The 288,358-nt window shown below is 38.9% G+C and overlaps 9 protein-coding genes across 11 annotated transcripts; 4 read left to right on the top strand and 5 right to left on the bottom strand.

The window, feature by feature from the left end:
* Positions 1–129,596: 129,596 nt before the first annotated feature.
* On the bottom strand, positions 129,597–130,904 carry LOC128743687 (ragulator complex protein LAMTOR5 homolog). Its single transcript, XM_053840315.1, has 4 exons — positions 130,797–130,904; positions 130,675–130,736; positions 130,504–130,618; positions 129,597–129,729 (listed from the first exon to the last, which is right to left on the bottom strand). The coding sequence occupies exons 1-4, from the start codon at positions 130,829–130,831 to the stop codon at positions 129,675–129,677; spliced, it is 267 nt and encodes an 88-aa protein (XP_053696290.1). The 5' UTR covers positions 130,832–130,904; the 3' UTR covers positions 129,597–129,674.
* A 1,123-nt stretch (positions 130,905–132,027) lies between these two features.
* LOC128739899 (uncharacterized) lies at positions 132,028–149,409 on the bottom strand. Its single transcript, XM_053835400.1, has 17 exons — positions 149,224–149,409; positions 149,003–149,147; positions 148,191–148,947; positions 147,711–148,130; positions 147,310–147,504; positions 146,706–147,251; positions 145,674–146,036; positions 141,000–141,127; positions 136,391–136,449; positions 136,282–136,293; positions 134,422–134,547; positions 133,514–134,370; positions 133,015–133,455; positions 132,768–132,956; positions 132,459–132,709; positions 132,308–132,405; positions 132,028–132,250 (listed from the first exon to the last, which is right to left on the bottom strand). The coding sequence occupies exons 1-17, from the start codon at positions 149,347–149,349 to the stop codon at positions 132,053–132,055; spliced, it is 4,911 nt and encodes a 1,636-aa protein (XP_053691375.1). The 5' UTR covers positions 149,350–149,409; the 3' UTR covers positions 132,028–132,052.
* On the top strand, positions 138,540–141,363 carry LOC128741187 (60S ribosomal protein L3). Its single transcript, XM_053836806.1, has 6 exons — positions 138,540–138,639; positions 138,983–139,175; positions 139,368–139,536; positions 139,919–140,054; positions 140,362–140,751; positions 140,947–141,363. The coding sequence occupies exons 1-6, from the start codon at positions 138,637–138,639 to the stop codon at positions 141,301–141,303; spliced, it is 1,248 nt and encodes a 415-aa protein (XP_053692781.1). The 5' UTR covers positions 138,540–138,636; the 3' UTR covers positions 141,304–141,363.
* An 8,171-nt stretch (positions 149,410–157,580) lies between the features above and the next one.
* Positions 157,581–209,076, bottom strand: LOC128741197 (glypican-6). Its single transcript, XM_053836825.1, has 8 exons — positions 207,853–209,076; positions 174,373–174,537; positions 162,580–162,814; positions 162,355–162,511; positions 161,872–162,138; positions 161,240–161,811; positions 160,987–161,156; positions 157,581–159,589 (listed from the first exon to the last, which is right to left on the bottom strand). Exons 1-8 carry the CDS (start codon positions 208,112–208,114, stop codon positions 159,228–159,230), a joined length of 2,190 nt encoding a protein of 729 aa, XP_053692800.1. The 5' UTR covers positions 208,115–209,076; the 3' UTR covers positions 157,581–159,227.
* Positions 209,077–213,447: 4,371 nt separating this feature from the next.
* On the top strand, positions 213,448–219,467 carry LOC128742152 (UDP-glucose:glycoprotein glucosyltransferase). The gene is made up of 7 exons (XM_053838390.1): positions 213,448–213,887; positions 213,948–215,380; positions 215,443–216,081; positions 216,141–216,871; positions 217,507–217,627; positions 217,692–219,072; positions 219,129–219,467. Exons 1-7 carry the CDS (start codon positions 213,671–213,673, stop codon positions 219,173–219,175), a joined length of 4,569 nt encoding a protein of 1,522 aa, XP_053694365.1. The 5' UTR covers positions 213,448–213,670; the 3' UTR covers positions 219,176–219,467.
* Positions 219,468–221,469: 2,002 nt separating this feature from the next.
* On the bottom strand, positions 221,470–244,706 carry LOC128739898 (uncharacterized). Its single transcript, XM_053835399.1, has 14 exons — positions 244,533–244,706; positions 244,051–244,430; positions 243,920–243,981; positions 241,774–243,634; positions 241,487–241,714; positions 231,667–232,123; positions 230,886–231,602; positions 229,577–230,227; positions 228,987–229,460; positions 228,497–228,886; positions 227,717–228,439; positions 225,120–227,655; positions 224,804–225,061; positions 221,470–224,746 (listed from the first exon to the last, which is right to left on the bottom strand). Exons 1-14 carry the CDS (start codon positions 244,704–244,706, stop codon positions 221,589–221,591), a joined length of 12,069 nt encoding a protein of 4,022 aa, XP_053691374.1. The 3' UTR covers positions 221,470–221,588.
* An 8,037-nt stretch (positions 244,707–252,743) lies between these two features.
* On the bottom strand, positions 252,744–255,129 carry LOC128741997 (chitobiosyldiphosphodolichol beta-mannosyltransferase). Of its 3 annotated transcripts, none has more exons than XM_053838160.1 (4): positions 254,980–255,129; positions 254,327–254,905; positions 253,532–254,098; positions 252,744–253,476 (listed from the first exon to the last, which is right to left on the bottom strand). In XM_053838160.1, exons 2-4 carry the CDS (start codon positions 254,881–254,883, stop codon positions 253,260–253,262), a joined length of 1,341 nt encoding a protein of 446 aa, XP_053694135.1. In that variant the 5' UTR covers positions 254,884–254,905; positions 254,980–255,129; the 3' UTR covers positions 252,744–253,259. The 3 variants fall into 3 exon arrangements, with proteins under 3 accessions (XP_053694135.1, XP_053694134.1, XP_053694133.1); XM_053838159.1 differs by having other exon boundaries at positions 252,745–253,476; positions 254,327–254,909; positions 254,980–255,128; XM_053838158.1 differs by having other exon boundaries at positions 252,746–253,476; positions 254,327–254,909; positions 254,968–255,128.
* LOC128741996 (uncharacterized) lies at positions 254,314–259,441 on the top strand. Its single transcript, XM_053838157.1, has 8 exons — positions 254,314–254,343; positions 257,404–257,452; positions 257,515–257,595; positions 257,649–258,094; positions 258,184–258,346; positions 258,405–258,592; positions 258,653–258,824; positions 258,890–259,441. The coding sequence occupies exons 1-8, from the start codon at positions 254,314–254,316 to the stop codon at positions 259,372–259,374; spliced, it is 1,614 nt and encodes a 537-aa protein (XP_053694132.1). The 3' UTR covers positions 259,375–259,441.
* A 22,348-nt stretch (positions 259,442–281,789) lies between these two features.
* On the top strand, positions 281,790–283,130 carry LOC128743344 (histone-lysine N-trimethyltransferase SMYD5). The gene is made up of 3 exons (XM_053839898.1): positions 281,790–281,844; positions 281,910–282,286; positions 282,348–283,130. Exons 1-3 carry the CDS (start codon positions 281,809–281,811, stop codon positions 283,117–283,119), a joined length of 1,185 nt encoding a protein of 394 aa, XP_053695873.1. The 5' UTR covers positions 281,790–281,808; the 3' UTR covers positions 283,120–283,130.
* Positions 283,131–288,358: the final 5,228 nt, after the last annotated feature.

Raw genomic sequence — 288,358 nt, 5'->3', positions numbered from 1 at the left:
GGCCAGTTGGCAACTCTAGCCGATGGATCTATTATTCTTCAGCTGACCGTTCTCTCTTAGAGATCGGGAGCCGGCAAGTAGTTGGCGTTTGTGGGCACTCCTAGGTGAACTTCTGTTTCGTCTCCTCCTGTCTCCTGTTATATCGCCATTGAGATGCTCATCGGAGAACAGCTTGCGGCCTCATTAACGGCCAGGTGTACCCTGCTCCATCCTCGAGGACCGTCTTCGAGGACCGAAGCACGTAGCTCCACAGAGGAGAAAGGAAGGTAGTGCTTCATACAGTATACAGCATACAGCCGTGATATATCGTCGATAGTTTTGGGTGCACATGTGCTGCTTCTAGCTAATGATCCCAGTCGATATCTGCTTCTGCACCCCTTAGGGAGTATACATTGGTGATGTTCGAGGAAATCAAAGGCTATCAAAGAGAATATGGTCGATTTGGTTCAATGTTCGTTGATGAGGTGATCTCCAAGTGGCTTTATAGATATCTTTGCAGGGAAAGAAAGTCACAGCGTTCCCCTGACGATTGTTAAGAAAGGAATAAGGCCATCCAAATGATAAATGCCAGTACACCTCTGAGCTAAATTAAAAAAAATGAGTTTAAAGTTTCAAAGGCCAGATTGCTCATGTTAATTGAATAAACATCTTCTACAACACTTCTAAGACCAACATAAACCGTAGTCGCTTTTGACATCGCATCATATCATATTGACGCATCATATACCCATTGACGACCATTTTGTGGATTTTAAGTTAAATTATATTTTTTATTACATATTTTACTTTTACGACATAGATGACGAAAGAAACTTCAGTGTTTTATATTTTTGTCTGAAATCTTAATATATTAAAAGTACAGAGAAATTGACCGTGCATTCAGCTGTGGAAAATATGATAATGAAGCATTACTATTGAAAAAGCGTAATATATAATGTATGATACAAAAGTCTTGAAGCACACTGTTGAGTGGATCCAGTCAGACAGTTAATACGACGTAGATTAACATATGTACGAAAAGAACCGTACTGGTTGCGGTTTACTCTTGAACTGTGCTGTGCAATGCCAGTAAGTTTCAAACGCAACCTTTTTTCCTGGTGGAAGAGGAAGTGAGAGATTTTCCACCATTACCGACGAATGTGTTACGGTGCCTTGTCGGATGCAAAGCATTCCTCAACGTCATCATCATCATCATCATCCCACGATTCTTTTTCCTTCCGTTTCATACTAACCAAACTAGGGAACAGCAGAAACGCTTTTTGCCACATTTTCATCTGCTGCCGGCTAGTGAAGTGCTCCGGCTGGTGTCGAAGAAGGCATCCTATCCCGAACTGTCAGTGTACCGCATTGGCAGGCTACGTGTTTCCATGGTTAGGTGATGAATAAGGGTTAAGCTGATGAAGATGAAATTCACAGCAGCCAGCGCTAAAACGAGATTGGCAGGCACGTCACGTGCCAACATCGGAAAGTTGCAGAATAATTTACTTCTTGTTGGAAACCGTGTTAAAGACCGAATCAGGTCATAATTAAAGTCAAGCTGTACTCAACATTATTAGCTTTGTTGAGGGCTGCCGAACTCCGATTTCCTTAGGTAAGGAAAGAGTGATAATTAGAACCTACTTTCGTTTAACTAGGGTGCACATATATCTGATTAAGGTTTATTAGACATAACAAAATCCCATTACACAATCAAAAAAGCCTTATTTAGTACCGTGAGAGGTCATTAAAAAGTGATCAAGAAAGCGGTGATAAATGTAGTTTACAAATATTTCGTCTAAATTTTCTGTTAAAATACGAGGAAGTCTTTTATATCCTTTCAAGTATTGATAATCGACTTGGGTTCCATGTAGAGAGATCAACATCCACGAATCTACTAGAATTTATCAACTTTTCATTAGCGTCAATTGATACACTCATTTAAGTAAAGTTTTTGATAGAGTAGACATCCCCTCTGCTAACACATACACGTTAGAACAAAGGTTTAGAAACTATATTTCTCAACTGACTCGAACCTTATATGATTGAATTGTAGTATTTGATAAACAGAGCAGAGATTAGTGAATTTAAAGGTCACCCCTCTGTGATATTCAACGAATTCCTATCCTGCGCAACTGGCTCGTACTCCAGTTTTCGCGGGAAGCTGTTAGCCAAACTCCTGTCACTTTCTCTGTACCAGTTACACGCTACCGGCAACTACCTGAATAATGTATAAACAACACCCATTATATATTCTGGGCAATTACTCTATGGTAGAAATTTCAGGATGCCACATCCTCCCCCTGCGTAAAACTAATAATTTAATAACTGATTTTATTTCAGGTCAATTAAACATGGTTGACACAGTCGTAAAATTATTCACATTTGTTATATTGAAATTCGTTTACTCTCACACAAAACCTGCATGAAAAACGCTCTCCGTTTTATAATGTAACGACCTAAAATTGAACTTGCAGCAACTTTACGAGTCCTACGCAAATTCATATTTTAACAATAATTATCCTGTACTTACCAATTACATTGAAAATATGCTTGTCAAGCTAGGAGTGGTGCAGTAGGAAGGCAATAATGAAAAACTAATGGTTCAAATTGTTAAATTGCAAACATATGTGGGAGACGCAGAAAATAACCACACTAATAAAAAGGAGTCTAAAAAGGTGAAATCTCCGCAATATTCGTCCTAAAATGTTTATTATGACGCACAGTATCTACCATATCTTGTCATTGATATTGTATGTCCGTGAAGCTTACCTTTCTAAAGTCAATATTCATGACATACTATCTATCCTATGTTTTGACATTTTCAAAACGATGGTCTTAGATTCATCTCGAGTCAATCTTCATTGGCCTTAGACTTTTCCCGACACAACCCTAACAAATGTACCATGGGCTTTTCCCAATTCAACCTAAATATGCTTTGACCATGGAATTTTTCCGACTTAACGTTACCAACGATCATTCAAAGAATCGAACAACTGAAAATCTGTACATCCATGCCCAACATCCAACCACACAACTGAAGGGTTGGATCAGTTAAAAAACAGCAAGATAATGATCTACTTTTGCCCCTTTGCGCAACCCAAATCCTCTAGCAAAACAACACGAAACATGTCCCATTCGGTTGTAAATAGCACTAAAAATATGTTTAATTTTTATTACCTCAACAACACCGAAAGTTCATTTTTGCAGTAGATCGCCAATGTGATATTCCATGATTTGCTATCCTGGGCGACTGACTCCCACTTCTGTTTTCTCGGGAAGCCCTCTGTGCTAGTTACACGCTTCCGGTAACTACCAAAATAATGTGCAAACAACACATATTACACATTCTAGGCAAATTGGTATAAATACGTATTTGCCACACCCTCCAATCCAGTAATCCGGGTTTTAGTATGTAGAGTGTTCTGGTTTGAGCGCCAAATGTTTCGCAGACGTCCATTGGCACCACTGGCCTTCCTGATCCGTGTAGCTATATCGGTTTTGGTACCATCATCGCGGACGTTGTCTGGCTACCAAGATATTGGAAGGATATTCTATCTGCTCTACCCAGGTTCATAGCCAGAAATGTTTCCTGGGGGTATTTACTTATTTACATATTTACATTCATTTCATTTTTATTTGCCTTGAACTGCGTCAAAGCGCGCCTCAGCAGTAAAATATGCTGATGAGCACCCCTGAAAAATAAAAACTTTCATGGTAGCACCACAAGCATCGCTAGCGACTATGTATACGAAATCGTGGGCATGGGCGCGCAAGGATTGATGGCTCCAAAGACCGAGAGTCTCTGAGCACCACGCGCGGACGAAGAGAGAGTGTGCAAACCTCTCGCACGCCGCGGCTTAAATTGCAAAACAACAACCTTCCCTGAATACAATAAATGAATCTAGGGTAATCTATAAGATAGTCTAAGATACTGGAAATGCAAGCTTATTCGAAAGTTTTGCGTGTTCTTGTCTTCCGGGGATCGGTCCAGGCTCCTTGCAAATGGTACTAGCCAGTGCACAACGAGTAAAATTTGAAGGTTGCTTGTCATCAGTAGAACAAGTCACATCGGATGTTCCGCAAGGTTCCCATATCGGGCCTTTACTCTTTTACTGTTTATTTTATTTGCTAACGATGTAGGGCACTTTTGAAACATGGTAAATGTTTTCATATATTCAGACGACCTGAAACCTTTCCTAGAAATACGTAACGCTTCTGACCTCGAAGACGTAAAGTTGAAAACTTTTATACCTGGTACACGAAAAGCTTATTGGAACTTAATGTGAAGAAATGCATTTCCACTTCATTTACAAGAGCGAGTTCTAAGACAAGGACTAATAATTCTAGACAAAAAACCAGGTGCAAGATTCTGTCAGGATAGAGACTTAGGTATTATACTTGACTCAAAACTAACCTTTTCTGCTCACTCTAGCAATAGACTAGGATTTATCAAAAGATTTAGTTTGAATTTTAATGATCCCTACACAATTAAAACATTGTATATAGCACACGTAAGACCTTTGCTTGAATGCTGTATTATAGTAAGCATTGGATAAGGTTTCTAACCCGTGCTAAACTAAATCTGGCTACTGGGGTAGAAATCCAACTTCTCTCTCTCTCTCGCCTTGCACGCCAGAGTAGAACAGGACTTGCCCGAATGATATCTTGTATTCGCCAGTACCTGGCCAGCAAGCCCCCTTTGGGGAAATTTAACCCCCCCCCCCCACTAGAAAAATGAACCTGGCCGACCGAAAAAAATGCTGGAGGCTATATCCCCCCTAGAAATGTGTGCTAGTTTCGCCAATACCTTTGTTCCACCAGGGAACATTCCATAAAAGGTTTATGTGAATGTAGATCCCAGAATATAACTAATCTGCTCTGAGCTATGAGTAGAAATAAAATCACAAATGTGTAAATTAGTGAATCTCGTAGGTTAGGGGGATTAGGGGCATAATGAACACACGGGGCGAAATGGGCACCCCTCTTTTCTACGAAAGTACGCATTTTGTAACATCATATGGCATGCAAAACACTGCTGTAGGTACTACAGTATCAATTTATCAAAAAATGAGTGATCTCTACTTTTAAAACACGGAGTTATATTAAAAAACTTAAGTAGGTGCTCAGACGATGAAAAAATTATAATTTTGGTGCACTACCAAATAAGCTTTTACGATCATTTAAGTATCTTAATCTATCAAGTGCACACTGCAACATGATGTATACATTGTATCTCAAATTTCACCTTCATTGAAGTTTTGATTTTTTACCATAATTAGTGTAAAAACCCATTTTTACTTTAACTACTTGACTGGGGGCGAAATGGGCACCCTTAGGTGGGGTGAAACGAGCACTATGTCGCATTAACTAACCTGTCAGTTTCTTTGTTTATTGCATCAATGCTTGTTTACAGTGATGATATGAATATGCTAAGGGAATCCGGAAGACATAATTGGTCAAAAAAGGCCTTGCAAGCGGCCTTGACCACAATAAGGCGAGACGGAATTTCCACAAAACAAGTCGCCAAGTACCACGGCATTCTGCGGCAGACGTTATCTCGGTATGTGGGGCCATGCGAAAGGGCAATCTCAGGGCAGGAGGTGGTCCAAATTGATTCCTTCAAAGCTGTTTTCGTTCCCGCTGCAGAACAAGAGCTGGTGGTCCATATTTTGTATATGAAGATTCGATGCTACGGTATTACTACCCGTGAAATCAGAACCCTCGTATACCACCTGGCAGAGGGAAACGGAAAAGCATATGTCTTCAACACTAAAACACAGCTAGCTTAAGCGTCATTCGAAACATTCCTTGTGTGCTCCAGAGGCAACCTCCGCGGCTCAATTGGCTTTAAGCGGCTTGCGGCCAATAATTTTTTCGACATTTTTACACGTTTTATGTTTGTGTATGTGTATGTATGTGTGTGTATGTGTGTATGTATGTGTATATGCATGTGTGCGAGTGTGTGTGAATGTGTGTGTGGTTGTTGTACTTATATACACCCTTCAAGCATGTGTTTATAAGGGTGCTCATTATGCCCCAGGGGGTGCTCATTGTGCCCCACACACTGGCCGATTTTTAGATTTTGACGCATGCATTTAAATTGTAATTTTCGTCATCATGTCAATTATTTTTCAATTTGTTAATAGTATGCCTTTGATTATCGATAGTAAATGTATGTTTTGCAATGACGACACTTTAAAAATTCAGTCATTTTGGGTGCTTAAATCAGCCAACAAGTTAGGGTGCTCATTATGCCCCTAATACCCCTACTATATTTCACACTCGATGTCCTAATTGTTGAAAATAATTTTTTTACATCTACAGCATGCGTAAAAGATCCAAAATTCCACGAGAGATTTTAATCACCTGAATGAGAAATTCGCTGAAGGTGGTAACACTGAATATATATTTCAATAGTATAACGCAGTACCTAGTTATAAATATTGGTACTGTGTGATGTGAATAATGGAATTTCCACACATATCATACAACCGAGTTAAACAGACTGTATTTTACAGCCGCTTTAACAAAGCACAATACATCAGATGGTCACCCAACGTATTTCAACTTAACATTCCACCAGAATAGATCATAGTACTGAGCTAGAAGAGAGAAAAAGGTGCGTGCATATCTATGGTGATACATCACACTGGTACGTGTTCAGGCCGATAGCATCGCCGCTCGTCTGGAATATGATAAAAGGTCGTGGGGAGCTGGAATGTATCACGATAGATAATAAGGCTGTGTGTACTTGCTGAACCATGCTGGCATCGCACACCACACAACACAAGGGATTTTGAGAAAATACATTCACGTATTCACGCACAATGCCATTGTTGAACCGATCAGTCCCAGTCTCACATGAGCAGGCAATAATGTCATGCGATGCCGAGATAGAACATTCAGCCTCCAACCGCAAAACTAAGCATAATAATGATGACACTTCAAATTCTAGAGGATAACGTGAAATGTGTTTATCTCATCTAACGACAACAACCAGAACGAGTTTTGTAGGCTCTTTTCCTTATACGAGGATACACGAGGATACTATTTTAACATGTGAGAAATATGTGTACAAGGATGCTTGAAACGGATACAACATGTCTGCGGATCTGGAAGTTAAAGAGGACCGTCTTTACTGTTTCTGGTGTGATATACCTATGATTTTTCATCCTTTGTATTTATATAAAATTAAACACGATTGTAGAAATGTTTTCTTATAAGATTGTGTTAATTTTGGATTTCAGATTCAGTAAATTAAACAAACAAAAATTTACATTTGCCTTACACGTAAACATGCTGTTTGATCCTTTTTTCTAGAAATTTAATTGTTATAGTTTTTTTAAGTTTCAGTTTCGCCAATAATCACAAACACAAATCAGAATACAATTCTGTCAGAGAATGCCACTACAATTATTTTAATTCGTTAAAAGGTGTTAAATTTATTTTTAAGTGCAATATTCCTTTCACATTCAATCTTGGAGCAGCCGTATGAAAAGGTTACAAATAAACTTAAAATATGTTCTAATTACAGATTACAGTATGTGGGGAGCTCCAACTAATATGATACTGAAAATTAAATAGCAAAATTAATCTATTTTTATTGCTATTTATATACCATTATACTTTTTCTGGCAAACGCTCGAAGTTTGAATCAGAAGGATATTTTTGAGCTGCACTGTATACTGACGAATGGTGTTTTCTAGTCGTTGTTTGAACATAACCATCATGAATATTTTGTGACACCAACATCATGTATCAGCTCCAGTAGATCACTCAGGCTCCCCACTCAAATGCAAGCTTATATGAGGTACTTCCTGAGAGCTTTACTGTTTCAGCACTGTGCCGATACTATCCGATCCAGTAAACATAGTCTATTGATTTTCCATTAAGCATATAACTGCACTGCTGCAAAGGCATTTTGTACGGGCAAAAACCAAGATGACTTTGCCGGCTGGTGTTAAATATCTACGCTAAATCTGGGTCAATTGATTGTGGTTTCGTCGCTCCTGATGGTTTGTAAATGTATTCGATTGTTTCATGTTGAGGCTTGAGGACGACTAGGTAGATGCAAAGCTGTGGAAATACGAACCACGTCGAACCACTGTGATTTAAAGTTGGTAAAAAAGCAGGCAAGCCAAATCGTTCTAAAATTTGATTTAGTCTGAAACACAAGAACGACGTGGCTACAAATAATCATCAATGATGACTATGGGATATGCGTTATTTGCTCTACTTTTGACTTTATTCAGCAAAACCGCAGCGTAGTCTCCCGATGTGGAATTTCCTTCATTGCCAATTTGACAAACGGTAATTTTGCTCATTTTCAAAGCGCATCAAAATAAATAGCGTAGCGTGGCATTAAGCACGGTGTACATTTCGTAGAGTGCATACTAATGATCCGCCGTTCCTGCTCTGACTGTTTGAAACACAGTGTTTGGGAATAATACTGGTCCTGTCAAAGCTATTCCAGCTGAGCTATTCCATTGTCGGAGTGTAATTATTGCTGGCCACACTAATCTTTATCGTAGCATGAGAAAATAAAAAGGAAGTGATAATGTTTTAAATAGAAGGCCTCCAACTCAGTGACACTCGCAAGAATACTTCGAAACGGGCAACGTTTTAGCTGCTTAAAACAGCGGAGTCGATTTACACACTGCGATTTTAAATTCAAAAGTATGCAATGCAGAAATATTGCACCTTGTTGTTGTTAATTGGCCTAACGTCTTATAACAAGGCCTGCGCAGTATAATTTCTCCATCTATTTCGGTCCATGGCAGCTAGTCTCCAATTCCGCGGGCACCCAGTGCTCGCCAGATCTCGCTCCACCTGATCTTGCCACCTCGCTCGCTGTGCCCCTCACCGTCTTGTTCCTACCGGATTCGATGCGAAAACCATTTTTGCAGGATAGCTGTCCGGAATTCTAGCAGCATGTCCTGCCCAACGTATCCGTCCAGCTCTAACTACTTTCTGAATACTGAATTCATTCTTCACCTCCACACACCGTTCTCTTGCACTCCGCTAAAGGTGATTCTTAGCACCCGCCGTTCGAAAACTCCGAGTGCTCATAGGTCCTCTTCTAGCAGTGTCCTCGTTTTGTGCCCGTAGAGGACAACCGGTGTAATTAGCGTTTTGTACAGTGTCCACTTTTTACGGGGGCTAAGATTGTTCAACCGCAAGTGTTTGTGGAGTTTGTAATAGACCCGACTTCCGCCGATAATACGCCTTTTAATCTCACGGCTGATATTTTTGCCCTTCGTTACCAGTAAGCCAAGGTATACGAACTCGTCGACTACCTCAAACTCATCTCCGTCGATTACCAAGGTATTGCCCAGGCGGATCCTGTCGCGCTCGATCCCGCCCGCCGGGATATACTTCGCTTTAGACGTATTTTTCTTCATCCCAAACCTCTCTGCTTCGCGTTTTAGTCTGGTGTACTGATCTTCCACCACCTCAAATGTTCTGCCGACAGCACCTACGTCGTCAGCAAAGCAGATAAATGGACTGGATTTATTAGAAATCGTGCCCGCATTTCGATCGTCTTCTAACACCTTCAAACGCAATTTTGAATAGCAAGCAGGAAAGACCATCTCCTTATCGAAGTCTCCTGCGAGATTCGAATGGGTCCGACAATCCACCCAAGATTGTCACACAGCACCGGATCCCATCCATCGTTGCCATGGTAAATCTAGTAAGCTTACCCGGAAAGCCGTTTTCGTCCAAAATTTTCCATAGCTCTTGTCGGTTTACACTATCATATGCAGTTTTGAAATCGATGAACAGGGTATGCGTGGGCACTTGGAATTCGCGGCACTTCTGGAGGATCTACCGCAGGGTGGAAATTTGGTCCATTGTAGACCGACCCTCCATGAAGCCGGCCTAGTAACTTCCCACAAATCTATTGGCTATTGGCGATAGTCGATGAAAGATGACTTGGGACAGCGCTTTGTAACCAGCATTTAGGGTAGTGATCGCTCAGTAGTTCTCACAATCTAGCTTATCGCCTTTCTTATAGGACAGATAACCCCGTCTTTCCATTCCTCGGGTAGTCGTTTCGTATCCCAAATCTTGACAATCAGTTGATGCAGACAGCCGGTCAACTTGTCCAGGTCCATTTCAATAAGATCCACTCCAGTGCCATCCTTTCCCGCTGCTTTGTTGTTCTTCAGTCGCTGGATGGCTTCTTTTACTTCCCTTATTGATGGGGGTGGCACATCTTCGTTACCTGCTACACCAATGCGGTCACTTCCTCCCCTATCATGGTCTTTCACCTGCACGCCATTCAGCTGTTCATCGTAGTGCTGCTTCCACCTTTCAATCACCGCACGGTCGTCAGCCAAGATACCTCCATTTTTATCGCTGCAAATGGAAGCTAGCGGCACAAAGCCTTTGCGAGATTCGTTGAGTCTCTGATAGAACTCCCGTGTGTCGTGAAAGCGGCACAGCTGCTCGAGTTCTCCGCACTCCTTCTTCTCCTGGTGGCGCTTCTTCTCCTGAAAGAGTCGGCTTTGCTGTCTCCGTTTCTGTTTGTATCACTCCACATTCCTACGGGTGGCTCTACGTAGCATTTGTACTGGCGCTGCATTCTTCTCAGTCAATATCTACTGGCATTCTTCGTTAGACCATTCATTACGTCGATTCGGTGCCACACGACCTAAGACGTTCTCCGCTAGGCTGCTAATGGCTCTTTTCATGGCATTCCAACAGTCCTGAAGAGGGGCTTCATCCAGCTCACCCTCTTCCGGCAGCGCGGTCTCGAGAGATAACACGTAGTTTTCGGCGACATCCGGTTGCTTCAGTCGCGCTACATTATTCCGTGGCGGGCGCCAGTATAAAATGTTGTTCACAACAGATAGTTTTTGACGTATCCTTACCATCACAAGGTCGTGATCCGAATCAATGTTAGCGCCCGGATAGGTTCTGACGTCGATAATGTCTGAAAAGTTCCGACCATCTATCAGAACGTGGTAGATTTGTGATTCCGTCTGGTTGGGTGATCTCCAGCTGTATGGTATGGGGTATGGTAGGGGTTATGCTGGAAGAAGGTTTACTACGTATAGCCATGTTCTTGGAGGTGGCGCAGTCGACAAGTCTTAGGACGTTTTCGTTCGTTTGCGGGTGTGTGCTGAACCGTCCAATCACCGGTATGAATTCCTCCTACTGACCAACCTAAGCATTCCAGTCCCCGATGATGATTTTGACATCATGTCTTGGGCAGCGGTCGTATTCGCGCTCCAACTGCGCGTAAAATTCGTCTTTGTCATCATCGGTACTTCCGAGGTGAGGGCTGTGCACGTTAATTATCCTAATATTAAAGAATCGGCCCTTGATTCTTAATGTACATATTCAGGGGTTGATCGGCCACCACCCGATCACCGGCTTCTGCATCTCGCGTCGCCCATCACTATAAAAACTGTTCCCAGCTCGTATGTATTGCCAAAGCACTGGTAGATGGTATGGCCATCCGTATACGTACGTACCATCGTTCCTTTGTAGCATACCTTCTGCAGCGCTGCGATGTCGAACTTGCGGCACTTCACTTCTACGAGGGTACTTCCGAGGAAATTTTGAGACCGACAGTTTCATGTTCCCAATTTCCAATCGTTAGTCCGTATTCGTCGCCTGGGTCTTTGCCGATAGTCCTATTAGAATTATTATTGCTTAGGGGGTCCATAGCTTTGGTTTCTTTAGTGGTTCAGGGTTGCAAAGCCCGCAGCCAACCCCACAGGATCGCCGGAGAGCCAACGTAACTCGAAGGAGCCCTCCTCTCCTGTCAGCATACGACCATGGTTTCCACCGGGATTGGTTGCCCGATCTCCACCTAGATTGCTCGTATCCCGGCTGCTACCACCAGGTGGTAGGGGTCGGAGTTGCTGGATAAGAGGTTGTGGACCACTGTGGGGTCTATTTTATGCCCAGTGCCCAAGGCACCGGTGGTACGCATTATCCAGCCGTTTACCAGCCCGTTGTACTTTATTCTTTCGAAAACTTATTGTTAAGTTTTCTGCAAGTGATATTACTATAAATCTTTAAAAGTACTAATTTACAATTTCATATTTTTAACACTGAAAGCTCAGATATATCTGTGAAATACAAACATAGATTGTTTGGAGGGAACTAGCTTTTCCGCCGAAAAACAGTTTACCGAACGTAGGCCAATCCAACACGAGATAAAACATGGCTGCAGCATGTTCTTTCATTAAAAATTTTGTAATGCATTTCGCCAAACTCAAATCAATACTCTCCACCATAAGCACCATAAAATTTTTGATAAAAGTTTTCAACAAATGGTGAAGCATACTAAACCAGCAAAGTCTCTCCAATTTAGAATGTGAACAAGAACCCAATTCCACATGTGCAGTGTAGGCATTGCCGTGCGAGCACAATTAACAGGGAATCAGACTGATGCAAATTTATTTCCATTACTTGCCACTAGCTGCTCGACAACTTTTCAAAATTGCCTCTCCACAAAGACAGCTGTTCAGCAAATGATTTGCCGAAACACCAGAGTGCATCCAATTTGTAAATTGAAGAGTGCTTTGCAGCAAATTCTTCCCGGTTTTATCCATTTCGTTATCAGCCACTAGTTGATTATAGGTCAGCGACAGAAGCAGAGCTCATGTGCCAGGCTCACCTATTCCATTGGGTCGGTTTAGCATGAAAAGCGACATATTTGAAATTCACACAATGGAATTAAAACACTATGGAGATGAGTTTGAATCAATAATCAGTAAGAAAGAGGTCAAATAAGGATTAGTATAATGCCATTCGATGAGCGTTTGAAAGTATAATCTTACACTTTTTCTTTTGTGCAAGTGACTTTTCTCATTGAACTCTTCAAATCATTGTTTTATAAGATTTATATTATAAAGCATGACTTTCTTGGTTCGTTTTTCAACTACCTATTTCTCAATAAAACGCTATTAAATTTCAGTTACAGCCGCGAGGTTGCTGCGACTATTTTCCTAATTACGTGCTAGTAGAGAAACAGTGGTTTTGATGTTTATTGAATAAAATTCAGCAAATTACTTACATTTTTATAAAAATAGCTATAAATAACACATTAAAGCTTATGAGTGCTACTTTCATTTCAGTATTGTTATATAACGGAAAAGTTTGTATTTAGGAAAGCGCAGCAAAAGAAAGGGAATGTATGCCGAATTTAGTAGCGTGCTGAAAATGCCCTCCGGTATCCTATATTGAATTTTACATATTAGACAAATAACGCCAGGTAAGAAATAGTGTTGAAATATGTTTTCATTTTTCATACCCAACACTCTACTTGGATATAAAAAAGCAAAGCTTTAGGCTTAAACGTCTTTCTAAGACTTAACCCTTCTTTATCGACAGACTTCGCAGCCGGCTGTTAAAGCATAGGGCAATTACGGGGCTAGTGCAATGGTTCTACTGACCCTATCTTGCGAGCACGTAGCAGATGATCGTTCTGAACATAGGTAAAATGTGAAATATCCGTACTTGCGTATGTGAAGTATAGGTATGAATTATTGTTGCTTGTACTGTAAACAAATTTATGTATGTGTTCTTATAAACATTTTTAAATTTTCAGAAAGCTACAATACCGTCCAGTTACAACTTTATAATCCCTCAGAAAGAATATAGAGTAGGGTGCAGCATAAGTGCGATGTTTGAAGTTTTCATCAATTTTCGTGAGATATTAAGAAGGACCCCAACAAAATGTATTTTATGGTGATACAGTAACTTAATGTTTTCACATTCAAATATAAATCATCTGGAATAATAATGTTATGCAAAATAAATTTCTCATTATTCTGATCAAGTACCGATTCGCACTTTTACCCTACTAGCGGGGCAAAAGTGCGAATACCGCGGGGCAAAAGTGCGACAAAGTGTTTGTCGTATGGAAGAATATTGTTAATGTATTTTCTTTAGATATATAGTTCTGATGATGGCCGAATCGAGTAGACAGAAACGTAAACTATAAATAAATGTCTCTATATCGAGTTTCAACGAAAAGTATCAATTTAAATAAGGAAATAAAAGTGCGAAGCCATAAAACCATATTATCTTCAATCTGCGGTATGTTTCGGTAAGGAATATTCTTAATTTGCACCTTTCCTATTTTGCGCTGATGTATTGCAGCCTCCGATCGAAACTTTTCCAAACGTTTGTTTTTTTTCTTTCATCAGCGGAAAAACATTGTTTTCCTTCGGCCAACGTCTGTAGAGCACACAGTTTTCTGCAGATCTTCCGTTTCTAGTATCTGTAATATAGTGCCTAAAGCTGTATACAATTAGCTATACATTTTTGCCTCGTCTATGAATCGCACTTTTGCCCCGTCCGTGAATCGCACTTTTACTCCGTTAGGCGCTTGACGGGGTTCGATTAAATTAAGAAAAAGCGAAATATATTTTGTAAATTCTTTTCGCCGTATTTTCAAAACAGATAATAACATAAATAACACTTACACATAACTCAGCAACTATGCTTCGCAAGCAACCAAAGTTTACTTTAGATTCAAGCTGTCAAAATAGTCACGCAGCCAAGCCAATGTAGTCAATTCATTCGGAATCTACACCGATAAATCATTGAATCGCACTTTTACCCCTCCTTACTCTAATGTTTTACCTTTTGAGCCTTAGCCACACTTTAAAAACATAGAGCGCATGATGCAATGACCGTAGAACCTTAACTATCGCTTATGAATTCGCTTAAGTTATGTACACCACAACTTCCAATATTTGACTATCAATAGAATGAAATAAGTGTAAAAGTGGTTTATTGAATGTTCTTGTATTTGGTGTCACGTAATCTACATCGTACCATGCTTGGACCTGTCTGCCTGAACAGGATCTCACCTGGAACCAATTACCATTTCTGGTTTTCATTTCGTTCGGTGAATCTTCGAAACTGTCTCTTCTGACAATAACTTCTTTTCTCACTTGTTATATACGTATCGCTTTCGGTAGTATTGAATACTTTCGAGACGATTTTGAGTTGACAATTCTCAGATTTGTACATATACCCACGTGTACAATGTACCGTGTGATTGTTTAGTATGAAATAATACCGATAATGGAAAATGCTGGAATTGAATCTAAATCCAACCAATCGAACCAAGTGTTAAGTGAAACATTTTCACACATGCTGTGTAACATATCGATACACATATTGCTCGTACAGGCGCTAACTGGCAGTTACTCGACTCCTTTCGCTATACGTACCCTATAGCTACAACTAACTTGCAGTATTCGTTACACATAGCGATGTGAATTTCTCCTATAAGAAAAGTTCGCACAGTCGTAAATGTATTTTTTTCTACCCCTCGTATGGTGTTTCCCCGAAAATAGCATAGAAAAGCTTACGGGAAAGAAAAGCAATAACAGTTTTATGGTTTATAGCAGTTCTTGCGGGCTCAAAATTTGCATATCTTGTGCATAACTTTTATAAGTTTATGTTATCTTTCACTGTTATTGCATCTGGTCGAAACAGACGGTCTGTTACGGTGGGTTTTGTCTGGCGAGTAACAGGAGCAGCCGTTCATGCCGGAAATCTACGCCCTTTTCTTGTTTGCTTTTGTTTTCACTTGCAGGCAGTCGACCCATATCGGTCAGCTAGTTCACATATCGTCTGCGTATGTTATTCTATTCCAAAAAAGTTCCAATCTGTCTCAAATATCTGGACAACATAGAATGAAAGTTAAATTTGTTCTAGAAAATAAATCAACTTTCGTTCCACTTTTGCTCGAACGTTTCTTAAAATAACAATCCGTTCCTGGAACAAATCATTAGACGAACGTCGCCTAGACGTACGAACGCAATTACACAATGAACTTCGCTTCAATGCAATCTAATGGTTGCTGCCACCCGTAGAATGTACTTCAACTCGAGCTATTTTCTTACAGAGTTTTCTACGTCTGTAAATTCAGTTGTTACATTCCTGTGATTTTTTCATCTAACGATAGAAATGCACACGTCATTGAGAGAAGACTGTGATTACATGCGAGTGCGATTAAAGAGCATTTATCCTGATTAGGGAAAATTATTTTTTGCCGCCGTTTGCACAATTGAATGCACAGGTCGCTTGTCTAGAGGTGACGTGATCATTAAGTAGCACACAAAATTGATATAACATTGGTTTTTGGTTTTGGATTTACAGCTCCAAAGCTAGAATCAATGCTTTGTTTGAATGCGGAGATTCCTCGTTCTTGGTCATTGGAGCAGCGCTATTTTGCATATCTTAAATTTCACTTTTTGTCACCACACAGCGTTCTTCTGCATCGTCAAAATGAATGTTAGTAGGGTACCGGAGGGCATTTTACTCACGCTACTAAATTCGGCATACATTCCTTTTCTTTTGCTGAGCTTTCTCAAGTACAAACTTTGCCGCTATCTAACAATACTGCAACGAATGTAGCACTCATTGGCTTTAATGTGTTATAACTCTTTTCATAAAAATGTAAGTAATTTGCTAATTTTTTCAATACACATCAAAACCACTGCTTCTCCACTAGCACGTAATTAGGCCGAAAAAATAAAAGCAATCGCTTACGCTTATCCGCTCTTGATGATGGTCTGAAAAACACACCATTATGGTCACGTTTACACATTCTAGAAATTAAACAGGTGTTATCACAGAGCAATTCTACTTCTTTTTATCACGGAGGAACACAAAAATTCCACTCTGTTAGGGAAATATACAACATTTTTCATGCACCAACACATAAATCATCTGAATTTCTTTTGATCTGCTGTTGAAGCACAGCAGTTCACCGAATAGGCCCGTGGATTGTGCTGTTTGCTCATTGCAATGTCTCAGGTTTTATCAAATAGATATGTATAGCTGGTTTTTAGTAGACGATAAGCCTTTGATAACCCCAACAATATGCTGAAACTCAGCTTTATTGTTACTTGCGCAACTAAGAAAATACGGTGGGCGCCCGCATGGTAGCAATCATTGAGTTATCCGGAGGATTGCTTTATAACTGTTATGGTTTGTACCATGCAGGCTTTTCCATTCGGATATTTGAACAACTCAATAGAAAATGGACCTAAAATACTCGCAGCAACTTCATCATCTCTAGCGACTATAACTCAAATTCAGTTGCGTTTTATTAAGACCAAAATGCACTTTTAAATTCAGTAAATGTTATTCTATCAATTGGTATACAAATCTTGTCTCGAATAAATATCGTCTCAATATAATTCTTGAATATTGTTCAAGTTACCGCTTAATGGGCCGAAAATACCCTCCCGCACCCTATATTTGAATGTTTGTATGCACGGCCCTAACTTCGGAACGCCTGAAATGTTTTTCAACAAAATATCTATTTCTTGAAATAGGGGAATCGACACAGAGGAGTTGACAAAATGCAAGGTGGTCCGTAAAAAAAATTGCAAATTGCAAAACATTAGAATACGACGTATTTAACTAATCACCAACAAATAATTAAATTATACAGAAAGAACTCGAATGCAATTTAAGTTACGTCTGGAGTCCCTCAAGGCTCTCGTTTGGGATCTCTTCTTTTTATTTTGTATGTAAAGGACATTTCCTTCATTCTCAAAGAACTTAAATTGCTAATAGATACCGACGACATGAATATCCTTTTGGAAATAAGAAATAAATAAGACATCAATGTATTCCAGAGGCTGGTAAACGGCTGAATAATGCGTACCGTCGGTGCCTTGTGCACGTGTAGGCATAAAATAGACCCTACAGTGGTTCATAGCCTCTTATTCAGCAACTCCTATTCCTACCGCCTCGAGGTACCAGCCGGGATACGAGCAACTTTGGTGGAGATCGGGTAACCAACCCCGGTGGAAGCCAAGGTCGTATGCTGACAGGAAAGGAGGGCTCTTTCGAGCTTCGTTGGCCCTCCGGCGAAACAGGGGGTTGGTGTAGCAGGCTTTGCAAGCCGTCACCACGAAAAATACTAAAGCACGGAACGAAGAACAAATATATTCTTACTGGAACAATCGGAATAGACCCACGCGACGAAAAAGGACTATGGATTGGAAACTCGGGACGTGGAACTGCCGATCTCTCAACTTCCAAGGGAGCACTCGAGTGCTCTCCGACGTATTGAAAAGCCGCAAGTTCGACGTCGTAGCGCTGCAGGAGGTGTGCTGAAAGAGCTCAACGGTACGTACGTTCAGAGATGGACATACCATCTACCAGAGCTGCGGCAACACACACGAGCTGGGTACAGCTTTCATAGTGATGGGCGAGATGCGGAAACGGGTGATTGGGTGGTGGCCAATCAATCCTCGAATGTGCAGGTTGAGAATCAAGGGTCGATTCTTCAACATAAGCATCATCAACGTGCACAGCCCTCACCTCAGAAGTACCGTTGACGACAAGGATGAATTCTACGCGCAGTTGGAGAGTGAATACGACCGCTGCCCAAAACATGATATCAAGATCGTCATCGGGGATTTCAATGCTCAGGTCGGCCAAGAGGAGGAATACAAACCGGTGATTGGAAGGTTCAGTACACACCAGCGAACCAATGAAATGGGTCTAAGACTTATCGACTTTGCCGCCTCCAAGAATATGGCCGTACGTAGTACCTTTTTCCAGCACAGAATCCACCATAAGTACACCTGGAGGTCACCAAATCAGACAGAATCACAGATCGACCACGTTTTGATCGACAGTCGGCACTTCTCAGACATTATCGACGTCAGATCCTATCGAAGTGCTAACGTTGTCTCGGACCACTACCTAGTGATGGTTAAGATGCGCCCAAGACTCTCCGTTGTGAACAACATTCGTTACCGACGCCAGCCTCGGTTAGATCTCGCGCGGCTGAAGCAGCCAGACGTCGCCGCAAACTACGCGCATACACTCGAAGCTGCGCTGCCGGAAGAGGACGAGCTGGATGAAGCCCCTCTCGAGGACTGTTGGAACACTATCAAAACAGCCATCAGCAGTGTAGCGGAGAGCTCCATCGGGCATGTGGCCCGGAATCAGCGGAACGATTGGTTTGACGATGAATGTAGGAGGGTGATGGATGAGGAGAACACTGCGCGGGCGGCCAAGATGCGCAGTGCCACACGTCAGAACGTGGAAAGACACAAAAAGGAGAAGATGCAGCGAAACCAAATCTTTCAGGAGAAAAAGCGCAACCTGGAAGAGCAGAAATATGCAGAGTTGGAGCGGCTGCATCGTTCTCAGGAAACGCGGAAGTTCTACCAGAAACTGAACGGATCCCGCAAAGGCTTTGTGCCGCGAGCCGAAATGTGTCGGGATAAGACTGGCAGTAAGACTGACGGACGATCGTGAAGTGACGGATAGGTGGAAGCAGCACTTCGACGAACACCTGAATGGCGCCCAGGCGGAAAACCATGGCGGCGGGGAAAGCGATTTCGACGGAGCAGCAAACGGGGAAGAGGTGCCAGCCCCAACGATAGGCGAAGTTAAGGAGGCCATCATGCAGCTAAAGAACAACAAGTCAGCTGGAAAAGATGGCATCGGAGCGGAGCTTATTAAAATGGGACCAGAAAAGCAGGGCGTTTGTCTGCACCGACTAATTGTTAGAATTTGGGTAACGGAACAGCTACCGGAGGAGTGGAAAGATGGGGTTATCTGCCCGATCTACAAAAAGGGCGACAAGTTGGACTGTGAGAACTATCGAGCGATCATCGTTCTCAATGCCACTTATAAAGTGCTGTCCCAAATCATTTTCCGCCGTCTATCACCAATTGCGAATAGATTTGTGGGAACTTATCAAGCCGGCTTCGTCGAAGGTCGGTCTACAACGGATCAAATATTTACACTGCGGCAAATCCTTCAAAAGGGCCGTGAATACAGAGTTCCCACGCATCATTTATTCGTTGACTTCAAAGCCGCATATGATACCATCGACCGGAAAGAGCTATGGAAAATCATGGACGAGAACAGCTTCCCCAGAAAGCTCATCAAACTGATTAAATCTACGATGGATGGTACACAGTGCTGTGTTCGGATTTCGGGTGGATTGTCAAGTTCATTCGAATCACACAGAGGGCTTCGTCAAGGTGATGGTCTTTCATGCCTGCTATTCAACATAGCGCTACAAGGTGTTATGAACCGAGCGGATATCAACACGCGGGGCACGATATTCAACAAATCTAGTCAATTCGTCTGCTTTGCCGATGACATGGATATTATCGGCAGAACATCTGTGGCGGTGGCCGAACAGTACACCAGACTAAAGCGTGAAGCAGAAAAGATTGGGTTAAAGGTAAATACGTCTAAAACAAAGTACATGCTGGCCAGCGGAACCGAGGCCGAACGACACCGCTTGGGCAGTAGCATATTGATCGACGGCGATGAGTTTGAGGTAGTCGATGAATTTGTCTACCTTGGCTCACTGCTAACGGCGGACAATGATACCAGCCGTGAGATTCGGAGGCGTATTATCAGCGGAAGTCGTGCTTACTATGGGCTCCACAAGCAATTGCGGTCGAGCAGAGTAAGTCCCCGTACAAAGTGCACCCTGTACAAGACGCTTATTAGACCGGTTGTTCTCTACGGGCATGACACATGGACAATGCTCGAGGAGGACCTGCGAGTGCTCGGAGTCTTCGAACGACGAGTGCTAAGAACGATCTTCGGCGGCGTACAGGAGAACGGAGTATGGAGGCGGAGGATGAACCATGAACTCGCACAGCTCTATGGCGAACCCAGTATCCAGAAGGTAGCTAAAGCTGGACGGATGCGATGGGCAGGGCATGTTGCAAGAATGCCGGACCTCAAATCCGGTAGGAACAAGACGACCAGGAGCGCAGCGAGCAAGATGGTTAGACCAGGGGGAACGAGATCTGGCGGAGAATACTCGGTGTCCGAGGAATTGGAGAGCGGTAGCCCTCAACCGAGTTACATGGAGAAATTTTGTTCAACAGGCTTTGTCTTAGGACGGCAAGCCACCTAAGTAAGTAAGTATGTATTCCAGAATGACAGAATAAAATACACATATTCTACATATGGTACAAAAACTACAAGATATTTGCATGACTAGTAGCATATGAATAGTCTTCCACTGAATATGTTACGATATCCTGTTTTCTAAGTTATTGTTCGGTCGATCGAAGGATGGATTGAAACTTTAGCACTTTGCTTAAAAATTTATTATAGCACCCGAATAAGGCGGTGGGTGGTGGGGTACGCTCACTGCGGTTTCTTAGGTGTCGATTAATCAATAAAGTTGATTTTTGGTACATTGTTAGTAGCTGGTATACCCTAGTCAACTACCAAAAATCAACTTTATTGGTTAATGAACAGCTAAGATCCCATCGCCTTATTCGGGGATTCCTGTACTATTATAAATTAAGGTGTATCTAAAATTAAGAAAGAAGAAAACTTATCCAATTTAATTCTACTATGTATATTTTATTCACGACAGATACGTATTTCGCCTACGACTTACAAGCTTCCTCAGTGTCTGTTTTCGAACAGACAAGGAACACCTATGTTAAAATTCTTAGCAAACTACCGTACAGAAGTACAGAAGTAGAAGTTTGTAGTAGACAAACGACTATCCCAAAGTTGGAACAGTTCGTACAATATGATACTGTCACTACCTAAAGAAAAAGAATTCATTTGGTCTTTGAGCAACAAAACACAAAAAGGTAATAAAGACCAGGATGTAATATACGAAAATCTATGACATTTTATTTGCCGATTTAAGACGGTCTTCAAACATGTTTCGAAAGCAACGGGAGAACTCCAAAACACTCATGTAACGATTGGAGATTTTTATTTGATGTGGAAGAAATGCTCATTCAAGTTACGACAGTCGAATGATAAGCTTCAATAGTTTTGAAGAATATGAACAAGCGAAAATCACAAATCATGGATAAAAAACTATTTCTCGCAAGCATAGTTTTCGATCATCGTATAAATTATAGACACGCCCCGTTTTTACAGAGCTTCAAAGGTAGACTGCGTTCGTAAGAAACATAAGTTGTCGTTCATTGCTAATAAAATAGTGCATTGTTTTTCTAACAGGAATTTATTGCACAAACCTAGCAAACGCTTCAAGAATTCTGTGAAGGACTTCGATCGATTTACGTCGCTGGAACAAGTAGTGTAGAACCAGACGAGTTTGAAGCATACTTAAGCGCGTTTCCGTGCAAGACAACAGTTCCGAACAAATTCTTGCAGTACATGGATGCAATCTGGCAAAAGGAAAGGATGACCGCTCTCTTTTCTATGACATTTCACTTTCAGGACATCAAATTAGACTAGGTCAAATATTCAAACGATAAAATCGGTTGAAGAAAAGGGTTAGTTTAACACTCTAGCGTACTTCCCAAGCACAGATATCATATTGGTATAGGTTTAAACGTTATTAATAATAACTTATGATTGATTCCAACGCCAAATTCAGCGATCACATTTCAACGTTCACAGCTAAGGCCTTCGCAATACTTGGATTCGTGAAAAGAAACACCAATACATTCCAGGATATACACGCGCCTAAATCGTTATACAGGTATACCTCGATAGCACGTACATCCGCGCATCGTTTAGGGTACGTACTATCGAAACGTACGTACTATCGAATCACAATTTTTATGGTAAAGTATTATTTCTGTTATACTAAATATTGTCTAAAACTTCCAAATTAGATAGATCAGATCAGATATTATAAAATAAATAATGATCTTAGTAAAATTATTTTGGAAAAAAACTGCAAATGTTAAAAAATAGTTGAAAAGTAAAGCAAAAGGAATCCAAAAACACCTATTTTTTCAAAACTCTCTCTCAAATTGAAAATTTACATATTTTAATCGAATAAATCTAGGTAAAGGTTTGGTACATAGTTGTAAATATATGCTAGAATGAAGAAACATGACAAGAGGAGCTCAATAGCCGTCATTCGGGATATTTCATTCCAAATCCACTAATATCAATCGATTGAGCTTCCAGTCTATATACTGGACAATAAGCGGAGTGAGTGCTATAAACAGAAAATAGTTAACTACAATAATCGAAGCTTCAGCTGTAGGCTGCATAAATTGGAGAAGTTCCTATAAGGCTGCTTATCTGCGTAGGAAAGCATACCTGTCCCATGTGAATATTGATTGATTTTGAGAAAAACTCGGAAGTAGCTTATTTATATCCTAATTTACCTTACAAACTGTAATTTAGACGGACTTTGTTCGAAAAATTTTCTAAAAAATATCAAACATGAACAGTTCCATATGCAAAATAAAAGCATAACTGTCCCATAATAATATTGTCCATTATAAACATTTTCTTTTTGCCAATTTAGCTAACAATATTCTTTTAATTTTCGCCTCTATTGAGTGTGATAATAACTTAACAAAAAGATAATATGACAGTAATATTTATTTCTAAGTTTATATCAAAGTTCTACCACGATTTATTCTTATTCGGCAAAGATTTCACACAGGCACAATTTTCTTTGGCGATGACAGGAAGAAGAGTATTTGATAGAGCGACTTTTCTCTACGTTTCGATTCCACAATGTCCTTTATGGTGATTTTTTTTAATTTGAGAAGTTTTCAAAAAATAGCTCGTGTTGTTTTTTTGACAGCAGAGCATACTTGAAGTTCGAAATTCAAACTTCATCAAGTTTGTATTTAGCAGTTAAGCTGCCCTTTTTTGAATATAGTCTTACGAATGCCTTCGAGATATTGGGATTTATAAATTGTGTATTTCGAAACCAGGCCACGACGTCTTTCTTGGCTTCTTTAATCACGATCTTAAAATCCTGAAATATACGCGCTCCTGAAATTGGAGCGTTCCGGTTACGCATACATTAGCATAGAAACTATCTTCCGCCATGTACTGTTAAAAATTAAAAAAAAAATACATGTGGGACAGACATGCTTTTATTTAGCAAACGCTTGTAAATAAAAGCATAATTGTCCAATCTTCGAAATTCTGAGCAAAAAAAATGCATTTGTGTTTAACTTTACAACAAAATTAATGTGGATAGTTTAATTTCTAGTGTAACGTAATTTTTTCTCCGAAGAAAGTAGAATAATTCTTGTATAATGACGACAACATATATTCTCCTGTCGCAGTTGGGAAGAATGCGAATCGCAGAAAAGGTGAATTCTCTGAGCAAAAATCTGCAAAATCTAGTAGCAACCATGAGTCTGCCCGGAATGCTTAAATAACTGTTATTTAGAACGTATATTTGATTAATTTACTATTTAGGAACTGTTTTTAATTTTAAAATAATGGTTTTTTACATAATAGAAATAACTAATATTATTCAAAAATTTATAATTATTGAATACGTATTTGCTTGTATTGACTCATAAATATTCATAAAAATGTTTTTGCTTTATATAGAAACTAAAAAAATCATTGTTGGAAAATGTACGTACTATCGAGGCAAAATGTACGTATTATGGAGGGTACGTATTATCGAGGGTACGTACTAACGAGGGTACGTACTATGGAGGTATACCTGTATTGTGCACTTATTCACAGCATAGAGTACGCAGTAGTTGTGTGGGCATCATATTATACTGTGCATATCAACGGGATTGAGGTCATCAAAAAGAATTTTTGAGATATGCTCTGCGTCTTGTGCCTTCGAACGATGCAGCAAATCTACCAAACTACGAGGAACGTTGCAAAAAAATACTGCGTGTCTTTTTGTCTACGGATTACTGAGTGGAGATAGCGATTGCAGCTCTCTCTTAAGCCAGGTAGACATCCATGTTCCCCGAAGGCAGCTCCGAAATCGTATCCTACTGAGGAACCCCTCCCATTGCACAAACTAAGGGTACAACGAACCTTGGGCCATGTGCTGCCGTGTTTTCAATGAAGTTGGTGGAACAAATTAAATTAAATTAAAATTAAACTAAACATTTTACATAACAGATTAACAACTGCCTCATTTTTAATTTGAGCATTTGAAAGGAATGTAATTAAATACAATTAACTACAATTAATACAATAAATAACTACATGCTTAAGAGTTAACAAAAAACAACCAACACACTTTTTTTGTTAGATTATAGTCACCTTAACAGCTGATGTCATTCGTGACATCTGCGAGGCTGGGATTTGAACCTGGATCCTCGGCGTGAGAGACGTGAATGCTAACCATTACGCCGGGACGGACTCCCAACCGACACACTTCTATTTTGAAATAAGTGGAGCCGAAATTTATCAAAATAAATTCTGTTGAACATACCATATAAACGTTATTGATGTACTGCAAACCGGTTGCGAAAGTGCATATATCTCATTAAAAATACAGCAAACTTTTATTCTTCCGCTTAGCTAGTATACCGCCCCGAAAGATAACGTTTACTATCGTCAAACAAAAACGTCTCTCTTAATCAAAACTTTACTCGAGCATGTTGATCGGAGCTGGCGGAAGTAGTTGAAACAAAACAAATAAAACTTTTAACTGACATTAGTATTTTTGCTGTTTTCGTTTCAGCAGAAATTCTAGTCCAAACTTCACAGCAAATGCGCGTTGTCGATCGAGAATAACTTTCTACGGTTTTAATTAGTTTTCATAGCACACTACTTTCTATGCTCCGCAACCGCCTTCCGAAGCTGAAGTTACTAATTGAAAATAAAGTTAATGGCGCCGCTCATGACTGAATATGCCATAAGATGCAATTAAACGGGCATAATGGTATGAATGCAAAGTTTCCCCGGGAGAAAAGCTTCATTCTTTGCACTATAGTTTCAATTTCTTATGCTTTGATGTTGCTTGAAATGACTAGTTTGTAACACGCGAGCTGCTGACAACGAACTAGACTCCAACTAGGTACCTACAAGAACGTGGCCAATGAACTGATAAAATGAACTAGTAAAAGATTTCTTTTGTTTTATGAAACAATGAAGTAGGTTTTCCAAAGCTCATGGTCCCGTGATTCTTCGGTTCTTAATTCTTGATACAACATGAGCCACCCTGGTTCCTTATTTAAATGTATCCTTTCTATTACCTTCTACCAAGATCTCAAATTATTAGAACAACCGTTATTTAAACAAACTAGTATTTCGATTTCTACTCCTGTTCGAATAGCCACATATAATTCTCAACCAGGTTCACGGTCAAAACATATTTATTTTTATTGTTGGTTCATGTAGACAACATGATAGCTTGTCATTACCATTTGTTGCTAAACTATAAACAACGAACCTAACTCAAACATTCAAGTAACAGTGCTAGTGTTATTAGTTGCTTATGCCTGAGTCTTTCAAATTGATTTCAATTCCGCCACTAATGTCTTCCTTATTTATTTTCAAACTTCTGATTTTGAGTAGGGTTTACACGGTACTGCCATGTTGTATTCAAACATATACCAAAAGTATCTAAATTTATAGCAAAATTTATAAACGTACCCAATCAACCAGTGGACCAACTAGACAATCACAAAATCACTGATGAGATCCTAACAACAGATTTGGAACCGGGGTCTTAAACTTTACTCTTATTTACTGAATCGACAAAACCATTCCGCGAGATTCCCGGAAAATGCTGCTCGTATCCTCTCGCTGGTCGCACTGTAAACGGCAGACTCAAACTTTAAATTGATTCGCCGTCCCACATCCTGTACAACGGCCAGACGAGGATGTTTGACAACTCGAGGGGCGAATTCTTCGACCGTGCGGATGTTGTAAAACATTCACCAAACGATAAAGCAATTATAAAGTTCTAATCTGATAAATCCAATTAAAGTTGAAAAGGGGCATTGAAAGTTCCAACTACCTGGGAATGTTAACAGTTTTCCCAATCTGCAACACGATTTGTGCTTATCGGCACTATACGTGGAAATAAAATGCGTGAACCAGATAAACTATGACAACGAATCGATGACACACTTCGATCATTTCAGAAAAAAAAGTCAATCAATCGTTCTTGTATTACGGTATTTTGCCAACCTGATTAATTATTCCACATAAATGCAAATAACCAGGAATATAAACGAATATAATTGATATGCATTTCATTGCGTTAGCTATCGCACGGTTAATCACTTTTTGCTGGGAAGTAGAAAAAAAATCAATATTAAATTCAACGTTTGTATGCGGTTAACGTTGACGACTGAATTTCGCCTCGTTTATTTTGGGGAGAGCTTCTTCCTTGATTTTATAGGCAATAAACGAACGAAATCTGGACGATTTCATTTTTACATTTTAGCGTACTTCTCACCCACTGAATGGGAGTTTGTCATTTCAGTTTATCGTCGTTTATCTCTCCGGTGCAGTGCTGGTCCTTTCCGCAAATTGCTCGCAGCTATGTACATCCCATCAAATAGCATCGCGACATGCGGAGAAAGGCAACGGTCCAATTCACAAACCGAAACCGAAATCGTTTTGTAACCAAGTTTCAAGAATTGAGGGCCTATAAATGACAGGATTTACTTCTTTCGCTTTTCGTCTTTTATGCCATTCATCAACGGTTGCTTGATAAGGGTACCATTGGATATTTGTTGATGCGTAAAGAAGAGTGTTCGAAAGCCTGGCTAGACCCAGTCTGTCATGGCCAGCCGTATCAGAGAAAGGTGTTTAAACGAAGCGGCTAAAGAAGTACTTTCTAGCTAGCTCGAGAATGTAAATCATTGACTTAAGAGAGGAAAATGAACGTGACTGTTTTGTAGAAAACGGAATCATGTCGAACGTTGGGCTTCTAAGGTTAATAGATCACTTCCAGGATAAACGGGAGTAAATGATTTATAAAGAAAAAACATGTACCTACATAAAATAAAGTACTTCTGTTAATTCCGAACATGACATCTTCTACCTATGATGATTTCCGTTTCATAATGACAAAAGTGTAAAAGCAATTTTATTCTTAGCAGAAATGTCGTTTTTCTGTTTAGATTCGTTAGCAAATTCATTGTAACTTAAGATCGCATATTATTTAAGCTTGCTCAGTTAACTGAAAACAGAGGGAAAATGTGGCAATTGATCGGAGTCAACTAACAATAGTTTTTAAATTATCCATCTCACTCCAAAATGTGCATTACAATTGCTGTGATGTACTTTTGTTTAGTAAGACTTCATGCGAAACTCGACAAAAAAGAAGCTCACTCATTATATCAATCAATTGTAAATAATCATGCAGTAATTACTTAATGCACAATAAGAGCATTTAAATCCTCAATACCACTTTTCAGCTCCCGCTCAAGAAAAGCATTTCTTCTGTTTAGCACTGGAAATAGAGATAACCTCAGCTTATATCTAGCGCTGCCGCTGATACGAACGTTAGAAAGACTTCTCCTAGGTGCACTCTGTGATTATCAACCAAAGACAAGCAAATTGTGCAATAAAGGAAATGAAAGTCGGTAATGGAAGAAAACGTCACGGCACAAGTTACTTTTTTATTGTGCATCTTTGCACAGTCACTAATGACGACCATCACATCAAAATTCTATCAGTTCGAGAAAGATAAGGAAGGTTATGCCAATGTTTACATGCGACCCTGAAAATGGAACGCATTTATTTAACACTGTTAACCGTCCTCTTCGTCGAGGTCGTTGTTTAACAATTACCCAAAATTTTTCAATTTGTCGAACAATTTGGTAACGTTATATTCTGGCGTGATTTAGCTAGCTGTCACTACTCTAAAATGGTGCTAGTGTGGTATGCAGTTGATAATGTCGATTTCGTGCCAAAAGAGATGAACCCTCCAAAATATCTGGAGGTTCGACAAATTGAAAAATTTTGGGTAATTGTTAAACAACGACCTCGACGAAGAGGACGGTTAACAGTGTTAAATAAATGCGTTCCATTTTCAGGGTCGCATGTAAACATTGGCATAACCTTCCTTATCTTTCTCGAACTGATAGAATTTTGATGTGATGGTCGTTTGTTTACGAATGAATGACAAAATTCTTTTCTTCAAGCATTCGTCCATGTAAGTATACACTTATAGCATCGTACCATGAGGCCAACTGCGAGGCAAACCACTGCGACCAGTATTTTGATCTAATATGATAAGGCTTGTTCGCGACAAAATTTGGACACCCCTAAACACACACAGCTTAGGAAATACATTACAATGAGTGAAATATTTTGCAGAGTGGTAGACGTATGTCTGTTCTTTCTGCAAATATAACACTTCCGGAGTGATTCGCGATCGGGGCGCAACTAGCAAATTGTAAACAAATCGTTTTATTACACCATCAGCCTTAAAAAGACTGATAATATCCATGGCATGAATCCATTCTTCTGTTTTAATCGTTAGACAAAACAAGTTTTTAGTGATGGACGATAGAAGTGTGTAATCAAAACAAAAGACAATTTGCAGTTTAGCCCCTTTTATTGTTATGAAGTAACAGGTTTATTTGCAAATCGTTTTGTAAACAGGCGATAGTAAAGAGCGAAACTGCGTTGTTTTCAAAATACAAGCGCATTGTAAACAGGCGAAACTAAATAAAAAAATCAAAACAAGGCGAAACAGGGCTGGGCGAATCTCATTGTCAAAATGCTTTGAGGCTCATTCCAAGGGGTTAAACTATAAAACTTAGATTTGGAGCTTGAATGCACACATTTTATGCAGTATTGTTGTGAAATTATAAGATTGATTTATTCTACACCAATTTATGTCTTTAAATTCGATTTTTGTAACTTTTATATAAATTATGACTTGAAAATGTAATTGCAAATTATCACAGTGATATTCCTCATTGTTTACACTTTGCTAGTTGCGCCCTTATCGCGAATCACTCCGGACTTGTTTATATTACAAGCGCTCAGCGTAAAATGGCGTCGGAAGAAGAGCAGGTGCGAAAAGCAATTCTGTGCTGGCGAAAAAGCTTGGATTTCCTCCAAGCACTGTTCACAGTGTTTTAAAATCGTTCGATACTCGCTTGACAACAGCTAGGAAGAAGGGAAGTGGAACAAAAACGGATCTGAGGAACCACCACAAGGATGCGAAGGTAAAACAAATATTACGGAGAAGACCAGATCTTTTTGTGCGTACCATTGCTCGTAAAGAGAGAGCTGTCCCAGCACAAACAACAAGCAACAACTATAGATAAATTTCGAATTTCGACAAACGCAGCTAAATTGGTTGCCAACAAGTCTCCACTGACCCTCATGGCAAGGGTAAACTCCAAAGTTCGCCAATTTTTCATGCAGACCAAATAAGTAATGTTAATTTGTTTGATAATTATTAATGATACACACATAAATGATATAAAATTGTTTCATGGATTAAACTTCTAGCAAATTTGTTTAATTGCAAAATTGAGGTGTCCAGATTTTGTCGCGAACAAGCCTTATTCTCTAGGAGCTTTGGTAAATGGGTTGATAAATGGTTGGATAATACGTAAAACAGACCCCATACACCTAAAATAATCCGCACATAGGGTATGTTCGTCGTAATTGCCTATTCCCGTCCTATCCAACACAAATTATTAAAAATATCAGCGATTTTTATGACACGCATTGCAAAATTAGTTATTTCTTAATATTTTAGTTTGTTGACTATTATACGCGATCAATCAAAGTGAGCTGAGACTTATTTAAATGCCATTTTTCATTAAAGAATTCCTAGCAGCCAAATTTCCTACGTTTTTTCGTGCGACGAAGAAGAAAATGTCGACTAATCGTTTCAATATCCGTCATTCATAAAATGAAAATAACTCACGCAACGCATTGTCGTTATTCTGCAGCCGGGAAAACTTGCATGACCTGCAGAAATTTTGCAGTATAACATTTGTCATGCCGTCCTACACAAATACATGCGCGTTAGCTTCGTAAACATTGTTGTCATTTTTAGTTCGGACGATGAAAAATCTTGATGGATGGATTTTAAAACGATACGACGAATTTAAGAAATAAAGTCAGTTGCGTAATTTGAATAAAATGTTTTAATAATCGCTTTTTAGTGAATTCAAAGTGCACGGATCGGAAGGTAAGTGTGTTTGAGTGAAATCAGCAGCAGAACTTTTGGAGTATTCATTAAATCCACCTAAGAAATGATGAAAATTAGAGTGGCTTCCCTTACTACGACGGAAATTAGAAATAAACCTTAACTAATGGTAAATTTCCATATGAAAATCCATATGATTATCCTGTGCTACATATAAATACAATCCGCCCAAAAGTGCACATAAAAATTATACGGATATGAATAGTATGTGCAAATTTTAATGATAATTGTTAAAAACTCATAAATGATAACTGTTTGGCACATAAATTTCATTTACTGGCCACATTGCAAAAATCTATGTGTGGGGCACATAGAAACTATACGAAAAGTTTTCTCAGTGTAGTGGTCTTTAGCCTCTTAACCAGCAACCTTAGCAGAGATCGGGAACCCAACCCCGGTGGAAACTAAGGTTAAGCCTCTTAACCAGCAACCTTAGCGGAGATCGGGTAACCAATCCCGGTATAAACTAAGGTAGTATATCAACCGTGAAGAATGCACGGTGTCGTCTCGCCACTATAAAATGACAGCCCCATCAAGAGACTCGGTAGCGTAAGCCCTAGTACGGCTACCTATCTAAACTCACCCCACTAAAAAGAATCAAGAAAATTCAACTCGGAGCATTCGGCATGGACAAAGGCAACGAAATAAGGGCATGGAATGGAGAATTGGTACCTGGAACTGCAGATCGCTAGATTTCATTGGTGGCGACAGGGTGCTGCTCGATCAGTTAGAACCCCGAAGGGCGAAAAGGTGTGGAGCATCCGTGGCGGCAAACCTCAATTTTTCCAGAGCGGTTGAGCAACCAACGAGCTGAGAACGGGCTTCGTAATGTTAGGCAAAATGCAGGATCGTATAATGCACTGGAAAGCGAACAACAAGAAGATGTGCATGCTGAGAATAAAAGGCAGTTTCTTCAACTACACCATCATAAACGTACATTGTCCACACGAAGGTAGACCCGACGACGAGAGAGAAGCGTTCTATGCGCAGCTAGAGGCAACATACGACAACTGCTCACCACGGGACATCAAGATCGTTATCGGCAATATGAACGCCCAGGTCGGTAGGGTAGCAATGTATAGACAGGTGATCATACCCCATATAGCCTGCACACCGACACGAATGATAACGGCCAGCGATGCATCAACTTTGCAGCTTCCCGAGGTGATCAGAAGCACTTTCTTTCCCCGCAAAGATATCCACAAAGCCACCTGGAGATCACCTGACCGACGAACCTCGAACCAAATCGACCATATTCTCATCGAGAGCCAGTTTTTCTCGAACATCACCAACGTATGCTCCCTACGGGGTGCGGATATCGACTCGGACCATAACCTAGTAGCAATACATGTGCGCTCAAAACTATCGACGGCTTATACCTCGCGACAACGCCGCCCTCCTCGGTTAAACATTCGGCAATTAGACAAATCGCGAGCTGCCGAAAACTACGCGCGCGTGCTGGATAAAGATCTGCCATCCTCTGTGGAGCTATATGCTTCGACTCTCGGCTTCAACGGGGCCGCAACCGCGGTGTTAGGTGAGGAAACCTCGAGTGCACAAAATGATTGGTTTTAGGGGGAATGCCAACAAACGGTAGAGAGAAAAAAGAGCTTGGAAAAACTACCTAAGCATATCCACGAGAGAGAATTTGACAAAGTATTGACGAGCGCGGAATGAGCTGACCACGATCCTGAGGAGCGAAAAAGCGAAAAAAGGAGGACAGAGATCGTGACGAGCTGAACAACTGCTAATGACACGTGCAAGTTTTACGAGAAGATGAACCAAACTCGTAAGGGCTACACACCTAAACCTGATATGCGTATAGACGAAGGAGGGGATCTAATCACAAGCAAGCGCGAGATGGTCGACAGGTGGAAGCAAATCTTCGATGAGCACCTCAACGGCGATATAGCAGAAGGACACGCAATGGAACTTAACCTAGGAGTGCCTACAGACAACAGCGTGCCGGCTCCCGATCTCGAAAAGATCCGGCGAGAAATTGGTCTGCTGAAGAATAATAGAGCCGTCGGAAAGGACCGACTTCCGGCAAAACTTTACAAAAATGGCCAAGAACCGCTAGCAACGGCACTTTACTGGACAATTTCGAGGATTTGAGAGGAGGAGTGGATGGAAGGTGTAGTCTGTCCCAAAAAGAGCGACCGGCTAGATTACTGTAACTAAAACCGGCATTGAAGTTTTTATTCGCTGTGCAATCGTTCAAGACATGCGCGGTAAAACTTCCTAGTGCGGACACTTCCTAGTGGGGAGTAATCTACAGGAAATTCCTAAGCTCGGTTTATAGAGGATTGCTGATAATCGTCTAAACCATCTCTAAACCGCGCAACAAAATGGCGCAACCCTCCAATTATTTATCGCGGCATTACGCTGGTCAACGCCGCCTACAAAGTGCTCTTTCAGATTTTGTTGCGTCGTCAATCCCCAATAGCAAGAGAATTCGTAGGGCAGTATCAGGCGACCTTTAAGGGGGCCCATGCTACTACAGATCAAATTTTTACTCTCCGACGAATGGTCCAGAAATGTCGAGAGTACAACGTGCACACGCATCACATTTTCATGGATTGATTTCAGAGCAGCATACGATACAGTTGAACGCGAACAGCTATGGCAGATCATGCACGAGGTTTTACCGGCCAAACTGATGCGGCTTATCCAAGCTACCCTGAAGCGAGTGATGTGCTGCGTGTGTGTTTCCGGGATAGGGGACCTGCATGTTATTCAATATCGTTATTGAAGGTGTGATTCGCCTAGTGGCAGTGGACATCGAAACGCGAGGAACGATCTTCAGCAAAAGTAGCCAACTTCTAGCCTTTGCAGACGAACTCGACATCATTACTAGAAACCTTGGGACGGCGGAGCCAATCTACGCCAGATTAAAAACAGAGGCTAGGAGGATAGGGTTGCAAATCAATGCGTCGAAAACTAAAGATATGTTAGAAAACGGCTCCAATAAAAGCAACGTTCGGGGGGCCCTGTAGCCGCAAGGTTACTGAGTCTGCCTGGACAAGCGAGTGGTCGTGGGTTCGAATCTCAGTAGAATCAGGCCATTCGATGTTAATTGACTTTAGCATGGGTTTATTCTCAGGCCCGTCCATATCCTTCCTACTGAATTCTGCATTTATTAACAATGAAAGCCTCTTGCCAGAGCAAGTTATAAGAGTGGTACATGCTTGAGGTGCGAATAAAGCCTCTTGTTCAAGGGCAAATTATAGCTCGTTCCGCTTCCTGGTTCTATGCACGAGATTGGTAATGCATAAGTAGTAAGGAACACATACATACACACATACACACCCTCACTCTGTGCTGAACACTGCTTTACCGACACAACGAAGTGCGGAACAACACCTGGATAAGATCACAATAGATCAAAATGATGGTCATAGTGATAATATCCACACATACAAAAAAAGCAACGTTTGCCTCTCACGAACCGTGACTATTGACGGCGATGACCTGCAAGTGGTTGATGAATTCATATATTTGAGATCTCTGGTCACCCCCGACAATAATACGTGGAAGGAGATTCAACGACGCATTCAAGCTGAAAATCGAGCCTACTTTTCCCTCCGCAAGACGCTTCGATCAAACAGCATTCGTCGCACAAAGCTGACGATGTACAAAACCGGTAATCTTCTACGGACTTGAGACAGTAACTTTGCTGACGGAAGACATACGTTTACTTGCCGTATTTGAATGAAAGGTGTTGCGAACTATTTTTGGCGAAGTACAAACGGAAAGCGGAGAGTGGCGGAGACGTATGCGTGACGAGCTACACTGCTTGGAGAGATGCCCATCGTACATCTTGCGAAAGTTGGGAGACTACGGTGGGCCGGCCACGCCGCAAGGATTCCGGACGACTGTGCAGTGAAATCCGTGCTCTTCAAGAACCCTACCGGCACCAGGAATTGAGATGTTTAATGTGCTAGATGCCTCTACCAAGTTGACGCCGACTTGCCTGTGTGAGACGCGCAACGAATTGGCGTCGAGTAGCCCAGAGCCAAGTACTATGGTGAGGAATTCTTGATACAGCCAGAGCCACCGCGGCTCTCGGCTGGTAAAGTAAGCTCAAGAGCTTTCCTGCATTCCGCACTTCGTTCTTTATCACTTTAAGTCAGTGATGGCCAAACACCGGCCCGCGGGACGCATGCGGCCCTTCGTGATGATCCGTGCGGCCCGCGGACTGGTTTGAGGGATGGCGGACTTATAAATAATTTTTTTGATTACACTGAGGTCACTCAGATCAATCGTAATATCTCGTGCATATTGTAGATCTGATTGCTTTTCAGTTTAAATCTTGTGGCGATTCCTAAAAATCGGCTTTTGCTGCCGCCTATGTAACATTTTGTTATTCGCAGAAATGACCAGAGGTCATTGCGGCCCGCGGACTCATGGGGTGATCGAATTTGGCCCGCACCACACCTATGCCTGGGCACCACTGCTTTAAGTGATCGAACTGCTTATTATCCGTACTTAAGTGTTCAGGTTTCAGTTTTTATGCTTTTATGCTTTTTACAACTTTTCAAGTAGAACAAGCTATAATTTATCCATGGATAAAATTATTCATTTTTTTTTTTTTTTTGTTAGATTATAGTCACTTTAACCAGCTTGGGTCATTCGTGACTTCTGCGGGGTTGGGATTTGAACCCGGGTCGTCGGCGTGACAGGCGTGAATGATAACCACTACGCCGGAACTGACCCCAATTATTCATTACGCACCTGGCGCCAGTACCACTCTTATAACTTACCCTGGCAAGAGGTTTCATTGTTGGTAAATGCAGAATTTAGTATGAAAGAGGGATGTGGAGGACCCTCATAATAAACCTATAATTCAGTCACATTGGCTACAGGGCCCTCCTCTTCAATAAGGTTATTCGAGTTCCGGCTCAAGGGGGTTGGGATAGGCGTTGCTACATCCGAGGTGGATGATCACTTTAGGATCTCCAATTGCACAGTATTTTCATGAGTAGTTTTTGCTGTACAACCAATATAATATAAGCAGTCGTTCATATCGATGTCAAAACTACAATGAATTATGCATTGAAAAATCGTTGCAAAAATCACTTCAATTATAGTTATGTAGTTCATCTTGAGATATTTCTTGTTTTGTACATACATATCACCCTATCTCGAAAATTGTTGTAAGAAAAACCGTGTCATTTAAAAAATCGTCACAGAATAACTTCAGTATTTGAAACATCATTGCGAGTCTGTAACGAGCCATTATTTGAGAGCAACCTCAGAGCCTAAAACAGTTTTGCACTACTGTTTGCTAAACATCGAGTAAAAATGAGCGTTTCATTAGTCGCAAAAATAAATACCAGCTAGTCCTTAACTGTTCGTTGTGCTTTTATCTCCCTTCCACGCCATTTACTATTAAACGTAATGCGCGACGAATATCGTGCACAACGTTGTACAGATAAAATTTCATTTACTTATTTTACTGCTATTCAATGTGCTTCTAAAACAAAATAAAAAGTTGCGTTGAAAGTTGAAATTTCAATGATTTGAGCTGTATAAGCGGTATTCAATGAAACTTATTTCAAATAGCAGAGAGGAATTTAAAATTCTATAATTTATTTACCAGACGTTAATTATGAGCTTATTTGCAGGAATGAAACGTTAAAGAATTGTTGAACAACATCTGAGTTTCGAATTTATTTTGCAGCATTCAGGTTGAATATAGTTTCATTGTTTCCATTCCAAAAGTACATCCGAAATAAATCACTCAACGCAACTGCAATGGCATTTACGGTACCCGGACTTGCGATACAGCCAGTTTTTCCACAACATGCTATGGCTTAGTAATACTAGCCTTTCAGGCAGAAAATATATATGATTTTATGACCAAAGTTAAGAGGGCTAAAATACCTGCAGATTAAAATAGCACCGGAAATGTTCATTCCTGCACCATCTTGAACAAGCAATTGTTTATTGAGGGGTAAGATTTTAAAGATTGGTAGCGTGAAGTTCGTTGTGATCGCCTATTTTTATCCTCTTTGATTTAAAACGTCAAAGTGCAGGAATTTCTCGAAAAAAGTACCATATAAATTTAAAAGTGTCCGATTTTATTCAAATCTTCTGTACTGGTTCCTTTCCAGTAAATTTGCACTTATATTTTTTGGTAGTTAGAGTACCTTCTGAGGTATGGTGGTCCTGAAAGTTATTAATTTCGCCTACCTTTCAATCTTTTATAAAAGTGCATGACTTTTGAACCACCGAACCGATTTTTATGACTTTGGTATCAAATAAAAGGTGCTTTAATGAGATTCCATTGAAAAATTTTGGTTTCGGTTTTAGTTGTGTTTACAAGGTTTGGGAACCTTAAACCCTCTTTTTATATTTTTATAGAAAAATTCAAAGATGTATAAAATGATTGAATGTATTGAAATTAACGAAAAAAGTTTTTCACGATTCAATTCGACTATTAATTTCATTGACGACAGTAGAATTATTTTATTCGCCAGTGTCTGTTTTTGACCTTGTATGTGTATGAAGATGTAGGTATATTTTTCTGTTTTAATCTTGCGAATCTGTAACGAGCTATTATTTGACAGAAGAATCAAAATAGAATTCTCCACCAGATAACCAAATCAATCTAATTTTTTTAAACACTGCTGAAAACCGAAAAACGAGGCTGGTGCCAACTTCCAGAGGGACGAGAGCGTATAATGCTTTCTGGTTTTCTATCAACTTATCTGCTTTTAGGCACGTATGAAAAGCCCACTATATCAATTCACATATGTTGGTAACGTTCGATCCTGGACGTCACATATCACCTTTTTCTCGCTTCAACAAATATTGTCAATTTGCTTTACAACACCTAAATAGGTTAACACATATACTTTAAGTAATCTATTTCTATCAGGTAAAATTCGGAATTTACACCAGCAAAATGATTACTCACGTAAGCAGCCGTAGAATTCAGAATACAAAATAGAAGGCGGCCGTAAGATTAGCGTAAAATTGCACTTTAAAATCAAATTTACTATCTAATGAGATATATTTCAGCCGCGCAGATGTTTTTTTCTTCCTTCCTCGGTTTCCTTAGGCTAACAGTAACAAGGGTAACACGTATATAATCGCGAAAGTCGGGATAGATTAGATTGCGTTACTAATTGGATACCTACTTCAAATGAAACTGAAAACAGGTACGCAACAAGTTTTAGGACTTGGAATTTTTTTACTTGACGGGAGAGCATCTTCGGGGTGTTATTTTGCTTTTCAAGAATAAAGAAATAACCAAAATAGAAAACACTACATTCGCTTGTACTATAAATTAAAAAGCCTTTAAACACGGTATTGAAAAACAGCAGTTTATACCATCATTTACATGTTTTAATTACATATCCTGCGTAAATGCTAATATGGGAAATCGAGGGATCACAAATAATTATACAACACCTACCCGGAACATGAAACATAGTCAAGCAGAAAGACCAGACTACACCGCTAGGTTGATCAAGAGGTTTTTTTACCCGATTACCATCCAACCTTCCAACCCACTACTTTTGAACCTATTTTTTCTCAGCCTTACCTTGCCATTACCGTTCCACTCGAGGTGTTCATGGAATATGTACTTTGAAGCTATATAATTGCGCCATCGTCATCACCGAGCATTACGAGATGCTGGCTGAGAATTTCCATTCGAGTTAACCTGTTACTAGCCAACTGCGACAAACCGGGCGTCATCACAACAAGGAACGAAAATGTGAAAAGTTCACAATAGTTAGGATTTTGTTACTTTGTCTGGAAAGTAAAAATAATGCTTTAAAAGACATAATTTTTCTGAAATATAAATATAACTTTATAATTCATATTGCACTAATTATCAATATCGCAGTTTCTCCTAAGCAAATAAAAATATCCTCGATATTACCGGCAAAGCAAGGGTTGTAAACTAAAAGAAGGTCGCCACTACTGACTGGTGGGGAGCCAAGGGAGTCGATTCTAATTTTCCGCCGTAATTGGTTTTCCGTTTGCCTTAGATTTTTGTTCTTACATTTCCATTTACCGTCTAATTCATTGCTGCAGAAATTTACACTTACGGAAGATACCCTCAATCTGAACGAAAGAAAACAGATTTCCATTACTAAATTATAGAGAAATCCTACGATAATTGAAAAATGGCGTTGCGTAAAACTATTTGTAGTGTGAAATTAAATACTTATCAAACTGTAAAAAAAGAAGATTTGGTGGTTTAATCTTCGTTCGAAATCAAAAGTCTGGAGAATTTAATGTGTTCGTGCGGTGTGTTTGCGGTATAATTGCGTAAAAACAGATGCAGTTTCAAGTCTAATTTAACCCTCCGTTACTCGCGCTGTTGTATTTTGTACAACGCCTCTGAACCGTTAAGTTTATCTCGGTATATCTCGGGATTCCAGCAATAAAGAAAACTATTGTTTCATAAATTTTTCACCAAGTCGCATTAATATTCGAGTGAATTCTGTACGATTTTAACAGTTATGATATGGCTTGTGATTTGCGTTGAATATTGCTTTTTGTTTGTTTGCATTTTGACTTCTGATTTTTAAATTTTGATTTGACTTAGAATGTCGCCTTTTGATTTTTGAGTTTTTACTATTGAGTTTTTACTATTGAGCTAAATTTTGACTATTGACTTTCGGCTTAAGATTTTTGATTTTTAAATTCTAGTATTGAACTTTTGAGTTAAAAATGTGTGAAAGTCTAAATTACTGCCACGAAGAATCGCCCAAGTCTTACTCGTTTAACCAGCTGCAGACGACTGGCCGTGCTCAAATCCATTGCCGACATGATGACACATCTATTCTTCTAAGTCTCTTCTCATTTATCGCGACGGTAGCACAATGTTTCGTTGCCGAAATGGTATATTACGCGAGGCATGTTGTAATGCTGGGATAAGCGATATTCTTTACCAAAAGCAATATAAATATAATATTAATATAAAAGCATAGAAAAAATGTCTAACTTACACGCTTCAAAACAATTTTTATTGATGAATTTGAATTTATTACATTTATTTGGAGATAAAATCCGGTAATGTCATGCATTTGTATCTCCCAAGCGAACCAAATCCTGAAGACAACGTTTCTTAACGAAATTTTGAGTGAGTTTATGGCGATTCTGACATTCGTTTTAAATCGACAGCATTAAGAACACAATTAACTGGTACCTGGTTGGGTGTACCTGGTTAAAACAGGCGGATGTCCTAGCGCATTCTACCCCATATCATGGACTTTTTTCTAATAGGAAATACAAGATTGACGATAATTCGACTCGTATGATAAGCTTAAGAGGAACTTTATCTTTCCTGCAATCAGGAAAATTTCCCTTACTTCTAGTCTGTCAAGTAAATTCTTATTTACACGCCGTATTGCGTCTTTCTGGACTCGCAGAATTTTTTTTCGGGGGACTTAGCCGAGACGATGCTATTCTTACCTCATCCATATCTTTTCATTTAACTATGTTCGTACCGAACCATTTACTTCCTTTAACAATGATCGCATCAAATCATTTAATTCATCTACGGTTGTACCGAACCATATACATCATTCAACAATGATCGTACCGAACCATTTAGCTCATCTATGGTACTACGGAACCACATACAGCATTTGACAATGATCGTACCAAATCATTTAATTCATATATGGTCGTACCGAACCATATACTTCACCGACAATGATCATACCGTATTATTTCAGTTTATGATCACAAAGGATGCCCCCAACCGCACAAAATGTTTCTTGGATTTTCAGTAGTGGTCCAACCTTTACAATATGGCCCGACTTTGACATTTTTTAAGGAGGCCTACCAACACACCCCCACGCCAAAGAACTCGCACATAGAGTTCCCTGGTAATGGACTCCTCATTTAGATGTATTTAGATCTCCGAAATGCGTTTTGAAACGTAAATCATGGGCGAACATTCTCTCAACTATTTTCACGAAAATTCAAGTAATTTGCTGACTTTTAGTAAACATCAAAACCACTGTTCACTTTCCAAATTCGCACGATTATGAGAAACGTGCTGCTTGAATCACAGATGCTGAACTGCTCTCAATAATGGTTTGAAAAACACACTGGAAGCCATCCCTATACCACGTGGATAGTTTAGAGGGGAGTGGGGGGTATGAAAATGTCCTAATGGACAAGTTTTTTTTTCATATCAAAAACAGAAATATTCACCTTTATTCTTGTTTACGGCCGTATTTTGCATTCGTACGAATAGTTTGTTTCGAACGATTCGGGAAGCACTATTCTCATATTCGAATGAACAAAAGGAAGGAGCGTTCGAACGTTCGAATCGATTCGAACGAAAATAAGAATACGAATCAGCTTAACTTTCGAACGAATATCATTCGAACGAAAACAAGAATAAGGGTGATTGAATCAATCATCCATATTAACATTCACCTTTATTCTTGTTTACGACCGTATCTTGCATTCGTACGAATAGTTTGTTTCGAACGAATCGGGAAGCACTATTCTCATATTCGAATGAACAATAGGAAGGGGCTTTCGAACGTTCGAATTGACTCGAACGAAAACAAGAATACGAATCAGCTTAACTTTCGAACGAATAGCATTCGAACGAAAACAAGAATAAGGGTGATTAACCGTGACGTTGTTCTGACACGCACGTGACGCGATTCTCAACGCGAATCTTTGGGTTGAGGGTTTCGTTCCTAGGGATAGACCAACTTCGTGTGTACTAAATTTCATTACTTTCTTCTACTGTCCCTTTGTCAATTGTAAAAGAACTACCGTTTCAAAAAAAAATATGCCTGACCGCATTTCAAGGTCAAGACAAAACACGAGGTTTATCTATCCATAGGAATGGAGCAATCCGAAGAACCGCATTGAGACTCGCGGCTAACACGCTAACGGATGAGCAACGTCACGTGCAGTACCTTGTAAGCAGTGTTGCCACATATTCATCTGTACTGGAAGGTAAAAAAATCTTTTTCATCTGTACTTTTGCTTTCAAAAATCTGTACCATTAAGTTTATTTGTTACATAGGAAAACCTGATTTGTTGGCTTTAAAAAAAATATAAATCGCAAATTACTGATTACTATGATGATATTTGTACATATTCTTCCTAAACTTAAACACAGGCACGTTTTGTTTTGTATGCATCCATGTCAAAAGATGCTCCTCTAGTGATTTCAAGTAACAAAACTGAAAGAAAAAAATCAGTTTTCTGTACTTTTCCAGATAAATCTGTGCTTGTAAGTCGCAAGTGCCTGTACAGTTTCGTCGTCCCGGTTAGTAAAAACGAGTTAAATAAAAGCTTCTCAATTCAGTAGTTCGATTACAATTGATCGAGGAAGAGCCACAATTTGTGTGTCTATAAATAACCTAACCCATAAGCCCCCTCCCCAATGGGGGGTCAAGACAAAAATACGAGGTTGGTGTGCATAAATCAAGTTGAAAACAAAATTTTGCTTGTGTGTAATTGGGTTTTACCTGAGAGAGATTCGCGGATAGGAAAAAATCTAACGTCAAAAACAGCCAATAATATCTGTCAGAAACTGTCAAATGCAGTCAGTCGTTATTGTTGGTAGGTAAAGGAGAAGTATTGGTACTGTATGCAAATTTTTCGATGGAGTTTTTTTTCAAGAGAGATTGGAAATAAAATTAGTTTTTTAAAACTTCTTTTTATTGAAAAACTTATTATTTATTTAATTCAACATACTTTGACTATCAAATCGTCTCTTGCGAATTTTGCGGCTTTGATCCGCTTGACATCTAAATTTTACAAACCAGCGAATAATTTTTACTTTAATATTATGGCACTCAGGTATTGGTAATGGCAATGTTTTAAATGATTTTTCCAACGATTTAACTAACTGTTTGTTTATGTTTGCTTTGCTAGTCAAATAACGTTGTATTGTCGATTCCATGCACACGAAAAATTCGAACATAGGTTATGATACATACACGAACGGTTTTCCCCTAGCATTGACCAACAGATTGGAAAACCGTCCGTATACTTTGTCGAAAGAAGCATCAGTATGGCATGGGTTGAAACACGAACTACATATTTTTAAATTCGTGCCGACGGTACCCACGATGTACCCAGCTACGTGGAACAAAGCGTTCACTTCTGATTTGTTCTTCTGAGCAGTTCTTTGGCTAACGCTGATATGTCAGTCGAAGAATCATTCAAATCTGCACACACATAACTTTCGCCAGCAACATTTTCATTCCACTGTCTTTGGGAATGAAACATCTTTGACTGAATTCAGTGAATCATTTCTCCTCTCGTCCAAATATTCCATGAAACCGGAGAGATATTCACGATCATCTGTGTCGTGTGATGATTTTTTCACTTTCTTCATGTATTGCGAAATAGGAATAGTTCGCAGATGAGTCCGGAATTGCAACGGTGGTGGCCTCCGCTGCTTGAATCGAAAAACGGAGAATAAATTCTCGACACAATCTTGTGTGAATCTCGAAATCAGCAGTATGTTGTAATCATATTTTTCTAAAAATGTGTGTTAGTCACAAAACTGCACATTATCAACACCGACTGCCAGGGCTTCCAGTAATCTGCAGCGTCCACCTGTTTTTTTAAATATGCATACAGTCAACCAAAAAAAATCAGAGGGGTTGTGTACAAGACACGACCGCATGACGCAGAACTACGTAAATCTCTTTGTAGTGATAGTAGCATGTATTCATGCTTGTAATCATTCGATTCTTCATGTATACATTATAGTTACTATATATATATAGTTCGGCGGATAGAAAACCAGGCGAATTGGCAACTCTGATTTTTGAAATTAAATTTGAAATTATGGAGAAATGTGCAGGTTTTTACGGAAAATAATCGCCCACTAGTTGAAAATGACTAGTTCTATTAAAATAAAGTGTGTTATTAACATTAGTCCCACAATTCGAATTTTGAAAAACGTTTGGCTCCGCTTTTGACGTTCATTTGGCTCCCGATTTTTGTATCCCCCGAACTATATATATAGTAACTATAGTATACATGCTATATGCAACATATATACATGCTACATGCGTTGTATGTAACATTTATCAAAGTAGTAACATTGCATACGTTCAATTCTCAAAAGATTGTGCATTTGAAAACAATTTAACAAAATCAAGAACACAAACTATTACTTTTCCTGCTACCTTACTGAAATTAGAGATTGTTTTTATTATCCATGGTTTCCCACGTTGAAGGGATTTTACCAATTCAATCCTATTTTATCAACAGCACATCTCTTCACTACACTTCTAATGAAACGGCAAGCATGCGTATTCATTCAGAGCCGTATTATAACCGAACACTGCAGCTGTAGCACATTTTTCCAACACAGATATCAAATTCGCCGAGATTTAATCGTCACGCAGTAAAGAATTTGCGATCTGTTGGGACGACGAACTTTTGTCATTTTTTCTGGCACACTTGCCTAACACAGACATCAGATTGGACTAGGTTTAATCGCGTACGCGTTCGTAAGAAATCTGTTGGCACGAGGGGGTTTTGTCACTCTCTCTGGCGTACTTCCCAAGCAAGGACATCAAAATGGTCTAAGTTGAACCGCGGTGTTAAGAAATCTTGTTGAAATGAGGAAGCTTTGTCACTTGTTTTGGCTTACTTCCCAAGCACAGATATCAAATTGGTATAGGTTTAGATCATCGTAAAGAATCTTCCAACCAATCACGAAGCGAGAATTCTGGTAAAACATAGGTTCATTATTTTCAATTTTTCAATAGTTCAACATCAAGAATCCATACTTTTCTTCATTTGGGTCAATTCTTAGAAGATTTTCCGATCAATTGGTGTAAGAATATTGAAAATCGATCGGAAAACCGCTGAGCTATTACCGCTCAAAACCTTTCAATTTTCGTGACGCTCGCATTTTTCGATTTTTTGGAATAACACCCTATCTCAAAACTTGCCGTAAGACGTAGTCCTACGTCAAAAGTGTTCGGACAGCAGCGCATAAAATTTTCTTTTAGTAATTTTGCACAATACTTTTGCTGGCTGGTAAACGGCTGAATAATGCGTACCGTCGGTGCCTTGTGCACGTGTAGGCATAAAATAGACCCTACAGTGGTTCATAGCCTCTTATTCAGCAACTCCTATTCCTACCGCCTCGTGGTACCAGCCGGGATACGAGCAACTTTGGTGGAGATCGGGTAACCAACCCCGGTGGAAGCCAAGGTCGTATGCTGACAGGAAAGGAGAGCTCTTTCGAGCTTCGTTGGCCCTCCGGCGAAACAGGGGGTTGGTGTAGCAGGCTTTGCAAGCCGTCACCACGAAAAATACTAAAGCATGGAACGAAGAACAAATATATTCTTACTGGAACAATCGGAATAGACCCACGCGACGAAAAAGGACTATGGATTGGAAACTCGGGACGTGGAACTGCCGATCTCTCAACTTCCAAGGAAGCACTCGAGTGCTCTCCGACGTATTGAAGAGCCGCAAGTTCGACGTCGTAGCGCTGCAGGAGGTGTGCTGGAAGAGCTCAACGGTACGTACGTTCAGAGATGGACATACTATCTACCAGAGCTGCGGCAACACACACGAGCTGGGTACAGCTTTCATAGTGATGGGCGAGATGCGGAAACGGGTGATTGGGTGGTGGCCAATCAATCCTCGAATGTGCAGGTTGAGAATCAAGGGCCGATTCTTCAACATAAGCATCATCAACGTGCACAGCCCTCACCTCAGAAGTACCGATGACGACAAGGATGAATTCTACGCGCAGTTGGAGAGTGAATACGACCGCTGCCCAAAACATGATATCAAGATCGTCATCGGGGATTTCAATGCTCAGGTCGGCCAGGAGGAGGAATACAAACCGGTGATTGGAAGGTTCAGTGCACACCAGCGAACCAATGAAATGGGCCTAAGACTTATCGACTTTGCCGCCTCCAAGAATATGGCCGTACGTAGTACCTTTTTCCAGCACAGAATCCACCATAAGTACACCTGGAGGTCACCAAATCAGACAGAATCACAGATCGACCACGTTTTGATCGACAGTCGGCACTTCTCAGACATTATCGACGTCAGATCCTATCGAAGCGCTAACGTTGACTCGGACCACTACCTAGTGATGGTTAAGATGCGCCCAAGACTCTCCGTTGTGAACAACATTCGGTACCGACGCCAGCCTCGGTTAGATCTCGCGCGGCTGAAGCAGCCAGACGTCGCCGCAAACTACGCGCATTCACTCGAAGCTGCACTGCCGGAAGAGGACGAGCTGGACGAAGCCCCTCTCGAGGACTGTTGGAACACTATCAAAACAGCCATCAGCAGTGTAGCGGAGAGCTCCATCGGGCATGTGGCCCGGAATCAGCGGAACTATTGGTTTGACGATGAATGTAGGAGGGTGATGGATGAGGAGAACGCTGCGCGGGCGGCCAAGATGCGCAGTGCCACACGTCAGAACGTGGAAAGACACAAACAGAAGAAGATGCAGCGAAACCAAATCTTTCGGGAGAAAAAGCGCAACCTGGAAGCAGGGATGCCACATATAATTCTGTGTTTTTTGTTGGAAAAATCTGACAATCTGTACGGCGAGGAAAAATATCTGTTCAAAAATCTGTCCAATGCAAAACAATGAGAGTTAAAGAGATAGACAATCATTTTGCTGACTATTTCCGTCTCTTTCACTCGCATGTAAAAGCTCAAAAATCTGTTTAATCTGCGTAATTTGGCGAAAATCTGTATGCTATGCATCTATGCATACAGATTCTGTACAGGCGATTTCTTTCAAATATCTGTTAAACACAGAATAATCTGTGCATGTGGCAACCCTGCCTGGAAGAGCAGGAATATGCGGAGTTGGAGCGGCTGCATCGTTCTCAGGAAACGCGAAAGTTCTACCAGAAACTGAACGGATCCCGCAAAGGCTTTGTGCCGCGAGCCGAAATGTGTCGGGATAAGACTGGCAGTATTCTGACGGACGATCGTGAGGTGACGGATAGGTGGAAGCAGCACTTCGACGAACACCTGAATGGCGCCCAGGCGGAAAACCATAGCGGTGGGGAAAGCGATTTCGACGGTGCAGCAAACGGGGAAGAGGTGCCAGCCCCAACGATAGGCGAAGTTAAGGAGGCCATCATGCAGCTAAAGAACAACAAGTCAGCTGGAAAAGATGGCATCGGAGCGGAGCTTATTAAAATGGGACCAGAAAAGCTGGCCGTTTGTCTACACCGACTAATTGTTAGAATTTGGGATACGGAACAGCTGCCGGAGGAGTGGAAAGATGGGGTTATCTGCCCGATCTACAAAAAGGGCGACAAGTTGGACTGTGAGAACTATCGAGCGATCACCGTTCTCAATGCCGCTTATAAAGTGCTGTCCCAAATCATTTTCCGCCGTCTATCACCAATTGCGAATAGATTTGTGGGAACTTATCAAGCCGGCTTCGTCGAAGGTCGGTCTACAACGGATCAAATATTTACACTGCGGCAAATCCTCCAAAAGGGCCGTGAATACAGAGTTCCCACGCATCATTTATTCGTTGACTTCAAAGCCGCATATGATACCATCGACCGGAAAGAGCTATGGAAAATCATGGACGAGAACAGCTTCCCCAGGAAGCTCATCAAACTGATTAAATCTACGATGGATGGTACGCAGTGCTGTGTTCGGATTTCGGGTGGATTGTCAAGTTCATTCGAATCACACAGAGGGCTTCGTCAAGGTGATGGTCTTTCATGCCTGCTGTTCAACATAGCGCTACAAGGTGTTATGAACCGAGCGGGTATCAACACGCGGGGCACGATATTCAACAAATCTAGTCAATTCGTCTGCTTTGCCGATGACATGGATATTATCGGCAGAATATCTGTGGCGGTGGCTGAACAGTACACCAGACTAAAGCGCGAAGCAGAAAAGATTGGGTTAAAGGTAAATACGTCTAAAACAAAGTACATGCTGGCCAGCGGAACCGAGGCCGAACGACACCGCTTGGGCAGTAGTATATTGATCGACGGCGATGAGTTTGAGGTAGTCGATGAATTTGTCTACCTTGGCTCACTGGTAACGGCGGACAATGATACCAGCCGTGAGATTCGGAGGCGTATTATCAGCGGAAGTCGTGCTTACTATGGGCTCCACAAGCAATTGCGGTCGAGCAGACTAAGTCCCCGTACAAAGTGCACCCTGTACAAGACGCTTATTAGACCGGTTGTTCTCTACGGGCATGAAACATGGACAATGCTCGAGGAGGACCTGCGAGTGCTCGGAGTTTTCGAACGGCGAGTGCTAAGAACGATCTTCGGCGGCGTACAGGAGAACGGAGTATGGAGGCGGAGGATGAACCATGAACTCGCACAGCTCTATGGCGAACCCAGTATCCAGAAGGTGGCTAAAGCTGGACGGATGCGATGGGCAGGGCATGTTGCAAGAATGCCGGACAACTGCCCTGCAAAGATGGTGTTCGCCTCAAATCCGGTAGGAACAAGACGACCAGGAGCGCAGCGAGCAAGATGGTTAGACCAGGTGGAGCGAGATCTGGCGGAGAGTACTCGGTGTCCGAGGAATTGGAGAGCGGTAGCCCTCAACCGAGTTACATGGAGAAATTTTGTTCAACAGGCTTTGTCTTAGGACGGCAAGCCACCTAAGTAAGTAAGTAAGTACTTTTGCAAAGAATGGTAACACATATTTTTTAAAACAATGTTTAACTAAAGCATATTTAGATGCACAACAAAAATTCGGGGAAAAGCTTTCCATTTTGAAGATAGGGTACATATAGTTTGAATTACTCAAAAATGCAGCCAAAAAAGTATTCGGACAGTTAACTATTAGTTGAAACAAATGTCCTTTCTCGCTCAACTACTACCTTGTAGGACCATTTACATTCTTGATGACCTGTTTTAAACTGTTTGGGATAAAATTAACAATTTTTCAAATATCCCTCTGTGAATTGCTGACCATTTTTTTACAAGAGCTCGGTTAAATTCATTGTGATAAGAAATCGAATGATTTCTCATTTAGAAATGAAATTATCTAAAAAGATGTTCAAAAGGGTTCAACTCTAGACTGAATGCTGATGTTTCGATAGCGCTAGGACAATTGTATGGTGCCTACCGCTTACAATTATCGACAGTATGTTTAGATTCGACATCCCGGTACAATATGTATGTACCACACAATTACAATTTTGCTTTAATTTCACCTAAAATTGTTCAGATAGTTAAGTTTACATTTAGTTCTATCCAAAAATATATATTTTTGCTGCCTCGGAGCTTTCCATGCACCCCAACAAGGTATGACATCAACAACCCTTATGCAAGAATAACTAAAAGAGAAGGGTTACAAGAGAAAAATCACTCGTCAGCAAGTAAACAAGCAATGCGGTTAGTGTCATCATACCTATTCAGTCTAGATTTGAACCCTTTTGAACATCTTTTTAGATAATTTCATTTCTAAATGAGAAATCATTCGATTTCTTATCACAATGACTTAAACCGAGCTCTTGTAAAAAAAATGGTCAGCAATTCACAGAGGGATATTTGAAAAATTGTTAATTTTATCCCAAACAGTTTAGAACAGGTCATCAAGAATGTAAATGGTCCTACAAGGTAGTAGTTGAGTGAAAAAGGACATTTGTTTCAACTAATAGTTAACTGTCCGAATACTTTTTTGGCTGCATTTTTGAGTAATTCGAACTATATGTACCCTATCTTCAAAACGGAAAGCTTTTCCCCGAATTTTTGTTGTGCATCTAAATATGCTTTAGTTGAACATTGTTTTAAAAAATATGTGTTACCATTCTTTGCAAAAATACTGTGTAAAATCACTAAAAGGAAATTTTATGCGCTGCTGTCCGAATACTTTATTGGTTGACTGTACATACATACAATTCTCTTTCCATCCGTTAACAACATTCTTGAAGACATGGACTGCATCCGGAATGAATTCAAGAACTCTCGTCGAGTCCGCCGGATGAGGAATCGACAAATTATCAATAATCGTAACCTTCTTAGTGCTTACATTGAAATCCTGCCACATGGTTTTGTTACTTGACCCACAGTCTGACGTTACAAAATGCACCTTTAATGCGATACTTTCTAGTTTTGAAATTCTCATGTTAACTGCAGCTTTAAGGTAACCTGTAGGGATTGAGTTGCCCGTAAACTCGTATGCTATTATTTATTTCCATCGTATTTTTATTCCCACTGCCATGAAAACTAGTCCTTGACTGGCTGGCTCACGACTTGGAGGCATCGTCGTTGTTCCGAAACATTTCAAATTATTCGGGCAAAGCTCAACAGCTTCGACACAGTTCATTTCATCAATCACCAAGCCACAATCCAGCTCATCCGCGGACATACCTTTTATCTTGTGTTCCATCAAAGCAAAAACTTCCTACAGAAAACCTAGGAAACAATTCTCAATCATTACTTATCCACCTTTTCGTGCGCTTAATGGCGGCTAGTGGGTACACTTTTCGACAAAGTTTATTTGCTTTTGGGAACTCCGCTCACGTACGCTTGTAAGTTCTACAACAACAACCAAGGCTGGAAATATCAACTTGGCGCGAATAAAGTTTCTTAAGTCATGCTAACGTTTCGCTCAAACAATCTAAAAATATATAACGTCGAGTATCCACCCCTGGGTTACTCAAAAGTTGCTGAGTCTCAATAAGAGAGATTTCAGTAAGCTTATCGGTCTTGCGACAGGACATTGTCCGAGTAAATATCATCTCCTCAGTTCTCAGGAATCTCAGTTTCGTACAAGATGATATTTAACCTCGGAACACTTGCTCTGCAATCGTGGAGCACAAATAGTACGCAGACTGCAGTATCTCAAAAAGGGGAGATCTGGTTGGCGTCGCCGATCAGGGTACTAGGTTCATAAACCTAGTCATCCCTGATTGGCACATATCTCGCTCCAGCTACCAGCCTGTCACTTCCTCAATAAGTGATAGGTAAGCTTGAAGCGTATAGTAAAATAATAAAACGGGGCATACCACAATAGTTCAAAATAATGGACGCAGTGGTAAGAGTACTCAACAGAGGAGAAAAAAACGTTTCCCGAGAGTTGTACCCACTAGCCGCCATTACGCGCACGAAAAGGTGGATAAAAGGTAAAAATTTTGCGAACACAAAACATATACAAAAAAAATTATAATTTAAAAAATCTCCTTTGGCATATTTCAAAACATTTTGGAGCAATGTTAAATGGTTTAGTTATAATTTGATACAAATCTAGCCATTTTCAAATAATTTGTAATAGTTTAAAACATTTATGATTATTTCTGATCATTTTAAAAACGGGATGGATAATTGAAGAAAATAATCGAAGTAACAATTTTTAATTGTGTAGCGTTTGAGAACTTTCAGTATGATAATACCTGTGTCGAAGCGAATCGGTTGGATTTTTTCTAACAGGGCCCTGTAGCTTGGTAAAGCAACAACAGGCAAACCTTGTTTGCAAACCTTCAATGATTGTTTCATTGGTCCATTTTTGCACTCGTTTTACTCGGCCTGACACAACATCCATCTGGTCCTTTCTAAAAATTTGGCTTAGTTTAGTTTAGTGTTCACAGATGGTTTTGCTCTTTCAGCATCGAATTTGTTTTTCCAACTCATTGCCAGTGTCTTATATTTTCTTGCTCGTTCCTTCCATTTCATTGCCAATCTATAGATTTTTCAAAATATTGCAAACGAATATTGTTTAAAAAAATTTTTCCATCGTTTTTGTATTACCTGTAGTATTTAGAACTGCTTTCCTTCTCTGATACCTTAGGTTCTAAAATATCCTTCAAGAGATCTTTAGAAACAGTAGTATTATCTGGTGATTGTCAAACGATTCAATTATTTCAACTTTTTCAATGATTTCTGGAACCGCACCATCGATTACTTCTGGAAACTCAAATGTTTCGGTAACGTTGCTGATAAAGTTCGCGTAATCGTGGTATTTTAGCGCTGGAGACGAATGAAGGCCCTGCAGTTTATTCGCAACTGTTTTTACTGTCCCGCTTTTTTTTCTGAATCGGACGGGTAAAAACCAATTTTGATAGTAGGAATCGCATTTCTTTTCCTTATAATTTTGCCTCCTCGATCTCTGACGTAATTTTGCTGTACGAAATAAGCCTATAAAATAACACAATAAAGAGATACACCAGAATACTTAAAAACATTATTTACTTACGCTACATATTCTAGCGCTAGATTTGATATTGCCATCATATGAGCTCTCGCCCTACGAGCGGTCTTCATCCGCTTCACAGAACTCTACCCACTCCCGTCTTACCAAAGGATCCTTTGGAAACCGATGGAAAAAGAATTCTGGGTTTGAACGACTGTTTCTTCCACAACCTTTAACTCTACAAAGAATTTTTTCAAATTATGTTATTGAAAACTAAATCAAAACCTCAACTACGTCAAGAATCAAAACAAACTATGCGCCAATGCCTACTGTGTTATTCAGTTAAATTTGTACCGGACCGCAGCACTTTTTATATCCGATGAAGAGTTCACGCATAAGCATGGTCAGTCAGCCCGAAAATGAACGTAAACAATAATGACAGCAAAGGTTGGAAAAACTCTGTGTTTTTAAAATTTTCATGCAAAATCGGAAGAAGAAAAACGGTCAAAGCATGAAAATAAGAAGACCGCTTCGCGACTCTCTCTCTCTCTCAGCTTTTTACCCTTGCTTCAATACTATCTCTACTTTACCCACCTCGTTCCACATGACAGCGCGGTCCCAATTATAGCCACAGCTAACCAGTGCATTTAACTATAAGGGTCATTTTTGCACTGTCAATAGGCCTTATCGGGATAATATAGAATTCAGCATGAAGGAAGGGTGATGAGGGGCCTGAGAATAAACTCATGCTAGTCACTTTGACATCGAATGGGCTGATTCTACTAAGATTCGAACCCACGACCATTCGCTTGTTAAAGCAGACTCGGTAACCTTCCGGCTACATTACATGATATTACAGTTAAAGTCCACACACCATGCGTCTCCATTGCATTTCTGACACATTTTTATAATTGTATCTCAAAACCCAATTTTTGACGTTGTATTGGTATTATAGATAAATGTTAAACTTTTCAGACAAAATATAAAAAAGAAAGATCTATTTGATCACATCACGCAAACATGATAGAAACACTAATATTTTCAATGTAAAAAAGTTGAGGTTTAATCCAATATATTTACTAGAAATATCATTAAAGTATCATTCATTTATAACCCACAACTTTGATAATATATTTGGAAATATCTTTAACTTAAAATAAGACACTCTGAGTGCCAAATAAAAATACGTGGGTCTAAAATATGTAGGCATATGTTAATCTTGCGAGAAAACAGACGGAAAACTTGCTGGATGGCATCTCTGTGACGGTGCAGATTTTGTCACTTTCGCTGCTTTTCTAGAAAGACAGTAATTTGGCAGTGTACAGGTATTTCTAGTGGTTAAACACAAGCTTGTGTCTAGTGAATAGCGAGGCATAATCCTACAAGCCCGCATTTTGAATATTTACCCATTGCTAGAAAAATATAAAAAAACGCACATAAATTGTGCACTATTCTACGAACTTAATCGAATGAGGCATACATGTATCTCGTCCCTCTGTAATTTGTGTAATCCTACTAGATGCATAATTATTGTTGAGTTTTATGTAATTCTACCTATCTTATCTTAACTTATCTAAAATTAACCATAAGAACTCAGCCAAGATATATAATCATAGCATCAAAGAATATTTACTGATAGAAAAATCAATTCGCTCACATTAGCAGCACCACGGAGGAGATAACTTAGCAGCCTGCGAACAATATCAGGACAAGCCATAGAAAAGCAGGTCACTGCGCATTTGGTACTGCACCAGTTCATCAGGGTGATATACTACGTACATAGATTCGTACGCTGCAAGGTTTCCCCCACAAAAGGATACCCAAGAAATGTCACGTTCAACAGCACTCCATCTTTCATTCTGCTAAAGCACTCCTGAATACACTTCATAGACATCGCGCCGGTCGACCCTTTCCGCTTCGAAGGGTAAGCAGCAGCACGCCCCGTGTCGGACGAAATTAAGTTTGCCTTCTTCCACTTTCCAATAATCGATCGTATTTATTTCCCGCATGCAAACGTGGGTTGGAAAAATGTATTTCGGTTCATGTTTGAATACCAACGAAGAAACTGGTGGAAAACATGCATATATTTGCTCGAATCAAACTCTCGTCTATCATGGTTTACCGCAATAAGTTTCGCTCAAATGGGAATGCTAGAAGAAGTCGAACGTGAAGTTATGCCCTGTTTTGATGGTGCGAAATGTTATCGGTAAAGCCAGACCTTTTTTGATACCTTTCCCATATGCGAGTTCTATTCTAAGCGCCGTTTAATTAAGCTTTGCGTTGGAATAATATTCCTATCATAAAATAGTATCCCTAGTAACAATTCTAAAGCCACTTGGTTTGATTTAAATTTTATAAATGTTTTATTGCGATATTAATTATCTTTTATTATGGAATTTTACAATACCAAGATGATACGAGTTAAAAAATATTTATAGCTGGCTATAAAACCAGAATAAACTTGTTAATAAAGCCAATTTATTGTGATTGCTTATATTACCACGATAAAACTAGTTGGCTTAGTTTTATGTGTTTCTTCGAGAAGGCGTAGCGATGCGTTGGCGTACCAATACAAAATTGTCAAACAGTTGTTAACAGTCAAACTGCAATCAACCTATAAGTTTTATAGTGCTAGTGGTAACACCACCGCCTCCCAGTTGCCCTCGAAGAAAATTTCAAACTCAAAAAATAAATGGACTACAAAATTCAAACTAAGACACTCTAACCACAATTTTTTTTACATACGCCTCTGTGCATTACTAACGATAGTATAACAAAGAAAAAACTAAGCTACTAAGGGGTCCGCACATCAAATTGCATCACGAAAAAAACACTGTAGAAAATTACCCATTAGGTATTTTCTCTTGAAAATTTGGGTAGAGGTAGTTTAGAGTGTATTATTTACACTGTATTTTATCGCTGTCAGCAATGCGGCCATAATGGATGTTTTATTAGTGATCACGATCACAAGCGTGTCGTGAAAGCGTTTAAGCGGAATCCCAATGATTCGGTCAGGGATGTGGCCGAAAAGTTTCGAGACTTTCGTTCAGAGAGCCGAGGACCGGGAGGGGCTGCATACGTACAAAGTGCAGAAGACTCCAAATCATGACGAGCGGCAAAATATGGTAGTAAAGTCACGGGCCCGGAGACTGTACAACCAGACGCCGACGAAACCTCATTGTCTCATCATGGATGATGAGACTTACGTCAAGGTGAATTTCCGGCAGCTTCCAGGGTCACTGTTCTTCACCGCCCAACACAAGTTTGATGTTCCGGAGAAAGTGAGAAAGAAGAAACTATCAAAGTTAGCCAAGAAATACATGATTTGGCAAGCGATCTGCTCATGCAGCAAAGGGAGTTTGCCTTTCGTGGCTACTGGGACTGTAAACCAGCAGATGTACCTCGAGGAGCGTTTACAGAAGCGTCTGCTTTCTCTGTTGAAGCAACCCGAGGGCACTACGATCTTCTGGCCGGATCTAGCTTCATACCACTATTCAAAGGATGTCCTAGGTTTCCGTAGTAGTGTAGTGGATTTCCGTACAGAAGAAGCTGCAACCAGATGTTGTATAGATCTTTATGAATGGAGATAAGCGTGAGGTGCGAGCAAACGGTTCTGGCATTGAAGTTGAATGTGTTACAGCCTTTTTCCGTAATGCAAATTGATGTGGGACACCCTTGGTGGCAAGTTTCGTTTCTTTTACAACCAATTACGAAGCCTAGAATCGCATGTATATTTTTGCTGTGGAACTAGGTATGATAAATCTTTTACGGCAAAGGGTCACATTACGGTGAAAATGAAAAATATGAGCATATTTTCGATGCTCTATGATCGTTAATTTAATAGCAAAAATATGTAGTCCACTTTATGGTCAATTATTATTGGCACGGCGTGGATTCGTGACTGCAATCGAAACTAATTGAAATTTTTCCAATTAATTCAAGTGAATACTCTAGGCAGAATTTTGTGATGATTTTCTGAGGCTCTTAAGGTATTTTTGCAAGCATAAAACACTGATAATAAAACTTGGTTTATAGTACGAAAACGAGTGTTTGCTTTACGAATTCTTTCGTTGTTTTCTACCACGAAGTAGATTCGTAAAATCGGTCCTGAATGTTTTGTACATATTAATAAAGCTATAGGCGAATTATTGCATTTTACAAAATGGTTCGTAAATTTTACGAATACACGAAAAGGCTCTCGTTAAAAATAATACTAGATTTCACTATTTTCCGATAGGTGTCAGTATGCTATATTACCGACACCTAAAAATAGCGAAATGTTTTTAATCTCCGCAAAAAGCTGATTTTATCGGGAATCGAACTGAGCTCATTTGTCATACTTCTTTACGAACAGCCGACGACGCCGCAAACCACAGAACCACAGATACTGCATACCAAGAAGGTCATAATTGCACAAGTCTATTTTCTCTTCATACAATCTTCGCATCCTGTTTTCGTCGATAACGATGCCAAACGACAACCGTGCATCAAATGGGTCTTGATGCAAGACAGCTACGGATGTGCTCTCGTAGAAAATACGAACCATTCGTAATAACAACATTTGCGGCAGACAATAAGCCTACGAAAGTTTTTAAATGATATGAAATTATTTGTATCAGCTACAAATATAGTTTTACGAATGTTTTTTCAAAAAAATACGAAATTATATTCTCAGTGAAGGGAAGGGAAGGGAGATTTTGGGTGCCATACTTTGACGAGCTTATCGTTAAACAACAGGCTTTCAAAGTTTGTAAAATTTCGACGGCGTGTTGATATTAACCACCCTAGCCAACATTTTTGTACCCTTGATTGATGGTTTTGATATATATCTAGAAACATCGCATTAATTGCACAAAACCAGCATATACGTACTATTGTGGAAGTGATATACGTAAATACGAGTGGCTAACATGGTGGATACTGTCGTATCTTACCGATCGCAGTGCGTTTGTACGTATAGATGGAACTAATTCGCAGCCATTTGAGATTCAATTCGGTCTGCCCCAAGGAAGTCATCTTGGCCCATTGCTGTTTATCCTTTTTGCAAACGATTTGTGTAGCACCATAAAATCTGCCAAGTATATTTTCGCAGATGACCTGAAGTTCTTTCGGGTAGTAGCGTCAAGAGTTGACTGCTGTGCCTTACAATCCGAAATCGATTCCCTGCTAAATTGGTGTGTGTTGAATGGAATGGACGTCAACGTGCAGAAATGCAATATTATTTCATTCTGTAGGAATAGGAAGAACAAATGCCGGAGGAGTGGTTGGATGGCCTCATTTGCCCAATTTTCAAAAAGGGACATCGACTGGAGTGTAAAAACTATCGAGGAATTACATTGCTCAATTCTGCCTACAATGTGCTTTCCCGTATCCTGTTCTGCAGACTGAGACCGTTAACGGAGTCCTTCGTCGGCGAGTACCAAGCTGGTTTTCGTGAGGGTCGCTCCACGATGGATCAGGTGTTTACCCTGCGTCAATTGCTAGACAAGTTCCGGGAGTACAGCTTGCAGACACACCATCTGTTTGTGGACTTTAAAGCGGCGTACGATTAAGTTAAACGAAATGAGCTGTGGCAGATAATGCTAGAACATGGTTTTCCGACGAAACTAGTGACGCTAATTCGTGCGACGCTGGACGGATCCAAATCATGCGTTAGAATAGCGGGTGAGACCTCAGCTGCTTTCGTGACGTTGGATGGACTGAAGCAAGGGGATGCACTCTCTAACCTGCTATTCAACATTGCTTTGGAAGGTGCATTACGAAGGGCAAACGTGGAAAGGAATGGAACTATCATCACGAAATCTAACATGCTTCTTGGTTTTGCGGAAACGGCGAGATTGGGACTTACCATTAACACCGCCAAAACGAAGTACATGGTTGCTGGTAGGGAACGTGGGAGCCCAAGTGGTGTTAGTGCCGAGGTGGAGTTAGATGGGGAACGATATGAAGTAGTGGAGGAATTTATATACCTTGGTACACTCGTGACATGTGACAACGATGTAAGCCGCGAAGTGAAACGACAAGTTGCAGCCGCGAATCGGGCTTTCTACGGATTACGTAGCCAGTTGAAGTCCCCTAGTAGTTTGCAAATTCACACAAAACTGGCACTCTACAGAATACTAATCCTCCCGGTGGCCCTTTACCGACACGAATCATGGACGCTAAAGGAAGCTGATCGGCGAGTGCTTGGGGTTTTTGAGCGTAAAATTCTGCGATCTACACTTGGTGGCAAAATGGAAAATGGAGTGTGGCGCAGACGCATGAATCACGAGTTGTACCAAGTATACAAATATGCTGATATTGTGAAGGCAGTGCAATGTAGTAGGCTGCGGAGGGCTGGACACGTGGCCAGAATGCCCGACGAAAGAGTAGCCAAAACTATTTTCAGCAGAGAACCAGGAAGAGGCCGTAGACTCCGAGGCAGACCCTGCACCCGGTAGGTGTAGACAACATCAACCGTGTCGAAACTGTAAAGGACTTGGGCATCCTCTTGGACTTGGAGTAAATTGTGTTTTGCTCAACACATAGCTGTTACTACTGCTAAGGCTTACGGTATGCTAGGCTTTATCAAAAGGAATACGCAGCAGTTCAATGATATCTACTGTCTGAAATCGCTTTACTGTTCAATCGTGCGCAGTATTCTTGAATACGGGGTGCTTCTGTGGGCACCTCATTATGCTGTTTAAATCAACCGGATAGAACGAATGAAGCGTCAATTCGTTCGATACGCTCTGCGCAGGTTACCCTGGGATGATCCTGTTCGTCTACCTCCATACGAAAAGAGATGCGTGCTTATACGTCACAGTGGGAAGAGTGGGTACTCTGACAAATAGGCGAAGTGTGATGCAACGTTTATTTATCTACGATCTTCTGGAAAATAACGTAGATAGCCCGGAGCTACTAGGTCAGATTCGGTTCAACGTACCTCCTAGGCTTACCCGGCGAGCGGATTCCTCTACACCGTACTCTTTTCGCCCTAAATAACCCGATCGAAGTTTGTTCCCGCGAATTTAATATTGTATCTGACTGTTATGAGTTTAATATATCTAGAAGAACTTTTGAAAATAGAATAAGTTTACGTTAAGGACTGTCTGTACGGTATAATCGAAGACCAGGAAATAAAATTGAATTAAAATTAAATACTGCAGATTATGTGTAAACAATTCACATTCATAAGTATTTGTATACGAAGAGATCCGACTCAACATGATTAGTTCCATAATGCTATATAGCTCTGTGATGAAAATCGTGTGTGAATCAGTTGTAATCTTTTTGTACGACTGAATATAATCTAGGGTGCGGTTTAATAAGCTTTGTGTACGACTTTGATTTTGTTTAGAGATATTTAAGATGATTTTCATACATTGATATACGATTTGTGGTTTACTGGGACCATTCCATATCATTTCAATTCGCTATGACGGCACCGCACGACCTCTTTTACACTTACAGAACTGCCCGTAGCTGAATGCGTGAAAATTATTTCCGATATGTTTCTGTCTTTTGCACTCTTTAACATATCGCTACTCTCCTTCACGCAAACTCGAAACTAATAAAGGTGTCTCCACTGCGGCGCAGTCATAGCGAATATGCCCGATAAAATTTAATACGCCTATGCTGCACGACTACGGAGACTGCTGTAAATTTATTATTTATTCTTTCGGATATTTTATTATGATCGCTATAAACCAAATCGATCAGGATGGTCCAACAGTAAAACTTTCATTTTCAAGCTCGTGACTATATATTTTCAAGTTAACCAAGTTGGCTAGCTAATAAAGCTTTTTACGCAGCAAGCTTTATGCTTCATAGCTTATAAAAAAAAGAGTAAAGCTTCATTAAAATAATTATGACTGTTATAGTCATAGTTATGGTTACTGTCAATCATCGAAAAACATAAGTAGCTTTCAAAAGAACATAACCAGGGTACAACCTTACTATTAAAGAGGTTATAAAAATCGTCTGAAGAGCTGCAGATTGATGCTTTTATAGCTGCTGTCAGAAGTTTGTAAAGACATTTAAGTTTTATTAGCAGTTTTATCAACAAGTAGGTTCATTAGGTACGAGCCCGGTATTGATTGACTCAAATTCTAAATCATGAATCTTCTATACTGTCTTCTTTCTTGGAGGATCCTCCTCCTTGATATTTTTATTTTTTGTCTGCTTTTTCCTTTCATGTCTAAACTGTTCTAGTTGTCTGCCTTCATCTATACATTGCCAATATTTCGCGACTTTGATTGTTTTTATATGGTCGATTCATTGTTGATGGCAATGTAGTACGAGACCGAAAAGTTGCTGAACAAAATCAAAATTTCTCAAACAGGATTTGGCTGACAGATAATAAAAAAATTAATCCTTATGATACTTCTACCCAAGGCAAAAAAAGCTCGATAAAACCACTTGATCAGTTCCCCATTCACCCCGAATTGTCGTTGTTTAGCAGACAATATTTATCCTGAATAGAATAAAAAACAATAATAGCTCAACTCGATTAAAAAGCCATCACATATCATAGACTGTTGCACATATCCTTCCAGTTTCCACCATGGTCTAACGCAAACTGAATCATTTCATATCATTTCACTTGCTATAAGGTTTGTCATGTCATTATTTGCATGAACATGCATCTATACGAATTATATTGTTCGAAGCACGAAATCATGTCAGTATCACGGGACGCGAAATAGAGCATACGGTAGTCTGGTCCGTAAATCTAGTGGCATACATGCTGCATGTCATTCTGCTTGATGCATGAAATTCCCAGGAACTTGTATTCATGTAGCCTGCCTTTAGGCAGGCGAAACGGCAGAGAATGGAAGCACAAGTCGCTGCCAAAGAAAATAATCAACGGTCGATTGTTTTATTGCAATTGTGATTCCTTATCATGACCTCGAGCTATTATAATTCGCCGCAGCGATTCGTTCCGCTTCTCTAGGTATCCACATGCACTCGCCTAGGTTCTAGCAATAGAAACGCTGCGTTGTGGTCTGGATATTGCATTGGAACGAAGCGCCACAGACACGTAGACTTGGTGCACAACATTAGATGTCGATTGTCAGGAGCTTTTAATGCAGCCGCCAAATAATATAACTAATATTGAAATAAAACGGCACTGACATATGTCATATGACATATGCAGTAATAAAATGATTATTGCTTGAATTTAGAATTTCTAAAATAAACAACAGTTACAGTAGATAAATCCAATTTGATTTACGGTTCCACAAAGTCCCCAGCTACATTAGTACCGGAGAATTGTACACGGTCTAGGTGTGGTTGAATATGAGACCAATAACTGCTGTCAAAATCATAGCATCATTTTCTTCGCTATGCAGAAATGAGCAAAAGTTATTTCTAACTCTATTAGCTTTCAGGCTGAAATAGCCTGACTGCCAGAAATCTTTAGATATTGATATTTTCCCATAGGCGTAACTATAGGTAAAATTTGTATGACAATAAGAACAAATCAATTTTGACATTTGACTGTGGGAGGTGTTCTGTCCCCGATCACCGAGGTTGTGATACAACTATGCAAGGGTAAAGCAAATTAAACGAATCGCAAATCATTCAATTCATCATCCCAATGAATTCAGTTCAGAAAAGTGACCGATGAAACGTAAAAATCAAATTTACCTAATAATGACTTCAGCGCTGATACTCAAAAGTAGATTATTTGCTTTTAGCTAAATTAACTTCCCGCGCAGAAGACAGAAGTATCGATATGAGTGAGAAGCATGCATATTTAGATTTGATTATTTTTCTGTGTGTAGTGGTGAATCCATATTTCACTCATTGGTATATACCGATTTTTCTTCCAAATGCACAAATTGTTGACAGATTCTCCCATTTTAACACATAAATTTAAACACGATGCCTTTTGAAATCTTTATAATGTTAGCTATATCTGGCCACTTTGCTTTATCATCGCTTCTCAATAAGTTCCTCTCAATTTCCCAAAAAAATATTGACGAAAATGATTTTTTACTTCATTTGAATAAAGCCAAGTATTTATAACGTCACTTAACCTAACATCGTCACTTAACGTATTTCGACAACTACTAAGCCGAGTATTAAAAAATTTTCATACGTATATATTGAAGATTGTTGCTGAAACTCGAAGCATAATTCCCTATGGATTATACATTACAGTTATTGCAGTCCTCGAATGAGATAATTCATTTAATTTGACAATTCCGAATACTTCTTATTATTAATGTTTCTAAACTTCTAAGCTTCTAAAATGTTTTTCATTCTCTTATGTTTCGGTTCCATTTTTTCTGGATCTTTTTAAAGAAAACAAAGAACAAGCTTTCAATTCTTCAGTAAAAAGTATTAAAAAGTAAAAAGTAAGTAATTAAAGGTGTCCAGCAGGACCTGAACCCTAGAACAAAATTATTTTTTACAGTGAATATTCAAAAATAAATTGAATTTATTACGTCATTCGCCCACTCAGTCAGGCCTCGTGAATACAATTTACGATACAAAAGAAATGCAACACCGAAAGCTTCGCTTACTCCACGCATACCAATGGCTAAATTATTTGTCTTTGCTTGGACTTTTCGGACGTCATAGAAGGAACACTCCACACTGAGTTTTTAACCCCAGTCGAGATCAGCCATCAGCACAGAGCTCGGACAAACAGAGCGTGCCTTTAATTTATCCGTCTTGTTTACGATACAGGATGGAACAACATAAATGTAATTATCATTTTTCATTTACTTGTGATATCAGTAAACCTTAAAATGCCAATGTTAATTTTTGAGACAAACGAACATGCATAAAGGTACATTCCCATTTTTTTTGTTTATATTACTAATGGAAATATGCGTAACGAAGCTAACCAAAAACCTTATGGTTTCAGGCTGTAAATTTGTTACAAAAGCAAGGTGTATCCTTGTAAGCTTATTCAATTACATGATTGCTGTAATAACAATTTAATTGACCAATTTAAATTCTCAGATTCGCTTTAATCTAGGGCAACTCGCAACGGAACAAGATATTTTTTAAGTTAGAAGGATAAGATTTTTCTTCGATTTTTGTGCTAACGTAAGAACTGACGACACTGGAAGACTGGGAACACTGTCTAAAGAAGAAAGTGCATTTCAGATTCGCGCAAATTAATTATTGAAAACTTGCGTTATTAGCACGTAATAAATCGGTGTAATACTTTAGAATTGTGAAATATATAATGCCGCGGGTGAATATTATGAAATCTGTCAGTGAGCACCAGTAATTTGATCACAACGAGCAAAATATGTTTACGTTGCCTTCGCTGCTGTGCGGGGGGGGGGGGGGGGACAGAAGAAAATGAAACGAATAGTGCAGAAAAATGACAAGATGTGCGGCCGAAAATATTAGTGGTTGATGCAGGGAAACGAGACGGAAAGATGGTGAACAACGGCAATCGGGCGAAGTTTGGTTTCTGTTTACTTGCTCTTTCATTCTTACTTTGAGCTAAAGATGACAATACAGCCGCAATGCAGTACGGTAAAGTGTTGCTATGTGACCTGGAGAATATTTCATTCGACAGACGAAGATAAGTATTCTGTTTTCACTTGTGTATTGCCACCGCGACTCATTTTGGTACAAATCTTTCGCACCAACTATTGTCAATAGTTGTTGATATATTGTTTGTAACTTTGTTGGCAAATTATCGGTGGTAATACCACCATTACCATTCCCATAGATATCGATAAAATTAACTTAAATGTCAATATTTGTCGATATGTAGTGTGGTCGATATTTTTCGTCAAATTACGAGAATACTAGAGTAGCTAGCGCTAAAAGATGTGCAATGCACGAGTGAAAAAAAAAATATTGATATTATCGATCCTTTTAATTATTATTGTTCTCAATTTTAAATATATTACACTAAATACGCGCCAGAATAATGAAAATTATTCTGGAAGTGTGGATACATAAAAAGTATTCATGCGGGGCTTATTGTTTATGAAGGAGACCTCGGAATGTGCGTGTATATCCAGGCATTCTAGAAATGGGTCGCTGGATGAACAATAGAGCTTTCACCTTCCGTCTCCAGGACTAAAATTATTTGCATTCATAACAGAAACAAACTTTCTAGCTAATAGACGCAAGTAATTTTTTTACATAAAAGCGCTGCCGGTCAGCGGGCGATGGATTGTATCACACACACACACACAACGTAAGAACTGACGACACTATTAGCATGCGACGCAACACGTGTTGACGTTAGCTAATTTGAAAAAAAATATTGTTCGTTGCAATGTGACATGATTTTTACTCTAGAGATTTATACAGATTAAACTGGTAAAAACTTAAAATTACAACTAATGTTTGTCTTATAATCAAATAATATTTTACCCATCTTATATGTACCACACTGTCTTACATTTTTAGGAATAAATCTGAACACATTGAGAACATTCCCGCAAATAAAGTCGATACCTATATGTTTTTTTCCAAATAAAATGTCCGAATGTCTGTTTCGGTTCGGCAGCCACGATTTATGCCCGGTTCGCTCGATGCACGTTGGCGAGACAGAAAATTATGTTGCAAAGAAAAGCTCGCGGAACAAAGAAACAACAATGAAATACGTGATTCGAGAAATCGCAATAATATTGAATGGTTGAAAGACAGACATATAAACATCATCTACATAAAGCGAGTATTGACTATCGAGCAGTTATTTTGCTTTTCAAATTTCTTCTCATTTTTATCTCTGTTTTGCACGTGCAGTAATGACTCTCGACTGACTCGGGCAGGAAATGGCTGCTTAATAATAAATTTATTTGAATGTGTTCAACATCAACGAGTTTTAGCGTAGATACGTGACTGCGGATTTCGATTGAACAGATTGTTATTGAAAAAGCCGGTAACAAATCAACAGTATTGCTCAGACAAATAAACCACGTATAGAAGGTTGGCATAGAAAGAATAAATCAAATTTCATTTGCCGGTAAGAAGGCTGCATATGGCTCTTGCAAAATTAGGGATATGCGAGAAAAGGATAACGCATAAGAAAACATCATTAGCATACATACATAAGAGGGGCACCTACCTTCAAATTTAGATTTGAAATTAAAAGTTTTATTTGATATTTCATTGTAAAATATTTAGACTATAAATTGAAATTAAATTTACCTTAAAATTTAACTTCAAATCGTACTTGAAACAAAATGTGATTTAAGGTAAAACGTACCTTTAAAGGAGACATGAAATGGACCTTGAAATTCTATTTTAAAATTGGACTTAAAATGGGATTTGATTTGAACTTGAAATTAAACTTGAAATTGGACTTATTTGAACTTACTTTACTTCAAATTAAACAAAAAATTTAACTTTAAATTAAAACTTGAAATAGAACTTAAAATTGGACTTCAAATTGAATTTGACATTGGACGTGAATACAGTCTGTTCCGGAAGAAATTAAGATTCTTCTGAAACATTAAGATGAAAAACGCTTGTCCAAAGAAGCCCCGTAAATTGTCAACCCTCTCAATAACGTATTTTCCCTACGCGTGACCGAGCAAACTCACTGCCGGTTTTCCACACTCAGTTTATCTTTTCCTATTGAATATGGAACTTTAAATACAGTTTCGCAATATTTTATTATTCAAGTTGACGGGATTTCGACAAGAATGATTCGATGAATAAGAGAAATGAAATGTGTATATTACGCACTGAACACTTGAAACTACCTCTAATTATATTTTCATTTCAAGTTCAACGCAATGTTATAATCCTCCCATTTCAGTCATACCACAACAACGAAATTTAATTTATCTTTGCGTGTCTGAAATAAAAACAAACAAAATCATCTATTCCCTTCTGGAATTATTGCCCCAGTAGCTGAATATACTCCCATAACAGATTTAATTAGGCTAAAATGGCTCATTTGCACCGCCAGGTGCTATTGGGTTTTCAACAGTTGGTTTTCAGCTCAAGCCAATAACGGTCTCCCATATAAATCAGAAAAACTTCAAAATGTTTGCTTTACCGTTTGGATTCAAATTTAGAACAATCTCAAACTTCGAACACTTCAGAATAAAATGCTCGTTATTATCGCTAATATGATGAAATATTATGCTTATTGCTTATGGGCAGAGGACATTCTAAAGAACACGACAATGTTTGAAAACAACTTTAAAATCAAAATAAAAACTGAAAATGTTTTTCGAAGAAAACACTCCTGTGCACAGCAAAAAGATATTAAAACCTTTTTTTTTTTTCAAGTGCCGTGAACGTAGGAAATTCCGAACAGTTCCTAATTCCGATCACTCAACTAAAGTAACCGATTTCTAAAAGATTGAATTAAAATTCATAGCTCAAGGGCTAGCTTTGTTCAAGACGATTCCCAGAAACTATGGGGTTTGATTCAATCTTCTAGAAATCGACTACTTTAGTTGAGTAGTCGGAATTGTGAGTTGATCGGAATTACCCGCGTTCACGGTATCAGTTATACATTTAATCGAATTATCGTTGGTTGCGTAACACTTGTTTAAATTTGTTTTGTAAAACAAATTTGTTTTGTAACTCTGATGTCTTGGAATTAACTGCTCTTGCAACTGAGTGTTTTTCAATTATGTTTTAAGAGCTTGTAGTTGTTGTAGTCATGTTTTTTATTTTGCAATTTTTGGTTGGCAACTATTGTATCGGATAATTCCTTTTGATTATTAAATGTTCTAAATATTTTTATTTTCCATACACATACTTGTTGTTCAAATTATTTCGGTTGGTTTTGCTTTACTATACTTTGAGACTGGCGAAATAAATTCTGGCGTACCACGAGGGCCGATAGTTGGTCCCTTGTTATTCTTACTTCGTACTTACTTCTAGCAGCTCTAGGCTTGTGCTGTATCAAAAGTTTCTCTCCACTGTACTCGGTCTTGGACTGCCTGTTGCCAATTCGTTGAGCGTCTCGAGACACTTAAGTCGGCATCACTCCTAGTCAACCTATACGTTGGGCCTCGCTATTTCCGGTACCGGAGGGGTTCTTGAAGAGAACAGATTTCATTGCATAGACGTGCGTCATCCTTACGTGGACGTGGTCGGCCCACCATAGCCTCCCGGTTTTCGTCAGTATCACGATGGGAATCTCTCCAAGTAGTGCCTGCAGCTCATGCACTGATAAAAATAGATTCGGCGTTACCAAGAGATCTTACACATGAATTTAAACGTGCAAATATTGATAATCTTGTTTCATTTGTCGATCATTCGGGTATCAAAAGCGTTTCCGTGAAATGAAATATTTCATATGGGAAACACGTTAACACCATGTTTTTCCAACAAACCTTCAATCAACATGGTAGTCACTGCTTTCGCACTGCAAATCCACGTGTTTTACTATTAGATCGTATCCTGTTGCAATCCACATGAAATTAAAGTGTAAGTATTTATAAATATTTCACGTTTAATCAAAGGGTAACTCTTATGAAATGTCATTCTATTTGAAATTCACGGTGCATGCACCTTGATCGAAGCGGATGGAGGGAAAAGTAAACCCGACTTCCAACTTGGATGCGTTATTGAATTTCTTTCTCCGTATTATTGTCGGTGGTGACCAGAGATCCCAAATATCCCCACTTCCAGTTCATCGCCGTCAATAGCCACTGTTCGTGAGAGATGAACGTTATTTTTTTTCATATTTTTGGTTTTCGACACATTATTTTATAATCTAATCCTCCTAGCCTCCGTTTTTAGTACGACGTAGATTGCGTCCGCCGGCCCAAGGTTTCTAAAGCTATGGGAATAACTATTTGCAGACATTACCCTTCTTTATCAACAGACTTCGCAGCCGGTTATTAGAGTACATGACAATCACGGGGCGAGGGTCAATCCCAGTGTAGTGGTTAGCATTCACGCGTCTCACGCCGAAGACCCGGGAGCAAACCCAGCAGAAGTCACGAATGGCCCAAGCTGTTGAAGAGACTATACCAAAAAAAATTTACGGGGCTAGTGCAACGATCCTACTGACTCCAGCATCACCACCCCTAGATTCGAACATACCGCTGGAGACCAGCACCATACCTCAAAGCTAACTGGTCGGGTAAAAGATGTCTAGTAATGATACCAAGGTCGTCTTCGATTCGATGCCCACACGACGGACCAGACCTTCAATACCTTAAATAGCTTCTGTCCTGTAAGCTACATCGTCTTGCCGCAGCCCTCTGCGCAATTTTAAAGAACTCGAGAAGTCCCCCGAAGCACGCACATTATGCGTAACTCCTGCGTAGCTTTGATAAACCGCGTGAGTTTGTCCAGAAAACTGTTCTCGTGCATTATCTGCTATAGCTGTTGACAATAAAGCACAGTTGAGGCAGATCGTACAATCGTATTGGTACGACGCCAGTATCATACAGTAGAACTACGTCATAGCGTTTCTTTTGTTGTTATAGATTGCATTGAAATTTTTCAACCACGTGGTGTATTAGCCATGAACTCAGTGTGTGTTGTATCAGTTTTTTTACTAATATAATCCAAACATGTCTTTCCTCCTAGCCTGTCTATTAATTATCATCGGTAGCTGGTCCAGCTCGACTATACCGCTTGCTACCCCGAAATACATGAAAATTGTACTTCCAACATTTCTGGAAGATTTGTCGGAGAGTTAAATTTTAATCATTAACAGCCGAGCGTATCCTGCTCCATCGGTCTTCGAGGGTCGAAACACCTAGTGGAAGGCAGTGCTTCATTCAATAGGCGCGCGTAATACTCGGCAACATGGAGGTTGTTTAATTGTCGAATATTGAACCAAGTAGGCTTTGTCGTGAGCAGTGGCTGGAACACCAACTTTTCTAAAGGGCAATCTGTAAAATGTAAACAAACCAAGTGAGGGTTATTTTCTGCTGGACTAGCATAGGGAAATAAGCCCTCACTCGGTTTGTTTACATTTAGCAGATTGGCCTTTTACAACAGTTGGTGCCGAATTTGCGAAAAAAGTATTATTTGAATCGATGAACATCCCTCATGAACATACAATATTCAACTTCCTCGCCGTTAATGCATCCATCGGCTTTTAATTTGTCCACGATCGTAACCTCATTGTGAACATCAAAATTTATCCAAAAATTGAATATTTAACATTTAGTGTAGCCGTTTTAGCGGGTATAGTATTCTCATGGACGCCGGAAAGTAGTAAAAATAACATCAGCATGAAAAGAGAATAGTTTAAAGTAGTATCAGTTGCTTTAGAAGCAGCAGAAGGTATTATTTCGCATTTTCACGTTGCACATGATATTCGTATGTTTAGTGTTTTAGTATATTTAGTATATTAGTATGTGACTCATTAGTTATACGCGAATTGAACCATTTGCTTCTCTGTTTTTTAATGATAAAATCGTTTATTATAGAAAAAGTAGAACACTACTTTAAAGTATTCTCTTTTCTTGCTTATATTATTTTGAAACCTTTCGGAGTCCCAGGGCATCATGTACCCGCTAAATCGGCTCTACTCAATATTCAATATTCTGGTTTTTAACGAATTCCGTCGTTCACAATGAGTAATTTTGGTTTTAGTGATGGCGTTTTGGTCATCGAGTTACTAGTAAACTAGTTTATTTGCTGTCTAGGCCAACGTTTCAAGGATTTAGACCTAAGCCTGGACAGCAAATAAAGTTTACTAGTAACCCGATGGCCAAAACGCCATCACTAACACCAAAATTAGTAACGTTGGTCCAACAAGTCTCTCTACAATGAGTAATGCTCGTGATAAAATTCGAAACCGATGTGGGTATGCATTATCAATGGGGCAGGCGAATAGTGTATGTTCATGAGGGATGTTCATCAATTCAAATAATGATTTTTCGCCTTGCAGTCCATCACGAAATGCTACATACTGCCCATCACTACAAAACCCGTTCCTAGCTTGTTGGTCGCTCTACCACTCTAATAAAATTGGACCTTGCCCCCACGGATTCTCCATACTTTTTCGCCTTTGCGACAGATCTGCTGAAGTGCGGCATCGTGGCATCGTGGAACTTTCAGGGTTCAAGTTGTTCCAGCAGTACCCTGTCGCCACTCACGGAATTCAGCGATCTGCAATTCCAGGTACCAAGCAACCATTCCATGTTTTCTTTGGCCGCCTTTGTCTATGCAGTATGGTCTAAATCGAATTTCCATGATTAGTAGGTTAGGTTTAGATAGATTAACCCACTAGTGCCACGCTAGCGAGTCTCGTGATGAGGCAGCTATATTAGATTTAGTGCCGAGACCACACATTTCTTAATCCAGTCGCCTGCTCCGACTTAAACGCTGCCATGAGCCGCTTCTAATCTGGAGTGCAACCTCTCACCTGGTTAAGGAATCGTCAAGCCAGCAAGTTAAACGTCTTGGTTTGTATGCTCGTGAGCTAATAGGAATGTTGAATAACGATTTTGATAAAGATGAGGGCTGACTGGTTTGAAAAAAAAAAGGTATTATTTCGCATTTTCACGTTGCACATGATATTCGTATGTTTAGTGAATCGAAAATTGTTGTCAAAGATCACCACCGTAAAAATATTCGCACCATGAAAAACCTGTTACCATGAAAAAACACAACATTGAGTGGGCAGTTAAAGCCGTAAATCTTGGGGTTTGTACGTTAATCTAACTAGAAGTGAGATGGACTTAACAATCAACACTATAATACAGTTTTGGTTGCACCTACGAGTGTTCGGCATGAGATGTTTAAGTCACTAGTATACCGCATTTCTTATTTGATCTTCTGCATCTAAATCCTACTGCCAACTCAATGAACAGGTTGTGAGTTGCGATCAACAGTTGTGTTCGTTACGTTTATTGACTAAACCAGTACGCAAGACTACGTCATCTCCGGCATATTTTAATTGGATGTTCTTTGAACAGCTTATATGCATACCGCTCCAGCGTCTTCTTATGGAAAATTGTCGCCAACGAAGACTCTACCAGCGCTTTTCCATAGATTGCCTACGTTCCAAAATCGTCGTTTTCAGATTCTGAACTTCATTATTCCACAAAACAACACGGTCAACTACGCAAACATAATGTTCGTCAGAGATGTGGTAATTTGATTAAGTATGATGTCTATAAAAATTAAGCATTTGACTTCGAAAGAATAATGATTTGGGAGAATTTTATTTGTGTAAGTAAATTATGTACAAAATGTTTTATAGTTTAGGAAAGTAATATTTTAAAAGGGATTACCTTACATTATCAGTTAACAAATAAACTGAAATAAACACTTTAAACAATATGTTTGATGAATAATATATCTATTCTAAAAAGGCAATACTCAATTCAATCGTTTACCGTCAACTGTTTAAACCCTCTCGAAGAGGGCGTCTCCCAACATATCTATACCTATAAAGAAGGATTTCTGTCTGTCTGTCTGTCTGTCTGTCTGTCTGTCCGTATGTTCCTTATAGAATCGAAAACTACTGAACCAATCGGCATTAAAATATGCATGTGGAGGTTTTTCGGGGCCAGGAAAGGTTTTAGTGATGGTTAGAGACCCCTCCCCCCACTAAGAGGAGGGGCTCACATACAAATGAAACACAAATTTCTGCAAAACTCGAGAACTAATCAAGCAAATAGAACCAAATTTGGCATGTGGGTGTTTTCGGTGACAATAATTCATTCTAGGGTAATTTGAGACCCCTCCCCTGCTTATAAGGGGAATTATAACTCCTCTCCCCTTTAAGAGAAGGGGTTTCCATACAAATTTCCTCATAACTGGAGAACTAATCAAGCAAATGGAACCAAATTTGGCATGTGAAAGTTTTCGAGGGCAAGAAAATTTTCGATGTTGAATTAGGACCCCTCCTCACTTTAAGAGGGGGGGCTCCTGTACAAATGAAATACCAATTTCCTCATAACTCGAGAACTAATCAAGCAAATGGAACCAAATTTGGCATATGTGTGTTTTTGGAGACAAAATTTTTTTCTATGATGAATTGGGACCCCTCCCCACTTTAAGTGGGGGGGGGCTCCTATACAAATGAAATACAAATTTCCTCATAACTCGAGAACTAATCAAGCAAATAGAACCAAATTTGGCATGTGGGTGTTTTCGGTGACAAGAATTTATTCTATGGTAAATTGAGACCCCTCCCTCTTTATAAGGGGAATTGTAACTCCTCTCCCCTTTAAGAGGGGGGGCTTCCATACAAATTTCCTCATAACTCGAGAACTAATGAAGCAAATGGAACCAAATTTGGCATGTGAAGATTTTCGAGGGCAGGAAAATTTTCTACGGTGAATTAGGACCCCTCCCCACTCTAAGAGGGGGGGCTCCTGTACAAATGAAATACAAATTTCCTCCTAACTCGAGAACTAATCAAGCAAATAGAACAACATTTGGCAAGTGGGTGTTTTTTTTGGCGACAAGAATTTATTCTATGGTGAATTGAGACCCCTCCCCTCTTTATAAGAGGAATTATAACTCCTCTCCCCTTTAAGAGGGGGGGCTTCCATACAAATTTCCTCATAACTCGAGAACTAATCAAGCAAATGCAACCAAATTTGGCATGTGAAGGTTTTCGAGAGCAAGAAAATTTTCTATGGTGAATTAGGACCCCTCCCCACTTTAAGAGGAGGGGCTCCTGTACAAATGAAATACAAATTTCCTCATAACTCGAGAACTAATCAAGCGAATTGAACCAAATTTGGCATATGTGTGTTTTTGGAGACAATTTTTTTTCAATGATGAATTGGGACCCCTCCCCACTTTAGGAGGGGGGGTCCTATACAAACGAAATACAAATTTCCTCATAACTCGAGAACTAATCCAGCAAATGGAACCAAATTTGGCGTGTAGGTGTTTTTGGAGGCAAGAATTTTTTCTGTGATGAATTAGGACCTCTTCCCACATTAGGAGAGGGGGCTCCAATACAAATGAAATACAAATTTCCCCATAACTCGAGAACTAATCAAGCAAATAGAACCAAATTCGGCATGTGGAGGTTTTTGGAGGCAAAAATATTTTCTACGGTGAATTAGGATCCTTCCACACTTCAAGAGGGGGGGCTTCTACACAAATGAAATACAAATTTCCTTATAATTTGAGTACTAATCAAGCAAATGGAACCAAATTTAGCATGTAGGAGATTTTTGAGTCTTGAATTTATTTTATGATAGTTAGAGACCTCTCACCCCTGTGGTAGGGGGATATGGACTCTCATACAAATAAAACAGAAATTTTTGCGAAACTCAAAAACTAATCCAACTCGAGAAATTCGAGACTCTTCCATAAAACATTAATCAATAACAAGACCACAAAAACTATCTATAGTAACACTAGATCATTCAGGACGAGCCGGTCGCGAGTGTTGCCGGTGACCCGCCGTCGGAAGCGCCGCCCACTGGGGGGCTTGCAAAACTCGAGATAGTGACAAATATCATCCGAGATTCATGATTTATGTACAACACAGGTTAATTTGTGGCAATACGAAGTTTGTCGGGTCAGCTAGTAGACCTATAAACGATATGAGAAAAGTTCGATAACACTAGTAGGAAAATATTAATACGTTTTAAAGCAGATTAACATTGATTCAAATCAGCATCCATACTCATTTTTCTATTCTCGGGGTGAAAACAAAATTTTCAAAACATTTGGCTAGCTAGAGACTCCGCCAACCGATTCATGCAAAGCTGATGTCTCAAAATGCATTAGTAACGCCGTAAACAGCGGAAGAGAGGAGACACGAAGAGAATCTCTCATTTGCAGATACGTCGAAATGAAAAAGTACCCGAGTATTATATTCCTTTGATGAATTATAGTACACCACGCGCCCCCATTGAAACACTTTTAAAGCATTGGCACATACTTCAAGGCAATAAAGCAATTTGAAAGTATCCGTTGCTCCTACGTTCATGACATTAAAAATTTACGAAATCATTTTCACTAATAGGTATCAGAACCCTAGTTCCACAGCATTTCAGCTAGTTTTAAAAGTTCCTATCCAGCTTGCTAGATTACTTTAAAAGTTGCCTCCATAATGCAAGTTAATTGAGCGTGGCTAAAAATAAGAAATGTTTAAACGCGAATTAAATTATTGGAATTATGAAATTTACCCACTCGTCGAAACATTTTATCAAAGAAAAATTACTAATTTCGAATAAAGAATATTTTCGAATCGACACTATACACATATATATGTACAGAAAAATCAAAGAATTAGAGAAAGTGGTGGAATTACAGCAAGCAATTGCTTCTCGTAAAAGCATTTTTATGGTAAATTGAACATTTTTGCAAAACATGTTTAACTTTAAATAACAAATGTACTCTCAAAAGGTTGCATTGTCGCTCAAAGCCCGTTCTACATTATAATGACGCGTTTCTCAATTATGCGTACAAGGAAGGGATTTTTACTAAACATACTTACAACATCCCGTATGTAGCGCTGTGATGGAGAAAAGCGCTGCAAAGCCTGTTTGCCTGAGGGCTAATGAAGTTTGATCACAAGTCGTTTATTTGTTTGTGTGGGTGGGTGGAGGAAGGGAAGGGGAGAGCGGTGGGCTTTGAGCACGAGTTGCTTTTGCCCCAGGCAAACGCATTTTCTGCAATCATGGTTAGAAAAGTGTAGCCAGCAAGCGGGACGTCTTTTTGTAAGCCACAATTAGTATACCATCGAGGCTTTTCTGCTTTTAGCTTTCGGTGGAAATATTTGCGTCGGAGTGAAAACAGCTAATTAAAAAAGTTTTTACCATAAAATTGATTTATTCATGAATATACAAAGATGGAACACGTAAGAGCGAGAAAAGTGCACCGTGTTGTATGAACCAGGTCGTCTGCTGAGCGCGACCAACAGATCGTTAGTCATACTCGAGCAATTTAGAAAAGATTACAACTTTTATTATTCTACCGGTTCATTGATCTTTCTAAAGCGCTTTTTTATTTTAGGATTACCTCGTTGATTAATGGCGGTATAACTAGCAGAACCGAAAACTTTTTACATCAAATGTGACTGACTGCACGGCACATATTTGCTGATAAAAAGAAAAGAGTAAAGCATTAATTTTGAATCAGGTCACTGCATATTGTTTATCACAGCGCTTCTGGTGGTTATCTAGAGGTTGGTAGACCATACAAAGATGTATATTTCTGTTACCATTCCGCACATATTCAAATCCTTAAAATTGAGAAGTAATTGTTATATCTGAATGAAAGTCAGAAACCATCGGAAGATTTTTCACTACGTACACTTCCATACCGGTTTCGACTGCTACCTACATTTGACAACAACTATTGGTAATGCACAACTTTGGAATTTTAATCATTTTGAGAATATTTTACTTGCAATTAAACATTTACACTTTTTTCGTCAGAATCAAACTAAACACCCTTGTTTAAAAAAGAAATAAATTATTTAGATTATGTAAAAAATACAAGTTCACCCTAGCATTATCACAAATAAGTGGTTTATCTTCAATCAGGACAAGAAACAATTATGCTTTAGTCGCCCAAATATTGCACCATGAATTAGCTGCATTATATTTAAATCGAAATAGATCCTCCTTGGTGGCGAATACGACTACGTGCTCCTTTTGCGATTATAAGCAAAGATAGAACACGCGCCCGCTTCTGGCCCCAGACGCGATTAATGGCCATGGCTACCAGCAGGTGTGTATTTACGTTTAGACCTTCTCATTCTGAATTACAGGTAGGGGTGATAGTTGCTACAGGCACGGGTAAAACTGCTATGCGGCTGTCAGTAGAATATAATCTTAACTAGAATAACAAAAAACCCAATCATAAATTAACAAAAAAAAGTTGTATTTTTAAAATTACATGTTTGCACTATTTCATCGTAACTTGTTTGAATTGCATATACATTTTTTTCGAAAATGGCATATGGTTCATTCAATTTCAAACGTACACAAGGGTGTACGTGAATTGGGGAAAGGGTGGGCACCATGAGATTCACCGGAAAATTTTACATAAGATCAATTATATTTTATCAGTTGGCAGGCCGTTTCTGAATTTTGTTCGCTTTAGGCTAGTTGTTCCCGTAGTGCAATGAAGGGTTAATAAAGCTATTGTCAAGTTTCGAAATTATTTCGAAGTTTCGAATAATCTCAGGAGTAAAATACCACATTAATCTACATAACAATGCATTATATTGCACATATTAAATAATAAAACTATAAAAATTTGTACGAATTTGTTACTTTTATTTAAATATATACAAAAGTATCCAGAACATCAAAATTTATTATGTTGATTCTATGTTGAAAATGCATCTTTTCCATTAAAATACATTATTTAGTCATGAAAATGTCCGGAAGCTTCAGGTAGATGTGTTTAAACATACTTTCACCAACAATTCAGATAGAATTACGCATGCCCCAGATATTCAAAACGCCATATCTCCCAAACTACCAATATTGTTTTTTCTAGTTAAGTGATTCTTATATAGAATTTTCTGGCGAACATTTTAAGCATATTCATTTGAAAATAAAATTGGGGTGTTTTGAGATATTCGCATTTTTCATTTTAAATAGCAAAAAAATTTATGATGGTGATAAATTAGATAAAAACTGATAACATCATTCGATTGCACGGTCAAAAACCCATAGAAAAAGTATATTGGCATGTCTTCACATCAAACTGTTTCAGAGATATTTAAAACAGAAAAATGTTTTTTTTTTTTGAAAATCTGTAAAAAAGGAAGTAGCGCCACTGCTAGGGGGATTGATCAATCGGCGTAAAACTTCGGGAAATTGGTTGTGGGGTCGAAATGAACAATTAGGCCAACTTTGGTTGAAATCACTGATGGTCGAATCCAATTTTTCCGGTTTTTGTGTACGTTTGAGATGGAATGACCCATATAATAATATAATTAGCAATTAAAAAAAACTAAATTTGAAGAAATTAAATAGTCAAATAACGAAACAAATAAGTTTCAACCCAAACATGTTGCTCGAACTATGAACACGAATCTACTCTATTCATAATGCCACTATGTTCTGTATTAATTAATAAACACTTTAACAGTTTTTCGCTACTAATTTGTGCTAACCGAAATAGGCCAAGGTGATAATCTGATTCAATTATTTATCTTATATGTATGTTGTTAGCTAAAAGCATCCTCATTATTTATCAGGTTTTATTGAATATTTATTGTTGATCATAACTATAAATAAAGTCCACAAGCTTTTGATAAATTTTAAATTATATAATGTAAACTATGAAATATAGCCAAAGACCAATCGTTCGTGAACAATAGCATAATGTTTAATTAAATCATTGCAACTGCCATGATTATTCTCCCCATTATGGCTGCTGCAGTGCTCCCGGTCCCGAGAAGCTTGTTAATCAAGGTATTTTAATTGGAAACTGAAATACATCCTTAGCTTATTTGGAATCAATTAGCTATACCAATACGAAGTAGCAGCGTTTACCAAAATACTTTGAAATTAATTGTTTCAATTCATTCTTGTTTCCTTAAGCTTTGCCGTAATCCTAGCACAACCATTTATTGAACATCATCATCGTTCGAGATCAATTAGGGTAAAGCATCCATTTTGGATAGATTCCATGCTGTACTGTTCTCATCGGCCTACATCACTCGTGAAACAAAACCGGTACAGTCTGGTTTCTAAGCCTGACAGATTCGTCGTTCCACTGCTGGTAGGTATATATATAGCCTTTAATGACAACAAAACCCCAGACCCAAAAATACACCCACTCACGCTGTTGCTCCGTCCGTAATCGATAACGATCCAGTCAGCATGTTTGAGATTTATCTACGCATGTACGCACTCATCACTAGCAACGAGAAGGCAAGTGAATTTTGCGGATGATGATTAAACATGAATAAATTTCCTGAATAATCATCAATTCGAAATCAGTGATAATGCTTTAATGAACTTGTCATTGTGATTAATTGTTTTAGTTTCACATGCTTGCTCAATAATAAAATAATACTTCCTGATCGACAGATGTGAGTTATTAGAAGTACTAAATTTGTGTCGTCAGTTTGAAACCAATATGTATAACATTTGCGAGAAAGTAAAGATATTTCGATCTGAAATGAAAAGCTTACTGTATTTCAAACTGTTAGAAAATTAGTAAGTTAGAAAGTCCTCCTAAGTTTTCAGCACACACTTCTAAACACTCGAAGAAACATGATTTTTTTAATTTGGAAAAAAATAAATGTAATCTTCCACCGCTCTCAAAACATTGACCGACTGTAAAGTTAGACCAATTTGGTCATGTCCTCCGGTGCTGGAAGTACCTATAAGGGTATCTTGTTGCTAAGGAAAAAATAAAACGAATCACAAAACAACCAATCAGTCGAACAACAAAAGTGTTTTTCTAATCTTCAAAAACAATCTTGCCAGAATAAATCAGCAATATCTCTAGAGTTTCGTCCAAAAGTCCCAAAATATTAAAATTCCACGAATAACTCTCCTGAGATGACAGAGAGTAAACAAACGTTTTCTCGTGTAAATGCTAACGACTTACTAATAGCTTTCCATTCTGCGGTAGCCCACGATAGAAGCGCAATTTTTACAAGCCACAATAATAAATCATTGACCGGAGAGCTTCTTGTACATGTTCGAGAAATCTATAAATTGAGTCATTATCGCTTCCTTTCCGCTAGGCTAAATCTGAGTGAACAAACCAGAAAGAGGTCTTTGGGCAAAGCAGAAAAAACAATGTCAGTCGACCGACCCGCCGGAATGATATATTTTTCCCGATAACAATAAATTTCGCGCCATTATATTGAGAAATTATTATTACACGTTCCTTATAAAACCAGTAAGGCTGGAAACCACCACAAGGCATTGCATAGAGGTTCTTGCTTCGTACGTTGAATATTCCCGCCCCAGCACTGCGTTTCTTGCTACGGTTGCATGACAAAGCGATAAACTAGTATAAAAAGACGTTTTTTGGTCTACATAAAGCAACCCGAGCTTATCCTAGACAGGCGTTACAGTTTGCTGGAAATTCGTTTAGTGGACACGGCTCTAAGCCGCAGACACTCTCCAATAGAAGGACGTTTATATGCCACGTTGTCCGCGAGCTACGGAGAACGACGCACCGGACGTTGTTCACAATATAGAAGACATATTTGCCGCAGTCGATTATAATATAGGCGCCATTAAGAAAGGGCAACTAAGTGTAAGATCATTGGCAATAAATTATGTTGTGCGACGTTTATTAACATTCTCTCCAATAACCGGCATGGTTACTGGTAAACGAATAACCAAAACAAGCGACCAGTTTGAAGGAGGTGCCACCTGCCGCCAATTTATATAGTTATTAGCGCATTCATAAATATTTGATTGGGAATTTTATAACATGATTATTTTTGGTAATAATATGCCCAGGTAACCAATAAGCATTATCAATGCTTTTCAAATGCAAACCAATAAGCATTTCAGTCACCTTAAATGTGACTTAAATACTATTTTGGTAAAATGTACGGCTACTAATGCTTATTTATGCTTACTGATTACCTGAGGAGGAAAAGGAAACGGAAGAAAGTTAACAAAACGAAGCCAGCTGATAGCAAAGCAACGCTTTGGTTACGCAAGAGGCTTAAACTTTAGATATTGACCAAATCGACAGCTTCTGTACAGGGCATTCCAAGGCAAGCGTCACGATGCTATTGACTTACAATATTACAGTGTCTGTCACAGAGAATCGTTACTATCGGTCGCTGATGTAGAGCTTAACTAGATAGTGAAGCTCAATTAAGTGTACCGTAAGGACTTTTTTAGAAATGTTAACATGACAATGAGGCTATGCAAAAATATTGCGCCATTTATGCCTGTTGCGCAGGTTGAAACAGTCAGAATATCGAATGACGATCAAGTTTTTCACAAAAATGTCGTGTAAGGAAATGTTTTGCCTTGTTTTACCCTACAACTTGTACTCAAATCTGAGAAAGTACTGATAGGAAAACGATCGACTGTTATAGTGTTCCGATTTCGTTCAAATTTAGTGTGCTTGTTCCTAATAGAAAAATTTTAGACTCATATTTTTTTATTGGAAGCTTAGGGTGCCCCTGAGTTAGAGTTGTCACAAAAATGGTCATGCTTTCTGAATTTACTTCATTCAAACTTCATAACTTTTGAACCACTGAACCGATTTTAATGATGTTTATTCCAAATAAAAGATATTTCAAGCGTCCAATAAAACAATATGGGTCTAAAAAATTTCGATTAGGAACAAACACACGAAATCGGAACACTTTTACAGTTGCTCGTTTTCCATCGATACTTTCTTATATTTCAGTGCAAACAAGGCAAAACATTCCCTTACACGACATTTTTGTGAAAAACTTGATCGTCATTCGACTGTTTCAACCTGCACAACAAACATGCCTTCTAGAAAATCTCTGGTAAAAGTATCGAATCGGAATTTTGCCTGTAGTACAAAAACCTTGAGAAAAATAGGGTAAAACAGACTTCTAGATTATGTTATGTTAAAATAAAATTGTTCATATACCTATCTCCGAACGTTCTTCTTCTACTTTCCTTACCATAGAATCTCAAATTGGAGAGAGTTTGTACATGATTCTTCCAAAACTATTAGAAAACAGGGATAAATGGGGCAAAATGGGCTACTTCTCGTCATTTCCGTGCGTTGAGACCATCACCAATAGATTTATCGTGATTTTTGACGTAGGACTACGTCTTTGTTTACTATACTGGGACTGGGTATCACTTTGTGAAAACGAAGATAGAAGTGTAACGTTTGAATGAAAGATTTCAAATGGTAATAACTACTAAACTACTAAGCGAAACTAAACAATTTATACGTCGTTGGATAGATAAAATGACCAGCAACTTTATGGAAGTTGTTAGAGAGCAATTTCACGGAAGGCGTAAGAGGGGGAGCTCCTATACTAATGAAACACAAATTTCCTCAAAACTCGAGAACTAATCAAGCAAATGGAACCAAATTTGGCATGTGAGGGTTTCAGAAGGCAAGAATTTTTTTCTATGGTGAATTGAGACCCCTTCCCTCTTAAGGAGGGGAGCACTCATATAAATGAAATACGAATTTCCTTATACCTCGAGAACTATTTCAGCAAATGGAACCAAATTTGGCACGTGGGAGTTTTTGGAGGCATGAATTTATTTTATGATGGTTTGAGACCCCTCACCCCTGTAGGAGGATAAGGACTCTCATACCAATAAAAAAGAAAATTTTGCATATGTGCCATATTTTCTGCTATATAACAAGCGATAAACTGTGAAAGTAAACTAGTAAAACCTTTTCGGAGCAAGAAACAGTGAATCGACCCCGCTAACTGACGTGCCTGTTGCCATTCATATCAAAACAGAAGGACATTCGAATGGCAAGTCATAATTGCGATGAACGTCCTTTGCTTTAATATTATTTGTAACCAATAGCCCTTTTAAAGGCCACAAGCGAGTTACAGTAAGATTATTGAAACATGTCAAGCTACGCATAATCATATTTAATACAATAAACTGTGGACTGGTCATTAATTACTATTTCAGGTTTTATGATGCACAGAAGTGATTTTTAAAAGAAAACTCTTTGTCTCAATCGTTGCAGGCGTTGTACTTATGAACCCGCAGCACGTATTTTCAAATCCACCATTGCATTCAATGAAGAATTGAATTTGAATATTTCGCTCGTCTCTTTTAAACATTCACTTAAACAATGGCATTCACAGATTCTTATAAACATACATATGCCAGTAATGCAGTTTACATTAGTCTTTGATCTAATGATCTAATATAGTCCTACGTCATCCTTTCGTACAACCCTTAGGGATGTATACCTTGTAGTTTTTACATAGAAATAGTTACTTTTTACCCCATAAAAACAGCGGCAACAAAAAGTTCCGTTTTTTCGATCGATTTTGCCCACTGTGCACCGGTCTGATTAGCGTCTTGTGCATCGTCAGCGTACGTCGTGGAGCGTTCTCCTTGATCGAAACGTCTTGTAGAGGGAAAGGTAGGCATGACTTCCAGCTTAAATGCGTCGTTAAATCTCTTTACTCGTATTGTCAACCACTTCCAGTTCATCGCCATCGATATTTAGTTACTGTCTGTGGGAGGCGAACATAATTTTCTCTGGAGTCACTTCGCACCATACACTATCTGTATTTCGATGAATTGATTTTTATCCCATAGCTTCCGTTTGTAGTGGGGCGTAGCTCACCTCCGCCGTCCCAAGTTTTCTAGTAATGATGTTAAGGTCGTTTGCACCTTCAATAACGATGTTAGGGACAGTCCATTCGCTTGCAGCAAACCTCTGCGTAATTCGGAAGGACTTGAGAGTGCCATCGAAACACGCACATAGTACATCACTCGAATAGCTTTGATCAGCTGTGTCAGTTTGTCCGAAAAACCATTCACGTGCATTATCTGCCATAGCTGTTCGCGCTCGACTGTATCGTATGCTGCCCTGAAATCCACAAAAATGTAAATGTTGAGTACTGCCCTACGAGATCTGGAAGAGCAGCTTATAGACGGCGTTGATCAGTTGATCAGCGTAATACCTCGGTAATTGCAGCAATCGAGCCGATTGCCCTTTTTGTAGTTGAAAACAACTTCACCTTGCTTACAAATCCTTAAAATTAGCCAGTGAAGCGCCGTGGCTAGTTCATACCATTCTATAGAGTTCTGCCGGTATTCGGTCCTTTCTGGCGGCTCGATTAGTCTTCAGCTGACCGATTTCTCATCGGATCTCTTTGAGATTGAGAACCGGGACGCCGTTACGGTTTGTAGACAGTTCTAGGTTATTCTTTGTTCTGCATCCCTCTATTATATCGCCATTGAGGTGCCCATCGAAAAACTGCTTCCACCTGTCAGCCACCTCACGCTCATTTGTGATCAGGTTTCCCTCTTCGTCCCTTTGCATATCAAACTTCGGTGTGCATCCTTTACGAGATTTTTTCACCTTGACGATACTTGGCTAAATTCTCCCTCGTGGCAGTGCTTAGATCCTCCTCTTCTGTTGAATACTCTTACCACTGCATCCAGTGGCCATGACTGTTCGGCTCTCCCATTGCTTCAGCTCGCCCTTCAGCGCACAGTCAGAGATTTGGCAGAATAGACCGTATGAATAAAAGAGTTGAGAGTCGTGAATGAAGAGTTAGAGCCACATCGTCGTCTGTCGACGCACAATGAGTCGACGTGTTGATGATAGACGTGGAACAGGACGGAACCTCTGCTAGGGCATCGTTTAGGGCCTGTTCCTCCCCTATACTCATCTCCTCCCTCTTCGTTTCTTTGTTTTTCGGCAAAGAGAGCCTGCTCGGTGAAAAATGGTCCACTGCATCAATGACCGGTTTAATGCAACAAGGACAAATTACTGTGGAGGGCGCTCTGGTACTCCATACGCTCCGTTGCGGAGTATTTATAGAACCCCCTTCAAGTCATTACGGTGGTTTATCTATTCAAGTCATTACGTAAGAGCCATGTATAACAACTATTAAAACCACCCTCCTTTCAGGAACTTTGGCTTGGATGCTTGGATAGTTTTCAAAGCTCTTTCTTTCTCTCCATCGCTTGTTGTCCGTTAAACCAGCCATTTCGTGCAGGCGAGATTTGTTCGCCTAGCACCGCGGTTGCGGCCTCATTAACGACCGAACGTATCCGAATTGATTCGAGTCGATATCAGAACCCCGCACGCGTTGGGAGATATTGGTAATGTTTGAGAAATCCTGCATTCTGCCCATCACTACAAAGGTCGTCCCCACCATGTTGGTCGCGCAACCGCTATTGTAAAAGTGGGCCTTGCCGCCACGGATCCTACACAGCCTCTCGTCTTAGCGACAAACTTCCTACAATGCCACGATACCAAACTGTTGGGGTTCTACCTGTTCTAGCAGCACACTGTGGCCACCCACGAAATTCAGCGATCAGTCCTTTTTTCGTCGCCTTTGTCCATGTCGAATGTTCCGAATCAAGTTTTCTTGATTAGGTATTCCAAGTAAGGTAGCTTTAGGTAGATTGCCCAATATCATGCTACCGAATCTCGTAATGGGGCTGCCACCTAGGCAGCCCCCAGGCGCATTTTTACGTATTTATGTGTCCTCTGTGTCTTCTATGCTGCCCTTGCGGATTCCAGTCGAGTACTTCTCTGCAGATTTCGTTCGCTTCTTTCCTCAAGGTGTATCAGATCCACTTCCACTTACGTTCACGACAATGGAGTTCCTCATTGGATAGCACGCACGAACCAAGGTCTCCTTTTTTAAATACTTTGCCAACATACCCTGCATTTAGACCACCAGAAAAGTTGCGGATTCCCATATATTACTGAAAAGCTGATGCATCATCTGGACTGATAAAAAGGGGTCAGCATTGAGCATCTCGACTGAAATAGAGTCTAACCCTGGTGCTCTATTGGATTTCATACTCTTCATTGCTGCCTCAATTTCATCCAGCGATTACGTCCCCGAGCTGACGCGATTAATTCGACGAACTGTTGGCGTTCAAGCTGGCAGTGCTGGTTTGTTGGCCAGCAGTGCTGGCTGACCAGCACTGTTCTTTAGCGGCATCTTTGCATTCATCCTAGCACCACAAAGGCGGCGAGAAATATCATACGACAAACGGATATCACCATTAGTGGCGCCGTTTTTCCCTTGTTCGGCTATGGAGTTAGTCCAGGCTCGCTTGTCCCGCCTACAAGCTCGTTTAACAGCCTTCTCCAGTTCGGCGTATAGTTGATGAGCAGATGTCTTAACCGATCTGGTTCGCGCTCGCTCAATACCGGCTTTCGCGTCTCTCCGCTCGTCGATCTTCCTCCAAGTTTCATCCAAAATCCACTCCCTCCGCTCACTGCGCGCTTTGCCAAGAGTTTCGTCACTGGTCGTGATGAAGGCGTTAGCCCATTGCTCTTCGACGGTTCCACCAGGTGGCAACTCCGAGGCTCGGAATTCAAGTTGTTCGACAAAGGCCCTTTTCATCCCAGGATTCTCTAATCGATGGACGTCGTAACAGCACCGAACTTTCTCCTCCCGTCATTGGACACGTGTGACGCGCAAACATATCTGAGCGATAACAAGATGATGGTCGGAGGCAATATCAGCGCTGTGTTTGTTGCGTACATCAAGAAGGCTCCTTCGCCATTTTCGGCTGATGCAGATGTGGTCAATTTGGTTTTCTGTTTGACCGTGGCAGAAAACCCGCGTGACTTTATGTACTGGTCTATGGGGAAAGAGAGGGGGGCTCCGTAGCCGCAAGGTTACCGAGTCTGCTTTGACAAGCGAGTGGTCGTGGGTTCAAATCTTAATAGAATCAAACCATTCAATATCCAGTGACTTTAGCATGGGTTTATTCTCAGGCCCCCCCACACCTCATTTACTTTTCCTTCATGCTGAATTCAAAATTTATCCACTCTTGACAGTGCAAAAGTCCCTCCTATAGATAAGTGTACTGGTCAGAGGAACGAATGAGTCCTCGGACGGCTATAATATGGGATAGTACTGGCAGTGAGGAATAAATGGGTAAAGTAGATCAAGCTTTGAAGGAAGGGTAAACCCCACAATACACACAAGCACGCATAAAATTTAATAAGCATATCGCTCATTCAGAAGCGATTATAGCAAAAAGAAATGCAGTGCAGGTCATACAGCAAACACCCGGGCGATATCACAATAGATCAACTATACTGGTCGCAGTGATGAGTCCACACAGGAAAAAAAATGGGGAAAGAGCGATCCACCAATGACCATATTGTTATTACTACAGAATCCTGTAAACAGATCCCAGTTTTCGCACATCACTCCTAGGCCATGGCGTCCCATGACGCGTTCAAGGTTCGCGTTGTTTGAGCGTTGTGTTTCGCGTTGAATGCCCCCCTCGGAATTTTCTGAGAATTCTTGGAATTGGGATGCCCCCCTCGGAGTTTTCGCCATGCTGTTCAGCTGACTGTAAAAACTCTCTTTCTCCTGCAGGTCGGCAGCATCTGTTGGCGCATAGCGCTGGATTGTTGTAAAGTTTCTAACCCGTGTTCTGAATCTAGCAACGAATATTGATTCGTCTATACGCTTTAATGACCAGCCCTTACCTAACTTCTCGTTCTCCTCCAGCCTGATCCCATTCTGTTAATTTATTAATACAAACACGTATTTTGGCATCTTTTAACTTATTAACTGTGGAGTCAACCCCGGCGTAGTGGTTAGCATTCACGCCTCTCACGCCTCTCATGCCGAGGACCCTGGTTCAAATCCCAACCCCGCAGACGTCACGAATGACCTAAGCTGTTAAAGTGACTATAATCATAAAAAAAACTTTCTAACTTACCTCTAGTAACCCCCTGAAAAATGAATTCGGTAGCGAGCTCCATATCTGCAATCACTGGATAGATGATCCAGATAACCAAATACTTACTTTAGTGGCAACGGTCCGTTACCGATCCTACGCCGAACGAATTATGATCCTTCAGTACCGTAGGTCCTGGGCTGCCGTTCTCCAATCCCCACGAACACCAGTTGAACGTGTATCGTCTTCGACAGCACACACCCACCGGGTGCGGGGTATGCCTCGAAGTCCACGGCCTCTTCCTGGTTCCCTGCTGAAAATAGTTTTGGTTACTCTTTCGTCGGGCATTCTGGCCACGTGTCCAGCCCACCGCAGCCTGCCACATTGCATTACCTTCACTATATCAGCATACAGTTACCAAGTATACAGGAACAGCTCGTGATTCATGCATCCGCGTCACACTCCATTTTCTATTTTGCCACCAAGTATAGATCGCAGAATTTTACGCTCAAAAACCCCAAGCACTCGCCGATCAGCTTCCTTTAGCGTCCATGATTCGTGTCCGTAAAGGGCCACCGGAGGATTAGTGTTCTGTAGAGCGCCAGTTTTGTGCGAATTTGCAAACTACGGGACTTAAGCTGGCTACGTAATCCGTAGAAAGCCCGATTCGCGGCTGCAACTCGTCGTTTCACTTCGCGGCTTACATCGTTGTCACATGTCACGAGTGTACCAAGGTGTATAAATTCCTCCACTGCTTCATATCGTTCCCCATCTAACTGCACCTCGGCACCTACACCACTTGGGCTCCCACGTTCCCTACCAGCAACCATGTACTTCGTTTTAGCGGTATTAATGGTAAGTCCCAAACTCGCAGCTTCCCTTTTAAAGGGCCTGAAGACCTCTTCCACTGCTCTACGGTTGATTCCGATGATATCGACGTCATCCGCAAAACCAAAAAGCATGTGAGATTTCGTGATGATTGTTCCATTCCTTTCCACGTTTGCCCTTCGTACTGCACCTTCCAAGGCAATGTTGAATAGCAGGTTAGAGAGTGCATCTCCTTGCTTCAGTCCATCCAACGTCACGAAAGCAGCTGAGGACTCACCCACTATTCTAACGCATGATTTGGATCCGTCCAGTGCCGCACGAAACAGCGTAACTAGTTTCGTCGGAAAACCATGTTCTAGCATTATCTGCCACAGCTCATTTCGTTTAACTGAATCGTACGCCACTTTAAAGTCCACAAACAGATTGTGTGTCTTCAAGTTGTACTCCCGGAACTTGTCTAGCAACTGACGCAGGGTAAACACCTGATCCGTCATGGAGCGACCCTCACGAAAACCAGCTTGGTACTCACCGACGAAGGACTCCGCTAACGGTCTCAGTCTGCAGAACAGGATACGGGAAAGCACCTTGTAGGCAGAATTGAGCAATGTAATTCCTCGATAGTTTTTACACTCCATTCGATGTCCCTTTTTAAAAATTGGGCAAATGAGGCCATCCGGCATTTGTTCTTCCTTCCAGATCCTGACAATGATCGGGTGGATTGCTACGTCCAGCCGCTCGCTCCCCGCTTTTAGAAGTTCAGCCGGGATACCGTCCTTCCCAGCAGCCTTACCGTTTTTCAGCTCACTGATTGCCTTCTTAACCTCCTCCTGTGTTAGTGGCTCCACAGCTCGACCATCGCTTACAATTTCTATCCTGTCCCTGCTGATTTCCGCATTTACCTCTCCATTCAATAGTGTCTGAAAGTTAACATTCCACCTGGCTGCTACCGCCGTTTTGTCGGTAAGCAGATTGCCAGCACTATCATTGCACATCACAGGCATGGCAAAATTCCTGCATCTCACCGTTTTATAGAAACTCCGTGTGTCGTTGCTGGCGTATCGCTCCTCTGCGCCGGCAAGCACGTGCTCCTCGTACTCGCGTTTCTTTAGACGATGGGTTCTTTTTTCCGCAGCTCTAGCCTCTCTGTATCTCTCTCTGTTTTGACGCGTTGCCGCAGTGAGCATGCGACTCCTGGCCTGGTTCTTTTCATCTGTCACTCTCTGGCATTCGGCATCAAACCAGCTGTTACGCTGTCTTCCACGCGTCGTGCCTACCACCTCTCTCGCTGCTGTTTGGATGGCACCATGGATGTTCCTCCACAGCACATTTATATCTTCTTCTTCTACCTGCTGTTCTGCGATTCGCTGGTCCAGCTTCCTGGTGTACTCCACTGCTACGCCGTCTGCCGTTAACCGCTGGATGATGAAACGCAGCGTCCTCTCAGTGCGAGCTTTCGCTGTGTTCGACAGCCTTGCGCGAATCTTACTCACTACGAGATAGTGGTCAGAGTCGATATTTGGTCCACGAAAAGACCTACTTCGATAACATCCGAAAAGTGTCGACCGTCAATCAAGACATGATCGATCTGAGAGCTAGAGTCTCCATTTGGATATCTCCAGGTGTGTTTCCGAATATTCAAACGTGGAAAGTAGATGCTACAGATGGCCATCCTTCTGGCCGCGGCAAAATTTATGAGCCTCAGATCGTTATCATTGGTCGACAGGTGCAGGCTACGTCTTCCAATAACTGGACGGAAGAATTCCTCCCTCCCGATCTGCGCGTTTGCATCTCCGATGATGATTTACACGTCGTGTTTTGGGCACTCTCCATAGGTCCTCTCAAGCTTGTCGTAAAACTCGCCTTTAGCATCATCGGATTTATCATTTGTCGGTGCGTATAAGTTGATTAGGCTATAGTTGAAGAATTTGCCCTTAATCCTCAACACGCATATACGGTCATCTACGGGCCTCCACCGGATAACTAGTTGCTTTTGTTTTCCCAACACTACGAAACCGACTCCATGTTCTGCTTTCTTACCGCCACTGTAGTAGATGTGGTACTTGCAAGAAGTGCCTGCAATAGGGTCTACTGCACGGAACTCCCTTTCTCCGGAATTTGGCCACCGAACTTCCTGAATAGCAGCGATCTCCACTCCGAGTTGATGCAGCACTCGAGCAAGCAAGCCAGCCCGTACCGGTTCATGGAGAGTTCGGATATTCTAGGTACCAAGTTTCCAATCGTTATCCCTTAATCGTTTCCTTGTCCCTTGCCGTGTCCTATACCGATTGTTCCGTCCTGAATTTCGTTCTTCGTTGTTCGATTGTGTTTTCGGTATACTACCTCACCGGAGTCGCGATACCTACATCCCGCTGATGGGTCTGCCATCTTAGGTATAGCTTGCGGGATACAGCATTTCATATTCAGCCGCCCGTTACGAGACAGACGCTGTATGAGCCGCCCATCAGCTGGAGAACAGGCGCTCTAGTTCGCATCTCCTAGCTTAGCTGCTTCAGTAAGTACGTGAGGCATTTCCGGGTAAGGCCATCGACCGTCATCATTTGACTTAGATCTGCGTGGAGGCGCCAGGTGGGAGCTTGAGAGAGACAGAGCTATGTTTGACGCTCCTTCCAGGTAACTCTCTCCATTTCATACCCAGATAACCAAATATAATTAGCTAATATAATGTATTGGTCGTAATCGACCAAAGGAATGAACAAAACAACTTTTGTCAAAGTTATAAATTAATTTCGAAATGCCATGTTCTGAAAAGGGCACGTTGCACCTGAACGTTATTTTTACTTTATTTTTTTACAATGAGGCTTAATAACTACAATTTATTCACATCTTTCACTTTTCATATCATTTATCATCTATCAACAATCAACAATAGTTATGAAAACAAAATGAACAACGATTCTACCAAATCTACTCAATTTTAAACATCGATCCAACTAGCTTGGTTTCTTGTTTGAAATAAAATGATTATACTGGTAGCAATCGACATACCCGCACACAACATCCGCAACATAACAAAACAAAATACAAAACCGAGGAGTCATGTTATTTATGAGAAAAGCTAAAGTAAAGACAAGCTTCAAAAAAATACACGGATTTCCTATTTAGTAGCAGAGTTATAGGTATAGCTGCTAGCATGTATATCGACTTTTGCTATTGTGATATCTGCAGAGGCGTTTATTTGCATTCACATTCCGTGATTATGGTAGTTCTTTTGTTAGCATGTAATAATTATTTAAGATAGCAACCATCCTGCTCATACGTACACACCTGCCGAACTAGAGCCGTATGCTCGCAACATATGCGTTTTTCTGAGAACACATTACGATGGCAAGACAAAACACCAACAGATGCCACATTATCGTAAATTAAAAATCTTTTGTTGAGATCTTAATATCGCAACCCAAACAGAGCGATGAAGCTAGAAAACCTTACACATATACATAACCGCACCATTAGGATTTGCGAAACCGCACCTCAACGACTCGCTGAAATGGCTAAATTATACAGAGAGAGTATTCCCAGCACGTGTTTACTTTTTTAATTAACTGCTTCCTTACTCCCTTATTCCCACATCAGACTCAAGCTTGGAGAAGATGATGAAACCGTCGCGCATTGAATACCTGTGCAGATGCGGTGCAAACATACTTCAACTTGATTCCTGCTTCTGGCCGGGCTTCGCATTGACTACAGTTTATAGCAATCGCTTGTACTTTGAAAACAGCGGGCCCTTGTTGTCTGTACGTTTGGGAAGCTTTACGTGTACAGATAATAGCCGCATGTCCCATTCGGCAGACAATGACAAAACCATAGCCCGATCGGTATCAAAACCAGTGAAGTTTCGTTCAGCCTGCAAGGTGGATAAATTGCGTTTGCAGGCTACCCGCAAAAGTACTGAATATTATTTCGATACTTTCGATGCATCTTTATTGTACCTTATTAATTATGAAGAGTGACTTACACCATGCAAAAACTTCGATTTTTTCAACTTTTTAATTAAATATTCCAGCGTTGTTTTCATTACCAGCAATATATACCTATTCCATTGGGAATTTGAGGGAAACATTACAGATTTACAGCTCATCTTGACGGTAAAAGAAGGAATATAGAATTCAAAGAAACATTTCATTTAACGAAATGAACGACATAATACATGGAATGAAAAACTACCCAGGTAACCAATAAGCATTAAAATAAGCAGTAAATCAGTCGTTTATTAGCATCCCTGGCATTTTATACTGCAGGTTGTTGTTTATCAGCTTTTTGACTGCATAACTATTGTAAATTGGCATCCACAATTCTATTTAAATTCTTCTTGTTGGTAACTACCTGCAAATAAGCATTGTCAGCACTATAAGAGGGCTAGCAGTAAAGTAGCCGCATATTTTGCCAAAATAGCATTTAAGTAGCATTTAAGGCAACTTAAATGCTTATTGGCTTGCTTTTAAATTGCATTGGAAATGCTTATTGGTTACCTGGGTAAATAACCTAAACTTTGCGTTTTCATCCACCCATTGATTCGGTGTTCTCAAAATAGCTTATTAAATTGTACATTTGGTTACATTATGCTGTTCGGGAAATTTTCTCGTGTTGCTGATGATGACTATTCACAGCACTCGCTCACATTCGGAGTCATTCATGCAAAGTTTTACAGTACATATAGGCAAAAACGAACTCTTTGAAGCGTGTTTGAATTACACGAGTACGGTTCGCTTCAGCAGAGCTTTTTCCTATTGTCTAAAGCTGTCGTCTAGGTCGCACAGGTGTGCACACAAAGAGATTCTATTTTATGAGCTTCTGTGTAGTTTTTCGCGCTCTCTCGTCAAATCGTAGCCTAACACATCACGCCTGGACTGCGGCACGACGAAAGAAATGCTCAGATGGAGACGCAAACTGTAACACTTGCGTGACACCGAAACCGTCCCCTTTAGCCGGAAAAGTTGGGAAATGTTGTGACAGTTAGAGAAATCTAATTAGTGTACTATAAACGCGACAAAAGTTGCACATATCCGTTTGCAATTTCATTTCTTCTTTCACGATCTAGCATCGAATGTTGAAGTGCTTATTGGTGGCCTAACAAAATGTTTGTTTCCTATTCTTATTAAATGTCAATTCAAAGATTAATGCCTGAATAGGGTAGGTTCCAAGAACGAAATGTCTTTAATAGCACCTATTGTTTGACCTATTGCACTTTGGAAGTTGACCATGATAATATTAATATTATGCGAGCTTCGGAAGCATAAAACGATATTTTTTGTCGTCAAAGGTATGAAAATGTTACAGGTTTTTCATTTCCTAGGAGCATGTGCTAGTTAAGCATTTCCTTGCATCGATTAAATTTATGGAAAATCTGCTGCAACCAACTAGACATCATGTGTAAACTGAAAACAATAAGATGTAACTTTCCTGACTGATCCGTCTTATAATTGAAACATCAATAGCACTGAATCACAAATACTCATGTTTCGTCTCATTACTCAAATGAAAAATCAAAATGACATTACTCAGGCACCGAACATTTCAATTTCGACACTTGTCAATTATGAATAAAATTCTACGACCGCAGCGCCAGCAGTGCGCGCGTTTCCTACTGTGAGTAATTAAACCATAATAAAATCTTCCAATTTAGCGTAGAAAATCACTCAAAATGTACAATCAAGTGAATGGGTTGAATAAATACGATTATAAATTTGAGCTCCGCTATCCGAAATGGGAAAAGTAAATACGGCAAGTGCAAATAAAACTTTTAATCGGATTAGGCCAGCCAGCAAAATAAATCATTGCTACTTCGCAGCGAATCTGCTCTTACATTTCACACACGTGTAGGTGAGCCGGCAATCGATGCTGTTACGTCATAATTGTTTGTATCATTCGTTTTACATTGCCTTCTCTTTGTGCTAGGGCTTGTTTCGAAAGTAAAACTACAATATCAGCTTGTGAATATTTGCATAGTGTTAGCCAATTAATATTATGTTATAAAACAAAAATATACGAGTTTCTGCGAAAAAAATTTAAATAACTATTTTACCCGTATCAAATATATACAAATTTTTTGTAGGGTTATCAATAATTATTTAACATAAACCGAGGGTGTAAAAGCTTGGTTGCTAACATGTAACTGGGCGCTTTCGACACACTTTTCAACTGCTCGAGGAAATGTTAAATCTAGGGCTTATTCAATAGTGGAATGGCATATGAGATTTTCTCCTGCGAACGATTATTATATTTTCGCCATTGACTAACGCAGATGAAAGCTGTGCAAATAAATTGAATTTTTCAAACAACTCGATTTCCCAACAGGATTGAAAAGTCCATAAACATTGACGAAATACCATGACAAATGCTATCAAATCTTATCATTCATAGTCAACACTGCATCCATGCAGTCCGCCCAGTTAGCTTCGAGGTGCGATGCTGGCTCGTTAGTCATCGTATGTTCGAATCTCGGCTAGGCTAGGCTCGCTAGATAGAGGCAGTAGAATCGTTGCACTGGCCCCATAATTTTCCTGTACTCTACCAGCCGGCTGCGAAGTCTGTCGATAGAAAAGAGTAATGTCTAAAGACGGTATAAACCCAAGACTTTGTAGGTATAAAAACCACTTAGTTTGAGTGTTTCTTTCAGTAGTAGACGGTCCAAGTTGTACCAAGTTGATGGGACATGTTACGTCTCCCATCGGCAAAAGAAAGAAAAAGAAGACAAAATTTTATTTTTTGAGTCATCTTTTTATCTTCCTTTTTCGTTTTTCTCAAGCTGTGTTTCGTTTACAAAGCCCAAAAGTTATAAAAGTCTTTGCCAAGCTCCTACCAACAAAACAAAAAAAGTTTGTTCCAATACGTTGTGTAGTTTCTGAGAAAAAGGTACATAAATTTTGAAAATCGTGTTTCTACAGGAACGGCGTTTTATTCCGTTGAGGTTGTTTCACGCCGTACTGGAATGCTTATGTGTATGATCGTTTTTGGCCACTTTCTGTGGTCGGATCATTACAAAATTAGTATCAAAATAAGCGGAAAAGTCTGCAGAATCAAAATTTAAAAAACTGCGATTTTTTCAAAATTCTTAGTCGTTTATGTCCCCTTAAAAAGAAACTAAATTTATTCCACCTAGTGGTGAAAGAAACCTTTGATACCATTTTACTACTTATTCGAAATAGAAATCAACACGTCTATGGAACATACCTCAACAGTTTGTTAACGCTATTTTGGTTGGTTCACATCACTTCTACTGATCCCTCGTAGTAACGCTACTGAGCGTGCCGTGGTTTGGTAACAGATAACTCATGACATCGAGATGACATAGCTGTCATTTTAATTTGGCAAAATCCCCACATACTTACTTACTTTATCAGCCGAGAGCCGAGTGGCTCTTGCCGTATCAAGAATTCCTCTCCATTGTACCCGGTCTTGGGCTACTCGTCACCAATTCGTTACGCGTCTCGACACACGCAAGTCGGCTTCAACCTATTCGAGTCATCTAGCACGTTGCCCCCTATCCCTGGTGCCGGTGGGGTTCTTGAAAAGAACGGATTTCAATGCACAGTCGTCCGGCATCCTTGCGACGTTGCCGGCCCATCGTACTCTCCCAATTTTCGCCAGATGTATGATGGGCATCTCTCCAAGCAGTGCTTGTAGCTCGTCATTCATACGCCTCCGCCACTCTCCGCTTTCCGTTTGTACTCCACCAAAAATAGTCCGCAACACCTTTCATTCAAATACGGCAAGTTCACGTATGTCTTCCGTAAGCAAAGTTACTGTCTCGAGTCCGTAAAGGACTACCGGTCTTATTAGTGTTTTGTACATAGTCAACTTTGTGCGACGGCGTATGCTCCTAGATCAAAGCGTCTTGCGGAGGGAAAAGTAGGCTCAATTTCCAACTTGAATGCGTCGTTAGATCTCCTTACTCGTATTATTGTCGGCGGTGACCAGAGATCCTAAATATATAACTTCATCAACCACTTGCTGTTCATCGCCGTCAATAGTCACGGTTCGCGGGAGGCAAACGTGCTTTCTCTGGAGCCTCTTCCTACCATACATTTGCTTTTCGTCGCGTTGATTTGTAACCATATCCTCCTAGCCTCCGTTTCTAGTCTGGTGTAGATTGCCTCCGCCGTCCCACGGTTTCTATAATGATGTCGAGGTCGTCTGCAAAGGCTAGGAATTGGCTACTATTGCTGAAGATCGTTCCTCTCGTTTCGATGCCCGCTCGCCGGATCACACCTTCAATAGCGATGTTAAACAGCATACAGGGCAGTCCATCCCCTTGCCGCAACGATCTGCGCGATTCGAAAGGATTCAAGAGTGTCCTCGAAACGCGCATGTAACACATCACTCGCTCCAGGATAGCTTTGATCAGCCACGTCAGTTTGTCCGAAAACCCGTACTCGTGTATTACCTGCCATAGCGCGTTCAACTGTATCGTATGCTGCACTGGAATCCACGAAAATATGATGCGTGAGCACATTGTACTCTCGATATTTCTAGAGGATTTATCGGAGAGTAAAAATTTGATCCGTAGTAGCACGGGCCCCCATAAATCCTGCCTGATACTGCCCTACACTCGAAATAATTTTCACGTCGAAATTACGAGAAAAGTATGTAAATATTTTCCATCTACTTTTCCCGTACTATTTACGTGAATTCAACGTAGTTCGCATTAGTATGCGTGCATTTACGTGGAAATCAGATAGATGTTATTGTATTTTTGAATAATATTCAATAGAAAATCACGTAACTCCCTGTAGAGAAATTTACGTGATTTTTCACGTGGAAAGGACTTGTGGATTATTTTGCATGTAGGAATTCTCTTGCTATTGGGGATAGACGACTCAACAAAATCTGGGAGAGCATCTTATAGGCTGCGTTGACCAACTAGCCGGTCACCCTTCTATAGATGGGACAGACTACACCTTCCATCCACTTCTCCGGTAGTTTCCCCTTTTCCCAAATCCTAAAAATTATCTTATGAAGTGCTGTTGCTAGCGGTTCTTGGCCATTTTTTTAGAGTTCTGAAGGGAGTCGGTCCTTTCTTCAGCTGACGAATTATTATTCGTCATTATTCTTCAGCTCTATTATTCTTCAGCTGATGAATTTCTCGCCGGATCTCTTCGAGATCGGGAGCCGGCACGCTGTTGTCGTTTGTAGGCACTCCTATGTTGCTCCTAAGTTCCGTTGCGTCTCTTTCCGCTATATCGCCATTGAGGTGCTCATCGAAATACTGCTTCCACCTGTCTGTGCTCGTTTGTGATTAGATCCCCTCCCTCGTCTCTACACATGTCAGGTTTACCTGGCTCTGGCTATTTGTAACATTTATGTAACCTGATTAGAGTAAAATGTAGTTTAGGAAGTTCTAGACAGTTTGCTGTCATTAACCCTTTTTTTTATTTTGCGGCTTGATTCGGTCTGACTTAACACCGGCCAAATGAGAAATAAGATTGTATAGCAAAGGTTCCTTTTATTACCAGGTGGACTAAATCGATTTTTTAACCCTAGAGTGGGCGCGCTAAAGTACTGAATACACGTGTTTTTGAAAAACGCGAAAAAATCAGCGAAAGCAGCTAATAACCAGCGACTAGCAACAGGAACCAGCAGTCAGCAACTAGCAAGCTGCAATTAGCAGCCAGAAATCAGTAATTAGCCATTAGCAGCTAGCGACTAGGAACTCACAAGTAGCAACCAGCCAGCAACTAGCAATTAGCGCAAGTGCTCAGCAACCAACAACTATCGGTCAGTAACTAGTAGCTAGCTATTAGCAACTAGCAGCTAGTAATCAGGAGTTACCAACTAGCGACTAGCAATGAGCAGTTAGCAACTTATTGCTAATGGCAAATGCTAATTGCAGCTTGCTAGTTACAAGTTGCTTGCTGCTAGTTACTAATTACCAATTGCCGGTTACTATTTGCTAAACGCTAGCTGTTAGTTGCTAGTTGCTAGCTGCTGTTGATGAGTGCTTGTCGCTAATTACTAGCTGCTTGTTGCTAATTACTAACCACGACTTGCGGTTATTGGTGACAAGCTGCTAGTTGTTAGTGGCAAGTTGCCACTTACTAGTTAGTAGTTGCTAGTTCTTAGTTGCTAGCTGTTGGTTGCTTAGTTGCTAATGCTGCTTGTCGGCTACTAATTGCTAGTTACTAGTGGCTAGCTGCTAGTTACTAGTTGCTAGCTACTATTTATTAGTTGCAAGTTGCCTTATATAAAATATCGATATCGAATGAGTGTATTTTTATTTTATGTAAATTAATTACATGTTGTGAGAAAATAAATCCGATACAATAAAAAGAAATTCTCTATACATAAAGATGTAATGATAAAACAGATATTACAGCCCTGCTGTAATGTCAAAATTATAGTTTTTAGAAATATATGCTGTGCAAGCAGATGTATTACTCATTCACTATTGACCAAACCTTTATTTCCAGAAATTGGTCATAGTCATGCGCACTGCTGCCTAATACAGTTAACATCCCTCGTCGCTGTGAGGCGCTACTGGGCTTCAAACATCCCTAGTCAAATCTTTGGCTGCATCGTGATTACCTGCTGTGATGTTAGTCTACCTTAGACGTTCTAGAGAGTGCATCATTCAATCCATGTTGAACCGACAATTAATACTTACTTGTTAAACATGCAGTCGATCGCAAGCATGTTTGACTCTTGGTTAGTTGGCAGTTTAATTAATTACATACTTAATTAATTACAATGCATTAAAATATCAAATGGCAGCGGTATGTAATTAGAGATACAATCTCGTAAAGAAAACTAAGAGTTATATTTTCTCTTCTATCAAAACTACGTTTATTTTTAAAATTGAATAAAAAATATGAGTAAAAATTGATGAATTGCTACAAATAATTCACTTTGGTTAAATAAAAATGACGAATGGTGTGAAAACTTGTGAAGTTGTACCAAAAAAAAATATCTAGCACACATCTGTAAATAACCATATGCCTGCTTGGATAAGACAATTGTAATTTAACATACATACGTACTTGAAGACAAAACAAACCACAAAGGTCTCCATATTTTACGCTGGCTTGTTTAGATAACTATTTACGTTCTTTGACGATGAAAAAATATTGGCACTTTCTATACTATCTATCAAAACAACATGAGAAAAGCTCCTCTTCGCCTGTTTTTTATCCATTTAAAAATCGGAATCCTTTGAAAGAGGATAATAAAAAAAACTATCAAAATTGTCACATAAATTAAGAAACAGTTTCATCGCTACCTAGAATCGAAATTCTCAACTCATAATCGGGTAGAAAACAGAGCGCAAATAACGCTATATTAGCATAATAGCTCGTTTTTTTTTTGCTTCACCTTTAGCGCGAAATTGTTACATGCTGTATCTCCGTTTTTCATCCGCTACCGTTCGTTTTGCATGGAAACTATTTTAATAAATTATAATGAAGCGTTACTGGAGTGACCAAAGTGTTTCTGCCCTGTGCTTGTTTGCCGTAATTATTAATTAGCTTGGAACACATTTACGAGAACGTGACAAAAAACCTCTGCCCGTCACAGGACCTGGTGTGAAGCGGTGTGCGCACTGCTGAGATAAATGTGCTCTTAGCAAACTTAGTTATATTTAAATGATGTTGAGTCATCAATTATCAATTTGTACGTTGGAATTATATTACAGTTTCGATCACCGAATAATTACAATTGAGAGACTATCGATGTCGTTTTGGTAGTTGATATTTTGCAAGTTATAGGATAGGTGCACACAGTGTTTCAATACGAATCATTGAACTAATTGGCAATCGAAACTAAGGTCGCTCTCTACTCCACGGAAGCTTACCGATCAATGATTCTAATTTCAAATCAATTCCATGTCCATGGCATTTAGAAACCTTCGCTTTATTTTGTGCGATCCAACGTTAGTATTTCCCAATAACATTTGGGCACAGCAGGTATCCTAAGTACTTCTGTCCAGTTTCTTAACTAAACACTAGATCTTCACACTCACCAAGTTTCATTTGATTGTTGAAAAAGATGTGCCAGTCTGTCGTTTCTCGCCCTCTATCTCCTATAACTTTGAAACGTGCTTATGAATCCTGATGAAAATTTATCTCAGACTAGCGATTTGTTCTCGAATAAATTCTTGTTCCGCAATATATTTGCTTCCGTTCCGTGTGACGTAGTGCAGGTTACCGAGCATAATTCATCAAATCAGATTTCCCGTACTGAAACACCTTGATAGTTTATAAGTTATGAGCTTTATGAAAGTTATATGAACGTCGAACGTGATTTGCACTGCCCCTTATAATGTTAATTGATTTCCCGAGAGAATTATACTGGTTGTATGCAAACAAATCACTTCGGACGATGTTCGTTCCATACCTTCGTTAGTTTATGCTTCAAACTGACCTGGTGGCATATCGTTGTGATCAGACTGTTCTTCTTGTATCTATGTTATTTAATCTTTGCAGCGAGTATAAGTTTTCATTCGATTGTGAAAATAAACCATAGTAATCAAATTAAAATGAATCAGTAATTGCAGCACTATTGCACAAATAGTGTAGATCTTTGTTTTAGCGTGTATATTCTCAGATTCCCTGCAATATTATCAGCTACAATCGAGTTCATTAAATTTAAATTGTTCAATTTAAGGGTATCCATATTATAAACATATTATAAATAAAGTTATTATAAACTGATCTAAAATGCGATGCAATACAAACCCTAATGAAAACGACTAAACGACTTTCCTCTCCTCGTGGAATTATGGAAATCGCATCACCTATTATGATAAATGTCGATGTAGGGTATGTTGCTGCTTCGTCGTAATTGCCTATTCCCGTCCTATCCAAGATCCAACACAAATCATTAAAATTATTAGCATTTTTACAACACATAATGCAAAACTCAATCAAAGTGAGCTGAGAGCTATTTAAATGCTTTTTATCATTAAAGAAGTCCTACCAGCCAAATTGCTTACATTTTTTCGTGCGACGAAGAAGAAAATGTCGACTATTCGTTTTAATTTCCGTCATTCATAAATGAAAATAACTTACGCAAGGCATTGTCGTTATTCTATAGCCAGGAAAACTTGCCTGACCGGCAGAAATTTTGCAGAATAACATATGTCATGCCGTACAAATACATGCGCGTTAGCTTCGGAAATATTGTTGTGATTTTTAGTTCGGACGATGAAAAATTTTGATGGATGGATTTGAAACCGGTACGACCAATTTAAGAAATAAAGTCAGTTGCGTAATTTCAATAACATGCTTTAATAATCGCTTTTCAGTGATTTCAAAGTTCACGGATCGGAAGGTCAGTGTGTTTTAGTCAAATCAGCACAAGCACTTTTGGAGTATTCATTAAATCCATCCAACAAATGATGAAAATTAAAACGGCTTTACTTACTACGACGGGAATTAGAAATAAACCCTATGTCAATGGGAAGATTGACAGGATAATTCCACGGCAGCTGACGAAAGGCGAATCGCAAAAAAAATCTGGATTCGCTCAATCGCATGGATCTGCGTTACGTGAAAAGGAGCTCAAACCGAGAAAACTTACTCTAAAATGCAGCATTCTTGCGAGCAATACAGCCTCTTGAAGCAATGAACATCACTCATCCGGACATCCGGACGCACGACGTCGCACTAAGTATTTTGTATGCTTTAACAGAGACTTTGCTTAGGGGTTCGTGAAACCTCAACTTAAATAAAGTCGATACGCCTAGATCAAGGATAAAGTTAACACGTTTCAAACAATCTAGTCCCATATTGTATTGATGGAGAAAAACGGTGTTGTAGTAATGTTTTCTTCTTCGTCGGCTAGGGAGTTTATTCAGGTTCTCTTGTCCTGACTGCAAGCATGTTTAACAGCCCTCTCCAGTTCGACTTATCGTTGACGGAACAAGGGCAGCTGTCTTAAGGCCCGCACAGAATTGTTACTTCACGGTTGCGTTTGCGAAAGTCTGACAGTTCACCCATACAATTTGACAGATTTATCGTTCAAATCTACGCAACCTAAAGTACCAATTCTCTGCGGGCCTTTAGCCGCTCTGGTCAGCGGTCACGCAATGTCGGCTTCTGCCTTTCCCATTCACCGTCCCGATCGTCCACGAAGTTTCAGCCGAACTCTACTCCCTCCACCCACTGCGAACTTGGCTGACGGTTTCCTCATTAGTACTAGTCATGATAAAGGCGTTTTTGATAACAGACCATTCTAAGACAGTTCCATCAAGTAGCAGCTTCGACGATGCAAGTTATTCGACAATTTTATTTCACCTCAACACTCTCAACTTAGCGGACATCGTAAGGATATCCAACTTTGTTTATTTTTTTTTTTTTCAAACAGCAGTCTTTCCAATAGAATAGGGAGATAGTAGAAGAAAGTAATGAAATATTGGTGTTTAATAATATCCCTAGGGCAAGACAAGACGTGAAAGGAAAAAGATAGAAAATTAGATAAGGAAGGAACTTTGAAGCAGCACTTATTATGTTCGTAGTTTTATATTATTGATTTACTCCGGTATGCCTTACGGTGCCTACTACTGCAATACTATAATTCAATGGATAATAAATTAAATCATAACACACCGAAAAATCTGCAAGTTACTGTCAATCATAGTGTTGTAATTTTAACTTTTGGTACCGTCATCCGGGGCGAGATTGTGCCAAAAAAGCATATATTTTTGTTCTTTAGCTCAGTATACACACAATTTAGGAACTAAGTTAATTTCAAACCTGTCAATATATACTAAATTGTTCAATTAACAACTACCGTAGAGATGGTTTAGTTACAATGAAACCTAATTGTACTGGAAGTGCATGAACTTTGGCATAATCTCTCCCCCGTGAAGCTCGAAAAGTACAAAGTTTCGAAAAATATTATTTTCGTAAGCAAAACTTATCCAACGCATAATAACTTTTCAATACATTGTAAATGATTAGTTTATATACCTTCAAAATAGCAAGTTGATGTGATTTATTGTTTGGGTTGGTTTATGCGGGACATTTTTTACAAGCGTTATTTCCGAGTCTTTTTGATCGCGAACTTTGAAACCCTGTTTAGGCTAAATGGTTTGCAAATATTATCTGTGTTCCATTATAAGTTATGAATAAATATGTTATGTTCATTATCATTTTGAATTTAGATCACCAGTTTCTATAGATATAATAAATTTTCACAAATAAACATTTTTCGTTTTTGGCACAATCTCACCCCCGTGGCACAATCTCACCCCGGATGGCGGTATTGAAAATAATTGGCACCAGTAACTGCAGACTCCAAAATATAACAGTCGTGTGCTACAATATGCTTGAATGATAATAACATTATATCCTCTGATGTGTTGTAGCAGGTTGCAAAGCTAGCAACTAATCATGTGATTTATTATAGGAATAAAGAAGCAAGTCCCCAAAAACGAATTTCTTTGTGCTTTATGATTATTATAGAGCTATTTTTTGTCATATACAACTCCATTTAATCCAAGGAAAAAGACGTCATTTATGACAGCATATGTTCAGAACCTGATTGATGTTTGAAAAAACGAAACAAGTCAAATAGAGTAAGAATAAATGAGACATGGCTGTCCTCAAAAATCATAAAGCACCAACCATGAATTCTTACAATATATACAAGCTGCAAATACGTATTTTTTATTAATAAAAAAAATACATACATGGCGTAAATATCTCCACACGCAATTATTTTACTGCGGTCAAGCGTACTCTGTTTGCCTTGTGCTCCGATGAACCTGTGTAGATTTATATACATTTTTTTTCAGAAACCGAGGATGCTTCCGCAAGACCATGTCATGATTTATGGTTGTTTATTTATTTTTCCAATGCTACTCGTGAAGTACCTTCCGCTCATAGGATGATGTTTTAGCTTTTTCACCCGTAGCCACCCATCTACCTGATTCTTTCTTCGACCGTCAGTTAACAAGAACGGAATTGTGGAAAAGCGTGGACTGCACACATGCTGATACTTTTCACCACCCTACGATACTTCCATAAACGAAGCTGTTTCATGTAGGTACGAACGTATTCATCCCAAAAAATCCCAGTAGAGTACACCTAGTAGTGTGGTTGTCATTTCATTTTATATAAGTCTATAGTCGGTCCATAACGAGTAAGTTGTTTAATTTACATATAAGCTCAAATTTTGCAAAAGAGAACAATACAATACCATTCAAGAGGAATTATCATAGCTTGAGTAACGCGCAATCTTTAAAATAAGAATATACGAATCAGGATAAAACACCCCGGTGGCAACTTTGACGTTTGCGAACAAAATAGGTGAATCCAACATAGCTGGATCACTGGATCACTTTTATACGTATTGGATCACTATAAAAGAACGATTCACACGATATTTCTGCAGCGCCACACGTGATTTTCGCTGCTTTAGGTATCATTTATTTCTTGTCCTAAAGGCAACGTTTTCTGTTAGTTGATAGTAAATTATTTTATCGATGAATTGTTATTGAGATTCATGTAAAATTCTTCACTTCTACGTGATTATGTTTTGTTGGCTTGATCGCATCACTTCACTGCCTTGTGAATGCTGCGTATTAAAAGCATAACGCCCGTAGCGCCACCTCATTTTGTGTCGGTTTCAGGAAACATAGTAGATGCCATGTAAACATGTAAACGCTCCCAAAAATGCACTATAGGTACCTGTATTGTCATATTGTTACCTAATGTATGCGTTAGATTTTTATAATAGCGCTAGCTGATTGCCCGATCTTACTCGGAGCCCCTTTGTGTCTCAGTCACTTGTACATCTGTCATTGTAACGAAAATTCTCATAATGCAAGGAACAAAACTCTTTTTCTTCATTTAAATATATCTACTCCCTGTGTCAATTCCCCTCCTGTTGCCCCCAGTCACTTGTGAATCTGTCTTCTTCTCGATAATCTCTATAAACCGACACAAAAACTTTTTTACATAGACCAAACACCAAACCTCATGTTTTTAGTCTTGACCTTGAAATGCGATCAAGCATATTAATATTTTTTTGAAACGGTGGTTCTACAATTGATGAAGGGACGGCAGGGGAAAGTAATGAAAAGTTTTTGTGAATGGAGGGGAAAGAGTGGAAATGTGAGGGGAAGGGGGGGATTGGTAGCTACGCTTAACAAGTTGTCGTTGGGACTCCTACCTTTTGTCCAATGCTGGAAGGTGCATGGGTCGAACCAAGCTACAATCTGAGATTATAACCGGATTCGAACCCACAACACCCGCCAGGGCATGTGGCTCGCTGGTACCCATGTACCTTTGAACCACAGAGGCGCTGGACAAAAGGAGACTGCACAACCCCCCTTACTAAACTAGCGGCATGAGTTGGGTTATAAGGGCCTGCATAGTGTCGTCGTCCCGCCAGTAAACACAAAGTTAGATTAAAACTTCTCGGTAGGTGATTTCTACAGTAGACGGAGGGAGAGGCACGATTTGTGTCTAAAAATAACCCAACCCATGTCGCTAGCTTAATAAGGGGGGTTGTGCAGTCTCCTTTTGTCCAACGCCTCTGTGGTTCAAAGGTACATGGGTACCAGCGAGCCGCATGCCCTGGTGGGTGTTGTAAGCTCGAATCCAGTTATAATCTCAGATTATAGCTTGGTTCGACCCATGCACCTTCCAGCATTGGACAAAAGGTAGGAGTCCCAACGACAACTTGTTAAGAGTAGTTACCAATCCCCCCCTCACCTTTCCACTCTTTTCCCTCCATTCACAAAAACTATTCATTACTTTCCTCTACCGTCCCTTCATCAATTGTAGAACCACCGTTTCAAAAAAATACCTTTTTTACGTTTTTGAACCTCCCCGTTGTTAATGGCCACCCTATTCCCCCTTTCAGAAATCCAGCAACTTGTACAACTGCTCGTTCCAAATGCAAGAGAAACGCATCCCTTCCAAATGATGTTTGTTGAAGAACTGTCCAGACGTTCCGGAGTTATGGCGGAACATACATTCATACTACTGTTCCTCGTACTAACCAAAGATTTTGTTTTCGTATATCCCTCGTCGGTGGAGTCACACTTTTTTCTTAAAGTCACTTGCATAACTGCAATCGGCTTAAATACAAGAGAAACATAACCCCTTTTACTCGTTTTGTTCGTTTTGTCAACCTCCCAGTGATGATTCACTGTCTTATGTCAAAGAATATGTGTACCAAGTTTGATGAAGAACCATTCAGGCATTTCGGAGTTTTGAATTACCCCCTGCTATGACCCACCCCCTCTCTCTCTCTCTTTTGCCAACCACTTTAGTTCTGATTCCCTAATGTCAAGGTACATGTATGCCAAGTTTGATGAAGAACCGTCCAGGCGTTCCGGAGTTATGCCACCCTTCCCCCTGTTAGTGAATCCCTCATTTTTGTCACCCAGTGCTCATTCTTTTATGTCAAGGAACATGTGTGCCAAGTTTGACGAGGAACCGTCCAGGCATTTCGAAACTATGGCCTCCCCCTGTTATGAACCCCCTCTTTGATTTGATAACCCTCCCAGTGCTGATTCCCTTATATCAAGGGACATATGTGCCAAGTTTGGTGGAGAACGCTCAAGGCATTCTGGAGTTATGGTGGAACATACAAACAAACATACTCACACTCACTTTTATATATAAAGAAGAAAATAGGTATGGATTAGCGTTATGAATCGAGCCTTTTTCGCGGTAATGGATTAAATTTATAAGGTGCAGTATGGACGTTTTGTAAGTTGCTCACACCTTTGTACAAATGATGTCTGCAAACAACGCAGGCGAAGTGTACGTTTATAATCTGAGTTTCTTGATATTTTCGGTCAAAATTAGACCAATACTGTGTTTTCAGCAGACGTTTCGACCTACTATTCTTCGGTCATTGACTACGCCTAAAACATATAACATTTATTTGATAATTTATATAGTAGTGAATATCAAGAAACTCAGATTATAAAGCGAACGGTGACTAACTCAAACAATAGAAGTGTACGTTTTTCAGATAAAGGCAAACATAATTAATATATTGACGAGTTACACAAGAAAAGTCGAAGTGAAGGAGAGATTCGAGAGCACCCAGCCAAATGGGACCTTTCAAAAAATAAAAGGTTTCAAAATTAACCTTTACACACTTTTTAGGTGTGTTACGAAATATTTTCAGTTCAATAACATAATCTTAATACCGCTAAAATTTTAAAATAGCCCCAAAAAAAAACAAAAGAGTGAAAAAATTCTATAAACATCTAATATTAAAATGTATAATCTAATATTATAAGCGTCTTATTTCGTCTGTAACCATGGTAAAAATCATCACGGTAAAAATTGCATTAAGCGAAGATTCAAACCATTTCTAAACCTTTGTTATAGCATAACTTAGGTAATAAAAACATATTTACCAGCCTTTAACGATAGTGTAGACAGCCTTGTAATGGTGTAAAAACAATGATTAATGTGATATACCTGGCTAGTGCGCAGTAAGATTAAACACTGGAATAGACTCCGCTTAACACTTGACTCTTTGATCTATGGTATACGCAAATATTCCACGTGAGTTGAATTAATTTATTTGACCATGATGCTTTGATATTAATGAAAGTTCTTTTTATTTTTTCCATCTACCTATAACGATATTAGTCCCCGGGAAAACGTATTATGTTTCCAAACAAATTCATTGAATACAATTACAATTTATTAAGACCACACCGTGTCCAATGAATTTTTAAACAAATGACAAATGGCAATAATATTGTTGTTGTTTTAGTTGAGAAATTTTATACTTCTGTGCATTGTTCTTCGAATTAGTAAACCGATTTTTTTTACAAGCCTATATCTTGCCTATCAACATTAAATTTTCGTATAATAAATTCCATTCAACCGTTCAATATAAGCAAATCAGGTCAAATGTATTTGCACTTCATTTTTTTTTTCATTTGCCAACGATCTTGCATAAAAAAAGTTACGCTCGTACTGATAAATGGAAAGCAAATAGACCGGTTTAACCCTCTGTTTATAAAAGCTTCATTGTTTATTCATTATTATTACGACGTTATCACTTTCAGCAGCAATTCTCTACTCATCTTGGGCTGATGATGCTCATTGTCCTATTCACACATGGATGTTAAATGTATGGATTTGCACTTCCCATTACACATTCAGCCTGACGGTAAAATTTTAAATTTCAATTATTATTCCGAGTTGATTCTCATTATCCGGTGCGTAACGTGTTGAACAATGACACACACTGGGTGTTGAACAATTGATAAACAAAATTGTTTGCAACTCACGACAGTCGAAACCGAATCCCCTTACCGTGACGCGTGGCTATTTGATGTGTTCAATCAATATTTTCCATTGAATTATACTTTTATAAAAAAAATCTTCACAATTTCATGGAACACATTTTCTTATTTATTCATATTAAAGATATATTATTAGGGCTGTATAAACTACGACTTTTATTCCATGTTGGGTATTGTTATCACTGCGACCTTTTGTTTGATCTAACGGGTGACAACTAAAATTTTGGAATTTTCTCCTCAAGCTGTCAAAAAAAGACAAAGATACATGAAGAAGATCTGATCTATCGAAATTAAAGATACATTATCCATTGTTGAAAAAAAATAGCGTACATTTGAAAACGGTCCGTAATCGGCTGTTCGGCGAAGCTTTCGTTTGATGTCGAAACAGGAGCGTTGTACGGCCGTTATGTCAACTTTGGAATGCATCTCTTGATTCTACCAATCAACTTTTTGCAATTCATGGTTCACCAATTAGTTTTGTACACCAAGGAACTCAAAATCCCGAAGAAATCTTCGATTGGGCGCACTGGGACGGATTTTACGGGTCGTGGTTTTTGGGTAAAAACGGGATCGAATGGGTATTCAGGAACGATTGTGTTTTTTTTGCGTAATACGATGATGCTCTATCCGGCCAAAACACGTATTGTCTATCTGCATCATGGTTTTGTAGAAACGGGATCAAAATTTTCTTCAAACATTTGTCTACTGCATCTTAATTGATAGCCATATCAAAGGGCTTGTTATTGAAGAAACGAGAAAGAGAAGGATGTCCTTCTGCGTCCATAATTTTAGCTGGTCTTCCTGGCTGGTAAACAGTCGAAGCCGCAACATATTTGCTTTTTAAATTTTGTGCCGTATACTTTTTACTGAGATTTATGTGGCAGTTCGTAGAAGTGTACAACGCGCTCCCGAAATGCTTCTTGTTTCGACGCCATTTTAAGCAAAATAAGGCAATCATAAACAAAACAAAAAATATTGACAAAAAGAGGAGAGCGAGAGCTAACACATACATACTCTCATTTCTCTCAGAGCTCGTTTGTTGTGGAGTATAGGGGCCTCAAAAAAATTCCAAAAGTTTAGTTGTCACCCGTTATTGTGATATATCCCCCGTTTTATTATAGCTATGTTGTCAAGATGACGCACCACTATCAGAAGAGATCGCCATTGTTTGACTAATAGTATTTGTCCAGTCACATGCACTTCGGATGCGCTGAGAGTTGTTCTTCAAATACCAAAGGGTTCTAACAACCCTCTTTCGAGGAACCTTAATCTTTCACTAAAAATTACTAGACATCGGCATAACACTAACAAACGTTTTTGTTTGAAAGTAGGTTGTTCGACTATTGAACAGCTAATACCCGCGGGTCAAGCGCTTGATTAGCTACTATACTACAAAAATGTTCCCTGGACGGTGCCTTTTATAATGAAGATGGTACACCATAACAATTAAAAGGTCAAATTTGTGTAATCGGAGACTATCTAAACAATTCTGTTTTTTAAATAACCTAAATTTAATATGCTTATTCAGAGATGCCATATTAAACTAGAACAACTAAACTATTAAACTAGCAAAAAATGAGTTTTTTATTTCAAAATTTAATCAATATATCAACTAAATTTGAAAAAAAAAACTATTCTATTTCTTTTTTTGAGAACCCTCACTACCGTCAGGATAAAGTCAAGGTAAATTAAATCTGGAAAAAGTACAGGATCGCTCCATAAGGATTGCTGATACACAATGGTACTGGTGGTTTGTTGGCATCGGGAAACGATTTCGAATTGGAAAAAAAATCCCGGATGAATACAAATCGCGTGTACTAATACGTGGCAAAGTGTGCGTAAGATAACTGTCAGCAATCTCTATGAAACTAGTAGACAATATTTTTATGAAATAAATTGGAATAATCTTAGTCGGCAACGTAAACATGTGAGCCGCGTAAGGTACACTCTCAATCGTAACTCCTTTCTTCCTTTAAGGTGAAACGACACTGAATCCCAACCGGGCCGGATCGATGGTACCCATATCCTTACATGGACGCCATTTTTCCGGCCATGTTGGCATTCAACACCGTTTCACCTTAACATACCATCGAGGTTTTAATTTGAAAAATAACGGTTTAAAGCAGTCAGCGAGAGTAGTGCCAAATAAATGATTGCACGACTCGCCTGACAGTATACTTTAACCTATTTGACGAACTTTTTAAGAATTTAACAAAAATAGCAGATCCATTCATCTTATTATTTTATTATACTTATTAATAATTTTTCAGTTTATTCCTTTATAATTATGAACTACTTATATTTCTCAGCTATTTTACCGGCTTTTTGCAATGCAACCCGCAAAAAAAATTATATTATATTTTGTAGTATAAATAATGCATCTACAACAGTTTTTATTGTAAACATTGAAACTTATGGTTAATTTATTGTAAAAGTGTCTCAAATTCAAATTTTTTCATATTATTGTTTCTAATTTTATGCAATAGAATTGACCATATTTCATCACAAAATTACTGCATTTTTAATAATACTTTATTTTTTCGCTTAAAAAAATTACCATTAAAGGACGATAACTTTCACTGACAGATGAAAATTTTTGTTCGCGAAAAAATAGATTGGTTTCTTGTTAATATACTTATCAACCCGTCATGTTTATGGTAGAATCTCGCAAAACCATGAAAGTTATGGTGGACTACAATAAGTTTGATGGTTTGGTATTTTGTATCCTACTGTTACCATAATTTTTACCTTTGTGCTATGGTTATTTTTTTCCGGGAAGTCAAGCTATATGCCGTGGACCCCTGTTCGTTTGACCGTTTTTAATCTGAACACAAATGCAATCTGCAAATTAAAAATGGTTCAAACGTCATACTCAATATGACATCATTTGCTTATGCAGACAATGCACATAAACACGATTTGTTTGTGCTGATCTAGCGTGTTTAATCTGTTTCACATTGCGTTTTCCCAACGATTATGACAGAAATCCGATCGGAGAGTGAATATTCGCTGCTTGCAACTGCCAACTGAATCAAACCACCAAAACAATAACAAAGAGTAGGGCAGCCAGTTCACACAAGCTCCAGCATATTTAGGGTTACCAGTTGTTCAAATTAAAAAGTAACCCCGTTAGTTTGCATGAGGAATCGTTCAAACGAACGGGGGTCCACTGTATCTATCTGTCTAACAGACTCACGTGGGAAACTTTAATGGCTTGAAAATAAACCATGACCACACGCAATAACAAACTAAATGAGGCATTTCTTGCTCCCATTCCGCAACAATGTAGTATGTCACCCACCCTTGATATGAAGTCCGATATCAATTGACTGATTTAAAAGATGAAAAATGCAAATATTAACCCTTGTTATATCATATGGGAAATAAATTTGCCCTGAACTGATAGAATCTAAATTGAAATCACAGATTGTATTTTCTAATATAAATGTAAATAATGTTGACATAGTGCTGACACTACCATTGCTATTCATGTGGTTTTGTGGTCGACAGATTCGGAAGTAAATCCCATGAAAACATGATTAGACAGTGGTTTATTTTCGGTGGTGGCAAAGTTGTCCACATTTCATAGACAAATATACATTATCAAATGTCCAAATGGTAAATTCGAAAATATTCTTCTCGGGAATCACTCTTTCTGACTTAATTCACTCGGTTATTAAAGGGCTTGAACAACTCGTATACTCTGACATGAATAATAGTGTTTAATATTGGTCCATGGTCCTCACAATCACAATATTATTTATTTGAAAAAGTACAGTCTATCGAACAAAACCTAAAATTTAATAGCATTAAGGCGCTAGAGTAAAAAATCCTTCGCATTTTTAAACAATTTAACCGACAAAACTCAATTTATGACCTAAAATGTTGGTAATATGTGCTATTTCTTCTCAATCCATGATGATCGATTGAGTTTAAAACCTTTTCTAGAGAAAGCTAACATTTTTTTAAGATTGTAAATAAAAACATATATCTATAATGTTCCATAGGACAAATCCTAAATAATTCTTAGTTGTACCTCGTTCAAACATCTGCCAAATTCACTTGCTCGGTCGGATAGCTATTTGTTTAGAGAGAACATTCAGTGCGTTTTTTGCGTACATAACGATTTACTGTGCCCCAGTTGTTACACGGACGTTACCATATATTTATAAATTATGCCGACAAAACCAGATACGGAAAAATGAACCCGTAACAGTTGAGCATATCAAAAACAACGTTTCCCTAGTGAAGCATAAGCTATGTTTCACGACACGACACAATCATTTCGTTGCTACATTTTCCGCTGCACCAGCTGCCGGTAGTTCGTGTGCTAAAATATTGCATAATTTAACGCTTCATTATGGTGCACGGCAGCTTTATCAACTCTCATTTAAATCAAGGATGAGAATCATGCATAGAATTTTAATTTCTTTGCGGTCTGTATGTTATCTACTAAACCAAAAGTATATTATTTAAACGGAAGGCACCACCATAGTTATTCATTGTAGTTTAGTTTGTAACTGTTCGCTTCCCACCGAGTGCGGAAACCCAAAGAAACTTTTGATCAGACGTCACCCGCAGATTAGTTTAATCCGTTCGCCTTCCTGCTACCGAGTCCCTACCTGTTCGTGGAGCCAACTAGGATGCGAGTAATCAACCAAAAAGTCGGATAACACAGCCCGGTGCGACTTCGGGCCGCAATTTTCGGATTCTACCCAGATCCTGGTATTGTTCAAGACCAACAACAGCAGTCTAAGGTTGGTTATCCGATGAGACAGAAAAACGCTTTAGTACTTTAGATCAGAAAAATCCACAAGTCACGCAAACAGACTGCGGATTGGGCATTTGGAACATGGAATGAATTTCCTAGGAAGTAAGTTTATGCTTTCCAAAGGAGAGAAGAGCCGTAAGTTCAATATCATAGCACTCTTGCAAAAGGACGACGGCACATAATCATATGAAACGTCATGCCATCTTTCAGAGCTGCGGCGAGATGCGTAAGCGGGTGATCAAAAGCAAAACCTTGACTTCAAACCTTGATTAGGCGCTTCAGCATCCAAGAAAACACACGATCACGGCTTAAGACCTTTTCCAGCATAACCGCCGAATTCTGTCGGCAGTTTTCAGATGTCAGTTACCGACGCCATAACGTGTCGGGGCGCTCGAGCGTTTTAGGTCATGTAATCGATATAAGGGGGCATCCATAAAGTACGTCACGCTTATAGGGGGGAGGGGGGGTAGACCTAATCGTGACGATTTGTGACGTAGGGGGGAGGGGGGGGGTATGAAGTTATGTGACGTCACATGAAAAAAAAATCAAATGAAAATTTTATTCGGGAAATTATAATTTAGGCTTCATTTTAAGATATTACTATTGAAGGCTTCTATAAAATTAACGTTCTGATGGATTTTAAAACAAATAGCTAAACTTTTTAAATGAAAACTTTTTTTCAACATATATGTGTGAACAGGACTCATTTATTCTCCTATGTAGTATGTACTCTCCGTTACGACTTTACAGAATATGCAGTACACCGCTGAAGAGCTGCTTGAGTACCGTTCTGCCTAAAAGATTTTTACAACCGCAAATAGCAGTCGCACAAACTCCTGACGGGCTACGGGGTGCTACCAGAGCCCCATGGCAATGTTTTCCCTTGATATTCGTGCTGAACTCAATCGATAGCATAAGCATAAGCATAGGATACCGCCCGTGTGCTGCTACTCCGTTATTGACCAGGACCGATGAAAATTGCAAAATGATGGCTGGAAAGAGCATACTTGGGACAGCACGCTATTCCTCATTGTGCAACCTTATCAGGTCCCTGCATGTTGATCAATACCGACGCCGGCCACGTCCGAATGCGGGTCCTGGTGGGATGGGAAGGAATGTTAGTCCAATACTTGTTGCTACTAAAGACCAGGGAATCCTCTGCATCTTCACAAATATTTCGGGAAAGGAATTGTTGTTAGTAGATGGGGGGAGTTATATGAGACTAACCTGACTATTCAAAAATTTTCTGGTAAAGCCAGTAATTACGAAAATTAAGATACCTTTAAAAAATACCTTTTAATAATATTAATTTAATGCCATTGGTGCTCATATACAACCATAATTTGATAATTTATATCTAAAAATATTATGCACATGCGAGATTTAAAGTGACTCGAAAACCTCGTGACAGATTTGAATTTATTATACCTGAAAACAAAAATCAGGCATAATGAAACAAGCCAATATAGTTCCTAAGTTGATAAGCATTTCCTCCTATCAACGCTAATATGCAGAGATATAGCGCCCTACACGCTTTATTCGTGCTGAACTCAATCGATGAACATAAACTCATACCGAAGTTCCACGGCTACTGTTAAGGTTTTTCGGTATAATTTATACTGCCCCTCATTCAAAAGCTATCTAAAGGATAGAGTTTATGCCACTTGCGGACTAAGTTTCGCATCTAAGGTACCGTGAATTCGGGTGAAATTGATCACTTTTTCGAGTATTTTTTAAATATCTTTGAATAGAAACATATTTAGGAAGATGATTTAATTTTAAAATAAGTACTGTAGTGCTGGCTACACGACAGTATCATCTATATCTTATATGAATAGTTTTATTTTAGATAAAACTTGATGTAATCGTGAAATTGAAAATTTACAAATAACGGGTGAAATTGATCACGTAGAAATTAAGACGATATTGCAATTAAACCATACGCTCTGACAGCAATAACCTAACGTGCAGTATAAAATCTGGCGTAATCGAGATATCGCCTGTATGTAGGCAACAATGTCGCGTACAGCAACTAGCACAAAAATCAAACAGTCAGCTCTACATTAGCATGGTTGATGCATCTGCTAAATAAATATGAACGATAGAAAAGATATTAAGCCAATTTTAGCATCGTAATCGTTTGTTTTTGTTTAAACATTGCTGTATATATGTGTAAATGTACGATTTTCATATACAATCTTCACCAATCTAGTGAAACAAATAATTTAATTCTCCTCATATACGGGAGCTTGACTGTCTCTTTGAATGTGAAGTTGCATTTCGCTATGTAAGCACAAACCGATCTCTTGCACTCTCATGCAACTGCCATATGAAGCGTTTGTAAAATCTGTGCGAAGTATTGTCTGTCTTTTGCACCCTTTTATAAATCTCCATTCTGCTTCACAGAAAGAATAAACTTTCGCAGGTGGCAGCTCCATTTCGCACCCATAGCGATCTAGAAATCTATGTTGCCTCAGTTCATGATGTTATCAACCGTTTTATTTCGTAAAAGGTCAAATCAAACAATTTCTGTCGCATAATTTTATTCATGGAAATTATCAAAGCACAGCCAGATAATTAGAGAATCGAATTAGTTCTATCAAAATTTCCTTCTGCAACGAAATTTGTGTTAACAGCAAGGAGTTTTATCGGGCATGTTGAAAATTGCGATTCGATCAAAATAGTAAATTTTAAAAAATCAAGCCATTTACAAGATCAATCTTGCTGAAAGCCAAGTGACTTTGACCTGTAACTCAATCTTTATATGGATGGGTGCATATTCAGCTTTATGAATCAGTATAAACGTAGAATAAAGAGTTTTTTACTCGTTGGTCCAAGGTGATCAATTTCACCCGTCTGATCAATTTCGCCCGAATCGACGGTAGTGTTGAATGATTGCACGATTGAATGAATACACAAAATGACAAAATCCGTCAGAAAAGTTCTTCCAAGGCGTGTTGCTGTAAGACGTCAGCAGGAAGTCCTGATTCTTTCAACTAGATCAGACGAATTTGAGTGGATGGATGTAAAGAACGTGGATATGCGCGAAACATTAATCGACGTCACATCAGCGACTTCTGATCATCTTCAAAATCCGTGAATCGATGACTTATGTATAAGCTCGAAAATTTTCCTATTTTTATTTGCTGAAATTCATTTGATAGCTTTAAATAAAAAGGTTGAAATGAATATCTAATTTTTATTGTTTTGAAGGGGGGGGGGGGGGGGGTTGCCGTGACGTGACGTACTTTCTCAGGGGGGGTCACCGAATGTGTGACGAAATGTGACAAGGGGGGGAGGGGGGATTGATTTTGGTCAAAATTTGCGTGACGTACTAAATGGATGTCGCCTAACGAGTGAGTGGTTACATGAGGGATTACAGCAGGTTTGGGATAAGAAGAACGTAGGCCGCATGGTGAATATTAATGCTGCACAGAGCTACCCGTCAGAATGTGGAGCGATACAAACAGAAACGGAGGTCGAAACGTGGAAGCAGCCGCCCCACCGATGAGTTAAAGAAACCATACAACTGCAGAAAAACAATAAAGCAGCAGGAAAAAACTTTATCAAAAAGGGCCCGAATAGTCTAGCCAGCTTTTTATATCGATTGAAAGTCGAAATTTGGGATACGAAATGAACATAGGAGAAGCAACAGGACGAGGTTACCTGCCGTATCTACAAGAAAGGGTCTACAATCTACGACACAAACGGGGTGTGAAGACTACACCTGCAAAGTACTTTCCTACATCATCTAATAATACCCAGTAGATTCGTGGGAAGTTATCAGATCGGCTTTATAGAAAGTCGGTCTACAATGAATGACTTCTTCACCTTGCAGTAGATCCTTCAGAAGTGTCGCTACTTTCGATTCCCCCATCATCTGTAAATGTACATGCAAGTAAATGGTATTGTGAACCGACAAGAAGTATGGGAAATTTTTGGTGGCAACACCTTTCCGGGGAAGCTAAGTAATCGGACTCATCATGGCTACAATGGATGAGATTCATTGCTGTGTGAGAATTGTCGGATCCATCCGAAACACGACAGGACTTCGATTACGACATGGTCTTTCCTGTCTATTCTTTAACATTGCAGGTGTTATAATGCGGGGTACGAATTTTAAAAAATCCGGTCAATTCTCGGCTTTGCCGATTACGTGGATGACATTCAAGCTGGAAATCGGGCATACTTTGCCTGTCGCAAAACGCTACGATTAAGAAACATTCGCCGCCATTTGAAGCCGTCAATGTACAAAACCCATATTAGACCGGTAATTTCTTATGGACTTGACGCTATTTACGGAAGACATACGAGAAGGAGGAGTACGGTGTAGGATAAGAATGTTAAATGTTGAGATGAATCAAATATTAAATGAATAAAATGTTAAATAAAATTCTAAGTTAAATAATATTATACGTGAAAAAAAGAAAACGATACATATTTCTCAAGTTGATGTCCGAAGTCCGCCAATTGGCATTAGACAGAGTACATATTCACCCCGCCCCTTCTACTAGTACGTGAGAGTCATTTGCTATAAATAGGCGTGCGCGCCGCAAGAGAGCTCATTCGAATGTCGGACGCTGAGAAGTACACATCGGGAGCGGTAAGCAGTTCAGCCAGGTATAACATCAGTAGCAGCAGCAGCAACTCTTGGGCCTTCAAGTAGCCCAATCGAGACGAAGGACGTCACCCGATCGACGAGTAAGCGAGCCATTCTTGGTGAGCCCTCTGTCCTACATCGGCAACGATTAGCAGCACCTCTTGGGCCTTCAAGTAGCCCAATCGAGGCGAAGGACGTAACCCGATCGACGAGTAAGCGAGCCATTCTTGGTGAGCCCTCTGTCCTACATCGGCAACGATTAGCAGCATCCGATTGACGAGTAAGCGAGCCATTCTTGGTGAGCCCTCTGTCTTATATCGGCAACGATACTAGTTAGTAACACGCGCAGAGATGCTGCCCGGTTACGGAAATTACAACAATGGCGCTGTCGGTGGCAACACCGAACCTGATTATACTGAGAAAAGGTAAATTTTCAATTTCGATATCAAGTTGAGACGTGAATTGAGATTTCATTTAGTGTAATGAAATATATTCCAATTGGAAAGGTGGACTATAGTTGTTAGTTCTTCATGGAAGAATGAATAAGTATTGTATATATTCTAATAGGAAAGGTGGAATATAACGAATCCCGATGGAAATGGCGGGAGTCGAAAACTAAAAATTAATGAAAACTATGATTGAAAAGGCATAGTTTCCTAGTTACAATGAAATCTCAAATCCCGATGGAAATGGCGGGATTTTGAATCGAAAAATAAAAATTAATGAAAACTATGATTGAAAAGGCATAGTTTCCTAGTTACAATGAAATCTCAAATTACTTTAATTACATGTGATGTGACTCTGAAATTCGTGAGTAAAAAAAAAACACTTATACCTTTTATGTTTACAGACATTCAAAGGGAAAGCGTACGAAGAAGCTAAAGGAGGAACTAGCTAAAATGAAGGCAGAATTGGAAAAGACCCGTTTGGAACAGGAACAACTTAGCCGTGTGTTGGCTGGGATGACGCAAAATGCAGATTTTTGTGAAGCACGATCCAGCACAATACGCGATGAGCAGAACAGCGGAAACGAAACGCTCCTTATGACAATGAACAACATGTCATTAGGTAGCTTGAACATTCCAGAATGTTCGCCAACGACCGGAGATACGGAAATCAACAAGAGAGCCTATGATCACTGGAAAAACGTGTTTAATGCATCATTAAATCTTATTCAAGCGGCCGATGAATCGACCAGATTCGATTTATTCCGCATCAAAGCAGGCCCGTTGCTTCTTGAGCTACTTGATGGCACCGCATCGCAAGCTGATATGGTTGATGAGCAAATGTGTCCCTATTCAAATGCAATTGCTCGACTAGACGCTTATTTTGCGTCAAGAGCGTATATTTTATCCCAGCGTAGTAAGCTATCGAATATGGTGCAAAGGAACGGTGAACTCAATATTGACTATGTGAGAAGAGTTGCTGCCGCATCGAAGCTTTGTAACTACAAGGCGGATGAGGTGTTCGAAGCCATTTCAAGAACCGTAACCAGAGGTTCCTCAGATAGCCGAGTGAGAACTATATCTTACCGGGTTCTAACTGATGGAGGGACACTCAACGGGTTAATTGATCAAGTGCGCATCCGAGAAGTGGAACTGGATAATGAAGATGATTATCGCAGACTCCATCAACAGAGAGCAGCAACGGTAGCGCTAGTTTCACATCAGTCGAACAATTATGGTCAACCTCGCCGTAGTCATTATGGATCTTCACGGGGATTAGCAGGTAACCGTGCTAGAGGAGCGTTTACTCGTGGTACATCGAGAAACCCAAGATTTGCCCGATCGTGCTGGAGATGCCTGAGCACGTATCACTCTTCAGATGATTGTTTTCACCGTGAGAAAGTCTGTCACAGCTGCAATCGCCGGGGACACATTGAACGAGCGTGTTCATCTCAAATAAAAGGTGAATCCCGTAAACGTCGTTGGACAGGAGAAGACACAGAGCCTCCAAGCAAAATCGCAGCAGTGGAGAAAACAGAAGAAAATTTAGAACAAAGTGAGGTAATACAAAGTGATGAATAATTATTTTTTGTGATTTATTAATACTATGATAATATGATAATAAAAAGTAAAAATGAAGCAAACTGTTTTAATTGAATGAAACAATTATTCCAGGTACTTCAATCCTCGCCATTATGTAAAGATGCATACTTCTCCACGATAGACCTAACCAGTGCATTTTTCCACATAGTGCTAGATGAAAAATCGAGACATCTTACGAATTTTTTCGCTGGAGATGGACTTTATAGATGTTGCCGGTTGCCATTTGGTCTAACAAACGCCCCTGACATATTTCAGGAGGTCATGCAAACAGTAGTACTCTCGGGATGTGATGGAACCGTCAATTATCTGGATGATATCTTAGTATATGGGCGAACAAGAGAAGAGCATGATCATAACCTGCAAAACGTCATGAAAAGGCTCGAAGAACACAACGTACGAATAAATTATGACAAATGCAGTTTCGCGCAGCAACAAACAAAATTTTTGGGTTTTACATTATCAACTAAAGGATGGCAAGTAGATGACGAAAAAATTGGAGCGATAAAGAACTTTCGCAAACCAGAAATACAAGGAGAAGTAAAGAGTTTTCTTGGTTTGATCACGTTTATAGAACGATTCGTTCCTCAGCGTGCGGATAAAACTCGCTATTTGAGAGAATTGGCTAATTCAAAAGAATTCTATTGGAATCCTGACCTAGAAGACGAGTTCAATAACCTGAAGAATGATGCAGGGAGATTCATCAAGACTCTGGGTTATTTCAACCGAGACGATAAAACAGACTTATTCGTAGATGCCTCACCTTACGGGTTAGGAGCGATCCTCGTTCAATATGACCATACGTCGAAACCTCGGATTATATCATGTGCATCAAAAGCTTTAACACTTGCGGAGAAGAAATATCCTCAAACTCAAAAGGAAGCACTGGCAATGGTTTGGGGTGTTGAACGCTTTTCGGTGTATCTTTTAAACATTAACTTTACAATCCGGACGGACGCCGAATCGAATGCTTTTATTTTCGGATATATCACGAGCTACAGGCACTGCTGGGAGAGATCGGTTGGAAGGTTAATAAGCTACGGTGGGATACCGGACAACAGTCGAAAGCGGTTCACTTCAACTAACCTTACCGGCGCCAGGAACAGAAGTAAGACCTTCATCATTCTCATCGCAAAACGATTTTGAGATAAAAATTATGAAAAATTGTGTCAAAGTGGAAGTCCAACTTGATTCTTGGCGTTGGTTTCTATCATCGCAGTGATTATGGAGGATCTGAGAAAGATCACTCTTTTGAGACACTCTACACTACATGGATAGATGGATGCGGGATACCTTAAACGCAATTCTTCTACCAATCTACAACTTCTCACACATCCTTCAGTGAAAAAGGAAGCTACAGTGTGTTTGTAGAATTACATTATCAACTACATGAATTACCTTATTATTAAGCTTTTCGTTCCAGCGCAATAATCGTTTATTCTTTTATCAACATTATTATATCAATAACATCAGTAATATCATGCAGGATAATTGACTGACTCAAAGTAGTTACTAATGTTAGTCATGAGGGTGGTTATGTAAAGAGGAAATAAAAATCTAACTTTTGTCCAACCATCAGTATAGCTAAATATTATGACATAACAATGATGAAAAAAAGAATAATCGAGTTAGTACTTTTCGCTTGACGATCCGCGGTGTACATAGCATAATTTCTAAGCATAACTTGATTTCATCCTTCTTTATTTTATTTCAAATATCGAAATATTTGTCCTGTCGTAACCATAAGGCAGCTTCTATATAGCACGTGAGTAAGTCGACAACATGTGCACGCGTCAGTTTCCTTTTATCCAGACGGGAAATTTCATTTTGATTCTTGTATTTATTCGTTTGTTTATGAATTTTGATTATATTCATTTTGTATGCAAATTTTCTACCTGACAATACGAGCACAATTTGCGCTTTTCCGGAGGCAGCTTTCAACGTACTGAAACGACAGCGGGTATGAAATATTCTGCTTGAGAAGACTGCCAATGTTTGCTATCCGCGTTCATTGGGAACGTTTAGTGCAAAAATCAACATAATCGCTGGATAGAATTATTCAGAAGTGATTGGATTATTAGAAATTTAGAGAACGCATACATTGAACAAAATTAATTTCTACTTGAACAATTGAAAGTAACTTTGCATTACGCTATTGAACCTGGCAGCTAGGACGATAAGCATTGTGTTTTTATATGCGTAAGAAAAATGTGTGTTTAAAACATTTTTGTGAATGTCCCATCTATTAAACTCGCAAATATGTATGTAAGTGATATTAAAAGGTCAACCTGACCATACAGCTGCTTAATTGAAAACAACTTCAATGATAATTTCGCATAGAAATTACTTCAATTTAACGGAATTCAAATCACTTTGGGATTTATGTTTTAACAAAAAATCACTAGAATTCCTAAATCCTCCTTTCAAAGCCAATTGTAAAGATCGTGAGTCGGCCGCAAGCTCGTTAAACGATGATGAAAAAGTTGTTCTACCAAAGGCAGGGCCATACTATATGACAAAGTTATGCACTTGACTCCGACCCACTATAAAAAGTGACAAATTGAAATCGTTAAAATATATTATACAGGAGCCCAGCTCTACTCTGAAGTGAGGTTCTCTGTTCCTATATAGAAGAGAAATGTACATTCAGGGGTAAAAAAGGTAAAAAAATCAAGGTGCAGATGAGATAAGTGAGTAAGCGCAAATGTGTATGTAAAGGACACGAAAGGACTCAGTAAAATATGAAAAGCTAAAAGGAATTAGTGTCAAGAGTCGTTAGAGATTTAGCAGTACGTTTTAAATCACCGTCGAAAGAGTAAAAAAGTACCAAAAAGCCCAAACGCTTATAATATTGTATGAGCTACAGGGCTGAGTTTTTTATTTTTCAATGTGTTTCGCCAGGCGTTAACCTTGCCTGTGCATATAGGTAGATGGCAAGAGCGAAAGTAATTTGGAATCCTGGATTCCACCAGAATAGGGCATCGGGTGCTTAATAATTTTACAAGAGTTTACAGTCATGGTAAAACTAAATAACTGCAAAAAAAATATTTTACTCATAAGACTACTGATAAGATTGTAGTTTTATGCCAGTTTGAAAGATGCACAAAATGTGCAACTCGAGATAGTTTACTCAATCACTATATATATGTGTTGTATATTTGATTTATACCATGAGTCGATTCAAAGATTCTATTTTCCATTATTATACAATTCAGTTAGATATTTCGATATTTATTTTACAGCGATTCGACCAAGTAAAGTGTATAGCCACCCCAAGTTACTACATAGCAAGCAGTTTGCGCGGGGCTATACCGATGGATGATCGAGAGGCAATCAGGAATAGAGAACCGTGAGAAGAGATCGCGCTTAACCCATTAAGCCATACACTTTTTCCAGCAGGGATGGAAAGTTGAAACTTTCAGGAAAATTCTCTTTTAGGTCAACTAAGAAAAAGTCGCTGACATGTACCTTTAATTTTGACCCTGTGTCCCCCAACGATACGTTGCGAAAACGCAACGCTGGGCGTATACTCTTCGCAGGTAACCAATAAGCATTAAAATAAGCAGTAAATCAGTCGTTTATTAGCATCCCTGGCGTTTTATACTGCACGTTGTTGTTTATCAGCTTTTTCACTGCATAACTGTTGTAAATTGGCATCCACAATTCTATTTAAATTCTTCTTGTTGGTAACTAGCTGCAAATAAGCATTGTTAGCACTATAAGAGGGCTAGCAGTAAATATTTTGCCGCATATTTTGCCAAAATAGCATTTAAGTAGCATTTAAGACAACTTAAATGCTTATTGGCTTGCTTTTAAATTGCATTGCAAATGCTTATTGGTTACCTTGGTTAACGCCCAGTATTTTTGCATAACTTCATTATTGTGCATATAAATACTTTTTTACCATTAAATCAAACTTGAGGTTTTTTTTTGGATTTTGAATATTAATAAAGATTGAATGAACGTAGGAGTATTACATGTTATGTTTTATGATATATATCGAAGCATTTGGGTTGGAGACCATCTTTGCACTAGGCGCATAGTATGCAGTTTGAATGCCAAATGCACGGCATCGCAGATGATTAAATGGCTACCAACACGTTCCGGAAAGGTTGTAACATTAAATTTGGGTCCATGATATCGTTGCTGTCACTCAATTCCTCCAGATACTCCGGAGGCAAAGTTACTATAACGATTTTATTACGCTCTTATTACAACGGCTGCTTCATCTACCATCAGTGTTTGTTGCTACGAATTACATGTTCTAGCTGATCCGACAAACTTCGTATTGCCACAAATTAACCTGAGTTGTACATAAATCATGAATCTCGGATGATCTTTGTCACAATCTCGAGTTTTGCAAGTTTCTGAGGAGTTCAACCTTAGATGATTCATTTTGGCAGTTACGTAACTATGAAAGCATCCCAGGTAACTAATAAGCATCTTCAATGCTCTTCAAACGTAGGCCAATAAGCATTTAAGTCGCCTTAAATGCTACTTAAATGCTATTTTTGCAAAATATACAGCTACTTTACTGATAACCTTCTTATAGTGCTGTCAATGCTACTTTACAGCTAATTACCGACACGAAGGATTTGAATACAATTTTGGATGCCAATTTACAACACCTATGCAGTCAAAAAGCTAATATACAACAACGTGCAGTATAAAATGCCTGATACGCTGATTTGCTGCTTATGTTAATGTTTATTAGTTACCAGGAATGGGTTTAATTTAATATACAAATTTGCAATTATTCCTCACAGTAAAGTAGAAAACAACTCCCCTGTCCCTTCATTGCATAGCCAGAAAGCGAATAGTAATATTCGCCATGATTGTACAACATTTCGCCGAATATCATTTTGCAAAAAACCTTAAGCGGAATGTACCATTTCACGGAAAAATGTTTTGTGGAAAGTACCATTTCGCGATCCTCTCCTTACTCGCTGTCACTCGTGCCAGGAAACCCAGGTAGACCTAGGAAAACAAATAAACCTAGACAGTAGTGATTTCTGCGGGGAGTTGCCTCCCCCCAGTGGGCGGCGCTTCCGACGGCGGGTCGCCGGCTACTCTCGCGGCCGTCTCGTCCTGAATGATGTAGTGTTACTATAGATAGTTTTTGTGGTCTTGTTATTGACTAATGTTTTATGGAAGAGTCTCGAATTTCTCGAGTTCGATTAGTTTTTGAGTTTCGCGAAAATTTCTGTTTTATTTGTATGGGAGTCCATATCCCCCTACCACAGGCGTGAGAGGTCTCTAACTATCATAAAATAAATTCAAGACTCAAAAATTTCCGCATGCCAAATTTGGTTCCATTAACTTGATTAGTTCTCAAGTTATAAGGAAATTTGAATTTCATTTGAATGGGAGCCTCCCTCTTAAATAGGGGAGGGGTCTTAACTCATCATAGAAAAAATTTCTGCCCCCTAAAGGCCTCACATGCCAAATTTGGTTCCGTTTGCTTGATTAGTACTCAAATTGCAAGGAAATTTGTATTTCATTTGTATGGGAGCCCCCCCTCTTAAAAGGTGGAGGGGTCGTAATTCACCATAGAAAAAATTTCTGCCATCTAAAACTCCCACATGCCAAATTTGGTTCTATTTGCTTGATTAGTTCTCGAGTTAAGAGGAAATTTGCATTTCATTTGTATGGAAGCCCACCCTCTTAAAGGGGAGATGGGCCATAACTCGCTTTCTAAAGAGGAGAGGGGTCTCAATTCACCATAGAAAAAAATCTTGCCTCCAAAACCACTTACATGTCAAATTTGGTTCCATTTGATTGATTAATTCTCGAGTTATTAGAAAATATGTATTATCATTTGTATAGGAGCCCCCTCCTAAAGTGGGGAGGGGTCCTAATTCACCATAGAAAATATTCTTGCCTACAAAAACACCCGCATGCTAAATTTGGTTCCATTTGCTTGATTAGTTCTCGAGTTATGAGGAAATTTGTATTTCGTTTGTATAGGAGCCCCCCCTCTTAAAGTAGGGAGGGGTCCTAATTCACCATAGAAATTATTCTTGCCTTCGAAAACTTTCACATGCCAAATTTTATTCCATTTGCTTGATTAGTTCTCGAGTTATGTGGAAATTTGTATTTCATTTGTATAGGAGCCTTCCCTCCTAAAGTGGGGAGGGGTCCCAATTCATCATAGAAAAAAAATTTGTCTCCAAAAACACCTACATGCCAAATTTGGTTCCATTTGCTTGATTAGTTTTCGAGTTATGAGGAAATTTATTCTTCATTTGTACAGGAGCTCCCCCTCTTAAAGGGGAGAGGAGTCATAATTCCCCTTCTAAAGAGGGGAGGGGTCTCAATTTACCATATAATAAATTCTTGTCACCAAAAACATCCACATGCCAATTTTTTTTCTATTTGCTTGATTAGTTCTCGAGTTATGCAGAAATTTGTGTTTCATTTGTATGGGAGCCCCCCCCCCCCTCTTAGTGGGGGGACGGGTCTCTAGCCATCACTAAAACCTTTCCTGGCCATCCGAATTTTCACGCCGATTGGTTCAGCAGTTTTTGATTCTATAAGGAACATCCCTACAGACAGACAGAAATCCATTTTTATATATAAGATGTAAACTTTTATAGTGTTTCCGGGATATTTTGAACAAGTGAAAGTTAAGATTTACATTCATTTGTTTACTAAAAGGCAACGACATCAAATGAAACACCGCAGTGAACGAACGAAAACAAACGTTCCCGTTGCAAATTTTGAATATCGTTTCTTCCTAGCGTTGCGTTTTCGCAACGTAAAGTTTGAAACCTTTCTTAAAATTACGAAAATAATCAAAATTATGAAACAATTTTTTTTGCCAAGCAACCGATCCTTACTAACACTGATTAATAGATCGGGCGTTAATAGAGATAAAATCGAGTTTTATGAGCATTTTTCCTTAACTGTCTGAAAAATAACAAAACCTATTGTTTTGTCACAGCTGTAATTATGTTACATGTAACATCTGACCTTTGAGCAAAAACAGGTCGGTTAGATTTTTTTCCCAATCTTTCTTTGTTTTTCAGGGTCCAAGTTGATATCTTCAATCGAGCCTTCTCTAGAATCGAGTAAAAGTGCGTTACGTTTTCGCAACGCTGGGAGGAAATGGGTTAAGTTGAAATCACCCAAAATAACAATTTTATCTCTAGGCTTCAATTGCGACACATTCCAGTTGATAGCTTCAAGATGGTTGTCCATCAGGTTTTCGTCGTTGACTCGATTGGGAGGGATGTAGACTACGCAGAGACAGAGTACAGACTAACAGACGTAACACTGAAACCTCATTCCATCGCCAATAAAAACGATCATTTCAAATTTTAACTTAAGCCAAGACTCAAACAACTGTCGCTGCGCGAGAACGCCGCTCGCTTGCGCTGGCGCTGTTGTCAGATAATATACAAATTTATTTATTTATTTATTTATTTATTATAAAATACATCATCTGACAATAGTAGTCTTAATGATTAATAAGCAGCACAAAACAAGCAGTATAGATGTACACAAAAAAACATATTCATCTTCGAAGCCGTTGTTTAAACGTTGTTGCGGTAATATTAAAATCAAACAAATCAGCTACAGCATTAAAGCTTGTCGACATGAAGCGGATAGGGTCATGTTGCCCGTACGTTGCATTTCGCTGAGGTAAGTACAACAGATCTCTGGGCCTTAGAGTCCTTTCGGGTGCATACATATTAAGCTGTTGTAGAATAACAGGTGCATTGATCACGCCAGACAAAACCTTCGCTCTAAAGTCTGCATTTCAAGAAGTTGGCAGCGCTCTACATACGGTGGTAGCTGGTGTTGATTTCGCCATGGAAGAAATCGTAAAGCATATCGCACGAATTTTCGCTGAACGGCTTCAATTCTTGCTATCCAATTAGCATTGAATGGGCACCACACAACCGAGTTGGTCTCAAGGACGGAACGCACCAGGGAATAGTAAAGTGATCGAAGGCACATGGGGTCACGAAATTCTTCAGCAATTTTGAATATAAATCCAAGCTGTCGATTCGCCTTAGCAATTATTTCGTTATAGTGTGGCTTAAATGAGAGCGAAGTATCCAAAGTAACGCCCAAATCACGAACCTGGTTTACTCTAGTTACCGTCTTACCAAATATGGTGTAATTGAACGTAATCGGATTAGATTTTCTATAAAACGAAATCACACTGCATTTTTCGGTGCTAACCGTTAGTAGGTTGCTGGAACACCACCGAAGAAAAATATCAACCATTCCCTGGAGCGCTAAACAGTCTGCAGTATCGTTGACAATCTTGAACAGTTTCACGTCGTCAGCAAAAAGTAATCGGCAATCCTCCGGGAGTAACAATGAAACGTCGTTTAAAAACAGCGTGAAGAGCAGTGGTCCCAGATTACTGCCCTGTGGAACACCGGAGAGGTTCGTGAAATATGCAGACTGCTGATTACCTATCTTTACATAGAGCATTCGATTTAAAAGATAGAATCGAAGCCATTGTACTAGCGCAGAACAAACTCCAAGCTTTTCCAATTTTGCCAGCAGTATACTGTGATCAACTCGGTCAAATGCTGCTTTTAAATCGGTGTAGATCGCGTCAATTTGCGCACCCGCGCTCATATTTTGTATGCACGCTGCGGCAAACTGTACAAGGTTTGTAGCAGTAGAGCGTTTTGCATAAAAACCATGTTGCTCTGGAGAGATGTAGTGCTTGCAGCTAGCGAATAGAGCATCGTGTATTATAATTTCAAAAACTTTCGAAACTGCGCAAAGAGATGTAATGCCTCTGTAATTTTTAACGTTACGTTTGTCCCCTTTTTTATGCACAGGAAACATAGCAGAAAGCTTCCAAGCTGTAGGGAATACCCCTTGCTGAAGCGACAAATTGAACAGCAGGCATAGCGGATGTATTAGAACAGCTGCACATTTTTTTAAAACGCATGATGGAATTCCATCCGGACCAGCGGTAAAAGAACACTTTAGTTTCACAATTGCAGCTTCTACGTCTCGATCTGCTATTGCAGGTAGATTGAAATCGAGGACATCTACAGGAATGCTAGTTAATGCTGCATTGGTTTGCGCCATAGTAGCGGCGGAGTCTCGGAAATTGTGTTGAAAATGTTGGGCGAACAAACTGCATTTCTCTGACAACGTGCTTCCATGACAGTCACCCAGAAACATATCTTTCGGCAATCCATCTTCTTTCCTCTTTTTGTTTACGAATGACCAGAAGACCAGACCAGAAGATTTATAGCATTGCTAAATTTATAGCAACCTACTCTGGCGTAGCGGAAAGACTGCACCAGCTGATGCTAGTGTTTTTTCCAAGTTTTAGGGATGTCATTGAAACGATGTTTTGCTAGAAAATTTGTTCGAAGTATTACGTCTGTTAGTCTGTGGATGGAGTATTGCGTCAACATTGCTAATCGCGACCCCTAATTGTTCAACCTGTTCAACCCCTGGGACTTGAATCCTGAGCGAACAGCTAACAAAACGCTACCTCCAGTACATTTACAACTATTTGAACGCGACCGATCCTGTCGGTAAATGAAGTATGAGTCGTTAAACAGCTAGCTCGTCGTCGTATTTTGATTCAACCAGGTTTCGGTGAGGGCGTATACGTCATAACAGCAATCGCTGAGGGCTAACTGTTCATTCTATTCAGAGCTGTTCATTCCTCCAACGTTTTGATAGTATACCAGAATATTCGAGGTAGCGGATGCGGCGATACTTGAAACGGTTGACGTCCTGGGAATTGGGGATTCGTCAGAGCGATGGATACCTTACCGTACCGATATTTGCCATAAAGGGGGGCTTAGAAAACCCCTTCACCAGCACTATACTCAGAGCCGGGACGACTTGGACGGCAGGAACGAGTCATTTGTGATTGTAATTCGGTGTCTACGGCGGGCTCGACTGAGCTAGGCGTATCAGGGGTTTCTATATCGCGTTGTGGTAGGCGTCTAGGACCGGATGATAAGCCTGAGCTTAACTGACTTGAAGTATTGGCCAAAGCCGTGTACGTGTAAAATAGCCAGAAAAGAGACCAAATGAATCCGCGCTGGAACAGGACGAGCGATGAGGAAGTACAAAGTCGTGGAATCGTGAGTACTTGCCTGTGAGAGTAGATTGAAGGACCTCAATTACAGACTCGACAACAGGACCGCGACTACTGAGATGAACGCTGGCAGCAAACGGCCGGACTATATCGATCTGAGAAGAGGCCTCCACTGAGCTTTCAAGTATGCGTCGTGGTGTTCTTAGCCCAACATGTTGACTACTTCCGTTACCGTTCTGCCGGTTCGATGGCGATAAACTAAAAACTGAGAACGGATCAACAGTGGGGCTGGGATCAGCAATTTCCGACTTGCCTGACAAGCGATTTTGGAAGCCCCGTTTCCTGTATTTGCCAGCAGGACAGGAATAGCTGCTGGTCGCTGGCTGGAAAGGCTCAACTGCATCTACAGTGTGTCCCAGTATCACGTGGGGCGATGAGACATTCGGATATGTGGATATGGTTGAAAAACTGCCCAAAATTTCAGTTTGTACATTTTAAGGGCATTTTGAGTAGTTTTAAGTCACTCCGGTTCCCCGGTTAAGAACCCTATTCTTACTTACAGTCTCACGTCAATATTTTGTGTAACAACTAATTATAGTTTTTGTATTGGACCCGCCTGTTTATTATGGCTTCACAAACTACTTGAGTATCTATTCTTGGGCAACTGAGTGAGTGATAACGCTTCATATCTGTCACTCTGCGTTTGGGCTGGAGGGATCATCCATGCAAGATCGCCTATAGACAAGCTGAAAATACAACCAGTTATTCAATACCACAGGATGCGAATGCCACCGTATTTTGGCAGTTAATAGGTTAAACTGCATTGGGAATCCCGATTTTGAACTTTCGGATACCAGGTGTGGCGAAACACCAATATAGATGTCGACGGGAGGATCAAGAAGAAACAACTCATCTAGTAGTACCTGAATTACTTAACAGGAAGATGATAGAAGCGTTAGCGTGTTGCTGAATAAAATTAATTAAGTTTTCTGTTTTCGAATTTTACTTTGATATCAGTATGTATATTATCCAAAAAATAGTTTACCACGTATGAACGAAAACAAATTAACAAATTTTAAAATTAAAATTATTTAATTTATTCTATTTTAAATATTTTTATAAACGGCACCAGTAATTCCATTTTTGTGTATTATACACATCCTGAAACAGCAAAGAAAGCGCTTTAGACTTGGGCATGGAAAAAGTACAAGTAAAGCAGCACATAGGAAGTTGAAGTGGAAATAAAAAATATATTCTAATTTAACGTTTGAAAATATGGATATGTAGTTATTGCAATTCTTTAACGAACAAAACAGAGAATTGAGCTTCTTAAACATGCTATTATTATACGAATTTTGTAAGTTTTTTAGGAATAATATAAAATAACTGTATTTTGACAAAGGTTGAAAGAAAATGAGTCGATTCTGTAAATTTCAAAAGCTCATTAACTTTTCGTCGGAAACCCAATTTTGGAAGCAGTATTGTCAATTGCAACGAAAATTGTACCATCCAAAGTGCGATATTGCTCATAAAAGTGCTATTTTGCATTAAATCGTTTCGATATCTTCGGCGCACTTTTTCGTTATCTTCCAAGCAATAAGTGCGCCGAAGAGACCGAAACGATTTAATGCAAAATAGCACTTTTATGAGCGATATCGCACTTTGGATAGTACAATTTTCTTTGCAATCAGCAATATTCGGGCCCAAAACAGAAGTTCTGCTTTTAGTAATGTATTCACTGCGTTCTTAAATCTGAACACAGAGAATATATTTTCATGAACAGATTTTTTCCTCGTCTTTGGAAATTTTCAGAATCAATGACGACTCATTTCTTCTTAATGCATATTGCAATGCATGTCAGCATATTTTGCCTGTTCCTCGAAAAAAAAATTAGCTGGTATGTACTATATGTGCCACATATCGATTTTAACTTACCGATCACCAACTTCCAATGAAACAACTGGAGCGTTGCAGTTAGGATCCAATTTGGCAGCTTGCTCGGAAATCGCTACAATAATGCCTGCAGACTTTTCGGAAACATTACCTCGGGCTAGAAATAAAACTAGGTTTTATAATTTGATAATAGCCTCAGCAATAGTGATTAACCTCCAATACATAAGCCTTGGTTGTTGGCCAGCAGACATCCTAGATTTCCGGGCGTTGTCATCCTAAAATTGACATGAATTACAGGAACTTCATTAAAAATAAAAACCTTTTGGACACCTTACACTTTATCTAAAATTTGATCCACTTGTTCTTCCATATTGGGAAATTATTATTTTATTGTTATAGGTATTCAACAAATATCTAAGTTTCTTTGAAATTTGCTGTTTTTCTCTCACTTGAAGCTTATCATTTGAAAACAAAAACAACATATTTGTCGCAGAGATGCCAGCAAAAATCTGTAACTTTAGTTTGACAAGAGAACGCAAACGGTGCTAACGCCGCTGTGAACCCGAGATATTTATGTATTCGAAAAAAAAACGGGAAAATCCGGAAAAACTATTGTATATATATCGTCTGGTCCGAATTGGCGGTTTTTCATTCATAATTTTGGAACAAAAAATAACGCAATCCTGAAACTTCTACAAATTAAACCGGTAAGCAAGAAATATCACAAAAAATTTCCAAAATTTAGAACGTTTTTCTTCTTATCTTGGAAGTTTACACTCACGGGAAGCGTTTGGTACGGGAGGTCCACGCTTTCTTCCCTCCCCTTGATTTCAAGGAGTTTAATGGAATTAGATATTTTTTTCTGGTTCCACTTGATTCCTTGGAATTCTCTCTGCGGTACATGCTGCGCAGTTGGCCTGGCCGTTGACAAGAAAAATGATTGATTCAAGTAATCGTCATTTTCCAGGATGCCTTCAAGAATTGGCTGCGTTAGTGTGAGATTAGATTAGATTAGATTATCTTGGAAGTTTACACTCATGAAATAAGAAATTAAATAAAAAAGAAAACTTTAGCAATTAAATTCTACTATTTATATTTATTCGCGACAGATACGTATTTCCCCTACGACCTCCAGGCTTCACCAGTGTCTGTTTTCGAAGAGTAGTAGAATTTAATAGGAAGTTTTCTTTTTTATTTAATTTCAGGTTTCGTATTTCGTAACGCTCCAAAAGCTCCAGTCTATCATGAAATAATTTTCACAGAATTACCGATTATACTTACCTACATTTTTATACAAATATCTTTGCTCTACGAGGCTTGATTTATATGAGATATGCATTTTTGAAGTTGGTAAATATTAAGGAAAATCGAGTTTTCCGGCTTCTTAACAACTTAAGAATCAAAAAATACCGTGAATTTTTTATCACCGAAAGATTAATAATTCATAAAAAACAACTTTTGAAATTTATACATGATATCATCATAACTGTTCACTCATAAATTTAATCTTAAATATTTTTGTTTTTGAAAAATGTATATATTTGAAGATTCTTTCATTTCATTTGTTGTGAAAATTTATTCAATATATCAGTCATGCAGGCGCTTCAAGAACCTTAAACTTTACACCTTCTTCCCGTTTTGCCTGCAACTCGAGCCACTGCTCATAATGTGCTTTCTTTCGATGTGTGTAGAGAATCGACTGGAAGCTAAAAGTAAGCGGGCAAAATGTGCACTGGTACAGACTCTTACCTGTATGCGTAGTCATATGCTCATTCAATCGAACTTTAACCTTTAAAAGAAATAATAGTTAAAATATGGTTGACAAGTTTATTAGCATTAACTATACCTTGAAAACTCGTCCGCATATTGTACAATCAAACCTGCGATTGTTACACGTGTCCGATTTATGGGACCACAAATGATGCTTAGATTTAAATTGTTTCCCTATAAAATAGAGTTGAAATAATTTCGAACGCATTATTAACGAAACTTCTTACCGCAAACATCACACGATACGGGTGCTTCTGTGGTATGCACAGAACCAATATGTTTTCGCAATATATACTTATGCTTGAATGTCATACCACAGATAGTACACTTGACTCGCTCTCTAACTTTATCCTCATGTTCATCCAAATGCCGATTTAACGAAAATTTGCTGCGAAACATACGTGGACACTTAGTACACATGTAAGATGCCATCTCATGAACGACACGCTTGTGGCTTTCAAGCATACTTTTATGAAAACTAAAATGCAAAATGTAATTTATTATTAAACGATGCACCACCATAGCCGTAAACCTACGGTTTGTGACAAATGTCGCAAATTGTATCCTTGATAGCATGCTTTCTTTCGACATGAGATTTCAGACTCTTCTCATTGGTCAACGCTTTACCGCAATGCTCACAGCAAAAAGAAACTTCGCCGGGTGTTGCATGTGCAGTTTCTTTGTGTTTCTCCAAATTTTGATAGACATTACCGCATGTTTCACATCTGTAGGAAAACAAACGCTCATCATCCCAAAGTATGTGAGATCATTAAAATCAGAAACCTGAATTTATCTTGGTTCAAATGGAAATCCTTGTGGATTAACAACATTGATCGAATGTAACACTTTTTATCGCACATGTGACATTTTAAATAGCCTTTGTCGTCATGCTGTTCCCGCATATGTTTTTTCAAATCCTGCAAATTTTCATATTCCACTTCATGTCGAATATCGTTTACCGTCCGTTGTTGGTCGCATATATCACAAATAATTCGACGATAAAACTCCAGCAGCTCTTCATCCCGACCTACAATTTTCACGGGCTTTTCACTCCGCTTTCGATCATGATCCTTCTCGTGCCTGTCTCGTCTTTTTTCTGACGGAAAACGGCGAAGACAACGACCGCATTCAAACGGCAGTTTTTCAACTAGCTCTGGTCGATGAAGCCGCATATGTTTCGATAGCGACACCTGCTCATCATTAGGTTTTCCGCAAATTTGACACCTGTAAAATAGACAAATGGAAAAAAATGGACAAAGCTTTTCATACAAGATTTAATTACTTATATACATCTGGATTTTTGTGAACTTCCATGTGACTTATTAGGCTTCCCGGCGAATAGCAACGCTTGTCACATATTCTACATTTTATATAAGCTGGCTCTTTATGAATCTCTCTGTAATGAAGCGTGGCATGATAGAATCGATCAAATTCGATTCTCTCCGGACAAAGATAGCAAATAAATTCGTCCACATGTTCGAATAACTTTGGGTCCTTTTTTCGTTTTGCCCTTGTAGGTTTTGTAATTGCTTCGCTATCACTATCATTAGAATCACTCTTTGCTAAATCTGTGTCACCTTTTTCCAAACGACTTCGCTTCCTTGGTGCATCTTCTTTTACAGTTTGATCGTAATCCGATTCATACTGGTCTGAGTGGTCATTGCTCGTTTCCTCGGAAGATGATTCTGCTTTATAAATTGTTTTGGCATTAAATCTCCTAGGTCTGCTTGGATAACTTGCCTTCGATTCCAATTGATTTTTGACTGGATCTATTGTTGCTTTCGTATGCTGTACCGCCTTTCTGGCAATTACATTTTCGCTTTGCGAATCTCGCTCATTCTGATCTTTACCATCTTCTCTGCTAAAGAGAGCATCAATGTTAACTACGTTTGGTATAGATTCAACCGGTTTTTCTTTAAAATGTACAGAATTATCAGTATCAGCTTTTCGATCAAACTCATTATCATAGTTTGCACATAGAACACTATCGCTAAAAGGGTCATCTATATCCTCCTCTTTTAAACCATGTTCTCCCAAACGGTGGTGCACTGTTGCAATGCTTTCGTAGAAATTATTAAACTCATTTAAAGAGCTCCAGCATTCATTACATATTAATTGCTGTTTATTTCCAGGCTGAAACTGCAAATTAAGATGTCAGGTCTAGCGTATGATTTAAACATATTTTTTTACCTCAAACCAAAGATGTTTGGAAATGATGATGGATATATTTTTTTTGCAGTTAACTTCACCAAAAATATCGAGATATATAATAGCACTATCAGTCATACATATTTCACATATTTGCACTTCCATTTTTATTATTTATTTAGATTTTTGCTAATGAATTGAATAAAAACTCAAAACTGATTCAACAATGCAGAGATGCCAGTAATTTCGATATAATTTTGAGTTTCCTCGAAAACCAAATGCTAATGACCTTTAGAACAGATTATGACATGTTTTTGATATTTAACATTCTATTTGACTCATAGATATTTTTATAATATTTGTACGAATATGAAAAGGCTTCAACACGGATATGGATAATTTTATGAAAACTACAAATTTCTATTAATAGTCATCTGGTATCCCTGTCGCAGTGTTTATAGTTTATTTCACGGATTTCACGCAAGGGGTTTCCAACAGCAATGATTACTACGCAGCTTCGGAACCTCTGATTACCAGTAAGCAATATCTGGTGATTACTATAAATTAATCATGATTACCAATGATTACTGAAGATTATTATTGATTACTCTACTGATTACCATTGATTACCTAATTAATTCGTAAATGATTACAAAAGTAATCTCTGATTACTACGCACTTATACGCCTTACTGGAAACCCCTTGTTTTCACGGCTTCTAACGCCAATGAGGTTTAAAAAGGTGTGGCATATGAAGACATTTGATGGTATTAAGTACACTGAGAAAACTTTTCGTACACTCAAAATAATCCGCACATAACTAATGGCAAATTTCCATATGAATATCCTTATGATTATTATGTGCCATATATAAACACAATCCGCCCAGAAGTACACATGAAAATTATATGCATATGAATAGTATGTGCAATTTTTAAAAGTAAATTTTAAAAACACATAAATGGTTTGGCTAGCTGTTTGGCACATAAAGTTCATTTACTGGGCAAATGGAAAAAATCTATGTGTGAAACACATAGAAACTATACGAAAAGTTTTCTCAGTGTATAGTTTCTATGTGTCCCACACATAGATTTTTGCAATGTGCCCAGTTAATGAACTTTATATGCCAAACAGGTATAATCAAGGGCATGGTGTGTTGCCATCTCTTTCTCATGTAGGAGTGAAGAGAGCAACTTTCAAATGGTCCTTGGTAAAGGGGAATTCCCAGCAAATTTTTTGGTTCTTGTTAAAATTAACAGTTTGGTACCTATGCGTGGGACATCGAAATTGTATGAATTTGACAGCCACTTCACCCCGTAGGGTATAATTTATGGGTACGCGAAACTTTTGAAACTACTATTCATATGCGTATAATTTTCATGTGTATTTCTGGGCGGATTTTGCTTATATGAGGCACATTGTTCTGACAGCACTGGCCATCCAGCGCAATTGCGAGTGGGTAAATACAACCCTGCGCGATATGACAGATTATGACGATGATGATGATGATGATGATGATGATGATGATGATGATGATGATGATGATGATGATGATGATAGTTGTAGTTTATGTGAAACGTAAACAAAACAGCATAAGAAATTAAATATCGAAATTATAAAGGAGCAAGATTGCGTGGAAGAAAATTGAGTGGAAGCGAAATTGATTAGCTACGAATTTAATAATTTTAGAAGCGAAGTGATAGAGATAGTACGTGAAAGGTTTAGAAGCAGTAAATAGCTGCGAGTAGCCGGAGTTAGTTGCAGATACGACAGGTCTAGAACTAACCCAATCGTTGCGCCGTTGAGAAGGATTTAACCTAAACAAGTAACAAAAGGTACGAACATACTTTCCCTTTTATTCACTGAAAAATAACCTGTAAAACCAGAAAAAAACCATACTTACCGTTGTTAGAACCTGTAAAACCAGAATAAATCATACTTACCATTGTTAAAACCTAGAACCTGTTAGAACCTGTAAAAAATATTATACTTACCATAGTTTAAAAACTTACTCGTAGATTTGCCTTACGTTTGTCCGTGGCTGACCGTGAATTGTTCGGATGGTTCAGAACTACGGGAAAAGACTAAAAGTAAGTTAAACGATTTTCAAAACATATAGAAGCTAAAATTCAAAATAAATATTTCTAGCTTTGAGCATCAGTAAAAAGTGCTACAGAGAATCTGTGTACCGAATCAAACTATCCGAACACACATGATAATCATCTGGAATTTCATATGGAAATTTACCATTAGTTATTTGCAGAATATTTTGAGCGTAGTAGCGAAAAATCAGAAAACGACGTCAAACTACAAAAACAAACCGCGTCGGATAATGGGGTTTGTTTTTGGAGTTTGACGTAACGCTTCATCGTGATTGGTCGATTTACGATTCCACCCACACCATGATGAAATTTCTTTATTGCATTTACACCACTTAACCAACATTGCCACACCTGTATATATTACATTGTTCTAACGTGCCTTAAAGTAAATTTAAAGTTAGGGCACAGAGAACAGACTATACCAGGTAATTGACAAAAAGTGTGTAAAAGGTTTTTATGTAATCTACGAGTAATCCTTCAATAGAGCACCCCTCGAGCAGTAAGTGGCAAACTAAATCTTGATGTCGCTGCCATCGCTGCTATAAGGTTTTGCACGGGCGAGCATAACCTCACTTCTTTGACGTCTATCAGTGGTTTGTTTACATGGACTTAGAACGTGGGTTAACATGTTAAAAATGAATATTGCTTAAGGCCTTAAGGGCAAGTCAGAAAAGCACAAAAACTGCCATTCCGAATAGTTTGGAGAGCGACACTGCTGGATAATACGCTTCTAAAACGTTTAACTTCAGTTTATGCATATCGCGTTCGCCTAACAAAAAGTAAACAAACCACGAGTGGATGTCAAATGGGTGAATTGCGTTCATTCCGGTTCATTCGTGACGTCACCTTGCAAAACCTTATAACTCCAGCACAAAGAAATATTGATAAAGGTACATGGATATTTTTTGATGCGTTTGGCAAACTATTTCTGGAGGGCGCTGCCGACAGATTTTACACACAAAAAATCGATTACTTCCTTCGAGCCTGTTAATCTGTTCTCTGTGGTTAGGGTACCGCCAGAGTGCAAGCGACATGCGACGCGACGCGACATTTCTTGCTGTAGTTATACGCGCAGCCCTTTTTCGCCCGAAGCAGGACTGTGCATTTAGCAACATGAGAGCGAAGTCGTGTCGCGTCGCTATCGCGTTTACTCTGTACGGGGCCTAAAGGTCCGCGCAGAATTAGTACTTGGAAATGAACAAAATGTTGGATGGTCATTTCAGTCGAGCGCTGAGTCAAGTATGTACGTGTATGCGAGCCTTTACCATTGATGTTGATGTCTTTAAAGACAGACGTATCGAAAAATTAAGAATTCTACACTCTTAAATGATTCTACCTGTAAATAGGTCGGATTTAGTTAAAGCTAGGTTGAAACTACTCAAAATGCCCTTAAAGTGTACAAACTCAAACTTTGGGTAAAAATTTCAACCAATTTTGGCTACTTGCTACCGATAATTGAATTATTCTCTATGACAAATAACGTAATTTTAAGTTCCTTCTACCAATTTTTTGGTTGAAAAACTACTCAAAATCTGAGTTTGTACACTTTAAGGGCATTTTGAGTAGTTTCAACCTAACTTTAACTAAATCCGACCAATTTACAGGTAGAATCATTTAAGCGTGTAGATAGAATTAACAAAATGGGCAAATGTCGCAAATGTAAACAAAACGAGTGAGAGTTATTTTTTGCTGGACCAGCATAGGAAAATCAACCCTCACTCGGTTTGTTTACGCTTGCGACATTCGCCCTTTTGTTAATTCTATCTTCAATTTGAAGTTCGTCCGGTATCGCCTATGTGAGTTACGTCATTTTTGACTAGTCCCCCAATTTCGTTCAGTTGAATATTCGCGTTGACGGCATTAAACGATCTCTTGCACACTCATAGCAATTCCCATATGTGAGTGTGGGTGAAAATCTGCCAAGATGTTTCGATCTCTTGCGCTCTTTAACAAATTCTTATTCTGCTTCACCCCTACAGTATAAACTTTTTGAGATGGCAGCAGCTTACGTTCGTCAACGCGAATTTTCGTCAAGTTTCAATTTCGGACGGTAGTGCGGAATCCACAATAATTTTTGCTGCCTCAGATTTGGCTTGTCGTTCATCCATCTTTTCCTCATCGAAACTTCGTGTGAACCACACGTGTTCGTAGACAAAATGGTAAGTTTTATACAAAATTTACTGGTTTAGAGTAAAATTTATCAAGAGATTTTTTGTGATTCTAGTTCCAAACGTTAATTATACTACATATAATAATTTAAAGATTTACGCGGATGTGCCAAGTTATCCATATTTCAGGTTGCACTTTTCACATGTGTATGTACATGTACTTCTAATGTGCCACGCGTGCCAAATGCAACCTAATAAATTTCCTTTATTCATTAATATAGTAAAAATCAATATATTGCCTAGTGCTTTCAGCTTAGAGAACTTTCAATAATTCGCATATAATTATTTTTTATATCAATTATATATTCTAATCTAACCTCACATTTCGTTACAGTCTCATCGTAAGTTCTCAGCACCTCGTCATGGTTCCATGGCATTTTATCCTAAGAAACGTGCCTCTCGGCATCAAGGACGTATAAAGGCGTTCCCAAAGGACGACCCATCGAAGCCAGTACATCTAACTGCTTTCCTGGCTTATAAAGCCGGTATGACGCATATTGTGCGTGAGGCCGATCGTCCTGGTTCAAGTAAGTGATTTTCATTATTACCTAATACCAATTCTAATTTTCCAATGATGATCAATTTTTGTTTACGGTTATTTTCTGACTAACCATGATTACAAACCAGTTTAGAACTAGGGCTGGCTGAAAATCTTACCTATCACTTTAGTTAACTTGTATATCAAATGGTATTTACAAGGTTGTAACTTTTATTTGTAGAGATCAACAAAAAGGAAGTCGTTGAAGCTGTTACCATTCTGGAAACCCCTCCAATCGCAATTGTGGGTGCAGTTGGTTACATCGAAACTCCTTTCGGACCACGTGCTTTGTGCAACGTCTGGGCTCAGCATTTGTCGGAAGAATGTCGTCGTCGATTCTATAAGAATTGGTAAGTTTAAAATGAATTGCAAAACATTTCATGGCTAGCTCGAAAGGTTGAACAAATTGAATGATGAAAATAGTCTTACACAAGATGTCTGAACACCCATGTTCGAAACATTCTCTTACTGCTGCTTTCCTTCTGAATTCATTTTGTTCAAACCGAAAATTTCTTATTTGTACGGTATTGTTCTAATCAATGTCATCAAAAGCTCTTCGATCATTGTAAGAGGGCTCAAATTTGTCATGTGAGCCTATATTCTCACTTGACGTGAAATATAGGTAACCATGGCTTGGGAAAATGTCCTCCGCTCAAGAATCAATTCTTGAAGAGGACGCTTCCCACTTTCCTATGCTTCTTTTACTCCAACTTCTTCCGTTTATGATCCAAGGCATGCGAGCAAGAAGAAGGCTTTCACAAAGGCCTCCAAGAAGTGGACCGACGATCTAGGCAAGAAGTCAATTGAAGACAACTTTAAGAAAATGATCCGGTACTGCAAATTTATCCGTGTCATCGCTCATTCCCAGGTAATTATTGTTAATTATTTGATGGTAAATCTATGTCGACATAACCTAGATGATCGCTCGTCGTCAGATGAGATGATTCATCTAAAATAGGGGGCCGGCTCTGCTTTTACCATGCACGGCTGTTCCTCAATGTCGCATAAAATATCGCCCTTCGGGAGGCGATGGATGGTATATTCCTAATCTTTCGCGTAGCCCTTCGGGCTGTGACCACGTAGATAAACCATACCAACCACATTTATTATAATATCGACAGTACACATTAAAATTTAAATATTTAACCACTAACGGCATTATCTTCTTGCCTCAGATTCGTTTGATCAAGCAGGGTCAGAAGAAAGCCCACATCATTGAAATCCAACTGAACGGTGGAACTATTGAGGACAAAGTTAACTGGGTCAAGCAGCATCTTGAGAAACCGATTCAAGTCTCGCAAGTTTTCGCACAGGACGAGATGATCGACTGTGTCGCCGTTACCAAGGGTAAAGGTTTCAAGGGTGTTACCAGCCGTTGGCACACCAAAAAACTTCCGCGTAAGACCCACAAAGGTCTACGTAAAGTAGCTTGTATTGGTGCTTGGCATCCGTCTCGTGTTGCTTTCACCGTTGCCCGTGCTGGTCAGAAGGGTTATCACCACCGTACCGAAATCAACAAGAAAATCTACCGCATCGGAGCTGGAATCCACAAGAAGGACGGAAAGGTAATTATCCTATCAGGCACATTATCGTGCAATTAAACAAAAACAGTGATGAAACCAAATGTAGCCGACATCAATTTTTTACTACATTTAATGAAACAATTATGTTTACATAATGATAGGACTGATTTATTTACATGTCACGTAATCAATAGTTTAAAACAGCAGACAAACAATAATAAGGTTTATTGTTTTCAGGTTATCAAGAACAGTGCCGCAACCGAATACGATCTAACAGAAAAGTCAATCACTCCGATGGGTGGCTTCCCATTCTACGGTGAGATCAACAATGATTTCCTCATGATCAAGGGTTGCTGCATCGGTGCCAAGCGTCGTGTTATTACGCTGCGCAAATCGCTGCTGGTGCATACTAAGCGTTCTGCATTGGAACAGATCAACCTTAAATTCATTGATACGTCCTCTAAAATTGGACATGGTCGCTTCCAAACGCCGGCTGATAAGCGTGCCTACTACGGTGTTCTCAAGAAGGATCGTATCCGTGAGGAAAAGGCCCAGGCTGCCGCAGCAGCAGCTGCTGCTAAATCTTCGGCTTAAGCAGAGTACATTCAATATTTGTATTAGCGAAATTTCTAATACATTTGCCAATGTTGGCAAAATAAAAACTTAATATAATACTATTTTGAAAGAATATTTCCAGTTCTGAATGCTGCAACGTGAAAACTTGGGTTTATCGTAAGAAAAATTAGGTACTCTTCTCACAGTCAGTTTCATAATTAAGAGTAAACGAATGTTACGCTTCTTCGTCATTTATCATGGTTTGCTAATGTATTTAAAAATTTCCAAATTCGATTGAAAATGATTAATCAAATTCGGTAATATGGATTCTAATTCGATTCTGACCAAGAATCGCCTAACCTTTGCTAGGTTTACGATGAAAATCTCTCCTAGTAGTACCTGCAGCTCCTGGTTCATACTACTACGCCACTCCGCTTTCCGTTTGCACGTTTCAAACACGGCAAATACGCATTCGTATGTCTACAATAAGCTAAGTTGCAGTCCCCGTAGAGGACTACCGGTCTGATTAGAGTTTTGTGCATCGTCAGCTTTATGCTGGAGTAAGCTTCTCGATCGAAGCGTCTCGCAGAGGGAAGAGTAGACAACTTCCAGCTTAAATGTATCGTTGAATCTCGTTACTCGTATTATAATCGACGGTGACCAGAGATCTCAAATATATGAAATCATTAATCACATCCAGTTTATCGCCGTCAATCTCAATAGTCACTATCCGTGCGAGGATAACGTTGTTTTCTCTAGTCTTTTTGACGTAGGACTACGTCTTACGGGAAGGTTTGGGATATGGTGTCATTTCGAAAAATGCGAGCGTAACGAAAAAGCGCTAATAGCTTTGCGGTTTCCCGATCGATTTTAAATATTTTTGCACCAATCGTTGGGAAAATCTACGCAACAACCCCAATATAGAAACCTATTAATTTCAAAGTACGCACTATTGAAAAATTGAAAATAATGAAGCATTCGCCTCTATTCTACATACCAATCGGAGTCGAATCCGATCAGAAATTGCGCTTCAACCGGAATACATCGTATGCTATAACACACGTCGACGTTTCTGATCGGAACGAGCCCGACCGGAATGCAGAATCGAGGCGATTGTCCAACTGGCAATCCTCGATTCGTGATTGGTTGCAAAAGACGCCATCGTATTTTTTTTCTTTTCCTTTTTTTTCCTTTTTTTCGGGTTATCCAACTGGTCGCTTAATAGCGTATAAAACTCTGCGCTGGGCCCTTTTGTGTTGTCAACAAAGTGTCAGGGAGACCTCAAACATCAGTTCTACCTGACGAGACAGGCACTGGCGCCCACTAAAACACAGGTAGAGCCCCAAGCATAGCCGTCACGCCTATACCCGCAGGCGGAGGCGTTTCGGCCCTGCGCGGACTCCACGAACTGACTAAGATCTCTCTGCCAAAGGCCGGAATGTCATATTTTAAATATAATGATGATGATGACGATGATGATGATAATGATGATGATGAGAAGAAAAATAACAGATCGAATTTGTAAATGTGCTTTGGACTTTTTGTACCGCTCGAGTTGCAATATGTGGTACAGTGAAGAAGTGGAGGATTCGTCAGCCCCGCCTGACACCGGTCTTCAACCGCGCGCCCGCTTTCAGTTTTCCAACACAAACAACCACAAATGAACCAATAGGTAAGACAAATTTCGGAGCATTAGTGGTTATCAACTTATCAGGGCAAATTTAATCTTTCATCCCCTTAGCATTCACAGTGCATTCCCACGATACAAAGCAAATTGAGCGCAGCACAAGCTGGGCGTTCGCGGTAGTCGACAGAAGCTTCAAAATATAGAGACTCGCCTGCCTTCCAACCCTCGAGACCAAAGTGCTGTAAAGCTCTGGGCTTAAACAGAGCCCGCGGGCGGCCATCAGAGCTCAGGACAGCCACGAGGCCAGTGCAAAAATCCTACTATATCTAGCAGCACAGCCTAGCCGAAACTCGAACACGCGACACGAATTGACTTAATTTTCCCATCTGCTACCTAAGAAGTGCTATTACCCGTAATCATTACAGAGTGGTCCTTCGGCATCCAATCGGATCTGGTATCCCGCTTACATACCCTTGCTAACTCTAAGCCCCCGACCAACTCAATCAATCCGACATTTTTCGGAGATATTTGTGACAGTTGTGATAAATAGGGATGAATCCCAGAAAACTTCATCTATTGTCAGAGATCCCCATACTGGCCTTATTCTTAAACGGAATAAAAGCACTTTCTGAACAACGCAACAATCACATTTGGTAAATTTTTACCCCGAGTCCCACTTGAAATCACAAAAGTATTTTGATATATACCCACATTCAGAAGTAAACGTGACCGCTGTTCATTTACTGATTAGTTAAAAAGCCCTACACCACGACAAGGTTCAGTTTTATCGTAGGGGCAAAAGACGCCATCGTATTTTTAGAAAAAAAAAAAAAAAAAAAAAAAAATCTCCCCGTCCCAAAAGGTCGGTTTTTTTGCTACGATTGAACCTAGACCAATTTGATATCTGTGCTTGGAAAGTATTCCAGAAAGAGTGAAAAAGTGAGCGGCCACCCTTTGCTTTTGCCAGATTGCATCCATATACTGTAAGAATTTGTTCTGTCTGTTGTCTTGCTCGGAAACAGGGCTGAAGGGATATTTGTGCATGTGACGTGATGCAGCAATTCTCAAAAAGAGCAAAATCAGCGACTCTTCTTCGAGAATAGTTTTGAATGTTTCATTTGCTGCTTTGCGTCAGTTAGTGAGTTAGTTGCCTGCAATTATTTACATAGTTTCAATAGTAGAGTATTACATTTAGATTAACTTCTTTCGAAAATGATGGACAAAAGACAAGGCAGGAGGGATCCGTAGTGACGTCAATGTTTATTCGACCGTCAACTCAGTATAAGGTAGTCAGGTACGGTTGTACGACTTTTCCCCGAAAACCGTTTTCTCGAAAACGATTTGCCCGAATGAAATTTACCCGAAGAGCACCATCCCCGAACGGGCTATTTTCCCGAATTATTTCTCCCCGAACGGACTTTCGGTGCGTTGCCACTCGCATTTATTTCGGTGTTTTGCCAACCTGATAGTTACCTAGGGGACTGTACAAAACAAATGGGGCCTGTAAGATGAGGTGAGGGTTACTCTAGGAAAACGGCGCGTGAGAGAAGTTAGATGACTGTGAGAATAGGGCCCAGGCTTACCTTCTCATTTCTCATAGAACTTGCGTGTTAGTCGACGGGGACGTGTTTTAGGTGGTGGACGAATTCGTATACCTCAGATCGTTGATGACGTCGGATAACAACTGCAGCAGAGAAACATGCAGACGCATTCTTACCGGAAGTCGTGCTTACTACGAACTCCGCAAGACCCTAAGGTCAGGTAATACCCCTCCGTACCAAATGTACCATATAAGGGGGGCAAACGCCACAATAGATCAAATTACTGGTCGCAGTGGATAATGTACCCAACAGGGAAAAAAAAGGGGGGGCGAACCCAGTTGCAAGTTGCTAAAGTTGGAAGGGTACAATGGGCAGGACCACAAGCCCGCAAAAATGGTTTTCACCTCGAATTCGGTTGGTACCAGACGCGGTTGGTGCGCAGCGTGCTCGATGGCTAGACCATCGATTTAGAAGTGTGGGACAGTCGAGAAATTGGAGACGCACAGCCATGGCCCAAGTTAATTGGCGAAACATATTGCAGATCAAATCCTAAGGGACAGCGAGCCCGGATAAGTAAAGTAAGAACTTGCGCGTCAAATTAACCCGGAATATTTGTTCTAGTTCTTCTTGACCGCCGTTCTTTTTCTGGTGTTTTTCCTACTCATGATCGTGGTCTAATCTATTCGCACTATCCCAAACTAGGCCAAATTCTCTCGTGACAATGTTTAGAGTTTTACCAAGCTCTTTTTCCCTTTCCATCGCTCGATTATGTTTCCCGTCAAACCAATCGTTTCATGCACTAGTAGAGTTCTTCACCAAATACGGTTGCGGCCTCATTGACGGCCGAGTGTGTCCTGCTCCATCCATCTCCTAGCTCCACAGGAGGTAGAGCTTCATCAAGTATGCGCGCGTACTTTGACGGCTTTGTGGTGAGGTACGTATGTATCGTCGATAGTTTTTAGCGCACATGTACTGCGTTTAGATAATGATCCGAGCTTATATCCGCACCCCGTATGTTGGTGATGTTCGAGAAAACGCGGCCATCGATGAGAATATGGTCGATTTGGTTTAATGTTAATTGAGCAGGTAATTTACAGGTGGCTTTGTGGATATCTGCGGGGAAAGAAAGTGCTTCTGATTCCCAGACCTCGGGAAGCTGCAAAGTTGATGCATGGCTAGCCGTTATTGCTCGTTATAGGACATAGGTTGGCAGGTTATAGGACCCAATCACCGGTCCATACATTGCTTTCCTGCCGAAGTGGGCGTTCATATGACGCCCCCGACCGATGACGATCTTGATATCTCGTGGCGAACATCTGCGGTACGTTGGCTCCAGCTGCGTATAGAAAGCCTTCTTTTCGTTGTCGGGGCTACCTTCGTGTGGACAGTGCACGTTTATGATACGGTAGTTGATGAAACGATCTTTAATCCTCAACATAGTCATCCTCTCGCTAATCGCCTTCCAGTCCATCACGAGATCCTGCATTCGGACCAGTATTGCGAAACCCATCCCCAGCTCGTTGGTCGCTCCATAGTTTGCCGCCATGGATTCTCCGTACCTTCTCGCCTTTGCGTGTTCGGCATTGTGGCATTGCACGAGATATCTGCAATGCCACAATGCCGAACTTTCGAGGTTCTAACTGATCGAGCAGCACCCTGTCTCCACCCACAAAGTTTAGAGATCTGAGGTTGCAGGTACAGGGCATCATGGTTAGCTTCAGTCTATACAGTTCTACACAATTAAACCACGCGATAATTGGAAACGGTCGACTACTCGATCTGACACTCGTCCGTCAATGACGCAGCTTTACGTGAAGTTTTTGAAGCAATTGAACCATTATGACAATCTCTCAACTCAAGTAATTTTCGAATTTTTAATAATTTTATAATTACAAGAAAATAGGTAATGAAACAAAAATGTTAATAGTGGATAGTGATGGGAGACAATTGACTCCCATTGTAGCTTGTTTCGACCCGCGGTTCCTCCAGCTTGTCTAAAGAGGAACGTTGTACAAACTTAATAAGCGTTGCAACAATGATTCTCAAGGAAATCCAGATTTAGCTGCCAGGCATAATAATTCATTCAAACAGGCTTCATATTAATGTACTCTAGTCCGAAGCTATAGATTTAGTTGCATCTCTCACCAGATAAGGACACGTTGTGTGGGAACGTCACCGGTGCCGTAAATGAATTAATTCTATGTCCCAACACTCGTACTACTGCGTTAATATAGTTTTGATATTTATTAGCATAAAACTACAATTAATTTCTTATTTCAATAACAGTCGCAATACCTTGATCAGGTCGAGACTGAACTTCTTGCCACTCTTCCGGATGTGCCTTTTTGCGGTGCTTATAAAGATTAGAAATGTAGCCAAAGGTTTTGAAACAAAACGCACACTGATACAGGCTCGTTCTGGTGTGCGTCGTCATGTGCTCGGTCATCGTCAATCGCATCGAAAAACCTTTTCCGCAAACTTCACACTTGAACGGTCTCGAATTGATGGTTGCCGAGCAAGTGTTAGTACGATGGCGTACCATGTGAAACTTGGTACGGAATTCTTTGCCGCACATGTTACAGTTGACGGGGGCCTCCTTCGAGTGGATCACTTTCATGTGTTTTGTTAAACTTGCACCACGGCGCATTTCTTTGCCACAAATTTCACATTTCACTGGTTTGCGCAATTCAACGTCATGCTCGCTTTTATGAGATTCTAGACCACTGCGAGTTTTGAACATTTTCGGACATTGCTCACACATAAACATTTCGTCTGTATGAGCGGAACGTTTATGAGCACTAATTGCTTTTTTACTGAAACTATAGCAAACAGAAAAATCAGTTACTACAAAAGACAGGTTTTGTTGCATTTACTTACGGTTTGTTACAAATGTCGCAAGTAACGTCTTTGATAGCATGCACGCGATCAATGTGATTCCTAAGGTTTAGAACACAACGGAACATTTTGCCACAGTGTTCGCAACTGTAGTTCTTTTCCTGGGGCTCTGTTTGACCGTGAGCTTTAAATTTATGTTTTTCGAGAAATTGGAATACTTCGCCACATATATCGCATCTAAAAAGAGCATTTTCACAATGCCAGTTTAACTATTTCTTATAATATAAATATTCACAATCACAACATTTTCGTTCTTTTTTTAACATTACTTTGAAAATAATAGAAAGCAAAAATAAAAAAAATCTTTTTCGAGGCACCGATTTTCGATACCTTCGAGCGTCCTAAGAATAAGACGATGTAATAAAAATTTAGCTGAAACATACCTGTACCGTTCAGGATTCTCATGCACATCTACGTGTATCATCAGTTGTTGTCGGCAGACATTCTTTTTAAAACATATTGGACATTTAAGGTACGGAGTCTTGTTGTGCTCACCCGCCATGTGAAGTTTTAAATCCCAGAAGTTTTCGTATGTTACGCCATCGTTCTTTTCCTCGTCGCAAATTTCACAAGAGATTTTCTTGTAAAACGCAATCAATTCATCGTCGCGACCTTTTTCTCGTTTTATAACAATTTTTCTTCCATGTAGCCGCTCGTGTTTATCGCGAGCACGTTCTAATTCGAACCGTCGAGGACATATTGCACAAGGGAATGGCAAGGATTCTTCCATTTGAAGCCGATGTGCTCGCATATGTTTTTTTAATGTAATTTTCTGATCGGTGACCTTACCACAAATTTTACATCTGTAAAATAAAACAAAAAATAAATAAAAATATTAAATACTACCATGTATCTACCCATACTTGTTTTTATCGGGGTCATCATGAGTCTCCATATGATTGATAAATCCACCAGGGGTGAAGCATTTTCTATCGCATTTTGTGCATTTTAAATACGCCGGTTCTTGATGAAATTCTCGATAATGCAGATTCGCGTGATGGAACCGATCAAACTCGACGCGTTCTGGACACAGGTGGCATACAAACTCGTCGATGTATTTAAACAGGCGTTCATCTCGAGCTCGCTTGCTGCCCAATCTAGTACGTTCGCCATCGTTTGACCCAGTATCCGAATCATATTTAGTTCGACTTATTCTCTTCTTCAGTTTTCTGCGTTTCTTCACCTTTTGACGCATCGAGGTGTCTTTTGAACTCTCACCCTGCTCGGTTTCATTTGAAGTATCTAAGTCCTCTTCTTTTTTCACTGCAGCAGATTTTGGGGGCCTTCCACGGCGTTTTTTGATTTTTGGAATTTCCACTGTTTTTACTTTTCCTTCTTTTATCTCCGTTTTATAATCCATATCATTGTCATCGTCGAAATCATCGGCAAAGCAGTCTGCGTCCACATCATCTTGATCGGAATCAGTATTTTCAGCTTTATATGCCAATACGGGAGTTAATGTGTTTCTTTTCGGACGGGCAGCTTCGGAAGATGTTTCTGCCGTTTGTTTATTATCCAAATCTGCGGTGGCGCTTCCGGCGACCGCTTCAACATTTCGGTTTTGATCATCTTCGTCTGGGGGCTCGACTTTTACCTCATCAATGGGATGAAACTCAAAATCTATGGAAAAGATTTTTCGAGCTAGGCTTTATTCACAAATTTGTTTACTGCTTACCTGGTTGCACATCTATTTGCACAGTACGGGAATCGGGTTCATTTGTTTCCAAATGTAGTTTCTCCAACTTACAATAAAACAAATGAAAATCATAAACATTTTTCCAGCAATCTGCACAAACATAGCACTGACCGGAAGGTTTTAACTGCAAAACAATGGGATATAGATTTTCAGCCACGGTCTCCATTTATAAGAATATGTGGGTAGAAAATAGCAATTACCTCAAACCATAAATGTTTTGAAATAATAGCCGAAATGTCCATCGACTGATTCTCTTCGCAATAGATGTCCAGGAACCATTTCGATTTATTGGTAAAACACAGTGCACAACTCTCAGTTTTCACCATTTTACATCAATTTTTTCCCATTTTGCATCAAAAATATTAATGAATGAAGATGCCACAAAGCCAACAAAAGTTACCCTCTATGATGCGCAGAGATGCCAGAAATTTTGAAACAAAATCCTATAGACTAAATGGCTAAAAGGGCTAAAATCGCTAAAATAAGTGACCGCAATAGAGCTTACTGACAGCTCGAGCACCCACACTAGCGAGCACGAAATACGCGTGTATATACATGATATTTGCCTCATTTTGGGGAAGAGCTGATGCTTGTATGCCTCATTTTCAAGTACCAACACACACATAAATGAAAAGGTCTATAAATACAAAACTACAGAAGTGGAACAGAAGTGGAAGTAGAAATCCAAACACGTACATGCTACTTTCTACAGATACTAGCGAACCTGGCGGTAGCGAGTCACTTTTTTCCACGAAAACACACGAACGCATACGAATGCACACGAAAGCATGGTGATATGAAAACTGTTATGCGATTGGCAGCGAACGTTCTGCTTATATATAGCTGTTATTCGCTTCTATGCGAAAACCTTCCCAAAGAAAAATATAAACAAAAAAGACTCTGTTACCAGTTTTGATCGCCGAATCGGTCGGACTTCCACTTCTGTTCTGTGAAACTGCGATAATCTAAAGGATAATCTATTTTGTGCACCGCATATTAAATTCAGTGTGCTTTTTAAACATTTTAAACCATTATTATAATAATTATCTGTCTATAACTTATCTGATCATCTTGAATAGTTTTACATGAATAAAATCTTATCGTAATTTTGAAAACGTTGGCTGTGTACAAAAACAAGTGCAATATATTTTTAAACATTTTAAAAACTACCATTTTAATAGGAATTTACACATGGACTTATTCATATTGCCTTCATATTTCTCATATTTGCTTCATTTTCTGCGAAATACAATCAAATTTACATTTCTGGTATCCCTGATGTTGTGTTGCTACGTTCAGCATTCTTTTACATGATGAAGATGTGATTGAAACAACACAGACATTTTGAACAGATCTATCCAGCTTTCCACGAGCAATAATGGCGGCTATTGAGCACAAGTGGGCACAATCTTTTGACATTCATTGCAGGAGAGTCAAGGAATACATCTGCGTAAAATCTCGCGACTTGGAGCTTCTTGTCGATTCGTTGAATGGTTGAGTTCATACCTAGGTTGAGTTCAGGAGTACCGCAAGGAAGCAGCATGGGACCCTTATTATTCATGCTGTTCTTCAATGATGTCACTCTCTTACTACCAGCTGGCTGCAAATTGGTATATTACACCATACTGCTTTGATATCGAAAGCCTCACGTCAGCTTGGTTTTATCTCTAAAATTGCACGTGATTTTAAGGATCCACACTGCCTAAAAGCTCTTTATTGCTCTCTGGTTCGTCCACTACTGGCAAACTGCAATTTGGTTTGGTTTCCACATCAGCTGTCTTGGAATCAGAGGATTGAACATATCCAGAAAAGACTTGTTCGACTCGCACTACGTGAACTTCTTTGGCGTGATCCGGTTAACCTACCACCGTACCCAGACCGTTGCCATCTACTAGGTATCGATACGTTCGAAAGCCGTCGTAAAATGCATCAGGCTATATTTATTGCGAAACTGATGAATGGTGACATCGACTCGCCGACACTTTTGTCTCTCATAAATTTTCATGCTTCGCAACATGCCCTGCGCTCAACTGGCCTGCTACAAATTAATTATCATCGCACGTTTTTAGGTTATCAAGAACCCATCACCGCCTGCAATTTAATATTTTATAAAATTTGACGCTTATCTATTTATTAAGAACATTGTTCAGATAAATTAATATAATAAATAAGTAAATAAATAAAATCTTGCACAAAAAGAGCACAACTAGCAGAGCTAATTTTTTCTTCGCACACTGGAGACCAGATGCTGTTTGCTCTGTATCCGGAAGAGAATATCGGGCAGGCGTTTAGACGGCCTGAAACGATATGCTTCGTTATCTTAAAAGCATGCATTCTGAAGTGCTCCGGCAAAAAAAGAAAGATGAAACAAAATTGTCGCTCATTGGGCTGCTGAGCAAAACATTCTATAAGCAAAACTTCTGGAACTTTTGTGCTTTGCAGCAAAATCACTGAGAATTGAGATTATTTTTAGAGCATGGCATAAACCTCTGAGCAATCGTACGGATCAGTTTAACTGTAGGGGTAAACAATTTGAACACCCGCAGTACGTTACATCAACTGCATCACTGTTAGCCGCCATTAGCTAAACTTAAAGTGGCAATCAAACGTCTGAAGTCCATCAAACCACAAAGATAAACTGCATTTAGCTGAGATACAGAAAGCTGACCCAGTATTGTGTGGACAATAATATCACAAAACTCCATATCAGAAAATCCCAGCTGTATGAATTTTTTCAATTCAAACGTAAAAATTCGTTCTATTGCATGCCGGCGAGATGTGGTGCATCATATCGGCGAAGGTAATAAACGTGCCCACGCATCATATTTTCGTGGATTTCAGAGCAGCATACGATACCGTTGAACGCGAACAGTTATGGCAGATAATGCACGAGTACGGTTTTCCGGACAAACTGACGCGGCTGATCAAAGCTACACTGAAACGAGTGATGTGCTACGTGCTCGTTTCGGGGACACTCTCAAGCCCTTTCGAATCGCGCAGAGGGTTACGGTAAGGGGATGGACTGTCCTGTATGTTATTCAATATCGCTATTGAAGGTGTGATCCGGCGAGCGGGCATCGAAACGAGGGGAACGATCTTCAGTAATAGTGGCCAACTCCTAGCCTTTGCAGACGACCTCGACATCATTACTAGAAACCGTGAGACGGCGGAGGTAATCTACGCCAGACTAAAAACGGAGGCTAGGAGGATAGGGTTACAAATTAATGCGTTGAAAACCAAATATATGGTAGGAAGAGGCCCCCGAGAAAGTAACGTTTGCCTCCCACGGACAGTGACTATTGACGGCGATGAACTGGAAGTGGTTGATGAGTTCGTATATTTGGGATCTCTGGTCACCGCCGACAATAATACAAGTAAGGAGATCCAACGATCAAGCTGGAAATCGAGCCTACTTTTCCCTTCGCAAGACGTTTCGATCAAGAAGCATATGCCGCCGCACAAAGCTGACGATGTACAAAACGCTAATCAGGCCGGTAGTCCTCTACGGACTTGAGACGGTAACTTTACTTACGGAAGACATGCGTGCACTTGCCGCTTTTGAACGAAAGGTGTTGCGGACAATTTTGGCGGAGTACAGACGGAAAGCGGAGAGTGGCGGAGACGTATGAATCACGAGCTACAGGCACTGCTTAGAGAGATTCCCATCGTACACCTGGCGAAAGAGGGAGACTACGGTGGGCCGGCCACGTCGCAAGGATGCCGGACGACTGTGCAGTTAAATCCGTTCTCTTCAAGAACCCCACCGGCCGGCACCAGCAATAGAGGGTCTCAACGTGCTAGATGGCTCGACCAGGTTGAAGCCGACTTGCGCGTGTCGAGACGCGCAACGAATTGGCGACGAGTAGCCCAGGACCAAGTACAATGGAGAGGAATTCTTGATACGGCAAGAGCCACCCCGGCTCTCGGCTGAATAAGTAAGTAATGCGGAAACTACAGATTTCTTCAATCGCAGCCAGCGATATATCATTCGGGTTTTAGCTTCACACTTGGATCTCCAATTTGGAACACCTTCGCCGATGGAACCAGCGTCAAACCGAAACAGGGATTCGGGAGAATAGATGGAAGTAGATCCTGATTCCAGTGAGGTAGTAGCAACCACACTAGCATCAGAAACAGGCCTGATGTGCGAGATGGTTCGAACAGGTCAAAAGCAACTTGCGACTTCCCAGACGCCGGAAAATTGGCGACGAATAGCCCAAGATCGAGTTGAATTGAAACGACTGCTTGGAATATCGCTAGCTACCTCGGCCCTATGCTGACGATGACAACCTGTTTGTTTTTTGTAGATTTTCCAAATGAAGAAAATCCCAATTTGATTTTCGCGTTGCTAACCGAGACATTTATTGTTGCAATGTAACATCCTGCTATCGGATTCCACACGAAAACAGCTTTCTCATGGTGAAAAAAGGTCGATTTATCTTGCGGATTTCAGTGATATTGATCGATGGGTCTCTAACTGGGAATAGTGGTGCCCTTTATTTACCCAGAACTTACAGAAACAGATGCGTGTTTTGAAGATCATTGAAATTCCTACATAAATATCTTTCTTTTGGCATAAAATTTCAAATCTAAAATTTGCTCCATTTGGTCACTTTTCAGTCACTTTCGTATTTGTTTGGTCACTTTTTGGTCACTATTTCTGTTCATTTAGTCACTAAAACGCACTTTTGGAGTGCCTCTTGGTTATCAGCTTTATTTACAGTATAATCAGTTGAAAAGCTATTAATGAGCAATTCATTAAATACAACTACATATACAGCTTATAAAACATTGTTTTTACTACTTCTTGAAATTAAAATATCCATGTTTAAATGCCTTAAAAATTTTATGGATCAATTTTAGTATCAGAAGTCATGGAGCACCTATGCTACCATGGGACAGAGAGGGTTTTTTTTTGTGTGGATATTATCACTACGACCACCATTTTGATCTATTGTGATCTTATCCAGGTGTTGTTCCGCACTTCGTTGTTATTGCAGTATCGCTATAGAGTGAGCGAACTGCTTATTATCCGTGCTTAAAGTGTCGGTTTGTTTTCACCCCTTTTTCCCTCTACGCTTCTTACTACTTTTCAACCAATCTAGCTCTAGAGCCAGGAAGCGCGGAGACTAGTTACAATTTGTCCTTGGACAAGAGGCTTCATTCGCACCTCGAGCAAGTATCATTCTTATAACCAGTCCCGGCTAAAGGCTTCATGGTCGGTAAAAGCAGAGTTCAGCACAGAGTGAGGGTGTGTATGTGTTCCTTACTACTTATGCATTACCAATCTCGTTCCTATAACCAGGAAGCGGAACAAGCTATAATTTGCCCTTGAACAAGAGGCTTCATTCGCACTTCAAGCAAGTACCACTCTTCTAACTTGCCCTGGCAAGGGGCTTTCATTGTTAGTAAATGCAGAATGCAGTAGGAAGGATGTGGAGGGGCCTGAGAATAAACCCATGCTAAAGTCACTTAACATCGAATGGCCGGATTCTACTAAGATTCGAACCCACGACCACTCGCTTGTCAAGGCAGACTCGGTAACCTTGCGGCTACAGGGCCCCCCGACAGAGAATATTCGCTATGCATTTCTATCTGGGACGGCAAGCCGACTAAGTAAGGGGCTGAAATCTATACCTATAACACAGAACAGAAGTGGAAGTCCGAACGATTCGGCGATCAAAACTGGTAACAAAGTCTTTTGTGTTTTTATTTTTCTTTTGGGAAGGTTTCGTAAAGAAGCGAATAACAGCAATATAAGCAGAACGCTCGCTGCCAATCGCATAGCAGCTTTCACATGCTTTTGTGTGCATTCGTATACGTTCGTGTGTTTTCGTGGATAAAAGTGACTCGCTACCGCCAGGTTCGCTAGTATCTGTAGAAAGTAGCACGTACGTGTTTGGATTTCCACTTCCACTTCTGTTCTGTGCCTATAAAGAAGGATTTCTGTCTGTCTGTCTGTCTGTCTGTCTGTCCGTATGTTCCTTATAGAATCGAAAACTACTGAACCAATCGGCATGAAAATATGCATGTAGAGGTTTTTTGGGGCCAGGAAAGGTTTTAGTGATGGTTAGAAACCCCTCCCCCCACTAAGAGGGGGGGCTCCTACACAAATGAAACACAAATTTCTGCATAACTCGACAACTAATCAAGCAAATAGAACAAAATTTGGCATGTGGGTGTTTTCGGTGACAAGAATTTATTCTATGGTAAATTGAGACCCCTCCCCTCTTTATAAGGGGAATTATAACTCCTCTCCTCTTTAAAAAGGGGGGCTTCCATACAAATTTCCTCATAACTCGAGAACTAATCAAGCAAATGGAACCAAATTTGGCATGTGAAGGTTTTCGAAGGCAAGAATATTTTCTATAAAAAATTAGGACCCCTCCCCACTTTGATAGGTGGGGCTCCTGTACCAAAGAAACACAATTTTCCTCATAACTCGAGAAGTAATTAAGCAAATGGAACCAAATTTGGCATGTGGGTGTTTTAGGAGACAAAATTTTTTTCTATGATGAATTGGGACCCCTCCCCGTTTTAGGAGGGGGGGATCCTATACACATGAAATACAAATTTCCTCATAACTGAAGAACTAATCAAGCAAATGGAACAAAATTTGGCATGTGAAAGTTTTCGAGGGCAAGAATATTTTCTATGGTAAATAAGGACCCCTCCCCACTTTAAGAGGGGGGGCTCCTATACAAACGAAATACAAATTTCCTCATAACTCGAGAACTAATCAAGCAAATGGAACAAAATTTGGCACGTGGGTGTTTTTGGAGACAAAATTTTTTTCTATGATGAATTGGGACCCCTCCCCACTTTAGGGAGGGGGGCTCCTATACAAATGAAATGCAAATTTCCTCATAACTCGAGAATTAATCAAGCAAATGGAACCAAATTTGGCATGTGAAAGTTTTCTAGGGCATGAATATTTTCTATGGTGAATTAGAACCCCTCCCCACTTTAAGAGGGGGGGCTCCTATTCAAACGAAATACAAATTTCCTCGTAACTCGAGAACTAATCAAGCAAATGGAACCAAATTTGACACGTGGGTGTTTTTGGAGACAAAATTTTTTTCTATGATGAACTGGGACCCCTCCTCACTTTAAGAGGGGGGGGGCTCCTATACAAATGAAATACAAATTTCCTCATAACTCGAGAGCTAATCAAGCAAATGAAACCAAATTTGGCATGTGAAAGTTTTCGAGGGCAGGAATATTTTCTATGGTGAATTAGGACCCCTTTCAACTTTAAGAGGGGGGGCTCCTATACAAACGAAATACAAATTTCCTCATAACTCGAGAACTAATCAAGCAAATGGAACCAAATTTGGCACGTGGATGTTTTTGGAGACAAAAATTTTTTTCAATGATGCATTGGGACCCTTTCCCACTTTAGGAGGGGGGGCTCCTATACAAATGAAATTCAAATTTCCTAACTCCAGAACTAATCAAGCAAATAGAACCAAATTTGGCATGTGGAGGTTTCTGGAGGCAAAAATATTTTCTATGGTGAATTAGGACCCCTCCCAACTTTAAGAGGGGGTGCTTCTACACAAATGAAAAACAAATTTCCTCATAACTCGAGAACTAATCAAGCAAATGGAACCAAATTTGACATGTAAGTGGTTTTGGATGCAAGATTTTTTTCTATGGTGAATTGAGACCCCTCTCTTCTTTAGAAAGCGAGTTATGGCCCATCTCCCCTTTAAGAGGGTGGGCTTCCATACAAATGAAATGCAAATTTCCTCTTATCTCGAGAACTAATCAATCAAATGGAACCAAATTTGGCATGTGGGAGTTTTAGATGGCAGAAATTTTTTGCTATGGTGAATTACGACCCCTTCCCCTTTTAAGAGGGGAGCTCCCATACAAATGAATTTCAAATTTCCTTATAACTTAAGAACTAATTAAGCAAATGGAACCAAATTTGGCATGTGGGAGATTTTGGAGTCTTGAATTTATTTTACGATAGTTAGAGACCTCTCACCCCTGTGGTAGGGGGATATGGACTCTCATACAAATAAAACAGAAATTTTTGCGAAACTCAAAAACTAATCGAACTCGAGAAATTCGAGACTCTTCCATAAAATATTAGTCAATACAAGACCACAAAAACTATCTATAGTAACACTAGATCATTCAGGACGAGACGGTCGCGAGTGTTGCCGGTGACCCGCCGTCGGAAGCGCCGCCCACTGGGGGGCTTGCAAAACTCGAGATTGTGACAAAGATCATCCGAGATTCATGATTTATGTACAACACAGGTTAATTTGTGGCAATACGAAGTTTGTCGGGTCAGCTAGTAAAAAATAAAATTGAAAATTGTGTCTTTCTGGGTGGGGGACCAAAGGGAAGAACTGACGAGAGATAGAGAGGCGTTCGAAATATTGAAAAGGGGGTTGTTTCCGAATCACGAAAGTAGTGGTTATAAAACAAACAGGGGACGGCTCAAACAAAATCGGGCACCTTGCTAGACCTTCATGAAAATGTGATATTATGATGAAATTCGCTGAGAATTTGATATAAATTGATTTTTATTTCACATACCTCTTCATATACTGTTATATAATTAATACTCTTCAAGGTCAATTTTGCATTACATTTCTGCATTCAGTATCACCATACGATTGTATCTCACCGATGAACATTATTATCCATGTTTGCTTGGAAATCGATTTGTGCAAATTAACTTGAATTCTGCATTTATAATCAGACTATGCACTGAGACTATTATTCGTACTGAGAGTTAAATTTCCAAAAAGGTACTTTGATATGGATGTTCTCGCTATACAGTTATTGATCATTGTTCTGAGTGGTTGCAACCAGTTGTTCTCTATCATTTTTTCCTATATATGTTTACTTTTGTACAAATACTATGTATATTTTATAGCAAATACTGCATTCACAACTCAACCAAAATGCATGTGCTTTTATTATGTGCGTATACACATTGAATTACAGTTTAAAATTTACTGTATAACCCCTGTATCAATTATGCAGCTTTTTAGCGCGTATCATGTAGAGCTGTTTTTCAGACAAGTTTACGTAAAACAAGACATGTACCCCCAGACATGTACCTATCGGCTATCGGCTTGTGGTAGAGTTATGAAGCGCCTACTTGCTTTTAATTTGAAATAAAATTTTGTTTCGAAAGGTATCTAGCGCTAGTTAAACATAAATTTTCTCTACATAAATTAAAATATATTACCAATACGTAAATGTTAATAAATATACTAAGCATTTATCGACACATTCTTTGCTCGTTTAGTTATACTATCTAGAGATCTATTATTAGATATTTACAGAGGCTCAACTGTGTACGCAAAGCATTTTAGTGGCATTTTGTTGGCAAATAAGTAGCTTTATCAAAGGCAGTCGTATGTTTCTTAGATTTATACTAAATAATGCTGTAAAATGGATTGAACAAAGAAGTTTCCTTTCAAAATAAGGAACGAATGAGATTGTTTCATAGCGGGTGGTTTTTACTCACGCGAAGGAAGTAGGTTTATCTATTTAATTTGACTAGAGTTGTGATAAGGCCTAAAATATTAATAATGAAATCGCATTTCGACCTATACTTCCTTCGCTTTTTTTGTTGATGGAAAATCTGTAACAAGATTTGAGCAACAGAAGGAATGGCGTCACACAATGGCGATGTAATTAAATGCTGTTATATTAATTTCACGTTGCAATAGACAACAATTCAGGTAATCCTGGCACGGTAATTATAATACTACTAAACACTGGGAAATAGCTGAAATGGGAAATCTTATTACGATCATCAGAGTTAACAAAGATTGTGTTTCGCCTCCTTCATATGATATAAGATTAAGTAATTGAGTTAAGAAAATGTTCTACTTATATGAACATAGAAACACAAACATGTTAGCTACTCATTAATTTCAAAGCTCACATACAGTTAGACAGAACTGAAGGATCTATTCATCGTCGGTTACGTATTGAGGGTTGAATGTAAGTATTCTCTTATACAGCTGCTCGGTATATTCTCATCACATTTGGATCATGTACAATAACAAACGCATCAATTTGAAAAAGAGCATCTATCTATAAATATATGCACATCTCTTCAGCTTCCACTATCGCGCTTGCCTTTACATTCAATAGAACTTAAAACTTTGACGATATAAATTAAAAAATAATAAAATATTATACATACTTTATAGCTACTTTAATCGAATCACAGCAAATCAGCAAACAAGCCGCCGAACCAAGCAATCACAAGCGGCAGGAAGAATTGAAGCAGCGCTCGCGTTATCGATAACGGTGGAACACGGTCGCTACCACTTCCGGTAACCGTTGACGTTCCACCGCCACTACTGCTACCGCCTTCCACGACGGGAGTAGTTTTATGACTGGTATAATCAAAATCGCTATTGCCACTATCTCTACTGTTATCTCCTGCAGCACCACTGTCCGGCTGTCCTGATGCTCCTGGGAAGTGCTCATGCTCCTCAGGCCAAGGCCCGAGTCCAGAGCCATTTTCCTCCTCTTCATCAATACCGCTTCCCCCTCCAGATCCACTTCCGTAGTAATTATCTTCTGTAAAGATAAAAATGGAAATTCGATTTTGTAAATAAGGACTGCACCTACCTATTGGGGAAAACAGTACCAAGTGTGGGTATCAAATGGGGGAACTTTTATTTTCAGATTTACATCAAAATTGGTGGCTATAATTGTGACCTCGGGACAAGGACACTGCAGAAAAAATTGGACATCTACTAAAAAATGCAAACCCCGCTAAATGATAGATTGGTAAACAACTCAAAATCAGACCGGGATATGGTATTCAACCAAATCAAATGTCGACCCAATATTGCAGGACAAGAATAATACGTTGGCTGTTACCGAAAGTGTATGGAAAAAAATCACAAAGTCCATCAAAATATTTCTCAACTAGTAATCAGAAATTTGAAAACGTATGTGGAAATGGATCGGCCAGACCTTGAACGAACGAGATCTGCAGAGAAGCACGCGTCTGGAATCCGCAAGGGCAGCGTAGAAGAGGTAGACTTAGTGGCTTATGGCGACGCAGCTTAGCCAACGACATGCACGCTGTAGATGAGAACCTGTCCTAACGATCGGTAAAAGCCATGGTGAGTAACCGTCGGCAGTGGAGATCTCTGATTTCATCCCTTTGTTCTGCCTGATCGGCGGACATGGGCACGAAGGCGTCAGATACGGCAAAATGAGGCTGCTCTTCACCACACTAAGAGCCGTCAAATGGAGAGCGAATGCTGGCTTTCTGAGGCCTCCCGAAGGTCTAACATTACAATGTGTTGTTTTCGTTAGATTTGAACCACTGCATAATGGGCAAAAATGAGCTTTTAATCTCAATTCAATTATTTAGACGCCGCCAGTATGAAATTCCTAAAAAAAAGTAAAGCCTAGGTGCTACATTCTGTTATCGAAACTTGATTTTCTGTTTTTATACGACCGACCGAGCCGAGATTCAAACATACGACGACTAGCTTATTAGACCAGCATAGCATCGTACCTCGAGATCAACTGAGAGGCAGGCAAAATCGACCTATTGTGAATTCTTCACGGTTCGAAATCGACGGCATACCGCTCAGATGTTTTGACAATATTTAGAAGCTATTTGAGTTTTTGGGCGGCAAATAACTTTCTATACTGTTTAATTATAAACATATAAACATTTTTGGGGATAATCGCCCACGCTCAAAACCTATCAACTGTTTGGAATGACAACGTAGTTTCCAGTGAGACAAAAACGTAGTTTTATAGGACACAATAAGTGCTGCAAATTTTAAAGACGTTAACGATTTTTTAACTAAAGTTATAAGCGCAAATGAGTATAACTTCACGTAACTCTTCTTGGTTCTTAGACCTTTACTTTGTACCTCTAATGAGATATATAAAAATCCAGGATTATTGTGGAGACCATAATAATTAAATTACATCAAAATCATTCCTACCTTGATCAGTCCATTCAACATCATGTCCATTGTAAGCATTCCTTAACTGGCTGATGGCGGTTCTCAGTGTATACAATTGTTGTTGCACTATTGCAGTTTGTCGATTGTTCGATGGGCGGTTTGGAAACTCTGGATTTTTTTCGACCTCAGACGCAACCGCATGAAGATATCTATTGAACAGAAAATTGTTTTTGGCACAGTAAGTAAATAGGTAAGTAACAGTAAGTAAATAGGTTTTTATTTTGCAACTTACCGGTCAATGGTGTGCCCATTCCAACAACTACTATCACTACTTGGAGGAGCAGCAACATCTTCGTTATTACATAACATGTAAGGTAAATTGGACCAAAACCGCTTGGAATCTTTCACACGCTGCCTAATGTCTTTCACAAGACGATCTATTGGCTCTCGATTATTATCTCCGTCATCAGTCTGTTTTCGGTTATTTTTCCTCCTATTGCTACGGTTGGTGTTTGTATTTTCGTTTTGTATTTGGTGATGACTAGGTGGACTGTTGTTGTTAGTGAATTGGATTTCTCCAGTGGAAAATTGCACCGGTTCATATTTCAATTCACGACTAGACGAATCCTGAGTTGACCTTTTAACAATATGACGATCATTGTACACATTGTCTTCGTCAAAAATAAAACTGTCGCTGTCGTCTTGCGATTGCGTAACAGGTGGTAACCTTTCCAGGTTACGATTATTTCTTATTACGGTTTTTGATGCTGGCACTGGGATGAACTCAGGCGATCGTCTTCGACGGCCAAGAGCTGGTTTTCCACATCCTTGAAACACACGATTAGATATATCTTGCCCGGTTTCCTAAAATAACAACATCATTACATGTGTCATTTAACCTCCAGTCTATGCTCAATAACAAACCTGGAAGTTCATGATGGCTTCGGATATTTTAATATTTATTGGTTCAACAACCATAACAATATTAAAGGGTCCTAGCAGCCTATCTGACACCCGTTCCATCGTGGCTACAAACGAATCCCATTCAGCATCCAACTCGAGGTAATTTTGTAGACAACCCTTCATCACGTTTACGCAATAGGACGAGCAAGGCTTTTCCAGAAATCCAGCACAAGTATTACATGTACTCATTTTCGTCAATGCAGCGGTGCACTCAGCTGTTAACCGTACCTGTAAAGCAGAATAACACACATTTCGTATAATAAAGTACATATAATGAAAGAAGAAATGCAAATAAGACATATGCATATACGGCACTTTTTATCTGCTTTCAGGCACTGAGCACAATTTGTGCTAGGCTATGTCGGCAGCTTTTATAAACAGACCATAATTTAACAGGTTCATAAGAGCAATTGTGCATCTTCGTTTGCCAGGGGTGGAACTTACATTAATCATATTCTTAGCAACCTCGGCAGCTGAATTTAACGCCTGGGCAAATGTACGAGTAGCAACGAAGGATCGTTTGATTTGCACTGAAAGCTTATCCGGGACGTCTCCAAATGGTTTTAGCTCTTTCATATGCTCGCTGACGCACCCAAGATATCTGAAGAGAACAAATGAATACATAGAATAATTTCGGTTTCACTATGGCGTGCATTGATAAATACTCACTTTGTGTTGAATGTATATTGTGAATTGAGAACAGTAAACATTTTCTGGTACAACACATTGAAGAATGAATCCATGGCTTCGCCAAGGTCAACTTTTCCGTTTGCATAGTACCGCTCCAGTTCGGTAAATAGATCCGAGAAAACGTATGCGTTCTGTTCGTAAATTGTGCCGTAGGTTCGCTTGAACATGGCGTGAAACTCGGCTTTGGATTCCGTGAGCAACTGTTTGAAGAAATCTGTGAAAGAGATTAACAAATTATATAAATATGTAGTAATCAAGAAAACGCCCGTATTTTGGGTGCAAATATAATTCATTCCTGTTACATCAATTTAATTAGATTATTCTAAAATGGAAAAAAAAGTATTTTGACTCAAGCTAAAATGACCATACATGCGTAATGCGATAATTTCTGTGCCATCAATAATTATCGAACGATTAACTTTCGATCATCGCAGACACTCTGCTGCCCCAGACCAGGTCAGCATATTCAGACATGTTGGAAAGTAAACATTTTTTCTTTGGTTTCCTTTCAATAAAATTTTAGATAAACAAACAAGATAAGAAAGAAAATGAAAACCTGACAAACCAATATTCACAAAATTTGCATGGAAGCCATTTGTGCGCCGAGTTTCGGTTCATTTGTATATCTGCTCACACAGAGTAGACGCCGTCTTGCCATTTTCTATACCAATCTGAGCACGACAGCCTCATAAATTTGTATACATTTCATTTTGATAATTGAAATAATATGCTAATTTCCTTAATATTGACAAACGACGAGCGCGCGTAACAAGTTGACTCTGTAATCTCAAGCATTCATGTATGCGAAAGAATTGTGGTCACAGTGGACGCGTTGTTCTGGTTTGATGTTGAGCTGAGCATAGTAAGCTTGGTAATGTACTAAGGTACCTTAGTGGGATGTCTAATTGCAGAAACCATATAGCTTGCATCAGCGTTAATGCGTAGTAAAACGAATAAAGCATTGATAATCCTGACGACTTGTGTTGCGCCCGGCCGCGTGCTGGCTGATCATCATGCGAAGCGCTCGCTTGATGTGTGTACGATGATGTGTCATAGTTTAGCAGCGTCGAGACGAAAACTTGAAGATACAGCTCCAGAATAATTAATTTGCATACGATTGGATTAAGTTAGTATGATGTGACGAAAACCTGCTCAGTTATTTTACGGTTCGATTTTACGCTTGGTTCTGACGATATAAAGCGATATCTGGACCCCCAAATAATAAGTTGGTCGGAAACCACAAACTTTATAGCTTTATCAATGCAAAACACTCGAATACAGTGGTGCTGATTGAGGTAGCTATATTGACAAATTACACGACTATGCGCGACTTTATAGTTTAAAATAGAAGGTAAAATAACTTCCTGTGTGATAAGAATATGCGTCGTGTTCGGAATTAGCTATGTTCTGATACCATCAGCCAGAAGCGAAAATGCGTCATTCTGGAGACTTTGCATTAAATGTTTGTTTAACAAATATATTATATAGCGCAGCTCGAATATCTCTCCAGCACTATTTATATCAATAATGTTCTCGATGCTTGTTTAATAACAAATGTTGGTGACACTCATGGTATATAATGCACTCTAAGTCGTAACAGTTAGTCTATTCCAATAACAAAAAAATGCACAGAACGTTGTTTTTTGGAATGCAAACTATATAGGGTTCTTTATCTAGCGATGGCTTCGTCTACGGCGGGTCTTCGTCTACTTTCCCGACATAGAGAGGAAAAAAACAGCATTAGACACATTCCACGCACTTGTACACCAAGAAATCGGTATTAAAACTGCATATTTCAATTCATATTATACTGGATATGAACCAGAGACGGTTGAACTACAAATAAAACGTAGTTCTCAACACAATCAACATACAAAACGTTTAATAATTAGCACATTGAAGTGTACACATATTAAAACATGGTGGAAAAAGCGGTATTTCTGCAATGGTGTCCCATTACGAAATGTAACTTGTTATAGCTACCTAAATAACAATCTAAATCAAAAAGTAAATACTACGTCAGAAAGTACATTTAACAGACACAATTTAAAACTTGTTTAATAACTTAGTCACAAACGTATTTTTTGCTAGCGGGAGCAAAATGTCAATGAAGGTCGGGTCCTCGTCGTAACGGAACACGCTGGAATGTGTCATTAGAATCAACTTTAATACGAATTACATTCAATATATTACTTGGCATTAATATTTAAGGATTGTCTTTTCGTTATTGACGAAAAGATAATTAAGAAAAACCACGCTTTTTCACTATTTTTCAAACAATAAAAGTCCCTTTGGTTTTCCTTCCTGTTTTGAATATGACGAAGAGAATCTGCTGATCACCGGGAGTTAATACTTTGAAATTGGAAATAATCTTTTGTGCTGCGAAAGATCCCTGACATAACCTAACTTTTCCAGATTGATACAAATTTTCTTGACATTTTCAGGTTTTCACAGTATTTCCAGGTTTGAAGCTTGCGAGACTACCTAATATATGTTGTACTTCGACCAGCATAATTTGTAGCTTTGTAGCTACTGCTCCGACTAGCGTGTCGTTTTTAAAAGTTAGAGTTCCTAAGATATTTACGGGTATGGTTTGTAAGGTTAAACCAATCAAATAGGCAAAAATGTACTCAAACTGCTTGTGCCCGTCTCTTCCTGGGCTTCAACGACAACTCTTCGTCGAGCTTAAAAAACTCTAACAAAAAAGAGTTTTGCAATTGTTTGAATCATATTCTGAATGTACATTTCCTGCTATGGTGTGCCGTAACGAAAAGTATCAATTTCGTGGAGATAATCGTGGAAATTTCGCTAATCACTTTATCACTAATTTATCTTTATTACACGGCTTTTCTTAATAAAACTAAGATCAAAACTATTATAGCCACCTAACCTGTTATACGGTTTATCAATTTTAAAATAAACAGCGGCACTTCGTTTCGAACTATGGATCAGCAACAATTCGGCTAGTCTGAGTGTAAATTATAAAGTACTAGCGTTTCGCGATTAGTCGGTTAGCGAATTAGCGAATTAGCGGTGCCCAACACTGATCCTATTGAAGCTATAAAGGCACCGCTCATCACAGATTCGAACATACGATGATTGACTTGTTAGACCAGCGTCGTACCTCGAAGCTAGGTGAAACACATAATCAATGATGCCCAATAAAATCAATATTTCACCATCAAATTTAGGAAATAAAACTAAATAGCGGAATCAAAACATCAATTGTGGAAAATATTTATTAGACTATTGATAAAATAGGAGCAAATGTACTTCTTAAAAACAAATACTCGTGGTGTCTCGTAACGTTGGAATGTGTCAGATACACATAATACCAAGACCTATTAAAATCGGATTGGAAAATAGTACTTTTAGAACCGGAGAATTTTTCCGTTTCTTCACATAGAAGCAATTGAACTTAAGCTAGCCGCCAATTTATAGCGAATTCATAAATTAACCTGGGTTCGTGCTAACTCGACCCGTAAACCGTAATGCTAGACAGTTGTAACCTGCGCTTCAAACTGAATGCTGTCAGTTTAAACGAGATGCAATCTCGGGCAATTTATGAACGCTTTGACAGCACTTCGATTAAAACTGAGTGCTAATCGACCTGAGCCAGGTTAATTTATGAATTCGCTATTAGAAAGGCTAATACATAATTTCGGTTTGGGGCGAACCAGTCAACGATTGAAAGCCCCATCAAATAGTAAATAAATAATAATTTCGGTACCAACTTTTCAAAAGGATCAATCTGCAAAAATGTAAACAAACCGAGTGAGGATTTTTCCCTATGCTAGTCCAGCAGAAAATAACCCTCACTCGGTTTGTTTACATTTTGCAGATTGGCGCTTTTAACAAGTTGGTGCAGATTTGTTTAATTTTGCTTAACTTTGAAATGAATTTTTATTAGACTGCACTAGCCCACTAACACATGACTTGCACATCACTTTAAGGCAACTGTCCCGTCGGAACAAAGTTTCATTATTCTGGGTGACTGGACACTGTGGGATCGAGGGTAATGAGTTTGCTGACAGCCTATCAGGTATCAGCATCTGTGGCTCGAGCATCAGGTTCTTCACAATCATGTGAAAAATTTGTGCTGACAACCTAGCAAAACAAGGATCAGCTCTGCAGTTTATTGGCTCCACACCGTGTCGGAGCACCCTGCCGCAGTTAAAAAACTGCTCACCTTAACGCGTAGTGACCTACGCACACGGGACTCCTCACCGAAGATTGTCCCTCAATTCATCATTTAAAATGAATCGGCAAGGTCTTGACTGACATTTGTCGCTTTTACAACTCGGAAATAAAAAGTTCAGCGCATTTGCTCTACTCTTGTGGAGCTCGTGCGTCTTCCAATATTTTATTAGCCATGTAGTTCCTAATTGGCGTACAGTCTTACAATCCAGCTCAACTCCTACAACATGAGGGTATTCGTATTAGCAATACGTAAACTGTGCACAGCAATCGGAGCCAGTTGGCTTTTGGAACGTAATACCCTTCTTGCATACATACAATTGTATACCAGCGCATTCATTAAAATATGAGGAAGTTGATCAGCAATGCATTGTTTATAGAAAATTCACCCACGCTAAATATGCATAAAACTACAAATAACATGTTGACGTAAAATATACCCGGCATAACCTGGAGTCTGACTGAAGACGATATATTTGAAATTAATGGGACATTCACCGGTTAATTTAGCTAATGAAATTTGCTAATTTGACAACTTTGGGAAAACGTTGGTATGGACATGATATCATCAGTGAATTCACGGATGTCTATCTACTTAAATAGACAGACGACATAAAACTATACATTGTAGCCGGGAAGCTTCTTCAAAACTGGATACCAACAGGGGCGCAGTCAGATTTTTTAGGCGGCGACAAGCCATGATGGTTTAGGCACTAAATAAATTTGGGTTGGCCCAACCAAATAAAGTATAAAATATACAAGCTATACGATAAATTTGTTCAATGAAAAACAAAACCTACTCGCAGCAATTATGTTTATTTCTAAAACGTGCCGTACGTAGAGAGTAACCATTAAATATTTCATGAGTTTGAAAAGATTCGAACTCCTAAACCCGCACCGTTGCTACATCTCATGCAAAAAGCACAACCGTTCAGTATGGGTGACGGGATGACAGTATAGGATGTGCTGAAAATATCGCGCCGAAGTGGAGACAAAAGCAGTATAATTGGAAATTGATTAAAATTTATTTTAAAATTTAAATGAATTTCGCGGTTGGCGGTGCGAACGACCGTTAGGCTTTACTGTCGTCGTCCCGCTTGTGGTCGATGGAGCGGCAAGCTCTGGCGAACGAACGTGTAAATGGTGGCTTATTTGGATGATTTATCTACACTCGGTGCTTTCGACATGCCGCTTAGTAGTGTGAATGAAAATTTATTCTACTTTGAAATCGAATACGACAAAATCGGCCAATAATAAGCCAAAATTGATACATCATTGGTGAAAGGATTATCATATCAGTTCTGTAACATTGTTCAACCGAAATCCGATCCAACATGCTTTGAATGCTGATAGCTGAAAAATATAAGACGTCATTTACTTATATGTTGCATAAAGTGCCACTTGATTTACGTTAATTGATTTATTATGACTCGTAAACCAGATGCGCGTTTAACAGTGGAGCAACAGTAGTAGTTAATAGTAATGTGAAAAGTAGTTGGCAGTATAATTTCACTAAAATTGTACCTATCAAGGCAATTTCCACACCTTTCTGTAACAGGCAAATAAAACAGCTGCACTACCAAGTGGACATGTGTCGCCCACCACAGATGGTTTCACATGTGCTTGTGCATTTAATGTGGGCACATAAAGAAGCCATCTTAAGAAAAAACTGATTAAAATTCAAGTTTTACTCGTTTGTATATATACACGACAATAACCACATCGACAACGTGTCTTATTTTGCATTCAAGCAGATAACCGTTCTGCATGGCATGTTTGTCCACTAGGATCGGAAACACCTTGAGAAAAGTGATGATGTTGCACAGACAAGCGGATGCAACAGAGACTTTTACAGAAACAATGTTCATCGTATTTTACAACGTCGCATTTAGGCATGATATCTGGGCAGATGAACCGTTTTTAAGATACGATCTATTTGTTTACGATACGATGTATTGCGGAGGAAGTAACTGAATGGTTTCTGAGCATCGTTCAAACTTGGTAAAATTGTATTCCTAATATTCTATTCAGAAAAATATACATACGTTGGATTACTTTTTGGCGCGAATATTAGAATTATCGAGGTGTTGACCGCTAATTTTGAAATTAACCTTTTTACATAAATTTCGGAATTTACTAGGTTCTGGCTCTTGTTCACTCCAAATGAGTACAGAGTGCGGTTATTCTTTTTATATTAATTTCTAGCAAAATTTAGATCTAAAAATAAAACGGTAGACACGTTAAATTACGGAGAAAATAAAAACAAATCGTCAATCAATATAAACTACTGGCATGAACAGTTTAAAAGCTAATAAATTAAACTCAACGATCAAATTTAGTTTACAACTACTACATAGAACCATTTCAGTTGTTCCTCTACTTTTACACACAACTGTTCCGGTCTGGCTACGAAATCAAAACAAAGAAAAATGGTGTAAAACGCACTTTCCACAATCGATTCAATTTTCTAGTCATCCTAAGATAATTGTTGCAAGAAGCAGCTGGTGACGCCGATTACAGCAACATTTTATTTTGACATTTCAAGTGGCTCCTTTACCCGTTCTCCTCAATCAGAACTTTCTTCTTTCCACCTCTTTCAGTTTCTCCCACGAATATAACTTACCCATATTTCAAATATATCTACTAGAGCTAAGCATGCCACCCAGAGCCAGCATGATGAACTGTTGTGTTTTATGTTTTTCTAGCCTTTTCTGGGTTTATTATTTGTTTAATAATATGTTTCGTAAATAAAATGCTCGCTGGAAAACCAGTAGATAAAACTGGTATATGCACAAAAATGGTAGAGCATCCGAATCATTGCAGGCCGTGTAAACAAACTCTTCAACTGTTGGAACAAAATCGACGGGTTTTGGTGGTTTAAAAATAGAAAAGCAAACTGTAAGATGCAATTACACGCAAGACGGTCAACAGTTACGCTTATAGGAAAATGTGCTATTCGGTGCAAGAAATTTAGTAGTGAACCACCATTGCCAAAAAAAACCTTTCGGAATAATTCAATTTTAGTACTTTAATACAGCTATATCTCCAAAACTAATTTCGTACACTAAAAGAATTTTTTTGTTTATGTTCGAAATTGATGGCTGCGTTAGATATTGTGGAATTTAATGCGTTCGAAATCCTACTAATTTTTTTTACAATATCAGTACCGCCATCCGGGGTGACATTGGGCCACGGGGGTGACATTGTGCCAAAAACCAACAATGTTTGTTTATAAAAATACATTAGATCTATGCAAATTGATGGTTCAAATTCAACATGATTTGAAACATAACATATTTATTCATAACGTGAAATGGAACACAAATAATATTAGCGAACAGTTTAGCTTAAAAAGGGTTTCAAACTTTAGGGTCAAAAATGCTGGGAAAAACCGTTGACAATAAATGTCCCATATAACCAGACCCAAACAAGAAATCGCATCATCTTGCTATTCTGAAGATAGATAAAGTATTCATTTACAACGTATTGAAAGTTTATTACGCGTTGAACGGCTTTTGATTACGAAATTAATTTTTTTTTTAAACTTTGCACTTTCCGAGCTTCACAAAGTCCAAGGTGATATTGTGTCAAACTATAACGATCGGTTAGGTGTGTGTAATTCACATACACAACAAAAATATGTCAGTGTATATCAATACACTTGCATTGCTTACTAGGAAGCACAATATTTTGACAGTTTAGATTGTATTATCTTTTTATGAGCAAACAGTATCTTAAGTCTGTAAAATTTTTAAAATTCATTTTTACTTTTCCTCTAGAAATTTCAGATCCATTGTATAAACACTTTAATATGAAACAAATATGCTATACCTTATATATACTGTCGGTTTTAAAGGGTAGGTTGATTGCGTGTCTTCTGGCTGCAGGTTCCCGAACGTAGTATATAATTAACTTTGCTGAATGATCAAATAGATAAGGCTTATGAGATTTTACGCCCCTTTCGTTTCCCCTTTGTAGATCCTGGAGACGCTACTGCATATTTAGAGGCTGTCTATAAACCACAACTTATTACTGGTTGTTGTAGACCTCCCGAGTAGTTTTCGTCCATAAATTTTATTTTAATTTGTAAGGTGCGTTGTTTTTGGTCGTCCCCCGACTTCTAATAGACCATTTTATATGACAAGCGACAAGGTAACGTGCTGCCCGCTTACGAAAAAGTCGGATGCCTGGCAGAAATCGAACAAAATCAATCTTCATTTTTCGCTCGATTCTCTTTATGTCAAATGTGACACTTTGAGGCAGGAGAAAAGTGGTTCATCAGTTTTGCAGTTTCGAGCAAAAGGTAAGAGATTAATATGGAACATGACAAAGCAGGTATAATTTAATTGTTAACCTGTTTATTGCACGCTTCGTGCTGCTACCCTCCAAAAAAGGAAGGAAAGCTGAATCGATCAATCGCTGAATTTTATACGAAACCTCTAGCAGAAATCGAACAGAAATCCGGCTGAAAAACCGTAAGGCGAAATTTCTGTCCGAGTCGGATGTTGCATTTCTGCTAGTTTTCACGGGTGACGGGGGCCAGCAATCCGGCAGAATGTCTGGCAGAAAAAGTTTTTCGCTGCCAGATATTTGTTCGATTTCTGCCGGACGCGCCAAAGCGGGTGATATTGATATTGCGCTTTCCCCCTAGCAGCACAGTTGTTACAAACCGGTTGTGGCAACCGATTTATGACTAATTTTAGTCATAAATGAGTTGCTGCAACTAAAAGTGCCAAATATGTGCTGCTTGGGCCCGTGCTGGTACTTAGCCAATCCATAGATGACCCCACGGGAAAGCAATAGCAATATCAGTAATGTTGTTAGTTCGTAGAATGGTCTATAGCCCACGTGGCTCATGGACGGCCTCATACGAACTAGTTTATATTGTTATTTAGGTGTATTGTTCATATATAAGCTACTGTTTATTAATTAGGTATTTAAGTCAACTTTATGTTTTTGGTACAGTGTCTCCCCGTAGAAGGGGTGAGATTGTGCTAAAGTTTATGTAATTTTAATATTTCCAATGTTCATTGGAACTAAACCATCTTTGTGGCAGTTGTTAACTAAACATTGAAGTATATATTGACAGGCTTTGCATCAACTTAATCGCTAAATTGTGTGTATAAAAAGCTGAAGAACAAAAACATATGCTTTTTTGGCACAATGTCACCCCGACAGGAAGAGTTGAAGAGGAAAGTTGGGTTTTTTTTAATTAGCAAAGAGACTTGGGTCGAAGGGTTCCGGAATTCCATGAAATAGTGTAGTTTTCCGATTTCCAAAAATAACTTGATCGTAGAACACAACAAATGCCCTGAAATATTATTTTTATCAATTTGCATACCATTTGTATCAACTGCTTGCTTCAAGAGTTTCCAGTTCCACTAATTAAACTACTGCATACTGCACTAGACGAACGGTGTTACCTGGTTTAATGAACTTTCTCTAAACATATAATATTAGTCAATAGACGCACAACTCTTAGAAATAAGAAAAGAATAAAGAATTAGTCTGGGTTATCATTTACAACATTGATTGGTAGTCGTAAATTTTTTCGAAAACAGCTGAAAGTACTATTCATTATGACAGATTGATTTAAGGTATATTTTTGAACATGTAGAATGTCAGTTAAAAATTATGCCAGTTAAATAACCATATTTAACTAATATTCTCAGTGGCTTAAAGGAAGATTTCTTAGCATTTTGCGTTTATACCTCGTTTTCATACAAGACTTCAGTTTCGAGTATATTCTTACAATAGTCGATATAATCGGATGAGAAAAACGGATGGTTGCTCTTTTCTACGAACCCATTTTACATTCAGGACATCAATTTGGTTTAGCTTCAATGTTCAAATGATAAAATTAATTGAAAATAAGGGTAGTTTTACACTTTTAAAAAAATTACTTTCAAGACATTAAATTGGTCTAGGCCTAATCGAAATAAATTAGTCTTCAACAGTTGGATGGGAGAAAATATTCGATTTCTTCAATTTCGTCACGTATCTCTGTGTTGGTTCATTAAAATCAAATAATTCTTCAGTCATTTCGAAGGCCCTGATATAAGCGGTGATAGGTTCCTGGCAACCAAACGACGTACGATGGTAGGCAGTTTGTAGCAATCCAGTTGAACGAAGGGCACGTTGCGAGGCACGGAAATTCAAGAGAGATAGCAGCGTCGGTGAGTCAATATTACCATTTACCCGTTTCGCTATAAATATTGCTTGGTGCATTTTACGACGACGCTCCAGCGTGTCCGAGTAGACTGCATCGATCAGGATACGGTGGTAGGTTAACAGGGTCTCGCCATGGGAGATCGCGCAGTGCAAGTCGGACGAATCTTTTCTGGATTCGTTCAATCCGTAAATTCCACGACACCTGATGTGGAAACCAAACCAAGTTGCAATTCTCCAGTAATGGGCGGACCAAGGAGCAATAAAGAGCCGTCAGGCAGAGTGGGTCTTTAAAATCACTCGCAATTTTGGAGATGAAGCCCAACTGACGTGTAGTTTTCGATATCAAGGCGGCGTGGTGTAGGTGAAATGTGAGCTTAGGATCCAGAAGAACACCGAGGTCACTTACATGGTCGACTCTTTTTAGTTTTAGTCCATCGACATGATAATCGAATAAAACTGGCTTCAAAATACGGTTAAATGTCATAACCTCACATTTCGCGATGCTGATAACGAGCCAATTTTTCTGGCATCAGCCAACAAAACTATCGAGCAAAGTTTGCAAACGGCGGTAATCTTCAACAGTTCGAACTGTCAGGTACAATTTTAAATCATCAGCGTATACTAACTTACAGTCAGTTGCTAATAACAGAGTGACGTCGTTAAAAAACAGCATGAATAATAATGGCCCCATGTTGCTTTCTTGTGTAACTCCAGAATTATTACTAAATTGCGAAGATAAACAAGTACCAAGCTTAACGCGTAAGACTCTACAACAAGCTCCAAGTCGCGAAATTTTGCGCAAAAGTATTCCATGATCAACACGATCGAAAGCGCTTTGAGGTCAGTGTAAATTACATCAACTTGAGCTTTCTGTTCCATTTGTGAGATACACGACGATGTTAACTCAAGCAAGTTGGTGCAAACGGAGCGACCTGGCACGAATCCATGTTGTGAGGTAGAGATATAATGTTTCGAACGAGAAAGAATAACGCCACTTAGTACAATCTCAAATAGTTTAGAGCCAGCTGATAGGCTAGTGATGCCACGATAATTCCTGACGTTCTGCCGGTCCCCTGATTTAAATACTGGGAAAATATGTGACTGCTTCCATATTTCGGGAAATTTCCCTTGTGCAAAGGACTTATTGAAAAGTGAATAGAGCGAGTCTGCTAGCACATCAGCACACTTACTAAAAATGACAAATTTTCAATGCTGGCATTTTCTATATAGTTATAAAAAAATCAAATTGTGCCGAGTAAAAATAGGTCAATGTTAATCTAATGCTTGGATTGAACCTGGAACAATCTACTACTTAGTGTTTAAGATGGATGGTTTAACTATTTTTAAACTACGGTTTTATTACAATCGATGGGAGAAAAATAAAACGAACAATTTTTTACTTACCATTAAACTTCTGAGCTCGGTTTCCTAGCACAGAAGACAATTTTGTTATCGAGTCTTTGGTGTTTCGTTCTAGAAGTGTTTTCGCATGAACAGCAAGTTTGTTCTCAATAGTATGCGTACAACAGGTACCACCTGGTGGAACATCACAGTATCGTAGCGGTTTATCTGCAAGATCAAAAGAGAGATTTTCGTATCATTTTCGTTATTCAAAACAAGAGTAGTTTATATTTTTCCATATTTGAAAAAAATTTCAAGCTATACATTCACATGAGAGGAACGAGTGAAAGACGTTGGACTATATCATTCTTTTATGAATTTATTTTTTTGATCTAGCATTTCTAGTTTTCTTCCAATGCAAGGGATGTGAACTATCATTAAAAATCGTTGCTGATAACTATCATTAGTTTCCAGTACGTTATTGATAACTACCCATCACGTTCATAGCAAAAACTTGGAAATTGTAATATTATAATTGTGTTATTCATTGTAAGTTTACATTGTAATTTACCAGGTGGACTCCATGGGGGCTCGTGCAACTACGGACCAGATTTTTATCATCCGACAGATCTTGCAGAAACGTCGAGAGTGTAACGTGTCCCGTATCACAACTTTATTGATTTCAATGTAGCATACGATACAGTCGAACGAGACCAGCTATAGCACATAAAACACGTAAAAAGGCAAGAAGTTATATTGGTGCATTTGAAATGCACTGGCCTGTTACATGTGTTACAAGGAATTGAGTTTTTGCTAAACCTAAATGAGTCCTACTGCCATAAAGACTCATAATGCCCCAATTAAAGTAATGTATGATCATTGACGAATAAAATAATTGATTTTCTAGATGTTTCACAACCGGGGAACTCGACTGTTTCATAACCGCCCGGTGGTCATATTGCAAAAAAAAATATATATATATAAATATATATAATTTTTGAGTCAAATATTTCACCTAAAATTTGTCTGTGTGATGAAATAGAGGTCCGAAACTAAGCTTATATGCCTTTACCTGCCTTTTTTATTCCATTTGGTACATAAAATAATCAGTTGCAAAACATGCGAAAAAACTTTTTTTGGGTGTTTTTTCAAACACGTTTTCTACAAAGAAAATGTTGAAGTATGACCGTTGTTTGCTCAAAAGTTACATTACTATGAGACTGCTAGACGTTGGTAGTAACTTGACAGCACTAGGATAATAAAAACGTTAAAAACTACGGGTGTTTCACAACCGGGGTCGTTCCACAACAGGGGACAATCCCCTAGTTAGTGATAGTTTTCCCATTCCTAAATGGATGTACCACTAAAGACATGTGGTGATGTCAGATTTTGATTGTCTTCTGACCTCCCACATTACATTTAATAACAGGTTGCAAATTTTCTTAACTTCAACAGCCACCGGACGCGATATCGATAAAATATAAATAACTGCCAGCATCTAGCTGGTGTGATGAAACAATTGATTAGATTCTAGCAACATATTGATAAAATTGATCGATGAAAAGGGGTGGTTATTAAAATATACTATACTCTGCACATAAATCAATGCTTAGAAAAATTTCTAATCAATGATCCATTGACAAAAATATCTCGAAAATCTAATAAAAATTGTTAAGTTATAAGCGTGCAAAACGTATGTTTTCTCACACACACTTTGTGTGTGTCGGTGATTATTTTAACACATTTTAACACAACACATAACAAATTAACCATATTACAAAGCAAATAATAATGATATTTCATTACAAATAAATCACTAGTGTTATAATCGTTTTTTATTATATATTTTTAATGCAGACCTATCAGTTACACGGTTCGATAGAAATTGGTAAAGTGATTTAAATGCTCTTTTGAAAAAAAAAATGAGATTAGACCACCCAACAGCAATTACACGCGTTACCACCATTTTCCTTCGTTTACGCTGACCAGATACCCCGAAATTAAACCTTGTCCGAAGAATATGAGAAACAACGAATGAAAAAGGGAATTGCTTACTATACATAGGGCCGAGCTGACACAAATCAAATTTGACACGCTCGGAGTGTGGTTTAGCACTCAATGAGTGTTTATTACGATTTATTGTTATATTCAAAGTGAAACCTGCATTTAAGCAATAATTATCACTCTTTGAAACTCAATAAATGTAAATTGTATTAAAAGAAGCAAGGGACATCTATTTTTATCCATCCTGTTTTCACTGCGAATCAGTTAGGGTGACCGATAAATGCACTGGTTGTTGTTCTTAGAAGTTGTTTCCGTTGGAAACACGTGTCAAAATCAACTTAATATATAAAGTTACAAAAGTAGCAAACCAACTATACCTATAAAAATGGATTTCTGTCCGTCTGCCCGTATGTTCCTTATAGAATCGAAAACTACTGAACCGATCGGCGTCAAAATTTGCATGTAGGAGTTCTTGGGGCCGAGAAAGGTTCTTATGATGGTTAGAGACCCCTCCCCCCACTAAAAGGGGGTCTTCCATACAAATGAAACACAAATTTCTGGCTGTCTGTCCGTGTGTTCCTTATAGAATCGAAAACTACTGAACCGATCGGCGTGAAAATGTGCATCAGGGGGTTTTTGGGGCCGGGGAAGGTTCTTATGATGGTAAGAGACCCCTCCCTCACTAAGAGGGTGGGCTGCCATACAAATGAAACACTGCGTAACTAAAGAACTAGTCGCGCAAATGGAACCAAATTTGGCATGTGGAGCTTTTTGGAGGCAAGAATATTTTCTATGATGAATTAGGACCCTTCCCCTTTTTAAGAGAGGGGGGGGGGCATACAAATCTTTCGTCATAACTCCAGAAATAATCAAGCAAATGGAACCAAATTCGGCAAGTGGGTGTTTTTGGAGTCAAGAATTTTTTCTATGGTGAATTAGAACCCCTCCCCTGTTTAGGAGGGGGCTCCTATTCAAATGTAATACAAATTTCCTTATAAATCGAGGACAAATCAAATAGAACCAAATTTGGCATGTGGGGGTTTTTGAAGGCAAGAATCTTTTGTATGAGGGGAGGGGGGGTTCCCATACAAATGAAATACAAATTTCCTCATAACTCTAGAACTAATCAAGCACTAATTGGAACCAAATTTGGTATGTGGGTATTTTTGAAGGCAAATTTTTTTTCTATGGTGAATTGAGACCCCTCCCCTCTTTCGGAGTGGAATTAGGACCCCTCTCACCTATAAGAAGGGGGGCTCCCATACAAATGAAATACAAATTTCCTAATAATTCGAAAACTAATCAAGCAAATGGAACCAAATTTGGCATGTGGGGGTTTTTGAAGCCAAAATTTTTTCCTATGGTGTACTGAGACCCCTTCCTTCTCTAAGAGGGGGACTCTAATACAAATGAAACACAAATTTCTGCATAACTCGAAAACTAAACGAATGGGACCAAATTTGGCATGCGGCGGATTTTAGAGGCATGAATTTATTTTATAATGGTTTGAGACCCCTCACCCCTGTGGTAGTGAGGGCGGACTCTCATACAAATGAAACATACATTTTTGCGTAACTTAAAACTAACCGAATTCGAGAAATTTTAGACTCTTCCATAAAACATTGTCAATAACAAGGCCACCAGAAACTACCTATAGTAAGATAGATGATTCACAGATGACTAGATGATGCAGGGCGAGACGGCCACAGGCCGCGAGTGTTGTAAGCGACCTGCCTGTTTCATTTTTGGTAATACGAAGTTTGTCGGGTCAGCTGGTAATTTATATTTTTGTTTTTCTATTTCTTGGTAATATTTCCCGAAATATGCTTAAAATAATTTTAATATTAATTGGTACGCCTTCGTAAATCACATGTGAATATCACTGGTTTCGACCCACTTTTACATGAAATACAAAGCAATTCCTTTTAAATAACTTAGATATGACAATTAGAATTTTCCTTAACATGTATGTGGTATGTAACTAGTTTTTATGCTTTCCTTTTGTACTAAATATAAGTTCAAGATATTTCCTACCGCCAGACATTTTGAGAATTAAAAGGGGAACAGACAGCCACACATATGCAACTAAAATCTGGTTGAATAAACCGTCTTCCTTCCGATCATGATTAGATGCTTATCTAAAAACCAGCCTGTCGCAAGATTGATTTGGATTTCATCCCTGCGACATAGAAAAGGGCCATTCCAAAATATTCGTGCGATCATATCCTTCCGACATACCAAAATCAAACACTCTACCGTTAAAAAGGAAGCATACAGCAAGAAAAGGCAGACATGAAATTTCTGAAGAAAAAAACGACTTAACCGACAAAGCTGTAGGCTGATAAAGGTAGAAGGTTTCCATTCTTTTCTTCTTATTGGTTTCGGCACTTCTTCAATGATTCAGGACCTTTAACCGACTGTGGGAGAAGCTTCAGGAAGTGCCAAACTTCAACGAAATAGGGGCAACGGATCACCCACAATTCTGAAGACCTTTATAAAAAGCGTATCTGTCTATGTGGCTCATGCCGGCCCCTGTGTTTTACCATTGTACACTTCGAAAGCTGACGATTTCAACGGATGCAGGTGGGAAATAATTATAAACCTTCACGGTTTCAAGCAAAAAAGCATGTAATCACACAAATTATATTGACAAACTGCATTCGCGTATAAATCAGTTCTACGCATGATTGACATTGTAACTCAATCTATGTCGATTATGTTAGGATTAATTAACCGAACCGGTCGAACAGTGTTACCACAGACTTACAGACGTAACACTTCGAACAAATTTTCCAACAAAACATCGTTTCAATGACACCCCTAAGACTTGAAAAAAAAACACTAGCATCACCTGGTGCATTCTTCGCGCTACGCCAGAGTAGATTGCTATAAATTTAGCAATGCTATAAATTTACTTGTATATTATCTGATAACAGCGCCAGCGCAGGCGAACGGGGTTCTCGCGCAGCGACTGTTGTTTGGTTCTTGGCTTAAGCGAAAATTTGAAATGATCGTTTTTATTGACGATGGAATGAGGCTTCAGTGTTACGTCTGTTAGTCTGTGGTGTTACCTTACAAATGATATGAAGAGATGTAAAATTCATTAAAAAGATTAGAAATTTTTGATTAAGTATATCCCCGTATACGTATGCAAGTCTTTTGTAAACCAAAAGTTCTGTCAAAATTCTAAAAGACAAACAGTCGTTTTATCGGCACTACAATTCACAATTGTGTTCACACATTTAATAAATTGTTGACGAAATGAATAACCATTTAACCGTCAACTCTCAGCAATACAAATTCTCACACACATTTAAGTAAAATGGTATGAGAGATAGCACAAAATGCTATTAACTGCTATTTGAAGTGATTTGACAATACATACAACAAAGAAACCCCTTCAGCATTAAGTGAATTAAATTGGGGTTTTATATTGCTCACACGATAGAATGCCACAATTCAATAACTTCAATAGCAATCTTTAGCCAGACTAGCCTTGCAATACATTCGGACAATGGCGCACTTCGCAAAATGATCGCGAATGGACTATTTACGGTGGTTTGCTGGTATCCATTAGCATCTTAATTGAAAGATAAAATCAATTTAAGATCCCGCAGACGTATCACACAAAAAAAATGAAACCAGAAAATGCCGAGAGAAGAGAAACGCTTTGTGTAAACTCTGATGCTAGCCCGCTCTATACACACACTTCGTAGTTTGATCAATCGCAATCATTATGTCTTCATTAGACTTGGGCAGTATGTTCTGATGTGCTTTTTATAGATTCCATTCAGATTGATTTATTACTCGCATACCTTTTATTAGCCCCATATTATATTTGTTATTTTACTCGTCTAGGAAGGAATTATGAAACGAACAATCCTTGCTTCATTGGTTTCGATCTAGACCAAAAGGTAAGCCATTGGTCATTAAAGTCAATCATATGTGTTGGAATCTGCGCCAGGACAGAATCATAACATTAGTAAGCGTAAAACAAAAAATGACATTCTGTCAAACAAAAGTCGATTATTTATCAGTTATTTTCATCGAGTAACAACATGGGACTGATAGTCATTGATTTGCTGCTAGCAAAATAGTTACTCATCACGAAAGCCATGAAAAATACCCCGAATAGATTATTTCAAATTTCGTAACCTCAGTAATGCAATCGTGTTACAATTTCCTATGATAACAGCCAGGTATATCGAATTCACCATAAGCACCTCCATCTCGGTTACCTTCTGGCAGCCATGCTCATCGTAAGTTAAATGGTTCCGCTTGCTTTCAAGACAAAGCGTTTCATGTTACACCACATTTAACATAACGACATTTATTTTGAGCTTTATAAATAAGTTGTGCGTTTTCAATAGTGGCAAGTGATGTGTGAGAAAAGCTGAATTAGGTACAAAATTTAATGGGACCTTGTTTATTCCACATTTATAAGTTATTGAACTCTTTCTTTTAAAATAGTTCAAATTTTCCAATGTTATATAGTGACGGGAGTAATAAAACCACTACAGTGAAGAGTGATTTATTTGCTAAGTGATTTGATTTACTGTGGGTTTTCAGTTTGCTACGTAGAAGTAATGCAGCACTGATTCGGTTGACAAATAAAACCTGCTCACCATTCGAATCCATTTGTCAAACTCATCAATTGAAAATCTCCTAAATTCTGAATGCAGATTAGCTTACAATTTGATTATTATTATTATTAGCTACAGAATCACCATTCACTAGAAGTAAATACATAATAACTTTATTCAATTCTAAACGATTCTTTCCTTCCAATAAAACAACGAAATTTTGAAGTAAAACGGAAACAATAATTATCAGCTTTTCCGCAGAGTTATTACTACGAAGAATTTAAATTACTCGACAGATTTCTTTCGGCAACACTAAAGGAGAAATGAACAAGCAGAGAGGTAACACGTGTGCGATGTACGGGGTAGTAGGTATAGAGCGAACATTTCCACAACGAAAAGATGTGTGCGAAAGAAACGGATTGACCAGGCTCAATTAGATGATACATATTTTTGTTTGGTTTGGATATTGACATGGTTAGCACTTTCCGATTGCAGCTATCGCGAACCGCGCTGAATAATATTTCTTTTCAATAAAAAAATTGAAATAGTCAGCACTTTGATAATTTTGCAATTACATGAAAAAGCACCATTAAAATTTAAATGCGTTATTTTTTCAGCAGTTTAACCACAGAGAGCAGATTAACAGGCTCGAAGAAAGTAATCGATTTTTTGGGTGTAAAATCTGCGCCCTTCAGAAATTGTTGGCCAAACGTATAAGAAAATATGCATGCACCTTTATCAATATTACTTTGTGCTGGAGTTACATAGCTGCGATGGTGCTTCATCGTAGGATTTTCGTTGATTACATAAATACCTTTTACACACTTTTTTTAATTACCTGGTAGTCTGTCCTCTGTGGTTTAACTACTGTTTTGACGCTTAGTGGTGCTCTCCTTTGAGCTACCGTAGCCCCAAAAACATAATTTTTGCCTTTAAACCTCTTCACTTTATAACACAGGTCTGCATCCAAAAAACTGCATAAGATTTTTCAACTGATTCTTATAGATTTTTTTTTCACTGAATTCAGAAAAAATAATAAAAATTGTCCATCACGTCACGTTTTTATACAATACTTGTTGAATAATCTTGAAAGTTGGTTTTAGACATAAAGCAGCAGAAATATCCCGGATGTAATGTACATTAAAAAATTCATTTTTACATCAGAATTGTTTTTATTAATATAAACCCTTCCATGTTTTGGAAGAAAACCAGATATGATGGAGAAACTATGGAGAATATTATTTTAAAGCAGATTTGGTGCGCTCAAATACGCCTGCTTGTGCTCAGTCAACTGTATTGCCTTATAGAAGCAAATTAGGTAAAAGTCATGTATGAAACATTTGTAGAGCTGAATGTAATCTACAATCTTTCTGAACGGAGTACTCCATTATCTGTTGTATTTACGCAGTAATAGTGTTGCAACTTTATCCTTAACGCGAACAAACATTCTATTTATATAATAAGGTTTAAAGGGCGTTTCTATTTTAAATTAGAAAAATAATGTACTACTCCATTCAGCAAAATTGTAGATTACATTTAGCTATACAAATGCTTCATACATGTTTTTCACAGATTTTGCTTCTATGAGGCACTGCAGTTGAATGTGCGTAAGTTAGCGTACCTGAGTAATGCCACCCTGTATTGAAGAGAAAAAAAATAGTAAAGGTAAAATATTTCAGTCCAGTAGTATTTTTCCTGTATTTATTAAGTAAAAATTTACAAAAATAATAAAAAAAAGACCTTATTTAGGGTCTTTATTACGAATCTGTGATAATAATTTTTCCACCCAATTTATGACTTTTCCATATAAGAAGCAAAATTTGCAAAAAATCTGTACGTGATGGAGAGAAACGGAAATCAGTTTTGGATTCAGCACCTCAAAAAACATATAATTCACCTGAAGTATCTCATGCATCTGGAAAAAAATTATTTTTTGCAGACCTGTGTAATTCTTAATTTTTTAGTATTTTATGTAAATTTTAGATTTAAGCTAAAAATTGATGTATAATTAGAAAAGCATCAAAAACATTTATTCTTTCGTCATCATCATCCTAGAATTGAGTACAATAACTGAGAAACTGAGAAATGGTTGTGTAATTTTTATACTTGAGATTAACGTAAAAGGACTTGAATCGTATTGAAATAACAAGTGTAAACATAATGCATTAGAAAATTTGCAAAAACCCGCCTATAATTAAAAAATCGGTGGATGTTGGTTTTACCCAGATTACCTTTATTTCTAAAAGAGGCCAGAATATTCCCCTTTTGAATATTTGAACCAAATATCGGCCAGATATACGTTCATAAACATTGAGACGAACTATTCTCAATTTTACTTTATGAATCAATCACATACATTCACACTCCATAGCATTACTGAACATACGTATATCGTATGCAACGCTAACAGGTGACAGGAAGCTTTTTGCATCCTTCAGAAGTAACTAACTTTACACTAAACTATTCTTTCCTCAAAGTGACTGTTTTTGACACTTTCAGGCATTCTATAACTATTAAATTAGCAGCATATAGTGGTGAGCGTTCAATTTCATTTCGATGTTTATCATCAGTCATGTTCATGAAAAAGCAAAAGCCGATAGAGGACTTATCGGTCCGTGAACCGAATATACTACACTTACTGTAGCCCGCGTACATCGCGTACCCAACGTAATTTTCTGTAATTTCGGTGAAAATACTTTTTTGCTATGATTAGCTTCATTATAACGGAGATAACCGGAATGCATGACCAAGACGCCTAAATGTACCTCTGATGCTCTTGCTCGATTTTAGACCAGCATACGATACAGTTAAATAGCTGTGGCAGATAAAGCACGAGTACGGTTTTCCGGACAAACTGACACGGCTGATCAAACTCTGGAGCGAGTCACTCTCGAGTCCTATCCTATTGCAGGTGTGATCCGGCGAGCGGGCATCGAAACGAGTGGAACGATCTTCAGCAAGAGTCAACTCCTAGCCTTCGCAGACGACCTCGACTTCATTACTACAAAGCTTGGGACGGCGGAGGCCATCTACGCCGGACTAAAAACGGATCAATGCGTTGAAAACCAAATATATGGTAGGAAGAGGCTCCAGAGAAAGCAACGTTTGCCTCCCACGGACGGTGACTATTGACGGCGATGAACTGGAAGTAGTTGATGAGTTCGTATATTTGGGATCTCTGGTGACCGCCGACAATAATACGAGTAAGGCTATCCAACGACGCTTTTAAGCTGGAAATCGAGCCTACTTTTCCCTCCACAAGACGCTTCGATCTAGGAGCATACACCGCCACACAAAGCTGACGATGTACAAAACGCTAATCAGCCCGGTAGTCCTCTACGGACTTGATACAGCAACTTTGCTTACGGATCACATACGTGCACTAGCCGTATTTAAACGAAAGGTGTTGCGGAGTATTTTTGGCGGAGTACAAACGGCAAGCGGAGAGTGGCAGAGGCGTATGAATCACGAGCTACACCTGGCGAAAGTTGCGAGGAAGAAGAGGAATTCTTGATACAGCAAGAGCCACCCCGGCTCTCGGCTGCTAAACGAACGAACACTTTTGCTCAAAGATATACCCTAGCCGTTCTACAATATGAAACATCGAATAACGAAAATGTAGATTCATCCCAATTTGGGGAAACAGTCTAACCAGTAGAGTGCAGTTTACTCTACTATCTTTAGTCTAAGCTAATACCGTGGACCCCCGTTCGTTTGACCGTTTTTAATCTGAACACTTTTTAATTTGAACCCCGTTGGTTTGCACGATGTGCAAATTAAAAATGGTTCAAATGTCATTCTCAATATGACATCATTTGCTTATGCAGACAATGCACATAACAATGCACATTGTTTGTACTGATCTAGCGTGTTTAATCTGTTTCACAATGCGTTTTCCCAACGATTATGGTAGAAATCTGATCGGAGAATGAAATATTCGCTGCTTGCAACTGCAAACTGAATCAAACCACCAAAACAATAACAAAGAACAGGGCAGCCAGTTCACACAAGCTCCAGCATATTTAGGGTTACCAGTTGTTCAAATTAAAAGCTAACCCCGTTAGTTTGCATGAGGAATCGTTCAAACGAACGGGGGTCCACTGTACTAAATAGGTCTAAAATAGGCACAACAATAAAACTGTTTTAACGGGAAATTAGCAGTCATTAACTTTTCGTCGAAGTGCCCAATTTCGTAAGCAGTTTTTGGGCACAAAAGCGGGGTTCTGTTTATTAAAATGTAAATACTGCATTCTTCTTGCCAATCTGAACACAGCGAATATATTTTCATGAACAGAATTTTTGTTTCAAACAAAAAACTGCTTTTGAAATTTGCAGAATCGATGATGACTAATTTTACCTTCAACGCTTGCTGTCTTGCTAGAGAGAAACATGAAAAAATCAAGTTTAATTATAATTTTATAGATGCGAAATTAAATGCACTGCTAATACAAGCCACATTATATAGTTATCAACTTTTAATAATGAGCGCGAATGGCGTTCATGTGAGTCACAGCAATTCACACAAAACGATCATCTGCAGATCTGCACATTCCTCTTACGTCGAACAAATAATAAGCACACATAAAATTCGTATGCTAATTAATTAATAAAAATTCTTTTTGCATTTTTCTCCATTTCGAACAATCTTCTGCTGAAAGCATTTATAACGAATACTATCTACTTTAAATGTTGCTCCATGTAATCGTCCATTTTTTCTTATCCGTCGTACACCCATTTTTCTGATCCGCTCGTTCCCCTCGCCGTGAAGGCGAAGATACCGGTTATAAGATTCAGTATCTCAAAAAGAACCATGGGAATAAAAATTCAATACTAATACAAACAAAGCGGTGAGGAATTTCGATTCAGTTTTTCCCCTCCGCACGTCTTACAATCCATTCATTATTTTCGTGGAGTTATTCCTTGAAGAGGCAGACCGTGCTCTGCAGACCTACCTCGATTTGCCTGTTCGCACCGGCGGCGGCACCATGCGGGGGACGGACAGCACCTCTGCATATATGCAACGTACAAAAGAGAAAATGGACTTGAACTCGATCGGACAGGACCAGACAGGTAATAGGCCGAGGAAGAAATAAATTTAGCCAAAGTATGTACATTTATGAACGTATTCGCACACCGCAAAAAGGTTGGCCGTTTAACCTGGGAAATACCTTGAGAACATTTACATTAGAAGTGATTTATTTAAGATATGAATAAATGTTATTAATTGTTTTGACAAATTTTGTAACCATAATCCAATGAAAGAGCATTGTTCAATTAAATTTTCTTTCTAGTCAAATTATCAAAGTTTTCTAAATATTCTAATTTTTTTGCTTTTAACAATTCCAAAGAAAGACTGAACATAACAAGCTAAAAGTGATGTGACATAAAATGTGCCCTCCTAACATTTTAAGCATTTCCTTATTAAAAAATGCTGTCCTCTGCTCCGACTATAACAAGTTGTTTTGTTGAATTTGCGCTGTCCAGTAATTGTATTGCATAGTATTGAAAATCGTGATTCAATTAGAAATTAAATATTTTGTTCACGTTGTCTTTTATCTTATTTATACGATTATTTTTATTCATTGTTGGAGATTTTTAGAATGACTTAGTCAATGGTTTTACCACAATATCGTTGTGATTGTCATAATTTTACGCAATGTTTCAAATTAGCACGAATCCACATAATTATATTATTTAAGTATGCCTCGTACTGATTCAAGCAGTCTTTTGCATTCAACTCGATCTTGGGCTCCTCGACGCCAATTTCCCAGGCATCTTAAAAATCGTACGACGCTTTCAACCTATAGTCAAGCCTTCTCGCACCTTGGGCTGCTTTGTTCCTAATGCCACCTATGTCGCATTGTCGTTCGGTATCCGTTCAATGTGACCAGCCCAACGTAGTCTACCGGCTTTCGCCATATGTACGACTTTCGTTCATACGCCCGCAGCACTTTGCGCCTTGCACCCTGCGTAAAGCCAAGTCTGTCCTCCGTGACCGTTAAGGTTCTGAATTGAGAGACTGGCTATGTCACTCAAAAACTCGCATCATTAAACCAACGACACTCATCACTCACTGATTACGTGAAATGTGTGTCGCTGGTTTAATGATGACAAGTTTTCGCGATGGCCAATCTCTCAATTCAGAACTCTACTGTCCGTGAGTGGCATCACAGCTTCAAGTCCACAAAGAACTACCGGTCTGACAAGGAATTTGTATATTGCCAGTTTCGTACGGCCGTGTATGCTTCTGGTCGTGGTGTATTGCGAAGAGCAGGGTAGGCCAGTGATCCCAGATACACGAACTTGAAGTAGATAAGTTCTTCTAAAACCGTGCTTCTAGTTTTAATGCCCGCTCTTTGGGATACACCTTCAATAGCGGTGATAAATAACATACAGGAGGCTTTTCGCATGCTGCAACCCTCTGCGATATTCGAAGAGACTCGAGAGAGCTTTCGGTTGCAGAGCTATACACAAAGAAAAAATCCATGAAATATTATATTAGAAGGGAAAGATGAAATGACACACCAGTACTTTTTAGCTAAAAATGCTTCCATTTGTCGTAAGCTTGTTATAATCAAAATCTTATATATAAATTAGAGTGTTAAAGTTCAACTACGTATCACTAGAGAACGGGGCGTCCGAATTAACTTTTATCTATACCTATAAAAAAGGATTTCTGTCTGTCTGTCCCTATGTTCCTTTTAGAATCGAAAACTACTGAACCGATCGATTTTTGGGGCCAGGGAAGGTTCTTATGATGGTTAGAGACCACTCCTTCCACTAAGAGGGGTGGCTCCCATACAAATGAAACACAAATTTCTGCATAACTCAAGAACTAATCAAGCAAATGGAACAAAATTTTACATGTGGGTGCTTTTGGAGACAAAAATTTTTTCTATGGTGAATTGAGACCCCTCCCCACTTTAGGAGTGGGGGCTCCCATACAAATGAAATACAAATTTCCTTATAACTCGAGAACTAATCAAGCAAATGGAATCAAATTTGATATGTGGGTGGTTTTGGAGGCAGGATTTTTTTAATGATGGTTTGAGATCCTTCACATCTGTGGTAGGGGGATAAGGACTCTCATACAAATAAAACAGAAATTTGTGCGTAACTCAAAAACTAATCGAACTCGAGAAATTTTAGACTTTTTTATAAAACATTAATCAATAACAAGACCACCAAAAACTATCAATAGTAACATTAGATAATATAGCGCGAGACGGCCACAGGCCGCGAGTGTTGAAGGCTACCTGCCGTCGGATTCGCCGGCCACTGCGGGGAGCAGCCACCCGTAGAGATCACCTCTATCTAGGTTTATTTATGTTCCTAGATCTACTGACCTCTATTACTTTCCTTCAGTTGGGTCACCCCTGCGAAATGATACTTTCTACGAAAAGATTTTCCGTGAAATGGTACATCCCGCGTAAGGTTTTTCGCGAAATGGTATTCTGCGAACTTTTATATTCCGCGTTATGGTTATGGTCAACCGAGAATTGGTGTTCCGCAAAATGCTATTTGGCGAAATGGTTTGTAATGATGGCGAATATTTAAAAGCTATCCGCTTTATTTTATCAGCCTAAGCAATGGGGGGAGTTGTTTTCTACTTTACTGTGAGGAAAATTTGTACATTAAAACACCCATGAACTCCTCAGAAACTTGCAAAACTCGAGATTGTGACAAAGGTCACCCGAGATTTACGATTTATGTACAACACAGTTTAATTTGTGGCCATACGAAGTTTGTCGGGTCAGCTAGTACAAAATAAATTGACATTGAGCACAACTCTTTTTCAATCACCAGAATTTATAATGCCAGGCTCGTTGCAACTACCGCTAACACAACTATTGGGTATTGAGAATTGACAGTCAACCACGTAGTGCACAATAAATTTTGAGATTTTGTCAGGTTGCGATTTCTTACTAATGGCCAGAGATGGAAAAATTGCTTCTAGAGTTCAAGAACGTAGGAGGGATCAGATTTAGATTCATTGACATCACTACTTGTAAGCGACAACTAATTTGAATTGCGTGAATCGCAATACAAATAACACGAGTAACCCTTTTTTCTCGCGGTTAGGTGAATTGTAACACTGTGGTTGTATGTATTGTGCCTTGCAGCAATTTTACGAGTCTTACGCAAATCCATATTTTATATTAATTATCCTGTACTTACCAAATACATTGAAAATATGCTTGTTAAGCAAGGACAGGAGGGGAACAGTGAGGCTGAGGAGGCAATGACGAAAAATTGATGGTTAAAATCACTAAATTGCAAACGTGTGTGAACACGCAGAAAATGACCACGCTAATAATTTTCGCGCAGGACTGTAAAAAAGGTGAAATCTCTGCAATATGTACAGATCATGATTTGTGCGTGCGGCGATAACTGGCAGATTTGATCAAAATCACTGATTTTCCATCCCTGCTAGTGGCTTAACACAGTTGTTAGATATAGACGTTCTCTGAAAATTCGGTGCTTAATCGACGCAAAAAAACCGCAAAACGCAAATCGACGCAAAAGAACTCCGCAAAAAAACCAATACATACCTTGAGTACACTGTTTTTTTTTTTGTAAAAAGGAACAGCTCTCTCAGCTCAGTTGCAATTACAAATTTTAACATTCATTCTAATTTGTGGCAGTACGAAATATGCCGAGTTGCCTAGTTAGATTATAAAATTAAAATGATGATATACAGTCCATTAAGTTCTCATTTTGCACATCCCAGATCCCACATGAATTTGTACTCTATAGCAATGTTATGTCTTGACTGTGGTATCAAACTAAATTATCATTCGGAAATGGTGATAAAACGGCAAAAAAAATTAAATTCCATTACAATTTGCGTGTAGTAATTTCCACAATCAGGTTGTGTTAAGATTAAGAGACTTCAATGAATAGCTGGAAAAATCAAATTGGAAAACATTTACAAGAGTCATCTTTTCACACAACCCGTACAAACAGTCTAAAAATATAGGTTAAGTCGTATAGTTATGATGGCTTATGTAATTAACTTTTCTCCATATTTTATTTTAACGCGCCATCAACATACATGATTGATAGCGTCATTGGCGCAGACTGCCAAAAAGGAAAAGGATAACGTTGTAGTTACAAGTTTGGGCCGTCCTGTTCTGAATAGAGAAAACTATATACAAACGAGACAGTAAAGAAATGAGGTAACGGCTGGTGCTAAAATTGATACATGCACCTTTCACGCAGAATTTCGTATTACCAGCTGGTATAATGTATGAGCAAGTGTGCGAAACACACCCATAATATGCAATTAGCGTCACAGTCGTGAAATTAAAAATTATAGCCCTCTATGGCAAAGAAATTCTCGTTACATTATACAAGCAACAGTATAGTAATACAAGCAATTACAAACCAAATATGTAGTTGTATTTAAAGAATATCGCATCGAATGCGACTTGAAAATTTCTCTATCCTTTAAGGAATTGGTAGATTGGACACTTGACATTTTGGAGGCCAAATACTGGATTTAATACTATCCGCACGTTTTAACCACAGACAAACAGATATAATACTCACTGCTCCATTCTTCGCACACTGTAACAATCATTTCCAATTTGGTTTTGATTGGGAATGTCCCCACCACCCAGTTAGGTGTTAGACCAGCATCGTACCTCGTCGTATATTCGAATCTCGGTTAGGCGGTGCTGCTAGGTTTTAGATAGTTCGATCGTTGCAGTAGCCCCGTAATTGTCCTGTACTCTGGCGCTTTTTAATAACCCTTTGCAAAACACATTGAAATTTTTTTAAACAAGCAAAAAAAGTTAGGCTATTTAAACGGTTAAACGGATGATGGGTAACATCTACCCGAAACCGGTTGGCGAATAAGGTAAATGCTTATTTTATTTTGTAAGAACAACAAGTGATAGTGTCCAGTATATACATTACATTATTAGTTCAATAGTTCTTACGTTGCACGAAGATACGAAAGTGAAATTAAACGGTTTTACTTACGTTTTAATATAGAAAACCAAATCTATTAATATTGCTTTTCATACAGACGATATTGTTTTCCATACGAAAACCTACCAAAAGAAAGACAAAATCGAAAAAAAAATTGTACCGCTCTTCAGTCATTACATTTTTTGAACTTCTACTTCTGTTTCGTGCTTGCAGCGTTAACACTCATATTTGAGGTCTTTAGGGTGTAGGTTCCACAGACAATTGATTTTCTACAAAAGTGTTTGTCCAACTCATGCCCAACAAATTTTTTCCACCTGATTTTTGGAGTCAATTTCAAAGGGGTCAATTTCAAACTTTAAATAATTGGCTATGGCCTAAAATAGTAGAAATAAATGGAATTTATTTAATTTTTTTATTCACTAAAAATAATTCGTAATTATTTATAAATTTTTGCTAGTTAATGACTTTAATTTGATATCTAGATGTGAGAAGTAATTTATTCTTATACAGAAAACAATCAACACGCAATTGAACTAACATGCCTGGATAACCAGTTTTCATTGCTTGTTTGCTTCCAGTAAGATTTCAAACGGTACGCGTTAATCCCGTTATTGTCGAGTAACTATTAGAACACTGCCTTCATTATTCCGATTTAAAAATTAACAAGGCAAATTTTTTTTAATACTTTTGATAGAGTCATCATAATAATTAGAGTCATTAGTCAGTAGATTAGCCAGCCATCAGTAAAAAAAACTGAGCGAAATAAGTTAGATTCGAAATCATTGCAAACACTATACAGTCGGTTATAAGAGTAATAAACGCACGGGCCTTTATATAAAACGTGGGATCTTTCTTCCTAAAATATGGAAGCTCAATCGTTTGGAATGTTATGGAATTTATATCTTCTCTGCACGTCAGCGTGCAGCAAAACCTCAGAAACTACTTGCCACGATGCGAACGTCCAATGCACGGAGTAAATGAGCAGTAAAAGAGAAATATCCGGAATGCGCTGCTTAAGAACCATGAGAACCGAGAGAATTAAATTTAAACTAAATAAGATTGAAGCCTTTGAGGTGAAAAAACGAAGATTGCAAGGCTAAAAAATGCGTATAACGAGAGAAAGGGACACTGAAAGTTATGCAGGAAATGTTGAGTATCAAAGGAGAACCCACCTATAAATAAAAATGACCATCGCGGTTTGCGAACCGATAAAAATGTATTGTAAAGGTTCAAATACTGAGATTCAATGCTTTATCGATACTTCAAGTAAAGTTTTTAAGCTGCGTGCTTGTTGATTATGTTAAATGTATCGAATTGACCCACTTCGCAAATATATTGGCAGTGATAAAAGCAAATATCACGTTTTAAACACAATCGAAATCAATTACAAAACAAAAGTTCTAATTTACTACTCCCTAACGGTTAGATTTCTTTTGTTTGTAAACCTTAAATTGGGTGTTAGAAATTACAAGTTGTCATCAGCATGTGTTGCAAAATAAAACCTGAATATGTTTACCTCTCCACGTTGATTAGCCTGGGGAATTTCGTATGTTGAGAGACATATAACACAACATGTGTTTATTCGACCAAAAATGTACCATGCCACACTTAAACATACCTTGTGAAAATTAAACTGTCTTCAGTTGATGAATGGAAGCGCTGATTCAGCCGGATCCGTCGCTCAGTAAATGACTCAGTCAAATTGAGCGCTAACTTCTTCCGAACCAGAAAATTGTGTTGTTTGCTCTAGAACTGATTTCAGATGCTCTTTGCGTTGAAAATTGTGGAACATATCAATGATTATCTTCTCGATTCGCTTTGTTTTCGGCTTTCCTTTCACGTACATACCGCATTTTTCAGCTTGGCTGTCTATTAGCGGTCAAATCGTTTTCTTCTTTACGATTTCGAATGTGTCAGACTGACACATCTTATTCATCTCGCTGATTCAGTATTATAGTTGATATTATAGTATGTTGAAGACCTCTGTGGAGCAGACTTCGACACAAATACTAACAATCGAAACAGTTTCGAATCTAAATTCAATTATCACTAGCAGAAAATTTGAGCCAAATGAAATTCAAAATAGTTGTATGTTCTGCCCAGAATAAAAATTATCAAATAACATTGTTAAATTTTTTATACATTTTTTTATTCGAGTATTACAGTCAAATATTATATGCAAAATTCAGTGGTAATATTCATTCTAAAAATCTTGGTTAGTAACACAAAATATCTAAATAGCAATTCCATGAAACTATCCAACTTTAAAACTGAACAGATTTTGTTTAAAGCTCTTGCACTTGTTTCATTTCGACATGGTTTAATCAGGCGCTTTGGATGCTTTCTTTTCAATAATGGTAGTCTCAACACTTCAAAACTTTGCCTCAAGCCTTTAACATTTAAAAAAGTTCTAATATGTATATTTAATGCAACAATAATGCAATGGAGACGCTTGGTAGGTTATTTTTATTTGCAAGGAAACGGATGTTTTCGGCATGATACACCGAGAGTTTCACTTCTCTTTTCCGGACAAGTCGAATTCAAACGAATTCTAATTGATTCGGAATTTGATTTCCGGCAATAATAACACAAGGAATAGACACTGATAAACCATGCAATATGAAACTGAAACACGGGTATTTCTGGATAATAGACACTTAAGTTTATAAGTTTCTTTCTTTTAGGATAGCAATACAAGATGTGCTGATAACGTATGCATTACAAAAATAAACAAAATACGGACGGCGATGAAAAGAACTACAAAAGGTTTAAAATGCTGCTTAAATGCTTAACCTTCTAGTGCCCAAATTTTTGATTTGCTTGAAAAAAATTTAAAATGTTCATTTTGTGGCCAGAATAATGGAAAAAATATTCTCTAATTACTAAGTTCAGAAATTGATTATTTATAAAAATTCGTAACCCGTCAATTGGCAGCGCTGGGCACCTGGGCGCAAAAAAGTTGCGAAATCAAATTTTTCGATTTGATTCGGGGTGAGCATGGACACACAAATGAATATTACATTTGCAAAATTTTACGCGAGTTTTCGCTGTGCAGCCAGGCACCTTATAGGTTTTTTCCATAGTGTTCCAGGAGATGTTGTACTCCATCAAATCTGATGTCAGACGGTGGAAAATATGTACGTTTGGTTATGGCAGCTTTATCGTGGCTAGATCCAATAAATGGTATACTAAGAGATTTCTATGCTTTTTAGATTTCATTCGAATTAGATACCAACCAACGAGACCGTTTGCCATATCCACGACTTCCATGTACTTATTGTATACCCGTATCATTTGTGGTACATCGATATATTCTTTGGTGGACTGGACGAACCGAGGCACAGTCGCACATGGACCTATATTGAACTATTACTATTTTTTCTAGCAGCGTAGAGCCGGGTGGTTCTTATCATATAAAAACTCCTCGCCACTGTACTCGGTCCTGGGATACTCGTCGAGTCGTCGCTAATTCATTGAGTGTCTCGACACTCGCAAGCCGGCTTTAGCCTGGTCGAGTCATCTAACACGGGGCCCCTCTGCTCCTGGTGGAGTTCTTGAAGAAAACGGATTTCATTGCACAGTCATCTGGAATCGTTGCGATGTAGCCGGCCTACCGTAGTCTTCCATCTTTCGCCAGGTGTACGATGGGAATCTCTCCAAGTAGTGCCTACAGCTTGTGGTTCACACGAGTTTGTAAAAAAGAGCAAAGCCTAGGTGCTACATTCCGTTATCGAAACTTGACCTTCTGTTTTTTATACGACAGACTTCGCAGTCAGCTGTTAAAGTGCAGGCTGTTAAAGGGCAGGGCCAGTTGCTACAATCCTATTGACTCTAACAGCCTCTCCCAGTTGAGATTCAAACGTACAATGACTGGCTTATTAGGCCAGCGTCATACCTCGAAGCCAACTGGGAGGCTTATACGAGTTTGTACTCCGCCCAAAATAGTCCGCTACACCTTTCGTTCAAATACGTGCACGATTGTCTTCCGTAAGCAAAATTACTGTGTCTAATTTGTAGAGGACTACCGGTCTGAATAGCATTTGTACATCGTCAGCTCTATGCGGCGATGTATGCTCCTTAATCTAAGCGTCTTGCGGAGGGAAACAAGACTTGACTTCCAGCTTGAATGCATCATTGAATCTCCTAATCCGTAATATTGTCGGCGGTTACCAGAGATCCCAAATATATGAAATCATCAACCACATCCAGTTCATCCTTGTCTATAGTCACTGTCGGTGGGAAGCGAATCTTTCCAAATAAACACAGAAACAGTTGTATTTTCAAATTTGGCAATGAATTTAGGAGAATAATCACGATCTTGCCTACTGATGTCCTTATCAGTGGGCAGCTTGCTTTTGGGTATTCTATTACTCCGAATAATTCCCAGTCGTATATTCCTCTCGTTCCTCTCGAGTGGAGACATAAAACCAATGGTGATGTCGTATAATAATTATCGAAAAATATGATTTTTCAAATCCGGTAAAATTTTAGAAAGGCTAACAACAATATCAGTAGCTGCTCCCAAATCAGGATTGCCTGGATATACCACGTTATCGCCCACTCCATAATATGCTTTGAAACTGTAACCATTGAAAAACCATTAGAGTCTGATAGAACATAAAACTTAAATCCCCATTTATGTAATTTGTTTGATAAATCGGGTTTTTCATTTTTGTTGTACACATTTGTTCATTAACACAAACTTATTAGGCGGTATAGATTAAAATTTGCGGTTAAAATGGTCTATGATAGATCCCATTTTGAATAATTGTTTTGTTCATCAAGATTTGGTCATTAAGCTGCAATAATTTTTTTGTTCATTTATTCCCAGAAATAAGTAATTTACAGCAATTTGATTTTTACTCTGCAGAGCAAAATAATTTTTTTCTCAGTTTTTTTGCATTTTTCAAGTTTTACAAGAAATATCTGTTTCAGATTAACGTAATAAAACAATCAAACCACTCAAATAGTTCGATTAGACTATAATGAGAAGGTATGGGTAGATATTAACATAAAACGAATAAGCATAGTAGATTTATACCGATTTTCCTGAAGCCCGCTAATTAGCAGGGTTGGGAACTAGAGGGTTGAATGCTGCTTCTATTAAGCCTTCTACAACAAATGCTTCGACGCCCTGGCGGTCGGCCTTATGGCAGTTAGCCGGAACCTTAGTCTTGGCCGATGAAACGATGAAAAAGGTTCTTTTGTTTGCAGCTCGGGGACGCTGGAAGGGTTGGCGGTATTTAGTACAATGAGCCGGTACATCTCCTTCGTTGATCTTTTAGCATATTGGGCCGAGACCAGGCATATTGACTGACGCATCCACATAAAAATGTCCATTTTGGCGAGGTACTTCTTTACTGTTTAGTTCCGACTTCCCCAAGGCGCGGAAGGCTGAGGGCATCTTGCTCTCGGTGTCCTTTTTTAGCTTCTACTGCACTTAACCATTCTCTAGAAGGGAGAGGATGTTGTATGTGCCGGATCGACTATATCCGGTGGACACAAAATGGCTCACTATGTCCAACTTCTTCACTACGAGCTGCATCTGGCAGTACGAACAAAGCATCGAGTGTAGTTGCTTGTCTGTGTTCGTCACAACTGATAAAAATCAATTGATAACGCTGTATAAGTATTCATGTACACAATCAATTCCTACGCTTGACGGTACATAGATGGGTTCATCATGAAAAACTGCTAAAATCAGTTAATTTTTTATGCATATATTATGTCCAAAAATTATTAATTGTCGACAGTTATTTGCGCTATATACAGTATATGCTGAAACAAAAATGTAGTAATTTTTGGGTAATTTCGATTTAGCGATTAGCGGAATTTTGGCTAATCTAAGTTTATCGATTAGCGTTTAGCGATTAGCGAGCTAACTTTTTCGGTTGGCGGATTAGCGATTAGCGACGCAAAATTTTCAATTAGCGGTGCCCACCACTGCTAATTATGGTAACTACACAAAAAATTAAATATCACCAGGCTGGTGAAAACTGGAGACGGAGCCCTACTGATAACGTTACAGGATTCTCCCGAATAGGGCGATGGGTGGTGCTGTACGCCCACCGTGGTTTCTCAGCTGTGTACCGATCAACAAAACTGCCATTTTTGGTATATTGTTAGAGCCCATCATAAGCTTGTTAACTGCCAAAATCGACTAAATTGATTGAAATGAAACTGGGAAAATGCAGTGGACGTGCAGCACCACTCACCGCCTTATTTGGGGGAGTGCTGTATAGTATTAACGAAGGCAATCATTGCAATCTATCTGTGTTAATTTCAACATTAAAACATAGTTTTTTTTTATTTTTGTTTGTTTTCTGTCGTCAACCGCCAGTTAGATGTCTAGGATGAACGTCCGCGGGAAAAACCTGTTGGTGACACTAGATTCTGGGTTGATTTAAAAAAAATTATTAAAACTTGCGAAGCTCAAATACATAGCGGCGGACTGACGGCAATGCACAATATTAATAATGAGCAGAATAACAGAACAGTTTCACAGACACAAAACAGATTGTCAGAAACATTTTCATTGCAAAAGAATTCATTTTATTAATGGCGTTGCAACTAGTTGGCGTCTCTCGTAGTTCTCCAGTTAGCTAAGGTACGTGCGGGTATTTTCGGCCGGAACAATATTCATGAATTACGTTAAAACTATATTTATTCAGGCAACATTTTCACGCCAAATCAGAGTGTTTGCCAACAATATAATTAAATTAGTATAGATTTTTATTTAATATGCTGGAAGCGCTCTTGGTACCTCCGTTTCGCACATTTGTAGCAATGTAAATGATGCACCTCTGTTTTTTAAGCTAGAATTAACAACAAAATGAATTTTCAGCTAGTAAATGATTTATGTTTAATATTTTCATGTCAGAAGAGAATTTTTGTGTTCCTCCTTGACCAAAAGAAGTAGAAAGCTGTTCTGTGATACTGTATCAAGAGCTGTTTAATTTCTAGAATAAGTAAATGTGAACATAATTGTGTGTTTTCCAAACCGGAGCGGATACACGTAAACGATTGCTTCTATTTTTTCAACCTACGTGCTGGTGGGGAATCAGTAGTTTCGAAGTTTATTAAATAAAAATCAGCAAATTACTTACATTTTTGTGAAAATAGTTATAACTTCTATGAGTGCTAGATTCTTTTCAGTATAGTTACAGATATAGCGACAAAGTTTTAATTGGGAAAGCGCAGGAAAAGAAAAGGAATGTAAGCAGGTTGAAAATACCCTCCGGTACTCTACCATGGATTTTGCCTGATACGACATCTTTACTTCCCAAATGTTCCCGTTCGCGTTCTAGATTACCGTGATTGGTGGATTCATCAATTAGGTATGATAATACCTACTTGATGTTTATATTTACGATCAATAGTGAATATTTAAAAATGAATGGTTTTCATAGTCGTTTAATTCGTAGGAAGATTTACGGTTGATATACACTAAAGTCGCTTTTTACGCGAAAGATACGTTCTGCGTGAATCAAAACCCCGTAAAAATAAACCTCGTAAATTCCGAAATTGGTGTAAAAAACGCGCGTAAATTGCAGAATTAGCATAAAAATCGCCTAAATTCCGAAATTAGTGTAAAAAACAAAACGCGTAAAAAGCGATTTCAGTGTAAATTCGAACTAGTTGAGAAAAGAGCGAATTATTAACGCTCAAAACCAATCATTTTTCGTGATGCTCGCATTTTTAGATGTTTTAGAATGACACCCTACCTTCGCTGCTGCTTTCCTGTAAGAAGTAGTCCTGCATCAAAAATGCCATTTATTACTCGCAATTTTTTTCTACATACATCATTGCTACGAAGCAACCACAACATAATTATTCTCAACAAACCATGCATCAAAGTGGTCGTATTTAGCTCGAGGATCACAAATTGGCGATCACTACATCGGTGCTATTGCTAAAAAAAGTTGGACCAAAGTAACAGGTATATGAAATTCAATCTTCCAATTTTTGATTGATTTTTTCATTTACGGTCGTCTTTTTACATACCCTTCGATTAAACCAATAGGCGAATAACCTGAAAAGCTAATAACTCTTGCATCCCGAAGTCTGGCGTTTATGGTGTACAGGCGGCGTTTCATTCCGGCGCAACTCGAAACACCTCGAGATATTTCTGTTCGGTATAGCAGAGAAAAGTAATACGAAGTCGAAAGTCCAAAATTTGTTTCTCTCTGAACGGCAAAAGTGAACTTCGGTTTAAGCAGTCCAGGAGGAAATACAGCGAAAAGAAAAGGTAAACTCTGGAATGTACCTCATAGCTTATTTAATGTTTCGTTCTCACATTTCATAAACAACATCTAGATGTGATCCACTTACCAGTGAGTCACGGGATTGTTTTTAATTTTTTGTTTAATAATTTCCAAACCACTTTAGCCGTCTTCTCTACAGCATTCATATTTGATCAACAATAATACCAGGTACAAAATGTTTTCGTCTCAGGATTATGTACAATGTACCGACAAAATCGTCAAACACTCGAACTATCACTTGCTCCCCTAAAACTTTTAAATGCTTTTGTAAACGGTTGTTCAATATTCTACAGATTTTTTGTGAACAAATTTATAAGATGACATAATAATAACACAATTTTAGAAATATCGCAAGACATTTCAGTTGATCGTATAAAAGAAAAACAAACTGCAATAGACAGAATGGGAAGAAACGGAAAAAGAAATTTACACATTGGAACTTGAAAAGTACCGGTCGACTCAAGTCTGAACATGCGGAGATGCCGAGATCCGAGCAACATCCCCTCGTACAGTTTGGATGATTATTTGTAAAACGGCCAGCACATGGAAAGGAACGCAAACAGCGAATGGAAAAGAGCAGAAATAAGTAGTAAAAGATTTTAAGTTATTAATTTACAACTACCAACGCAAATTAATTTGTTTGGTATATGATAATCGTTGGTTTATAATTATTTCCAATCGCAGGCAAGAAATTGAACTTTTTTAAGATAATGTATTTTATATCGGAAGATATCAAACCGTTTCATAAAACTAAACGTGACCAAGCAAAGATACTGATTTTTGCTACATGCTTGTAATTTGGGACTTACAAACACGAAACTGTAATAAAATTTGGTTAGTTAGGATACGGTTCTTCATTTCTGTTAAAGAAACATGCCGATTTTTCTGGTTCCGATTCGTTTTCTCGCTTAAACCTGGGACAGCCTTAACCATGGTGTGCCACCACTTCAAACAGGGAGTGTCTCTTTCCGGTGCATAAAGAACTGTGTACTCTGACAGAAAGACGACTTTCCCATGTGTTTATTTTAAACGGAACCGGAAATGTTGCACCACCTCAAAATTTGCTTTATGAACAAGTATTTAAAAGAAAACTCTGCATCAGTGTCCACCTGTTTCGTGGGTACTATAGAATACTCACGCTGTCCATACCCGCAATAAAACGTCTGACAATTACAATGCCCTAGGTGTTTATCGCAGTCACCCACACGAGTGTTAGCTTACAACAGAACAACTCGAAATACCGAATGACTCTATTTAGTTTTCTTCTGTTAGCTTAAGCTGGTGGTTTCATTTCACCTGTCATCTGAATATAAAGAGAAATTCAGTAGAAAACAGAACAGATAAATATATTCATACCTATGTTGTTCCCTTAACCCAAACACGGCGTAGAGCACTGTGCACAGTAATGACTTCACGGATCGCCGGTAAAAAGCATTGATGCCGATGCATCTGTATCTCATTCTCAGGTATTCAAAACCATTCTCACATTCCTAAATTTAAGTGTGTGGCAACCTCCGGCGGCCTACTGCATCGTCCATAATAACAAACACTACAACATCACTATTTTGAACACGACGAATGGAATGGCAATGTTCTACAAAGAAGCGGTGTGAGATAGGAAATAAAGATTAATACTTTATCAAGTAGGTGGCCTCCCATGTTAGTTCTTTAGAATATTCTACCCAGCCGACCACGAAGAATACAACTCATATACAAAAAAAAAATCGGTTAGCTCTTTCTAATGCTCTCGCCGAATTCATTGAGCACTGTAAAATAAGAGCACAAAGCTCGGATGAATAGTATAACACAGGTCGAAGAGCAAAAAAAGCACAACGGCGTGGAGCGAAAACAAAACGACTCGAAAAGAAGAAGGCAACACATAAAAATTGGGAAATATATTAAGAAGTTTCGAAACGACGAGGTTAAGGTAAATGATGATGATGCAGACCTTTCAATACAATAATGAAAGGATGAAAAGAGCCCCGTGATACAGTATCCGTCCGTAAATCTTCCAGTTTAAAATTTGATGACTCGATAACTCGAAAGCCTTGTCATGCTACCTTAATCCGGATTTCCAAATAGTTGAGTTCAAATTAGTCAGATTACCGAGGCAAATCTGTTATTTCATAAACGCTCTTTTTCTTATTCTTCGACCTGCAGTAACACACAGTAACAAAATCGTAAAAAAACGGATTGCGCACGTTAGACAACAGACAGATCTGTCTTTCACTGTCAATTGCCGAGATACCGGTTGCCAAAGAATTCTTTTTCCCGCTTCTCTTGTACGTTGATGGTTAATATGAGTTATGAATAAAACCAGCTATAAAAGAAGCAATAATGTTTTTATATTATACCTGCAAGAAGGTCGACAGGAAATCTAATTCAAGATTAACCAATTCCATTGCCCATACCATTTTAAAGGTGTAACTAATTGACTTGTAGTTAATTCTCTGATACTCTTCTATTTTGGTACTTTCTTTTGATCGGCCATCTGCTGCACATTTCTATTGATTGAAATCTATACTGATACCAGTGTTAGATAAAAAAATGAATCTTACATTTCGCCGTAACTTTCCAGAAGGGTATAATAAGGGTGTATGAGTGATTTTCTTTCTGTCTCTTCTCTTTCGCTTGCCACGCAGATGTAAATACACTTTAAAACACCAATTTTGGATGAATTGCTAGTGTCATTAATTAGCTAAATGTCACCAAAATTTTCGCTGAAATGCGAAACATGTGAAATACGTAAACAGAACACAGACTAAGAAAAGAGAAGAAAATATGGTTGGAAAAAAAATTTTGTCTTCTTTTTTAACTCTGGTTGTGTTTCGGTACCAAGCTCAACAGTTATAAAAGTCGTCTTCAAATTTCTAACAACAAAACAAAAAAAGATACATGAAGTTTGAAGAAAATCGTGTTTTTTATAGAAGCGGAATTTTATTGCGTCAGGTAACTTTCTTGTAATTTTTGAATACTTACCACTACTTACCGTAGTCAGATAATTACAAAATTGGTATCAAAATAAGCGGAAAATTATATACCGTAAACGCACCTAATTCTGCGCATGGTTCCTAAATCTGCGCATTTACGCGTGCGTTTACGGTAGAATCGAACTCAGAAATAAAAATAATGATTTTTTCAAAAATTTTAATAGGTCATGTGCTCTTAAACAACTTCTCAGTAAAAAAGCCAAATGCATATGCGCTATGATTTCATACATAGAGAAGCCTTTGTAGCTGAAAAAACCTACGAAAATTAACATTATTGCAAGGTCAAGTGGATATTTAATACGGTGGCTCCAGACTTATTTTGCATGATGGCAACTTTCCGCCAGCAGCCGTCAGACAGTGTCTGATGGATGCCACTCCCATAGAAGATTTTTTTTATAGCAGGGTGACACCCAATACTTTTTGCATTCTTTTCCCAGGCGCGACTGGCAATACCTGCGCCTGGCTAAACGAATAGGTAACTGAATGGGAACCGATGTTTCACTAAAACAAGAAGGAGTTCACAAAAGTGCAGCGATGAAGAAAAATGCAAGATAAAAAAATTTATATTTACACTCAAAATAAGCTAATTGATAATAGATTAATACCAAACATGCTGTCTTTACGCCTATAGAAAGTATTTTAATTACCCCGTTAAGGGGTACAATGCCTTCTTTATTTTAACAACAAAATTTCTTAGTTTGTCAACATCCGGTTTTGTTTCTAGCAACATCATTCTTTCCAATTATTCGTTTTGTTCTTGAATTTTGATGGCAGTGTTTTCAGATAAAAGAATTTCAATATCGTTTATGCCACTTCTTGAATGTTATCGTCTTGTGCTTAAGACACGAAGGCAAATTACGCTCTAGCGTCAATCGAAAAAAAAATCAAACCGGAAAAAGCCTATCTTATACCAGAAATCGACCGACACTATCAAGTGTAAAGTGTCCCCTATGAAAAGCAAGAACAACAACCAGAAATCGAACTCCATCGTGAAAGCTAAAGCTGTAACATGGCCAATCACAGAGCCACGGGAACACGCCAAAAAGTAAATAAAAGCAACAACAGTCATCAAAAAGTAAATGAAGTCGTGTTTTGCTTGTATTTTGAAATACAAATTAGAAAACCTTAAAATCCAAAAATCACTCAGTAGTTAATTACTTCAGGATCAAAATATTGTTGTAATTGAAATAGTTAGCCTACCATCGAGTAAAAAAGAATGAAAAGTTAATATTTTTATACGCTATAGTACTTACTTCTTGAATAGATCTGTTTTTAATGTATGCTAGATTTGTATACGAAGGCATAAAATTTTACTGTTTTAGGAGAAGAACTCACCAACCCAAAATCCTATCCTAGAAAAATTGGCGTATAATCCACGTATATCAAACTTCAAACAATTTGTTTATTGGAATAACTCTAACTATCAGTTAGTTAATCATTCAAACGTATTACGGTAGGCCACTACATTGGATGTACACAAGTAGCACGCATGGGCATGTCGGCAAAGACCAAATGCATCCTGTGTGTTCTCACAAGCAGTTCGGATGGTAGCAGTAAATTACATACATTCATCAGAAAATGAGAAAGTGTGAAGAGGCAAAGCTCGCCAAACACGTTTTCCTTCGTGCAGCACATAGCGTTTCGTTGTTATTGTTTTGTCATTATAAGAGAGCCGAGGCGCCAGTGCAAGCAACCGTTTAGCTAGCCCATCTTCTTTGTTACTTCCCGTATGCTCAGCATCCCAATTCCGATACCGTCCGTACCGCCTCCTAGTATATATGCTTCATGCCGTACCGCATAAAGAAAACGGAGGTGGACTACGCGTATCGTTCTTGCAGAATAGAGCGGGATAGACAAGCATTGTTGGAATGCAGACCACATAAAAATCATTTTGGCTTGTGAGTTTATATATCACATTTTATCATTTAACATTCTCTCAACGTTTGTATGCTTTATAGAAAATGTTGAAGTAGTTTTATTTTTCGTTTTAGGATATTTTGTATGTAGAGGTGGAAACTGAGTTGTGATGAGACCGGCGGCATAGAGGTAGCCAACAGGTATGACAAGATACTCCAAGTGATTAAAATAGCTCCATTCAGTTTTCCAACGTTTCCATGTATACAGGTGGGCATTTTTTAATATGTACACAATACACATTATATTAATGATGTAATGATTGTTGAAACTAGAGACACAATGGCAACATTTCAAAGTAACAAGCACTTTATAGTTTATTCCCTTGCCAATTATGTGAGAATGTGCATCCGCTTATTTATGTGTAGTATAGTAGATGTCTAAGTTGCTCAAAAAAGATCTACAATTAGTTTTAAATTTTTACTTGATTAATTCAAGTGCTTTGTTGAAAATATTTGGGCTGGAATAAGGTTGTCATCGTCCTCAAAAAACTGCAGCACTTTGTTCCTTATTGTCCTAACCGATTGTCTGTGTTAATTTTTGGAGTAGCCAGCGGTCTTCTTTCTGCAACTATGATTACCTTCTAAACGACTACCAATGTGGTGAAATAGTCACATTACATTAAATTTAATTTAATTTGAGCCATTGTTGTATCTTCATATGTCGTAACCCTAGCTTTCAATGCATACTCTCCTAGTTAGTTTCTCCTTGTGGTGGCAAGTTAAATAACTGTCTACTTACGCCTGTTACGATATCGGGGACTTTTTTCAATGGCAGCTGACGTTGTTCAATTCTCTAGTGGATATCGAAAACACTACGCTTCCAACGATACAGTTGTTATGGAGATATGATGAACTAGAATCTAAAAAATTCATTTTTTTTATTCAGATCTAGATTATACAGACTTTTCAGCTTATTTTGATACCAACTCTGCAACAATCCGACCAGTGGAAGTAGATGAAAAGCAATAATACCTTCAAATATTCCAGTGCAATGCGCAACAAGTGGCTTACTTCTTACTTCTAGTAGCATAGAATCTGGGTGGCTCGAGCTGTATCAAAAATTTCTTTCCACTGTACTAGATGCTGGACTACTCGTCACCAATTTGTTGGCGTCTCGACAAGCACAAGTTGACTTCAACTGTGCCATCTAGCACGTTGGGCCCCTCTATTCCTGGTGCCGGTCTTAGGAAAGATAAGATTTTACTTCGCAGTCGTTCAGCTTTCTTATGATGTGTCTGGCCTGCCGTAGCCTCCCGACTTTCGCCAGGTTCACGATGGGAATCTCCAAATAGCACATGCACCTTGTGCTTCATTCACCTCCGTCACTCTCCGCTTTCCGTTTGTACTCCGCCAAAAATAATCAGCAACGCCTTTCTTTCAAATAAAGCAAGTGCACGTATGTCTTTCGTAAGCAAAGTTATTCTAAAGTCCGTAAAGCCTGGCTTTAGCTTTGTGCGGCGGCGTATCCTCTCCTTGATAGAAGAGTCTTGCGGAGGGAATAGTAAACCCGACTTTCAGCTTGAATGCGTTGTTGCATCTTCTTACTCGTAATATTGAACCACATTGAACTAATCAACCACTTCCAGTTTTGTTTATCGCTGACAATAGCACTCTCCGTGGGAGGAGAACGTTGTATTCTCTATATTGTTTATTCCTGTTACATAATTGGTTTCTGATGTATTGATTTGTAACCCATTTCTCCTAGCTTCTGTTTTTAGTCTAGGCTAGGAGTTGACTATTTTTACCGAAGATCGTTTCTCTCGTTTCGATACCCGCTCGCTGAATCATACGTTCAACAGCGATGTTAAATAAAATACACGACAGTCCATCCCTTTTCCGCAACCCTCCACGAGATTCGAAAGTACTCGAATGTGTCCCCGAAACACGCATGTAGCACTTCACCCGCTCCACGATCGCGTCAGTCGCGTCAATTTGTTCGGAAAACCGTCTACCATCAATGATAGCTGTTCGCGCACAACTGTATCGTTTGCTGGCCTGAAATCCACAAAAATATGATGCGTAGGCACGTTTTACTCCAGACATTTCTGGAGGATTGATCGGGGAATGAAAATTTAATCCGTAGTAGCATGGGCTCCAACAAAACCCGCCTGTTATGCACTGCCCTACGAACTTTCTTGCTCTTGGGAATAGACCATGTATTAAGGACCGCTATTAAGGTACCCATCAAAAAATTGCTTTCACCACCTATCAATCACCTCGCGCTCGTTTGTAACCAAGTTTCCACTTTTTCACTCACATATCAAGCTTCGGTGTGTACCCTTTACGAGACGTGGTCGTTGATTTTCGGTCAAATTCTCTTTAGTTGAAATGCTTAGCTAGTTTTTCCAAGCTCTTTTTTTTTCTCTTCATCGCTTGCTGACATTCCTTGTGAGCGTAAAAAGAAACCCCGTAGATTCAGAAATTCGCATTACCGCGTAAATTCAGCAATTTGCGTACCACCTTAAAAGTGAATGGTCGAAAATTCCGATAAATCTCAGATATTCATATAGTATTCATTTAAAGGGCAATTTCAGTTCATCTAACTTCTAGCTTAGAGTTTAGAATTCATTCACAGTCAATCGTTTCAGATTGATCTGCAATTCAATAACAAAAAAAAAAACAAAATAAAAAATCAGGGATGTTGTGTACAAGACACGACTGCCTTTACGTGACGCAGGACTACGTCAGTCTCTTTGTGGCGATAGTAGCATATATCCATGCGATTCTTCATGTATACATGCTGCATATATAGGGTTTGTTGAGACTGCAGGTTGAGATTATTCAATTATTTTCGAATGAATGTTAATAGCGCCTCAAATCTTACTTCAACATCAAACACTATTTAGTTAGACATATATGTATTTAAGTATTTGATTTGATATCAAAAAAAATTTCTGTTAAAATGGTTTGGTAGTGCTGCAGGTTGAGAAATCCAAATTTGTACAAGTCGATAATTTTTTACAGCGTTTTATTCATTCTCATGATTGAAAGCTACTGATTTGTTTGCCAGAAAAAGGTAAACTTGTTTGCCAAATGTTTTGTAACTTACTGCCTTATACTAAATTGACAGTCAAATAAACATTAGCATCACTACGCGTCCCTCCTGCCTTGTCTTGTTCATCATTTTCGAAAGAAATTAATCTAAATGTAACGCTTGACTATGGAAACTATGTAAAGAATTGCCAGCAACTAATTTAATGCAAAGCAGCGAATGAAACGTTCACCTACAGGACATCAATTTGGACTAATTTCAATCTTAAATGTTAAAGGCGGTTGAAGAAAAGGGGTGGTATTATACTTTAAGGTGAAATTAGTGATCCTTAAGATATCGTCATTTCATAGTTGTATTGTTTCGCGAATAGAATAGAAACTGTAAGCGACAAATAACCAAAGAATACGAAAATCCCGCTGTCACATGAAATAGATGCACTCTAAAAATTTCATAATATTTTCATAATATATTTTATTATGATTATGATTATGGTAGATATTTTATTATATATTTTTTCATAGTATATTTTCAGAACAAAATCAAAAAATAAACCTAAATCTACTGAGTTGAGAAATACGATAACAGATTAGTATATCGATTCTAATTTAGGGTGTGGAGTAAACCTAAAATATTTAGTTTGTTAATATTTTTCTTGTTTAGGATAATCATCAACTTCTACTTATGCAACTATAGTTACAAAAACAGTACAAAAACTGTTGTGATTCTTGACTGTTACAGTTATGTGTTCAAATATGTAACAGAATAGTGTTATAATGTCAACTAGATGAAAGGCACTAAAGTTGGTAAGTTATAATTGTTGATATACGTTATCAATGTTTTGATTATAAAAATATCTACCTGTAATTGGGTCAGCTGGAATGTTGGCTGCGGTAAAACCACGCTGTTCAAAGATAGTGTGCACATTAGTGCAGGTCCGCTTAGTAGCGGTACTGTTGTTACTACCATCGCTGTGCAATTGATTCTCGCTGCTGTTTCCACCAACCGCTAAAGCAGACGGTGGAATAATATTTGCTGCCATTATTTTCCATTGGCTCACCAAAATCAACAAATTCATGCTTGCGTGAAAAAACCTAGCACTTTTGAGGTGTGCCATGTTCATTTTATTAAAGTATCACTGAGTAATTAAACACTATAGAATCCAAGTTATACAAGTCTGAGAAATGTACGTAGTGGCACTGTATGCTTGAATCACGAAAAGCCGGTCATATTTTTGCACACATTCAAGAACGTGATATAAAACTAAGCAAACACACTTGCAATGCAGGAATAATCTCTCCGGAATAATCGCAATCAAGTTGAATGACTTGTATTCACTGTATTCACAGTGTTCTCAGTTTTTATACTTTTTCGCATTTATACGTCGATTCTCAATGTCATAAGCGGCACAACGGCAACTCATTGCATCACTAGAATTCTCCGGATGTATTTTTAGCGTTAGTTATGCCACAAATTTCTAACAAACGTCGTAACAATCGGAACGATTAAACATTAGAATTAGAACACTGGAAAGTATATAACACCGTAGCTATTTTTCGAAAGCTGCAAGGCTACTAAGTAGTCAAAATTGCGAGAATGACGACTCGCAATTGCTATCGAAGACTTCGTACTACCCGGCCCGTTCCTTCTTCCTTCGCATTACTGCCACTCGATCTTCTCACGCACAAGTCTGTTTCCTTTCTGGTGTATACGTCAAATATGCGTTCATAAACTCACTCCCTTCTTAATCCTACTACCGTCAATGAGGAGAGAAAAGTGCACCTTTAATTCTCGCTCTGTCTGTCACTTCAGCTTCAGCGCTAAACGAAAAATGATACCACTACACCCACAAAGATATGTAAAATTTTACTCAATGAACAAATTTTGCTATTTTCTTCTCGTTAGGAGTTTTTTCAGTCTGAAGTAGGTGTTATTGAATAAAGCGAATGGGCATCCTTTTAATTATCAACTTTATCGTAAACACTTGAACAATAAGTAGATAGACGATGAAACTTTATATTTACTTTGAAATAGTAAAATTATGAAAACTTAAAGATTGGCAGAACCCGAGCTGAAATCCTCGAGTCACAAAGCTAACTTAAACACACCAGGCTGTCTCAATGCTGAAAACAGACTGAACAAAACTGAGCAGAAACATCGGAGAGAACATCTCAAGCGTATGCATTTTGCGTTTGGTTGGGTGTCAGTGTCGTATCCGTATATGTATCGACATTATACCAACTTGGTTGGTTTGGTAAGTGGTAACTGGTATGGACCGACGGAATGACCAGGAATGCCGTTAGGAAGAAGAGTAGCAAAAATAATATGAATGAACAATTTCAGACCGGCGAATGGTGAAGCGTATGTGAAGGATGCAAAGGTTTCAAGCCTCTCAAATTGAAACTCTGAACACATCAAAAGCTTCCATTTTTAATTAATTGCACGGCAATGATGCCAGTTTTACAGATCAAGTGCATCCATTAAATTAGAAACTCGATTTATATAGATATTATTTGAATTTAACTGTTATACTTACGAGTAGTGCTAGTGATGTCCGACTCGATTACCAGTTATTATTAATTATTATTATTAATTGCTTTAGTATGAACTGTCACTGCGAACCGGGCTAGCTTGATTGAATAAAGCAGGACAGCCTGAATTCGTTAATTGGGCCACAACTGCACTTCAGCTGATTCGCTAATTGGGCCGACTGACAGTTGTTAGAAATTTCTAAACTCGAAAATTCCATACAATTTTGACATTCAAGTTGTCACATAGCCCAATTAGCGAACACCCAATTAACGAACCGCCCAACTACCGAACCACCAATTAACGAAACTTTGCTGTATAAGTCTGGAAGTATTTATTTGCGATGAAATTTTAAACCCCTCGCAAACCCGAGTATGCTGACTTGATTTAAATATTTAATGGTCTTATTTGAATTGTCTGCACCAAATATAAGAAGAAGGCGAAAACGAAAACAATCAATCTGTCACTGAGCTGGCTTCTCTCTCTCTCAGATCTGACAATTTGGGGTAAAAACTGCCGCCGTGGCGCTACCTACTGCGATGTTAATAAAATCGAAAACAAACGGATGCGGTATTTAGTACTTTTGAAAAAATTTGCTGTTTGTTGCAACTGCATCATTTATTTCAGTGACGAAGAAAATCTAATTACCTCTGATTAACACAAGGATTAACATTAATTTTTGGTAATTATGCTCTTGTGATTACACTCAGCCCCCGCTAATATGAAAAACATCTCGTTCAGATTGGACGTGTTCATTTTTAATATTTGGAAACTGTAGTCATTTTCACATACGCTCAAGACGTGCACCCTATGAACTTGTTTTGATTTGTCGAAAACAAACGTTTTGCAAACATTTCAAACATGCGCGAATTCTAAACGTCCGGTTTGTAGAAGAGGTAGTTGGCTTGGCAGTTTCAACTAAAATTAAGGCAGATTAACAGGCTCGAAGGAAGTAATCGATTTTTTGTGTGTAAAATCTTTTGATGGCGCCCTCCAGAAATAGTTTGCCAAACGCATCGAAAAATATCCATGTACCTTTATCAATATTTCTTTGTGCTACAGTTACATCCCAGGTAACCAATAAGCATTAAAATAAGCAGTAAATCAGTCGTTTATTAGCATCCCTAGCGTTTTATACTGCAGGTTGTTGTTTATCAGCTTTTTGACTGCATAACTGTTGCAAATTGGCATCCAAAATTCTATTTAAATTCTTCTTGTTGGTAACTAGCTGCAAATAAGCATTGTCAGCACTATAAGAGGGCTAGCAGTAAAGTAGCCGCGTATTTTGCCGCAATAGCATTTAAGTAGCATTTAAAGCAACTTAAATGCTTATTGGCTTGCTTTTAAATTGCATTGGAAATGCTTATTGGTTACTTGGGATATTATAGCAGCATAGCATAGCATATTATGTGACAATAGCTTAAGTAGATTTCATAACTATTTTAATACTTGTTAATCAAACATTTAAGCAACAGTATGCCTGAATAAATAAATTCGCTGTTATAGAAACATATGTTCATCCTCACATATAAATCTGTCAAATATAAAATGGTTCACATTCTGAACTAATTTTAACCACTCGAGGAGAAATAACTATCGAACTATCAAGTTTTAACTAAAAAGTTAAAAATTTCGCGAAATGGTTCACAGTCTAAGAAATCGTAAAAGAAATCGATTTCTTGAGCATTTCTTGTTCTATCTTTTAACCCATTGCTTTTCAGCAGTGTACCCCGCCTTACCAATGTTACTTTGTACTGGAGTTACATAGTAGCGACTGCAGCGACATCAAGTTTTAGTTTGCCACTTACAGCTCTATCATGGGATTACTCGTTGATTACATAAAAACTTTTTACACACTTCTCGTCAATTATTCGGTAGTCTGTTCTATGTGTTTATACCATCCATTGAGCTTGCTGACGTTTATCGTACGCACACATCGACGCGCGATTTGTTGTTGCTGTTGTTAGATTTTACATTGATTTTACACGTTTGTTTTTGTTTCCCCCCAGTTATACCCCGGTAAAAAACATACGTTTGAGTGAAAAACAACAAGTTTTTGTAACCCTTTGCACTGGCCTTAGCAAGCTCTACACTCAAATTAATCCACACGTCCTTTCCACGTGAAAAATCACGTAAATTTCTCTACAGGGATTTACGTGACTTTCAGGTGATTGTTATTGGAAAAAATAATAACATTTATCTGATTTTCAAGTTAACGCATTAGTATGCGGGTGAACTACCTGAAAATCACGTAAATAGTACAGGAAAAGCTGGGTGGAAAATATTCACATAACTTTTCAGGTAACTTCGACGTGAAATACCGTGGACCCCCGTTCGTTTGACCGCTTTTAATCTGAACACTTTTTAATTTGCACCCCGTTGGTTTGCACAACGTGCAAATTAAAAATGGTTCAAATGTCATTCTCAACATGACATCATTTGCTTATGCAGACAATGCGCATAAACGCGATTTGTTTGTCCTGATCTAGCGTGTTTAATCTGTTTCACGTTGCGTTTTCCCAACGATTATGATAGAAATCCGATCGGAGAATGAAATATTCGCTGCTTCCAACTTCCAACTGAATCAAACCACCAAAACAATAACAAAGAGTAGGGCGACCAGATCACACAAGTTCCAGCATATGTAGAGTTGCCAGTTGTTCAAATTAAAAACTAACCCCGTTAGTTTGCATGAGGAATCGTTCAAACGAACGGGGGTCCACTGTATATTTTGAGTGTATAGAGCCTAAATGTGCCTCACAGCGTTTTTGTTTTTGCTTAGCTCCAACTTAGGTTCGCTCTAGTTGCAATCGAACGGCTGTCAGAACGTTTGTTTTTTCACTCGGGTTAAACTTAGTTTCGCTCTGGGTTGAACTTTTTAGACGTTGGGTTCGCTTTGGGTTTTTCACAGTTTCAACCCCGCTGTAAGCAATATACGTACAACCCGAAAATGTTTGTTTATCCTCCCGAAAATGTTTGTTAATTCAGTGGTCAAGTTGGAATTAACCCAGGTTAAAAAACAAAAACGCTATTATGCATCAAAAAAACTATACATGTGCGTTCAATGTGCAGATCACATAGATATTCTCCTGGTGCTAATCACTACAGGTTCATAGAAATAACACATGAATCATATTCAATGGTAAAACCATGGGTAAAACACTTTGAGATAACCTGATATTCACATCAACTCATCGTGAAAGCCACGTGAATTTCAAATGGAATGACATTTCATAAAAGTTACCCTTTGATTAAACGTGTAAAACCAGTGAAATATTTATAAAAACTTACACCTTAATTTCATGTGGATTGCAACAGGATACGATCTAATGGTAAAACACGTGGATTTGCAATGCGAAAGCAGTGACTACCATGTTGATTGAAGGTTTGTTGGCAAAACATGGTTATTTAACATGTTTCCCATATGAAATACAGCCTGAATTCGTTAATTGGGCCACGATTGCACTCCAGCAGATTCGCTAATTGGACCGACTAACAGTTGTTAGAATTTTCTAAACTCGAAAATTTTATACAATTTTGACATTCAAGTTGTCACATAGCCCAATTAGCAAACACCCAACTAACGAACCACCCAATTAATGAACCACTAATTAACGAATCTTTGCTGTATTTCGTTTCACGTTAAATCGAAGGGAAACGCTTTTGATACCCGAATGATTGACAAATAAAACAAAATTATCAATATTTGCACGTTGAAATTGATGTGTAAGATCTCTTTGTGTGTCTATTTTTATCGGTGTATTTACATATACTGGAACCCCTTGCCTTGTAAAAATTGTCAAAGCAAATTTTACTTAATTTGAAGTTAAAATTGAAAAGCGTGTGATGTTTACTGCGGATTGGATGATGTGGTCAATCTGTCAATGTCAAAACAAAAGTTTTAGTTTCCATACCGCTACCGTTTATCGATTAGTTTCCAGTTTTTTACATTTATCTGTTTTTAAAAAAGTTTTTAAACCTTTAACACAAAAGATGAAATCGTAAAAGTTTAAAAGCTTTGTTTTGTCTATAGGCTGGCTGGTTTTAGCGCTCTCACGGTTTCGAAACGTCCGTTTGAGGTTACAAAATATTGAACGCAATCATTTGGCTGAGTAAATTTAAATCTAATTACCGTGCTTGGATCTTTATAATGCAAATGCTATATCTGCTTATTGGAACGTTAATATTTACGAATGTAGTTTGTGGGGAACCTAAAAGTCACCCTGTAACGACACATTTGTCTGCCAAATGGGACGTTACTCCAATACAACTGGAGATTGCAGAGTTCATTGACGAGGAAAATGCTAACCTTTTCTGGGATTACGTGGAGCTGATAAATAAAATACCAAACACTCTTTACCACATACGTATGTATAAAGCATGTATTAGTTGAAAAATACCTACATATATAGATTTGTCTTTAACAGAAACGGAGGAACAACGATATGTAAAATTATTAGATCTCGCTGAACGGTTGCTGGAAGCCGGCCAAACTAATCTGCTCAAGCTGGCATTGTCACTGCATAGTTTTTCCCCAAAAGTTCAGGCGCATTTGCAAATAGGAAGAGAAGCGCTTAAGCAATACGAATGTGACACATCAGCATTCGTTAGCATTGGCGGAAAGCTTGCTTGTGATGAAGACGATCTCAGGAGTATATTAAAAGTTGTTGATCGTGATTTGTATGAAGTAGAAACACATAGCTTGGATCATATGTATCCCGGGTCAGAAAACAACTCGCTCACTGCTATACTATACGGTCAACTGGGAACAGCAGAATTCAAAAATTTTCACGATATACTCAAGCAAGAGGTTGAAAATGGTATCAAATATGTGTTACGCCATTTTACTAAAAAGAAATTTAACCGCAAAATGCGTCTTTCTGGCTATGGAGTGGAGCTACATTTGAAGTCCACTGAGTATAAAAGTCAAGATGATTCCCCTCAGCAACAAGATCAGGTAACGATAACAAATGAAGATGCAGTTGAACCCGAAGTCGAAGGATTCGATTTTAGTACACTTAAAAATAGATATCCGCATCTTTCCCATTCACTGGATCGTTTCCGGAATGCGTTGCTTGAAAAACATGATGAAATAGCTCCATTAAAAGCATGGGAATTTCAAGAGCTGGGTCTTCAAGCGGCCCAACGAATTGCCCAAATTCAGGGAGAAGAAGCTTTACAAATCTTGCAATTCACTGCTCAAAACTTTCCAACACAAGCAAAAACCTTGTTAGCTCAGTCGGTTTCCGAAGAATTTAAAAAAGAAATGAGACATAACATCGACATTTTAGGCCGCACACTAAATTTGCAGCCACCAGATTCGGCACTTTTTATAAATGGGCTTTTCTTTGATGCAGATACAATCGATACTATAACCTTACTTGACACCCTGCGGGCCGAAATGCGCGTATTAGATGGACTTAATAAAATAGGTATTCGCGGAAAAACGGCAACTCCGCTGCTGGCATTGGATCTATCTTCTACTGCGAAAGAGTTTGCCATTGATATTCGCGATTCTGCCATAACATGGATAAACGATTTAGAGAATGATGCCCAATACAGAAGATGGCCTAGTAGTGTAATGGATCTGCTACGTCCTACATTCCCTGGCATGTTAAGGAATATTCGAAAAAATTTGTTCAATCTTATTCTTGTGATCGATCCAACCTCAAGTGAAGACAATAGTAGAGATATTATCAAACTAGCAGAAAGCTTTGTCGTCCATTCTGCTCCGGTGCGGATAGGAATAATATTTTACTCTAAAGATAATGATCTGACAGAATATAAGTCTATTGTATGCGCATTTAATTACGTTCAACAGAAAAAAGGATCAACGGACGCTCTTGGTTTTCTTACTGACGTAAGTTTTATGCGATTTATTTAACGAATTATTTTATTTATTCACATAACTCTATCTAACAGCTCTTTGCAAGTACACCAAAGCGTGATATCAAAGTTGATGATATACGAAAACAATTAAAAAAATCCTTCGCAAAACTAAAATATGACGAAATTGACGAAATTATCGGTGATGACTCTGATTTTGATTATGGCCGGCAACTGTCTCAAGAGTTTGTTGCTCGTTTGGGTCTTAAAACTACCCCACAAGCATTACTGAATGGTGTCTTATTACCGCAAAGCACTCTCAACTCTGACGACTTTGAAGAAACAATTCTAACGGAAATAATGCAGCAAACTCCGACAATACAAAAAGCGGTCTACAAAGGAGATTTAAATGATGGGGAACCTGTAATTGATTTTCTCATGAAACAACCGCATGTAATGCCCAGACTAAATCAGCGTATTCTATCAGTCGATGATCCAGTATTTCTGGACATGTCAGGAAATGCTTTCTTGAATCTCGAAGATGTATCGATGCTAGCTCAATTATCCAATGCAGATTTAACTGCGACTTTAATAACGAATTTGAAATATTTCGGAGGGAAACATACATATGAAAAGTTCATGGGCCATAGACTACATTTCAATAGCTTTTGGATTATAGCGGATCTTTTACAACCATCTGGCCGTCAACTTTTGAAAAACGCGTTGAAGTTTATGGTAAGCTATTTGAGCATGATTCGCAGTAGTTGTCGGATGATAATGGTTATTTTTTGCAGAAATCAACTAGCGGAACCCGTATTGCTTTTATTCCAAACGTTGACGGGAGTAATTTGGCCAGATCAGAGCTGAAGAAAAACTTGAATGCTATCGTTTGGGCAACAATAAACACTTTACCAGAGGAAGAAGCTACAAATTTAATTTTGAAACTATTGGAACAAAATGAGGATTCCCAATACATAATTCCTGAATCAGTTATGGACTTTCTACCGGCCACACAGCTGCATTTAAAAATGTTGCGTGTGTACTGCCAACGTGTACTGAAAACTAAAGTGTCTGTGAACAGTCTAGTAGCAAACGGGCGTGTTATTGGACCCTTTGAGAACGACGAATATTTTGATACGGAAGATTTTGGATTGTTGGAGAAATTTTTTAGTTTGCAATATACAGAAAAAATAAGAGCTGCTCTTAAAGAAGCAACCGTCAATGGAAATGACGTTGAGCTGTCTGGTGAAACTTTATTTAAATTAGTCTCTATACTCGTCCCAAGACAGCAATCGAAATCACGTTTCACAATTCCAAACGAAATTGAAGATAATCATACGGTCGTAACGCTTCCTCCGAAATCAAATAATCTGCCATTTTTTGAAATTGTAGCTGTTTTGGATCCAGCTTCTAGAGGAGCTCAAAAGCTGTCATCACTGCTGATTCTTCTGCGAAATGTTGTCAATTGTAATATGAGAATAATACTATGTGCAATTGATAAACACAGTGACATGCCGGTTAAAACGTAAGTTTGAAACTCAACAACATGTTTTTATTGTTCTCTTATAAAAAGGTAACTTATTTACCATTTACGTGGACGTAAGCTAAAAAATTGCGCCATAATTATAAAAGATACTTTATTTTACTTTGTCGGCGACAATCCGCTTAGCTAATCTAGGCTGAATTTTATAAGAGTCAGCTCCACGCTTCTCGGTCTTGGGTTTCCACTCTCCAGTCCAGGTTGTAGACAAACTTGGTGGTTTTCAACATTTTCTCAAAAAGAGAAAAATAATAACATCAGAAATTTAATAATTTTAGCAAAATTAGTTATTCAACTTTGAGTGCGATTTCCTCTGTTTCATGTTTTGTCTGTCAGGGACTAAAGGGACTAAAAACCTTTGTATCCCAAGGCTTTGCTTTGTTTTTGTGTTGATTCTTTTATGTCAAAGAACATGATTCCAAGTTCAATGAAGAACCGTCCAGGCGTTATTGCGAAACATACTTGCATACTCACGTACCTCGTCTACAGACGGCCTTACCCGTTAGAGGGTTGAATATATAAAATCGGCGCAAAGGCCAGGACAGCTTTGCTTACTTCTAATCTCTTATTATTCTGTCGCATGTATACTAACTATATATGATATTAACGTATATTTAAAGTTTTTACCGATTCGTCATCGAGCCTGAGCTTCAGTTCACTGCAGATGGAAGACATGCCGCAGGACCATTCGCCAAATTCGTTGGATTGCCGGCTAACTCATTACTTACACAAAGCTTAAACGTAGTATACATAATAGCTGCAGCATTAGTTAGCATGTTAATTGCCGTTCATTGCTCTATTCCAGGTTCCTGAAAATTGGTTGGTGGAAGTGGTACGATCTGTTTATGATCTGGATAACATAAAGCTTTCAGAAATCAATGGGCCAGTACATAGTGAATACGAGTTAGAGTATCTGTTACTAGAGGGCCATTGCTTTGATACTACTACAGGGTCGCCACCACGTGGATTGCAGATAACTTTGGGCACTGAGCAACAACCTATAATTGTTGATACAATTGTTATGGCCAACTTGGGATACTTTCAGCTGAAAGCAAACCCAGGAGCATGGATATTGAAGCTTCGTCATGGAAAGAGTGCTGACATATATGATATTACTAGCGCAGACGGACCAAACGTAATCCATTCCAGCGAAGGAACACGTGTCGTTTTAAGTTCTCTGCGTTCGCATGTGTTAAAGTTGCGAGTAACAAAGAAACCAGGAAAAGCAAATATCGATTTATTAAGTGATGATAAAGACTCAACCGGTGGCATTTGGGACTCGATTAGTTCAATTGTTGGAACAGGCGACACGCAGGACCAGGAAGTGTTGAATATATTTTCGGTTGCTTCAGGCCATTTGTACGAACGTCTACTGAAGATTATGATGCTCTCACTTTTGAAACATACCAAAACACCGGTTAAATTTTGGTTTTTGAAAAACTATCTCTCGCCTCAGATAATCGATTTTTTGCCACACATGGCCGACGAATATCACTTTCAATATGAATTGGTCCAATATAAATGGCCGCGATGGTTACACCAGCAAACAGAAAAACAGCGAATTATTTGGGGATATAAAATTCTATTCCTAGATGTTCTTTTTCCGTTGGATGTGAAAAAAATTATTTTTGTCGATGCAGATCAGATTGTCCGCGCTGATATGAAGGAATTAAACGATTTTGATCTCGGGGGTGCACCATATGGATACACTCCGTTTTGCGATTCACGCCATGAAATGGAAGGTTTTCGTTTTTGGAAGCAAGGTTATTGGAAAAATCATTTACAGGGACGAAAATATCACATCTCAGCATTATATGTGGTAGATTTGAAACGGTTTCGTAAAATAGCGGCAGGTGATCGAATACGTGGTCAATATCAAGCACTCAGTCAGGATCCCAACAGTTTATCTAATTTGGATCAAGATTTGCCAAACAACATGATACATCAGGTCACCATCAAATCATTACCTCAAGAATGGCTGTGGTGTGAAACATGGTGTAGCAGTGAGACGCTACAATATGCTAAAACTATCGATCTTTGCAATAACCCGTTAACTAAGGAAGCTAAACTTACTGCTGCCCAACGTATTGTGCCAGAATGGAAGGATTATGATTTGGAAATTAAACGATTACAGGCCAAGATAGACGAACTTGAACATGAACAAGGTCAAGCTATACATTCCGAAGGTAAGTAAATGTCCTCAATATTCCTATTAATCAAATTAAATTTTGAATTTTTACAGATCATACTGTCACCAGCAGTGAGAATATCGTGCACACTGAACTTTGAAAGTTCTATAGTCAATGGAGCTACTTCAACTGAAGGCAACTGTAAAGCAAAATGTAATATTCTTTAAATCAAATTTCGTCTAAAAGTAATGCTATGTCAATGTTCTCGTTGCATGCGAACTTTGTCTGCTGTGATTGAATTGTTGCGGTTCCGGTCGTAATTCGATCAAGAGTAAATTTTTTTGAAGACTGCGCCAATTAGAGTTCTCTTAGATTTTCTAGATCAACACAAAAAAACAGCTAGTTTCAGATAGATCATTCAAGGTCAATAAAATGTACAATCTACTATAAGAATACCAAATTTCCCAACTTTTCTTTTCAGCCGAAAATCTTGTTCAACATCGTTCATAAGTTATCAAAATAAACAAAACATCTATCCAGTTGACCTCGAGATACGTCACATGACTAACAAATCAGTCGTTGTATTTTCGAATACTGGCCCAGATTGCCTCGATTACATTCTTGATCGAACACATTCAAAAACACCCAAGAATAATTTAGGTATAACAAATACTCATCAAAAGTTTGGGTGTGTCGGGCGGGGGAAAGTCAAGCAATTGTTGAACATTATGGCGTTAGGGTGGTGCACATGAACTCTTTCATTATCATTAACTCCTTCTTAACCTTCTCTCAAGCTCAACCTTGGACAGATTTGACTCTAACTTCCCCATCTCGCGCTCTAAGCGAAAATGTTTTTCGTCATGCTTTTCCTATTAGATCCATAGGAAACTCTGTTTTGGCAATACACTCGAGTCGATTTTTTACGAGCAATAGGTTCCAAGTTTTCTATGATGCTTTTAGAATTTTCTGTATTAACACATCACAAATAAAAAGTTTTAAGGTCAAGATAGCACACTACAGAAAGAAAAAAAACGAAGCAAAATTGTCAATGAAAGTGCGTTGTTATTAGATGGTTTTGAATACTCAACTTTGGTGACATATCATATCAGGAACGGGTGGTTTTACACACAATGATGTATTCGAAAAACGATGTTGTAGTGTTATTTAAGAAAAATTTAAGATTTTCAAAATGCTATCTTTCTTGATCGCACCAACGCTGTGTGATACATGCGCTGCTTCGGCCTTAAAGTCAAAATAAAATAGTCAGTCCACAGTCATGGGTCACACAAAATTGTGGGTCGCATTTTAGCTTTAGCTGATAATTTCCGTTTTAATATCACATAATGGTTGATCAATTTATTAGTGCTACCTATGAGTAACAATTTTATAAATCACTTAGTATAATATTCACGCATTAATTGGTACCGTGCAAGCACCATATTCAAAACAGTGCTTAATTCTGAACAGTTGCAAATTTTTGTTAAATATTGACAAAACTCTAGCTATTTAAACCATTTTAATAATATGAAATCATCAGATGTAGTGATTAAATTGTTTAAATAGCTAGCATTTTGGTAGTATTTATGAAAAAATTGCAACTGTTCGGAATTAGGCACTGTTTTGAATATGGTGCTTGCACGGTAGATATAGCTAAAATTACCCATAATTGTGTGTGACCTATGATTGTCCACTGACTGTAGTAGAAATTGGAGCAGTAGAAACAAGTAATGAAATCAAAGGTGTTTATAGTATCCAAACAGAGTGGACGAGGCGTGGAGGAAAAAGAGCGGAAATTAAGAGAGGGTCATTGAAGCAACGCTTATTATTTCGTAGAACCTTCCTCTTTGCCCAAACAGGGGGATCTGCCAGATTGAACCAGCTTCGCAATCTAACTTTTCCTCCGGCCTGCGGAAGACATTCTACAAACCTAGTACGCGTTTCTTCAATGACCCTCCCTTACCTAACTTTCCGGTCTTGTCATTAAAATTGATACATGGGGCAGAAATGATCGAAAAATCATTTATTTCTATCGTCCTCAACCATTCAGATCATATGGCCGGTGCTAAGTCAGACCGAACCAGGTGACAAAACTTTGATTTCGAGAAAAACACGCTCAAAGTTTGCTGCTCTGTATATTTTATAGCTGTTATAGCGAAATCATTTCATAACTCTGGTTGTTTGCAACATTTATGTAGTCTGATTAGAGAAAAATGTAGCTTACAAAATTCTTGATCGCTTGCTGTCAACTCATTTTGTTTAAATTTTGTGACTTGGTTCTGTCTGATTTAACACCGACCATATCTTCTTCTGAATAAGTTCAAACCTGAATGGTTTGAAGCCTTCAAGTTAGAAATTATAAGAGTGGCACTGGAGATACCATAGCCAAGAAATAGAAATGTTAAAGATTTTAGCAGTACTGTTTATTGTAGCAAAAAATATTAATGTAACAGGAAATATAAAATATGAAAAAGTTGTCAAATCAGTAAGAAGTACTACTCGAAATCAAAAATCGAAAATAATCATTTATATGGAGAAGAACTTAACACTTCAGTTTTATAAGCATTCTTAAAAAATTATTTTCGCGATCGCGCTGGTCTCTTTCGATTAGCTGTAGTTGTGCTCTCCGCTTCTACCGCATCGGCTGATTTCTTGCCCCGTATTCTTCTGGTACTCTTAGCTGCCGCCGACTCACCGGAAACGCTGACGTCGCTCTGATGTTCAGAGGCAACTTCCGATGTTTTGGTTTTTTTCTTAGGCTGTTCATCGGCCCCGTCGACTTTATCACCAATCCGTTTCGATGCGGTGTTATCTTTTTTTGTATCTACTCTGGATTTTATTCCGCGGCGATTTCTCTTGGTTGGCATTTCAGTATCAGTTGATACGTTCATTTCCAATGATTTTTTTTCTATCGTATTACCTTCAGATTCCTGTTTTTCTGCATTTATCTTATCAGGACGCTTTCTTGGTGATTTCCGTTGTTGATTACGTTCTTCTTCGACAAGCGCAGTGATAATAGGATTTACAATCTTTTGTCCACGTTTCCGGGTAGCTTTCGTTTTTGATGGTGAAGTTTCCGATCCGGTTGCTTTTAACAGAGGTGTAGATGTGTGTGATGCAGAGAGGATTGTTTTAACCATATGAGACTCGTTTAAAGACTCCTCCTGGTGCACTTCGGCAGTATTACTAGTTTGTTTATTGTTCCTTAGACCTCTTGCTGGAGGCTCTTGGTAGACAGGAGATCGCTTAGTTTGGCGAAGAGATCGTTTTACTGGACCTTGCAACTCTTGACTGGTTTCAGTGGACTCTACATTGCTTAGTGAAGACGCGACTGTATTCTTCAACACTTTTTCAACTGCTGTTTTAGCTGGTGCTATACGTCTGCGACCACGCTTAGGTGGTATGACATTTTCTGGTTCTTCTGCAGTCTTTTCGTGAGCGTGAGTCATTATGGCTTCGTTTGCGGCAGGTTCGTCAGTTTCAGGTACAGATGCCAAATTATCGGCGTGTGCCGATGCGTCTTCATCAGGAGATTGTTCAGTTTTGCTTTTAGCTTGTCGTGTAGATCGCTTGCTGGGGAGTTTTCTAGCTGCTGCTCGGCGAGGCTTTATTTCTACCTTGTTTTCGTCAGATTGATTCATCGTTGTTTTTGACGAATCGATATTGTCTACAGTTGTGTTTGACTCACTATCATCTTGCTTACGTTTTCCTGCGGCGGAGCTGTCTTTTTGTTCCAGACCTGCCTTATCATTATTCCGTGCTCCACGCAAAGGTCGCTTTGTCTTTTTATAGAGTTTCTCATTATCTGCCGGGATTCGGAAAACGACTTCACTATCTGCGTCATCTTTGTTAGATATTTCCGTATTTGGCACATGATTAATATCCGAAGATAACTTAACTTCAAAGTCTTCAGTCTGTTCAGAAATCGTTTTGATAGTTTTCACTGATCGAGTTGACTTTGGGTTCTTTTTAGTATTTTCCTTCAATTTAGTTTCATTCTGATTAGATGTGTCCAATGTATCACTGAGAGATTCGCTTTCAGGCAGCTTGAGAGCTCTAACATTTTTTGTTGAGGTTTTAGTAGTTCTAGTTTGCTTTCTAGAAGCACGAGGTTGCGTTTTTGTGACTGCGTTGCTTTCTTCCTTCAACTCAGGGAGGTCTTTTTGTGGTAGTACAGACTCCTCGATCGTTTCTATAGTAGAATCGGCTGTAGACTGCTTTACCACTTTATTTATTTTATCGACAACAGTTGTTTCAGAAAAAAGTTTCTCGGATTTTACTGATTTAGTTTTCTTACGAGTATCACGTGACGTTGCCTTACTCTCGATTTCTAAACTGTTTAGATCTTTGCATGCATCTTCTGTTTCGTTCATTGAAGCTTGATGCAGGTTTAAGTCCTTGTCCTTCACAGGTGGCAAATCGTTATTTGTGTTCATTCCCTCATTGGAAATAGATTTTTGTGATCGAGATTGTATCCTGGTACGCTTTACTCGCGCGTTTCTAGCAGGACTATGATTTATTACATCCTTCGCTTTGTCGGAGAACAGGTCATCGCTACCAGAAGCTGGAACGCCATCATTGAGCTCGTTAGTGGAATCAGCATCATTAATTAAATTTTCCACTTTTCTTTTCGATTGGCGGGTATTTCTGGGTTTTGCTAATTCAGAAGCTACGGCATTTTTCTTCTGGTTACCACGACGTGTTCGTTTTGGTCCTGGGTCCTCTGATTGATCTACAATAGGCAGTGGGTCATTGTTGGTGGCATTCGGTTGCGTTGTTTCCTCCATAATCTCAGCTGGTTTAGGAAGCTTTCGTCCGCGACCTCTGGACGAAATTTTCTTAATAATATCACCAACTATTGCGGGTGAATTTATTTCCTTAACCTGGATATTGTCGTTAAACATTACTTTTCTTCTACCAGCGACAGTATCGTCCGATAATCGACTCTCAGATACAATGTCCTTGTTAGATTCGTCAATAGTTATTTCAATTGTAATCGGTTTTGGTTTGACAAATTTCACTTCTGGTGAAGTACCCGCTAATTCTTCTTCACACAAGGTTTTTATATTTCTTCTTGATGCACGCGAAGGTAGCACCCTTTTCACGTTTTTAATTTCTTGTGAAGTAGAAGCCGCACTCCAATCAGACGAATCGTTTTGCTCGTCTTTGGTTTCTCCAGCATTCGTGTTTTCTATTACATTTTTAGTTGAATCCAACATACACAGATACTCGTTGCTGGATACAGGTTGAACAACTATGGATTTTCGACTTTCCGGAGTAGTGTTTTCTGGATTATTTCTGGTGTACAACTTTCGTTTATTTTGAGCCGTCGCACGTGTAGAACGACCGTTTTCGATCTCTGGTTGCAAATGTGAAAGATTCGGGGTTTCCGGAAGAGATTTAACGTTTGCTTCCTGGGACCTGCTGTCGTCGAGAGAAGTTTCTTGCAATGCTTCTAATTCTTTTTCCAAAGAAACCACTCGTTCACATAGGTTTTTGAGCAAAGACTCATCGATGGAATCTCTTTCAACTACAAACAAAGATTTGGAAGGTGACACGCCCTCTACATTTCCAACTGCATTCTTGTCTTCCACCGCACTGCACACACTTGCTGGTGTTTTAAAAAGGTGAGAAGTATTTGTTTCAGGCGTCTGACAAGTTGTGCTGGGAATCATTACGGTGTCTGCAGAATTGGAATTGTTAATTTCCACCATAACAGATTGAATATGGACATCTGTAAAATGAACAAAATTAGTAAATGTAAATTATTGTATGAATTATCTCATGTTACCAGATGAACGAGAAAGATGTGTTTCTGATTCGATTTCGTTAACTGATGAGCTTAAAGCATCATCGTTACATTCCGTTGCTTGAGATTCTTCAAAGAATGTACTAATATTTCCAGCGGTCGCTTTGGAAACATTTATAATATTGTCACTGCGTGGTTGATCTGCATTAGAACAAGACGATAGAGACACATTACCTACTATTGTAGTTGTTTCAGACAACGACTTGGCATCGATTTCTTTTCCAAGATCAGTAGAAATGTCTGCAAAATAGAAAATCGTGAGGGTAAAAACTTTGTGAACTACGCAAAGGCATATTACCAGTTTCAATTGATGTCTTAACTGTAGGTGAGCAAGCATTTAAACTGCTATTGAAGAATTCGTCCACTGGTTGAGGTGGAGCATCGTTCGCAGTTACCTTCTCTGTTGGACTGTTGCTTGATACGGATGATTGATTGAACATTGACTCACGTCTTTTGACCTTTGCTAACAAGGGCGTAAGTTCGCAATGCGAGCTCTGTTCAGAAGTGTGAATATTTTTTCCAATAGACATTGTAATGCTTACGGCACTGTTTCTTGTCAAACGAGCTGATTTCTTTCGATCAGTGAAAGCAACAGGTGTTTTCAACGCTGCATTTTCAACAGTTGGCTGCGAAGAAACGATACTTGCCGCTAATGTTGAGTTTGTTACTGGTGTTTCGAATAATTTTTGCATAATTGGTGTATCCTGTTGACTTGATTCATTCGTTTTGCTGTTTACTGATGAAGTTTTCTCGCTATTAGAGCTCCTCAATTGGATGTTTTTAGTAATTGGTGTTGTCAAATTATTTGTACTGCTTCCGGTGGCTGAGAACGGCGTTTTAATTTTTCGTGTGGACCTGGACATAGGTGTGACTGCGGCGGTTGCGGATGTGTCCGTAAATATTGATTGACCAGGTGTTTTAAACAGGGATGTCAAAGTGATAGACGTGTTGTTCAATTCTTTTGTTGTGGATAAAATGTTTTCCCCACTGGTTGACAGTGCTGTTCGTGAAGGAGTTTCAATTAAATTATGCATTACTGGCGTTTCAACGTGGAGCTCAGGTAGTCTTTCTCCTGTTATTTGGTCATTTTCATTCAATTTTTCAGCTAATGCATTCGACAAAAATGTAGACGACATTTCAGGATTTGCTTCTTTCTCTGAACGGGACGTTTGGTCAATAGAGGGCAGCGAATTCCGAGTTGGACTATCAACAGCAAAAGAATTTTTATGATTGCTCTTGGGTGTTGAAAGGCGAGTTATTTGTTCAGTCGGAGGAATCGAGTTTGTTGAGTTCTCGTGTAGTCTTATCGAATCCTCTTTGTTTTCTCCGCTCTCTGTAGACGGTTGCTTTGATGGAGACCATGTTTTATTTAACTCACAATCCGCTTTACTTTCGAACGTATTAGATACAGTGTCTTTTTCAGCAGATGTCACAGATTTTATGTAGGGGGTCGATGTCATTCGTACTGGAGTTTTGAATAGCGTACTGAGAGGCGGAGTCATAGCAATTTCAATCATTTTTCCCTTTAAAACAGACGACTTATTCGATATCTCGTCAGCATTTGCAAAAGCGTCAGTTGGAGATGAAGATTCTTTTGTTGATAATGTTGCCCTTGAGCGAGTAGCACGAGCTGGAGTTTCGTATGATACATAAGACGAATTGCGCGTATCCGGTGCAATTGTTTTGCGTGTAGAATATGAAGTAGAACTGTTTGCGGATTCAAAATTATTAGAATCTATTTTTTTCTTTGTCGCGCATCTAGTCGAAGGCGAAATAAAGCTTGACGAGGGTGTTTTCTGAAATAAAGATGTCTTCTCATTTGAAAGGTTCGAATTAGCAGTCAAGCAATCCTTTACTAATGTTGGTGACAAATCTTGATCACCTATATCAGTAGCATCAGATGTGCCAGATTTTGTCTGATTTAATTGCAATTCACACGACATAGCAATAGAATCACTCAATGTACACTGCGCCTTTTGATAGTCTGTTTCTGAAACCTCCAGTAATCGATCCGCGTTTAAGATTGATGAACGTGTTGCTCTTCGAGAGCTGTTATCAGCTGACTCGCGTCTATTTGATTTTCGCATGCTGGTCAATGTTTCTACTTTTGGACAAGCCGACGGCTCAATTTGAGAAACAGTTTTGCAAGCATCAATAGCAGTCTCAGCTGGTTCAGAACAACCTTCACTTGTATCAAACGGTGTTTCCGAGAGGGATGCAGTTAGTAAAGTAGAATTGTTCGACAAGGTTTGGCTATGATGTTCAATGGTTCCATTTGCATCCTTGAAGCCTTCTTCTATATTCGAAATATTGAGTGGAATATTACGGGATTGCTCCACGAATAAGCTTTCCCCTACAGGTTCGATGATATCGTTATTCCGACTTTTGATAGATGAATTTGTGTCTTCTAAGCATTCAAGCTCGCCGGACATGCTTGCATTTTCCTTATATTTATTGATAATTGATACAGAATCTATGGAAGAAATTTGCTCCTCCAAAACCTGTGTCGGCCAAATCGAACGGAGAGACAGTTTCGACTCGCTTGCCGGTATGTTTCTTACAATATTTGTCGTTGGCGTACTAACAGTCGAAGCTATGGTTCTACGAGTCATTCTCCTTGAATTAGTAATACCAACAGGTAAATCATTGACGTTGCCAGCTTCATGTTCAATAATTACATTCTGCACTTTTTTTGCACCAAACATGTCATCAGTTTGTTTACTTATAGAAGGAGAAAACGATGTTTCAGACTTATACGGTGTTCCTGTAGTGACAGTAGGCAGTACAGAACTTTGTAATGTGCTTTCACTTTGGCGCTCGAAAAGGTCACTTGTCTGAAAATGGAATAGGCTAGTAATATGGAAGACAAAAAGTTTAAAATCAATAATTATTTACCTGTTCTACACGCAAGAGATTTGGATCGCCTATTTGATGTTCATCGCTGTTGGAATATTCAAAAGCTTCGGAAATTTCTTTGGCCGGTAAAGTTGCATTATGAATGTTTTCTCTCGATCCAGAATAAGCTAGTAGAACATCATTATTAGATTGCTTCATACCAGGGCTTTGATATCCAGTAGATGATAATTTGGAATCATCTAGGATTTTACTATTGTCAGCCAAATCTGATGAATTTGTATTTTCCAGGTATTCAATTTCGCCAAATAAATTTGATTTTTTATTAGCAATGCTTGTCGATGAATTCTTAGTCGCCACCTCATTTGCTGCATGCTGTGCGGTCCGTAATATGCGAAGTGTCAGTTTTGAATCGGTAACAGGTGCGGTTTTAACGGTATTCGTTTTTGGTGTACTAACGACCCCAGCTGTTGTTCTACGAGTCATTCTTTTAGCTTTTGCTAAACCAATAGACAAATTGTGGATGTCAGTAGATTCTATTTCATCAATTGCATTTTGCAACTTGCCAGTTTTATAAACCAATTCCTTTTCTCTTTGTTGTACTAGAGTTACTCCGATGTTATCAATTTGCGTACATGTAGGAGTATGGCTTTTAACTAAAGATGACACACTTGACCTATTCGGCGTTTCTGACGTGGATGCAGCCAATTCAGAAGTACTTATTTGTGATAACATGTCGCTCTGCTGTTCGATTATATTATTTTCCTGAAAATATATTTCATTTCTCAAATATATACATATATAAAATTTATTATTATATACCTGGTGGGATTGTAAGAGGGTTGTCTCTGCAATCTGATTTTCATCAACGGTAGACATGACTTCAGAAGTTTTGGAATTATCTATAATTCCCCTAGGTCCAACTAAATTTGATGAGCTAGTATTTCCGAAGTTATCAAAAACGCCGCCTAATTTCACCTTTTTATCTTTTAAGGTTAGCGATGAATTTAGAACTGCAGTTTTATTTATATCTTTTTGAGCCTTCCGTAATGCACCCAATGTCAGTTTGGACTCGTTCAGCGACACGTTTTTAGCATTATATGCTATTGGAGTACTAACAATCGCTGTTGTAGTCCTACGAGTCGTTCTTCTTACGTTTGTAAAACCAACAGGAGATAAAGCTTCGGTTTGTTGCTCGAAAATATCAACTGTCTGAAAATGGATTGATTATATTTATTTGATTAAAATTATTAGACCAATTAAAATTATTATTATTTTAATTAGTAGGCCTAAAATCACATATTATTTTTACCTTCTTGGCATTCTCAAGGTTTATCTCAGTTATTTGGTTTTCGTCAACGTCAGCAGCCATAGACTTGAAAGTTTCAGAAATATCTTTAGCCGGTAATATTGTTTGAATTATTTCTTGTCCCGATTGTTTAACATCAAAGCTCTCTCCTTTAAGTGATTGTCTGAAACTATCTGCAATTTCACTACGCCCAACGAAATTGAGCGAGCTCGTATATTCCAAGTATTCAGTGACTCCAGATATTTTTGTACTTTTATCATCTGAGATTGATGGTGAGTTTAGAGTTGCAACCTTGTATCCAGCATCCTGTGCCGTCCGTAATACGCGAAGAGCCTGCTTCGACGCGCGTAACGGTGCTTTTTCCACAATATTTGTTTTTGGGGTACAACCAGTTGTGGTCCTACGAGTTATTTTCCTTACGTTTGAAATACCAACAGGTGATAAAGTTTTACTTTGTTGTTTACTAATATCATTGCTCTGAAAATTGAATAGTTGGTTATTTACAATAAATTAAAATACTGTTTGCAGGGATAATGTCTATAAAATATAGATAAATTATGTATAATTATAGTGTAATTTTCATTAATTCTCACCTGTTTCGAATGGCTTGTCTCAGCTTTTTGGTCATCGTCATCAGTAGGCATACGTTCTGTAGTTTCGGAAATTTCTTTTGTCGGTAATAGCATTTGATTGACTTCTTCCCCGGACTCAGGGTTAGCTACTACAACCGCATCACTAGATTGCTTCATATCAAAGCTCTCTTCTCCATGGAAAATTTTTAAATTGTCTGTAATTTCGCCACTGTCAATCAAATTAGATGAATTTGCGCTTTCCAAATATTCAATGTCGCCAAATAATGTTGCTTTCCTATTACTTAATGAATCTGTAGATGCAACCTCATTTGCAGCTTTCTGGGCCATCCGTAATGTACGCAGTTTCAGTTTCGATTCGCTTAACGGCACACTTTGTGCAAAATTTGTTTTTGGAGTACTAATAATCGAAGTTGTGGTCCTACGGGTCATTCTCTTTACGTTCGTTGAATCAATAGGCAAATTATGGACATTATTAGGTTCTAGATCTGACTCATTTTTGCTTTCTAGTGGTTCGTTTGCTCTGATATTATGAATTTGCTTGGATGTCGAAGGAGTATGGATGATAATTGACGATGATGCACTTGACTTAAGCGGCGTTCCTGATGCTGATACCGGTAGTAAAGAAGTACGAGTTTGTGGCATGGCGTCGTTCTATTATTCGAAGCAAATACATTTAGTTATCAATATGACGAGGTTGTAAATATGTACTCGAAAGCAAATTCCCCGAAACCCACTTCGCCGAAAGTACCAATTTTCCGAATGTACCACTTTTCCGAAACCCATTTCTTCGAGTTTACAGCTTTCCTGAAAGTTGTCTATCCGAAAGCCGAAATTACTACTTTCCCGATAATAAACGTCGGTTATGATAATGTAAAGTTTAAGAAAACATTGATTTGAGGATGTTCATTCGTTTTATCATCTGATGCTTCTCGCTAAAATGTTTCCGCAAAATAATTTCGCAGTGAAATGTTTTCCAATTCAGATATATTTGCTAAATAATTGCACCAGGCTAAGAATTTTTAAAATTTAGAATTAAAAAAATAGTGCCGTTGTGTTCAGAAATCTTAAAACTATTTTTCCAAAACATCAAATCCGTGCCCTGGACAAAATATTTAAATCATTTTGATGATCAATGTTAACAGAAGGTTTTGTTTTTCGTAATATTTTCTTTGAAGTGCTGAGAAAAGAAGAAATATGGGTGAGCGCAGGTTCAACTAGGCAAAAGGTCTGGACATTCAGGGTAATATCTTTCGGCAAAATGGTCTTGGAATTGGAAATTGGGAACTATAAAGTTAAAAAAGGAGTATACCTGTTCTGACTGTGAAACATTTGCCGCCGTAGCCATAAAATCTGAAGCGTCGGAAATTGCTGCAGTTACTATCGTTTTGTTATTCTCGTCTTCCAATCCAGGATTAGCTATTAGAACCGAATGCTTCATTTCAAAACTTACTTCATTAGGTGACATTTTGGAATTATCTGCAATTTGATTACTACCAACCATATTTGATGAATTTGTATTTTTCAAGTATTCAACTTCGTCAGCTGATTGTGGTTTTTCATTTTTAAGGGTCGGTAATGAATCTGTAGCGATCTGCTTCGTTCGTAATACACGGATGGGCAGTTTACTCTCGCTTACCGGTGCATTTTTGACAGTTGAACTTTTAGGAGTAGTTAAAATCGTGCAAACGGTTTTTCGAGACGAGTTTTTAACAATTGCTGGTGTAGGAGTAGTAGCGATCGCACTAATAGTTCTACGAGACATTCTTCTCGTATTTGGAACGGCAGCAGTAGAATTACTTGCATTACTATTATTAGAATTAAAGGCAATATTGTCTATCTCCATTCTAGTGCTATCCTGTGATATATTGATTTTCTCATCATCAGTTTCCTTAGACAGCGGAGTAATAGATATTACGTTTAAACCTTTAACATTTGTCTTATCAAGTATTTTTTCGTCGTACACAGCTACAGAGGAATCTAAATTTTCTGCGAAAGTGACGTTTTGATGCAAGGAGGTATCACTCACCTGAAAAGTAAACAAATTCATCTTCAATATTAATAAAAATATTAGAAATTAAAGTGTCATTTACCAATTCTAGTCGTGAGAGACTAGGTTCAACTATTTGGCTCTCATCGAAAGTAGTAGACTGTAGTTCTTCAGTCGGTTCATGATCTTGTTCTAACATAGATTCCTGTGTAGATTCAATGTTATCAACCGAAGTTGATAACTGTATATTTTCAGGGAGTTCAACCTCGGAAAGTAATTCGGAATTTGTATCGTATGTAGCTGGTAATGAAACTGTGGGGACAACTTGTTTTGCCGGTGTCGACCGTAATACACGAAGAGAAAGTCTCGATTCACTTGCCGGTGTATTTTTTCCAGTAGTCGTTTTTGGAGTACTAAGAGTCGCAGTAGTATTTCTACGAGTCATTCTTGTTTTGCTGACATCACTACGTTCACCTTCAGCGACAGCATTTTGGAAAGGGCTTGGCATAATCTTATAGTTGGACTCGCTGTTATTGCATGAAATGATTGGTGTTCCGTTGCTATAAACGATAACGAAAAACGTAACCTTAACGATACTATGTACTTAATATGGAATAACAGTTTCGATTATCAAGGGCATAATTACAAATATATTTATCGTTCTACGCTTTTCATCTAAACATCAAACGGAACTAAACACTAAAAGCGTTAAATATTTTATTTCGTAATACCGTGACCGCACATAATTGCGATCAGCTCCTAATTCCGATCACTCAACCTAAATGGTCAATTTTTAGAAAATTGAGCCAAAATCTGTAGTAAATGAGCACGCTTAGTTATTGTGCTATGTGTTTATCTGTCAGTTGTTGAAAAATGACTGCCTTTGGGGCACCATGTACTTCAAAATAAATTAAATTCGACAGGCAGAAGCAAAAAACTCCATCAAAATGTATTTTCTTAGCCGAAGTGCTAAGCGCACGATCAAATTTGCTAAGATCATAGCAGCGTGAAAACATATTACCTTCTTCGGTATTCTATGATAACTAATAGATACAAGCATATATAACCGTTCTGTATCAAATTTGGCTGAAAAAATGCTGAATTTGCGGAATTTATTTCATTAAAGTAATTGATCGGAATTGTGAACATAATTTTTTTTCTGCTTCTAATTCCGATCGCTATATCAAAGTTATAAACTGGCAAAATGCAAGCTAACGAAGTTACTATTTGGATTTTAGGATTGATTGCAACATGATAACATGGTAGGATTATCGAAATTTTTTGACGTAGGACTACGTTACGGCAGGGTGTCAACCAAAATTTGGAGTTAAGCCACCGTCACGAAAGTATGAAAGATTTTGAACGCTAATAGCTCTTCCAATTTAAAACGGATTTTGATCATAAACGATGCAGCAGTTATATGGCTTTCTTGAAAAGATTGTTTGCCAATCGCTAAATTGTGAAAATTGACGAAAGCTTTCAAGCTAAAAATTCTCCATACATTTTCCGTATGATAGTCTTGCTTCCCAGGTACGGACGACCATTACACACACCAAGCTTGTGGCTGGGGCTGATTAGCATAAGCAAGCATAAGCATAGGCACAAGCATAGGATTCCGCCCGTGTGCTGCTACTCCGTTATTGACCAGGACCGATGAAAATTGCAAAATGATGGCTGGAAAAAGCGTGCTTAGGACAGCGCACTGTTCCTTTTTTGTGCAACCTTATCAGGTCCCTGCGTGCTGATCAATACAGACGCCAAGCTTGTGGTTGCTGGTGATTCAAGACAAACAAGAAAAATAAGCTTGCGTGTTTTTTATTTACTACAGAGCACAGCATAGCCTAGGTGCTACATTCCGATTTGGAATTTTGACCTTCTGTTTTTATACGACAGACTTCGTAGCCTGTAAGAATACGGGACAATTGTGCTACAAATCCTTTGACTCTTTTAGTCGAGATTCGAACATGTGACGTCTAGCTACCTGATCAGATGATTCTAGCAAAAATCTTACAGAATTGTTGCTCAAGTTGATATTTCTATCAAACTTTGTTATAAATGTTTCTACCAGGATTCTATCTCGTTCTGTTAGTTATAAATCGCTTTGTCACAATTTGGTTATACAGCAAAACAGAATACTGATTTTTGTTACTCATATGGATATAAACTAGATAAAATTATATCATAATTTGATATATTTGTGATATGTCTTGAGCAAATTTTGTTACAATTTTAGTTATTTCAAATGCTAACGAGACCAAGTTTATAACAAAACGCAAAGGAGACTTTGTTATAAAATACTTATCTAGAACTCATCTTGTTATAAATTTGATATATTCATATGATCGGGTTATTAAACCAGCGCCGTACCTCCACTCCAAGCCAACTGAAAGGCTCAGTCGTTTTGCTTTTCTAACGCTGCAAACAAGCGGCAGCGCAGCGCAGTTATGAACTATGTTATTAATGCATGTTCTTTTAATATAACAATAACATATTATTTTGAGAACTTAAGTTGTCTCCTAGAACTTTGTTAATAGCTGGATTCGTGAGGCAAATTTCTATACTGAAATACTCCGACTTTGGCACTGGTAAAAATATTCGTTTGTGATATCACAAAATAGCTCACCTACCATAGATACGGTACAGCAAGATAATATTATTATTATATTGTATGTTTTTTTCTCACTTTACGTTATTTTACGCTACACATAGGGTAAACGCACCAATAGTGGTGGTAGTACCAGTAGTGGTGGAAACTTGAATTATTCCATATTTTGGTACAAGTTTGGTAAGTATCGAACTACCAGTAACAGTATTATTTGATAAGTATCTAACTTGTACCAAAATCTGCAAAAATAATGGAATAATTTGGGTTTCCACCACTACTGGTACTACCACCACTATTGGTGTGTTTACCCTATACCAATATGGTGTAAAAAGTTTTTTTTAATATTCGAGGTTTCTTCGCGAAAACCAGCCTCACGTATAGTGATGTCCGTTAATCGTTCGATTAATTCAACTAATCGAATAACTATAAAAATATTCGAATAATTTTTAATCGAATACTTCCAGCACGAGTAGTTCAAGTAATCGAATAGTTCAAAGGAAATAATATGAATGCGAATAATCCCCGAATAATGCCCGCTAATCGTGCATAATCGTTCGATTAATCGAATAAATGAAAAAAATATTCTAATATTTCTAATCGAATACCACTAGCACGAATAGTTGAATTAATCGATTAGTGCAGACAACGCTCGCCGATTAATCGCTAATGGAATAATTGAAAATTTCGGACATCACTACTCACGTAGTTCTACGCCAACTACGCGGTCATGTCTGGAACACAATCTTTCTGATTTTATTTTTACTATTATTTATGATCAAAGCTTTATGAAAACGTCGAAGTGACCCAATTTTATTGTAATTGTAACAGTCGAACAAAGATAAAAGAAGCGGAAAGTTTTATAATCCGCTTGTCGATCTTTTAAGTACACAAATTTTATGAATATTAAGCTAATGATAATAATGATCATCAACGCAAGCAGAAGATGACTGCTAGGGGGATTGTCGTCAAACTACATAAAAGCAATACATTTTAGATCAATTTGGTATGAGTTGACAAAAGTTTTTTGCTTTAACAGCTCATCATGACGTGATCGGAATTAGATACACCTGTGATCGGAATTAGAATCACCCCTTATAATTGATGATCGGAATTAGATGCACTGATGCATCATACTATGATGCATTTTTTTTAACTTTCGGTAAATAATTTAGGCATTTTAGTATTTTTCCATGAAACATAATTGAAAATACTTGCTAAAGACACATACTGTGTTAATAAATATCAAAGCTATATTTTTCAGTAGGGACTCAAAGATGAATCATGCCTTAGGTGATCGGAATTAGGTGCTTTCACGGTATGACATATGACAATGATACTTCGCAGTAGTTTCCAAATGGTATTGAGTTACGAATATACAACCATTGTGAAAATGATTATAGTTAGTACCTATTTTTGAACTGAATGACAACTAACTGAGTAACGATTATGATAAATGTTGTTTGGCATTAACAGGTTGTTGATCATAATTTGATCAAACCTATTTCTTGCATTTTATATAAATAATATTGCCTCACTAACACATGTATTCTTTTTCCTCGATTTATCCAATAATTCTGTCGAAGTGTCGAATAAAATTCATACGTATTGTTAGCACTACAGAGAGTCGGACGTGTTTTGGTTTTTTGTCCTAAGGCAGTAGCGATACCCGAAGAATTTATACAGTCCACTTGCTCGTTGAGCCGTCCATTGTGGCCCATCGAGCCGGATTTTCGAGAAATAAATTAGTGAAACAGTGATGTAAATTGCTGTTACGAAAACGACAGCGTTTTCGCGAAAAGTGTTCGAACATTCATCCATCGCGGTTCGGTTGAGTGTAACGGGAAGTTGCTGCCATCTTGGCACGGCTTGCTCGTTCTACAAATATCGATATCGATACTCTCGGAAAGTGAACCCTCTGTTCTCTGTGACGCGCTACAGTTGTCTGCGTAAACTGCAGAGTGCAATACAGTCGAAGAGCAGAAAATCATACAGAAGAGAGAAGAAACAAAGCAAATGGAAGAAAAGTTCAGAGTGTTGGTTCATCAGAGAGTAAGAGCGTAACTCACACGTGTGAGAAATGCATTAGTGCTAGGTTATGATGAGCCTAACAAGAATATCGGTAATGTGCACTTTCTCCGGTTGAACTTGAAGACAGTAGAAACGTGCTACGAAGAATTTACTGCAAAACAAGATCTACGCGCTGCCCCTCTCTGATCAACGAATAGCCGAACAAGACGATATATATATCGATTTCGAGGAATTACACAATAATCTGATTATTCGATTGAACGAGCTATTGGAAGTTGCAACTACTGGTGCAATTAAGCCACTGCCACCGCCAGTCGGTCCAACAGTTTCTGCTCCAGCGCAGTTGTTTTTGCCTACACTCCATGCACCCCTCCCAACATTTGACGGTTCTTATGAGAAGTGGTTCTCATTCAAGTCTATGTTCACCACAGAAGACCCAGCAATAAAGCTTTCTCACTTGCGCAACGCACTCGTTGATTATTCTCGCACTCTGTGATTATTGATCAGGATATCGTTAATAGCAACGGTTATGAAGCTGCGTGACGGTTTCTTACCGACAGATACGAAGACAGACGTCTTATCATGGACTAGCATATTGACGCATTGAACAATCTTCCGAAGGTGACCAAGGAGAACTCTCTAAGTTTGAGACGGCTTGTAGATACCTGCACCAAAAATGTCGAGGCACTCAAGAATTTGTCCTTGCCAATCGACGGGCTTGGAGTACAAATTTTGCTGAACCAGATCACTTAGAAATTGGACAAAACCACACGGAAGGCGTGGGAAAGCCGCCAAAAAAGGGTGTATATCCGAACTATGAAGCAACCATCGAGTTCCTGCAAGAGCGGTGTAGAATAATGGAGAAAATAGACATAAACGTGAAGCCCGTAACTGAAAGTGTTAAAGTGAAACCAATGAACAAAGGTCACACACTGATGGCTACGAACGAACATAAACATGAACATAGCTGCATTATGTGTAAAGAAAACCATGAACTTTGAAAGTGTGATTAATTCAAAATTCAAGTTGCTGAGTTTAAGTGACAAACACAGTGCTTTGAGAAAGTGGGGAAGTTGCTTTAATTGCCTGCAAAAAGGTCATCGTACAAACGGGTGCACTCAACTCGTAATTGTCGCGATTGTGGAAAGCGGCATCACACAATGCTGCATTGCAACAGTTCGTCAAAACCGGCGCCGGTAGAGTCTGCAGCAACTAAGAACAATGAATCGCAAATTCCAATAAGAATATCGAAACTCACACCACAATTGGGCTCCATTTTGTGTATCAGTCGGCTGCCGATTTAAAACAGATAGTTCCTTCGACTATCGTTGTGATGGTTCCTAACGATAGCAGTGCACTTTTTCCGTGTCGTGTGCTGCTGGATTCGGCGTCACAAATGAATTACATTACAGAACGATAGGCGAATTTACTACTACAACGAAAGGAATCGTTCGATTATTTGGTTAGCGGCTTGAACGGTTAAAAAACTCGCCTTAGAAAAATGATTCGAGCCACAGTAAAATCTCGATGTGGAGAATTTAAAGCAGAATTGAATTTTTTATTACCCCACGAATTGCCTGCAAACTCCTTCAATATTTCTGACTGGCCAGTTCCTAAGGGAGTTGAGTGGGTCGATCCAGCATTCAACAAACGAGGACGCATCGATATGTTGATCAGTGCCGAAATCTTTTGGGACCTTGTGAAAGAGGGGATCGAATCTATCTCGGTGACAATCTGCCTGTGCTAACAAAAACGGAATTTGGATGGATAGCCGGAGGAGTTCTTGCTGAAAGGTTTCCAGTCATTGCTCGATCCCTTTGCCAGGTTGTTGGTAAAGAGCGCCTTGAAGATTTATTGAAACGTTTTTACAGTCTAGAAGCGTGTGATGAAATTTATACTTCGACACGAAACAGTGAAGAGTGCCCGAATCATTTTAAAGAGACTCATGTGCGTGATAAAGATGGTAGATATTTCGTCCGACACCTCTTCATTGAACGGAAAAATGAATTAGGAGACTCTTGGAGCGGTGACTCAATATGCAAATGGAATTGAAACAACTGTAAATAGATTTTATTGATGATTATGAACGGTTTGGCCATATGAAGCCAATTGATCGACGAAAAAGAAGACCCAGGATCTGTTTCCTATCTACCGCATCACGGCGTATTGAAGCCGACGAATACGACTACCAAGTTAAGAGTCGTATTTGACGGATCTGCAAAGAGCTCAAGTGGAGTATCCATCAACGACACTTTAGAAGTGCGACACTTTAGTAGTTCAGCGTGATTTAGCTTCGATTTTGATGGACTTCCGAGGATTTCCGTTTGTTTTTACAGTTGACATTCCGATGATGTTTCGACAAATTGGTGTACTGCCGCCCGATAGAAAATACCAACGCATACTCTTTAGGAAACATCAAAATGAACCAGTGAAGGCGTGGGATCTTCAAACTGTGACCTACGGCTTAGCCACATCTCCCTTCCAGGCAACGATGGCCCTGAATCAATTAGCTGAATATCACTAAAACGAACTTCCAGAAGCTGTGTATGCTATCAAGGAAGGAGCGTATATGGATGATAGTTTGACGGGAGGCCAGACAGATGTATAAGGCCAGACGCTTGTAAGTTGCAACACGATATTTAAATACTCCTCGCCAAGGGCTGTTTCGGTTCGTGGTGTTCAAATGTTGAAGAATTGATAAATAGTGTTCCTGAAGAACTTCGAGGAGTTAGCTTTGAAATTGCTGAAAACAATCCGCGTGCGGTTGTCAAAACTTTGGGGGTAGTATGGAACCCGATAGAAGACTGGTTTTCATTCAACGTCGCAGATAGTGATGCAGGTGTCATCAGGAAGAGAAAAATCTTGAGCGAAGCAGCTAAAATAATTGATCCTCTGGGACTAATCGGACCCGTAATCACAACGGCAAAGCTAATACTACGAGAAGTTTCTATGCTGCAGACGGACTGGGACGACCCCGTTCCGCAGGATTTGCTTCAAGTATGGCGATCGTTCCGGAACGAGTTGGTGCAATTAAGCGAACTAAGAGTACCGAGATACGTTTCTTCCGAAAATGGTTTGGCCATAGGATTACATGGTTTCTCTGACGCCTTAGACCAAGCTTATGGGGCGTGCGTGTATTCTCGTGTTGCTTATTCTGACGCACCAGCAACAACGCATCTGATTTCAAGCAAATCAAAAGTCTAAGCCTATAACTACCCCTCGTGCGCAGTTATTAGCGGCTGTACTACTTTCATTGCTTATCGATAAGATTTTACGTTCGTTTAATTTAAAATTTGCTTCTGTAGACCTGTGGACTGATTCGAAAATTGTTTACTGCTGCATTAAAAGGTCTCCGCAGAGTCTACAAGTCTATGTCTCTAATAGAGTTGCGGAAATACAGAGACTTACTGGCAATTGTCATACCGCGCGGCCAGCGCCCTCAGGATTTACACAAGAACGATGTTTGGTGGAAGGGGCTACCGATGCTAACCACGCTACCACCTATCGGCCTCAGCGACGAACCCGAAATTCCCGATGAAGACTTGCCGTAAATGCATTCCGGGATTTGCCTACCAATCGCGAATGTACGGATTACGGATTTTTGAGACTGTAAGTAGTTACGATAAAATTCTGAATTCTATGGTCTACGTTGTTAGGTTCGCCAATTATATATTAACGAAACGGACTACGATGTTGAAGGGAACGCTTATATCATCCGAACGAGCGCAAGCCTTGCGGTTGATAGTGCGATTGATTCAGGAAGAGACATTTCGACCAGAGATTCAAGCTTTGAATGAGGGCTGCAGGGTTAATAATAGACTATGTGGTCTTAAGGCGTTTATAGATCCCATTCATTCATTTATTTATTCCATACGATAGTCATCATCAAATGTTGCTTGCAGCAAAGCATCCATTCATAGAAGCACTCGTGAGAAACCAGCATCGTATAAACCTCCATATAGGACAAAAGGAGCTTCTTGCAATAATTCAGCAACGGTTCTGGCCGTTAAATGTAAAAATAACCATTCGAAAAATTATACGAAATTGCACTAAATGTTTCAATGTTAATCCGATAAGAACAGTACAACTGATGGGCGATCACCTTCGTATCGTGTACAGCCAGCACTTACGTTTGCGAACACCGGTGTAGACTTCGCAGGACCGTTTCCACTCAAATCTAATTCGATCGGACGGAAGCCTATAATCACGAAATCATATGTCTGTCTGTTTGTGTGTATGCTCACCCGTGCCATACATATCGAGTTAGTCTCTGATTTGACGACCGACGCGTTTTTGGCTGCTCTTCGGCGGTTCACCTGTAGACGAAGATTCCCGAGCAAAATGTTCTCCGATAACGCCACTAATTTCGTTGGCACTCAAAATAAACTGGCGAGACTGGCAGAAATGTTCAACAATCAGGTGGAGATGAACAAAATCAAGGCGTTTAGTTCTAGACAGGGATTTGAATGGTCATTTATACGACCACGGAGCCCTCACTTTGGGGGGATTTGGGAGGCAGGCGTGAAACAAGTTAAGCATCATCTTACAAGAATTGTCGGAGATAGAAAGCTGTCTTACGAGGAATTGTACACCACCCTCACACAGGTTGAAGCTGAGTTCAATTCACGGTGGCTTGCACCCTGTTCGAATAACCCCAGTGACTTAACAGTAATCACCCCAGCGCATTTCCTAATTGGAAGAGAAATGCAAGCCGTTATTGAGCTTTCGTACTTGAACCTACGTGAATCAACCCTATCTCGCTGCCAATTAGTTCAAACTATGTTCCAGCATTTCTAGAGGCGCTGGACAGCAAAGTTTGCATGAACTGCAAAATCGATCGAAATGACTCAAACATGGACAAAGAAAATTGAAACGAGTTTCAACGCCGGGAAAATGTTGATCATAATTTGAACATACTTATTTCTTGCATTTTATATAAATAATATTGCCTCACTAACACATGTATTCTTTTTCCTCGATTTATCGAATTCTGTGTTTTGGTTTTTGTCCGAAGGCAGTAGCGATACCCGAAGAATTTATACAGTCCACTTGCTCGTTGAGCCGTTCACAGGTATTTACTCTTCTAAGGGTGCAGCCACAGTGATGCTGCTTGCGTTGCGTTCCGAATCTCTTTTGCTGTGATCGAATATGTACAATATTTGAACACATTCAATGAACTATTTGAAAATAAATTGACACACAATTTTCAAATATATGTTAAACGTCGTGTCACCCAGTGAATTTGTGTGACTGATATCCCTAATACCAGCAGGACACAAAATATACGTACCTTTTTTGAAGCTTTGACAAACTTCCAGTCCTTGATTTTTCAGTTTCACCGATATTATGTAATGTGTGGTGTTCTTCCAAAATTAATTCAGTTCGTACACTCATTGGCGTATTATTGATCGAGTTACTAAGAGCACTATTTGTAGAGGTGTGTTGAATGTTCCCTGCTTCAAAAGGAGAGTCACCGCTTTTAGCACATTCCAGAGTGTTGTGTTGAACAAGATTCAATCTATAAAAGACAGTGGTTTTGGTATACCAGTGGAGAGTATACGTAAAAATTATACTTACTTCATGGAATTATCTGCGCAATCTTTAGAGATGGATGTATTTATGGTAGATTTTCTTTTCGGTGTTTTTAATAACCTATCGGCAACAGGTAATACCACTTGATGATCTACCTGATGTGCACTACTCAAATCTGTAAGATCATAACCATCATCATCTAGGCAGTTTTCCACATTAGACGAACCAGTTTCATTTAGCAATAGACTTTCGTCAATTTCCGCGGTATTATCTAATACTGATTTGGATGTGTTCAATGATATTAAAGCATTCCCAATAAATTTCCTAGTGTTGCGTAACGACTGAGGTAATTTGGGGCTGGAATAAACGGTATTTTGGGCTTGGTGCCTGGTGTTTTCACAGAAACCGGTTTCACTTTCGTGATATACATCTTCTGATTCATTGGTGTCATTTCCTAAAACACCCTCTTGGTCATCCTGCTCCAATTTTTGTTTATCATCCGTTATGCTCAATTTCGTTACAGGGCTTACCGCAAGTTTCCCAAATATGTTCGTAAAAAATGAACCAATCGTCTGCCTTTTGTTATCCAGCGATCGAACAATTTTACTTGCAAGTGGAGTATGACTTTTACGAATCGGGTTTGATATACTCGGCATATCACTTAGGTTTTCAAGGTCACTTTTATTCAGAACCTCTGAGGTCATTTCATTTGTGCTTTCTTGCTCTTGATATTCTGGATTGGCTGATGCTGCAGTAACCAATTCAACAAAAGATTCATGTGGAGTGATATCAGAATACTGTGACGATCGAATTTGCGTTGTGCGATTAGGTTTTTTGATAGCTGACTCTACGTCCACTGTTTTCGAACAAGTTGCTTCCACGACTGACTCAACCCACAAATCAATATCAGTCTTTGGTAGTTCACTGGAACTATTTGCATCTGCAATCAAGGGAGGATGTACTTTTTTGGGGGACTTCGATTTTCTAGTGTAGGTCATTTTAATGGATTGCCGTCCAAGTAGTGTATCAAATATTTCATCTGTAGTCATTGGAGGTGCTTCTTTTGCCTCATTATTTGATACCAAGGTAGCATTTGCTGTGATTACGTTTTCAGAATAACGAAGCTGATTGAACGCACTTATTTTGGGTACTTGGATTGATGAAGCGGCATGAACGTCGCTTACTGGTTTGCTAGAAACAGGCGATACTCCAAGATTGCGAACTCTGAATTTGTATGCATTGTTAGGTGTTTTGTCGTATTTTTTGGAGGGTACAGACTTGCTCACCGAATCATTTATGATTATTTTAGGCGCAAGTTTTGGTGTACCGACAAGAGCTCGTGGAGTTTTGCTAGCATTTTTCAAGGCTGATTTTAGCAAACCTTTCTGAGCTGATTTTGGTACAGCACACGAAGGGAGTTTAGATTTTTTCGGGCTTGGCGTTATCAAATCAATTAGTCCAAATGATGCAGCCGATTGCGACGAAGAATTACTTTCCCGTAATGGGCTGCAAGTGTAATTGCTGCTGTATCCACTTCCCGGTGTAGTGAGATCAATAAGATACATCGAACTACCAGCTTTGGACTTGGCAGGTGTAATAACATTATTAGATTGCGCACGTGTGAATGGGGATACATTTTCTGAATTAGAGCGTAGAGATTCTCTTTTCTTAAATGTTTTAACAGATGAAGTAGGCGTTTTCAACATGTTTAATTTAGAGCGCGTCCCGATGGTTGGTGTGTACGACAGAATCATCATTGCGGAGTTTTCCAATTGTAACGTCGGTGTTTTGGAAATTGATTTGGCAGAAGGAAATGTTGTATTTTCCTTACCCATTTCGGGTGTATAAAAGGGAGTATTGTTGGTAGATGAGACAGTCGAAGACACTGGTGTTTTCGACTGTTGCTCTGTAAATACGGAAGAGCAGAAATACTGTGTTACTAATGTGGCTATAATAACTTAAATTAAAACAAAAATAGAGAAAAGAAAAAAAGCTAAACTAATCGTTTTAACAATACGCATAATGTATCTGAAGTTCACATTGTAAATCTGATTCACTAAAAAGGTAAGAAAGTGTTCGATTGATACTATTATACATAATATAAAAACGTTAGCTCCACTAAGCTACTGTATCTAAGAGCTTCGAACGGTTTTTAAGCAGTGCTATTTTATTGGTATAACTTGATACATACCTACAATATCTGGCATATTTTCATAGTCATCCTCTTCATCATCAGTCTGATTATCCGCAATACTGAAAAAATATATATATGCACGAATGTTATTTACAATACCTGCTCAAATTTACCATAATCAAACATACTTGTGCACTGTAAATCTCTTGCGAATGTTCTTTATTAACTGTTGACGATTCTTTGGCAGTGTATACACTGGTGTTCTGTTTGTTTTTTTGGGAATACATTTTTTGCTAGCTCCACTAGCAGTAGATTTTCTGTCTGGTTTTTGCTTATTGCGAAGAATTGTGGTACGTCGTCGTTTCCCGCATCGCGAGCTAACTGGTGTTTGCTCCTCAGTCCTTTTAGGATTCTGCGTGCCAGCTGTTAACTGGCGTTCATCAAACAACCAACGAAATCGAGTTCCGCATACTTCCAGAATACAACCATTGTTGAGTTCATTTCGCTTTCTAATAATTTTCCCATCTAACTTAATTGGCTTTTCACTTGAGTAATTAACAATTATCACCTAATGAAAGAAACATTACATGTTTTATATCACACACAGCGCAATGGGAATGTCGCAAAAATATTCTCATTAACTTAAAAATAAAGCGATGCTTCACTGTACCTTTTCGTTTTTTGCATAAATTTTGCAATGTAAGCGTTCAGCTGTTCCGGACTTCAGTCGAATTGTGTTTAACGGATGTGAACCAAACTTTACTGTAGCAGCACGAATGGGTATTTCCCGGCTAATTGCGTTGTTCTTTTGAAGTACAAGCAGCCGAGCGCCATTGAATGCCATTTTTAAAAATTATTTTCGTTGATGGTTTCCAACGGCGTTTCGATTGCTTTGATGGCTTTTTAAAATGATGAACAAATTTGGTATCAATATATCAACTATAACACTATGGTCTGTAAACTTCAATTTGCTACCACAGTAATTAAAAATAGAAGACAAAATTTGTAATCAAACACTAAACTAAAACGTAAACGCGCTAATTCCGTTACGAACTGCGGGAACGCCTTCAAACCATACAGGGTTGTAGCTTCTAGGTAGACACTTTATCGACATTATGTCGATTTTTGTTTCTATGGCGGTTTCAAAAAGCAAGGGGTCTCCAACAGCTATGATTACAACGCATCCTTCAAAAAGTTACCTTTGATCAAAGGGTCGGTCACTCGGCACAACCGTTTTTATGTTAGAGGTGACTTGAAACGAGCCGAACTGTGCCGATGCTGTACCGAAAGTGCCGAACTGCAAGATTTGTCAAATTCGTTATAATCTGATAGATCTCGCAACCGTGCGAGATGATTTTGACAACTGGCAGTGCTCCCATTTCATATGTAAAATTGAACCGTAGGGGTGCCACTTGATATCTCTGGAGTGCCGCGGGACAATGTGCTGAGTGTCCGACCCCTTGCCTTTGATCAATGTGTATCCACCTTTTCGCGTGCGTAATGGCGGCTAGTGGGTACAACTTTCGAAAAACGTTAGCATACTTTTGGCAAACTTTATTCACGCCAAGTTAATATTTTCAGCCTTGATTGTTGTTGTAGAACTTTCAAGCGTACGTGAGCGGAGTTCCCAAAAGCAAATAAACATTGTCGAAAAGTGTACCCACTACATCAGAGACTTTAGATTACAGGGGCGCCGCTAAATTTTGAACGAAAGCGAAGAGTTACCTTTATTTATGATGGTACCACAGAGAACAGATTCACAGGTTCGAAGGAAGTAATCGATTTTTTGTGTGTAAAATCTGTTGGTAGCGCCCTTCAGAAATAGTTTGCCAAACGCATCAAAAAATATCCATGTACCTTTATCAATATTTCTTTGTGCTCGAGGGGTGCTCTATTGAAGGATTACTCTTAGATTACAGAAAAACCTTTCACACACTTTGTGTTACCTGGTAGTCTGTTCTCTGTGATGGTACTCTCCGTTTTGTTTCAAAATTTAGCGGATTTTGAGCATCTCGGCGCCTCTGTAATCTATCGACCTTTTCGCGTGCGTAATGGCGAGTAGTAGGTGCAACTTTCGAATAACTTTAGCATGCCTTTGGCAACTTTATTCACGTCAAGTTGATATTTCCAACCTTAATTGTAGTTGTAGTACTTTCAGGCATACGTGAGCGGAGTTCCCAAAAGCAAATAAACTGTGCCCACTAGCCGCTATCAAGCGCGCGAAAAGGTGGATAGTCTCTGTAGTACCCGCTAGCCGCCATTAGGTGCGCGAAAAGGTGGATTAAAAGAAAAGATGTGATGATAGCACTAGCGAAGAGAACAGACCACCAGGTAAACGACGAGAAGTGTGTAAAACGAGGGGATGCGCTTTGCTATCCCTTGCTATGTATTTGTCAGAGTAGCATCGCGCTTCCAAAACTGTCAAATTTCAATGCAGTAACATAGCGAGAAAAAAAAAGAAAAAAGCAAAACACCGAGTTTCTTTGTTCGATGTTGTACTCGCTGCTCTCGTTAATGGAGCATTCGCTTGGTGTAAAAGGTTTTTATGTAATCAACAAGTAATCCCTCGATGGAGCACCCCTCGAGCAGTAAGTGGCAAACTAATACCACCACCTAGAGTGACTATATACAGAGTGGCGACAAGTCATCCCAAATGTATGCAATGCGGTTTTTCCATGGTTTTTCTTTCTCTTTCCTGCATACGCGTTGGATAGGTCGTCTGCTCGATTGGAATGACACTGACAGATAATTATCATTCCAATTTTGACATTGTCGCCACTCTGTATATAGTCACTCTACACCACCCCATCGACATCTCTATAACGAACTGCAGTGAACGTCAGCGATAGGATGTCCTGGGCTCAAAATTTGACAGCGGGCCCAAATCAGACTGCTGGCAGTTGAGTGAAACGCAGTGCTGACATGCTATCTCATTTTCGCACACACGAGATGTTGGCAGCGAAAACATGGTTGCCTGCCGATGGGGTGAATACCACAGAGAACAGACTACCAGGTAGTGAGTAAAAGGTTTTTATGCAATCTACGCGTAATCCTTCAATAGAGCACTCCTCGAGCAGTAAGTGGCAAACTAAATCTTGATGTCGCTGCCATCGCTGCTATGTAACTCTAGCACAAAGAAATATTGATAAAGGTACATGGATATTTTTTATGCGTTTGGCAAACTATTTCTGGAGGGCGCTGCCGACAGATTTTACACACAAAAAATCGATTACTTCCTTCGAGCCTGTTAATCTGTTCTCTGTGCCATATGCTAGTCCAGCAGAAAATAACCCTCACTCGGCCTGTTTACATTTTGCAGACTGGCCCTTTTGGTTCTACTATCCGCAGTCAATCGGGCGTTACGATCACATCTGCTAACCTCAGGACGTGTCATCTGGCTTCTTACTCTTCTTCTTCTTATTACCGCCATTCCTATCCAGCTTTCCACGAGCGATAATGGCGGATATTGAAATTGCAAAATTGAGCAATGTTTACATTTTTACACTCGAACAATAAACAATCATGAATGTTGTCGTATCCGAATCCAAAACACATCCTTGGTTCTCGAAGATAGCACACAGAATGACTTCGCTCGCTATTCTCGCGTTCCTCGACCTTACGGGAAACGTTGTCCCACTCAATAGGATTATATACATGGCTGCCAGAAACAATATCGACTCAAAGTTTGGGCAGTGCTAACATTTTGAAAGTGACATTATTGTTTTATATTTAAGTTCATAACTAAGCTAGCTATGATTACTCTTGATTTGATCATAAACATTTGCTTACATTCAACCATGTCATTGCTATTCACTACATCTGCCCTCTACTGTACTCCCTTTAGTTTATTAACTAATTGTTAACAGTATCAGAAAAAAAACATTCTATTAATTACCAACATCCTCCGTCATAATTCCGCGAATCAATTTACATTTGGAGGGTCTTATTTTCAACACTCTAGAGCCACCACTAGAGCCATGTTACGAAACTTGCCCTTTTAATAATTAGTGGTTTCCTCGTGGACGATTAGATTAACGCCAGAGTCTCGTCTGTTCGTTGTTAAAGCTAACGAATAGAGCTTTCTGATAGTTCACACGGACACTCACCCTAGTGAACATGAAATAGACGTATATACCGTGGAACAGCTGGATGCAAGGAAATGTGAACAAAACCGAAACACATTCCGAAAATAACGATTTAGTTGTGTTCCGATTTGGAAATTTAATCAGGAAACTTGGTGACAAATGCATGCAGCTTCCTTGTTTAATGGCTCCTGTTGGCCTCAGTTTCAAGCATGGCTCTATTCTCACAGTAACTTCATTTAAATTATTCAGGTGAAAACACAGTTTGCGATTCTGAGACTGATCTACGTGACTCCAGTCACCTGGGTCCTGTCCAGCGATCGGTCCTCCATGGTATCTGGAAGTGCGCACTTCAACCCCATTTTGGACCAAACGGTGCAGAGGATCACCACTTTGACACAACTGCCAGTAGACAAAGAACAGTCTCAATGTCGATCAAATAGGCTGCAAAACACAGCTCTGAGATCCAGGACCCACCCCCAAACATTCAAACCGTACCGATACCACCACAACAACGCAAATACTAACATCCTTCTAACGCGTTCAGCAGATAAAGACAGTCATATCGAGATGAACCCATGTAAACGGTGTTACATACCGGCGAACAAGCAGAAATTTCGCCAAAATGCAACTAAAAATAGGGTATTTGTACCTATATGAGTCGCTGTTCACGGAATTCATTCTTTTCATGTCTATATAGAATTTCAATAGGTATGTCTTAGATTTTCTGCGGTGGCCCAACCTGCACAACATGGCCCGACTATGACATTTTTTGTCTTCACGTAAATGCCTATAATTTTTTTATTTTTCAAGCAATCAGTTCAAAACTTTCAGGAAATATATCTTATTCTTAGACCTTTGCAACGATGTATTTAGATTTCCAAAATTGCTTTTGAAACGAAAGTTATGGGTGAATTCCAAAGCGTGGCCCAACCACGACGACACTCCCCTACATATAATTTAAATAATACCGAAAGCGCTCTTTGATTTCAATAACAACTAACTCAGAATTGTGCGCTACCAAACTAGCAAACTAAACAATGACCCTACACTGAACAACGCGAGGAGAAACGACTCTCAGTAGAGTACAATGCTGGCACATTAACCCCAGTAATTCATTCTTGCTGCTTGAACAATTGCATTTTAAGGTCTGTGCTTGTACAGACAACCTCTTGCGAACCGTGACAACGCTGACACTGTGTCCATAAGTGACAGGTGTTCCTGAAGATCCGTCCAAATGGACTAAGCTCCATTTAGCTTAAACTGAAACGTCATTGCCCACAAAGCAAGTGACAGCTGACACTCGTAAGGAAGCATCTCTTCCTCTTGAAGACAATAGAGGTTTTCCGTCAGATCATACCCCTCCTTTTCTTATTTTTTCTCAAAAGTACTCCCAATACGAGTGAAAATGGTGCAAAAATATATTTTTTTCGTTGACTCTAGAATGTACTACGATTTTTTAAATAATGCAAATTGCAAGAATGTTAAGTTTCTTTTCACCAAATCACGAATGTTGAGTTTTAAAAAATTCGTTTCGGCTGCACTGCTTATCAAAACTTCCAGATTTTCTGGCAGCATTGCACAACAGTTTTTGACATATGTGTATCAGCGGTAGAGTGAAAAGGACAAAACGAATGAAAAGCTAATGATTACCTTCTTTTTCATTTCGTTTGTTGCTTGCCACAAGAGTAAAGAGTGGCACAAATGGTTTCGAAGTGGTGAAAATAGAGGACACTGGTACAAAAAGGCATGTAATACATCCGAGAAGTGACGGATTGAAATATACTTATTTTAGTTTTCCATTTCTACAGTAGTTAGAGGTTTTAATAAAGAAAGTTTTATATGGGTATCATTTCTAAGAGTTAAAACCGAACATTTAGTGAAAAAAAAAATTTTTGACGGAAAACCTCTATTAGGCAAGAATCTTAAATATTCCCACCCCATCGACAGACAACCATGCTTTTGCCGCCAACATCTCTGCGTGAGCGAAAATGAAATAGCATTTCATCACTTCGTTTCACTCTACTGCCAGCAGCTTGATTTGGGCCCGTTGTCAAATTTTGAGCCCAGGACCTGCTGTCGCTGACGTTCACTGCAGCTCGATATAGAGATGTCGGTGGGGTGAATATTCCCTTTGAAAGTTGCCAAGGCTCTGACACACGATACGACTATACCGGCCTTCGCCGTTGTAAACACTATCCATTCAGGACCACCGTGTCATATCACTCATATTATTTGTCTTGTTTCTATTAATGAATCAAGATCAAGGCAGTTATTCTTTTGCATTTTGCAGCACTAAGACTGTTTCGTTACTATTAACTGACATTAACTGTATTTATTGAGACCGCTTCGGTCAATTTTAGCTGTAACCGCTCTGGTAAACTTTTATTTATTTTTTTTCATGCTGAGACCTCTCCGCTCAACTTTTTACTACTTTTGTTTATTTTTTTTATGCTGAGACCGCTCCGCTCAACTTTTTTTTTATTATTATTGCTGAGACCGCACCGCTCAACTCTTTCATTTTTTTTTCGCTGAGATCGTACCGCTCAACGTTTTTTTTATGCTGAGACCGCTCCGCTCAACTTTTTTTTATTATTATTGCTGAGACCGCACCGCTCAACTCTTTCATTTTTTTTGTTTCGCTGAGATCGTACCGCTCAACGTTTTTTTTATGCTGAGACCGCTCCGCTCAACTTTTTTTTTATTATTATTGCTGAGACCGCACCGCTCAACTCTTTCATTTTTTTTGTTTCGCTGAGATCGTACCGCTCAACGTATTTTTTTCCACTGTTGCTGAGACCGCTTCGCTCATGCAACTCATAATTGACTTTAATTAGGAACGCTTCGCCCACAAAATTCAACTTTATCCTTATAATAAGCTACAATTCACTCGATTCAATATTTGATTTTCGCTTCGCTTACCTATCTACTGCGCCATGTCGTATCCGAATCCAAAACACATCCTTGGATCTCGAAGATAGCACACAGAATGACTTCGCTCGCTATTCTCGCGTTCCTCGACCTTACGGGAAACGTTGTCCCACTCAATAGGATTATATACATGGCTGCCAGAAACAATATCGACTCAAAGTTTGGGCAGTGCTAACATTTTGAAAGTGACATTATTGTTTTATATTTAAGTTCATAACTAAGCTAGCTATGATTACTCTTGATTTGATCATAAACATTTGCTTACATTCAACCATGTCATTGCTATTCACTACAAATGTATCCATAGTAACTCCGTCAGGGCGAACTCGACGCTCCTCCAATGAATGTCAAAAGATTGTGCCCACTTGTGCTTAATATCCGCCATTATCGCTCGTGGAAAGCTGGATTGAATATTCTTGGTTACACCACAGACAAACAGACGAGACACTCGCGTTAATTCCATCGTCCAATAAAAAACCACTCATTTTTCAAAAAAGCATGTTTCGCAACAAGGCTACACCGCGGCGCGTGAGTGTTGCTTCGAGTTTTCAGTATAAAACCATTCAAATGTAAAAACCCTACAGCATAAAACCCTGCAAATTCAAGCTACTCCGCGACATGCATAACAGAGGGTGCTAGTGTGCAAGCAAAATGTGTAGGACGATGGTTTTTAAAGGATTTTCTTCTATGTGTCATGTCAGTTCGTCAGTGGTTACACTCTGGACCACTGTTGCCTGCACATAATAAATATTTAGGGATGGCAATTACCGCCGAAAATGGTTATCGATAACAATCGATATTTTCCGTCGTCTTATCGATATTATCGATAATTTTAAAAAAATTTCTGCCGAATTTTGTTCGATTTCTGTCACTCATGTCGAACATGTTGGCAACACCTAAATTCATCGACATTCTTAGACAAAATTTTCTAATGTCGAATTTGTTTATTCATTCCGGATTGGAACTGGATGAACTTTTTGTGTTCATTTGCTCCTATCTGACAGATAAAATTCATGCAGTTTCAACCCGGATTGAATAAACAAATTCGACATAAGTTTGTACACGAATGATGGCCTTAAGGATGAATCACATGGTAAAGAAGTGAATGCGGGTGTTTAATAGGGGGGTATGTCATATAACCAATGGTATAAAAATATCGATAATTATCGTTAATCCGAAAATTTTATCGATGTTTCGATAACTCGGAAATATCGATATTATCGATAAGTATCAATAAGTTTTCCATCCCTAATTATTTTAAGAATTACTTCGTTTGCCGAACAACAGCTCCCGAATACGCGACAGTTTATGCGACCCAATTTAGAGTCCCACGCGAAAATTATTAGCGTGGTTATTTTCTGCGTTTACCGTTTAATTTAGCAGTTTGAGCCATAAGTTTTTCGTTATTGCCTCCCCACTGCACTCTTCCTTGGTCTTTTTCAAAAAGACCTAAGCTGATGTATTAAAGTGGATTTGCATAGCCGTAGACTTGGTCGAGTTTAATCATTCAATACGTTGAGAACAATGTATCGGAAGCTACGCGACTTGAATTCTTTGAACTAATCCATGTTTGGTAAAGCGAAATGGGTATTATGAGGATGTTTTTCTTTTTTAAATAATCTGTGAAAATTTCAAAAATTGATTATTGAAAATTAACGCGAATTACAAGTTGATACGCTTTTGCTTACCCCATGAAAGAATTGACGAGTGATTGTCAGTTCTAACTTGACAACCAATTTTGACATCCAGTTTCGTTTTAGTTGGGCCATAGCCCAACTAGCGAAGGCCCAACTAAAACGAAGCCCAAGTATTAGAGACCCAACCAGCGAAATTCGACTGTAACTTATTGTCGTATTCCCACATCCCACTTAGAATGACTATATACAGAGTGGCGACATGTCATCCCAAAAGTATGCAATACTCTAGCAATGCTTATTTTCTTTCTCTTTCCTACGTATGCGTTGGATTGGTCGTCTGCTCGATTGGAATGAGACTGACAGATAATTATCATTCCAATTTTGACATTATCGCCACTCTAATCCCACTAATGAGTTTCAGCAACACTGAAAGCGATACCGCGTTATATTTTCCAGTCAACGGTTGCTCGTCGCTTTCAGCCAATCAGAAATTGGGTCAATTTTAAGTCAACGCCGCGGTAGTACACTTGGCACGTCCTGTCCTAGCTGCTAACAATGACAAAATATTAGACAGTGTTCACTGTCCAGGTCCAGGTTCCAGCATATTCATTCTGCAGAAAAAAATCAAGGGAACGGGGCGCCGCTGAGCTTGCACTTCTGAGCCTAATAAAAACAAGAATTAGTTATGAAAAACACTTAGCTAATGTTATCTTTACGTAAAAATTTATCGTTTTGCATACTAAATATCTATAACCTGTCTAATATATTTTGTACATTTTTTTTCCAATTTTCGTCCCAACGGAGCTGCTGAAATTTTGTGAGATTTTGATTGATCACTTCCTTGTGATTGATTATGGCGAAATTGTTAGGAAAGTTTCGAAACCACGTACAGATTAATTCAGAAAGCTCCGCAGCATTATCAAAAACAAAACCATTTTCTCCATGACGCACTAGCTCCTCGAGGCTAAAATAAATGTGTATTCAAAAACCAATAACCAAACTCATTGCTGAATACATACCACTGAAACTTGATTGCGCACACGGGTAGTCCAGAACCAAACATATCGACTATCTTCATGGGCAGATCTAAGCCACTAGAGCTGTAGTGCAGACACACCCCCAAATCACCAGTGCTTAGTAACTTAGGATAATCATCATTTTCTAGCCACGGTGTGATGATACTTACTTTTTTCCACACTTTGCTGTTTATTATTGATATGTAGTATTCCTTTAATGGTCCCTTGCCTGTTATAATACAGACCAAGTGCGGATAATGCAAAACATCACTAGTCGCCACCTTTTCGTACAGTTCTAGTGCGGTAAGCAAAATGCTAAAATCCTCGTCAGGAGTCCAGCTAGTGCTAGATATCAAGATTCCCGATCGACCAGGTTTGAATTTAACCTGTCCATCAATATACTTTATGGTAAATGCTGATGACTCAAGAAACTCTTCAGTTTCCTTTCGATCAGATTCACTTCCCTTAAACAACGGAATCGTTTTCGATAGCTTCATGAATAGCTCATGTTTTTCTTCGATACAAGTAGGTTGAAATTGGTTTGGTGGCCGGTCATACAAGACCGTTGATCTAAAATTTGGTATATATTCATAAAAATTACCCATCCCACCGAAGCATAAGTGATCCACAACTTATCGGTCTATTAGTAATCGTTTATACAGCGAGAAGCATATGTAAGTCGGAAATTGCAATTCTGTGTTTTACTTACTTACCTATATTGGAAGTCGTGGATCACTTGTGCAACCATGAAAAAAATATTCAGAATGTATAATTGTATAATATTCATGTCATACCTACCTTATGTTGAAAATTTCGTCTAGGTTCTTTTGCATCGCCCTCGTCACACACAAATTGACATGCGCTTTTCGACCGAAATGAGACTCAATTAGCCTTGCCATCTTAACAATTTGACTATTTTTATTAGAATTTATCGCCAAAATAGTATGCGTATAGTTGTGCCAGTCAATAATTAGTTTCGTGGATCTCGCAAAAAAGCAGTATACCTGACAAACAATTACTGTTGGAATCGCCGGAGGATTTTGGCATAGTATGAATTTAGGTCTTCCAACGCTGATAAGCGCAATCAGCAAAGTTAGCGCTTGCCACATTGTTTTAAAAACATATTTCACCATGGTGGGAAGATTCAAGTCCGGGAACGGAATTAGTGGGTGAATTCTCACATTAGAGTTATTTGTTATATCAAGCAGTGGTTGTGTCTCTACATAGCCAATCAAATCAACAAAGAATCGGGTCTCAGAGAGGCTTTTAACATGATATTGCATTCGCGGGCTCCTACCAATATCGCCCAATACGATGACGCAAGCATTTTCTATATTTGTTTTAGTAGTGTCCATCGTGGCAACATGCAGCTATTAGCTATCTAAAAATAAATATTTCACAATTACACCAAATCGTTTTGAAACTGTATATTTGTTTACAGTATTGTTTACATTAACATTTAATGGAAGTAATACTATTATTTATAACTTCGGGTACAAACTACAAAACAAACACAACCCCGCAAAGAGCGAAGCAAGACCAAGACCGCAAGACACCTTCAACTTCCACCACACGACACAACTGAACCAAAAACCAATAGAGTTTTGCACGGGCGAACACAACCTCGCTTCTTTACCGTCTATCGGTGGTTTTAGAGAGCCTTAGAGAGTCGCCATCTGAAACAAATAATCTATAGCAACAATGCAGCTGCGTATGTCAGTGTTGCCGCACGCACAGATTATTCTGTGATCAACAGACATTTGGAATAAATAACTTTTATAAAATCTGGATATGTAATTCCTTTTCATGATAATTTTACCACAGTTAATGGTCGTACCGTAAATAGTTATGCTGCTGTTGTCTGTTATTGCTAATTCTTTTGAGAACCAGCGATTTAAATTGAAGATTTCGAGTTTCTCGATGCTACATAAAATAATAACATCCTCAAGGAACCTTCCTCTGAAGCTTTCATTTTTAATAATTCATAAAAAGCTGCTAAAAATTTAGAAAGATCTACTCAAAAAATGTTCTTGATTGGAGATGGCGTCTCTCTATCTTTAACAGGCTCTCTAGTCGTTACTCTTTTTAAGGCTCTCTAATCGGTGTTTTGACAAGTCTCCTGTTCGATTGGACTTACTTTTGACAACTGATTCTGTTCGATCTTCGATTGGAATTTTCGGTTTAAGATGGCGACTCTCTAAGGCTCTCTAGGTGGTTTGTTTACATCGTAGTTAGAGTGACTATATACAGAGTGGCGACAAGTCATCCAAATGTATGCAATGCGGGTTTTCCAAGGGTTTTCTTTCTCTTTCCCAACCCGGTAACAATGTGACAGCTCCCATACTAATCAAACGTACCTAAAACTGCTGGTTCATGGTTCACGACAGATGTTTGAAAGCGGCGTAAATATCGAAGAAAGAGTTTATTATCATTTGTTTTGGCAAAAAATCCCTTGTGCATATAAGATCTGAATTGGTTTATTATTTCAATAGAGTATTTTACGAACTGACAATATTATGTTAAGTACCAAAACGTTTCCGTGGTAATGACAATAGCAGCATAACTGGTTCTTCTGTCATAATAACATGCTCTATTTGGTTCTGTCATATAACAGTGTGTTTTTTGTACAACTGCAACGATCTCTATTGCTTGGATTTACTCTTGAATTTTGCTTAACTTGTTCTGTTAACGACAAAATCGATCCAGCAATCATGAAAGAGCATTTCATTTTGAATTTCGCAGCGGATAACTTTTAATGAAACACGCAATATTCAAATACTTTAGAGCAGACAACTCGTACACAAGAATGACAATCTTGTAATAAATACCGCTTTTTATCTTGTAAACAAATCAATCAAACAACCCACCAAGAATTCAAACAGTTTTACCGAAAACATGAAATAATGCTGAAATAATCAATACGCACTGTTCAAATCGTTGTCCAGACAGCTTTTTGCGTTCACATTTAACGTAACAAAAATTAACATTTCCTTTGGAAATCGAAGGTGCGTCAATTTTGACTGGCACGTAAAAATGATCGTCGCGACATTTTTGACACTGGCGGGTGTTATGGCAAACTGTTAATAACTGTCACTTTGTTACGGGGTAGCTCTTTCCTGCATACGCGTTGGATATGTCGTCTGCTCGGTTGGAATGACACTGACAGATAATTATCATTCCAATAAGGTTTGGCACGGGCGAGCATAACCTCACTTCTTTGACGTCTATCAGTGGTTTGTTTACATGGACTTGGAACATGGGTTAACAAGTTGAAACTGAATATTGCTGAAGCCCTTAACGGCAAGTTGGAAAAGCACAAAAACTGCCATTCCAAGTAGTTTGGAGGGCGACACTGCTGGATAATACGCTTTTAAAACGTTAAACTCCAATTTATACATATCGCGTTTGCCTAACAAATAGTAAACAAACCACGAGTGGATGTCAAATGGGTGAATTGCATTCATTCCGGTTCATTCGTGACGTCACCTTGCAAAACCTTATTTTGACATTGTCGCCACTCTGTATATAGTCACTCTAATCGTAGTGATGTCCGATTACACTGAAACAAACATCATGGTAATGCAAACTATGTTACCAATGTAGAAAATACCATTCTCATTAAATAGTAAAATTAACCATGAGCTGTTCGGAATTACTATGACATACTTATATCTTTACTTTGAAAATGGTATAAATAAAAAGATTTATCATTACTTTTTACAAGACTAAATTTTTAAACCCACTCTGAACATGGTATTTTCTTCAGTGATAGCAAATTTGCATTTGTTCGCCATTTTGATGAAAGCGTTGCAACAGATTCGGACAGAAAATTTTATTTTGCGTACGAAATCCGGTATAAAATGAATGCCAATCAGGTTGAAATAAGTGTTGACGACTACATGGCTGACCCGCAATTCATTATCGGTAAGTAGTATGAAACCTTCGTTGAAATGTAAATATATTATATTTTCATTTCCCCACAATAGAAACTGAAAAAAATCCGGAACTACACAAACTTATAGTTGATGAGTGGGAATTGGATCCAGCTATTTATGCTATTTTAGTTGGTAAGATATATTTTGTCTACAAATTCAATCATGCTTAAATATCGCCATTAAAGGACATGGAATTACGGTAGAATATTTAAAACTATCGGACGAAAGAGCACTCGAAGATGTTTTTTCGGTTGCCAAATGGACAGGGCATAAGCATGCTCTGCGTAAAAAGCTAATTCAATGGGAAGAAAGCGCACTATGTCCACAATTTCCGTCCAATACAGAAATGCCTATGGATGTGGAAAGCTGTGTGTTGCCCGGAGTATCAGAACACAAGCTACTATCAACTAGTGTGACAATTCATTTGCTCAATGATATTTTGAATCGTAATGAAAAGGGCAAAATAATAACCGAACATTACCAAATGCACAACAAATTGGATTCTGAACAACGAAGATCTTTGGCTCATACTATCGTCGATTATTACATTGCTCGTCGCCGCAATTTTCCGCTACCAGACATGGCACGATTCGCCCAGCTCATCTCTGAACGTTTTCCTCCGGAAATCCCGGTAGTTACCATAAATTTAATTCATAAATAAATTCATCATGACCAGCTAAAAAAATAGATCTAATTTTAATAAACATTTTTCATTTTTAGGAAATCTACTATAATCCACGAGACTATAAGGCGAACAAAAAAAACCCATCGGGTTTAATTTATGATCGTTTCCACAATAGACACAAGAAGACTTTGGTTAAGAACAAGCGTGTAAACGTCTTGCAAAATTTGCATTCCAAAGCATTGGAACTTTCGGCTGCAGGTAACCTTAAAATTACAATAATATCAAAGTACAATTAAACAGTATATTTTTTACACAGAGGTTGAAAGATTGACGGCTTTCAGAAACTGGATGCGTAATAATTCAGAACCCGGCGAAAAAGTTTTTCAACAGTGGAAAGAGTGCTTTTTGCTGCGTCTTAGGAGTATTCTAAAAGACGAAGATGTAAATAAGCAAAATACCATTCAAGAATGGCCAAGATTATGTGATAAAAATGGATACTTATTGGTAATTATAAGTTAGTGCAAATATAGTAATACTAATAATAATTAAAAATCTTTATTTAAGGTTGATTGCGATTTTGACATCCTACACGAGGGAATAAACAAAACAAAAAATCTGTTTGAAAATTGGGAGCAGTTCGCAGTTCACTTTATAAAGTACATTCAGATAAGCAACATAAAAGACCATTTGTCTCTAGAGCTTGTGATGTTATTGGATGACCCAAATTTACCTCTAGGTATATTTGGTAATTTATGAATATGAGGCATATATATGTATATACCTTTTTTCTTGTATTTTCAGACTCCCGTGACTACATTATTTGCACTGTTTTCCATGCTATTCTAAAGCCGGTTAGGGCATCGAATAAAAAACTACCAACGATTCTTCAGGCGCAAATTGACGTATGCCGTATATTCGATACTCAACAGGAGTACAAAAAGGCGCTCTGTGATTTGCGAGAAGAGTTTACTTCTAATAACCAATCATTGTCACCTAGAATTTGTGTTATTGGAAAACCTAACCGTTTCGAATCATATTTCGTCGTTACCAAATCGCTGGAGTATCAGCTCCCTTCTTTTCTACGTTGCCTGGATGTTGTTCTAAAGCTCAAAACTATCCTTGGGTTTGAGTATCCTGAAAGCTGTGAAATTTTCTGGTGTTTCATCAGTAGATTTTTTTACAATATTGACTACATGCGAAAATCGAAGAACACTCAGTTGTTACAGTTATTAGCATATTTGAGAGAGCACCATAATGAACTGCCAACTGTGCAAGGAACCGTATGATAACTTTCAATATCTTCTCGATCATTTAACTCTGCTACATGGAACACCATCAACCTTCAAGTATAAATGTTCGATTTGTATACCAACAACTTCATTCCAAGATGTTTATCGTTTCAAACGACATGTTAACATGCAGCATGCCCATGTTTTTGAGTGCAAAGTCGACAATGAAAATTACACACCTTACCAAGAGTCACAGGAAATTTCAAATACAGAGGAAAATATGCCAATTCTTTGCGATGTGGAGTTTTATACAGCAGCGTTGAAAAATGACGAAACGGAAAAGGAGAAAATAAGCGAAGAGAAAATTTTAGATATAAGGCATAGTCTACGAAAATGTATTTTGAATTTCACACTTAACCTACATAGTAAAAAAAATCTTACACGAAAAGATGTGCTCGATCTTCAAAGGGATATCTCCAGAGACATTGTCGTTCCAATATGTGACACATTGAACTTATTAGCACCTATACCCGAGGACCCCTGTTTCCAACAATTATTAGATGATTTGCGAGACCCGTTTCAGTTTATTGCTTCAGAGCAAAAATTCAAAAGCCAACTTAAAAATATGCATCTACATGATGCACCAAAAAGTGTAAGTTACAAGGATAAAGAGGGAAATATCCGTTCTAAAAGTTGCCTGATGCCAATCAAACATCAAATCAAAAAATTTTTCGAGACTGGAAATATTTATGAAGAGACAATAGAAAATATGCGCAGATTAGAACAGGAGAACAATATAGCAAATGTTGTAAACGGAAGTCTATGGCAGGGAATCAAATCAAAATTTGGCAGCAAAGCAGTTATTCCTTTTTTCTTATTTTCGGATGACGTAGAAATAAATGACGCAATTGGTGCACATTCAGGAACTCATAAGGTATGTGGGTTGTACTATAACTTTCCAACTATTCCATCACACTTTCTATCACGTTTGGAAAACTTGTTTGTCGCTGGGTTCGTGAAGTCAAAAGATATTGCAGAGTTAGGTCCATCCGAATCATTAAAGGAGTTAATAGCTATTCTATGCGATTTAGAAAGCAATGGATTAGAATTGATAATTGCTGGTAAAACTATCGTAGTTAATTTTGTATTAGCAGGAATACTTGGAGACAATTTAGGAATGAATTGTTTAATGGGATATGCGAATTCTTTCAGCTCTTTATATTATTGCAGATTTTGCAAAATAAACAAGTATGATTCTCAAGAAATGGTTTGTCTTAACCCTGACATAAATCGGAATAAAAATAATTACTTGGAAGATCTAGCTAAAGGTTATAAAGAGACAGGAATTAAAGAAGCGTCCGGTTTTAATCAATTAGTTTACTACCACGTCGCTGATACTGCAATTGTTGACCCAATGCATGACCTATATTCACATGGGATATGTAATTACGATATAGCTCTCGTTTTAAACTACATGATAAAAAATCTTAATATTTCATTGCAAACTATAAACTACCGAATTCAAATGTTCGATTACGGCGACACTGAAAAACGAAATACTTTTAAAATAATCACAAAAGAGCAGATAAAAACTACTAATTTCAAAATGACTTCCCGTGAAATGATGCTTTTCATTCATTATTTTCCACTAATCTTTGGTGAACTAATTGCAGAGAATGACGAAATTTGGAACTTCGCGCTTTCATTGGTTGAACTTGCTGATCTGGTTCTCTTACCAAGGTTCAATGAAAAGTTGTTAGAAACTTTACAACAACAGATAATCTACCACCATACACTCTATAAAGACTTATTTGATAAAAAACTAAAACCAAAATATCATATACTCCTGCATTATCCAGAAGCTATAAGAAAAACAGGGCCACCGCGGTATACTTGGAGTTTTCGTTTCGAAGCATTTCATCAAGTTTTTAAGAGGTATTGTAGAAACATTACGTCTCGACGCAATATTTGCCATACACTTTGTACAAAAGCTAACTTAATTTTCTCATATAATGCCAGTCACTCTAAATTCTTCGAAGAGTTGCCAGTTATAAAAAATTTCGTTAAGATTAAACTCATTGATATGCACTATTTTCCATATTTAAACTTAAAAAGTGATTTTTTGAATTCTTCCTTCTATGCCTCCAAATCAATATCATACAAGGGAACTATGTACAAAGTTGGCCATTTCCTCACAAGGTCGTCAATGGATTTTCAAAAAGTAGAGCTATTTGAAATTATAGATATACTGATTGCTAATAATGTATTATATGTAGCGTGTCAGCAGTGGCAGGTTTCAGAGTACACACATCACTTGGCATCATTCAAAGTAGTTGGTAAATACAATAAATTCAGTTTGACTGAAATTGACTCATACGATGGGCCACCTATTCATCTGTATAATGTAGAGAATAAGAATTATATCAGAATTAAAAGATATTTTTTGTAATCAATTATATAAAAACAATATTTAAAATAAACTACCCTGAAATAAATCGTTATCCTTTCTTTTATTATAAAATTAATATTGTCAATTGCAAGGAAAATTGTACCAACCAAAGTGCGATATCGCTCATAAAAGTGCTATTTTAGCTTAAATCGTTTCGGTATCTTCGGCGCACTTTTTCGTTATCTTCCAAGCAATAAGTGCACCGAAGAGACCGAAACGATTTAAGCTAAAATAGCACTTTTATGAGCGATATCGCACTTTGGATGGTACAATTTTCCTTGCAATTGACAATAATTTCCTAAATATATTACCGTTGAATGGTATTTCAGGTTCACAACAATGTTTAAAATTACTATACTCATGGTTGTTATTACCATTCAATATAAAAAAAATCATGGTAAAATATACCATTATAATACTATGGGATACTCAGAATTACCATACCGTCATGTAGGTAAAAGCATGGTAAAAACAACGGGAACCATGGTCTAGTCAAACATGGATGCTTTTCTGCAAAAATTCACTGTTGCATCATTTTTAATTTTACCCCTTAATATGGTAACAGTTACCATGATCTTTGTTTCAGTGTACTTCTCTTTTAATCGAACTAATCGATTATCCTAGAGTGACTATATACAGAGTGGCGACAATGTCAAAATTGGAATGATAATTATCTGTCAGTGTCATTCCAATCGAGCAGACGACCTATCCAACGCGTATGCAGGAAAGAGAAAGAAAACCCTTGGAAAAACCGCATTGCAGAGATGCCATATTTTCTAAAAAAATGTCTGCAACTGCTCGAAAACCGGAAAAATCGAGCAGTTTTCCGGCTACTCGAATTTTCTGGTTTGAAAATAATCTGCGAAAATCTGCACACTTTTTTAGGAAGTCTGTGAAAATTTAAAGAGCTTCGAACAAAAATCTGCAACAAAACAATAAAAGTCATAAAAACTGCAAATATCTGCAAATTTATAATGATCTGCAAGACCGTTCCAAAAATCTGCAATTTGCAGGCAAATCTGCAAATCTGGTATCCCTGCCGCATTGCATACATTTGGGATGACTTGTCGCCACTCTGTATATAGTCACTCTAGATTATCCGCTAAAATAATCGATTAATTTTTAATCGATTGCTTTATGTTCCGATTAGAGTGACTATATACAGAGTGGCGCCAAGTCATCCCAAATGTATGCAATGCGGTTTATCCTAGGTTTTTCTTTCTCTTTTCTGCATACGCGTTGGATAGGTTGTCTGCTCGATTGGAATGACACTGACAGATAATTATCATTCCAATTTTGACATTGTCGCCACTCTGTATATAGTCACTCTAGTTCCGATTATTAGATAATCGATTAACTGGCCGATCGATTATGCCGGATTATTTAAAATTTTATTCTTTGACAATTTCTAACAAATTTAATTATTACAGTGGCAGGCGCTTACCTACTAAATTAACCACACGCAATCAGCCAGTTCGTTGGTTTCGAGATACGATGCTGATCTAATGTCGAATTTGTTTATTCAATCCGGATTGGAACTGGATGAACTTTTTGTGTTCATTTGCTCCTATCTGACAGATAAAATTCATCCAGTTTCAACCCGGATTGAATAAACAAATTCGACATAAGAAACCAAACCAATCAAATCTCAGCTAGGCAGTGCTTCTAGATAGAGTCAGTAGGATTGTTGCAGCCCCGTAACTGTCTTGTACTCTAATATCTGGCTGTGAAGTCTGTCGATAAAAATGGGTCAAATCTTAGAAAGGATGTTTAACCCCAAGGCTTTGCTTTTAATCATCCAGTTTGCACGCAGTAGGCCGGTTTAAATACCACGCTGAAGCCTAAAAACCAAACTAAACTTTATCTAGATACTAACTGTGCCACCGTCAAAAGATAATTCGAAAATTTGTCAGTCAGGCACGGAATTTTGTAAGGAATTTTTAGAAAACTGGGTAATACCCTTCGTCTTTTTCTATACAAAAACCAAAAAATGCGGTCTCCTCGATTTCTATGTAACTAGCCTAAGTCTGACTGCACATTCCAAAACACTCGTGGACAGTACTACGGGACGCAAAACTATTTTGGTGTCGGGGATTGTAATGAGGTTACAAAATAAATAAGGTAACAAACCCTATTGTCCAATCCCACACACAACCGTCACTAAAAGCCTGTTCGCGTTACCTGCCGTTATCCCCGAAAAAAGGTTAGGGTACCGCGATAGTAAACAAACCCTGCTAATGCCCACCGGATGGAACCTGGCGAAACTAGCCGAAGCTGAATCGTCGGTCCCGTCGTAAAGTCCTGTGCTTGACAGGACAGGCAAATCAGTCTGGGAAATGAGCGATTTTAAAGATAACCACCTAAGAGACGACACGCAAGATTGGAAAGGGCTAGAAGTTAGAAGACGCAAAGTGATACATGAGAAGACGAAAAGCGAAGTAAACTAGTATTCGGAAAAAGTGGAAAAAAACACGGCTAGAAAATATAGGCGCTAAAGCGAGGTTAGATTACCTAGTCGAACGAAGCAAAGGACCACCAGCACCCTCCTTCAAACGGAGGTCTTCCCTTACATCTTGTGAGCGCGACCGTCGTCAGTCGGCCTCAACACGTGTCGATTCTCCGAGCAACACACCGAGCGAGCAGGCAGTTGCACCCATCCGTGGCCCTATACACCATCGATCGTAGGAACCGATCGCCGAAGAGTCAACCGTATGCTATACCCATTACATAACCAATTGTTACTGTCCGTCGGTGGATTCACGGTGGACCTGCCCTGAGGTATTCTAGCCGGACCGGAATTGTATCGCTAAACACGCTCCTTCACGGCAAGTTAATCCTTGCCTGGCGCTTAAGTGAAGGTTGTCACTGCTCCCTGCCCCAAAACCCATCCCGCCCCGTTACAGGACGTAAAGGTTATAACCAATCGATTAACTCCAGCTTAAAGCTGGAATCACACAGACCGTCAGCGAACATCATCGGCAACGTATACCGTGGACCCCCGTTCGTTTGACCGTTTTTAATCTGAACACTTTTTAATTTGAACCCCGTTGGTTTGCACGACGTGCAAATTAAAATTGGTTCAAATGCAAGGGTAGGCCGCTTAGAACATTGTTGCAGGCTGAATTTAGGGAACAGCTTACCTCATTGATTACATTTGCGGTACATTCATTTCACAGTTTACGGCACACTGTGGCCCACCTTTTTGACATTTAAATTTTGAAATGTTAGAAATTGGCAGCCCTGCCAATGTTTGTTATTGTCACCTCCACGACATCGCTATCTTGGTCTACAGAGTTTGACAGTACCCCCATTAAGTTGGACCCCTCAGTATTGTACCCCAAACAACAATGGCGTCGCATTGATTTCCTATGGAGTGATTTCCCGCCCAGTATTTTTGACGTTTCAGATTCAGTCACAGAACAATGGCGACGTGCCGGGGAGTCGGTTATTGTCAAAACGATCAAAACCATCTGGCTGGGCGCAGATGAGTTTGACAGGTTTCACACGATCAGCACCTCAGAGACACAGTAAGGCACATACTGAACAAAATTTCTATGAATGAGGTGAACGGAATGTTCACAGCGTCTTACCCTTGTTCAAATGTCATTCTCAATATGACATCATTTGCTTATGCAGACAATGCACATAAACACGATTTGTTTGTACTGATCTAGCGTGTTTAATCTGTTTCAAAATGCGTTTTCCCAGCGATTATGGTAGAAATCATGGTGTATCCAGTGCATCTAGATCAGGCGTATGAAACTGAAGGGTAAAGAGGCGGCTAACATCTTTTTACGCTTAGTACACGTCCGACACAAAAAGGAAAAAAGCAAAAAAGTAACTTTGTTCGGGCGCTTACCAATACACATTCATCCGAGGCTGAAGTTAGAGCGGGCTACTCACAAATACATTTTGTCCGAGGCAAAGTTGGTTGTGGGCTAGATGAGATGTTGGCTACACGAACAATGTATGGGAATGACATTTGTGACAGTGGGGTGATCTAGATACACCATGGTAGAAAAATCTGATCGGAGAATGAAATATTCGCTGCTTGCAACTGCCAACTAATCACACCACCAAAACAATAACAAAGAACAGGGCAGTCAGCTCACAAAAGCTCCAGCATATTTAGGGTTACCAGTTGTTCAAATTAAAAGCTAACTCCGTTACTTTGCATGAGGAATCGTTCAAACGAACGGGGGTCCACTGTAGTGTAATTGATACAGATCGCACTACATGGAATAGTGGAGGGCCCGTTCTTCCATCCGGTACCAAGTTTGTGTGGAGTTGGGAGGGGAGCAAAGAATGGAGAACCCGGTGTTTGGAATTTATTATTCTCATTGCTTCAGCGATGGAATACAGAATAAGGCTGTTAGTGCCACTTCTTACGATTAAAAACTAAATAGGGCCCGGGAGGGTATTTTCTGCCCATTAAGCGATTGCATCTGTTTTTTAGCCTATGGCCTAGTTCTATTGAAGGAATAGGTGGTTTTGATGTCCTTTTAATAAAAAATCGTAGATTACTTAGACTTGAAAAAATAGTTATAACACTGACGCACTGACATGCCACTTAGAAGAAAATCCTTTAAAAACCATCGTCCTGCACGTTTTGCTTGCGCACTGGCACCCTCTGTTAAGCATGTTGCGGAGTAGCTTGCATTTGCAGGGTTTTATGCTGTAGGGTTTTGTACATTTGATTGGTTTTATATTGAAAACTCAAAGCAACACTTGCACGCCGCGGTGTGGCCATGTTGCGAAACATGCTTTTTTGAAAAACGAGTGGTTTTTGATTGGACGATGGAATTATCGCGAGTGTCTCGTCTGTTTGTCTGTGGTTATAACATATTAAAATTGTATAAGCATAAGCATAAGCATTAGATACCGCCCGTGTACTGCTACTCCGTTATTGACCAGGATCGATGAAAATTGCAAAATGATGGCTGGAAAGAGCATACTTGGGACAGCACGCTATTCCTACGAAAATTAAGATACCTTTAAAAAATACATTTTTAATAAATTTAATATAATGCCATTGGTGCTCATATACAACCATAATTTAATTAATATCGAAAAATACTACGCACATGCGAGATTTACGGCTCGAAAATTACGTGTCAACTTGAACTATAATAAGTAACTGAAAACAAAAATCAGGCATAATAAAACGAGCCAATATAGTCCCTAAGTTGATAAGCGTTTCCTCTTACCAACGCTAATATGTAGAGATATAGTGCCCTACGCGCTTAGTTATAACACTGACGAACTGACATGACACATAGAAGAAAATCCTTTAAAAACCATCGTCCTACACATTTTGTTTGCACACTAGCACCCTCTGTTATGCATGTCGCGGAGTAATTTGCAGGGTTTTATGCTGTAGGGTTTTTACATTTGAATGGTTTTATACTGAAAACTCGAAGCAACACTCACGCGCCGCGGTGTAGCCTTGTTGCGAAACATGCTTTTTTGAAAAATGAGTGGTTTTTTATTGGACGATGGAATTAACGCGAGTGTCTCGTCTGTTTGTCTGTGGTTATAACATATTAAAATTGTATGTCTGTAAAGTATTTTGATTGACAAAAGAAAAGAAAAATAGGCTGAATTTAGAAACAACACCCTCCGACAATACCCTCTCGGACCTTGTATCTATACCTATGTATCTCCAAAATAGGTTTAAAAATCATTCATAAATTTAATTTTAATTACCTTCATATTTTATTTTCGCCATTTCGTCTATTTACTTTAGATAAATATTGCTTGATTTTTCGTAAAGCCTTATTGGCGAATATTTCAATTAACAACGGCACTAGGATGGATATTAAATATTGTATTACAAGTTTCTATGCCTCTTTTCTGCAGTTTGGACAAATTCGATTTTCCTTCAACCAATTTGCAATGCACTCACTGTGAAACACATGATTGCAGCGAAGCTTTCTGGATGATTTTCCTTTTGTACCGCTCAAGCAAATTGTACAATTTCTGTAATAAAAATAAAGCACATTAGGTATTGTGCATTAATGTTTTACGTTTTCCCTTACTCATCTTCGTTATTTTGATAATTAGGCGGATAATTGTTGCTTAAACCTGCATCATATCCGTACGGTGATTGTGAATTGAAGGATCGATAGATTGAAGGACCCAAAACACCTACTAAAAGCAAAACAGCGACCGATGCTGTAAGCACGACTCCAAACATACCTTGCAGCATTATTTTTACTTGCTGGAAAACTTTATCGCTTTAAAAATATTTATTTTTATCGTCCGTTGTTTATATCTACTAGATTCTTATCGTCGTATATTATTGTTTTGGTTTTGTGCACGTTCCTAAAAACTACTCATTTTGCAGAACAAAAGGAAAATTACTCAACATTTTACTCAAGGGGTTTCCAGTACGCCGTAATTGCGTAGTAATCAAAGATTACATTATTGTAATTCGCTACACTGATAAAAATAGACACGGCGTTACCAAGAGATCTTACACATGAATTTCAATGTCCAAATATTGATAATGTTGTTTCATTTGTCAATCATTCGGGTATCAAAAGCGTTTCCCTTCGATTTAACGTGAAATGAAATATTTCATATGGGAAACACGTTAAACAACCATGTTTTTCCAACAAACCTTCAATCAATATGGTAGTCACTGCTTTCGCACTGCAAATCCACGTGTTTTACCAGTAGATCGTATCCTGTTGCAATCCACATGAAATTAAGGTATAAGTTTTTATAAATATTTCACTGGTTTTACACGTTTAATCAAAGGGTAATTCTTATGAAATGTCATTCTATTTGAAATTCACGTGGCTTTCACGATGAGTTGATGTGAACACCAGGTCATCTGAAAGTGTTTTACCCGTGGTTTTAACACAGAGAACAGACATTCATCTTTGAGCTCGTAACGTGTGTAAAAGCTTAGCCACCATTTCGAAAGTAAGTGGTAATGCACCCGTTACGTGGCGCTCATATCACTAACATAATAGGCTTTAGTTGTTAATGTCTGTCAACGATTTGATTTGAGCTTTCGTCATATTTTCACCAAAGCTTTTAACAGTTGCTACAGAAACTAACGTATTATTTACCCAATCTACGCAACTCAAAATAAAGGTAAACATCATTCATGAAAAATAGTAAACAATTATTGAATAATTCGTTTTTAATTCTTCGGAGAAACTGTGTATCTGTACCGGATTGCGAACGTACCAGAACGGAATGTTCGGGGTAACGGAATTGCTTGCAGGTAAGTTTCGCCAATTGAAATTAAAACGAACTTCCTGGCGATAAGAGTGATTTTGAAGTATAATCAATATATATCCACCTTTTCGCGTGCTTAATGGCGGCTGGTGGGCACAACTTTTGGAAAATATTTAAATGCTTTTGGCAACTTTGCTAACGTACGCTTGACAGTTTTCCAAGGGGGAAAATGTCAACTTGACGTAAGCAGAGTTGCCAAAAGTATGCCATTTTTCCGAAAGTTGTGCCCACTAGCCCTGAAGCCCTATAAATGTATATCATTATAGGGCTTTAACTAGCCGCCATTAGGCACGCGAAAAGGTCGATAGAATGCCAGTGTCGCTGCAATGCGCGTGGTAAACATCACACATGTTCAGATAATGTATTTACATTATATATGCATTTGTGTGTGTGCCTGAGATTCATCAAAAGGGGAATCTCATTGTCAAAGTTTGACAACCAGTTTAAAATTTGAAATATGGCTCCCAAGTAATGTGATGGGAAACTTCGCTTGCTTCAAATTTCTGAAAAAATCGGTGCAGTTATTGGATTCAATTCATCCGAACGAAAAGAAAAAGAACGTTAAAAAACATTTCACTGGCATGAAAACACAGCGATGAGCGGCACTGATGACAGCACCAACCAACGCACAGATAAAGAACAGATAAATAACAATGAGCAACTTTGACGATGAAGTTCCCGATTCACAGACTTGATACAGATTGTTAGCATCATGTTTACCACAATGAGTTCTGTAGAAAAACAGCGACACTGGCATTCTATATATGGGTCATTCCACGGGAAATTTACAGACAAAATTTTTTTTCTCTTCGGGATATTTTTTTTACGTTCTTTGTTAAAAAAAAATCGACACGTATTTTTGTATTTCGCTGTTACTGTTGGAATTCGCAAGATATGATTCTTTAAAGTATTGTAATCCGAAAAAATCATCTTTTAAATGCTGATTGTAAACATAGTTTGTAATATCAAAAAATGACTTTCTACCAGATGTGTTCACTATTCCACAAGCTTTCAAAATTGGTATACCATACCTTCTCTTGATTGTTTTTAAATAGTTAAATAGTGCATTTTTATAAACAACTGCAATTTTTTCAAAGTAGGAACTTTTTTTTCTCGATTTTTTTTACTTTAAAATATTTGTTCATCTTTCTCGAAGAAGCATGCAAAATTTGGAAATGGAGAAATGAAAACTCTGGAAGTTATGAGTTTTTATGTCTCAGCGCGTGTGTTAATGTGAAGCGAGCGGTAATGCTCAATCGATGTTCTAACCCACGGGCAGCTTCATAACGAGGCCGCCTTTGATTCTATTAAGTGTAACGTGTCGTTGAAGCACGCGCATTCGTCCGCTCGTTTGCATTAACGTGCGCGCATCGATATAAAAATTCATAGCTTCTAGAGTTTTCATTTCTCCATTTCCAAATTTTGCATGCTTCTTCGAGAAAGATGAACAAATATTTTAAAGTAAAAAAAATCGAGAAAAAAAAGTTCCAACTTTGAAAAAATTGCAATTGTTTATAAAAATGCACTATTTAACTATTGAAAAACAATCGAGAGAAGGTATGGTATACCAATTTTGAAAGCTTGTGGAATAGTGGGACACATCTGGTAGAAAGTCATTTTTTGATATTACAAACTATGTTTACAATCAGCATTTAAAAGATAATGATTTTTTCGGATTACAATACTTTAAAGAATCATATCTTGCGAATTCCAACAGTAACAGCGAAATACAAAAATACGTGTCGATTTTTTTTGAACAAAGAACGTAAAAAAAATATCCCGAAGAGAAAAAAAAATTTGACTGTAAATTTCCCGTGGAATGACCCATATATATATTGATTCTACTGATTTTGAATCCGATGACGAGTCATTGGCATATAGGTCGAGAATATACCGCGATTATAGTGGTCGCCACCTCTGAGGTCAATGAATCGCAGCCAAACGCTTCTCGGCGGACTTCGATGAAGTAGTACTGATTTTCCGGTGCTCAAAGATGAAAAATCCATAGCTAGTACCACCGCGGTGAGGTCATGCTGGCTGAATGGTGAAATGGTTCGATTCAATGTAGAAAAACTTTAAATACGATACCTGTTTGACCATACCAAGCCAAAATAACAGAAAATTTTGAAATGCGCTTTGGTTTCTGTTTTCAATATTTAGCCGTGTTCGACAAATAACAAACAAAATCGACCCGTTCTACGGTTGCTACCACCCCATCGGCAGGCAACCATGTTTTCGCTGCCAACATCTCGTGTGTGCGAAAATGAGATAGCATATCAGCACTGCGTTTCACTCAACTGCCAGCAGTCTGATTTGGGCCCGCTGTCAAATTTTGAGCCCAGGACATGCTGTCGCTGACGTTTACTGCAGTTCCATATAGAGATGTCGATGGGTTGGTTGCTACAGTAACTGACATTGGAGTTGCCAGTGTTTCGAATATGTACACACTTAAATTTTATCGCCGAGTACGGTAAAATAAATTTCCGAGATCTCAACAGCTGAGATCTCAGTAAAAATCTCGGTACTAGGGAAATGTCAAAAATGCTGCTCAAATATGACGAACGCCGTCCGCCATTATGGCTCATAAAAAGCTGGATAGTTTTTTCGGTGTATGACGACGCCGCAGTGGAAACACCTACCACACACTTAAATTTTTTTTACCGAACTCTGAGCAGCCGAACGTTCAGTAAAATTCGATGGTGCCAATCGACGTTTACGGATCATTAGTAATGTTTGGCATCATAAAAAAATTTTACCGAATGTTCTGCTGCTCAGAGTTCGGTAAAATTAACGATATTTTACCGAACTCGGTACTTTTTTTTAAGTGTGCAAGCACCTAGAGTAACTATATACAGTGGCGGCATGTCATCCCAAAAGTATGCTAAGCTCTATACGACTCCCCGGCACGTCGCCATTGTTCTGTGACTGAATCTGAAACGTCAAAAATACTGGGCGGGAAATCACTCCATAGGAAATCAATGCGACGCCATTGTTGTTTGGGGTACAATACTGAGGGGTCCAACTTAATGGGGGTACTGTCAAACTCTGTAGACCAAGATAGCGATGTCGTGGAGGTGGCTCTATAGCAATGCTTATTTTCTTTCTCTTTCCTGCATACGCGTTGGATTGGTCGTCTGCTCGTTTGGAATGACACTGACAGATAATTATCATTCCAATTTTGACATTATCGCCACTCTATATATAGTCACTCTACAAGCACAGAGAACAGACTACCAGGTAATCGCCAAAAAGCAACCCATCGGCAGGCAACCATGTTTTCGCTGCCAACATCTCGTGTGTGCGAAAATGAGATAGCATGTCAGCACTTCGTTTCACTCAACTGCCAACAGTCTGATTTGGGCCCGCTGTCAAATTTTGAGCCCAGAACATGCTGTCGCTGACGTTTACTGCAGCTCGCCCCATAAAAAATCCCTGCTACTTTTCCCCCTATTTAGTAGGTTCACGTAGGGTGAATCGCCCTATTTCGCTTCCTACGAATCGGCCGATTCTTGCAACATTTACCAGCCTACCCTTATGGGAGTTTTACAGGAGGATATACCGATTCGCATGTATATAGAATCGACCGACTAGAACCGACTACGTTGGCTGTTTAGTAGGGTGATCATTTAGAGCCGGCCTACGGAAGCAGACGAAATAGGCTGATTATTCGGGAGATAAAATTTATCGATACAGACGAAATAGGTAGATTGATTGGTGCATGCAATTGGGCTCCCTACTAAAATCGATCAAATCGGAGGAGACATCGGATGACGAATTAAGTAAATCAAACTAAATAGGCGGATGAATCGATGCAAAAAGCTATGCAATCTACGAAGCCAGACGAAATAGGTTGATTAATCGGGATTTAAAATTGATCAATAGAGACGAAATAGGTGGATTAATAGGTGTATAATATTAAACACCCCAATCGATCGGAAATCACACTCTCCTTGTTCTATTATCTTTTATTCAAACAATTATTGCACAACAAAAATTTCCAAATAATATACATATATACAAGACTTGCACAAACAATACTTTTAATTAGCACCGCACCGGCCAGCACTAAACCTGGCTCTCAGTTTCTGCCACTGCGATTTTGCTCAAGCCGTATCTCCTCGTCTAATGACTTTAGTAGGGAGACTTTTCCTTTGTCCTGAAACTCAGATCTTTATTAGCGTGAATTTAATAAAGCGTTAACATTAGTCATCGTAATACCCAATACCTTATGGCTGCTTGGCCGGTTCAGTAGCAGCAAAAATTTAACCAGTACGGACACCATTTGAAGAACGTCCACAAGATAATCTTCAATATCCAAATGAAAGCCATTGACTTGTTTGGTTTTCACTGAAATCGATGAACCATGTTACATATAATTAAATAATTTATTGCACATCCGAAACATACTTCTCCAAATTTCCGCTGCTGCATCTCTGTTTACGAGAACCTCCTTTTCTAAGTGGGCTATAAGTAGCAACTATAGGAAAACTTCCCGCTGGGTAAGAAAGTGCCAGTGATCGTTGTACCGGTAGTACTGCCCTGCCGGAATCAGAGCGGCTAAACTTGGGTTAGACCCAGGTTTGGCAGCTGCTTCCTTGATAAGTTTGCAATCTGCGTTTTTTGCAATGGCCTCCGATGGTACCGCCTTTCAATTGCAAATAAAGCACAATTCAAACCACACGTACCTACGAAAACACTATTAAAATTGTGGACTAAATAATTACACTCGAAAATAGTAAACTCACCAACTATTGATGCAAACTCCACGAACATCATCCCGTAGCGCCATTTTCTCGATACTCAGATTTGTCAACAGGTATATACAGGTATTTATTCTCACTCGATTTTTCGATTGATTTAATAGAGAACCTACGATAACAGATAAAATTCGCCAATAAATCGGGTGACCAAAACTCATCTCGTTTGATGATTGATCGGTGCACTTAATTGGCAAACTAATCCTTGCAACATAAACCGACTCTTCGACCGATTTAATCGATACCCTACGATAACAGATTAAATTTGCCAATAAATCGGGTGACGGCTCAGGTGACGAAAACCGATCTCGTTTGATGATTGATCGGAGCACTTAATTGGCAAACTTAGAGTGACTATATACAGAGTGGCGACAATGTCAAAATTGGAATGATAATTATCTGTCAGTGTCATTCCAATCGAGCAGACGACCTATCCAACGCGTATGCAGGAAAGAGAAAGAAAAACATTGGAAAAGCCGCATTGCATACATTTGGGATGACTTGTCGCCACTCTGTATATAGTCACTCTAGGCAAACTAATCCTTGCAGCCTAAACCGACTCTTTCACCGATTTAATCGATACCCTACGCTAACAGATTAAATTTGCCAATAAATCGGGTGACGGCTCGGGTGACGAAAACCGAACCCGTTAGATGATTGATCGGTGCACTTAATTGGCAAACTAATCCTTGCAACCTGTACCGACTCTTTGACCGATTTAATTGATACCCTACGAAAACAGATTAAATCCGCCAATAAGTCAGGTGACGAAATGAATCTACCTACGAAACCCGACGATGTAGGTTGATTAGTAGGTTGATGACTTAAGCACCCTATTTCGTCGGTAGACGCGTAAAATGCCATCTGTCAAACTTTTTATGGGGCGATATAGAGATGTCGATGGGGTACCAAAAAGTGTGTAAAAGGTGTTTATGCTAGAAATACTCACAGTAAGAGATACGCGGAAACTAAAGCCAACGATTTGGCATCAGTGTACAAAAACTGCCAGCACTTGCTGCGGAGCAAAATGCTGTAGCAGTGTGACTTGATTGTTTTCAACATGATCCGCTTCTGTTTTGTTTACATTCAATTTTGCACAATAGAGCGATATATCTTTCAACTTAATCAATGTAAAATGCATTGGAAAGCTTTCTACACACTGTGTCCGAGTATAATATTCAAGATGCGTGACAATAGCTTAAGTAGATTTTATAACTATTTCAATACTGGTTAATCAAACATTTAAGCGAACAGTATGCGTGTTCGATTGGCTCCCTTTTGACAATTCTCGCTGCTCGATTGGCTCCCAACCAGGGATACCAGGTGATTTTTTGAAAAGTCTTCACGAATCAAGGAAAAATGTCTTCATTTGTCTTCCTTCGGCTTTCCGCCCATTTAAATTGCATAGTGAAGACATGTCTTCACATGTCTTCAAGCGAAGACATTTCACTTTTTTGTAACAAAAATGTCTTCAAAATGAAGACATGTCTTCACTTCTGGCATCTCTGCTCCCAAGATGGCTGCTTCCGCGTATCTCTCACCTCTGAGTATTTCTAGTTTATTCAATCTACGAGTAATCCTCCAATAGAGCACCCCTCGAGCAGTAAGTGGCAAACTAATAGCGAATTCATAAATTAACCTGGCTCAGGTCGATTAGTACTCAGCTTTAATCGAAGTGCTGTCAAAGCGTTCATAAATTAACCGAGATTGCATCTCGGTTAAACTGACAGCATTCAGTCCATATCGTTCATAAATTTCGGGTTCGAGTTAACACGAACACAGGTTAATTTATGAATTCGCTATAAATCTTGATGTCGCTGCCATCGCTGCTATGTAACTCCAGCACAAAAAAATATTGATAAAGGTATCCCGCATTTTGCATCTTACTGGACACCGCAGTCTAAAAGTGCGACTGGCACAAAAAGTGCGGCAATGCGAATGCTGTGAGTGAGAAAGAGTGACAATTGCAATGTTGCTGTTTTGTTTTGTCAATATTAGATTTTTCTTAATTTTTGACAGTTTATTTCGAAGCTGCTCAGCGTTCTATGCAACGAACTCAAGACGACTTGAAAGTTGGGTTAATTACTTAAAAGTGCAGCTACTTAACAAGTTATAGATCAATATACATAAAGCTGCTTAACCCTCGTTATCCAAACCATTATCCAAACTTTTGGTTACTTGGGATTGTGATTACTATATAAATTAATCATGATTACCAATGATTATACTTAAGATTATCACTGATTACTCTACTGATTACCATTGATTACCTAATTAATTCGTATAAATGATTACAAAAGTAATCTCTGATTACTAAGTACTTTTTCGCCTTACTGGAAACCCCTTCCCGCTTACGAAAATTTCGGATGCCTGGCAGAAATCGAACCAGTCTTTATTTTTCGACCGATTCTCTTAATGTCAAATGTGAGAAAAGCGGTTCATCAGTTTTGCAGTTTCGGGCAAAAGGAAAGAGTAATATGGAACATGACAAAGCAGGTATAATATAATTGTTAACCTGTTTATTCCACGCTTCGTGCTGCTACAGTCCGCTGCTGCTACCCTCCAAAAAAGGAGGGAAAGCTGAATTGGTATTGCGCTCTTCACACTCAATTGGACTGCACAGTTATTAAGTGCAACCTTCAAAACTGTGATGAAAAGTGTGCTACTGATAATATCGCTAGTAATCTTATATCGATAATACCGTCAACTTTATCGTCACGGAAGAATATCGAAAATTGAAGGGTTTAAAGTGAAATCTTCTTCTTGGCTTGTTGATATTTTAACATTTTTGTTCTATTTCTTACGTATTTTTGCTTATACTGCCATATTATCGTTATTAATTATTAACGATAACAAAACTTTATCAATAATCGTTATAGATTTTGACCGACATTTCCCATCATTACAACTCTCCCATCTGAGCTGACATTTGATTTAGCAGTGGCGCCAGTACCAGTTGTAGGAAAAGCAAATAGTATTCAATTTTTCATTTATTTCATATATGCTGCATATTTATTCAAGTTATAAATTATGCGTGGAATTATGTATTTAGAAACTATTTTTATATTATTCTTAGCGTCGATAACAACTCTACGTAAGCATTAGAATTTAAATAGAAATCAACCAAGATTCATGGTTTTTTCCCACGAAATTTTGGCAACATTTCTCACCTACAAAATGTGTGACTGGACAAGTGTGTTCAAAATCCAACTTTCAATGCAAAGAGCAATACAAAACCGATTTTTATTCGAAACCTCTGGCAGAAATCGAGCAGAAATCCGGCAGAAAAACCGAGGCGAAATTTCTGCCCGAATCGGATGTGTCATTTCTGCTAGTTTTCACGGGTGACGGCGGCCAGAAATCCGGCAGAATGTCTGGCAGAAAAAGTTTTTCGCTGCCAGATTTTTGTTCGATTTCTGCCGGACGCGCCTAAGCGGGATACTGCTTACCAGGGGCTTGCGATGGGTGCCATGTTTTTGTTGCCAACATTTCAGCACATCTCGACAAGGTTGGAAGCAAATTTACCTGTCAGACGGGCGCTTTTCCTGCAATAGCGCCCTTCGTTAAGTCGACTGTCAAACACCGTTCGTTAAGATAGGGATAGCACCCCGCTGCTGCTTACAATCAAAAACATTCCATCAAAAAGACTGGCATCTCTTTCTCGCGCCCATACAAATGAAGAGCAACAGAAGCAACAGCGCACCCCTACTGACAAAAGTTGAAGCCATGTGTACATATATTGGTGGGAAAAGATGTGTGCGAGCGTGGCAATGCATTGCATACGTGTTTGTGTACATCCATATTCTAATATACACACACTTGTATGTGAAAGTTCAACTTTAACTCGGCAGATAGCATTTCTGTTACTGTCGCTCGACTTTTGGCAGCGTTGCCAGTCTTCTTGATGGGATGTTTTTGTTACAATTGATTACTATAGAGTGACTATATACAGAGTGGCGACAAGTCATCCCAAATGTATGCAATGCGGTTTTTCCAAGGGTTCTCTTTCTCTTTCCTGCATACGCGTTGGATATGTCGTCTGCTCGATTGGAATGATACTGACAGATAATTATCATTCCAATTTTGACATGGTCGCCACTCTGTATATAGTCACTCTATTGATTACCTAATTAATTCGTAAATGATTACAAAAGTAATCTCTGATTACTACGCACTCATACGCCTTACTGGAAACCCCTCGATCAAATATCTTCTTATTCCACACCTTTTTTAAACCCATTGGGTCACAGTCACTGTGTTCAGAGATGCCAGAAGTGAAGACATGTCTTCATTTTGAAAACATTTTTGTTACAAAAAAGTCAAATGTCTTCACTATAGTTACTATTAGAGTGACTATATACAGAGTGGCGACAATGTCAAAATTGGAATGATAATTATCTGTCAGTGTCATTCCAATCGAGCAGACGACCTATCCAACGCGTATGCAGGAAAGAGAAAGAAAAACCTTGGAAAAACCGCATTGCATAAATTTGGGATGACTTGTCGCCACTCTGTATATAGTCACTCTAGTTACTATATATATATAGTAACTATAGTCTTCACTTGAAGACTATATATATAGAGAGCCTTAGAGAGTCGCCATCTGAAACAAATAATCTAGCAACAATGCAGCTGCGTCTGTCAGTGTTGCCGCACGCACAGATTATTCTATGATCAACAGACATTTGGAATAAATAACTTTTATTAAATCTGGATATGTAACTCTTTTTCATGACAATTTTAGAACAGTTAATGGTCGTACCGTAAATAGTTATGCTGCAGTTGTCTGTTATTGCTAATTCTTTCGAGAACCAGCGACTTAAATTAAAGATTTCGAGTTTCTCCATGCTATATAATAACAATATACTCGAGGAACCTTTCTCTGAAGCTTTTATTTTGAATAATTCATAAAAAGCTGCTAAAAATTCAGAAAAATCTGCTCAAAATATATTCTTGATTTGAGATGGCGTCTCTCTATCTTTAACAGGCTCTCTAGTCGTTACTCTTTTTTAGGCTCTTTAAGGCGGAACCGAAAGTGGCTAACGTTATTGTGTTAGTGCGACAAACACTGTACTGTACATCTCGTGTGTTCGTTAAAAACCTAAACGTTTATTTGAATATTGCATTAGTATTGGTAATATATGTCAAATAGCGGAGCTTGCAAACATAAACAGCTGATCCGCAGCCAACCGCACTGGCTACAAACATCCCGAAAAAGGGTTTGTTTTCTTTATCAAGGCATTCCGATTCAATCAAAATTAACAGCAGCAACTGAATACCGTGGACCCCCGTTCGTTTGACCGTTTTTAATCTGAACACTTTTTAATTTGAACCCCGTTGGATTGCACGACGTGCAAATTAAAAATGGTTCAAATGTCATTCTCAACATGACATCAAATACTTATGCACACAATGCACATAAGCACGATTTGTTTGTGCTGATCAAGCGTGTTTAATCTGTTTCACATTCTGTTTTCCCAACGAATATGATAGAAATCCGATCGGAAAATGAAATATTCGCTGCTTGCAACTGCCAACTAAATCAAACCATCAAAACAATAACAAAGAACAGGGCGGCCAGTTCATACGAGTTTCAGCATATTTACGGTGGCTAGTTCAAATTAAAAAGTAACCCCGTTAGTTTGCATGAGGAATCGTTCAAACGAACGGGGGTCCACTGTAATGCGTAGGATCACTAGGATGTTTAATTAATCCGCTTGCATCGGATTGCGTTTTTGATTCCTGCGTTTGCGTTTTGTTTGTTTACTTCACTCTAAGCTCATCGATGCGGCGAAAGTTGAAAGCTCTTTAAAAGCTCATTGATGTGACGAAAGTTTGATACTGTGTTGCTGCTTTTTCGGAAATCGCTAGTTCAACGAAATATGTGCGCAACCAAATATCTATGAACTAATTCCAAATTATATATTGGTCGCTTTTATGAACACGTAATGATCGATATGATCAGTTAAATTTATTTTCCAATAGCAATTATGTTTTGCTGAGCGTTTATTGATACATAGCAGATCGATAAATTGAATTACAAATTTTAGGAAATTATAACAGCACTGGAAGCACTGATTACGTGGCGAAAGCGTGCTCTGCCAATACCAGGGCTATGGTGTGCTTGTCAAACTCCATATATTCGATGCGTTACTAACATGCACCAAAAATTTGGCTCTTAGGGTTACCATTTCTTCCAAATTAGAGTGACCAAGAAATTTTTGCAATATTTTTATAAATTTTTTACTTTTAATTAAGGCGTTTTTTTAATTGGTTAGAAATTGAAATAACAGCGAAGAAAAAATTTGACTTACATATAAAACTAAATGGATTGTGAAACTTTAAGCTCGTTTTAATTAATTGTAGCAAAAATTCATTACGACAATTAACAATGACCTTTAAACAAAACAAGTTTGGTTAGCTTATTACGAATACCTAGACTGAATGCTTTTTACTATTGAGTATTTGTGTATTTATGTAGAACGAACATTGGAAGAACTGGGATTGTTGTTTTTGAAATACAGTGGACCCCCGTTCGTTTGAACGATTCCTCATGCAAACTAACGGGGTTACTTTTTAATTTGAACTAGCCACCGTAAATATGCTGAAACTCGTATGAACTGGCCGCCCTGTTCTTTGTTATTGTTTTGATGGTTTGATTTAGTTGGCAGTTGCAAGCAGCGAATATTTCATTTTCCGATCGGATTTCTATCATATTCGTTGGGAAAACAGAATGTGAAACAGATTAAACACGCTTGATCAGCACAAACAAATCGTGCTTATGTGCATTGTGTGCATAAGTATTTGATGTCATGTTGAGAATGACATTTGAACCATTTTTAATTTGCACGTCGTGCAATCCAACGGGGTTCAAATTAAAAAGTGTTCAGATTAAAAACGGTCAAACGAACGGGGGTCCACGGTACTACTGCAGATACTAAATAGGAGGATTTTTTTATGGGGATGATGATTTCGATGCTAGGTACGAAATTTTCGCTTGACACCACCCCCCTGGCCAATACAGATGCATTTTTAAGGCGCAAAACAATACATGCTTCAAATGGTAGCCATTTACCCAGCCATCTTTGAGCCACTTTCGGTTTCCCCTTAATCGGTGTTGACAAGACTGTCTCCTGTTCGATTGGACTTACTTTTGACAACTGATTCTGTTCGATTGGAATTTTCGGTTTAAGATGGCGACTCTCTAAGGCTCTCTATATAAATATATAGTCACTCTAGTGAAGACATATGTCTTCACCACTCTTCACTATAGTTACTATATATATAGCTCGGCGGATAGAAAATCGAGAGACAAATAAACGTCAAAAGCGGAGCCAAAAGCTTTTCAAAATCCAAAATGCAGGAGTAATGTTAAAAAAACACACTTTATTTTCATAGAACTAGTCATTTTCAACACCCGCCAGTGATTATTTTTCGTAAAAACCTGCACATTTCACCATAATTTCAAATTTAATTTCATAAATCAGGGATGCCAATTCGCCTGGTTTTCTATCCGCCGAACTTAACTATACTCTTCACCATGCAGTTTAAATGGGGCGGAAACACGGGAATGACACTTCCAATACCAACCTATACAAAAAAAACGTAGCCAACATAGAGCGGGCCCAAGCTGACAGCTTCATAGATGGGCTCAAGCTGACAACCGAGTCGGATGTATAAATTGTTAAATTTTGTTAGTTTTAGTTCGATTTTAGTCAAGGTTTTAGCATCACTTAGCCAATTTCAGGCAGACAATTAATGCGAAATACATGAAACTGTGAAAATGGTTAGATAAATTCGTTTTGTAAAATCGCTTTGCGTTTGCCGCCTTTTTCATGTGAGCAACGAAAATGTGACGTCATATCAGCCCCCTGGGCGGAAAGCCGAAGGAAGACAATAATGAAGACATTTTTCCTTGGTTCTTGAAGACGGTGAAGACTTTTAAAAAATCTTCTGGCATCCCTGACTGTGTTACTGTCATTGACAGTTTTTGATATCAATTCAAAACTCTCAGATCAAAACGCGTGTTTGATAATGCCGGCTTTTGAAATTCGTGTTTCTGACAAAAAGGTATATCTAGTAAAAAACCATTTACCATTTAAAAGATTATTATATGCCTAACTCTACCGTTGTAGGGAAAAAGCGTTTTTGCTTTGAGCCAAATAAAATCGGGCTCCGTCATATTTGAAGAGTCTCCACTGATATCTTCGCAGTTTTCTTGGAACGCTGTCTATGGCTATTTAGCGTGCGAGTTTTGTTTGCGACCGCTTGAAACAGCGGAATGTAATGTACAGCGTTTATCTAACGATTATAGCATCAACTTACCGTATCTGGAATGCTGTCATGTACAAGAAGGAATGAGCAAACACACAAATTGTCCCGATTGTCGGGAAATGTATTGCAGTGAAGCATGTCAGCAGAGTGCTTTGGATAGCTATCATAAAGCGCTATGTCTAGGAGCCAATCGAACCGATATAAATCATCCTATTAATGCGTTAATAGAGTTTTGGAAGTATGCGTTATTTCGGTCGTTCTGCAATCACGTGTTAACTAGAAATGTTTTGATATTACAGGAAAATACATTATCCACCTGAGACATCGAGTATAATGCTTGTGATCAAAATTATCGGAATGTTTAAACAAAGCAGCGATACGCAAAAATTGCGAACGCAATTCGATCAATTTTTCAGTCAAACAGAAAATCAAGACCTGATGATTTTTCATAAAATGTTAGGCGAAAATTTTTTGCAGCAGATCGAACAATTATATGAACTGATTTGTATTGCGTTTGATCCTTCATCTGACGAACGTCTCCAGTGGTTAACTTTTCCCGGTTTTCAATCGTTATTAGCTTTGATAGGAACAAACGGTCAAGGAATTGGCACAAGCTCTTTTGCTGACTGGGTTAGAAATGTTTCGGATATATCATTATCCGAGAAGCAGCGTGAATCTTTGGATGAATTAATTGATCATCTTTATAGTAAGCTGGACGAGGTAGTAGGAAGCTTTTTAAACAATGAAGGGTCTGCTTTGTACAGTACGCAAAGTAAAATTAATCACAGTTGCGTACCGAACGCGGAATGTCGCTTTCCTTACTCCAATCATCATTTACAACTAACCGCCATCTGTGACATAGAGCCGGGACAAGAAATCTGCATCTCTTATTTAGATGAATGTGCACTCGAAAGATCACGACACTCGCGACAAAAGATTCTCGCTGAAAATTATTTGTTCCAATGCCAGTGCGAAAAATGTGAAAATCAAACGAATGATCCAGATGAAACATCCGATGAAGAAGAAGAGGACGATCTTATTGATGAAGGAAGAATAGATGACTCAGACTAAAATATTTATATCTGCATAAATACAAATTTTGAATGGTTATTTGGTACCATTTTCAGTTATCCGAATGATGTGCGAACTAGGGTTGCCAAGTGGCCGGTTTTTGGCCGGCTCGACCGGTTTTTCACTTGCAAAGCCGGTGGCCGGTCAATCCGGCAAAAAGGCCGGTTTTCCGACATATGAAGCCGGATTTGTACTTTTTGCCTGATTTGTTAAATTTTCTGATAAATTTATTAGCAATCCTGAGCAGTGGATTATTGAAGATAGCCAGTTTTGCAGTGACAATACTTTACTTTAGGCGGTAATATACATTAAATTGTCCACTAGCATCAAGAGCAAGTAGTTGTCACTCTGAAACTATCTATCCATTCGTTGAGGTTTCGATCGCTATCTCCACAGCTGATTGTTTGGCCCATTTACACGGGAAACTATCAACCGACTTCCGGCGACTACCGAGAGTTTCGCCACTGATTGTGATGAAGGCGTCCTTAATGCCGGTCGAAGCGATACCCAACTTTCTCTTATCGGTGGATACGTGCGACGCGCAAGCGTTTCTTCTATGCCATGGTTTCCCCCATAACGTGTTCAAGGTCCACTTTTTTGAGCCAACTTTCGCGTCGCGTTCAAGTCGCTCAAGTGGATTTGAATGTTCCCAATTTGGATTTTCTCCAGCTGGCTGCGGAAACTCTCCTGCAACAGCTGTTGGCGCGTTACGCTGGATTGCAGTGTGTGAGGCCTCTAACATATGTTCTAAATCTGGGTTCGGGTTCTAAATCTTTCGTTTATCGATTCTTACAACATCAGGGCCGCGTGTGACTCTGGTCTCAGTAACTCAATTCCTCTATCCCACCTCCTCGACATCGCTATTTTGGTCTACAGAGTTTGACAGTACCCCCATTAAGATGGACCCGTCAGTATTGTACCCCAAACAACAATGGCCGTCGCATAGATTTTCTATGAAGTGATTTCATGACCAGTGTTTTGACGTTTCAGATTCAGTCACTGAAAAATGGCGATGTGCCGGCGGTCGCTCTACCCCGAGTAGCCCCTACCTTCCCTGTCTGCGTACAACAAAGGTTACGTGGAGGTAGGTACCTATAGGAGTGAACAGAGGTGCAAGATTTCTCAATCGATTGTATACCATTTCCCAGAAACCCATTTCCCAGAAAATCATTCCGGATGTACCATTTTCCGGAATATGCTATTCCTCAGACAGACACTCCCCAGAACGAGCCATTCCCTAGAAAGCCATTCCCCAGAAAACCATTCCCCAGAAAGAAAGTTAGAAATAAAAAGGGCTGGCTTACAACTAGAAGCAAAATTAGAAAAAGAAGAATATGTTTCACCGTGTCCCCAATAACCTGAACTCCACATACCCGAATGTAACACCAGCGGATTGAAGTTTCTAGAACAGCGGCTGTTGGCGACACTGGTACGTAAAATGTAAACGTCCTCATGCTGGCGCCGGAATAACCGGTTTCCTTGGCAACGGAAGTTGTTTGGTGAGCGCAGTAGGCGAAATGAAAATTTTCCACATTCTCGAACGATCTGAAGCCTGGACAAGAAGCAATTTTCTCAAGCTCGTGAATTTTTCAAGTTTTTTCTTTCAACATCTTCAAAGAGTTAAATATAAATTATACCTAGTATAGTTAAAATTGTTTAAATTATGGCCTTGAAGTTCCCCAGCAAATAACGGAAGAATCGAACTTCTTCCGCAGGTGAGCATTACCTAGGGCATTTTCAACCAGGCAAAGGCTACATTTTGGTCCTTCTTCCGCAGGTGAGCATTGCCTAGCACATTTGCGACCAGGCAAAGGCTACATTTTGGTCCTTCCGCAGAGAGCATTTCCTAGGACATTTGCGACCAGCCAAAGGCTACATTTTGGTACTTCTTCCGCAGGTGAGCATTGCCTAGGACATTTGCGACCAGGTAAAGGCTACATTTTTGTCCTTCGAGCCGGATCGGAAGCATTTCGAGCAAATCGAGTGTGTACACCAGCGCGCCGAGTCGTGTCACGAAGTAGTTCCACGAATCAGAAGCAGCTCGTCCGAATCGTCCGTCGCTTCACGAAAGAACGCAACATAATGAAAGGCCGTTACCCGTTAACTGAACCTGGTGTTAACGAAATACTGTCTCAAGCGTTTAAAGCCCTGCAAAATCGAAATGTCTACTGAAGAGTATAATCTCACTGATCGTGATAACTTGAGAAGATTGAATAAGGCGCTACAAGGGAAAGCGCGTAAAACAGTAGAAGCGTTGCTTTCGTCCCACGAGAATGTCGAGCAGATTATGAGGATGTTGAAATCGAATTTTGGCCGCATTGAGTGGATTGTAGCAAATAGACTCGATGCACTGAGGAATTTAGAAAACGTCAAGGAGGGTAACATTGAATCGTTTCGCACATTTTACAATGCAGTACATAATCGGAACTAAAGCAGCAATGCAGAATGTCAAAGCGAATAGTTATTTGATGACTCCTGAATTAATTTCGCACATGGCTGACAAATTACCTGCTTTTAGTAAGCAGATGTGGGTGCGACACAAGGCAGCTTTGATGAAAGAAGGAATAATCATTGATTTCCATATTTTTTCTCGTTGGTTGGAGGAAGAAATGGACAACCAACTTGCAAGTCTCGATCCTGTGTTCAACTTCAAGAAAACAGGCTACCAAGCGAAGTCAAAACCGATTGTCCTCAACGTTAACAGCCGCGATAATGAAGAAAGTGCCACAAAATGTCCCCTGTGTTCTGCAAGGTCGCACATTAGTCTGGAAAAATGTGAACAATTCAGAAAGTTATCTATTCCTCAATGGCGATCGGTGTCGAATTCCTGTAAGGTATGCTACATTTGTCTTAAGTCAGATCACACCAGAAGAAACTGCAGAACTGGAAAGCAGTGTACTATTTGCAAGAAGAATCATCACGAATTGGTGCATATCGATGAACCTTCAAGAAGTTCCACGTCTGGCCGTGTTGACACGAAAGCTAACCCGTCGAATGTGTACAACGTGAATGATAGAAGCCTGAACACATTACTGCGTGTAGGAAAAGTGAAAATTAGAGCTGCAAGAGGAGTCGCAGAGATATACGCTCTTTTCGATGAAGGGTCTTCTTTATCAATGATGGATGCCGCCGTAGCTAAGAGAATTGGATTGCAAGGACCAATTTCTTCCAATAACTATCGATGGACCAACGCGATTTCACACAAGGAGGAGAACTCGATGACGTTGTCATTCCATATTTCTGGGCCGTCTGAACAAGCCAAATGGTTTGACATAAATAACGTTTATACGGTAGAAAACATGGATCTACCATTAGTGAAATTTGATGTTGCGAAGATAAAACTGCTGTATCCAATGCTGGATGAAGACAAACTGATTGCGATTCAGGACGCTAATCCCAGTTTGCTAATTGGCTCGAACAACGCTGGTCTTATTGTGCCTCTGAAGACGGTTCAATATTCATTAAATGGATTGCAGTTGACACGCTGCCATCTAGGTTGGACAATTCACGGTATGATTGATCCTAACATAGCTGCATACAACGATCAACATATCTTTCTGTGTTCCGATAATGATATCGAGCTGACGGATTTGGTAAAGCGAATGTACAAAGTGGAAGACTTTGGCATTACTGGTCAATGTCCGAAGATTTCTGATGAAGATCAACGTGCTCTGGATATTTTAAATCGTACAATCACCCGTAGTGAAGAGCGATTCGAGGTGGGCCAGGTTTACAAGTACAACAACCTCACTTTTCCGGATAGCAAGCCTCAAGCCTTACATCGATTGAAGATCATCGAGAAAAAGATGGACTCTGATCCTGTTTACGCTGAAAAGTATTGCAAGAAGATACAGGACTACGTCGAGAAGGGTTACGCTAGAAAGCTGAATCCGGAGGAGCTGACTGAACCGCCTTATACCTGATACTTGCCGCATTTCAGTGTAGTAAGCGGTATAGTCATGGACGCAAAAGCTAAGTCGCATGGATTTTCGTTAAATGACCTGTTGTTAAAGGGGCCTGACTTTGTCCCACCATTGGTAGCGGTACTGATGCGAGCAAGAAGGAAGAAGATAGCCTTTGTTGCGGACATAAAAGAGATGTTCCATCAGGTCGTTATCCGAAGGGAAGATCAGGAGTCTCAACGTTTTTTTTGGCGTGGCATGGACCGCTCTGAATCTCCCAGCGTGTACATAATGATGGTGATGATTTTCGGTGCAGTTTCATCTCCTTCCACGGCACAATTAGTTAAAAATTTTAATGCGAAGGAACTTTTTCTTCGAGTTATCCTGGTGTTGAACGACCCGTTGTGGAGCAGCATTACGTTGATGATTTTTTCGATTGCGCCGACACTGAAGAAGAAGCCATCGAATTGGTTCAACGTGTTGTCAAGGTTCACGATCACGGAGGTTTCAGATTGGTTAAGTTTTCGTCAAATCAAATTCTGATGTCCTGCTTGATTCTTTGGATCCTGATTTACTAGCTGAAAGAGAAGAAAATCGCACCCGAGTGCTTGGTATTATTAGATGGGATCTTTTTACTGATCATTTTGTATTTTCGCTGGACTTTCCAATGCTGAAGGAAAGCTTCCGGACTGGTGAGAAGATACCAACTAAGCGACAATTGTTAAAATTCATTATGAGCGTACTTGACCCATTGGATGTGCTGAGTCCTATTATGATTCAACTGAAAATAATCTTTCAAGAGCTGTGGCGTTTACAGTCTGGTTGGGATGACGAGATTCCGGACAGTCTAGTCCCGAGATGGATAGAATGGTTTAACGAGACTGCAAAGCTGAAGGAAATCCGTTTTCCAAGGTATTATTTTCCGGATCTGGACAGAATAACTAATATCGAGTTACATGCATTCTGTGACGCGAGCGATAAAGCCTTTGCTTGCGTTGTTTATATGGTTCATCGACGAGAAGGGAAGGCACAGGTATCGTTGGTCTACGCCAAATCGAGAGTGGCACCCTTAAAATCTCAGACAGTACCTAGACTGGAGTTCCAAGGATGTATTCTTGCCAGTCAAACAACGAAATGCCCGTTAGAAGGTTAATTACTGGCGTGTCAAGGTTCCATCCCACACTGGGGTGGGACACGTGCCATAAATAAAAGAGTTAGAGCAAACCCTCCCATAAGATTTACACGGGAAAAGCAAAGCAGCCTGTTTCATTCAAGTATGCAAGTATGCAAGCAATAAGAGATTTTAAACATTTTAGCATGTTTTATTCAGAAATATA

The sequence above is a fragment of the Sabethes cyaneus genome, chromosome 3 (assembly GCF_943734655.1).
Source record: "Sabethes cyaneus chromosome 3, idSabCyanKW18_F2, whole genome shotgun sequence".
Lineage (NCBI taxonomy): Eukaryota > Metazoa > Arthropoda > Insecta > Diptera > Culicidae > Sabethes > Sabethes cyaneus.
Note: the sequence above shows the minus strand (reverse complement) of the source record. Positions and strands in the feature narration are given on the sequence as shown.

Coding starts and splice junctions, on each gene's coding strand:
- LOC128743687 (XM_053840315.1), bottom strand. CDS start 130,831: ATGGAAGAACAAGTGGATCAAATTTTAGATAAAGT. Junction 130,619..130,674: donor CCAAGGCTTATGTATTGGAG/GTTAATCACTAT, acceptor TTTTATTTCTAG/CCCGAGGTAATGTTTCCGAA. Junction 129,730..130,503: donor TCATTGGAAGTTGGTGATCG/GTAAGTTAAAAT, acceptor TTGCTGTTTCAG/GATGTGTATAATACACAAAA.
- LOC128741187 (XM_053836806.1), top strand. Junction 139,176..139,367: donor GGCCGATCGTCCTGGTTCAA/GTAAGTGATTTT, acceptor TTTTATTTGTAG/AGATCAACAAAAAGGAAGTC. Junction 140,055..140,361: donor GTGTCATCGCTCATTCCCAG/GTAATTATTGTT, acceptor TTCTTGCCTCAG/ATTCGTTTGATCAAGCAGGG.
- LOC128739899 (XM_053835400.1), bottom strand. CDS start 149,349: ATGGTGAAAACTGAGAGTTGTGCACTGTGTTTTACCAATAAATCGAAA. Junction 148,131..148,190: donor GATGACCCCGATAAAAACAA/GTATGGGTAGAT, acceptor TTTATTTTACAG/ATGTAAAATTTGTGGTAAGG. Junction 147,252..147,309: donor TGCGACATTTGTAACAAACC/GTAAGTAAATGC, acceptor TGTTTGCTATAG/TTTCAGTAAAAAAGCAATTA.
- LOC128741197 (XM_053836825.1), bottom strand. CDS start 208,114: ATGAACATGGCACACCTCAAAAGTGCTAGGTTTTTTCACGCAAGCATG. Junction 174,538..207,852: donor TCCAGCTGACCCAATTACAG/GTAGATATTTTT, acceptor TTGATCTTGCAG/ATAAACCGCTACGATACTGT. Junction 162,512..162,579: donor CAATATACATTCAACACAAA/GTGAGTATTTAT, acceptor TGTTCTCTTCAG/ATATCTTGGGTGCGTCAGCG.
- LOC128742152 (XM_053838390.1), top strand. CDS start 213,671: ATGCAAATGCTATATCTGCTTATTGGAACGTTAATATTTACGAATGTA. Junction 215,381..215,442: donor CTCTTGGTTTTCTTACTGAC/GTAAGTTTTATG, acceptor TCTATCTAACAG/CTCTTTGCAAGTACACCAAA. Junction 219,073..219,128: donor TCAAGCTATACATTCCGAAG/GTAAGTAAATGT, acceptor GAATTTTTACAG/ATCATACTGTCACCAGCAGT.
- LOC128739898 (XM_053835399.1), bottom strand. CDS start 244,706: ATGGCATTCAATGGCGCTCGGCTGCTTGTACTTCAAAAGAACAACGCA. Junction 225,062..225,119: donor TAAGACATCAATTGAAACTG/GTAATATGCCTT, acceptor TCTATTTTGCAG/ACATTTCTACTGATCTTGGA. Junction 224,747..224,803: donor ACATCTTTCTCGTTCATCTG/GTAACATGAGAT, acceptor TTCATTTTACAG/ATGTCCATATTCAATCTGTT.
- LOC128741996 (XM_053838157.1), top strand. CDS start 254,314: ATGTCATACCTACCTTATGTTGAAAATTTC. Junction 257,453..257,514: donor TGACCCGCAATTCATTATCG/GTAAGTAGTATG, acceptor TCCCCACAATAG/AAACTGAAAAAAATCCGGAA. Junction 257,596..257,648: donor TATTTATGCTATTTTAGTTG/GTAAGATATATT, acceptor TCGCCATTAAAG/GACATGGAATTACGGTAGAA.
- LOC128741997 (XM_053838160.1), bottom strand. CDS start 254,883: ATGGACACTACTAAAACAAATATAGAAAATGCTTGCGTCATCGTATTG. Junction 254,099..254,326: donor GACGAAATTTTCAACATAAG/GTAGGTATGACA, acceptor ACCAAATTTTAG/ATCAACGGTCTTGTATGACC. Junction 253,477..253,531: donor TGCGCAATCAAGTTTCAGTG/GTATGTATTCAG, acceptor CATTTATTTTAG/CCTCGAGGAGCTAGTGCGTC.
- LOC128743344 (XM_053839898.1), top strand. CDS start 281,809: ATGCCGGCTTTTGAAATTCGTGTTTCTGACAAAAAG. Junction 281,845..281,909: donor TTCGTGTTTCTGACAAAAAG/GTATATCTAGTA, acceptor CTACCGTTGTAG/GGAAAAAGCGTTTTTGCTTT. Junction 282,287..282,347: donor GCGTTAATAGAGTTTTGGAA/GTATGCGTTATT, acceptor TTGATATTACAG/GAAAATACATTATCCACCTG.